Source organism: Amyelois transitella, chromosome 14 (genome assembly GCF_032362555.1).
Source record: "Amyelois transitella isolate CPQ chromosome 14, ilAmyTran1.1, whole genome shotgun sequence".
In the NCBI taxonomy this organism is placed as follows: Eukaryota; Metazoa; Arthropoda; class Insecta; order Lepidoptera; family Pyralidae; genus Amyelois; species Amyelois transitella.
The window spans coordinates 6,932,923-7,221,280 of NC_083517.1; the positions used below are offsets into that span (position 1 = coordinate 6,932,923).

At 34.6% G+C, this 288,358-nt stretch overlaps 8 protein-coding genes across 17 annotated transcripts; 4 read left to right on the forward strand and 4 right to left on the reverse strand.

The window, feature by feature from the left end:
• Positions 1-575: 575 nt before the first annotated feature.
• Positions 576-145,573, reverse strand: LOC106132440 (dachshund homolog 2). Of its 4 annotated transcripts, none has more exons than XM_060947905.1 (12): positions 144,964-145,573; positions 117,328-117,354; positions 85,716-85,849; positions 71,285-71,474; positions 70,023-70,082; positions 54,829-54,899; positions 54,282-54,545; positions 50,483-50,701; positions 35,908-35,991; positions 9,701-9,847; positions 8,338-8,544; positions 576-2,468 (listed from the first exon to the last, which is right to left on the reverse strand). In XM_060947905.1, exons 1-12 carry the CDS (start codon positions 145,527-145,529, stop codon positions 2,338-2,340), a joined length of 2,100 nt encoding a protein of 699 aa, XP_060803888.1. In that variant the 5' UTR covers positions 145,530-145,573; the 3' UTR covers positions 576-2,337. The 4 variants fall into 4 exon arrangements, with proteins under 4 accessions (XP_060803888.1, XP_060803887.1, XP_060803890.1 ...); XM_060947904.1 differs by having other exon boundaries at positions 85,716-85,855; XM_060947907.1 differs by lacking the exon at positions 117,328-117,354.
• Positions 145,574-161,867: 16,294 nt separating this feature from the next.
• On the forward strand, positions 161,868-167,260 carry LOC106132452 (kelch domain-containing protein 3). Of its 2 annotated transcripts, none has more exons than XR_009657144.1 (5): positions 161,868-162,216; positions 162,769-163,234; positions 163,686-163,881; positions 164,042-164,269; positions 166,492-166,564. XR_009657144.1 is itself a non-coding variant. In XM_013331876.2 (5 exons), exons 1-5 carry the CDS (start codon positions 161,974-161,976, stop codon positions 166,884-166,886), a joined length of 1,140 nt encoding a protein of 379 aa, XP_013187330.1. In that variant the 5' UTR covers positions 161,868-161,973; the 3' UTR covers positions 166,887-167,260. The 2 variants fall into 2 exon arrangements, 1 of the variants encoding a protein (XP_013187330.1); XM_013331876.2 differs by lacking the exon at positions 166,492-166,564 and adding an exon at positions 166,823-167,260 and having other exon boundaries at positions 164,042-164,212.
• A 259-nt stretch (positions 167,261-167,519) lies between these two features.
• On the reverse strand, positions 167,520-170,290 carry LOC106132451 (DDB1- and CUL4-associated factor 13). Its single transcript, XM_013331875.2, has 5 exons — positions 170,046-170,290; positions 169,333-169,877; positions 169,086-169,252; positions 168,390-168,690; positions 167,520-167,828 (listed from the first exon to the last, which is right to left on the reverse strand). Exons 1-5 carry the CDS (start codon positions 170,122-170,124, stop codon positions 167,577-167,579), a joined length of 1,344 nt encoding a protein of 447 aa, XP_013187329.1. The 5' UTR covers positions 170,125-170,290; the 3' UTR covers positions 167,520-167,576.
• A 1,264-nt stretch (positions 170,291-171,554) lies between these two features.
• LOC106132435 (prolyl 4-hydroxylase subunit alpha-1) lies at positions 171,555-184,671 on the forward strand. Of its 3 annotated transcripts, XM_013331848.2 has the most exons (13): positions 171,555-171,848; positions 175,323-175,462; positions 175,894-176,098; positions 176,430-176,575; positions 177,123-177,279; positions 179,692-179,876; positions 180,048-180,187; positions 180,636-180,757; positions 180,843-180,996; positions 181,613-181,837; positions 182,107-182,166; positions 183,000-183,165; positions 183,673-184,671. In XM_013331848.2, the coding sequence occupies exons 3-13, from the start codon at positions 175,896-175,898 to the stop codon at positions 183,789-183,791; spliced, it is 1,677 nt and encodes a 558-aa protein (XP_013187302.1). In that variant the 5' UTR covers positions 171,555-171,848; positions 175,323-175,462; positions 175,894-175,895; the 3' UTR covers positions 183,792-184,671. The 3 variants fall into 3 exon arrangements, with proteins under 3 accessions (XP_013187302.1, XP_013187300.1, XP_013187303.1); XM_013331846.2 differs by lacking the exon at positions 175,323-175,462 and having other exon boundaries at positions 183,673-184,670; XM_013331849.2 differs by lacking the exons at positions 171,555-171,848; positions 175,323-175,462 and adding an exon at positions 173,906-174,068.
• Positions 184,672-189,470: 4,799 nt separating this feature from the next.
• LOC106132302 (J domain-containing protein) lies at positions 189,471-191,989 on the reverse strand. The gene is made up of 3 exons (XM_013331667.2): positions 191,852-191,989; positions 191,387-191,488; positions 189,471-190,780 (listed from the first exon to the last, which is right to left on the reverse strand). Exons 1-3 carry the CDS (start codon positions 191,936-191,938, stop codon positions 190,457-190,459), a joined length of 513 nt encoding a protein of 170 aa, XP_013187121.1. The 5' UTR covers positions 191,939-191,989; the 3' UTR covers positions 189,471-190,456.
• Positions 191,990-194,198: 2,209 nt separating this feature from the next.
• On the forward strand, positions 194,199-223,276 carry LOC106132368 (phosphoinositide 3-kinase adapter protein 1). 4 transcript variants are annotated; one of them, XM_013331752.2, is made up of 15 exons: positions 194,199-194,401; positions 205,123-205,423; positions 205,725-205,969; positions 215,111-215,228; positions 215,417-215,643; positions 216,087-216,253; positions 216,701-216,845; positions 217,650-217,801; positions 218,923-219,055; positions 219,336-219,526; positions 219,639-220,467; positions 220,555-220,629; positions 220,712-220,809; positions 221,122-221,258; positions 221,493-223,276. In XM_013331752.2, the coding sequence occupies exons 1-15, from the start codon at positions 194,398-194,400 to the stop codon at positions 221,674-221,676; spliced, it is 3,006 nt and encodes a 1,001-aa protein (XP_013187206.1). In that variant the 5' UTR covers positions 194,199-194,397; the 3' UTR covers positions 221,677-223,276. The 4 variants fall into 4 exon arrangements, with proteins under 4 accessions (XP_013187206.1, XP_013187205.1, XP_060803943.1 ...); XM_013331751.2 differs by lacking the exon at positions 194,199-194,401 and adding an exon at positions 202,649-202,781; XM_060947960.1 differs by lacking the exon at positions 194,199-194,401 and adding an exon at positions 204,933-204,972.
• A 755-nt stretch (positions 223,277-224,031) lies between these two features.
• On the reverse strand, positions 224,032-236,045 carry LOC106132370 (non-lysosomal glucosylceramidase). Its single transcript, XM_013331754.2, has 16 exons — positions 235,495-236,045; positions 235,319-235,407; positions 234,518-234,698; positions 234,023-234,185; positions 233,528-233,654; positions 232,856-233,152; positions 232,470-232,593; positions 232,266-232,391; positions 231,537-231,647; positions 231,070-231,184; positions 228,554-228,683; positions 228,014-228,341; positions 226,977-227,195; positions 226,146-226,361; positions 225,586-225,815; positions 224,032-225,171 (listed from the first exon to the last, which is right to left on the reverse strand). The coding sequence occupies exons 1-16, from the start codon at positions 235,650-235,652 to the stop codon at positions 224,942-224,944; spliced, it is 2,844 nt and encodes a 947-aa protein (XP_013187208.1). The 5' UTR covers positions 235,653-236,045; the 3' UTR covers positions 224,032-224,941.
• A 2,177-nt stretch (positions 236,046-238,222) lies between these two features.
• LOC106132335 (large ribosomal subunit protein mL46) lies at positions 238,223-242,681 on the forward strand. Its single transcript, XM_013331703.2, has 6 exons — positions 238,223-238,405; positions 239,007-239,178; positions 239,370-239,503; positions 239,906-240,048; positions 241,622-241,747; positions 242,501-242,681. Exons 1-6 carry the CDS (start codon positions 238,345-238,347, stop codon positions 242,639-242,641), a joined length of 777 nt encoding a protein of 258 aa, XP_013187157.1. The 5' UTR covers positions 238,223-238,344; the 3' UTR covers positions 242,642-242,681.
• The last annotated feature ends 45,677 nt before the right edge of the window (positions 242,682-288,358 follow it).

Here is a 288,358-nt window from a genome sequence, read left to right on the forward strand (position 1 = left end):
TAGATTTTTGCCTATTGAAACTGTGAAAAGATTTGGTATATCAGGTATAAGGTTCAATACCTATTTTTAACTGCTTGTTCATCATTCAGCATTTGCCAACATCCATAGGAAAGGCGAAGTGGTCGTGTTCTACTTTTTCGGAAACCAGACGGTACCTCACAATATTAGATACATCTTCTTAAACATACTAGTGACATTGAATGCAAAATATTTATGTCCCCAATTTGATCAAGGTACGTTCTAGTTTGTCCTTCCTATATCACGGTTTCCGTTCACACACTCCTCATCGTCAACACCAAATTTGCACATTCAGGCAACTGGATGTGCTACAGAAAGGTAACCATCATCCAGTATGGGTTCCATTCCCCTGCCAAGATTACGGATTTAGACGAGTGTCGCTTCGTGTATAAATCTGACTTACCCAATTCAGAATATTGGTTATAGGAGCTTAAGAATCACTTCAGGCTCCTCCCCAGAAGGGTGTAAAGAAAAACCTAAATTAGGTGGTATATGAGGTCTTGGTAGGTTGTAAAATCATAAGACAGAATGATAATTTTCACTTTTAATCTCGATATTTTCATCTACAATACAAGGCACACACACAATTTTAATTAAAATTAATAATAATTATAATAGAAATAAATAATAATACTCGTTTTTAAGGATTGCCATCTATGAACCAATTTACAAAGTAAAGGTACATTGAGAAGCCTCAGCTTTTTATCAAAGAACTAAGTACTAAATAGTACTGCAAATAATTACAAAGGTGTCGAAAGGCATTGCCCGTCAGTCAATATACGAATTATGTAGTAAAATGAAAGTAACTGATACAAAGTACCACATTCATGCATCTTTACACATTCACACATGCTCAGCTAAACATTTATAGTAACAACTAAGTTTTATCCATTACGTTTCATTACCCATTACAGATAATATGAAATTAATTGCATCAAGCAACCATTTTAATCGGCGCCTGACTATTTTTCGGGTAAAATTGGGTTCCACCAAACTAAATAAAGGATTAAAATCAACTATTGCTATTTTACTACATACTTTTGCTAAAATGACAATCAATTAAATGCGAGTTAAAAATAACAATAACATATCAATAGCCAAGCGCCAATTCAATGCTAAATACAATTTCTAAACCTTACGATTACTATTTTAGACATTCAAAGTCATTCCGTAATCTAATCATCATATAAATAACACTATTTTATACTTTAATATGTATAGGTTAAAACTACTGCACTTAGTGTAGAACGCTACCCATGTACATCGACTCTGCATTATGGATATGAGATACTGCTTTTATCATTATTTATACAACACCTACGTCAGGAAATATAAAGAAAATCTTAGTTTACATTGTACGCAAAAATGTTCTCGGTTCAGTCAATAAAGAATTGTAAAAATGTAATGTTTAATAAAACCGCTAACTTAACTATATTACATGTTTATGATTTAGAAGATACACTAGTTTCAGTTACACCTAATCATTGCACTAAAATTGAATAAATTACATAATTGTGAAGTTCACCGTATTAGTATTGAACGCGACTGTACATTTATCATGAACATTTAAATAAATGTGTACCTACCTATTCATTCATTTTACTGGCATATCAAATGATTCTATTTACTAAAGAAAAGTTTCATAGGAACTTAAATATCTGCCATTTGTAAAACCGAGAGACTAGTTAATACAGTCTCATCATACAAAATTTTGGAAAATTATCGAAAACCAGCCTTTCATCAATTCCAACCATTGTTTCAAATCGATTCCAAAATCAATACAGCTTATGATATGTAAAATGTAGGTACGAACCATGTAATAAACGGAAAACCTGACGATTTTGATATACAAATAGTAAATAAGGATACTTAATTGATAAATATGGCATTTAATGATAAGGTTAAAAGTATTCCCATAATACATTTAAATGTTGACGTATAAATTACGTGAATCACCAAAAATCGTTCTTAATCTATTATATAAGAAATATTTACAAATTTCACTATGGAAGAAGAGTTCGCGACACTTCATAGGAAGTCCGCGAAGTCTACGTTTAAACAACGCGAATAACAATATGTACAAACTAATCTCAATAATGGGAAGTACATTTTCATCGAGATCCGTAGACGCCAAAGTGATAATATGAGAAATTTTTTACATCTGAGCATTCGGATTTAAACGCACGTGCGGTGTATCGGCACCAAAATCTTTGGGTTTCATTTCTCCCTGAACTCAGGTTTGACGCTGATCATGGGTTTTCTTGTTTCGTCGACGTCCTTGTCGTTTTCTTCGGGGTAGTCGGCCCCGGGGTTTGGTAGCTAAGTAGCGGAGCTGAAGAGGACAGAGTTTTTGTAGTAGCTGGCGCGGTCGGACAGCGGGCTCTTGACGTCGCGCTCCATGGCTTGTTGTCGGGACTTACGCTCCATTTCCAATTCTTGCGCCAAAGATTCTGTTGACAAACAAGAGAACTATGTTATTATTTGTCATAATAATCAAATCAATCTTGATACTTTTATTTCTTTACCACTAAGATATTTTTAATCAAGCCCTATAAAGACTGGGGAATTGTTATAATAATTAATCAGAGCAAATTGACAACGCTAAAGCAGAAGTGTGTCGCTCCGGAAAATATGATTAGTATTGGGACTGGTACCAAGCACTCACTTCAAACGGACTTACATCCATTCGAGTTAATATTACATATTCCCTTCCAGTAAAAACCTATTCGCAACATCGTGCGAGATTATTAAATTGGGCGGGAAAGGGTTGGTGCAATTCTATTGACGACACTGTAATTAAGGTTCTTAATTAGAATAAAGTACGCAGGTTTTAATAATTATTTAAAATTCGTTTGATTGTTAAAATATAAAATACGAGTAAGATATAAAATAATGTCACTATTAATTTATTTATAATCTTGAATATTTTCATCAATCTTATTATGTAAACAAATTACTAGAAAAATAAATTAATAGAAATGGAGATGTAAACAACGGCAATACGTCATATGAAAATTTAAACACGTTTCAAGAGATTCTCTAATAAGATTTTAGGAAAATTGACAAAGTTCGTGAAGGGGCAAGAGTAGGTGAGGTAAGGCAATTGTCTCCAAAAACGTCGACGTTTTACGAAATATGCTTATTCAATTTCATGCAACGCTTGCCGCCTCCTGCAATTTGCGAGATATAAAAGATATAAACGGAATCACGTTTTTTGCTTACTTTGATGGAACATTTTCTCAACGGGAATTCAATTTCTCTTCTCGACATTCGTTTACAATTTATGTCTCGAGTGTCCAAAAGAGATTCTGCGAATTTGCCTAAAATTACAATGTCTTCAATATTCATCCAAAATGAAACAAAAAGCTTTCACTTTTCATAAAAGGTATTTGAAATTTATTGTAACTGATTTTAATGTTTCGTATTTATATCCAGCAGTCATCTATTTATAAAAACATACATCGCTTTAAAAGAAAAACTGGGTTATAATCGGATTTGTATCTGCGGAGAGTGGCTGCAGGGCATCACACTCGCAAGTGTCGCCTATTGAGGGTTGTCCCGAAACAGAAACCTATTATCCCGGGCGAGATTATACGCCTAGGGCGTCACAATTAAATATTATACACTTAAAAGCTTCGGCCTTTGCCGTTTCACTTCGCTGCCACCCCTAAATGTCCCATTAGGTCTGTTTGAATACGTAATATTTTGCATTTGCCACTCTTAAAATAAAATTGCCGGTTCTTTTGAAAGTAATAATCTATTTGTTCTTTGAAATAACTATGATGGTTGAGTGAGTTTGAAATAAAACAATTGATTAGGTCTATTTTGCACGATTTTTGCTAAATTGTTTATAACATTAGTATTTATGCACATTTTTGGCGATAACAATAGAATGACTTTCACTTGTAACTGCCGAAAAACATTTGCAAAAACTTCGTTATGATAAAATGGTTATGCAGTGAGAAAAAAGATGCAGAATATGCTTTCCAAACAGAAATTGATTTTAGGGGTCGAAGTAACAAGTGAATTTAGATATTTGCCAAATTTTAATATCATTAAAGAATTTTTTACAAACTTATTACAAACGCATATGGGTATGGACTCTTGTAACTAATCAGTACCCAAAACCGTGGATATTTTTAGTTTATTATTACTTTAAAAAAGAGTCTATATACATATATATATATATAAACTTTCATTTAAAGTAATGAACATTAAGAGATACCCAAGTATTACCACAGGATGATATTGTGCTCACTTAAAAATTATAATTTGATATTTGATAGCTTTTTAAGTCGTAGTCTGCTTGTTATTTTTTCAGATTTTTGAGCAATCGACACCTGGTGGTTGTTAAAGCCAAATTAATTACTGGTTTTTAAAAGTAGAAAAATGGGACGATTAATTCTTGGGATGAGAATTTGAGACGCTTGTGCACAAAGGGTAGTTGGTGGGTTCCTCTGGCATCTTTCAGACGACTAGGCTCGTTTTAACCTGTAAGTACTGTTTTGTCATTTTAATTGAATTTTCTAATTGCTTAATCAGATATGAATGCAATATGAATTACATTATAATTTTATATAGGTCTCGCAAATGAAATTTCTAGAAAACATGATACAGATATAGTTCAATTAACATTCTGTTATAAAATCTTGCGAGATAAAAACATATCAATTACCGAATTCGTCGTTTCATTAATATGTATATTACTTTATACGAGAAAGAAGGTTCAAAATAGCAGATGCAAGGGGAGTATATTTAAAAAGGTAAATTTTCGAGGGAGCAGTGGAACAGGTAAAGGTCCTCGGACTTTAACAAAAGGACTCGAACAAACCCAAGGTGCTACTGTAGTGACTCTATCGAACCATATCCAATCAGGCTGATTGCTCTGATTTTCTATTAGACAAATTCTTTCGACTTTTTTATCAATTGATTCCTGCGTGACTCGGACACACTTCACTTCAAATACCAATCAGCGAGTTAATTAAAACAAATTATTTAGTAAGCACTTTCGATGGTTTCACGCTATCTAATATGAATTAAAGAATAACAATGTTAGTGAATGTTTGAATATTAGATGCTACTACATTAGGCATACCCAAATAACTATTTTTACATAATGTAAATTAATAAATTTTTATTATAAATAAATCATTACATAATCCTCTATCTGGGGAGACGACAAATAAAAAACATATCTTCGTTGACAATTCGACACAAAAAGTTATACTGAATTTGTGATATGTTGCATCAATGTAGCAGCAGTATTCTGATCACCGATGTTACTCGTGTAATATAAAGTTGAAAAATTAATAAAGAGGAAACTTCTCCCCGTCACTTTTTAGGTGAGCTTGTAAAATGAATGGAAATAAAATTGTACCGCCCAGGTGCGCTTGAAACCTTTGACGATATTAACTTTTTTGTTTATATTGAAGTAATACAGCCGCATTGTGGCGGTTGCCTATCATGGACTTATTTGGTTAAAATATATAAGTGGAGATATTTATTTATTATGTTTTGTTTAGCAATGGGTTTTATTCGCAATGTTAGTGTTTTTTCAAAAAATAAAATTTTGGAGATTATAGATAAAGATTTTTCTTTGAAGTTTTTAAAGAAAAATCTTATATATGGTATTACCAAGAAACTATGTGGCCTTAGATGAATATTACACTAAAAATCAACAATAATGTCCATTCATTTATTTAAAGCTCGTTTACGCCCAGCACCTTAAATAAACTAATTTGTATTAATTTGTAATGTTAATTAATCACAAAATACTATCTTCTTAGTTGTATACTAAGTTTATTACTAATTATAAATTAATTATACATTTGACCCTCTCAGACTATACGTTATCTTTGCAATATTTAATTAATTACTTTAAACAGGCATTGTATTTTATTGAATCAACCTCGATTTGTTGTAAAATGAGCAGCAAAAACTTTTCTAATTTAAGAATAACAAAATATGTATTTTCTTTCACCGTCGGCACTGAGGAAAGTTGATGAAAAGCTCCAAGTTTTAATTTTTGTTTTTCTCTTACCGACCTTTTTATATTTACAACCCTCTTTTAATATTTTTCTGTGAAAATTTTATTCTTATTTTGTTTTAGAACAGGAAATATAGTTTTTCGGGTTGTTATTTATTAGTAATAAGGTACACATTTATAAATAGGCAAATTTTGCCCAATTTCAGAGAACCGACTTCCGATTTATCAATACCTAATACTGATAACCTAGAAACAATATTATACATACATATATATAATTGAACCCACCGATAACACTATCAAAATCGACTCTCCGAGTCCGACTGCTTATCTAGGCCAGCAAGAAAGGAAGGAAGTATACCGGTAAGTTCTAAATGAATTTCTCATTTCTATACGTAGTTGCGTGCTCGCGTGTATTTCCATACTTGAGTCAGGGTACACTTAAATTAGTTGCAATTTCTACTTGAACCCGTCTGTCGGCGAGCACGGCGAAATGCAGGAAATGGTTAAATTCGTATCAATGTTGGCGATACCATCGCCCCTTGTTCTTATCAAGCTAAAGCGAATGAATAACCTATTCGCTGTTACGGATTTGCAATTTTTGCAATTTAGTTGTTCATTACTTTGCCGTCTTTTGATTTGACGCTTTTAATACTGCTGTAGCTCTAGATTTTTCTGCGGAAACATGTTCATAATCGAGATATAAGTTATAAGATATTTTTCCGAAAGTTTAAACAGTAAATTGAAGAACAAAAATATTTTGTTTTTGTCGGTATTTTTTTTTTCTTTATTGTGTACTAGCGGCCTGCCCCGGCTTCGCACGGGTGCAAAATTATAAATGTTATTATATATAAAAACCTTCCTCTTGAAGGTAGAGTGACCTGTTACAAAAAACCGCATCAAAATCCGTTGCGTAATTTTAAAGATTTAAGCATACAGACAAACAGACTAAAATAACGACTTTGTTTTATACTATGTAGTGATGATTGTTGGAAGGGTGAACAGATACACTAGTCAATCTATGCATGCAACTCAAACAGTCGGTAGCTATTCGTACTGCAAGCACGCCGGTGCATTTTTAATGAAATTTTTGGGCTTTCCACAAAGCGGATACAGAGAATAAAACTACGTATTCATTCACCGACCTTTATTATTTATTGCCTGAAAGTCGTGTGTACTGGGACTTTTATTCAAATTGCCATTGTTAATATCGAAGGATATCTCACGTAAATAAATATGTCAAAATTATGCGTGGTAAAACTATACATAACGTAGAAAAGTTATTATTTAGTTAAGCCTATGATAAATAAGCCTTCGAATTCTTGTACTCTGTAATAATCTTTATTTGTGATACATTTAACTGCTGTGCTGAGCTACTTTTCATCATTTTCGTTAGAAGGCATTACTTTTAAACTGAATTTAGATATTAATGTCATCAATTTGATCATACAAAAGAATAATAATTGATATATTTCCAATTCAAGAAACATAGAAAAAAATATCTCCGGATCCACACAAAAGCTCTCGCCGAGCTTTTAAATACTTTGAATTTCCAATACGCGGCCGGTATGCAATATGATGAATATAAATTCATATGTCGATTTTTTCTTTTTATTCGGATGCCTAATATTCATTTTATGCGAAAATCCATTTGGGAAATTCAATAAAGCGAATTTATGACCATTGAAATGTTGTGGTGGAATGTAGTGGGCACTGATTGTTAATTTTATTTCGTTAAATATTTTCTCAATACTTTGGCTTTGTAGGGACGTAATTCACTAAATACCTTCATGTCGTAATCCAGTTATTAAACAATATTTCAAACTAGAGTTAAGGTTGACCTAAGGATATAGAAAGCTAGATTAAAATATCGAATAAACTTCACCATCATCCAAGAAAAAATTAAATTGCTGTTTGTATGTAGTACAGACAGAGGCAATAAAAAGTATATCATTTATGTGCATCGGAAAAACTCTGAAAAACATACCACTTATTACTTTATGATTATTTTTATTATTTCGTGTATTTTAATATTATGATAACTATTATAGTTCAAAATTTGTTTTCATCAAATTAATAATAAATAATAACACAATCCTCAAAAACCTTGGTTTGTGTAGGCGATTACACAAAAGTAAGATTCATACTTGTTATTGACATTGTCCGTATAAAGTACTTCTCACACGATGAGTGAATTTGATACGGTATAGTGTCTGCTGAGTTGATGCTTAATCACTCTCTACTTTACTTCATTTCAAGTTAAGAGGATATAAAAGCCCATCTGGCACATGCCGCAGTGGCTTCCCTCATCGTGTGAGATTCGCTTAACCCACCAGAATAGTTTTGCCAGAAAGCGGCACCGCCGCTCATGATATCCACTGGCGGTGGAGGATAGTTCCATTGGGGCTTATCAGGGGTGCGCGGGGGGTCTCTCTGGAACGGGGGGGAGGAGGCGGGGGGCTCGGCACTGGGCGTTTTGCTTTCTGATCCATTCTCTCGCTCCGATCTCGGCGTGTCTTGCGATGAAGGCGTCAGGTTCTCTGTGAAAGATAATATACGTCAAAAACTGATATTTAAAAAGCCTATTAGAAAATTAAGTAATATACCTTAAAACTACTATGATATAAGAAAAAATGAGTTTGTACAAGTACAAAAAATGAGTTTGTCATGGAAAAGTGATCGAAGGCATTGAAGAAACTAAATTGATTGTTCCACTTATTTGTAGAGTCTTCAAATGTTTATGGGGCATTGATGAGCTATTATGTAAGAAATTGAACTCAAATGCGTGTTAGTACATCCATAGCTCCCGCTGAAAATGGCCTGCGAAACGATTTCCTGACACGGAGATTAGTACAAGCCTTCACCAGCGATTACCCGCCCTTCTTACGTCACGCACTTCACATAAACTTGGCAACTAAAGTTACATATCACCCTCGTCAACAATCAAAAAGGATTCTTAACGTGATTATTCAGAGTTGAACTTTGTACTCGATCGATGATGCGATATACAAATGCGTATGGGTAAAGTTGAGTTAATACGTAGATAGTTTGACAGACGGCAAGTTAACATGTCAGGGGCACATAGTCTGGAACTTGTTGAATAGTCTGATACTGACGGTATTGAAAATCTTGACATATTTCAATCGAAGCTGAAATGTGTGCCTACTTCCTAAGTAATTGCTTACCCAATTTGTGATACTTGCACAAATGAAACTGACTATTAATTAATGCACAGCCAAAACCAGTAAATACATTTCTCTACGAGTTAGCAGACAGATAATTTTCATGCGCATCTTGTCAAAGAAAGACATGCTGGTTTTCATCTCTACTAGCATTGTCTGTCAGCCATTCAGTTATTGTTCAGTATCGAAGGTGTTATATAAAACAATATACATATATTTAGTTATTGAAGAATGAACAACTAACCGACCTTAAAATTTTTCATGGCATAAAGTACAGAATACCAATTCTTAGTAGTCCAAACTATTAAAGCTCCATTTGTCCAGGCTCTCTAAATTAAATCAAAAACTCCACTAGCACTGTATTCAATATTTGCTACAAGCAACTTAAATTCGTCAAGACAACTTCAGTGTCGGACACACACAGCCTTATACTACCTAATATTAAAAAAGATTTTATAAGATATTCATAACATCTATGTGTGACTTTTAATGCATAATATCCACAATAACTCACCAGTAACAATCCTGAGGATTTCGGAAGGAGCTCCGGACTGCTTGAGCGCTTCCTCGATCTTCTGCCGTCGCTTCAGTTCCATCTCCAGTTGCTCCTGGATGTGCTGGCGTTGTTTCCTTTCTTTCTTTAGTCGTTTTTGGTACATCACTGGAACAAAAAAAATATATAATAATGTGGAGATGTCTTATAAATGGTCGTGACGTGTTTTAAACGAAACTAAAACATCGCAATATATTTTTATAATTCAACAACCATTCACGGTGTTTTATTTATTAAACATACAACTGACTGATATATTATCTGAAGACAATAAAATTATAGTAATCAATATTAATAGAATGAAGAAAATTGATAGTGGTTGTAGCGTATCGAACCAACAATAAGGTACTGCGAATGCGGCACGCACGCGAAACAAAACTCTCTAAATATACGTTTATGCGCATGACTGTACGCTATGCTTCTCTCGTCTCCTCTGAAATTGGCTAATATCTGTCTCTTTCACTCTTATAGAGACAACGTTTTCTTTATCTGAAATCTCGCAATACGCCGATTTTCGATTCGCCTGTTACTTTTTGTTATGGCCGATGTTATTACTCCGTCGATAATCGATCAATCGCATTGATGTCTCTTTCTGGTTTGTACGGTTTCGATATATCTGACTTTTTCTCTCTGCGCTTTTGATTGACGAATGATTGAGTCGATTCTCTCATGATAGGATGGCTCAGCCTTCACGGGACCTAAGGGAAGGGAGCCGGAGTTAAGCTGAGTACGACCAAAAATTACTGTTATATTTTTTGAGCGAGTGTTTTGATATAGAATTTTATTCATGTTTACTGGTGTTTGCATCAACAAACATATTTTACTAACTTTTGTGTGGGGCTTCGCTGTATGGATGTGGATCGCATTTCTCTTCTCTCTTAAGTTCAACTACGGTACATATGTAAATTACAAATCTAACTAAAGTAGAGGAATGTAAAGAAACGAACATTTTCTCATTAAGGATTTGCTAGTAATTAATGTTGTTGCTAATGAAGGGAGTTCACTAGCGATTCCTACGCATCATTTGTCATGGGTGACCTCCGACACGCCGATAATGACTTCTGGATCGAAACGCGGTTTATTCGATTTCCAATGCTTCCATTAGGGATGTACAATTTAGAGAAATTTTATTGTATCGATATATACCTAGCACAGATAAAGGTCAACTGTGTTTGGTACAATACTGACGAAATGTCAACTGGTTTCATTTATAAAAACTAATTAACATCCATTGTTTAAATAAATGTGCCGTGTGTTTCCCGGCAGTGCCGTGTGGTTCCCGGCACCATTGCAAAAAAGAATAGGACCACTCCATCTCTTTCCCACGGATGTCGTAAAAGGCGACTAAGGGATAGGCTTATAAACTTGAGATTCCTCTTTTAGGCGATGGGCTAGCAACCTGTCACTATTTGAATTTCAATTCTATAACTAAGCCACTAGGGATTTAGGCGTGATCATATGTATGTATGTATGTTTAAATAAAAATTATTCACATTAAAAAGGCATTATGCAATTACTAGCTGTGCCCGCGACTTCGTCCGCGTGGAATAGTTATTTTGGGCATCATTGAAGCCCTCAAGGATGAATAATTTTCCCCGTTTTTTTTACACATTCCATTATTTCTTTGTTCTTTAAATTTGCAGCGTGATGTTATATAGCCTAAAGCCTTCCTCGATAAATGGTCTATTCAACGCAAAAAGAATTTTTCAATTCGAACTAGTACTTCCTGAGATTAACGCGTTCAAACAAACAAACAAACTCTTCAGCTTTTTAATATTAGTATAGATTTATTTTGAGTGGTTTATATATTTCTTTAATTAATTTAACTGTAAACTAGGTAGATAACAACTACATCAAACAATTCATAGTCACATCCTTTAAGAAAATACACAGTCCTTTTGTGATATTTTAATAACTGCTAAAAGAAAAATATCACTACCTTTTAAATTCACAAGTTATTTGTTTTGTCTTTGCATGACGTGTCATCGATAGTCGATACTTTAAAGATCGCATTGCACACCCCTAGTTTCCACCTCAAAATGATTGGTTCAAGACAGGTTTTTATGAGAACTTTATTCATTATTTTACTGCTTGTTTATGACCTGGATGTCCTACTAAGAAGTTTTACATCATGACAATAATGTTTAAGATAAATCATAAAAGTTGATTAAAACTATACGTTGTTGCACCTTTTCATGGTTATGGAAATTTAAAAAGTCTAAACATTTTCGTATAACTTTAGTTATCAAATTAAGTTAACTAAATAACATTAGAGAAATGCATTATTTATCAAAGATAAAAATATCCGAACATTTTCCTACATATTTTTACACAATTATTTCGCAAGACATATAACACCATTCTAAGCGTTGAATACTTTTACCGTTCATAATTTCTAAAGGACTTTCCTTTTTAGTTAATTTCTCGTCAATACAAAGGTCTGCGTCCAAAGGTCCGTTCAGTGGAAAATTCGACGGACCATCGAGTTCGAACATCGATTCAGTCCAACACCTCTGGAAAACAGTTTTTCACTCGACTGAAGCTTATTTTTGGTCCTTTTCATCTCACCTTTCCCGTCTACTAATGCGTAAATTATTATACAATTTTAAACAAAATCTAAAACTGGAGACAAGTCCTAATTCATTGTTCTAGGGATTACTATTAATTCATATACAGCGCAACCGTAACGGAACGTCAATCAAAACGCTTCGCGTATGGTCCGCCGGCAGGGGCGCACTCGGCCCATTGTTTCTACAAGTCAATATTTGTCGATATCTCGTCGGCCTCGCTTTGTGATCCATAATCCGTCTTATTGCTTCCTCTCACAAGCTCTTAATAGATGATGAATCGTAATAATTCATGAATTGATTATTTAATTCGACTGGATGCAGATGTTACTTCTCAACAAAAAATTTAATCTATTGTTGCCTTCTATTATGTCGGCTATAGTTCTAATTAAAGCCGTATCGCAACTTATGTCAATCTTTTTATTGTTTCATCATTGACTTAAGCTTTCATTATTATATCGAGAAGATCAATAAATGTTACATTTACATTTAACTTCAACAATCTGAACATCCTTTGTAAACTCAATCTCACGCAGATCAAAACAACAGAACACAACAAAGAGAGTGATGCGAAACATTTCGATGACCGAACATATGAATAAAAACGAACCACCGAAATATTGAAGGAATCCGTTCAAAGGGGAAAAATGCAATAAAAGCCGGGCCCGATCCAGAATGAGTGCGGTTAAAAGCAACGAACGAATATGGTTCCGAACATCCGTAGCAGACAAAAGTTCGGCTACTTGACTATGCAAATTATATTTGCGGACGCCGCGGCTGAGACCCGATCTCCGGCGTTTCGTTTCACTTTTACGTCCATAACGTGTATTCTTTTCATATTTTCATCCGATTTCCTTCCCCTCGCTCATTTCGTTCCGTTTTAAAAGTCGCGGAACAATGCCGCTTTCCGCAGGCTTGTTCGCCGCGAGCCGTTTTCTTGCACGCGGCTTCTTTTCTTGTTATTATACCTATCTCTTTATATCTATCGAGTTTTCTTTTCTTTAATACTTCTGACTCATAAATGGTTGATTTGGTCCCCTAGGGTTTGTTGCTCGAATAACATGTAAATGAGCGAGTGTGTGTTAGTACAAATTTAAATTTTGTTCTTTATATTATGGTCTGTAACATGATTTGCAATTTAGATAATGTTGTGTTTTACTTGACAACGATGGGACTGGTTTTAAAACTATGTTATCATGTTAACAATAAATATGGACAATAGTGATTCATTATATTTTACTAATTTAGCTACTTATATTATATTATGTAGGCACGTAATTTTTACTCAAAGAACGAATTACTGCTTTAAGTGCACCTATTATAATTAATTATAATTTGATGCTCTGTTCGTATGGAACTGTACTTATAAATATCTTCAAATATTGAATTTAAAGAATATACTTATAATATTTTGAGAATGCCAAATGGCTATAAGTCTGCCCTTTTTAAATTTTTTAATAAAATAAATAAATCTTTTTTATACTTTGCAATTCGAATCAGTATAAAATTCATATTTATTTTGTCCCAATATAAAAAAAAAACAATTTGCTTGGACAATATTTTGATGAAGTAACTTAATTTCTGAACTAGTAGTTCTAAGTCACTTTGTTCGAATATCACTATCATTTAATAAAAGATACGTATTCCACCGAAATACGATAAGGTAAATGATATAATTTTGAGATGATCCTAAATCTATCACTTCTTAATTCTTGATAATGTTATCATATTCAATAGTCTAGACCACTTAATGATAGAATTGAGATTAAGATAGCGACAGGTTGCAAGACCATCACTAAATGAAGAATCCGAAATTTAAGAACATTTCCCTCGATTGGATTTTACAACCTGCATGGGAAGAGAAGCAGCTGGCACATATACAAACAAGTTAGGAAGGTAGTACTACAGTCAAATAGTAGCAGAAAGTTTATATAAGTCAGCGACGTTCCTTTTTATGGCAGTCAATAAGTCACGAAAATTGGTCACGTTTCCCGTGGACACATAAAATCTTATGTAATTATCTCGTACCTAGTACCTATACTGGTTCTTGCAGTGGCGCAATACAACGTAAATAAGATTCGACGTTTATGACAGAGCTCCCCTTCCATTCGCACCCAAACGATTTAGATAAGTCTTTTTATAGTTCTTTATTGAAAATAAATTGCCCAGAATAAAATCAGACACAGTTGGAATGGCTTTCCGATATTGTATGAAATAATGTTTGGAAGATAAGATGTGCTAGTTATCTGCAGTGACATATGCTCGAGTGAATAGTGCCACTGAATGGGGAATGACGCGGGATTCGGGACAAGTGTCGATGAATCAATCATTTTATTACACGTGTTCGTAGTTCTTATCTACTATTTTATCTATTCCATAAATAGAAAATATTGCTTTGCGAATTTCAAAAGAAGGTATATTGGTGATATATAGATATTGCTTTTATAAAATGGATTTTCAAATTTGAAAAGCATATTATTATATTAAAACAGCGAATTCATTTCCAACATTTCTATCCATACTGTTACACCATATCTTAATATATCACGTTAATAACTAATTCTATTGATAAGTGTTCTATATAAAACTAACAATAATACTCATTATCATAATGCTTAAATTAAAAAAAGAAAACAGAATTATATATCTTGATTTATCTACGAGTGTGGCAGTGAATCCCACAGGACATGATTTTCGCGTCCATTTGTCAAAGTGTCCGCGCCGCGGTCCCCGGAACAGGCGTTTAGCTTTTTATCTATTTCCTCTGTTTTATTTGGGCCCAGTATTTATGGGGCGGGTGGCTCTGCCGATAAACATTTTCCTCAAAAATTGTGCAGATTATTGTTTTTGTCCGACGAAGCCACCTTAAGTTATGAGCATGGAGTGACCTTCGTCGATAAATATTATGAGTACACTTACTTTATCCGCAATCTTATATTTTTGTTGTGTATTTTCTAGATATAGTTTTTGAAAACACTTAGCAACAATATTTTTTTATCATCATTTAGGTTAAAAAGAATACGGAATAATATAATCCTACAACCTGAAAAGCCTTCCCGATCGAAAAGAAATTTGCAAACTTTCTGTTGCAACTCTTTTATAATTACGGTAATATAACGATATATATATGTATATCTAGATAAATATATCTTTTATCAGCAATATCGTTATATTACCGTTACACATAATTTCTATGGTAATACAAAAAAGAATAGGACCACTCCATCTATTCTATGGATGTCGTAAAAGGCCTCTAAGGGATAGGCTTACAAACTTGGGATGCTTTTTTAGGTGATGGGTTAGCAACCTGTCACTATTTGAATCTCAATTTGATCATTAAGCCAAATAGCTAAACTTGGCCATTCAGTCTTTTTAAGACTGTTGGCTCTGTCTACCCCGCAAGGGATATAGACGTGACCATATATATGTATGTATTTAATGTACGACTTATAAATAATATCCAAAAAATAGTTTTTTTTATATACATAGATCACCTACTTAAATCATCTATATTGTGATTTTGTGCAAGCTTTTATCAAATCTATCAAAGGGCCGGACATTCCAACATCTTACGACGTTAGTAAAAAATACAATCTCTCTTTATAGTTACCATTCCACTGGTTATTATATCCGTATCGATACTAGACTGAGCTTACGGACCGTGAAATATCCGAGTCTCGATTTTGTAGGCCCTTGCAATATCGATATGAATTGTTCTCAATCTTTATTCGGTGGCGTTCCTTCCTGGCATGCAACTAGTGTTATTACTTCAGTTTTGAGAGAAATGGTTTTGTTAAGTTAATGATAGTCTGCTATCTGTGTCGGAGACCTTTCTCTGAACTTTTTAAATGAAGGCATTGAGAAATCTGCAAATATTTGAAATATGAAATAGAACAATTTAGCTTACAAAAGTATGAAACAATGCAATATAAGGTTAAAATTTCAAGCACGTCTCGTTGATTTGTTACTTTAATATTTCACATAAAAAGTATTTGCCTACGCGACACTTTTGCCTAAAAACTATTGCGAGTGAGAACGACTATAAAACATTCAATAGTCGTGTCAGATTAACGATGATTGAGTTCGTAAAGCAGCACATTTCAGGTGTAGTCGCCTCACGAGTTATTGCTTATAAAATAAAATTCTCGATTAGACCTTCGTGTTTGTTTATGTTTGTACGTAAAACGTGTCCGTCAAACGTAATATGATCCGATAAAAATCTGACAGACGAAGGAATTATCGATTGTTAGTATGAAAAAAATCGATGCATCGAATGTTGTATTATTTTCGTCCGATTGGCTCATCGGGCCATGCTTCCTGCGACACGAGTGTGGTCGAAACCTGACACGTTATATTAATATGCCTGAATTAATAATATTGTAGATTCGTTCGTGAGGGTCGTCTGATTGCGTGCGAATGTCTCGTGAGGCTTCGCTGCATCGATTAGATGAACAAATATCAATTTACCGTAGTCCCTGTAGGTCCTTATGATGACTGTTATTATTTGACGTACTGGTTTGTTTTTGATTGAAGGTTTTTTAAGATGGAAGTTAAACGGGTTTGTAAAAAAAATATAAAGAAGATTATTACATAAATATCTGTTCATAAGTTACAAACTGTCATATGAACAGATTCACACCAAAATAACATCGTAGCGACCTTAATTATTTCCAAACAAACCATCAAAGTGGCGGGCAGTTATTACACAATATTTATGCCATAAGCTTTTATTATTATAACGATATCAGAAATTGGATGCCGACGACCAAGTTCGTAATCAAAAGTGATTTAATCACTATTTATGACTATATGTGGACCGAACCTAATGGCTGTGCTGTTGTGACAAAAATGTCTATCATAAATATAGGTCTATTCTGGTTGATTTGTTGGTTTAATCTTAAGTTGAAGCCTGGCTTGATTTAATTTATCGATTCATCAAAGATGGAGAATAAAATCATAATGGACTTTAGAGAGATAATGAATAGTTTTAAATTTGGATGTGTTATATAGCGACTCTACTTCTATAAGACTACTTACATGGTTGCAGGCCTTGAAGCTGCAGCCCAATGGTTTGGTATTTTTCTAAGGAGGCTGAATCTGATCTTGCTAGCAATGGTTCGCGGAAAAATTTATGAATTTCAGTAAAAGGTTGGTATACGCGTAGGAATAATGATAATCTTACTTTATACAATACTTATATGCAGTGATAACTGGAAAAATACAATACGATAAATCAAACAAGAGCTCAGGTAAAACAACAAATATTGACAGTAGATGATTGCGGCTGGCGAGATCCCCTTAGCAAACTGCGCATTAAAACGGGGACGAGAAAAATTAATCCTAATGCGATTTTAATGAAGCTCGAATGAACGAATTCTGTATTGAAATACTAAGCTGCAGGTTGTTCGTTTTGGGCTAACAAGGAAATGGAAAAAGTTAAAAAGCTACTAAAAGCTTTGTAAAAGCAGATATATCAATGCATGCTGCTTCATCGTGGAACGTAGTCACGGCGTAAATTTTACGTATTAAGCACTAAAGCCTAGTGAAAAGCGTATTGAAGCGTAGACTAGATAAAATGTAATAATAATTAAGCCTCACTATTGCACAAAGACGCACGCCTTGGCATCGAGTACAAAGCACACAAGCTCTGAAAATGTACACCTGAAGTCTGCGCTCGCTTTTGCATTAACGAATGCGGAAGCGGCGCTGTGCATACAGGACGCGTTGCACCCCCTCGTCCCCCTCACTCCTTCCAGGTGTTACCTCTCTCTCACACAAGACGCCTCCAGCAGGTCCGCCATGTCCCGCCCGTGCGTTCATTACCTTCACGCGGAGACCCAACAATTCAAGTTTGCTTTCCGCCACACAATCTACGAGCAGACAGACTACACCCATACACCGGCCACTCGAATAATAAAGATGCAGGAATTACCCGTCCACATTGAAAAAGAGGAAACTAAGTGAAGCTATCTCGTCGTGAATGGAGGTAATGCAACGCGAGCACTCATACAACGAATGAAAGAAACTCGTCGGGTCGCAGCGGGCTTGTTGAAATAGAGGGTAAATGTCAACCGCGGAATAAAAACAGTCAACAGATAAATGCAAACGATCAACACGAGAACTGAAAAGATAGACTGAAAGCGACTGTTTGCTCAGCAAACACGGACACGAATATGTTTTCTGTTTCGAAATTTTGTGTGAGTTGAAGGAATGTGTATGAAGGAATGTGTAAAAAAATGTGTATCTCGCGCGTGAATCAATAAAACGTTGGCACTAAATTTGCTCTAGTCCATAAAATATTCAATTACGCATAAGCACACATTTGCTAAGGCCAACAACGACCACGCGGCACCCCCATTAAAGACGCCTAAGGGCCATTTAATCGGTCAGTGGATGTAAATTCGCCGGCCCCAAAACAAATATCCCGAAACTAATAAGGAAACGAAATATGTAAATCGTCTGCCATATTGTTTCACAAGTGAAATCTTCCTTTAATCTTATAACAAATCCGTGTCCAAATGGCCGGCCTGGGCCGAATTTGAATATAGGAGGGTCTGTTTAAGGGTCAGGTTGTTGCCACAATCCTGTTGCGGTGAGGAAGGCAGCAAATGTATGCAAGACACGCACGGAGAAGATAGCGGCCGTAATGTTGTCCTATGCACATATTGCATCAAATTAGTTGTCGACTTGTAAACAAGGCGGAGGAAAGTAAGGCTGCTAAGACGTCGTCGGTGGGTAGTTTGCATGGATATGAGAGCAGCAATATGGGGTCCGCAGCTGCCGGCTCTACTCATTAAGATGTTTTATGGTCGGCTCGCCGGACCATGTTGCCAATTTAAGATATTTCTATGCGGGACGGCGCCGCGCTAGTTCGGCTTCCGATTAGGGGATTAAAGTGGTCCTTTAAGGTATTAGCGTAATAATTGCGGGACCCATTATGCGGTAAGCATTGTCCCCTAAACTATCGTGTAGAACTATTAATGGCAGATTAAAATGGACCTCACAATAATTATTAGTCGGGCACTTGATCAGACAGGATTGCAACAGTAAAGAAAAAGTCAAATAAATTGGGCTTCGCAGTAAAGCACCTATGTGTCCCCGCTTTGGAAGTAAATCAAAGGGTGTTGAAACTTTACACCCACTTAAAGCCGGACACAGTAATAAAGCGTTCGAACTTCACCGACCCTGGACATCAAATGGGCCACCCCTTCTCGCATTTTGTACGGAGAAAATTAAGAGTTTCCTAATGTGGAGCACATTCGGATATTGTTTAGTGACAATAATGGATATTACACAGATAATTTTAATTACATCAATCTTATTGTGATGTGCAGTGCAGTAATCATAAAGGTCATTTTGTCGGATTTATAAGATTGGATATGCTAAGCTTGTTTAATATTAAATTGTTTAAATTATTACGTGATAAGATATAACTTTACATGTTTTATTAAATGTAAAATTTAGCATTATTTATTTGTTTACTTTGTTTATTTTATATTCTTTCTATAATAAATGTTATAATTATGTATCCACGGTGCTTTGAATCAGTAAAAATATTGAATTAGAATGCAATATAATATAATAAGATTCAATTTGTAAGCAAAGTGCTTAGCAATAACTTGATACCGACCAGTTGGTCCAGCGGTCAGTTGGGATGAATAATTAGAGATGGGACTTTACAGAGCTTTGAAATACTAAACCTTGGAGAAATCACACAAATGAACTTTAAGGGATTCTTGGGAATTAGTAGTCAAAGGGTTTCAGAACTACAAACAGATGCTTTTGGTAGTAGTCTGTGAACCTAATTTAAAATTACTTAAAAATTCAAAGACTGATTTCGCAATACATTCGTATTTAATGAAGTATTTCAAATGCGTTTTGAGTGGTCTATTATATTCATACTTAAAAATAATACATATTCGCAATGATCGCCATAACAACTCGAACGGAATCCCCAATTCGGACCGAATTAATTGTTTCTAAAGAGGTGATCCCGCAAATGTATGCCCTGATTAAGTGCAGGGCCGAGGGTTATTAAATAATTTATTGTCTGGCAAGTATTCTGAGGGGTCTACTACTAAAATGGCTCGCCAAGATTCTGTTAAGTATTGTTGCGGAATATTGCTAACGTAAACTTTGTCTGCGGAACTTAAATGGTTTCGCACCGTGATTGCATCGAGTTACAGGAATTTTAAAGATAATTATGCAGGTCTGTTCTGAGTAGAAGACGATGCTGGATGTCTTCTTCTTTGTAGCAATTGTTTTAAAGCAAATAATATGAATGTCATTTAAAAGAAAATTAGTCAAAAATTGAAGTATGAATGTTTGTCAAATTTGAATTAATTTGATGGAAACCCTATGATCTTCTATAATTTTGAGACATGATATCATTTATTTCAACAAATATTAAAACTTACTGGTGCTCTTTTAATTCTCATACAAATAATACGCGACGAATACCCGTAAAGCGGAGTGCGAAAACAAAGCTTTTCGTAGCAAACCAATAAAATAGCAACAGGGCTGTGATTGAGTTTGGTCTGGCCCTTTATAGCTTTCAAAGCGCATTTCATCCTGTCAGTAGCAAATTACGCTGGCTGCCCATTCACGCTCAAAAATCACTTTCGATTCAAGTGGGATGAAATAAAAGGTGAATTCATCATGCGGGGGTGTGAATTGGCACCCCCTAGTCGGGAAACCGAAGCGGGAACGTATGTCCGGTCCATTTGTAAACACTAACAGGTGCCGACAGCTTTTTGACAGTTTATTAAATTAAATGGCGCGTACAATTGGTCTCGACTCGGCACTGCCAGTATTGAGATCAAAGCCGGAATTATATTGTGTGTGATTAATGAAGACGCGCGGAAGGGTGAGATGCCATTTGTTTCAATTTTGTCCCAAAAAATGTTTTACCAATAACGAAAGTAAGGCAGCAGAAGGCAATTTTTGTTATTGGTGATATGGGGGAAAATATTTACAGCTGGATATTCACCTTTAGGCTGGAGACTCGGTTGCGTACATTGGAGAGAAACCCGAGGTCCAACTTTACCTCCGAAATCTTTGGACCAATCCCAACCCGTTTTAAATCAGATCTTGAAAAAATCTGATGTCAAAGTAATAATAACTCATGCATTTTTCATAATAAAGGCGTTAAAAGAGGTAAATAAAGGCAAGAGTACAATTTTTATGTAAAATTGCGTAAATTTTCTGTTACATAGCCTAAAGATTTCGTAAAATGAGAACTTATAAGTTATTTTAAAAGGTAAAATATTTTTTTTCAAATTCACGTAGTTTTTAACCACTCATATTATTAACAAACGTCATTGCATGGCTGCAATACATCGTTTTCATCATTGTTGCATAAAGGTACACGTATACAATCAATTACACAAAGAGCAATCTGGAGCAAGATTCAATTTTCACAAACAATCCATAAAACGGAGTGTGCACATCGATATCACAGGAAAGCACTTTCGAAAATACATTTTTTTTTATATTTTACATTGGAAATATTTTGAAAGAAAATTGCATTACATTTTGTATTTAATTTCAGACTTTCGATAGTACCCATGAAAGGTTTCCAATTAATGCTCGCCGCCGCTGATTTGATTATTTTTCCATGTAGAGTCAGACAGGCATTCATATAAAGTACATATACATGCAACTTGGAAAGGGGAAAAAGATTTTACATTAATTGGGAAATTGTAATTAATCAAACTTGCATTTACCAGTTACTATAGCAACAATTTACAATGTTTAATTGCTATCTTTCTTTGATCTACCAGCGTGTTTTCCCGTTGGGTCCTTCCTGAAGAGAAAAGATCCGCCTTATGTCGGAAAAAGTCAGGTAAATAGAGTCAGGTTAGTAAAATTTATCTTTGTTAGTGTAGTTTCAAAATTTGTTCTTATTGCAAATTTTGCGCGGATTTCAAAAGACATAATAAATCCATGCGATACTAATGAGTTTGTAGCACTCCAAATAAACAGTGGAGGGTTAAATCGGGCCGAGGTAATAACACACGGACGGGATAAACAAGCTTCTCGATAAAAACCTATAAACCGGATTAGGTTCCGACAAATACTCTTTACGCGATATTGTACTGTATCGCTTTGACTACAAATAGTGGTTTAAAATTGTTTTAGGTTTTTATTACTTTTGTATCATTTTAGTCTGAACTGTTACTTATAAATGATGTCTTGTATACAATATTGAGAAATAATAAATCTAAGCTGCATACATTTTATCCTCTAAATTTGATAATTTTAATGTACAGTATCTCTCATCTTTTTTCCAGATGCACTCTCTATTGCTACGCTTCGGGGATTTAGGGCTCGGGTCCGCTTTTTGACATTCCTCTTTTCACTTTATCCGGTCCGCAGAATCTTCATTCAACATTATTTTTACAAATTCGTATCTATCGTTTTACAAATATATTAATTTACAGTTTAAATTTAAAATTTTTAACCTTAATTTTATTTATTACCAGACACGAATAAATACATACATTTACACATATCTCTCTCCAGTTTTATTGACGTTTAATTTTAGCCATGTAAGTATCATTTGCAAACACTAAGATGTGCGTGCTGTTACCGACATTAAATCCGATATCCTGCAATGAAATCAGTATGGCTTCACCGACGTCTGCTATCCGTGTGTGGTCTCCATAACTGATATCTTAATGATCGTATACAGTATTCAACGTAAACAATTTATAAGTCACAATCGAATAACATCCATCCACAATCGATTGGAACACTCGATATTGAAACAGAAGTAACGCTGAACGATTCTCGGCTTACAGTCGTATCGATTTTAATTGCGACTTGTGCGAAATCGTTTTAGTTCTTTGCATTTCCTTTCGATGTTTTCTTTTGGCTGTACTAAGAATGCAAATGAAAACTTGTATTCGTACATATCGTGCGCCGTAACGTTTAGCCTACCCTTTAGTCTAGTTTACCCTCATTAGGTACTCTGCGAAAGTGGACATTCTAGGGTTTCTAAAAACTTATTTCTTAATGGTGCGCATACAACACTAGACGTTAATATTTATACGTCATATATTCTTCATTTTATAGAGGTCCAAATTTGAACTGAACACATATGAAGTCACTTGATATATATTTAATTCAATGTGGTGCGATTGGAACTCCTAACTGATTGTGGTCACAAATAATAATTTTTATTCACTGTGAGGTGAGGCTGGGATGTGATTTTTGAAAGTTGAATCTCTGAAGTCTAAATTAAATATATTACTAAGAACGCAATCTAACAAATGCAATTTTCTTATTCATTCACAAGTAAGGTAAGTAACCGTTCCGAAGAATCGAAGCAGAATTGTTTTCAAAACAAGCCTCCTAATAAAATCACTTAACATTTCCCCTTTCCGAAATACTTTCGTTACTAAATCAGTTAAGAATTAAACTCTTGACTCATTCTGTAACTCGCTAAGCCGAAGAAAATCCCTGTTTTTGTTTGTTTCTATAATTAAAACGCGACTTGAACACTCCGGTAATAATTATAATTCCGCCTGACTACGTCTCTGTTCTTATGGGCCGAATTAAGGGGGTTTGTAATCACAAGGCAAGGAGAGGCGACTTTCTTAAAAAAATTAAGAAATTTTTGAATTTTATTAAGTAGCCTTATGGATCCCGGCACCAATAGAAAAAACTACTCTATCTCTTTGCCATGGATGTCGTAAAAGACGACTAAGGGATACGCCACCCATGGCTGGGCTGGCCTGGGAATGGCTAATATACTTGGGATTCTTTTTTTAGGCGATGGGCTAGCAACTTATCATTATTTTAATCTCAATTCTAGCATTAAGCCAGTAGCTGAACGTGGCCTTTCAGTCTTTTCAAGGCTGTTGGCTCTGTTTACCCCGCAAGGGATATAGACGTAATTATATGTTATGTTATATTATTAAGTAGCTATATTTAATGTGTGATTGAATAATCCTATAGATTTTGAATAGTTACCCAAATTTAACTGCTAAATGATTGTGATAGCACAGAGAAAGGATTTTGGACTTATAGGACCAATGCCACACTGCGGGCCATATCTTGAATTGAATTTGAGTTTTAAAATAATCGAAACTCGAAGTATATCGGTCTAAATAATACAATAATTAGGACTAGCATTTCGTCACCTCTACAAGTACTGGCGGGTGGGCAGCGCACAATAACTCTACGCCGGTGGTCAGTGAGTCACGCGTAGTCGCAGTTTTGCAGTTCTGTCTGACACGCAACCGGCTCACTAACTCTTATGCTCTGCTAGACAATTCCGAAATTGTTCCTCACAAGCGCATATTTAGGATTTATCTTTGGTATGTAGCGTTAACGTGGTCTTTTAGACTTTTCGCGACTGTTAGCTTTGTCCCGTAAAAGGTCTGATGGTTTAGATAGTGAAAAGTTTAGGCTTTTGAAAATTAATCCTCTTTTCATAGAATTTTTGTCACAGATATCATTACTTATTTTTGTTACACCAAATTAATTGTTTTTTACAGTCTTTAAAGTTCAGTTTGAGAGGGTTAACATAGTTTTTACGGAATGGTCTATTAGCCGCAGAGGCAACAGTCCGGTGTCGTGTTTCGTTCGAACCCGACACGGCCGCATATGGCGCGTGCACTCGAATGCAAACAAATTGACAATGCACCGTGTTCACTACACGACTAATTTGAAACAATGGTAACCATATTTAGTGCCTTATAATGTATACTATATGTTATTGATTTTATTGGTTAATTTCTTTACCCATGTATTTAATTCAAAGTTATAATTTCCTTACACGTGGATCTCATTTGTGTTTGAATGTTCAAAGAAACCTTCGATGTTAATTTTCAATACAATACGTACATCAGTAATTAAAAAGTTCATTACTTCACCGGAATCCCCTGAAACTTGGCTCACCTTATTACAAGGAAACATTATCTGAAATACACGCTAACAATTTCACATACAATCATAAATTCTAATTTAGCTCGCGCGGATCTTGTTTCGCGTCGGTTTTCCGTTCTCATTGTATGTTACTCCCGAGACATCGGCCCCATATATACAAAATTAATTAGACGAAATCTCGAGCCTTGTAATATTTTATTATTATTTCCGCTGTTACGAGATTTTATTAGCCCTGTATTTATTACTTTTTCCTTCATAATGAATCTGAATACAGTTGATTGCCGTTCCTGTATGCTCCTTCGGGTTATAATTACTGTAGTAGTAATTACAAGGTAGCTTACATTGTGAATGCGGGCTTTCCATTTCGTTATCTGCCTAGGCTGATGGTTTGTTAAATTAAACGTCGTGTACTGAGCTATTTTCTTGATTACAACCGCCTATTTACGCCTAGTTCGCAATGTTTTAATTTAGACTTAATCATTACCATCCACCGACAACTTGATGTAGGAACAGCCATATGAAAAAAAAATTTAAAAACAATAACACATTAGTTTAAGGAGCAAACTTATTAGATGTTATTAATTAGTTCTATAGATACCTTGCTGAACTTATCTAAATGTGTAACCAAGCATAAATGAAATCAAAGGTTCCGTCTCTATTCCCTAAAAGGCACTAATCGACATAGATCGAATTTAGTTTTCTTAAAAGGCAGTCAATCGGCTCGTTTCAGTGGGCACGGGCCAAACATCGGATTCTACTTAGCGAATGTGTAGTTTCTTGGTCGCTCTGTTCTTCCTAAAGAGCGACTTAAAAGGTGGCAATAACATTGCCTTAAGCGTGTTGGACTTATTTACACTCAGCACAGTTTAATTTATTCGTACTCACATTTACTGTTTTCAGTAGGTAGATTCGGTTGCAATGTTTTTTTTTCTATTGATACCATATCAGGTCTTGTTAAAATCTCATGTAACTCGAATCACATCTTTTTTCCTTACGGGGCAAACCGAGCCCTGATTGTGGAATTATTGAAATTAATAGTCCATTTAAATTCTTGATTGGTGGAATTGTTGCTATTTTTAAAGTACATACACACAAGTGTTTGTGTGTACAACCAGTTCCATAATTGACATGAGATTTGTACTCTTGTTATTATTTACCTCAAAGATCTTTCAATCAATTTAGGTAGGTACTAAGTTGATGGTTATTTGATTTAAATGCAAACAAGCCGATCATTTGTCTGTGGGCGAGTAATGAAGCGCAATATACGATGCGCACGAGCGTAAGTAATGCAAATGATTAGATTTAGCCGACTGGTCAACTCCGCTGCCCGTAGTACTAAATGCGATCGAAAGATCGGGGTTTTGTGAGCAAAATAGACGTTTATTATCGCATTCTCACGTCTTTATCCCTTACGGAGTAGACAAATCCACCAGCCTTATTAGTCTTTAAAAGGCTGGTGGACCTGTCTATCCATTTCAGCTGAATAGCTTAATGATGGAATGGAACAGAGATTCAAATAGTGACAGGGTGCTAGCCTAAGCTAAATGATTATTTTATTGAAATTATTAAGTTAAATTGTCATTTTTATTTTAACTACTGTTTCAATAAGATTTTAAAAGGACTTAAATCGGAGAGAAGTACAGACGTGCAATACAAAAGTTGTGCTAACTAAGTTGATTAGGGTGTCGCTGTGCAAAGTTAGGTATTTTCTTATTTGCTTATATATTAAATGAATTAAATTATAAATTTCCATCAGGTGTATGCAAATTAAACGTGATCACAATTCGATTGTTGCTCGATTGCTAATGTGCGGACATTAATAGCGAACTTCCTAATGGCTTTAGTTTGATATTAATTCTATCTATGTCAGTTTACATCTGTACGGACAACGTGAGTGGCATACATATTCCCGGCATGCTTCGGAGTACCGGCAGTGTTGCCAGCCCCAAAGTAGAGTAAAACTATAAATAACCTTTCACAAAATCGGTGAAAAACAGAATCAACGTTTTCAGGACTTTGAGACTAATTTAAAGTACCTAAGTTCCTTAACGAAATTACCATTTTTTAAGGAAAATGTACAGTGAAAATAGTTAAAGATAAAAATCATTTATTCTCTTCAAAAATCATAAACATATCATAAAAGAAAGCAATTGGTGTAATAGAAAAAAAAACTGTAGATTTTGATGTCCTAATCTAAAACTGATCGAAAAAACAGTAGTACTACGATTTAAACTGAGGGATGGGCTACACTGGGTACCGGTCAATCAGCAAATACGTCACGTATCGGATGGAGCAGAATTTGATCTTTGATAAGAACTTCCATGTTTTCGGATATACGCTGAGGGATGGAAGACAAATGGTTTGCTGTTTGTTTGTAGATTCATTCGTCATTGGGCAGTATTATTATATTCTGCAGGGTTGAAACATTCAAAAATTTGGTACAAAGAAATTGATAAAATTATATATTATTGTTAAAATAATCGTTTTTATTTTCTTATTTGCTAACCAGGTTTCACAAATCCTTTTAGCGGATATTCAAAAAAGAATTTCACAATTCAGTTACAGTCATAAACTACAAAATAATATTACATTTCAATATGTCCTAATTGTCTAGTTAGTTTTTGAGTAAAGCAGCCTAAAATAGACTTAATTGAACACGGTGCAGCATGAAACAATTTCCCTGGCCATAATCGAACCTCAGGGAAAATAAAAAAGAAGCTAAACCACCAAAGCAACGTTCAAGTGTAAATATTTGCCAGGGCTGGCCCACGAAAACTTGGCGCCGATAACTTCACTTGCAAAAAATCGTAATAAAATCGAAACCGGTGTAACTTCAACTCCACCACAACGATGTGGTTCCGTACAGGTTAAAATACAATTAACATAAAGTATATTGTATTCTGGCAACATTTTATTTAGTAAAGCTGAGCTTTGAGAAGGAATGAGAAGAAATAAAGTTATAAAATTTGCATAACAGACACAATTTAAATAAATAATTGAAACTGCGTTGACCTTCTTAATATATCAAGCAAAGAGTAGCACAGTTGAAAATCAATTTGTTTATTCAAACATACATAAAATTACTACTTAATTTAAGAAATTTTATAATAAGTAAAACAGTAAACCTAGTCCTAAAGCTGGTTACCTACAATGCTAAGAAAAAATTGACACTCAATGATAATTATAGCCAAAAAATCTTTCAGAAAACCATTCGTAATTTCATTACGGTACCCCAAAAGTATCATTCGGTACCTAATTGAATTCCGTACACGTCGTGTATCTGTGTCGGCGTTCAGCGAGCTCGCACGTCCTGTGGTCAGGATTTGGCGTGTACAGGAAATATTTTTTGATCTTTCCCACTGACCTGAAGGAATCGCCGGTATTTTTATGAGAACTCCTTCATCATTGCATTCCTTCGTCAACGGAACGGTAGTGGTGTATAGGTTAGTAAAGTGTTTAATTATATAAATACTTTTTCCAATTTCTGGTTTACAATAACGGTGAGATAAAAATATAACTTCTTACTTTTAGTATCGGATCAGTTAGTATTCATTCATGAATATTTATAGGTAAGTGATCTATAGCAATCTTTTCTTAAGATATGATATTGTTATATATTATCATTTGATTTGAAAGTTCTCAGGCAACTTTCATCTTGTTATTCGTCTTGGCATTTCAACTAATTAAAACTTTTTGTTCCTAAACAAAATACATTCTCATGATGAAAATGAAATACATCCAAGCCAGTTAACTACATGGTTTTTCCTGCTATATGCACCATTTCAATTAAAAGTAATGTTTTCCAATTACAGAGTGCGTCTATGATCTATCGCTGGTAAGTAGATAGGTAAATGCGTTATAGCAAAGGGGAGTACGCTTCGAGTGGTGACGTATGATACGATTGTCCGGATGTTACTCGATTCCATTTGAATTTGACCACTCGACTGTCCGATTTGTGATAATGTTTGCGTATGGGGACCGTCACTATCTTTGAAAACATATAGAAAACATATAGACGTAGGTAATATTATGTTCAGATGATTGCATGTTATTCAAATATTTTGGATATATACGAGTATATTATTGCAAGTATTTTAGTCTTTCCATTATGTTTTAGAGAAATTTAATATATTCGTCTACTTATTATTTTTTAAAGTTTTTGAGGATAACGTAACAATTAACCTTTACTTGATCGTTGTCGTTTTGTGCTTCTTTAACATACATACATATGGTCACGTCTATATCCCTTGTGGGGTAGACAGAGCCAACAGTCTTGAAAAGAATGATAGGCCACGCTTAGCTATTTGGCTTAATGATAGAATTGAGATTCAAATAGTGGCAGGTTGCTAGCCCATCGCCTAAAAAAGAGTCCCAAGTATTTGAGTCTATCCCTTAGTCGCCTTCTACGACATCCATGAGAAAGAGATGGAGTGGTCCTATTCTTTTTTGTACTGGTGCCGGGAACCACACGGCACCAGTGCTTCTTTTAGTAATCTTTAATTACAAAGATGCATTTATTACCAAATTGGTATTTTCATTTTATTTACTAACGAATTTAGAAATGAAGAATTTTATAAGGAGGTAGATAGAAATCCTTCAATAAATTCAATTAAGAAAAGCATTAAGGTTCTTGCTTGTGTACTCTGTAGGTCCTCCGAAATTTTAATACCACCGATTTTGAAAACTGGTGTGGTATATATCTTAATTCGAGAACTTAATATGGAGTTAACTTAGTTTCTTCCAGTAGCGAACGTATGGATTTTCGAAGTCTGTGAAAGACTAGCTAGACTATAAGAGAAAATAAAGGAAAAGTAAGTACCTAGTTAACTTGTAGATTAATTAAAAATAGTAACTTGTAGATTAACTAAATCGAAAAATAATAAATACATATATTCACGTCTATATCTCTTGCGGGGTAGACATTGCCAACAATCCTGAAAATACTGAAAGGCCACACAAATATAATATCGAAAGCTTCCGATTTCTATGGTGGAATCGTCTGAACAATTGAACTTTGCAATAACCCTTTTCTCTTTTTTGTGCATGTCTTTTCTCAGCTCTTTAAATATTTTGTAGTCAAGTGTAACATTAAATAATACACTTATATTTATTGTGATAAAAATAAAATAAAAAATTACTGTGGCAGAAGTCACAACGTCTCATAAATCATTATATTATCCCAGGAATAAGAAGCTATTACAGAAATTGCCATTTCTAATAGGTTAAGCAAAAAGTCGATGACAAAACTGGTTAAGTATATTCTGCAAAGTGTCCATGTCATCAATGTAATATCGTTTGCTTATAAAAATGAGAAAATAACACAAAAGTCTAACAAATGGTCACGACCTCAGACTTCTTATGTTAGTGCTTAATTAATATTGAAGAGTAATTTTCTGTTCAATAAAAAGGCAGGCCTGTGCAATTAATTACTTGTCGACACTGTCAACGGTAATTGTAAAAGAGAAAAGTATTCATTAATAAACTTTGTCATTTAATTAGGTTTATTTTTATTATAAAGTAATGATAAAGTAAATACATACATACATACATATGGTCACGTCTATATCCCTTGCGGGGTAGACAGAGCCAACAGTCTTGAAAAGACTGAATGGCCACGTTCAGCTATTTGGCTTAATGATAGAACCAAGATCATAAAGTAAATGACTGAATAAAAAGGCAATAAGTACTTAGAATCACTACGGCAGATGATATATTATTACATTTTCTTGATGAATTCGCTAGATGCCAGTGTGTGGTTGCGCAGACTAAGTAAGAGAACTGCTGAGTTCATTAGACTTATTTTACGCTTGAAAACGTATTAATAAACAAAAATATTAAATATAGACATATCTCGCTATACATAACTACACACATCACATTCCATATACAAAGGTACATGAAAACAGGCATCGATAACCCTCCATTCCGAACATAATGTTCGCATAATTGGCGTAACATTCCCATTGCGAACCCTTTCAAGACGTCTTGATGTTGCCGGGTACATGTTATTTAATTACGCAATCTTGAACAATGAGAATTATACGGACTCCTTTGCCAACGAATGTACGCGGGACGCGAGCGCCATATCAGATATTATCAGAAGGGTTAAATTTAATTTATTTAACTTCCATTCACAAAATGTTTATTATATCGTCAAATTTTCCTTTCTTTCATCATGTGTGATTCGTTGCAATTATGGTAAGCAATGTACGTGACCATATATTTATAAATGAGCAAGTGATAGATTGCCGTCTGCGTTAAACCATTTTCTACTTTTGTTCCATCAATGATAGCCAGAAGAAATTGACTTAGTTAGACAAGGTCGAGTTTACGTTTATAACAATATCATTTCTATAACCTTTTAAAGATATCAATTATTTATTAGGTATGACACATCCATGTTACAATAGTTTTACAATCACAGATAATGTAGGAAGTGCAACTTCTGATTGGGGGCAAGGAACGGCCTCGTCTTGGTTCACCCTTGCTTCTCTCGTAACACCGAGTAATGAAGGTGGCGCCCCCAAACGACCCCTAGCGGAACTAGTGCTGGTCTTGACTCAATTATAAATGAATAAATCAAAATGATAGAGTGTTACGCAACTTTCCCGGGACAAATGTAATATTGGTAACTGCTGTTATTGTTCCTCTGTAATGTTTTGTTATTATACAATTTACAAAACTTTCACATTTTTTATTCGAAAATAGTTGGATTTGTTTAAATTTTATTACTTAAGTATATATACCTAAGTTTAAAAAAAATGTAATTGAGTTGATATACTGAATCACACCATAGACAAGCATTGAAATTAACCATTCTAAACATTTAAACACATTATGTAGAAAGTCACTATTTGAATCTCAATTTCATCATTAACAGCAGCTGTACGTGGCCTTTTATTATTTTCAAGACTGTTAGCTCTGTCTATCCCACAAAAGATATTGACGAGACTATAGGAGATTTCAGTCTTCAAATTATCCTGTAGCTTATTTATTTATTTACATACATATGGTCACGTCTATATCTTAGCTTGAATTAAGATCCAAATAGTGACAGGTTGCTAGCCCATCGCCTAAAAAAAAAGAATCCCAAGTTTGTAAGCCTATCCCTTAGTCGCCTTTTACGACATCCATGGGAAAGACATGGAGTGATCCTATTCTTTTTTGTATTGGTGCCGGGAACCACACGGCACTTATTTATTTCATATTGTTAAATACCATAACAGGTAAAACGAAACAAAGCTGATCTCAATTATAAAATGACTACAATGGTCTATTTGAGCAGTCTGTATGCTAGTGGACAACATTAATGAAACAGTTTATATAGCGGCTGTTCGCCAGATGATGCGATATCAACTATTCAATACAATATTATGAATGCCTGTACCGGGCTGTTGATTAGACTGAGCCATTCCAATTTTCATGGAGGCCCATTTCATGCAATAGCGTGATTACAGATATCTAACTCACGTTTAAATTTATTTATTCTATGTAAAGAACACATTTTTTTTATCCTGCTGCTGGATAAGCAGAGCTTAAAGAATTTTGTTCATAAATCTAATTTTTTAGTGTGCTTTGATAAGTACTCGAACGGGTATTCTACTTTTAAAATGTATGATTAACTTTACTTTTCTTGTATGCATCTGCTGCTTAATATTAAGAGTTTAACTTAGATTACGACGTGTTAATATAATTTTTATTTTCTTTCGAAGTTAAACTTTGTGGGGTGTTTATAAATGTGTTTATTTGTAAGTGAGCTTATCAATTTCAATACATAAAGAAGGCTATCTGTAATGTATTTAATTTGGGTCTGATCGCTTCTGATTGATTGCTATGGCCTAGCCGGCCAATCGATAAGTTTTCCACTTTGTGTAACTTTTATGATGTGCAGTTAAGTAGAGTTTAAATTGATCGTGCATGTTTAAAATGTAATGATTACTAGTAAATCATTTATAAAATAATGATAGAGTGAAAAAAATATACACACAAAAAATATAATTGAATTGAATATTATTTTAATATCTTTATTTATAGGTAAAGGATAAAGATACGAATATTATTTGTATGTATGGATAACCAATTAATATATACATATAATTGCTCCAGGCTTCAAATATCTTAGTTATTCATTCTGCTTCGTCTAAACTCCGATGGGTGTATTTTAATGATTTGTTTTTATTTTTAATATTCTCCCTCCGTTATTTTGTAATGCAAGGCCCATACTTCGGAGGTCGCTGCGGGCTAGCCTGAATTTTAATGGCCGCCAATGAAGTCGGGATCAGGAGGTATAATGATTGAGTGGACAGGTGTCGTACTACTTTTGATATAAACTATTATTAAACTGGTAAAATAGCCTATAAGAAATAAAAGACAAGCAAATGTAGTCGAATTACGAATATTTTGATAAAAACTTCTATTGAAAATTATGTAACATATTTTCTTATTTTTTTATAGCAGTATCCTATAGAATTTATGCTATTTATATAATACTTCGCTGAAATAATTAAGTACTTAAATCATCGCAAATGGTTTACTTTTTATCTGAAGTAACAAAAAGAATTGAAGTACATTTTTCTAAATAAAAAATGACATTGAAATATTTTAATTTGAAACCTATGTCACTAAATATTAATTCAAATAGAAGAACAGAAATAAATTAAACCGAATTAAATAAATTAGTCGAAACTGTAAAATTTGTCTCCGAATATTCAGAAACGATAGTATCCTGTAACTAAAGTAGTATTTCACGAGCTGAACGCATCCAACGTTATCTGATGATTGGTTTTTGGCAATTAACAGTATTGCTCACACGTCCCAATCTGGTTCATTCACCGTGTGAAATATGTATGGAGCCCCGGCTCTCTTTGTTTGGCTCTATCGCCATCTAGTGGACGAATGGACAACCATACCTTTATGATGAATGCAAGAGATATGATATTGACGCACGTGCTGAATTGGTTCCGTATGCAATACACGGTTTGAGGCTATCGGTTTTGATTTGATTTTAGTTTAAGAAAGTTTGAAAACAGTTTTTGACAGTTCATTTAACAAATGCTGGGCAGACTGATGACGTCAATCTTCACCATATGAAAAAAGATAAAAAAGTAAGAATTGCAATAGCCTGTTCAGTGACTCTTATATTGCGTCAGAACAGTTTATAATAAGTCCAAAACCTACATTATTTTTAAAGCCCTAAAGCGGAAGAATTTGTGCCAATGTTAAGCTGTCAGAAACCTTTTAACTGCATCGATGACCAAATAGACTAGAAAACCCATTAACTATCGTTACCTAGATACACAGACTAGTATCAAAATATAATTCATTTAAGCTGGCTAGCTCAAATATGTACTTAAATTTAATGTTCACTTTAATGTTTTCTGTTGGCAAGTATTTATAGTAACACATATTTTAGCGGCAATTATTTTCGTCATACACCGCGACAAGCTTACTGCGACCTGTCGTCCCTTTATTAACATTTAAATTAATATTACATTTACACAAGAGAAATGTCTACCTCGATAAAATATCTACGCTTTTGTGACATTTGTATTGTGACGCGCGCAATAAAATATTCGTATCTCTAAGTCTCAAGTTATAGAGTACGTTTTGGCATATCGACAAATTTTCCAATAGAATTAAACCCTTTGTCTCAAGGCGTTAGTTCACCGTTGCGATGTCGCTTGACATTTGTAAAAAGGTTACTCCATTCTGTCAGTTTTCTTTTGACTTGCTGACACAATGTTGTATTACTAAAGAAAGGGTAGCATTGTACCTACTCGGCGGAAATTAACCTTTACAATCGTAAGGGCGGCCTCCTCTGTTTGTACACAACACAACTGATTGCCATAACATTGTATTACTTCTAATTTATATTGACAGCTATAAGTGCCGCGTGTCCACTTCGAAAATGTAAATAATTCCCTATTTAGATAGGTATTAAAGCAAAATGTATGCATGCAGCAAAGAAACACTCGAAGCCTTCAACGGAGCGAAGCAAAATTGTCTTAATAAATAGCGTAATTATGGTGATTACGGAGACGTCAAAAGCAACCCATAAAACTATCAATGAACCTATAAATTGAAGAAAACGTTGGAACACGCGAGCCGCGGGCTTGGGAAAGTGCAGAAACAAACAGATTAGGAGTAAGAACCGAGGTGAGCTTATAACGTGTGAACGTACGCATAAAAATGGTATTAATTGAACACCCACAGCGTATTGTGCCAAAGACAATTATAGAGGAGGCGGCGATGAGTCGGTGGCACGAGAGTCAGCAACATCGTGGTGTAGTGGGTAACATGAGAATATAATAGTTTTAATGTAGCAAATAAATAACAGAAGACAATGCTCTGGTAACGAGATCTCCGTTAATTGTGGCGAATACGGAGCGGGCCAGTGATCGGAGATTTATGGAGCCATTCAAATTACACCCTATTTGTTCTTTTCAAAGCGCTGCGCTGTGAGTGTTGTTTGTGTTTATAGGAAATAATGTGCAATTTTAGGTGTACACGGTTTGAGAATATGATTGCTCTTGTTTGTGGATATTTATAGACTGGTACTCTGCCCTCACACACACCACACCCACACATATGTATTAATGCGAGGATTTTAAAAGAACAGACAGCTTTAGAGAATTATTAATAATTGCTAGGTAAAGTTAATTCAGGTTTTGTCTTTTCGGCCACTGAAATACAGAGGCAGGCACTCACCTCTCATTTTTTGTTCGTCCAGTAGTTGTCTTTCCAAATTGTCTTTTACCTCTCTTTCTCTCAAAACGTCCATCTTCAATTCGGCTGAAACAAATAAAAAATCAAATAAATAATTGATTACTAAACAAAATTTATATTTCAAGTCTTAATCAGTGCGATAAATATCAATAATCATTCCAATAAAAGAAAATGTTGCCATAAACAACGTTTTAAGTTAAATGAATGGTTCAGTTTGCACAAAAGGTATTGTATAAATTTAACAGTAAGTTGAAGGCAGTACAAGGCCGTTAGCAAGGGGCCGATTAGGAACATAAACACGGATTAACTCATTCGGAATCCGGGTACTATTGTGAAGGAGTCGAATTGGCAGATTTGCATAACTTTCAATTAGACGTAACCTGACGGAAACGATTGGGGAACTCGCATCCGATTTACTCGTAGTTATTTGAATGCTTTGAATAATTATACGATCATTGATTTTGTTGTTATAATAATCGTCAATTGTGATTATAACAACAACGTGTAACTTGTTTATCATTAAAACAACTATACATATGAATTTGCATAAAATCAAAGAATTTACAAGTTCGAAAAAATCTTTAATCAAAATGCTAAAACTGGATGTAAATCTTTTTGATTTATCTGATAACTAATTAGGAACACATTACCCGCACGAACAAATGAACTATAAATTACGTATTTGTCTGTTTATAGCTCACGCGATTGTAAGTTATGTAACACGTCAATAAGTGACACGAGCAACGTTTAACTATAATCACTCATTTCATTTATGCATTAAGAAAACTTTAAGTATGGGAAAAAGTCTACTTACTGAAAGTGATATACATCTATGTTTTGTTTGTTTAGGGTATGCGATTAATTTTAAAGCAGATATTTGTATTATTATTTATGCTGGTTATATGTTATTTTTATTGCCACAAAAGAAAAACAAAGCAATATCGAAATTTATGCTTTTATCATAGGAATTTCAATCAAGTCGTACCTAATCTCAAAATCAAATGTTCCAATACGATGTATGAAATTACCAAAGGCAGTCAAATTTGAATAGAAAGAGGTCATACCCGTTTAATTTGGACCCTTATTCAATTAGCTGGCTAAATCGCGTCTTTCTAATAGAGGTTGTACGGATCAGGCTGATTAACTCGCATAGTTAGCACCTACGGTTACTGCAACGATGTGCTTAGAGCGAATAGATTAACTTTGACTTGATAGAACACGGAGGTAGAAATGTTGATTAAGGTTGATGCTATACATTACGCACCCTAAACACCCCATTTCATGATTTCAAAATCTCTAACTTTATACAATGGCATTAACATAGCTACTCTTGTATTGCACATTTATACAAAGTCTCATCTGGCAGCTTATTGGAATAGCGCACATGTATATTTTGTTCTTAGCCTTACTTGTAATGTCTAGAATGTGTTTCATTCGAAGCACTCAGTTACCTTATAACTAAAATGTGTGTTTTAATTAAGGTTTCAGAAAAGCATGCCAGAATAGTAGGTTGGGCATACAGTTCATCAGAGAATGGAAGACAGAGAGTAGATAAGACATAATTTTGTCATATCAAGGTAAATAACCTTATTAAAGTAAATAATACAGTTGATTTAAAATCGACTAACTGCAGGTGTGTCGGAATGTCAGCCGTCATTGACAAATGTTACGCTTTCTACAGTCTGCAATTTAACTGTCAACTCAATGGAAGATCTGTTTTCTTTTGATATACAGTTTTAATTGGATTGTTGTTAAACATGCCTTTTAGATTGGTAATTTTGTTACAAAATATATTATTAAAGTTGTTTTATATTCTTATGTTATCAATAGAAAGATTTAGAGCTATCTTTTACCTTTAAGACACTTATGATTAATTAATTATTAAAGTTGAAAACAATATTGACTAACATTATAGTAACATCATAATTATCTTATAAGCCGTTAAACATTTACCGCTAGATCTGGATGGATCTGTATCTGATATCTAGAGATAAGATTAAATATTAATACAACTTCAACAATAAGATCAATAGCAGCAACATAGTTGGTCCCGCAACAATCTTGTTCATCCTAACAAGAATTGTTTCATTTAATAATTCCGCTGGCAATTTAATTATTTCACCAGGTTCAATATGACTTAACAGCCCATTAAATCGAAAGCTGATAGCCAGTCATCCGATACGTTTGCAGATTAAATATAGTGTAACGGACATTTGCAATGGTTGGCAATTTCACTTTATGTTCCAAATATACGATATATTAAAGGGTAAAAATGCAAAAATATGTGCGTTTAAAATTTTTAAACAATACTTTAATATTACGAAACGCTTGATCGAAAAGGATAGCCTAGGCTCTCCTAGGCTATATAGACCTCTGTCTATTAATAGGTTGATCAGAATAGCAAGCGTCGAAGAACTACAAGATTTAAAAACAAAGTAAAAAAGCTACTGCAAGTTTTTCCGTTACACCACAAATAATGCAAAAAATATAATAAATAGTATACGCACAGTCGTATTCAATAAAACACGATTGAGAACAAAGGGTGACCAGTCAACGTTTCAATTTACAAGATCACGACTTAAGATACCGCGCGATCATACCTTTAAATGCCTTTATACCTTATTATATACCAGATACCAGTGTCTCTGAAGACTTTATCTGAAGATTTTGGTGCGTCGATACGACCGCGTACTGAGCTTGCTCTCCTGTATGTAGCCGTAGATTGCTATCATCATGCATTATTTTAACGCTTTAAGAATTTCGCTAATTAGGTGGATATTCATCATAACATATCACTTGTTGTTTATTATCAGTATTTGTTGCAAGATCGAGACGACTTCTTATATCATGATCGGTGCTGTATGAAATAAAAGATTTAGCAGTCTAACTTAATGATAAAAATCTCCAAGGTCATGTTTTCAATAGACATTTCGTAAATAGAATAGAATAGAATAGAACAGAATAGAATAGATTTATTTTCAAAATTGGATACAAGGTATCACTTATTGACGTCACATAACTTAAATCTAATTATAACTACTACCGCTTCCAAAGCGCATGTGTAGAAGAAGCGGCGGAACATACTACACTGCAGCATTTTCACAGGACGTCAATTTACAAATATAGATCTCTTTTTTAAGTGTCCTATACCAATTTCAGCTTTATATTAGGGTTTCGTTGTGAACGAGGAACACTTATAGATTTTTTTCCAGTAGTTTTGTGACGATTAAAATAACTAAAACAGAAGTATTATGATACGAATAAAGTATAGGTAAATCCACTAGCCTGTGCTGTAATTGAATTTATCGCCCTAATTTAATGATAATCATTATCCAACAGCGTTTAGACCGAACAGTCACAATCATAATAACAGGTATATTTTTATTACAAAAAAGTCAATCTCAAAACGCTGGGCGAGATTAATTTCGAATCAATCCGGTATACTGTAATTTAGGGGCTTTTAGTTAAGAGTGGTTTCGCACATAAGACGTAAATTACAAACGCGAGGGACGGCCATTAAGGGCTCGCATAGGCATGCACCGTATCTGAACATCTCTCGATTTGTGAGTAAAGGCGCCTTAACAAAAGATGCTCCTGGTGGTCCCTGCGGACTAAGTAACCACCTTTGTGTATCTTGTAACAACTGATTAAGGATATCGGGTTTTATATGTATCATGGAGAACAGTAGTTTTAGTTATTTTTATAGTGAAAGATAAATGGAACCTTTCCCGTAATATTATCTCGTCCCATCGATATTATTAAATTGTGTTTGAGGTATAAATATGGTATGAATGTTGATAACGAATGAAATCAATGTTATAAAGTTGATAATTAAACCACATTTAAAATTATGTTAAGCTAGGAAAAATATAATGAAAGTTGATTAAACAATAAATTTAATATAAATTATATATACGCATATAAATCATCGAGAACCAGTCACTAAGCAGACAAAATAAAATCGACCGAATACGTTTATCGATAAAAACAAGAGAAAATCAAAACTCTCAAGCGGAACAGTCGATTATTATTAAATCGATCTTTATATCGGATCAATCAAATTCGAAACCTGATCGAGTTGCGTCCGCCGAAAAAATTATTACTTTATAAATAAAATAACAATAAAAACGATGCGTCGGTTCAAGGGAATATATAATTATGGACAATTATTATGATACGAACTCAATGGCTGATAGATGATTGAAAGGATCGAGACCCATTAACAAAAGGATCGATTTTGGTTACGCAATTTAATAACGGAAAGTAATTAGTTGATATTGTAATCGGCTTAAAAACACTTCCATGGAAAATCATATCGGTGCTTTTGTATGTCGTTTTCGTTTTGTATTATCTTTTATTTGAGATCCAAATGTGATTCTCGAGTAGCGAAGGGTAGCGAGGAAAATTATATTTCTCTTCAATTTCGCGCACTCAGTAAAAACAACAATAATATTTAAATTTCGAATGTGACACCCTTGGAGAATTGTCCAATGAGTGAACCGTGCTATTTAAATTTGGGAAGACAATTCCAAGTTATCAGCTTTGGGAATTATGTTGCTTTACTTTATATAATAGAATAATACTTTGAAAATTACGAATTGTGGTAAAAAAAAAACAATTATACTCTCTTAATTGGACAACGTGAAAAGTTGTTAGACAAGACAGATAATTTATACGGCATAAGGTTACAAAGAGCGCAACATTTTAATATCAACGAAACCTAAGTCATAGGGTGAACGAATTAAGACATATTTTCACGGCCCCCATAACAGAGCAGACTAAGTTGAGCTTGCAGTTAAAATAACAATTAAAGTCTTCCCAAAATTTACGACTCAAAACTGGCAAAATAATTTAAACGAGCGTCATGGCGGAAGCGACCGAAATGGGTCTTTCAATAGGGAAACAAAAGTAAGTATTCAGTTCTCCCTCTGAATTGCCTTTAGTCGTTTTAAAATGAACGAATTTGAGGAAGTCTTAAGGTGAAATTTTAATAGTAATAGCATAAGGAAATATTACTAAGGAATATTGTTGATTTAAGCACTTTTAGAGGTTTAACAGGGAGGAGTAATTTGATTTATTAAGGGAATTCCATGTGGATTTAAATGTATTTTTGTATGCATTGTACAGTTTGATTCTACTTAAACTCTAACAGTATATTATGGGTTAAAGATGTTTAATTATATATTCATTTGTACAAAATATAGTAGTATCCCGCAACCCGCGTTTCCAAATGTATTACATTACTCTGTCACTCTTAATTTTTTGTATGCGAGTGAGTATTAACTGCTAATGTTTTATATATTTATCATAAATAAAGTTATTTTAGAAGTGTATGAAGTATCACTTGGTTTTTACATGCAATAAATTATGAGAGACTCCTGAAGGTAAATTCGAAGTAACGATAATGGTTGTCACGGCGCGGAAAACGAATTTTCTTCCCTATGCCTCTTTTTAAATTTACAAACCGGCAGCAATTTTATTTTATTGTTATTAGATTTTTCCGGCTTATGTCACACGGCGACGTCACTGCGGAGGATTATTCCCGCAGTCTCTTCGCTAATAATCATAAGAATTGCTTCCCTTTATTATGTGTGAAATTTAGAACATAAAATATTTGAACTCAAACTGCGAATGTAAATTTCTCTCCTCCTACTAAGAAGATAAAGACCTGTTTTCAGTAGCAGGATACCGAGTTGTTTTCATAAAAACGTACGTCGTCTAGTACTACTTTATTTGGCCGGAGATTTCGTCATACATGTGTAACGCATAATTTTATGAATATATTATAAGGTATTTGCATTTGAAATGTCGGTTGGTAGGTAATTTGACAGAGATCGTAAAGCCCGCTCCGCCATGTTATTACTGGAGAACAAGGCACAATAATGAAGATGTCGTCGCAAAAATGGATTAAAAAGTGTGAGCGTATCGAACGTGAACCGTCGGAATAACTCGTGGTGTTATCGGCGCACGCGCACCCAATCTGCGATCAAAACACACCGGATAAGATTATCCAGTAGCCCGGTATTATTTTAATGAGACTACACGACTCCGCGAGATTCGCCGCGATACCAGAAAGCTTAGGTAACGAACTGAATAAAAGTATTCGGGTCAAGAGAGATATCAACCGGCCGAACGAGATGACGGCTGGCTGGGATGAGAATATTTTACGGAGGGGATTTTTAAATTAGCCACAGAACACGATAAACTCTTGTACATCTACATACCAGCTGACGGCAGATCGCCCGATACCATTATGTCTTTGGTAAGGTACCGATTAAAATATCCACATTTATAAGCGACCAGCATCTGTTGGTATTTAAATAAAATATAAACGCGAGTCCGCAAATGTTTTGTTTGCGGGCAAATTTTTCTCCCCTCGCCGGATATATTGGTATTAAAAATGTAAGGGAGATTTATGCGAATGGCTCTAAGCTTTCATTAGTGTTTCTTGCGCGGTGTTCTGCGGTCGCCGCTCCCTGACCGGTAATTTCTCATTTTTCTCCAAACTTCCCGATGTTTTGAGCGCCCACCGAAATTTAACTGCATATAAAGAATATTAATGCTCCTCTAGAGTCGAAAGCAGGTGCACGCGATGACTTATATTATTCCGATTTTCTTTCCATGGGGTGCTTTAAGAAATGGAAATTAAACATTGTTGAATCGGTGTAAGTAGAAAATATGGGCGCAATTACCTCTACCTTAGTACTTATTCAGAACTTTACAGGCAGATAAAAATGTGGTTGGTATTTACTACGCTTCATTATTTAATTTAATAATAGAACCAAGTAGTGAGCTGAATGCTTTTCATTTTAGTATTTCTGATTAGTTAGCTCTGTGGACAATTTACTGAATAATAAAAATCATATATTACATAAAATCTGGCTATCTTATACAATACACCAAGGTGCAAAAGAAGAAGGCAATCAGATGGATAATTTATGTTTTAATGATTTATTAAATAATACCTTCATTTAAATACTCATTACTGTACTTGTACTGAGCCTCAAGTAAGAATTCTCCATCAATAAAACCGTACCTGGTCAAATTCGATTCTTCCAAATTAACTCAACGAGAGATGTAACTAAATTTAATGCTATAAACAGGATATCTTTCTATAATTACAGTTAATAATTTTGCATGTAAATTGCAACTAGAACAAGGGTTACTCACCCCTAACAATAGAACACAACCACAAGGTTAAGACCTGTGGCTATTATAATTGGAGTGTGTAGCGCAGGATCTATAATATTTGGGCATGTGAGCTAGTTAGGAAATTTGCTTAACTCTTACACTTAATATTCTTTACAAACCCAAGTTAAAAGTTATGAGAAGAAAATTCTGACCCCAAGGTGACGATTCATCTTACACTTTAGTCCTGAACAAACAGAATGTAAAGCCTTAAAAATGTATAGGTATTCATAGAAATATGAAAAAAAATATAGAAACTTTATAGTAGGATATAGGAGTACCTGGCGGCTAGTACTTCTAACTTAGTTCCACTGCCTTTACACTATGTATTAATAATTAAACAAATAAATTGATTAATTCGGACCAAGATATAATAAAACAAGAAAATCAATGCAACTTGAAACGATAAAATTTTCAAAATTCATCAACTTGTGACAGAGTAAACTGCTGTACTGGTATTTAATAATTAATATTTACTATAAATAAAAAATGCAACTGGATTAGGTACATTATACATAGAAAACGGGCAAGCAGAGGAGCACATTAATAATAAAGACATGCACACGCTCGCACAATTGGGCTTGCGTCACATTAAATTATTTCAGCTAAGTAATTCCGAGCGGTTAATTATTGTGCACAACCTGCGAGAGTTGAGAATGTAATTATTATTAAACTTTACGATTGTCTCACTTTACCCCTTTACTTCACCGACCCGACACCTAAGAACTTAACCGACAAGACTCGACAAAGCAATTCGGACATTCACACGATACAACTAAGTTTAGATTCAAATGAAGATACTGACGAACCCCGGTCCTCTAATTCGCAGTCGGGTTACATTAGATCCTTGGATCCTGAGGGAGTTTCTTGGCTTGTTGCGGTCCCGGATTCATATTTGAGCCACTGTCTATAAATTGTACGTAGATATGAGCACTTAAATCTCATGTTTCCTATTATTTAATATTATGAAATCTCAAGGTACGAGTACAATATTATTTTTCAGTTTGTACTATTTGATTTAAAATTGTAAGTGGTCGCCTGTGTAGTAGCTTTGGTTAGTAGTAGTTCTTTGCTCTTAATATTTATTTTTTTAAGGTACAAGAAATAGAAATAACTTCTTCTATCTCTTGTACCTAAAATTAAACGAAATTAACGTTTTGCCCATGATTTACCTTTAAATTTATAAAATATACAATATACCCAGCACATGAAAATTTTATAAACATTAGGCTCTTAAAGGAAAAAAAAATGTCCGAAAAAACATTAGGTATAATTTATCGCAATCTAAATTTTCATAAATACTTATAAAAGAGGGAATCAACAGTTTTATGTACATATGTTTAATCTATATTTCAATATGTATGTTTTATATAATATGAAGCATGATGTTGAACGCCATGATACATTCAAGAAATCAATTCAATAGTTTATTTGCCGTGGGCCGCCGACCCTTTTGCTACTATAAAAATAGGATTAGTGTTGTTTTTTGTGTAAAAAACTTAAGCTTTAAAGCTTATTTAACTAATTTTCAGAATTAGATTAAAAAACAGAATATTGTGGTAATCACTTTTAAATTTGGACTGTTAATTTTGAGCCATACTACAAGCACCAATGTGTATTTTGTTCAGGAGAGATAGTAATTACAAATTATTTGTTCATTTTATTCACCCAAAACATACTAGCACTGAAATTATAACTTATGCGCATACTTTGCATTTCTGCCACTTGGACCACTTGTATTTGACGTTGTTTCACAAGTCTGTAAAAAATATATAAATTCACTCAACTTGGTTGTTTCACTTATCTTTTACCATAATTGATTATGTAGAAATGTAACATTACAACCCTGCCATTTTTGATCTTTCGGGCCGAATTGAGAAGAAAAAAGTCGAGTAACTAAGTAGGTACAAAGATGACGCTACCTACTGAATAAAGTCAAATTCCAATTCCATCATTAAGCCATACAGCTGAACGTGGCTTTTTAGTTTTTTTAAGACTATTGGCTCTGTCTACCCTGCAAGGGATATAGACGTGACTATATTTATGTATGTAATTCTCTATTTATAAATTAAAATGGATTAAAAAATACAACAGAGTAGTAGTAGTTCACATTAAACCACTTTTGCCTAGCTCAGGACATGTATATTTAGAACTACTACATCTATCACATTGTATAACAGTGTATTTTAGCAAGCATCTGTCATTTAAGATAAAATTTACCAGCTCTATATCTGCGCGGGTTACTAGATGGCGCGCGTGTGGTCAAGTCGCGTGCGCAATGAAACCGGAGCGACACGCGCAGGAAATCCAATATGGCCGACGACCGCCCGACATCTCCGCATATCGGTACGCAATGGCATTTTAATATCTAGCCGTTAATGTCACTTATTGTTTACTTAGTTCAATGAGTGAGCGTAACCGCAAGGTTTTCCTCTGGCGAAACAAATCTATGGCCTTTTTCAGTTACAGAATACGGTGTTGTGTAGACATCGAGATAGTAAGTACTACTAAATGGTAAACTGTTTCAAATCAACTACTAATTGCTTTTTTGTGGCCTTTTTAATCATAATTCTTAATGTGCTGTTTCAGAACAATTTTGCGGAACATACTGAAGCAAAAACACATTAATTCTCTTTATAGAGACTTAAAATACAAAGCTTTCAAAATTAGACGAATACTAAAGCCTCGTTCATCCCATAACTCAACTTGGCTGTTGGAGTAAACAAACAAAGATTGTAGCTGCGATTTTTGAGCACACCTCGCTTTACAATGGTGCGAAAGCTGGCGCGGCGCGGCAACAATGCGTCGTTCGTATATCTGCGCGGGCGCATCGCGCGGTGGCTCGTTAAGCGCTGGAGGCGGTTGTTTGTACTGTGGAAGCTAGCTCTGTTTGAGTCGCTCGTGATCGACGAGTAAGCAATGATGAATCTTATCATTCGAATGAAGTAAGTGAACATCTAACAGCGCGATTCGAAATGGATTACATTGAATGTTACAGTCTGTACAAAGGATATCGAAATTCATTTATTAATATTTACGCAAATAACCATATTCATAATATTTTTAACAAGCAAGGTAACAATGAACAAACACAGGCGTAAATGTCCAACGTTATAATTATCTATACAAATTGGTCATAGTATCATTATTTATTCACAGATTTAACACATAACACAGTAATTTAGGTCTACCGCGATAATGTCGCGTCGTCAGCATTGTAAAAGCTTTTATATCAATTGATTCCATTAGCAGAGTACACAAAGTATGTGTATTTGCTCGTCAGTTTTTATCATTGGCCAGTCTGTTTGTCCCATCGGTCATTTCAGCGATATTGATGGTATGGACATGTGGAAACAGCATTTGCAATTTTCCGGGTGACCGTTTGAGGAAATATGGAGTTTATTAATTTGACCCGAAAATTTATTTTGGCGTGACTTTAATTGCACTTGTTGTTTTGAAGTAAGTTAATAGACTGACTGGACTTATGGAGATGATTTCAAAAAGGTTATCACAATTTTTACTTTGTTTCTACCGAATTTGCTCGGAGATCTGGGTGCATTAGGTTGTTTGTGATTTTGCCGATCGATAAAAACTGAATACTTCTTTTTTCAAAAGAAACTATGAGAAATAGATCAATATAAAAATATTTTTGTGATGAAGTATAAAAAAATCTGTTAATTTAAATTTATAATAAGTACTTTGAAAGCCATGGATACAATAGGAACGAATAAATAACTAATCAGCGATTCATTATAAGCATATCACATTAGTCAAGACAACGAAATAGCTCCAGCGAAAACCCATAAAATACACTGCTGTATCAACTCTCGTGCCATTTGTCCATTGACCAGCACTTAGCTTAACAAAAACTGATAGTTGTTACAAAGGAGAAAAACGAACTCAACAAGTCCAGACCATCTGAGAAATAAACTAAGCGGTAAGAATTAACAGGGATAAAGGCTTAAAGAGTAGCCGAAGTAGATTTATGTCGCGATGATCGCAATCGCCCGATTCTTCGTGTTATAGTTTTATTTTTTCGATTGCGAAGAATGTTGCCGTATCGAACGCGAAATGTTTAAGTGGAACACCATTTGTTAGTTTTAAGTGTATTGCATAAAGGAAAAAATATTCGACTTTTATTACGTTAACTGATTCAGCATATGGTGCGTTAATGTAATTTATTTAATATTGCATAAATCTAAAGATTTTTAAGAGATGCTATTGTGTTTGTGTGCATAAAAGATAACATTAAATGTAACAAGAAAGAAGGGGAAACTAAGAAAAAAAATATTTTAAATTCTACAATATAATCAGAAAGAAACAACGAAACGTGTTTAGGCAGCAACTAGATAAATAAGAATTAATGACTTCCAGAAGTCAATGTATACGTGAGTAAAAATACGACTTAAGAGAACAAAATAATCAAGGATATGCAAAGCTTGGAAAACGACATGGAAACTAAGAACCGCAAACAACAAAAGCCACTTGACTAGGTGCAATATGGCGGCCATTTCCCATTCATTGCTACCATATTTACGAAGGAATCGACAGCATTTGCGCAGGCCATTCACTGAACCCTTCCCTGGTTATCTGATAAGGCAGTGAATACGCAACATTTGTCTGTTCGTCACCCTGCACTAGTGTAAAAATTGTCAGCGAAAGCTCCATGATAAGGATCTGCTATTTTGTCACTCCATAGGGGAACCTCTGTTTGTCAAAAGGTGTTTCTATAGAAGTCGGTTAGTTGACACTTTACAAATAGTTTTTACTTACTTATTTTACTTGTTAAAGCAAATGTTGTTACTCATCTAAATAAACCAAAAGGCAATGAAGATGGTGAAGGAAATCGCAACATTATATAAGATGTAGATAATACAGTATGATTGCAAAAAGGAACAGAATCTCTCAGCGTTTATATGTATATGTTTTGTTACATACGATCGAGCAAATCAGAAGAGAGATAAAATGCAGGGCTACACCGTAACACCTATCAATTGAGCCGAGCGAGCCAAGCAAGTGATTGCTGTAATTTCTATAAAAAATCAACGGTAAAGTTCGCCAGACATATCGATTCGAAAAAATGTTTCATCAACAATAATTTTATTATCGTAATAACAAAATTACTGGTTGCCTCTATACGCAATTCCCACTCTTAATCTCTTCGGTTTAGGGAGTTATTTCTTTGACGACTTGTGTGTTGAAGGGGGGAGAAATGGAACCTTTTGTTAGCCTATAGCATTATTATTTCTCATTTTGTTTTGTTTATTAATACAATTGGCTGGAGGCGCAATATTGATATTCAAGTTTGATGATGACTCGAGCCACGAGTTTTCTCCCCGACTCTCTGTATTTTTATGGGTTTTATATAACAATTGCGTTTCATTTCTTTTGTTTGCACTTCAGCGAACTGAATAATGTTTGCAAAATTTTATAAACAATCGTGTTTTGGATAATACTATAGCATGCAAATCTATATATCATAATTAGTTTCTCTATTTCTGTTTTATAATAATCCCTAACTAAAGTCAAAAATAAATTTAAAGAGCTTGAAAATACTTCGTTTTATAACCGGCAAAAATAATGTTTTATAACAATGTTCATCTTTTGTGTAAAAAATGAGGGAATTAATAGTAACACACGGCTCTATTAATCCATTTATTCATGTCCGCATTTCTTTGAACAACCATAGAGCACTGCGGTATTTCTCGTGGGGAAAACGGAATGACGAGGATAAATAACTCGCAGAAATATCAATTAAACAATTATGCTGTCCGAATGAAATCGTGTGTAATGATAGTGGGCCGGACTATAACTCAGGTGCATCTGTTCTATGGCTATTTGCGGAGAACCGCGTCTGTTATGCCTGTCTCCGGTTATGGGCCGAGACATTAGATTATGACCTAGGTATACCTAATACTGTATTTACTAATACCTAAACCTTTTTTAATAATGCAGTGATGTTGTTGTATGTAAAGGATGTTTTTATAATTGATTTGCAAGTTCATAGTTTCAACTACAATGATTTATTACACATACACATGTTTGTTTTGTGATGTACTTTTATTTACTTATCTCGAAAGTCTAGCCTTCTCATCTTTGTTTGTTTTTATTATTATCTCTACTGTTACGTTTTAGACTTCTGGGCTCATTTAAGAGACTTTCACATTTTACATTACATATAAAATAAAGTCTGAGAACTTCATTTTGTATAAGACTAGTTTTGCAACTGTCTTTGAAAAAGGTACGCTGCCTACAGTTTACATGCTGAATTAAGAGCAAAATTGCCATATTTGCCTATTATTTCAATAATTTCACATAATAACTCAATATAAGGTCCTATAATAGGATGCAAATGGAACGTGTGTCGTTATAAAATACTGGAATCAGGCACAAACTGCTTCTAGCTGCGCTGCTCCTAACATCCCGAGGTAATCAGTGTTGCCCATACGTCCGATTACGCAGAATCGATTCGCTCAGGCTGACTAATATCGATTATAACATTTACGATTTACATCGAGTGCGCTTCCTGCAGTGTCCCTGCATCATAATCTATGATAATTTCATATGTAAATTCACGAACATTGAGCGTGTTTCTGGGAAATATAAGACCGTTTTGTAATTTTTCTGAAACGCTAATTGCTGATTTTCCAGACATTATGCTAATTTACTTGCAATTGACCAATAACCATACTTAACAGCAGTTGTAGGAATAGATTGAGTCTGCATGATTTTCGCTATAATCTGTCTCATAAACGAAACAAGTTGTATATCTACTTAGCTAGTAAAAGCTAGTTTCTCTGCGATAGTAAACACTTCCGATTACCTGATCTCTATTTATGTAACGGTAAAATAAACAAAACTGTTTTGAAATACTGAAGGATCACTTACAAGTTTGAACTTTCATAGATTAATTATATAAAAAAAGATTAGTTATAAATGAATACGACTGAAAATAATTATTAAATAGTAATAATAAAATTAAAAGTTGTATTCCAAACGCCTACAGCGACCTAGACGTAGACTGCGTGATATGTTGTGAAAGCGATACTATTAAACTAACATCACGATCAAGGTAATGAATATGTAAATTAAAATACGCTCCCTTCTTGTAACGGATTTGTCTTTGAATGTGATGCAATTTCAATGTCCAGGGTAATATCACTAGCTGTAGTGCTCGTATTTATAAACACCGTGATATAATGTGTGTGTGGCATGTAGCAAAAGAACTATATTTCAGTCGATGCCACGTCTGTGGGCGACACGAGGGTATCCGCCGTGGGGTTCACAGGGACGGAGGGGCGTCCCGGTGGGGGCAGACAGAGCCTACTGTCCCGTAAATGCTGGAAGGCCAACAATTCTTATCGCTTACCTTTCTCGTAACTGATTTGTCTCTCCTGCTGCCTTGCGTTATCGGCTGCCACCTTCAGCAAGCCCTGGATATTTCTGAGCAGCGTCTCTGTAGACGACACCAGGGTGTCTGCCGTGGGGTCCACAGGGACGGAAGGGGGCGTCCCGGTGGGCGCCGCGTAGCTGACAGGAGCCGGTGATGATGATGCAGGCTCGCGATCACCGTCACTTAAATCACCACCTGAAATTGACGTGATCTTAAAATTTTCTCATACCTACCTACTAATAATCAATGCATTCATACGTTTGATCGATAGGGTTTAGGTTTTCAAAAATAAAAGTTTGAACTAAAAAAAAAATTGACTCTGCTTGACAGCGACAACTTCAGCGAAAGGTACTTTCAGTGGGTAGGTATATGTTATATGTAATTTCGGCCATGTATGTGCAAAATCTAGTAGACGCTGAGAATGCAAACAGAAATGTCATATGATGAAAAGAGAAGCAAGTAATGAATATTTAAATAAATACTCGTTCATTAGTTATAAATCATTAGCGTCAGTAACATCTTAAGAAGCCCTAAAAGGCATTCGAATAAAATAAAATAAAAAACAATCGATACAGGCAAACATCGATATTCGAGAATCGCGTGCATGTATCATTCGGATCGGAATTATTGTAGCGATGAACATCGATATTGCGTGGTGATCGCCGCCATAACACATGATGGGGCCGCCGAGTCGGGCTGGCTATTCACCATGTTTGAAAATATACCATTTATATCCCACTAGAAATGAAATATAAGAAGAAATCTACTAAGCTGCTAAGCATTTTCCGCTCCTAATTCATTAATAACAAGTCATTTATTATTATAAATACTTTTACTTTAAAATGCATTATAATTTCATTTTCATAGATATTCAAGTTGGTTGTAAGATATGGTGAACGCATCTTAACGTAAAAGTATTTCTTTGTGGACTGGTCATAAATTCCCTTCATTACGCAAAACGTGGTGACCCGAATATCTTAATTCGATAAAATTATTATACGCCTCCGAAACCGTGGGTAAAGCTGAGTATATATAATATAAATTACCGCGAGAACAACGTAATAGGATATCTGTAGCTGTTTTCTGTAATTTCATTTTCACTGCACAGAATAAGGACAACATTCAGCCATTCGACACCGAATGGGCTGTCTCTAACCGATTTATATGCTCCGTTGCATATTCGACGAGTAATTCCTTTTGTACAAAGGTCTAGTACACTCAATACATTCTACCTTGATTATTTTATTAATTATGCTGTTGTCATTATACAAAAGCATTTAATGGGATGAAATCTCAATGGACTCGACGAAGGCACTTATCTTCAAAAATAATAGCCACTAAATGTTTACGGTCACTTCGATGACTGATGAAAGCCAAAAACGCATTTCGATATTCACAAAATGACGAGATAATTACAATACTGTACGCGATATGTCAATAACGGACCTCACACATAAAAAAAGAAAGTGTTTCGATTGGCGTCTCTCACGGTCCAAAATAATCTATCGATACATTTAATTTAACTGACAAGATAGTGAACGCTCATCAAATAATGAAGACACCATCGTTTCGTCATTGTCGATGCGCACGATAGCACACTTGGGTTGTCACAACACCATCTCCCTAATAAGGCCAATTAACAGGATCCTATCTCAGATACACAAACAAACCTCAACCTTTTTACGGTCAGTAATGACTTATATTTCCTTGTAAAATAAATGGTCACAAAGACTCTATGAATATGAAACTAAATTATTTATAAAAAAATTATAACCAAAGAAAAAGGTAAGATCAAACGAACAAAGATCAAAGTTGAATGACATGAGTTCTCTGAAAAAAACTGACTAGGCCAATCGTGATGAATATGAGCCACGTATCGACAGAATTAATTGTACTCATATTAAATTATCAAGACGTTGTTTTATTAATGCATTTGATTGAATTTGATTCCAAGGATTTTTCGTTATGATACAACAAATAAAACGAATATTAGCATATGCGGTGAGATTTGAAGGGTCAGAAAATAACACTATTACTGCACTATTTTATACTTAATATTACTTCTTATAAACAGCTGATGGATTTTGTTTGTTTTGTTGTTCCGTTTCGTTATCAAATCCATTGTGTACATCATTTTCCCGGGGCTCATCCCGTAAAATCGTGGCTAAGTGAACATTTTCTATAATCATTGGCAGTTATCCGTTCTCACGCTCTGTGAGCATTTTGTGTGTAACCTGCAATAACTACAATACACAATCCATATTGTTTCACTTAATTTAGCTATTGTATGACACCACTATTTACATTTTCTGGGCCACTGTTGTGATTTGCGTCGTCACAGCGTTGGCTGTCATTCTCATAGCTTAGTAACCATTTCCTATAAGCTCGTAAACAATTTAATATATATAATATATCATGTCATTAAATTCTGTTCCCATAGTTAATTGTATTTTCATACTACAGTAGAATGAATTCTAGAAATTTGTTATCTTTTTCTATCTCAATTACGATCATCGGAATATTTCAACCGTTATGTTCATTCATAGTTCAACAACAACCGTTTTATGATTTTCTCACTCTATTTTCAAATAGCTGTAATTGCGTTTATAAGATAGTGACGTCGGCTTAATAACGAGTCTTCGCTTGATTGATGGTGCAGACAGAGATAGCACTAAATTGATTAAAACATTTAAGTGAGGCAATGAAATCAATGAACAAAAAGCTGTGGATCGAACGAATCTCTCTCGGGTGGAGAAATTGTCGTACTATCCATCACCGGCCTTAATAGTTTTAATAGTCGTTGATCAAGCCAATAAAACATAGAACCTCTATCATGTGTGATTTCTAAACAAAGTAGAAACTTAGTAGTATGTACTAACTCTCTCAATCCAAAATCTTTAAAGTTGAAGAGTACTATAGTATACTGTGTTTATAAGAAACAGGTTCGAAAAAAAAAACGCAACAAACTCAGTTCAAGTTACATTGAATTGGGTCCTTTTAAGAGCTATTCATACATCATTGGAGGCAATTGCGGCGATACACGTAATAAGATTTTATTATATGGGATCATTACAAGTAAACGTGCGGTGTCTAGGGATCAAGATGAGTACGCATGGGAACGCGAGCGCAGGATCATTTGCTGATCGTCTGCCAGAATGCACAACCATTGATTCTATATTAATATTATCTATGTTGCATTAATGAATGAAATGTATTTGTTTATAATCAAAATTTTAATAATCCGTCGTAAAATAATTGAAGTCGGATGTCGGTACAATGTATGGAGGGGTAGCCATTTTACACTTATTATAATAAGTGTTTCAAGTTTCTAGAATAAAAGGAACGAGGTTTTATGGCTGATAATTTCCGAACTATGAATGCTGAAGGTTCGAGAGCTATTACTGGGTAATTTCGAGGTGCATTACACGCCGGTATGTTGAACGGGTGATACCACTGCCTGTGTTAATGTTACACGGACACTTTGCTGTCATGCCGAGATTACATTGGAAAGAGAGGGAATAACTTATTAACAGCGGGTCGACATTTATGCGAAACTGAATTTAACTTCTCGGTGTAAGCCATTAATAATTGGTTTCGGTAAACGAAGGCCGTGCGCTTCTCCCTATGATGAATTTACTATGAAGCAAGGAGAACCTTTCATTATTCCATTTTATCAATACTATTTTCATTATAGTCACTATCACTACCTATACTTTGGTTATTATAAGTTAGTGAATTCTTCAGGACGCTTCAACCAAATCACTAAATGACTTACCATCATCTTCTTCCTTAACATGGTCTTCTTGGTCAGACATGGCTGCATCGCTTTCGTCCGTGTGTGACCTCGGCGACGCTGCTGCGGTGGCTCCGGAGGGCATCCGCGGGGGCTGAGGGGTGCGGCGGGAGGCGGCTGAGCTGCGACCACTGGCTGACCCTTCCCCCCTGTCCCCACGCTCTCGGTCTCCTCTATCTGGTCTGTCACGGTCTCCAGACCCCGACTTTGAAAGGTTTAACACTGGACTGTGGCCGGGGGATGAACCTATATAAAATAATTTCAATTAAAGATAGATAAAGTATTATTAAAAATGGACAGAAAATAACGATAACGAAACAAGTTAGAAAATAGTAATAAACATCCATAAAAAGAAGATAGTTCATTTGTAAAATGGATCATCAAGAAATAAAATAAATTAAAAAGTTTGTAAATCCTCTATGCAGACACAAATAACGTTGATAATCTGAACTCTTATTTACAGACTTACTGTTATTATAATATACATAGTGTACAAGAGTAATAGTAATAAATAATTAAAGTAAATTACCATTATGTGATCCCTCACGAGCCTTGTCCATAGCCATTACTCTTTCCATGTCCCCTCGTTCATCGCGCAATCTAAAACAAATCACAAATTAATTTTTTTAACTGTGACTGTGTTATTTGATATTAATTAGTTTATCGAAATAGTATTCTTCTAAAATAGAAATTGTGCCGTGTGGTTCCCGGCACCAATACAAAAAAGAATAGGACCACTCCATCTCTTTCCTATGGATGTCGTAAAAGGCGACTAAAGGATGGGCTTTTAAACTTGCGATTCTTGTTTTAGGTGATGGGCTAGCAACCTACTTTATTCAGTTCACTATTTGAATCTCTATTCTATCATTAAACCAAACAACTGAACGTATCAGTCTTTACAAGACTGTTGGTTTTGTGTACCCCGCAAGGGATATGGACGTGATGTCTTTAGAATGTATGTATGTATGTACTAAAATAGATAGAAACAGTTAAAATTTAAAAGAATCCAGGTCATATGAAGTAAAATTTAATAGATTCTGGTTAATATTAAAAGGGGAAAAAAATACTGTTACACTATTTTGAAGTCAAACGTAAGTAAAAGGATGTAGTTACAGAAATGGAATTGATAATAATTTCCACACAGTAGGTAGCTAGTTAGCGGCGTCAAAATCTTCGGTTACGCACCTCAAACGAATCCGAATGTGAACAAAGCCCCTGACAAACAGTTCTATCATTTGAAACCATAAAGTAGCTTCCCACTGAGTTGCAGCTACTACAAAGGCGGGAGTTATAATATTGTAGAACCCCGCTGTGTTTCTTTGTGTTCGTCCGAAGACGACGTGATATCGTTTTGTATGCCGATCTCTTTTTCCGCTACCCTAATTCCAATGGTCCTTTTTGATTTTTGAATTATTACTTTTGATGCTTCCGTTTGAAATCTCTTTTTATTAATATTTACTTATTAACTTTTTACATCTATTACGAAGTGATTCTCAACGGTTGGAGTCAATAGTCTTTGATTGTGGTTTAAAATTATTAAAAAGGATCGATTTTATTCTAGTAGAAATTTTATTTACAAAATCTATTGTTACAATGTTCCCATTAGTTCTATTTTATATTATAAAAAATAAATGAAATTATGTTCCTTAAATACGTTTGTGAGCCAATCTTCCTCTTTTCAAAGGGCTGTTGATTTTTGCACAGTAATGCCTCCTGAGCATTTGAATATAAATGACGTCTGAAAGTGAAATGTAACATACATAATAAGTGGCTGTTTTAAACCTTCGCGGAACCCTTTTGTGGATTACAGAGTAAAAGATATGTATAGAGGCAACGAAACCTTAAAAATCTGTAGTCGATAAAATATTACTAAAAAAATACTTCTTTTTCAAATTTGACATGTAATGTATTTTAATAGTGATATTATTGATAAATGGTTTAAATTTATTACTTTTTAGCCAATATACAATTGATTATATTCAAAAGCGCTATCAATTATTTATTTAACTTTAAAAAAATAGGAAAATAATATATTGAACCAAAATAACTATTTATATAAATTATTATTTCAGAGCTGTCGTGTTGCAATCAAACGGCGGCTCTGTACGCAGCAGTGCTCTGTGTTGTAACCCCCCAAATGGAGTCGTTTGGTCTTTACTGACGAGTCACGGCGCTCTGTTTGAATTTAATATATTTTTCATTTCCGCCACCATTAATATGTAAATTATTCTTTATACCTTTGAAATTCTTCATACCTTTATACTTTTGATGATGCGGATTGAAAGAGTTTGCAAAAAGGCAAAGATCTTCTGTGTTAAAATGGGAATGCAAGTGGGAATACGCCACGATGAGTGAGTTAAATCTTGATACTGTATTAGGTGGTTGCATAGGTACATTTTTATATGTTTTTGTTTATTTTTTAACTATAGGCGATCAATACGAGAAACTTAACAACTTTTACTTTGACTAGAAATATTTATGTAATTTACTTTAAAAAAAAATCGTATAACGTATTATATAAAACAATCGGTGGGCAATTACATTCATCAAGAATATTTATATTATTTTTTGTCACTAACATAGTTCATACAATCCTGAACGAACCAAAAAGAAATGATGGAAACAGCTTGATCGGACAAAAGATAACGGACAAATCAATAAAATAATAAATTGTGTATACTTCCTCCAATTCGTTTTATCTTTTCAAAGGTGTTGGTGTGATTGATGATGTTGGCATAGTCTTCAAAATTTAAACACGAAAAGGGGTCCATTATCCTGATTCTCGTATTAGATTAACAAAAAGTATAGTTAAGGTATCACTTTGTATCCGGTTTAATTAAAAGAATGTAAAGCACATTTAAATTCTTTGCCCGTCAGTTAAAATATCTGCTCAACCTATGATTTTATTGATTTTACAGGTAAAAGCGAAATATCTTATTAAAATATTTTTTCCTTAAATCTGAGTTGAGGTGAATGATAAATTTTTTAATGAGGAAACGCTGCTTATTGCTATATCAGCAAAAATATAATATGTAAGCAAAACATCTTGGATTGCCACGTATATTTTTTTTATTTAATATTTTTACCCTTTAGAGTAAAATTGGTAGAATTTTAAGGCAAGGGAGAGAGAGCATTTAGAAAATAAAAAAAATCGTAATCAGTTGCAAAGATCGAATATACAGAAAGATACTAGTAGTATTTGTAAATACAACTTTCCTGATGATGAGAATAAATAATAAAAAAAATTAATTATGAATCACCCTAACAAACTGCCAACAGCAGCCATCAACATTCTAACAGCAAAATATTATTATTCATTCGGTTGTCAAGAAGAAAATTGGCATCGAATCACTGCGGAGGAGAGTGAAAAATAAAACAAATTTTCGGAAGATGACACGACATTTTCATTGTGTTTAATTTTTTTTCTGAGTTTTTACTTAGATTCACAAGCTAAGTTCGTTTTAAAAGAAATATAAAGAATATTCCTAATAAATGCAGAAAATGTATGTTGAATGAGAAAATTATTCTATAATGAAGGATATAGTAGGTAGTTACCGCTAACTATTGCCATTATATGAATGGCTAGTGGCCTAAACAGATATTCCGGGGCCGCGAGCTCGGACAATGCGTTGCAATCTACCACCAAAGCCAATGTACGCTGATTAGTTAATACTGAACGCTCACATAACCTACCAGCAGGATCGTTCCGAACCGTTCTTGTATGCATAATCTGATTAACGTAAGTATTAAACAAAGCTTCGCTTATAGTGGCCATCACCGACTCGGTTAACTGCATCATCGTAATACCCAAATCAGAATAAAGTACACAAAAGTAATTCTCGGAATTTGCATTTGTGAATCGATTAAGAAAATCAAATCCTGCCGGAGCGTCACTGCGTAAAACATTTGCTTGACACCCAAATCAAAAATCGTTTTAGCTCTCCCTCGAAGAGGGTGCTAGGGAAGCGTCGACGCCTCAACATTTATTATTTCAGACATATCACTCACATGCAAAACAAACTCGGTCCGATCCATCAAAAAGTTTCCCCGCCCCCTCCCTCAGTAACACAAATCGACTGTGTAAGTATCGCGGTTTCAGGAAGTGGGGGCACCAGTGCTTCGGAGTCAGTGATATATCCAAATTTGATCATTTCGCGCTTCTGTGTGGATCTGTGATTATCTTTACTAAGTATATTTATTGTGTTTTTCATTTATATTGATTTTACCAAATCCACTTAGAATTTTATGCTCAAGAACTTAAATTTATTCTGATTTATATGGTTTTGATAGTACAAGATGGTCGTGATCCGGTACTGGAAATAGGGAGAGATAAAGATCTTATTTATGATATGATAAATCTGTTGAGTAACTTGAAAGAACTCGAATTATGATAAATCATAAACATACCAACAATTACTTAAGGCGCATGCCTCCTCATACCTGTGAGACATTTTAAACCAGAAAACAATCTAATTTACAGTTAGCGTTTAAGATAAATCGCTTACACAGATTGAATACACGTAAATATAATCCTAAAAAAATAAACAGGCTTGCTCATCCAAAAGAAATGAGCATTGTGACCCCCCAAACAGTCAACAAAGCTTGGAAGAAAATCGAGCGAAAAAGGCTAAAAACACCTTAGGGGTTTACTAATCGAATAAAAAATATCAGCGACCGATGCCAATGCGTAGGGGAGGAATGGAATAAATTATAAAGAAAATACAAGTAGCGGAGGGGCCGTTGTTATGAGTAAAAAGTTCCAAACATATGCAGATAAAGGAATCCATTGCCTTTGAAATGATCTGGCAATATTGCCATGTAATAACGCGATGCGTCCCTAAACTTCCATATTCTTCTCTGGAGCAATATTTAAAGTTGATGTTTGTTTTGATTAAAATCAACGATACTCCAAAAATATACTTAACAGATCTTTTATGATCAAGATTTTGTAAACTACAATCAGATAGTACCTAAACTATTAACTTGGAGAAATTTTGCAAAATCATCATACTTTTTTCTTGATAATAAATGTTTGATATAAATGAATCCTTTTTAGGTAAAAAAAACTGCACGTTCATAAAAAAAAACAACTGAAATCAGAGATAAAATAAAATAATCAGCTTGTAAAACAAAGAATGAGCACTTAGGGCGGTAAAAGGATAGTCTATGAACAATAATAGGAAAGAAACATGATGAGGCGCGGCACGGCACCCTTCGAATAAACGTCACGATGTCATTTGTAAAAATTGCGGCCTCCTAACTTCTCCAATTTTGGCACAAGATGGGATGGAGACGATTTGTTTATTTTTTCAGAATTAATGTATTTGAATTTGAAAGATATACGAATACAAATATATATTTCACTAATATCATTATATAATAAACATTTCATTAGTGTTACAAGTTATTTTCTAATTAAGTCAGAGTCACTCTGAAGAGGAGCCCGGGGTGCGCTTTTATCCAGGATTTGGAAGGTCAGGATGAAAAAATAACCAACTCTCGTCTGACCTCCGCAACCTTTTTCGAGGTAACCCAACCAACATTGAATCACGGTAAAAGCTGCACAAGATGAGTGTGCTATTCCCTTAAACAACTTTATGTCATCTTTAGGAAAGTGGTGGTATGTTTATATTCTAAAGTGCCAGAAATCACACGGCACGAGTTAGAATATTTGGTATTTGAATCTTAGTTAAATAAGGATTTTAATAGCAGCTTATAAAAGTAGAAATATTCCTCCATGGTTTTTGTGTTCTAAGGCGGAAATGTCTAACCAAAATAACCAAATTTGAGAGCGACAAAAAGAAATGGCTAGACAGTGGGACCTCTACTGGGGAAACCGGAGACAGTTATTTAAATTTGAATAATATAATATGAAAAAAATTACATCACTTAATACCGTAATAAAAGTGCACTAAGCGACTGGGGCATTACGCTTGCCAATGCAAGGAGGGCCATGCAAATTTCGCTTATGAAACGTGAAATGAAATATAAAATGTGTTTGGAGGAAAATAAAATATGTCTTTGGAGCTTTGGAGCTCATTATGATATTACAAGTACGTGAGAAGGTTTCAGATGTCTTCCGCAAAGCTTTGACGATGGATGGTTTGCAGGGACGCTGTTGAGTGGGCAGACAGATTATGATTTACTTTTAGGAAAATATAAAAGGAATTGATGTAAATTATTCTGCTGATTTCAAAGGAAAAGAGACTGGTAGATTGAATTCTTAAAAGCGAGTCAGTTAACACTTATATTTGAATTTAAATCTTTAATATTAAATTAATAAAACAAACAACTCATTAATAATACAATAATAGTATTGATGCTACGAAGTTAGCATAATCTCAAAATAACATGTCATTTGTCGTCAGGAGATTACATGAGTGACGTAGGTAACGAGATTCCAATCGAGTCTGCGCGATGTTATTAGGATTTGAGCGCCATTGCGACGCCTGTCTCCCGGTCCAACTCCTAACACAACGTCACATAATTATGCAAAATTGCTTCTACAATTCGTAGACCCCGACTTTTTAGGGACATTACCATTATCTCTGATGGGAATGCGTACTGATAATGCCAAATTTCATTGCACGATTATTAGGGAAAATGTGATTCGAATTGGCCATTATATTAGTCTGTTTTTTGTCGTTAGGGGCAAAGTGTATTGTCATTCTTGTTCCTTTATTTAATAGTATTGTAATCTGAGTGGTACCGCTCTCATAAATATGGCTTCACTTGGTCTGACCGCAGAAAATTTACATCCAATGGCACACTTCCAATTCAATTCCTTGGATAATGTGTCGTGACAAACCCTTCCTGATCTAGCCGCTTGATGTCTCGTCGATTCCAATAAGTTTCCTTGAGTGTTATGTAGATGATTTTCTTCAGCAGTTGAGTGGGCTCGGAGCACCAGGTAATGATTGTGATCGGAATGATCGCCCGCAATAACCGCAACATGTTACGAACGAGACGATAATGTATATACTACTCCTTTTATTTTCTGTGGTGATAGTATAGAATTTTTGATTTATAAGATTTTGTGCTTTAAAATAAGCTCCACGTTTATATACAAACTAACTGTTGCAATGTTCCCGTGGGAATTACACGTTATCCATTTTTTGTCGATATCTCTGAAATTGTTATGAAAAAAATCAATCGTTCGATCATTTGTCTTTCAAGTTTAATTTATAGTTAATTCATTCTACTCACTAGTTCAATGAACATTTGCTTTCATATATACAGCCGCATATTATAAATATACAGACAGGAAGTCTAATTAAAAATGAATATTGATGAATGCAGATATAACTAGGTACGTAACAATACATATCAAAAGATATAAACGCCTGTCTCTTTTACAGATAATATCTGTGGGACAAACGCAGTATCTGTGTCGATTTATCTCGACCAAAGTCGATTCGTGAACCGCATCGATCATAGTTTTGTCCTTTCTACTGATAACAATAACAACTCCACTCAGATATGAGACGAGGAGACATTATAATGAATTTATTAATTTTTTTCACTGTTTATAATCTCTGGTGTCCTTACGTCGTATGTCTCATTTGTAAGTTCACAAATATTACTAACATTATTAATCTAAATGTCTTTGGCGTCAAGTAAATTAGTAACAGCTCACTTACACGGTATCGAACTAAACTTGTAAGTTATTTAAATGGTATTTAAAATAAAACATTATTTGCTATAGATACCGGAAGAATAAGAAATCGGGCAGTATTGTAAAATAATTACGCTTACTTTTAATTAATGTGGATAATGCTACCGCTACATACTGATTTGAATAGATATAAATCTGAATGGATGCTGATAAGTTACTTTCGTTCGATGAAATCGAAGGTTTCTTTGTGGGAGTGTTGCATTCAATATTCACTTGGTAATTAGGTAACGTTTTAATTAGCAGGAAAAAATATGGTTTCAAAGGCTACTCTAATGACATTCTGATCTTCGAGATATGATATAACTCTAACTAGATAAATTGTCCGTAATTAATTTTGTTGTAGATTGTATACTGATAATATTGATATTGTAAGCAGATTTTATAAATAATGTAAATTTAATATTGCTAGGAATAAAGCCTATTCTTTGACAAATTAGGAAGAAAGAATTAAGAAGGCGAAAAATGTCGAATTTATTTTCCAATAAACAAAAACTATATTTAAATAAAATATAAAAACCAATTATTCATTTAAGTTGATAAATGTAGGTATTTATTTACCTTACATACATACATACATATGGTCACGTCTATATCCCTTGCGGGCCTAAGACTATCCCTTAGTCGCCTTTTACGACATCCATAGGAAAGAGATGGAGTGGTCCTATTCTTTTTTGTACTGGTGCCGGGAACTACACGGCACCACATTTATTTACCTTAATTACTTAAAGTACTTTGAGATGCTAAATAAAGTATATGAGAGAAAATCAAAGTTGAGATAATTCTTCTAAAAAAAGAACCGCCTACAATCGAATTTCTTTCTAATCTTTTCCTAAGTGTAACAAACATTTTCCTGAAAATCAGATCAAAATCGGTTTGGCGAAACGCGAGATAATTGCGGACAAACATATATACCTACATACATACAAACATGCATACGAACATACGTACAAATATACCTACAGGTTAAACTGAGAACTACCTTTTTTAAGGCGGTTAAAAACCGCCATCATTGAATTACCCACAGTCGATGGTAAATACCAATATTCCATACGTAATGAACCACATAAAATAACAGAACATGGATAAACAAATTGGATAATTAACGCAACAGAAACAAACGAGCATCTGTTATAAACGCACGTCAGATATCGAAACGGGGAGTTTGGCAGAAAGTAAACAGAAAATATAATTTAGAAGCAATTTGGCGGGAATATGTCCGCAATCAAATTGTCTCGTTAATACGCGGTGCTATCAAAACATTTGATTTGTGGCCGCGTAGGGTTGTCGCCGGTCACTTACAATCGATGGCTTCATACTATGTGGAATTGAAATAACTGAGTACATTTGATGGAAATGAAATTACTTTATCATAAATATGAAGGAAATTTACAATAGTTTACATTCTTTCTTCTTTAAATGCTTTAGACCTAAGCTTAAGCGTATCCAGAATTATAAATATATTTAGTAAAACGTCTTCCGTAACTGCAAGGTTTATTGCCTCTCTCTAGAATAGGACCGTCAAAAGTAAAACGCATTTCTATGAAATGACTTCCATTTATTATAATAAATAAAAAATCGTTCTATTTAAAAATCATTTATTTTACACTGTCACTGAAAATCACGGAAAAATAAAACAAAAAATGTTGACAAATGTTTGCGCGACAATAACGCGATTTTAGTCGATTTATGCGCACTCACACTCGACTCGCACTCGACGCCGAGTCAGCGTGTAAACAGTAAAATACTTTTTATTCGCGTTGTATAATTCCCGGGGAGCTGGGATTTGCATAACAAACCGGGAAAAGGTCAGGAAGCGAACGGAATGGCAAGTGTCCGGTTTGATGCTCACTCAGCATTGCTTCATGAAAATGCGCATTCACTCATATTAGTAGACTTGCGTATTAGTACACTAAGTACATCTCGGTTTACTAAACATATTGTAATGTTTTCGATAGGTAGGTTGTTGAGAGGCACATCGTGTCTTGAATCATGTTTATAATAGAACTGTTATTAGAAACTTTTCTCTTGCCTATAGGGGTTTTGTAGTAAGATATTGAGAGGAAAACATTGAGTATTTCTCTATCAGACTATCAGATGAAGTTTACGGTAAGAACTAAAATCAAATTCGAACCCTACGTAACCGATTCTCATTCTAAAGCATTGATTACGCAAAATTCAATTCTAGCAATTATTTTTTATTTCTTCTAGATGATACATAGCTATTCGTAGTGAAGGAATGTATAAGTTTTGCCATTGAATGTAAACGCAGCACAAAATGTGGAAAGTCAGGCGTCGGAGATGCATATTCATGGTTACCCTGCGCCACATGCAAATTGTGATTTACACACTGTAATGAATTCTTTTGATCTGTGGATTCACATATTTGATTTACCCCATCGATGTTCGGAATTAACTTGACACGTTGATTTCATATTCATAGTTCTGCGGCCGGCAATATTCATTTGTTAAACGTGCTGATTGAGAAAAATTGAGTGGACCCCTCGCTCTGACTTAATGAGAATATTTTCTAACAGAAGTCCCATTAGCTATTTTCAGATTTACATAATACAAATGAAAAACTTTAAAAGGTGTTGTGGTAATTAGAAACAGCTGTTATTCATAACGTTTTCATTCATCAAAAAACATATTAAAATTACATTATTTTGCACTAAAATAATTGAAAAAGTTGAATATCCACTTGTTAAACATTTACTATTCAGTGATAGTGTCATAATAACGACGGGCTTATAAATAGACCTCCTCAACCAATAATAAATTGAGAATCAGTAGATCAATAATTCCAGGCACGTAAGCGAACTTCGAATGGAAAAAATGGACTAAAAAGTTACATAATTACTTTAGCAATTCGACTGTTCGAAAGAAACGCAGAAATGACAAGACGATGACAAATGAGCGCTCACATCCAGCGATCCAACACAGTCGGGTGGCGGACCTCATCAAATTATTCCCCACTTAAAATATCCCCGTAAACAAAAACGGGCTAAGGGAAAAAATACACCAGTCACAGGCTAAAAAATAGGTATTGGCAACATTGATTGATGTGTACTAATAGGGCGCGAAGAAATGAGGCCGCCGCATAATTAAAGGAAAAGTGACACCCTCTGTCAACCACACTAGAAATAGAACATCTCCTTTTGGGAGGAAGTGATTAGTTGCGAACTTATTAAAAATTATTGAGTGAAGGCTAATTGATAGACGAGTTTGATGCGCTCCTTCTCCGCTGAGTTTCCATTTAAGAACCATCTTATTTCCCCTTAGGGGTATCTTTTATAAATACATCTATCTCTTATTAAATTGAAGTGTATTTAGAATAATTAATACTTAATTATATTTTAAGAATATCCGTATCATCGTTGGCAAAATTTGACTAATCTTGGAAATCACTTTTTCCGTCCTGTCTGGAAATGACACCCGAATGAAGGATGAAATAACGAACCCTCGCCCCGCCCGGCACGCGTCGCCGCATAAAATCGCATTCGCAATTAGCATAACCAGCTGTTTTTACTACATTAATATAAACTGACTCGTGTTTTGACGCAATAAAAACATTGCAATGCAGGAAAAGGTTAAGGTTAGTAATGATAGTAATAAACTTGTCGTGAAATAAAGACTTAAAAATGTGTGCGAACGGGTAATTAAACTGAAGTACTTACAAACGACTTCGTAGTCACTTAACACCTCGGCAATCGAGGGTGGTGACTATGACTTTTTCGCCATCAGCATCCCTTATCGGCGCATACATATCATTAGTAATGCAAAATAATGGGATACGAACACCTCGTGCCGTTTGCGAGCTAATGATTAATGCTGATGCCATTAATTCTTATTTTTGATGAGAAATTTGACTTGTGCTGTCAGGCGCCGGATCTAGATTAATATTGGCTGACGCTGCAACTTACATTATGACAGTGTCAGATGTTCCTCAGTCGTGCAAAGTTGGAAACTTCGCGATTGTATTGAATCAGAGTATTTTGTATACTTTCGGTGTCGTAAAAAATCGTAAATTTTACAAGATCATTATTCAGTTACTGATATAGTATGAGGGTCAGTAACTTTTGAGAAAAAAATCTAAAGAGTATGTAATAATAACACTGTAGTAAAATGTGTAATTTAAACAATTATAACCCAAATGTTAGCATCAAACATCAAAGGTGGTTCCGAATGGCATAGTTTGGTTTGCCAACAGAACTAACCGAATAGTTTTCACTATAAAAGGGCGCGGTACAAAGAGCTACATAAAATTCCTGAACAACCGCATCGGTGACAAACTCGAGAGGTATTCGGGGCTGCGAGGGAGCACCCTTCAACATCACCCTGTGCATAGCTCACTGAAAATCAAAACTGGTTATTAATGATTTGCGCCATGACAATCTAAATATCTCAGCGAAAGTTTCCTCAATAATCGCGCCAAATTACACCCAGCTACTGAAGCTTTAAATACACAGTCACCAGATGCGATCGCCGGCGTCATCTCTCAAAATAGGAAGAGAAGAAAAATCACTTAAGATTCAAAGCATTCAGCATCTTTATCTTTGGATACAAGAGTTCATTTTATGACCATTAATTTCGCCTTTTCCTCGGGTGTTTTATCAACGGCTGCGCGGCTCTGTCGTGCGTCTCATTAATCAAAAGCATTTGTTTACAACGAAGGGAATTTGATTTGATTAAAATAATTCGCAATATCCTTGATAAATATCACCCTCGGTCTTCGTTTGATCTCACTGAAATTAATGGTGGAGGATTCAATCACGCAAATTCTGTCACCGCGATTCTTGCGATTTGCTCCACAGTAAAGTATACTCTTGCTCATCATTATCAAAGATTCCATTCGTAATTGAACATTCAGAGTTAGACTATTTTCCCCTCTCTACTACGAGTACAAATTCAAGACTGCGATATTAGTTTAATTATTTAAGAAGAATCGTTGATTGATTGGGTGCTCTTGAATTTACTGTAAGAAAACCATTATTTATCAACGATTAAAGTAAAACATGTAGGGTAAACATTTACACCTATTAAACTATGTGTTAACTACACATATTAATCTAAAGCATTTCTTTCTCACATCTTTAATCGTGTTCCAATAAATAAATTCACATACCGCTGCCGTTTTTTAATTTTTCATTTACTTATTTTTTTTTATCAGCGAAAATTTTGATAACTGTACCAGACCCTGGCAAACAAAACAATGGTATCTTTGTTTGGCAAGGGGCACGATGAATAACGATCGACGTCACACCGATGTGTGCGGATGCTCGACTCGGCTTAACCCGCTCGCGCCGATTAATCGAGCTAATTCGAACCGAAACGGAGTTAAACGGACGAATGCATTGATCCCGACGATTTGTCCCGTGTTAATTGACTGTGTTTTTGATTTATTGTGGCATTTGGATGGAACCTCACTCGCATCTAGGTAATCCCACAAAATATTGTCATCACAATGAACAGCACTGTGCTGCAGCTGAATTTAAAAACTAGTGCAGAGGCGCCCATTAGGAAGAGATTCCTGTGGAATCTAGAACTGGATGTGACGCAAGAATTATGACAAAAGTGGAACCCATGCTACTATTCACTTGAATTAGCATTAGCTTTAGTTAGAATAATGCAAAGTCAGATATCAGAATTGAACTAAAATAGGTACCCATGACGGAAATATTTTTGCCTTAATATGATTTAATAACCAACAATTTAAATAACATACCAAGAAATGCTTCCGCTTTTAGACTAGGTGGATATAGTATGTTTGGATAGTAAGATTATAGTAACTGGCCCCTAGAAGACGAAACTTTCAACGTCAGCCTTCTTAATATCCACCGCATACTGTAAGTACCGCGAAAACAAACCGATTAAATCCAATTTAATTGTTAATGGATCGTGAATGAGCACCGAAGCAAGAGAAAGCAAAACAAACAATACAAATTGTATTAAATCTCAGATAATCCTGTCAATTAATTGGAGTTAGCATTGAGAACTGGTTTGCGCATGCGTAAATTAAACTCGCTAAGAATTAAACGTGGACTACGTTTAATTCTAAGGTTGAAGAACTTATTTACACCCTGGCAATAGGTTATATGTTTCCTGTCTTTGATGTTCTAAAGATAAGATAAATAATGTATTAGATCATATAACTAGATAGATAACTAAAAATTAACACCTTAAAATGTCAGACAATCCATATTCATACTTCACTTACGTGATAATTTTCAGGCTTCCTTAGAGGTGGCCCAATACTATTGTAACTATCTTCTATATTATGTGTTTTCGTCATACACTTTTAAGGGAAAACATTTGATTCTTTTCTTGATTCACTTGTACGTGTGTTGTGTGTTGTTGTATAACCAGCTGTTATTATTAAAGAATGACTACTTCAAAATTTATTTCCGATACATGTGTGAATCAACCCTCTATTTTGCCTCTTCAATAACCGACCTACAAACATTAACGGTATCATAAAGTATACCAATTAAACGCAGATGTTTCACTTAGGCATAAATATCATCGCAATTATCGGACTGTGTGGTGCAGTAGAAAGAGCTCTTATCTCTTTAGTAACTGATTCAATCCGTAATGGTTGTTGCTCCCTAAATTTTCGAATTGGGGGTCTTGATAAACCTCATAAATCGGAATAATAATTTATATTTCTAGATAAGTGAACTCAAAACTACGTAGTAATCCGAATAAATGCCGGATCGATTTACTATTTTCTACTACGTCTGTGTTTTGAGCATTTTTTTAGTTTTTAAGGCCAAGTTAAATAAAACACTTTATAAATGTGACGTCTGGTCATTTCCTAAAAATGTAGCTGTAGCAGAAGTCAATCTTACAAATTCCACTTACATATAACCTAAATAGGGAATTTAGATTCTATTATTTTTTTGGTCTACGTATCCTTATATAGCGCAGCAAGGTAATTCTTTAAAAACGGCCCTAATCCCGCGTCCGCGGCGGGCGGCGGGCGATCCGTGACAGTGACACATCGGTACATGGCCCGATGTCCGAATGTAATTCTAGCCCGCGCCCGGACCGGATCGCCGGACAACCAGACGGATTTCCTATACGGTTAAACTCGTCTACAAATTTGATTTGCATTATAATTTATTTTTGATATATGTAGCTAAAAAAATTTAATACGTAGGTAGGTTAATTAAAAAGGGAATATTTAGAAATAAAGAGTTTAAATATACGTCAGTAGTTGGTTATGTAAGGTAATATTTTTTATCAACGTAAAAAAGGCTGTTGATAATATATTTTGCTTCGAGAACAATATGATTTTTATTGAAATTGTTTGTCTTATTCATTTTGCCAGTTACGCCTCCTGGGCGTAGCTGCTATATAACAATCCCAGAGGGTGCGTAGTCAATCAAATGCGGATGAAAACATTCAATCGTAGCACTCGAAAATGTAGTCAAAACCGCGAGTATCGTTCAAAGCGAGTCCGCCGATCAATCACCATCCATTAAACAAGAAAAGAAAAGCGCTTCCCCCCAACGATTGGCCCTCGAATCGGGCCAATTTACATGAGAGCCGCTTTTTCCTCGCATCGAGATTAGCCCTGAATGAGTTTGATGAATTGTTCACACCCCGCAACGGGGCCTGCGAGCGGTCATTTGTTAAAAATACACCCGATCCGTGGATCTAATTGTCTCCTCTAATTTCACAGACCCGTGATATCTGCGCCCCGTTTAAATTAACTGTTTATTTTTACGTTCCTTGATCTAATTAAAGGTACACGTAATATCTTTCGAGATTTAGATTTGTTATATTTAAAATGATTTAAAAAAATTGAAATTAAAAATAGGATAGAGAAGATATGAAAAGAAATCAACGTAATGACAGTGAGGAAATAAGAACAGTTCAACACGATACTTAAAATTACTTTATCATTCAAGAATCCACTTTGACATGTTTGTCATAGGCGGCTCATTGCATGCTAGTACAAAGCTGTGTCAATGTTTGTTTTTATTTACTATGTATTTCCCGGAATTCTAACACCTGCGAAGGTAAGCAGTCATCTCTTCTACTCTTACCTTTCCAGATGTTTAACGATGTCCTCGTACGCTGCTCTACAGTTCTCCCAAATACCAGATCTGTAGACAAAATAAATGAAAATAAGAAAAATGAAGAGGAAACACAGATAAGAAAATGACTAAATAAATGAAAGTTAACAAAGAAATGATTGAGATTGTACTTCAATTTCTGTTACTTCAAATCATAAATAAACAAGAGAGAATCATTAAAGTGTTTACAATTGTTTTAAAGTAAAAGTTTCCAAATGAAAAAGGGTTTGAATGTAAAAGGAATAATTATGAGCACTCAATATTAAATGTTCCGTTAGGTGGAACGAGGGGTCGAACAAATTAATTATGTTTAAAAAACAATCGCTTATATTTGTGCCGTAGCAATTCATGCGTGATACTCTAAATTGTTTCTCGATTACTTTTAACTCTTTGTTTTTATTAAACTTCTTAGATTCTTATGATACAAGAATATATTGATATAAAAGGGGTATTTAATAGGTTGATAATAGTCTTTTGTCAATACATTTTTTAGTTTAAATTTTCTTTTATTTATTAATAAATGTAAAATAAACTTTTTTTACACTATCTAACATGACGTTGTAACTCCTTGTAGTTTATCGTATCTTAGTAAATTTTGTATTGCATCATTCATAATTAAGTAAAAAGTAACTAAGCCTGATAATTAAGTTTAAGTCGGTAGAGTATGGATGTATCGCATGACTTGATCGATTGACGGACAAACAGACGGCGGGGTATTACGGCCGGCAGTAAGACAGTGGGGTAAACGAGTACTTTGTGGGTCTTCTACGGAAGTGAGGGCACTCGTATTTGTACTTTTCTAAACGGATTAACTCAAGACAACGTTTAACCTGTGACCGCGCGACCTGGTAAAGGCTTCTTTTCGTCAAGTAAGATAATACTCACTTAAATTTAAAGGTACATTTTGAATACCTACTCATTTGCCTAATTTTCTTATAATACCTACTGTTGATATAACCCAAAGTTTTTTATTCCTTTCAGAATTTTTTATTACTCCTCTCACACTTTAAACCCGTCAATATGATTAGTGATCTGATTGTGTTACTTTTAAAATGAATATCAAGAAACCCTAACAATCAATCAAATCTTCGATTAAGCCAAATTTGTGTAGCGGCACTTTTTTAACTATGGTCACCGTAATACAATAAGGTTAATGTAGACACAGTTAACATTTACCTCAATTTGACAAAACCAAGGCTGTGGTACAATTCATACTAAAACTGTTGTCTTACCTTGCCAGAGCCTCCATATTGTGCATGGGCTGTCCCTTGATGATGGAGCCATCAGGTCTAGGCACGCCGTGGTGAGGCATGCCAGGGGACATGAGTGCATGTTGATGCATGAAACCCATGGGACCCAGGTGCGTGGGTGGCGCGTTGTACCCGTTTGCAAGTAGAGGAGATTTCTCCATTCGAGCCATTTCTGGAACAATTTTATTCATTTGTGAAAAAAGGCATTACAATGTTTTGTTCTAATAACGATGTTGTCTTAGAAATCCGAGCACTCATTTTAACGTTTTAAAAATGTGATGATATTTTTAATAATGTTTCTTTCTTCGCAGCGAGTTGCGGGTTTCATAGCTGTTAGTTAGGGATGCTTTACAAACTTTGAAAATATTTCGTAAGATATTTACAAACAATTACATATAACCTGGTTGTTACTAACTCACCATGGAAATTTTACTTCCATTTCGATATTGATAGTATTGATATTGCCGATACTTGAACGACATTTATGAATTTTCGTAAGACGCAACTGAAACCCGAAATACCGAAATAAATACCAAACATAATTTCTCTAATATCACAACATCAGATTACTGCTAATGAAAACGGGCATCAAGCGGCACTTAGGGCAGGCGAGCGAAATCATTTCTAATTTCCATTCGCCGATCTTTAATAAATAGCAGAGCACTCAAAGCAGTGTTCAGGTAAAATTCAATTAATGCCCAGTATTATCATTTAATTACACGTTCCAATAATCGAATCGGCCGTAAAACGGTGTACAAACAATAATAAAATGAGCAATGAATTTCGGACTATTGTTTTCTGGGTACCACAAACAACCCAAGTAAACATAGAGGGGTGTTGGGCAAATATTCTTAAAATGACTCCCCGGGTGGGTGTTTTTGGAGGTGCTCCGGTGTCCACCTCTCCCCAGGAGTGAGGTCACCAAACGGACCGGGTTAGGAAACAATTAACAAGGTGTCGAATTAAACACGAATTAGCGTTTGGGCCGTTAAAGGAATACCCTTTTCCATTGTGAGTCGTTTGGCTGGATTTTGGGACTGCTGAATATTATATTGTTGCTTTGTTCCGCGATTAAGGGACACGTGTTATTGTATTACAGGAATTTTAATTATCACCGATCCGAAAAGGAAACTCGTTGGCAAATGTTTGAAAAATATCTCATGGTGGAATTTCAACGGATTTAAATGACACAAGTTTTGTAGCAACACAACACAAAATGTAAACACAGTATACTATCGTCTTACTAGACATGATTAATTATATGAAACTGATCTGGAGAGCCTCAAGGAATATTTTCGTAATGAGGGAAATTATTTAATTTCCACGTAAATATTGATCACATAAACATTTTCTATCGCTAATAGATGGTGCTATTAAAATAAAAACAAAACTGTATTGCTTTGCAAAAGTCCTTTAAAAAAAGATAAAAACTTTTTGTTGCTAATATAATTAGTATTGCCCTAGTATCTGTTACCTAAAACGTGAAATATTCTATTCTACCCACAAGTTATATTAGTAACAGACAAACATCATGACCAATGGACCCTGAATTAATTGTTTGGGTCTATTTACTTAGTTAACCGGTTATCTTTTGAGCCATACAGCTTTAACTTTGTATTTAATTCAAAATACATTGAATTTCACTTCGCAATAAACAGAATGTTTACCTGATACCAAATAAATCGTACCGTTTTGTGGATCTTTTGTTTATTTAGGTGCAATAATTTGCATTTAAGTGCCTGAAAGTACGATTTGATGTTTGAAATTGGTCCTTTAGTATGTATTAAAACGTAGTAAAAGTTTCAGAAAAGACATGAATAAGAATTAGGTAGGTATAATGTATTTTAGACCCAACCAGGTATTAACTTTTTACTTTATATTTACCGCAACATTGCACAACTATTTTTCTTTAAATAAAATTTACATTTTGTATTTACGTACCACATTTAATTTCAAATTTTGTCAATTTTATTTGTATTAAAATGAATGACTGTAAGTATTACTGCACATCTAAAACTACCGTGCGTAGGAAGTTGTTGAAACTGAGAGCAATTATATTCCTGGGGAAATTTAGGTGAGTACTAATAGAGACTACCCAGAAATCTTCAATAAAAAAATAAAAAATATGAAAGTATCTTATAAGAATTCCAATAACATCTAAGGTAGAAATTCTAATCTAATAAGTTTTTCCCATAAAAGATCCCATTTAACTGACCAATTAGACAGATCTAACTAAAACGTTACAGGTCAAAACCACAAATGGGTCAGACTAAAAAGCATATTTACAAATCCCGAGGCGTAACGTAAAACCGGAGCGGTGGTCAACCGCAGTTAGTTAATAACCGTTGTGTGTTAAATACTTATAATCTGTGGTCCTAACCCTTTCTCCGAGTCTCTTTATACCCGTTGTATTAATAGACTGCCCCTTCTTTGGAGTGGAAAAAGAGTTTATGCTTTACAAAAATATGTGTTTTATCTATTCTTGATGAAAATAATAAATAATTATTTGGTAGTTCCTTTTCTGTTTCTTTCATCATGGTCAAAGGCGCATGCCTGCAGGCTCTTCACAAAACAAAACAAAAATATGTGAAATATCTTCTCTATTATATTAGAATATTTTTTATCATTTTAAAAATTTATATGAGTTTAATGAGGCTAGTTTAATAAAAAACTCTTTTCTCTCCCTCTTTGCCTAGCCTTACCCTATTTCAGTTAAAGTGTGTTCTACTTATTTTTTTTTCTTTGATACATTATAATGCTTCTTATTTTAAACTAGCGACCCGCCCCGGCTTCGCACGGGTGCAAAATTCGGAAAAAATTATACATAAAAACCTTCCTCTTGAATCACTCTACCTGTTACAAAAAACCGCATCAAAATCCGTTGCGAAATTTTAAAGATTTTAGCATACAGACAAACAGACTAAAATAGCGACTTTGTTTTATACTATGTAGTGATTTATTCATCTTTATTTCTATTTAAATGCGTAGATGCTGACTTCATTATGCCACTCTGAATTGGTGATAATCAATCTTGGTGATAAAAAATCTTCACGCTCCAATAGAGTTAGACGGTAAACGGAATCGATAACATAACAATGGTAATGAATTTGCTAAGAACAGATTATGCTCAGTGGTGCAATGTATAGCGAAAAAAATACATAAATAAATCAGTATAGTGTAAACTTTTTTAAACATCATATCTATTTTATAGCTGTATCGACTGCTCTTTCAAATATTTAAGGACGAGGAATAAAAAAATTAATCGCCTTAAAATATTCCTTAACTCTTAATCGATAAAAATGCTTATCGTTTACTGTTATGACTATTATTAGCCGAATCCACTGATCAGGCATTTAAAGAAATGAAACGGCAATTCAAAACCGCTATTATAACGATTTTCATCGATTTATTGATCGAATATCGATTGTCCTCGACAAATGGTCGTACCAAATTACTGGCCATTATTTCGAATTAGAATCGATAGAATCGGGACCTCAATTATATCACTTATGTGTTTAAAGGAGGTTGGGATGAAACCAATCATAACCGCAAAGGACGAACATTTTTATGAAAAAAGATACGTTGTTTTTTTTATTTTAACACCAGAAGCTGATGATATTGTACGATAGTTGTTTAATTTTTTTAACAAAATGCAAAAACTACTAAATCGTATTTTTATTTACTAGAGTAATGGTCTGCTAATAAATATGATAGAAACTTCTGAAACTTATTAATTAGATAAATTTATTTGGGTAACTGATAGTTTTTTTTAGATTAAAAAGTACTAACCTAATAACTTTTTAAACAGAACTTGCTAGTAGAACTTACGATACTAAGTAAATACTACGCACAAAAAATACAGTACAATGTTACATGTACATACAATTTATTTAATAACTTCAACACGGTATTTTAGGTTTTAACAATCCTTAAGTTAGCAAGTCCATAAATGTCATGAGCAGTACAATTTGCGAACAATCGCATGCGTGGAGTCGCCGCTTCGCAAATTGTAAAAAAAGAGATTTATTAAAGTTTTGTTGCCATCGTAAAATAGAAAATATCTATCGTAAATGCAACCTCCTAGACTTTATAACTCTTTGGTTTTAACTGGAAACCCTAACGTAACCGTAATGGCCTGTAAATCACACGAAAGGAATAAATTACTGGACATATTAAGCCGCCGAGAATAAATATGATGATAATAAATGCAATACATTGTAGCAATCAATAATAAATGTTTAATGACAAAATAAACATAGGTCAAGTAATAAATGTTTTTATTAACTTTGAGTGTGCGAAATGGCTTCCACGTGTTAAAGCGAAGCATTTACAAATACTATTAGTTCGGCGCGATTGATGATTATTTTTCAAGCATGTACATAATAATAAATACAGACGCTCTTAAAAATATTGTGGCCTATAGATATCAAATTAAATACTTAAATTGGTTATAAATAATTTTATCAATATTTTAAGTCGTAAAAAAGCTGAAAGTCGTATCGCTGCCACATTGCCGTGGTGATACGAACCTCAACAAATCTTTAAGGGCCGGCAAAACGAAGAAACTCGAAAATGATACGAAAGAGGTCGAATTAAAAGCAAATTACAGTCGGCGGGCAATCGTAGCGTTTACAATAAATACATAATTGTACGGTCAGCATACCAATGGCATATACGATTGCCAGAAATAACGGTGTGCAATTTTGTGAATAATCGACTTTGAACATGTCCTTCCCGTGAAGCTAAATCTGAATGATATATAGGATTGGACTAAGAGTATAAAAAGAAATGTGTTGTGTAAGTAACTTGATTCCTTTAAGCAGTCTTCCGAAAAAAAAGGAAATTTGTACATGCCGTAGTGCAATCTGCGTGTAACAAAAAAACAGCGGCAAGCACATTCTACGTACCTATTTTTGGTTTCAGATTATAAATTTTTAATAAATAATAATAGAAGTAAATAAGAAGATGTTTTAAATAAGGTAAGGAAAGCAAATATATTTTATATTTATTAATAACTTATAAAAACTAAGAAAGCTGAAACTATACATAGATATTTCTTGTGAACATTTAACCGTTCGTCTCTCGATCATAACAATTCTTCTGATCAGACACTACACTTTATGACTATGTCTAAATAAGTTGTACAACAAAAATGAGGTGTCAATCTAAGCGAGTACAATCACGAACACTAGTCACGCGCCAACTGGAGTACAATCAATAACAGTAATACAACAATCGCCAACAACGGCGCTCAATAACTTGAGTCAACAAATGGCTCGCTGGTGTTGCCAGACATAATCTTGTCTTAAAAATTGAGCACATGTTTTTATTAGGTTCAAAATATTACTTATATTATTTTTATTTGAACTTATAAATATGACAATACATAAATACAAAATATCTTTTGGGACTAAGTTGTTGGTAACTAAGAAAAGGGTTTTACACGATAATTTAAATATTTTCAAAAAATAAGCAAAAATAATTTCGAGTCGTGCGGTATACAAAATACCTATTCATTGTTTATTCAAGTTCGATATTAGAAACCGTAATAAAAAGAAGTGCGAGTGATTACCTATTTTTATTGTTTCGTGTTAGACAACTAACGAGGTCCTTTAAAGGAATGTCAAATTTATCACGATAATATATCTTAGTTGAAAGTTTCGTCTTTGTTAATAGCATTCGTTCTTACAGTGGCAACACCGACAGTCTTGCGTCTTAGCCATAAACTCTTTCATTTGGCTCGGACGAGCCTTATGAACAATAAAACGTTGAGGGCTGGAGATTTGGACTGTAATAAAATATTTGCCCTAGCACACGCTAATCCTCGTCCCTTACTTACGAACGCAATTTGAGGAGTTATAGTCCAGTAAGGACGGGACGGCTAACAAGCCTCCTTCGTGTAACGTCCTTTTTAAATTACTTCTGCTCGATTATTTAAGTGGATTTTAGCTGGAAAGAAAGGCATATTAAACTTATTGCCAACAATATTTTAAAATCGTTTTCTTATTGTAATAAGGGTCAAACTGTTGATTTTTTAATGTAGTCGGAATGGACGTATTTTTTAAATTTATAGAACGTTGTGAAATAGATGGCTACAGGAGAAGGACTTCTTATTAAACTATATCTAGAATATAAAAAATAAATACATATTGTTAATAAATCATATACCTTATATATAAATTGAGTAATGTATGATAAATTCGATACATTACATAAAAACGCGTCGTCCCGTATCATAATTAAACAGCGTATAACCGCCATAAAACCGAAATAGAGCACATTAATTACATAAATAGCAATAAATACAAAACGATGCAGTCATTCACATGAAACGGGCGCATTAATCAAGATCCGGGGCAAACCGGGAAATCTTTACGTCGTACGGGTGTTTAGCCAGAATCCGGGGCTCCGCGGGTCAAATAAAACTTTACCCTCAGTGGGAAGAGGGTCAGACTTAATTACTCGTGAATTGACCGGCACACAGTTTTATCCGGGATAAATACGTGTAAGGTTATGATGTGGCGCACGTTATCACCTTTTGCTTTTTCTTTTCGGTTGTACATCTGGTATTTATAAGGAAATGATTGTGTTTTTATAATTTGTGCAATCGAGTTCATTGGCTTCGTAAAAGTCTATTTTTTTAGAGGAGACCATGACCTTGTCCGAGAAAATAACAACCTTTAAATTACATAATAGTCTGAACTGCCTCGAGTCATCAGTGCGGAAACTTCTTACATAAAATAATGCTAATGAATGAAGAAGAATTAATTTGTTATGGCGGTTCCTAAGGTGTAGCGGTTCAATGGAAAAGATGATCACTAGTGACTCCATGTTCTATTGTTTTCTACTACTGCACTACACGTCTAGACTCACGGTCACTCGTAGGTACATATAGTTGGTACTATACTCGTATTACAAATGAACATACTAACATAACGCTACATTATTTTTTTCATTGCTCCCAAAATTGAATCCAATTCAAATAACAAACATTGATAGATATAAAAAAAAACTAATTTCTCTTCAGGCAATAGACGATTCGTAACATGTTGCAATTACAACCAAAATGAAGTCATCCATAAAACTTAACAAAGGAATAGTTGGCATTGTGAAGAGAATGCGATACAGAAATATGGATCCATATTTTTATTAATAACATTACAAAGGAGAGATTATCCGCCGGTGGTTTGAGCAGCTGCTGCTTTGAAAATATCTGATACTTTGCTTCATTTCAATATCAAAGATTGCCTTTCATCAAGTGATTGAGGGCTTTCGGTTGAGCACTAGGTTTTATGAGGAAAGATATCAATGGTTTTGTCGCTTCAATAGCTTCAACTAAATGGTAGAATGGTAAATGTAACTGTTGGACAAAATTCTTTCTTCAGTCACTTTGCTATTATATGATTTTGCATGGAAAATAAAGGTAAGTAAAAACCTTTTGTATTTAAAAGAAGAGAGATATTTTTAGGTACTACAGTATTTTTAGTCATGAAAGCACCCGGAAGTAAGGATTTTTAGTATTTACTACTCGGTTGAATTTGCGAACAAGAAACTAGTGGGTTGGTTAAACTTAGAAGTAATAATACAATTCCTTCCTCTTTAAAGTTTCATTTAATGTATGTAATACCTCATATGAATATAGTATTTATCTAGGAAAATTGTTAACCAATAATAGGAAATAAAAATTTATCGCACAATATAATTATCTAATTAATAAACCAGCAAAACTGATCAATTTGCCTTATTAACTGCAGAGTACTGCGAAAAAAGTGTTACAATGTTGCAAGCAGAGAAATTGTATCGAATCAACACGCTATGTATAATCTTCGTAATTTAAATTTTATGCAAACGATATAAGGCATAAATTTATATACTTAATTATCTTATGAATCTTACAGCAAATTCTTGAATTAACTAAATTTTCATACTAAGAACTATTCCATGCGTTTTAAGACGACTGTATGCTTTTATAAGTTTTCTAAATATGTTTAAAAAGTAGAACAGGACCAACATATGACTTACTTTGGTGGTCGGAAACAATCAAAGATCATCATTGTACTTATTACTGAAGGTACTGCGGGCCTCAAACTTTAAAAATATTAACAGGTGAATTTCCTTTATCTAGTAAGAGATACGAGTACCATACTTTATATTACACCTTCAGAATACTTTAAACATTATTTGTTTGTTATGTTTGATGCCATCACATTGTTCCACAATCAACATTATTTCACGTTTTGCTTTAAAAGGACACATTATTTTTATTGACCTTTTAATATAAAAAGTGTCCATGTTAATATTCTTCGGAGACTTCATTCTTTTAATTAAATTACATAGTTAAGACAATTCTACGAAGTTCTCGCCCTATTTTAAGAATAAACACCGTGCAATATTTGAAAAATGTCGTCTCTGGGTTGCTAATTAAGAGAAATTCCCAGTATGCATAAAAACTGACTTAATGAATTGGATCGTGACAACTTCAAGGTGTGACCAGCATCATAAGTAAACATATTTATTATTAAGTACTGCACAGTAGTATATCGTAGTTATATTTTGTGCTGTCAGGTGTGTTCTACATTAAATACAAGGATGAGGTTTTTTATAGTTATCCACTATGTAAAAAGTCATAGACCATTTTTTTCTAATTCGTTTTGCAACTTTCTTGATAACAAATCTATTTTAAAGTGTACATGGCCTCTGAATTTCTCCGTATGTTTCGTCCTCACATTGTTTAGTATTTTATTTTGTTGCATAATTAATAGAAGAAAATTTATTCGAAACATTACTTAATTTTTTCTGGATCACCAAGAAATATATTTATTCGGTCGCACGTGGAAAAAATTGTCACTAAACCAGTGTTAGACATTAGAAATTTTAATACTAGGGCATTCAGTAGGTAAGCTGATCTGACATACACTAGATAAGCAAGCAACTTAATAGGCTATTACCTATAATCCTTGTATACTCACTTAGGTCGCACCTCATACTACCTAAACCGCGGTGCATACAATGAAACTAATTGACTTATCAATTAGTGATAGTGCAAAACCGATTGTAATTGAAAATCAATATTGCTTTTATCGAACAGCAACAAGCAACCGTCAAACGTCTGCAGGTGGAACCTAGTTAATTGGTTTTTAGGGATCCCTTGAGTAAATATTGCTAATAACCACTTACAATATAAAACAATTAGCATGGTACCTAACCACCGTAGACAATTTATATGCTTTAGACAATAATTAATCACTTGCATCAAATTATTTTAACGTGGCCTTAAAAATTAAATTAAATAAACAAATTTTAAATTATTAAAATGCAACTATAAAAATAAAAAAAATACTTAGTTCCACTGAACGAATTTCACTGTAATTTTGACACGCACTAAAATGTCATAGGCGTTTGCGATTAAAATATATTCGGAAAATTATGTGGATCTACTATCTACTAAAACAAATATATGATACGATATAAAAAACTTTTTTTTATTTTTTCAATGATTTAATTTTAAAAAATGTAGTTAACTGTATGAATTTTAAGTATACGGAATCAAATAAATACTCATCAAAACTTTATGTTCACTTTAACTGTCCTGGAGAACTATGTTAGTCCTCAATTAAAAACAGGTGTTTTCATAACAAAGTGACCTGTCGACCACTTATTATGGTGACACAAAAACGTACTTGTATATGTATGTCGTCCACTTTTTGTTATTTCTGTGTTTTTCTTAGAAATACAATTTTCTGTTTTAATCATGTTGAAGTCTATTGTTAGACATGGACCTCTCTAATTGATATGATAAAACACGCTTGTTCAACGCCTCCCGATAAGCGCCATTAGACGTAGGTGGCCTTCTTACTTTATGCTTACTAATTCCTTCAACTTGTGTTTATAAAACTCATTTTATAAGAAAATTGTTTGAAAAATTTGATGCAACCCCTACATTTATATAAAGTACAAGCACTCGTGGACTCAACAAAAATGATTGAGAACAATTGCCTAAGTGGGAAAAGATTCTTTCGACGAAATATCGACCAAACCAAATTACTTAGACTTCAATTTAAGTCTTTGCAGTTGCAATACACTTTCATAAAATCTAAATCTGGATCGAACTTACTAAGTTTAGTGGAGAAATTAAAAAAATATTGGTCTTTTATTACTTAATGACACATAAGACAATCAATCACAAAATACATCAGTACTAATATAGATGCTTCTTCTAACCTGGTCCCGGCGTTTATTATACAATTGCAGTCATTACTCGTAGCTGCGATTACTTTTCTAGGAGCAATGAGTAATTTGTTTCACTACCAGTAACCGTGTTGATGTATTTACTATTAAAATTGTAAACGTTGACGGAGCGTAAGAAATGGTTATGATTGTATGCAGTTAGACAATACATGGATGTAAAGTTTAAAGCGTACTAGAAATGATTGTTAGGTCTAGATAGCAATAATAATAAAGACAAACAAGTTCCAATCTTCAAAAAACGTGCATATTAAGATATGAAAATTTATGACGCTGCTAAGTTTATAATAACCAAAGAACTTTTTAGGACTTATACGACATTGAATTGAGAAACAAATAATTATAGATAATCTTCTTCTCTTAATCGTTTCATCAATTATAACGCTGAATATGATCGTTTTTATTTTAATGAGAATTATAACAACAATCTTGTACCGCTTCTTGTATCTTTAATTCAATAAGTATATTAAACGATTGTATTGACCACTGCGCATGTAGGGTGAGCAAAACAATTAATTGTTACGATTCACTGTTGCAATGATTCAGTTTTTGCAATCCGATAAACGATGAAAGCGTTATTTCATGTAAATGGTAAGCTTGTTAACTAGACATCGTGGTACTGAACATTGTATGTAATTATCTAGTTTCTTGAAGTAGTAAATACCATTTACCAGACATGAATATTGAAATGATAGAGGGCTATTGACTTCTCTGTTCTAATAAAATATAACCTTGATTCGGCTGAGAGTACACCTAAGAGAAATTAAGAAAGAGTATTAATACAGAGACTAACTTGATTAAGTAAAATATGTTGTGCTCCTAAATAGAGGTTATGTAATAAAATAGGAACCAATTCTATCATCAAGCCATACAGCTGAACGTGGCCTATTAGGCTTTTCAAAACTGTTGGCTCTGTTGCCCCCACAAGGGATATAGACGTGATTATATGAATAAATGAATGAAAGGAAATGAAGAAAACAAGTGCTATTATGGCACTAAGCATTTAAAATAAAATCAGATGGAAGATAATTTATGTCTCCAGCAAGTTTTAATCTAGAGTAGTATTTGGTAGCACACTTAGTACATAACTTGTTGATTGGACTAATCAAATTTATAGACCAAACCAAACAACTAGAAAGCCACCGACGTGTTTGTGTTGCTAAATCGTAATCGAAAACAAAGCGGCATAACAAGAACAAGGGAACAAAGGCGCGAACAGACAGAGATTTGCAAATTGACTGATCCATCGCACCCCTAACATAAACAGGCAAATCCTTACTTAATTTCAGTCTCGGAATTCAATCAGAACGTAGAGGTTTATACCCCGCCGAGTAATGTTATAATGCTTTGCATTATCCCCCCGTTATAACATCCGAACGACACAGTAGAACCTTTAATTATTATCAACACATCATTTTCATACCGGTTTCCAAATTTTAGGGTTGTCACTTGTCATCATTACATCAAAGGAACGTCGACGAAAATAAACAATGTCGTATCCGTCTTTGTTTATTTAATTTTTTTTTTTATTGCGTTAATAATTATAGTTTTTGTTTTATAGTGCGGTGTGTATACCAGAAATAATCTTCAATATTCTAATCGGATTATGCTTACGGCACGAGTTCATAACATTTTTACTTCCCATATTACGCTACGTTGACGGCGTAATGTCCGAAATAAAAAGTGCACTGCTTCGAAACTATAATAAACTTATCGCAAATCTTAGGCGCAACACGAAACGAACATCGATTTTGATTTACCGCCTAAAGATAAACATCGGTAACCCTTCCGCCGCGCACGTGGGCCAAACACGTCCCTTTCGTGCATTTCATATTCCTATTTCCATTCCGTTCAACCTTCGTAGGAGGATTATATTCTGCCTCCGATGTTTTCGTATCCTATTATTTCACGGGGTGAAAATGGGCCACCCGCCTCCTCACTCACACATACACGCATCATTGCGAATGTGTGACGTGTGCATATCGTGTGAGACTGGTAAGTGTGCACCTTCCTAGAAGTATTTGTCCATGTGTGCGTTCGGTTTCATCAACTGTAAACCACTGTCAACGACTCGTCAAAATAATATTGGCTTAACTCTGGAGCTCCGTACAGTTCAGACACCAGCGTAACAACTTGATACTCGTACGTGCACGAATTTAATTATGACAGCTTTAAAATGGATAAAATGAAATTGTTTCCTGAGTGGGCATGGATTTGGGTTATAAGCAAAGTTCTTCCATAAATGAAAAATGAAATCAACCAACAAAATCAAAAGTTAATTAGGTTCCATAGAAACTTAACGATGATACTTGTTCAGATATTTTTGTCATCGTAGCTAGTCAAAACAAAACTTAACAAAATTATATAAAAAAAAACCTGGTACACAAGTATCAAAATCTTTCAAGGCACGATAAAGATTGATCGTAAGTTTGAAATCTCGAAACAATCCCCTTACAAGAACCATCCATCTTCCGACTAATTGTAAAATAATTAAAACCAACTGAACACGGACGTGTCTAATACAATAACAAGCAATGCTTAAACACGAGACAGCTAATGACAAGAGGAATATTATAATGATCGGAATATCAATTTGGAAAATCAATTATTGAACCTGCTCTATATATGGGCCAAGAGAATCCAAGCCATTTGACTGCTTATACTGACTAAACTTTTTGCCAATTATGTTGGTGGTTTCATAAAAGGATTTCGAATAGTAACAATATGTGTGGTGTAACTATACATTTATTAGCTTACCCAAAAGAAAATATATAATAAAACAGCTTTTGGAATAAAACTTGGTGGCGGCCAAGCAAATCATGCTTGATAAGAATTAAATACATAAACATTATTTTTTGGAACAATTTCATTTCGTGTATGAAAGTATGAATATTTACTTGTTTTGTTGTATCAATATCAATAGCTGTTTCGCGAGGCTCTAACGCCGTGGATATTTTTTCTTCCAATCATCATCGTATGTTAGAGAATTAATTTTTGTTATTTATTGCTTGTGGTCATATATATATATCCTGTGAAGCTCGATTCAGTTCTCTATAATGAGCTATATGAAATGACAATAACTGCATGTCAGTGAGTTTCCTTCAATTTAAATTTATTAACAAATGGTTAATTATTTCAAAAATGACAGAACAGAAGCAAAACGAATTGTACTCATTCCTGTAACAAGAGTGTTTCGAATTGCAAATTTGGGGAAAAAAGTGAATCTACTACCTCAAAGTCGAATGAGGCAGTGCGATAAGCAAGTGCCGCTTATGCAAGATCACGAATGTAATTGCTCCCTTGTCTGGCACGACACTTCATGCCAGAACGAGATGGAATATGCGAAACACATAAGAGTAAACGGGACGTATAAAATTTGTATCAACAAAGCCGTAAGCGACAAAAATGATTGATTGCTAGCCGTCTTGCGCTGAGCTCTATTTAATCACTTTATTCCCTTTTCTCCGTTTGTGTTGGGATAATTTTGTATTTGTGTAATTTGTATACGAAATGAGGAGGCATACCCGGGTTCATATCCGGCGCCTACCCAGGCTTACGGAAACCCGATTTGATGTTATCACGTGTCATGACGCTGTTTTGATTTATACTATACTGAAGACAGATTAAACTGACTGCTTTGATCATTTATCTTCACACGTTTTTCTCATCATTTGGAATCATTTCAAATATTTTTACATACAATAAATTAGATATGTAAATATTTTTTTATATAATATTACGGTTATTCTCTTGCCGTTTGTCATGGTCACGGTTGTGCTATTCAATAGACTCGGGGGAACCCGGAGTCTACCTATAAACTAGTTCCATAAGTGGGTAAGTCAGGTAAGCGACTCCAATCTGATGTCCGTGACACTGTAAACAGGGTAAGCCTGGATAACCTGGATCATAATATATATTGTTCCTTGCGATTTTTTCCCTTCCACAATACGTTACAATATCTCTCTCATCTTTGCGTGTTCCCAGTTGCACCCTCCATCACAGTTCTTCGAGGACTGGGGTCCGCTTTGCAATATTTTTCCTTCCACATTGTCCGGTTCACCGCGACTTCAGTTTTAAGACCATTGGCACACGTGTCGTCTTTCGCAACGTAACCAATCAAATTACATTTATACAATGTGTAGTAAAAAAAAAACAAAAGACAACTTACCACTCATATGTCCGTTTTCATAAGGCGAGTAGTCCCCGTTCTCGAGGCGGTGCTTCTTGAAGGGGTGTCCGGTGAACTGCGTCGCGGCGAGAGAGAGACCCACGCCGGACGCGCGCTTCGGAGGTCGGCCCGGTCTGGAGCTACGGACATAGTAGCACGTTACTGCCGTTTAGGACGGGACACTTATCACTTAACTAAGATACGGAGGTGTACACACTTAGACAACACAGTTTCTTAACTTATTTTAATGTTTTAAACTAGATAATGCGTTCTTGGAACCAACCCGCTTCACTGCTATTGTAATTGTCGAAAATGTGGGGTGGTGAAAGATAGACCACGTCAGGCGCGCGCTTCGTAGTTCGTCCCAATCGTGCTACGAGCATATAGGAGCACGTTACTGCCGCTTAGGACGGGAATAATATGGAAGGTCTAGATTATTGCTCTTCTAATGGTCAATTATGGGGGGTAGTGAGAGACAGACCTAAGCCAGATATTATATTAGGTCGCTTCGGAGGTCGGTCTGGTCTGGAGCTATAGACATAGTAGCACGTTATTGCCGTTGAGGATGGACGCTTATCTCTTAACTGAGAAATGGCGGTCAAGATATTTATTGCAATTAATTTTTATAGGAATATAGAGAGATCGTAAGAGAAAGAACGCCAAAGGCTTTCTTGCGACATAAATTCATCAGAGCACGAACCACTACAAAATATATATTTGACGAAGTTACTCGTTTTTAAACAGACTGCAGAATTATTTTTGTAATTTATCTACCCGAACTAAAATTATAACCATAAATATCTTACAAAGAAACAATAGACCAACAAAAAATTGTTCTGAATTAAAATTTTCTTATGAAGCCACTTATTGCCACGATATAAATCCAATGTTTTATAGAATTTCATAACCGTATATCATATTATTGCACCCACAAATTAATAATTAAAATCGAATTACCAGCAGCAAAAAGCCCGTACAATCTCAGGAACACTTATCAAATAAATCAAGTCCTCGCGTGGGGGTTGCCAGATTTATTTTTATTTATTTCACTCCCCCAAGATTTAATACCGAAGACGTCCGCCACACTTTCCACAATTTCACGCTTATTGTTTTCCCATCCGTGATTTATGGTTCGGTAATAGACAACAGTATATTCTGGCCGCAATAAAGTTTGTCACCTAAATCTTTGCCCTTAAGCCTATGTATGCCTCATCCAAAACGATGTTAGCAGCACAACAAAATATTGTGTTTCGTTGTCCCCAAATTTAGAAAAATTCGCGTGAGATAACTTACTACTTTATATAGAAGTATTGAATGTAGTAGAATTGAGTAGTGAAGTTTAGTTAGGTAGAAGTTTGTAAATAATTTGATACCTCCATAAAGAAAACGAAAAATTTCTGCAGATATTGTATGATTGTTCCACTATGTATTCGCAACCAATAACAAAATCAATTAAATTCAAAAGTTACGAAGGTGGAGATGAAGTTTTAATTTATTTTCACAACATGTTTTTGTACAACAATATTATTTTTTCTGTCTACAACTTCGATATAACTTGCTATGAGAACCTTAACCTTATACAGTTCCTTACACGTGATTCTATTGACTATTCGGTGGAAACTATTGAGTGGAACTTGTTAAGTGGTTTCTACAATAGGAATTCTTAACTGATATTTTGGAATCCGATTTAAGACAAGAGGACAGCTACTTGCAACAATAATTCCCAAGGAATTCGTAGGATAAGCATCCGATAGTAAAATTTTTTGCCAAATACTTTTATTGAATATTAAATATAACTTATATGCTTTAACGTATCGTTAACATTATCGCTGGATTCTAAAGTACAGTGTTGCTTTTGAAACCAGCGAGAATGCAATAAGTGAAAACCGAATATGACCTTCGAGTTTTTTCAAGACCATTAGCTCTGTCTTTCCCGTAATAGAAAAAGACGTATAAAGATGTATTAAGAATACAATAAAAATACATAATCATGAGCTAGAAATTCGTCTAAAACTCGTGAAAATTGCGAAAATCAGTCACGTATCCAACACAGCGACATACACAGATCAATTACATCAGTAGCATAATCCTAACATTATTAGGTACCAGGCCGGCTGGCAATTATCGGGGGGCGATGCTGTTATCATAGTATCGGCTTACGCAGAAACCGACTCTCGCCTATTTATTTTTATGTCAGCAACCGTCATTATGAGACACTCCATTAGTTTGGATTGCGGCGTTTTCGGTTACGGGGCGCGAATGCTGCTAGTTGTAACTATTTTCTTTTGCTTGGGAGCAAATGATAAAGGATTCAGAAAGTTTTTGTTATAGATTAACCTTTGTCACACCGCTCGAGTAAATACTCAACTATTGAATCCAAAATATAAACTTGTATCGGCCGTTTATATATAGAGTTTTACGAGAAGGTATCAAATATTAATAAATTTTGTTCTGCTTCACTCAACACGAAGTATCACTGTTTCTTTTTGTTTATTTATTATTTGGTTATAGATACTAAAAATCCCTCATTATTAATTCTTGACTAGCTGCTGCTCACGAGGGGATTCGCGAATAAAATTTTAATAAAAGACAATAAGTTGTAATGACTCCATACGGTATAGCGCAAACGGGGCCAATACAAATAAAAAACAAAAGTACAAACGGCTCGCCGAAATCGAATATTGAAAGTGTCGAGGGACACAGATAAGGCGCACGTGCCACTCCCTTGACTCCACTTAGACCATACCCGTAATCTGAATACCGCAAAGCGCATGCGATAAACCACCATTAAAAAGCGTTCGATTTATTACCGAACGATTTCCGAACGATTTATACCGCTGCTCAACGTTAAAAGACTATGTCACAGAGGGTGCAAATCGTACAAGTCAAAAATATATTACAAAAATAAATATCTGTATTTTGATTGTGGACGTCGCTCTTGTTGGTGACAGTTTTCGTGAAAACATTTTTTTTATAAACCTCTTCTTTATATTAACGTACCTACTTAACCCCGTAATCTATCATTTGACAAGTACCCAATTGTTTTTTTTTTTTTAAAGCATTAACCATTTTTATATGCCTTTTAAATTTATACCTAATACTTTTGGCCAAGGCTGTAGATTAATAAGAATTAGAATTTTATGTATATAAGAATTATATGGACAGAAGTTACAGTACTCATGTATAAGTATAAAAATATTTCTTAGCTACAAAAATATACCATTCTGCACAACGCAATCTTTCGACGTACCAAACCAACCCTAGTGAAACTTACACCAAGATAGTTTTGCTTTTTGTTATATTTGCCTGGCAATATTCATCACTCACTACCCGTGTCACTGATCAAATACCACCCACAAAAGAGTCCCCAGATAGACCTACCCTGATAGATAGTTCAGCAAACATATCGAATAAATCCTGATTGACGAATACAAAGATATGCGGAATATTTATTTCAAAGAAACATTTTTCAGGATGTTTTTTATCTATAACAAAAACATTGTTTCGGATTGCTTATTCAATGACCTATTTCATGTATAAAAGGTTTTCCTTTAGAGTTTTTTATATATAATAAATTTATCAAAACCATCCTAAAAAATGTTTTATAGGTACGGAAATCTTTCAATATCACAATTTAAATAATTCCATGATTATTTTTTAAAGTACATTTCTTCAGTTTTACAATTTACTATTATGATTTCTGACTATCTTGTACTAGACACCTAGAATGCTGTAATCACCATTTACGTATATATGTAGAACAGTAAAGCGACCGGATTTCCCGAATCAAAGCTAGTTTAATGAGTAGCTAATCATAATATGGACAACATAAACTACAGACAACGTAAGGCTATTAACAACACAAACGTCAGGACTGTTAATAGATTTGGAGTCTTTGTTATTATATTAGTATTAGTCGACTCGGCTCTTAGTCTACCCGTTCACACTCTGTACCAATTACTGCCACTAAATCATAAGTCCACGTGGCGTAAACATCCTTCCCCGTCTAACAAGGGAGTTTAAAATAAAAAAAGACCAAAAACACCTCACTGACAGCCAAAGCTCCGATGATAGTCATAATCTGATCTTTTTGTTTTTGTTTCCCGAACGTCCGATTTATTTACACGACACGGCACTACCACTCGTATGGGAATGTTTACGTGTTAAATTGAACTCTTTTAAACCGTTACTTCCAAAAATATTCACTCTGATGCAACACTTTACAATATAAAAGCGTGTTATTAATCTTTTTATTTGATTGAATGACTATGTTTTGTTTCTAATAACAATAGACAAAGTATTTATCAACTCTATTTAAATGTTTCCATTTTGTAATATTATTTTAGTGATAAAAACTGTTAATGAAATGAAAGAGATCAAACACACATAAACACATATACAAGGACAACGCAAATGAGAAAACATTGAATTTGTAAATAGATAACGTATTGTGAATGAGATAACAGGTGCTCTGCTCGTGTTACGCTGGACACCAATAACCTTTTTAAATCTCTTAAAGGCAACTAAGTACCTAAGCCTAAACGATTGCCATCTAGTGATAACAACTGGAATAAAGCCATGTCTTTCCGGTGCATGGGTGGCTCATAATAAAATACCAGTTTTCATTATAATTTACTATTAATATCATATAGTTTCATTCATACACATTATATCAGTTTAACAGAGTATTATATAGACCTACAAAATTGTTAGACTTTAGATATTTTGAGACAATGAGCCTCTGTGTTTTGTGGTTCAAGAATCGGTAGACAACGTAAAACAAACGCAGTTGCCTAATCTTATCTCCTGTAAACTCAAGCGCAGTAGCAGTTTGTCTTGGGTTCTGTACAAACATGATAAATGATTTCGGTTATAAAAGTGTTGGTCTATTTTTTCTAAGCGAGTTCCGGTCGCAGCAAGATGGATTCTTTCCTTGGTACATAATACCTATTCACCTTGAGAAGTACCTGAGGAAGAACAGAGACCCATGTTATTGATTTCGATTGCCAAATGAAACTATTTATATCACTATTTCAACCACAGAGTTAAACAATAAAAATCTAAATTAAATATTCTACGGAGTTGCCTAATTAAAAAAAAATGTTCTAATAAAATGAAAAAAGTAAAATATAATTGAAGCCAAAAATTAGAGGGCACATAGACAATAACAATAAAAAGTGAAAGCAAAGCCGCGTTTAATCGTGTCGTAAAAATAAAAATTAAATAAAAAATGTTTGGGGTGGAAAGTTTAGCGACCGTAATTTCTACCGTGCAATTATATCATGTTCAGGAAGTGAAGTAAGATGCTGTGTCCCTAGGGCATTAAACGAAGCTTTTGTATTTATTTAATGTATTTTGTTTTTAAGAAGACCATCGTCCCGTAACAGGCTATTTGATAAAAAACACATTATATTTCTTGGCTCTTCCTTATCTACATCCAAATCAATTCCTTTTATTTACCGAAATCAAACGAAAATTAATAAAATTTATCTAGAAATTTTGATACGAAACGTACAGAATCAGTAACTTTGTTACGCGACCACCACTGCTCTAATACAATAAAAAATAAAACCAAGTTTTGCTCCATGATAACAAACGCAAGTAATAATAAAGCAAGTCACCTCAGCAGCCAGGTAGCTGCGTTTCAATTTCTCGAGGCATTTTATTTACAAAACTAATTACGTTTGTCTGATGGAGTATTAAACAGCTCCCGGTGGTTCTCTTGATTCGATGACAGTTAATAAAGACATTCCAAACATAGGTATTAAAATCAAGAACTCGTCTGCGATCTGACCGTTTCAAAATAGAGTTGTCGTTAAGGCATTAATCCACTATAGAGATACGCTATTTTCGTTTATGAGGCAACGTCAACATAACGACTTGGTACTTGATACGTAGGTACCTCATCTTCAGTAACAGTCTTTTGCAGTGTAGATTAACTTTCATCTTTACCAATTTATGTATTAATCGGAGATTTTACTTCTCTCATACTTATGAGTTAGCTTCTGTCGATGGAGTTAAGTGGACAATACGCCATATATTTCTTCTTTTTTGAAAGAATAAGTCGTGGCGCATAACGTTTACTTTTTCATTAAATATTTTTTTTTCTCGTTTAGTTTATAAACGAATACAAAAAAGAAATTACCGTAAAAATCGAATAGAAATAGGAGGAAAATGACAAATTATTTTCATTTAAGGATTAATGGAAAAATTTAACATAACAATCCAAAAATATTGAAAACAACCAGTTGACGACAAACTTAATTATTATCATTTCATCTAATCATGTTATCTTTTTATAAAAACGAATTTAATTCAATATTCTGAAAAGACTACATACAACATTACTGGCATCGATAGTGTCGCCTAAAAATTTTATGCGTCAGTGGACTAGCTACCTTACTCATTTTTTGTATGTAACTGTTCTTTTGTTTTGTTAATCATCGTCAATAACAATCTCAAAATACGGAATGAGATACATAAAATGTTCATTAGATTCAACTATTGTCTGTGTAGCAGCGGTCAGATAGCTTTTTTTTAATTTTTATTGCTGTTGGCACGAACATCATTGTTGGCACGCCACGTGGTCCGGATAATTGAAATGTCCAAACATCAAATTTATGTTTCTTCCTACGACTCTATTTCATTTTTTATTGCGTTGTTTATTATAAGGATTTCCAACATTTTTTTAAATATTAGTAACAAATATTAATTAATATCGTCAAATTTTCATTTCGAAATTCGATACATTATCCGAATCAAGAACTTCACAAATGAAATTCGCAGAGAACATTAAAATCTTAAATATTAATTGTAACAGGAGCCCCGTCCCCAGCCCTTTCTGGGAATGTTGGGGCAACATAATCAGCCCCCAAGGGACAAGCTCTTATAATTAGCGGCTGTTCATTTCTTAATTTCAATATTTAATTACAAAGGAAACTCGATGACTGCTCGGAAACGTCATCCTCAGAAAGACTCTCGAATCCGTTTTGTATCTAATTCGTTTGATACTGGCTTCGGGATTGTTTCTTTGTCTACTTTATCAAAGAAAACTTCCAGTTATCTTAACCAATTTATTGTTTGCATAAATTTCTAACTGATGTTTCGTGCAAATCAGAAATTATGTATACATACATACATAAAATCACGCCTCTTTCCCGGAGGGGTAGGCAGAGACAACCTCTTTCCACTTGCCACGATCTCTGCATATTTCCTGTATGTAAATTATGTATTGAGGGCGTAAAGTGAATCAATATGGAGTATATATCTGATTTGCTGGTGGTCAAAGGGCATTTTAAAAATGTCGAAATCTCATAATGATTGTTAATGCCGAGGAACTATGTTGTTTAAATGACGTTTGTTGGCTACGAAAATGATTTGTAATTTTATATAATGTTCACTAATATACCATTAAACTATGAGAATGTAAACATTTTTTCTTTCTTTCTTTTTATTTTCGAATATCATTCATTCAGTCATTCTTGAAAAGCATTTTAATTATATGACTGAGACGTACACACAGATAAACAACAGAGCGGAACGAGATCTCCAGAAAACTCATGGGTAACGACTAATCTTATTTTCCTTTATTCATTCAGCTTCCTCGCTTCAATGTAGCTTTATCGTATTCCTTGAAACGTCTACCTTTGTCGCAACCCATTGTCTGAGGTAATAGCTCCGACATATTATCGTTTTATTTCATTCCAGACTCACTATGAAATTCCCTTTTGACTAAAATGTCTGATCTTTCGTTTAAAAGGGACGATTTTAATTTTGCATAAAGTCTCTTTGGGGTTTTATATTCATTTTTTAATTGAAGTTCAATTATGAGTACCTATTACTTATTCTCCAAGTATTATTACGAAGAATGAAAGGTTACAGATATATTAATCAATATTTTATTATCCGAGTTCATTCATCAATGGATATTGTCTCTCCAAATTTACCCCAATTTGTTCCCCGCAGGTTGTAAATATTTCCCTTTGAGAGCATTTTTCACTTTGTACCTTTCAATTGATTCGTCAGTGCCGGGCGTGCGTTTGGCACGTTTTGTTCCGAATGGCTGCCGTGGACCGTGAACTCGACATGTCCATTCACTCAATGTATCGCCAATTGTTTGAGGAAAATTATACAATTTCTGGACGGGTGACCACACGCTGACCACGACACCGCTACCCCAGACACGCCCACGAATGCAAAAGCAAAAATACATTAATAAACACAAAAGAAACTTTTATTCAAAAACTAAAAAGTATTACGATAAAAAATAACACAGGATTCTATTAATGTTGCCCATTACGTTTTTACCACTGGCGCCAAATCTACCAAAACTGGAAAACAAATTAACTCAAATCCATACCTGATAAAATGCTGTTATTTTTCGACAATAAACAGTATTCTATTTATATTGACACGGTGCATCAGGATCAATCAAAGTTTTGCTACTGGTCTCGGCATTTGTATTATTTTTTTACTTAAACGGTTTTAATGAAAATTTAAAAAAATGGCTACCTGGCCCCTAGACAATTTTTATTCGTAAATTAATTTCATCTAATTTTGCCACTAATAGTGTCGAGTCATACAAGTCGTACATATGCCAACGGCGGCTTTTATCTATACGACTGTGGGCAAAAAATGGAATGTTCGTTTTTCATCATCTGCCATTAGAGAGACACTTGAAAGATAAATGCAGTATTTAAAATGTATTTGTAAACAAAAAGTTTTACATTTACAGCACTGAACTGTTAAAACGAAGACGCTATTTTTGTCTTTTAATACATACAATTCTTTTTAACCATGTTACTTATGGTAAGGGTAATGATATAATGTATTCATTAAATATTTCAGATAAAATGGTAATTATAATTCATATTTATTTATTACCTGTAACATAACTAAAACATGTTCATGTTATATTTACTCCTAACACTTGATTGTAAAAGAAAACAAACGAATATAAAAACGTATGTTTTAGTTCTTTCAAGATGTTAATAAGCCACGTCATATACCTACTTGTTTTCACTACAGTTTTGTTCACTGAAAAATTAAAATAATGAAAACAAGCAAGAGATTTGAAACAGAATAGAGTCCCGGACGTGTGATCAGCTCAGAGCCGAACAAAAATAAACGTTATGATTTGTTAAACAGGTTATTAGAAAAACATCGACGCTCTTGACGTGTAGTTAGGAAATAAACTGTTAAAGCGGTCAAGCATGAGTCGGCTTTAAATTGTAATTGTTCCGTAAAGTTTTATGTAGCTGCTTTTAAGAATATAATTTCTTTATTTTGATACAATATTTAATAGGATATATTTATACAGATCATGTGATGATCACTAAAAAAAATATTAAAGCTGATCGGCTTTATGTAGAAAAAAATGTTTGCGTACACAAAGCCCTTTTTTTCGCTCTCACACCATGGGAACTAATAATGTAGGTGGGTATATAAATGTACTGATAAATGGCGTCATTGCCTGACGCCATTTATAAATTATTTTTGCTTCGCAAGTAAACGAAGTTTTATAGACGTTATGTATGTATGAGTAGAAACTGCGGCTACTGTACCTATACCAAATTCAGGACTCGGTAGTCGTCACAGGATGGTAATTAATATGTTATAAAACATTATAGTGTCAACAAAACGACCCCACATGGCTGTTAAACAAGACACTGGTCTAAAATAAAAATAGACTGCGGTTATCCTATAACATGCCCAGATAGGAAACAAATTGATATTTAGAGGATATATTTGAATCTGAAACATGCCTGAGAATTTCAAAGTAAACAAAAAATACCCATAAATCATACACATAATAGTTACATTCTGAAGCTATTCGAGTTCATCTGAAAAATCTTTTGTTTGATCAGACTTAACATCTGGAAACTGAACAGAAGTTCATAATAAAATATAAAGAAAAATATGTTAAGTCCTTTTGTATCGGCCGCGTCTATCAGTGTTGAGAAGAGGTAGTCTTGATACTTTTAACCTTTCTCAGAAGTGTCACTACAATTTTTTTTTATTGCAATTGTAATGATAATACCTTTTTAATGAAATACTTATAGTACTTTGAGAATACGCCCAATATACATATCTAAAGCCCCTCAAATAACTGCTATCATATTTTTTACTTAAAAACTGGCAAAAATATATATATTTTCACTAAATTACGTGCTATTTTTTATAACATATAGGAGTAACGTTACACGAGATGAGCTAGTGTAACTAAAAATAAAGAAATGGGAGGCTATCGAGGTTTAATCTATATCGTTTGATCTTTGCCAATAGCTGACCGGTGTTAAATGGGCCGTGAGAAAAAATAGGCACCCTGCAGGCTACGCGGGTAATAAGCTAATTGCATTTATTATAATCTGCTAGAAAAAATACAATTAACAAACATGAATAATGCGGTTGTAGAACATTTCAGTAAATGCCAGCTGTTGTTGTAACCAGTTAGTTTAAGCCGCTTAGTCATCAAAGTAATAGGTATCTATAAATAACGGACGCTGCTTCGATTTTTTAAAGTTTATCATTATGGGCCTTATCTATACAAAAATATACCTTCATGCTTATTCTTTGGAATTAAAAAACATGTGATTGTGAATGTGATAGTTATCTATAGAATAGATTATTATTAGAATAGGACCACTCCATCTCTTTCCCATGGATGTCGTAAAAGGCGACTAAGGGATAGGCTTATAAAATTGCGATCCTTTTTTTTAGGCGATGGGCTTGCAACCTGTCACTATTTGGATCTCAATTCCATCATTGAGCAGAGCAGCTGAATGTGGCCATTCAGTCTTTTCGGGACTGTTGGCTCTGTCTACCCCGCAAGGGATATAGACGTGACTATATGTATGTATGTATAGTTATCTAGAAGTAAATTTATATATTAAACTTGGATAACCTAAAATTAAAATAGCAAAATTTTCAACATAAACAGAATTTAAAAGAGAATTTAATGTTAATAAGAGTTGTATGCATTGTAAATATTCTTACAAGCCTCAGGTCATTCAAACCAATTAAGTAACAAGTGTAACGCTAGTCGTAATGTTTACAACACAATAACTAGAAATTTTATTCAGACTTCAGACAAGAAAACTTTATTCAGAAATAAAACTTTCATAAATTACATATATATTTTAAGTCAAAAATAATATAGCCCCTATAAGACAGTAAGTTAAAGCCCCTATAAGACAGTCCCAACTATACTAACTCAATCAATGAATTTGTCCCGTGGTATATATTTATTTTATTTGTGGACAACAACATCACCCTAATATAAAAATACCTTAGCTAAAAAGATATTCAAAAATACCAACAAATATTATTTTGATTCGTCAAATATCAAGAATGGTTAGTTACAAATAACGCAACCGAAATGTACTGCAGTGGTTCATAGTAACTCGTTGGCATTTGTTTTGATAATACATCATAAAACTATTAAATATTGTATCGCTGAGTGATACTAGCAGCGCCACCGTTTTTACGGAAATGTGTAAGTGATGATCTTAAAGCGGAATGAAATAAATGATATATAATTTGATTCAGCTCGTTATTTAGTACGTAAGTTGAATAAATTATAATAAGCTGTAATAAAGCAAAAAATAAAACTTCAATAAAAATGTTACACATTTTTAATAAATTTTATAGTTTTGGTTAAAACTCAATATTGGGAGCCAGTTAGTCAGCAAGTAAATTGGTTGTGATTATTTGTATTTAAATTATTATTTTTTTAAGTAAATGTCATAAATTCGCAAATGGTCACTTTGTAAATTATCATATTAAAAAAAAGGAATTTTCGATGCATATTAACAAACATTCAGTTTTCAAATATCTCCAAAAAATACTCGTTCGCTTTCGCTTTCGACTTGCGCCACATTACAGCACTCATATAGCGTAATCGGTTTGTTATTTCAGCGTTTAGAAGATGTTCAAACCCCGTTTTGTTTGGTCCAGGCATGTGGGAATCATTCTATTGTATTCCACATCCGGGTTATGATTGCTTCTTTGGTTTTAATTTAAGACAGATCAATATTGCAAGGAATTTCTTTTTTTCTACTGTATTTAATTATCTCCTTCAGATTATGTGCTGCATATGATTATGATTGACAGCACGCCTATGTCATTTCATTGACATCACGCATGTCTTTATTTCTTACGGGACAGACAGAGACTATAGTCGGAATACACGAAATCAACGTTTAGACGAAATTGATATTCAGGATTTGAGATTTTACACCTTTTTTCTGTATTGTTTTAACACAACAGAAATGTAATTATAAGTCATAGTAACTGCATTTTTTCAATCGTCACCGTATTATCTCTGGCACTTGACGTGTGTCACAAGTGCCGGCCAACTTCCGTTCCCAGCATCCCGGCTTATCTTGCTCAAATATTACAAATTAAACTCGACTAATGTTGACATTAAGATGGAGAGAAATATTATTATTTCACTTATTACACATACAAAAATCTCTGTTACTAAAGTGCCTGTCATGCTTGGTTATTTGCAGTAGAAAAGATCAAATGGAGAAAACGCCAAATGCAATCCAAGTGCCAAGGCCAATTAAACTTAAATTGAAGTTTTGAATCATCGACTCTTAGAAAAAGACTAATTACAATCTCTCTTAAATCGTGTCAGAGACGTAATAGTTAATGTCTGATAAAATTGACATTAGAATTACATACATACATACATAAAATCACGCCTCTTTCCCGGAGGGGTAGGCAGAGACTACCTCTTTCCACTTGCCACGATCTCTGCATATTTCCTTCGCTTCATCCACATTCATAACTCTCTTCATGCAAGCTCGGCGGTTTCGGGTACTTTTGACCTGACCCTTTACCAGGACGTCCTTAATTTGATCAAGATACGTTATGAATATATTAGAAATATATGTCAATTTAAAAGACGACCTACTCGTATATACTTATAAATCCAGCGTTCCTTAGAGATCAGTGGTCACTGTATAAATTGACGGGACTGAACTCAACGACGACGCGTGCCGCGGTCTGCGGTCTTCCATATTCGCTCGCTCTCTGAATATCATTCCAAAGGTATCATTTACATACACTACGATCAATAGGTCAGTTGTGTCATTAAACTATTTTTAAAATAATAATCTATTGTTTGAAGTAATTACTGCTGAGCTGAGCGGCTATTTCTTCAAAGGTACCAGAACTTTTTCACAAACAGAATGGTATGTATTTTTAGAAAACCTTACCATGACGACGAATCTAATGAACAGATAGAGAATGAACAGGATGTCTAAATTATAGTATCGTCCCGCCCGAATTATCGCATTACAATATGCCTACCTTAAAAGTCATCAGCTATGTATCACTTGTAAATATCGTGTTTGTTTTTATATCAAAAACTTAATAGTCAATGACAAAATATATTCAATGCAAATAAATTTTAACGATCGATAAAGTGCGCCTGTTCTTATTTGCAGACCAAACAGAGGACAGAATTGTCGAGTAAATTATACGTGCCTTCATTTCATATGTAACAGCTAGTTTTGCTATAGTTGACTTAGTGCCGCCGGTTTAATTAAAGGGGTGCGTGTTGATTTGTAGCAGGCAATATAAAAGAGTCTTTCATAATGTGATTGTAAACAGTAGTTTCGTTCAAACGCGATTAAACATAAGGTTGCATTGGGTTTTACGTGGGGTGGAAAATATAAAATAGCTTTTATTGTAAAAGTAGTTCTAATTTGTTAATTGTGCTATCAACTTTATACATTTACAGAGTATTCCCTTCTTTATCAATTACTCGATGTAAGATAACACCTAAGCACAAAGGTATACCAATAGTATAGGCGTTACATTATATTGCTTATGTGAAAGAGTCATAAACTACCTTTAGAGCATCATATAAGACAATTTTCTTCTTTTTACTTTATGAATTATATTAATTTAAATAAATACGACACTGTTTGTTACCCAAATAAAGATTGGATAAAAAATAAAATAAGTTAACGCCACTCACGAGTGACATCTTGTATGTTTTTTGATACAATTTGCTCTGAATCACAGGTTTTCATGACTGATGACAGGTCACGTTACATTGTGCGCAGTTTGTCGGATGAATGTTTTGTAAATTTTATATTGCAGCAAAATTTTTCACAGTAAGTAGAACATAGAAATATATGTAAAAAAAATTGCAAAGGCCATTAAGAAGTAGACAATATGCAGTATACGCATGTCCTAAAATATCAATAATAATTTAAGAAAACATAACATTTACTACAAAAGTCTAAAACTGACTCATAGAGAAACTAAAATAAAACAAATGACTTTACTCAGAGATTTTAAAAAGGATGATGTAATTTGAATTATTGGTGGTAAGTATCGAATGAAATTTTCGTAGTTCAGCGACGTCCATTCCATTATCGCTGAAATGGAGGCTCATTAAAATAGTACAACCGCCGGCGGCAGCACCAAATTGAATGATAACAAATGACCGGTATAATTCGTCGGGACAGCTTGTTTCGCACATGTACGATAAGAACTAGCCTAATGCACGAATTTACATATAACGCCATCTAACAAGCGACAAAATTAGCAACACCTACAAAAAGCAACGCATTAAACGCCACCTACAAAAAGCAAACAATTTAGTAACATCTACAATATAATACAGGTTTTTCACAAATCCCACGGGAACTACAGTTTTTACCGGAATCAAAGGTACACTTTATCCTCCTTCAGAGTCTTTAATACGTATACGTGATGTTTTAAGAAGATTAATTCAGTTGATAACCCGTGAAGTGGTAACAAATAAACTCACTTTCGCATTTATTAGTTGGGATAACTTAATCAGTATTAATATCTACTATACCTACATATATAGGCTTTTCAACTTTCTTTTAAGAACAGACATCAACATGTTTCTATCAGCAAATTAATCATTAAATCTGCAATGCAGTTCAAAATCAAATTTCCTCGTTAATGAAATAATGCATTCCTCATTTAATTATCATTGAGTCCCGCTTCGACAGCTAATCATATCAGTGATTCCCACTCCGCGCCAAAGCGGGTGCGGGATGCCAACGGATGCTACTGTTTGCTCAATAATAGCAGTGCGGACTCTCAATGCTACCCCAATGCAATTGTGTACATTCGTGCCGATACTGTTACGGGGAATACGATCTAAACATTTGCATTTAGAACCTCGTAGCCAGGTATGGAGGCGGCTTGTTACTGTAGACTTGTCTGTTCTTTTGCTGTTGTGTTGCCGTCTTTGTAACTTTATCGCTTTTTGTTACATGTTTTATAATTAGTGTACACCTATATTTTGTAACATAGTCTTTTTCAAGTTTCAATAGCAAATGAGGAGATCTTCCAAAATCATTGGGAAGTCTTTCTATGAATCTTGAATGAGTTGGACCCTTTAGCCACCATTTTCGAAGGCTGAGATACGGTACTTTGTTTTAATTTATTTCAACAAATATAAGTAAATTTGAACATTTATAATATAACTGTTTAACAGGAAAAAAGAAACAAGATCAACAATACTGCAATAAACTACAATTACCATGCCCAAAAACGTCCGCTTTACAATTGCCAACTACAGTGTACCTAGTATAAATGATGGAATCCTCCCCTATTTGGCGACCACTTGCCGTCGCTGGCCGACTGGCCGCCCATCCCGCAAATTGCTCTTTCCCAACAAAATTGTCAATAAAACTCATCTGATTCGCAGTTAAACAAGCGAACGACATTATTAATTTATGCGTTGTAATATGGCGCAAACGTTCGCGTTATCCGGTGTAAATTATTAATAGTGCTGGGGTAAAAATTAAGCTTAAATCGCATGGGTAGTTTGAGCCGTAACGTCCGTTTTATGTTTCTATGTGCAGATTAATTTGTACAACGATCGCTATGACAATTCGCAAAATCTCTTTTATGATGGTCGGACCGCGATGTTGATGTTTCATTTGATTAAATTGATTACGATGTGCTATAAATTTTAGTTATATATATTAATGTTAATATTGACACAAAATATAGATGTTTATCACAGTAAACCGTCATTCAGACATCAAACATATCAACATTTTTACGGGTTTTGACTGGCGGTGACCTTCAAACACTCAGTCGTCCAGATACATTATTGTTACACTTAAAAGAGAATAGCTCCCTTGGGTTGGGATTCACCTCTGATGTTGTCTTAAGAGAAAGCGATTACACAAATCTGAAGAAGCTATTAATCCGGCTCGCTGCCCCCGAATGGCATCACGGTTTGTTTAATAAAATCGAGAATTTACATATCAAAACCTACAAAGGGGCATAATTGGACCCGATGACTTAGAAAACGTAGTGGGTGAGGGGGGCGCCACCCCCGAGAACAAACAAAGGAATTATACCCGCCTCAAGAAACTTTTAGCAATGGAAAGCGCCTTAACAAACAAACGCGTGTGTATCTAATGAAATTCCTATGGTTGCATAACATACCCGTGTGAGCGCTGAGCGTTATTAGCGGAATTATTTCTCGGGGTAAAATCTTTGAAGGCGCTTGCTCTTTCGGAAAAGTTGTTAAGAAAATGGGTTGAGATCTTTTCGGGTTTTCATTAGTTTCTAACTATGCGGTATGCTACGCGAGGCATCTAATTTATTAGGTAGGCGTAGCTCAGGGAACGAATGGGCATCGAGCATTTGAAAATGGAACGGAATTGCCGAATCACGCCGCTTTGAGTCGACGCCGACGCGACACGATTCGTTAAGAGACAAATGTTTGAATTCAATTCTAACATTTTTTACGTGCCAATTAGTAACGGTATGTTATTACACATTCAGACTGCGACTGCGGTAGCCGACTTTTTTCCCCTAATAATTAGTTTTGTTGTTAATTTTCATACCGTTTAAGTCGATCGATTAATTGGAATATTTACTATTTAACTCGCCAAGACGAAGCAAAAAACTAAAACCAAATTGGCGCCAGGCCTCAATAAAAAAAGTGGCAGAACAGTCAATCTCTAAAAAAATCCTTAATTTACAGAAAAGTTTGCATGAAATTCTTACTCTCCTAATGATTGATACCAATTTTTTTTTTGGCTTCCGTTAGTTGCACACAATACGCTTACAAAACCATCTAGTAATAATTTTCACCAGTAGTTTTTCTCGATCGCGTATACAATTGGAAAATAAAAAATCAATTTCTATTTTTATCGTTCCGGCCGGCGTCATTGAACCGCTCATTGGAATGTGACCACAACGAAATGAATGAATCGGGATTTTTTTTACCAAATCGTGGCTCGGCGTTTAAGACTCGTACCCGCGTCCGATCGCTTTAGTGACACAACTCAAATTAGGTATTTAAAGATACCATTGCTATGGGAAAGCCACAAAAAGTACAGATTAAATGTAATAGATTTTGAAGCAATCTGCAACGCTGTTCGTAATTGTTTGATGTTTTCCAAAATTAAAGCAATTTTAAAAATTTAAGAAAATCGAATGTAAGAATCGTTAGTTATTGTGGATAAGCAAATATACCTACAAAGGGAATGTGAATGGGACTGGTGGAGTAGGAAGGCCTAGACGATTGTTTGATCTAATCGGAGATATTCCGGCAAAAAGTTAGGTCAAGAGTACCCAAAACCGACGAGCTTGCATGAAGAGAATTGTAAATGTAGATGAAGCGAAAGAAATATGCAAGTGGCATGAGGAAAGAGGTGTGATTTATGTATGTATAATGGGTTGATTGGGCAATGTTCAGTGTTAACCTTAGGATGCAACTCATGGAAGAAAACGGGGGAGATCTTTACCGTATCAGAAACTTAAATTTTCTTAAAATGAGATTAATAAATATCTGATCTTAAACGTCCGAATTCAACCTTCCAAATTTTTTGACATCGTATTGATGTATTGTCATATTCTTCTTTTAGGCGATGGGCTGGCAACCTGCCACGATTTGAATTTCAATTCTATCATTTAGCCAAACAGCTGAACGTGGCCTATCAGTCTTTTCAAGACTGCTGACTCTGTCTACCCCGCAAGGGATATAGACGTGATTATATGTATGTACGTATTAAATACTATATTGGTTAATCAACACTTCAAAAACAGTAACATTTTTCATAAATTTTCTCAAATGTAAACAATACATGTCGCATGTCAATAGAAACAGTGCCATCAATCGTCGCATCGATTTGGACGTCGCGATGAATTATCGAATCTATTAACGCGCGAAGATTACTGGATTCCAACATGCCGCTAAACATGAGTTGTGAATCTCTTAGACACGGCTAATTTTATTATATTAGAATTACAATGACTGTGAGGAAGTTATTAGTTTTGTGTTAATTAAAGGAGAAAAGTTTCTCTACTAGTAAATCAAATAATAAACTTAGTTATGCCTTTCTCTATTTTCTCCCTGTATAAAAAGATGAAATATTATGAGGACATTAAGCAAGAAGTTGTGCTAATGGTCTGTGGATAATTATCTATGGATAATTTAATTAATAATTAACACAGGTATACCTAGTCATTTAATATTTAAGTATCTACTTACTCAGTTAATGATTATTGGATATGTTTTGTTATGTAATGTATCATTTGATTGATATTGATTAGATGTTACCGACATAATCAGGAACTCATGAGACCTGAATTGCAACGTCACTATATATGATTAACAATCTGTCATAAAGTTTTTTGTAATATTTTGTCAAACTTGCAAGATTAATAAGATTATCTTGTTACTAAAATTATACAGATTATATTTTCGACATGACTCATAAAATCATCTTCATTTAATTTTCTTATTAGATCATTGTGCTGCATTAGCTATTTTCAATGTAATATCATTAATTATTTGCTGTTTTTTTATTTATACTATTTAAAAAAAATAAGTTAACTAGCATGCCTGGAACTGCTTAGGTCTGTGGGCGCGGCCCGAGGCGCGCGATTTGTACTAATTATAACGCGCGAGCGACGCGACGCGATCAGCTTTCCATTCCGCTTACCAGACGGGTTCTACCGCAAACACTCTTCAATCGAAATAGGAAAATACTATTTACATTAACTTGATGACTCTTACAAAAACTATTCATTTTCTGTAATTTCTATACGCATAAAACATGCTTGTCTCTATCATTACATTTCTAATCTAATAGTATAAGTAAAAGTCATTTGCATACTTGCTGATGAGCAGTATATATTTGAATGGTTACTGGTAGCTTGACATAATAAAAATCATCATCAGTTAAATAAGGTTTGGCAGGAGTTCGGGTATGTTTATCACAGATCCCAAGAGAATACTTTGTGCTTCGTAATGAAGGTTTTCTTACATTTTGGATTTGGATAAGAACACTTAATATTTTCAAACAAATCATACCCGATTATTAATACATTAAGATTGTGAGAATAATTTTGCTCTACAGCCACCAGCCAGGTAGCGATGGTAATTCTTAGTTGTCATTGTGAGACGAGTCTCTCTAATGTAGATTAAATTTCATTTCTGATCATGATAAATCTTTTAGCACCCTAATTGTAGACCATTTTTGTTCTGCACAAATACTTCATTAATTTCAACCTTTGTTTTTGTCCAAGCTAAAGATGCGTTCCAAATCAGAATCAATGGAAATAATTCCATTTACTCAACGTACACGTGCATAGCGACGTGTAACCTAACACTTGGTAGAACAATGGTTGGTGACAGACAAGTGTCAATATCCTCGATGGGGCATATAAGACGCCCCTATGCAGCCTGCACTTCATTCATAGGCATAATGGTACTAACGTGTGTGGGAATGTAAAGTGAGAATAATCACGCACTAAAATTATAACCCGCTAAAGTTCTCAAAGTTGAAACAATAGTGGGCTTTGAGTATGCAGCTACATGGCATCCTATGACGACTAAAAATAATAAGCCAAAGCTTGATATTCTTTACGTGAATGCGTTTCCTTTTAAGCTAATCTTACGGAACTGGATAATTGATAAACAACACAAATCTAATGGTAGTAGAAAATGTAAGGAAAAAATTCTAAATGCGATGATAGATGTAAATGTTAGTTCTGATACAAATAGTAGAGTCGGATAAGTACCTACTACTAGAAATAGAAGTATTATGACACAGCAATAATGCAGTTGATTTTAAAGCGTCATTATACACGATCAGTTTTATTACGGTTTCCCGAATAAGCTTCCAAAGAAAAGTCATTCAGCTAAAACCCTTGTAAGAAACCTTTCACAAGTTATTAATGTCGATATTCCGACCCCTAAAGAGTTGGAAACACGAAATGGAATTATGCATTCCCCTAAAAGTCATCATTAGAATTAGAGGTACAATTTATTCCGCACCAGGGCCCAATATTTCCGCATTCACTGTATCTATTCTGTTAATGTTTACGACTTTTCGAACTACCTGCCAATTTTCTGGATATGGACGTATTTATATGGATAGGATAATAAACCTTCCGCAATATTTCACTTTTGTCCGATCAATATCTGAAAAAATTATAAATAATTGGCTAATTTACATATTTTTTTTATTAGATCTAAAAATAAATTTTAAGAAATAAGATACTTGTGTTTTAATAGCTAATGAAAATGACATTATAAAAATTAACATTTACTTAAGTAATTAGATTTGGCACAACAAAATTAAGATTCAATCATAACTTAGCCTGTTTAAGGTCGCAGCAAGTCAAAAACGTTCGTAAACGGAGTTGTACAAACACATAAATTTAGAGGCAAAACAAACTTTTTAAGTCGCTACAGCCTACAGTCCCGACCAACTTTTGCATTAGCGAACGGAAAAGCAATTACGGTCACATCTATTAGATCGTGGTGTTTGTGCAACTTCCCTTCTATTTCCGATACATTTGCTGCGATTAACTTAAGTATACTCTACTTGGTATCGTTGTGAATTAATGTAGTAATATCAAATAGATTGGTAACTGTGGTAGAACCGGCCTAGATTAGTTTGGAAGTTGCACGAATATTCAGTTCTGATTTGATAGTTCCCAATCAATTGATTGAATCTAGTGTTTTTAAAGGCTCGTTAATTTCTGTGAAAGGGATGCTGTCATTTGACTTGGCTAGTAAAATTAGTACTTGATTAAAATAATTAAGATTATTAAAAAAAGGAGAATATTGATACAATGGTTTTTGCTTTAACTAGTTAAAAAAGATATATTACCAACAAAACTGACGAGGTAAAGCAGAATGCAATCAGTAAATCTGCCGCAATATGATTCAGTGGTTAATTTGTGCAACAATGTAATTATGGCATCCAATAAACATTTCAACAAAACAAGCATGCTGTCAAATAAATCCAGCAAATATTTTAATGGCTCCATGCATCGGCCTCTTTATTGGCAGTATAAAAGCGTCGGAGTAAAACGTGAACCCACCCTTTGCTGGACAAAGTCTCTAGCTGAACTATAAAATAAATCTAGCAAGTTATCGTCCACAATAAACAGTCGCCGCGGAAGGCTATCGCCGATTCCCACGCAAAGTTGCTGTTAATAAAAGCAACAAAATTATATATTCAAGAGTTAGGAGGTGGTGGTATGGCAGTTAGGGCCTTCTACGTGGTCCGAGTTACAATGCAAATTGCCGTGGAGGGGTGCGCCGATGCCCTCTAACTGTGCGACTCGCAAAGATGGCCGCCATAATGGCGAAATGAAATTATTAAGCATTGTCTTGTGAAATCGGCCGCAGTCGACACCTGAGTCTCGGACCCCCGTATATTTAGTATGGATACACCCGCCCTCACTAACTTCTGTTGGATACTGGTGTACTTCAGAAAATTCGCAGGCAAACCGGAATAATAAATCCCTAATTCACTAGAATGATTTTAGAAAAAGTATACTTTAAAATACATGATATATTTCTTATATAAAAAGTATTGAATTGCATCTTAGCATCAACCAAACAGATTGCCTTTACAAAAAAAAACAAAATATCTGGCAACAGTATCAGAATATAAATGCAGTTAAAACATTTTTGCATTTATTTAAATACTCTCTCTCTCTCATCTTTACGTATCCCAGGTGCGCACTCCGCAAAACCACTTCGGGGCCTGGGGTCTGCTTTTTGTTCGAATGCATTGCGTATCATTTACCCTAGTGCCTTGGCATATCCACAAGTTTCTAACCTCAAGACGTTCACAACCCTCGACTGAAAGCTTTGTATTAAAATTTAAATCTACTTTGCAAAGTGTATTTTATACACGTGCTCTTGCAATTTTGATCGTTCATAAAGCTCCAAATAGCTCCTATTATTACACTTTACCTTTGTGGTATTGGGTGTTACACATCTCCCCAACCATTCCTGTTAACATTTCAACTAAGTCTCCCATTTTAGTATGCATAATGTTAATATATTATAGATGCTTTAATTACTCGTTTGTGGTACACTTGAGGTTTCTCTGTTCATGGTTCATGTACGATTCAGTTCTCATTCCGGATTTACAGATTCAGTGGTGTAGTCATCAAAATTGTAATGTAATTCTCGTTATCAGTGGTATTATGTAGTTCCTACTACAAATCTTTTTAGTATAAAATGTTATCTATCCGAGCTTTCTTAAATTCATATCCTGGACTCACTAACACACATAGAAACAGGAAAGAGATCTATCCAAATGTATATAGCTGAAGGTGAAGTGGACATAGATAAGAAATATTTTGCAACAAATGACCGGATTAGATTTTATCGATTTGAATCAAATGCCGACGACGTTGGTCTGTCGCAATGATATATTGATCACTTCGTCACATCGATCGATCGAGGCGGAAATAATATATCCATTGTTTCTTTAATGGAAAACTGATGTCGGATTTAGCGTCCAAAAATAAATTAATTTTGAAATCCGCTCTCACAACAAACGTCCTGGTCCCCTTATTGGCCCTCCAGAATTCCTCTTTAATCCAACGCATGCCCAGTTCGCGTTTTTTAATTTCACACAAAAAACTCCGAGTCGGTGATCAATCAAAATTCTCATTGTTTCGTTTTTTCTAAACTCCATTGCAATACACTTTCGAGCGGCTCTCTGCAACCGCTGTAAATGTGTCTTTATTATTTTGTCTGCCAGAAGTAAATTGATACGTTTTGAATTCAATTAGTTTGATGGATCTCGTGGCTAATATATCATAATTACTAACGAATAAATTGGGAACACAAATTATTTAATTTATATTTATTTTTTAGTTCTTAATATTGGTGGCATTATTACATACATATATACAATCAGGTCTATATCCCTTGCCGGGTAGACAGAGCCAACTTAAAAAGACTAATAGGCCAAGTTCAGCTGTTTGGCTTAATGATAGAATTGAGAATCAAATAGTGACAGGTTGCTAGCCCATCGCCTATATGAAGAATCCCAAGTTTTTAAGCCAATCCCGTAGCCACCTTTTACGGCATCCACGGGAAAGAATAGATTTAAAATTAGTTCCGAATCTTAGTAACTCCATTCTCTTACACGGCGAAAGCAAATGGGCAATACATCTTCGGGCTCATCCCTCAATCGCCAAATAGTATCTTATAATTATTGACTGTTAATTATATTGATAAGTAAAACTGACAATGTCATTTTAAATCATCGACACGTAAATCATTAATTTATCAGATAGAAATAAAATATTTTAAGGATTTGATATAAGTACGACTTTTTGAAGCTGTATTCAACAAAAAATTCTTTCAATTAAAAGATCTGAAACAGAAATCGCTAGAAGTGATTTTGCGTGCCTTACAAAGCTAGTATTTATGCCGATCATTGCACAACTCACAGATGCAAACGTATCCATTTTTTGTTCCCCATACTTTAAAATCCTTTTAAACCGCCTAATACTATGGTTTTGTAATAGCATTTGAAAGAAATCTTCACGACAAACCGATTTTTTTGCTGAAAAGATAAGATTATGTAATGTGCCGCCGACTCCGAAAATCTGCATCAAATCCTATTTTAAAAACACGCAACGGTGGGTTTTAAAGGACACTCTTGAAAGCTCAAGATTCTCTCACACTGTAATAAAAGGTTTACGCGATGGTGCCTTACTTATTTCAAACTCTTGTGCTACATGAGTGATACTACGATAAAGTGTTTTTAATCTGCTTGTAATTGATTTTTAAATGAATAGATAATCTTTTTCTGTATAGGTATAGATTTGAGTACGTGACTAAAATATTTAAGAAAGATATTTTGAGTAAGTATATTGATTACGAGTATTTTCGAAAAGATCATATTTGCAAGACTTAAAATAATTTTCAATGTCAAAATTATAAAGTTATACCAAAACTGTACTACTCGTAATTTGACTTAGTAGTTATGGAAAGAAATTACAGGATATCAAAATTGAAACGAGCTTAGCTTTTCTCAAAGTTCGGAAGCGCCCATAACACGTACTGAACAAACAAAGAAATACATTACAAAGCCATAAACCAAGCAACAAAGGCACCGACGAATACGTGTTGAAACTGATCCATCATGTCTCCTTTTAAAATAACAAAAAACTCATACGACGCACACAACAGATGTTTTAGTAAAAAAACATCCCCCATCAACCCCGTATATAAAGCGCTGGCTATAATTTCTATTAAAATAACTGTAATTTACAAAATTATCTCTATATCGTAGACGTTTAAATGCAAATTTAGGTTTGATATATTAATGTGGTCATAGTTTTGACAAATAGAGCGGTCGACGTTTGGAAGAATTAATTTTGTGAAATGAAAGCCTATTTCCAAATTTGACAGGTTGTTACAAAATAATCGGTCGTTTTCGATAATTTAAATGATGTAGTCAAAATATTACTGATGAAATTAAATGATATTTCACATTGCTAAACCGATTATCATAATTTTATATAGGTACTATCGGTGAACCGTACAAAAGTATTGTTACCGTTATTTTTTTATTTGACAAATATTTTGAAGCATCCCCATAATGTACAGTTTTTCATCAATTAATTTTATGACAGAAATAAGATTATTCTAGTGTTTAAATAAAAAAATATCTTAATATTACACACCTAAATGAAATATAAATAACAAACGTTGCAATAGCAAGTAATTACAAATATATCATCGATCAATAAATCCTTTTATCAATAGTTGTGGATGAAATACAACAGTCAACAGCCATCAATATCGGAAAGCAAACATAATATCGAGTAAAGAGTCAGCATATCTACATGCGAAATACCAATTAGATTCGAAACATATATGAATGTGATAAACAAACCGATATTGAAGTCCCTTATCTGCGTAATTAGAAAGGTACTAAGCTGTAACCACATTTATATTTATAATGGGAAGTGAGAACCTTTCAGCGGAACACGCTCGTGTCTGATAACACCTCAAGTTGATATTTTATTACATTCTACATTTAAATATCGAATAAATGGTATCACTTGACTGCTGATTTTTTTTAATACATTTTTGTTACTTTGTTTCGAAAAAAGAAAATATATCATATCTTCAGTGTATTCTTAATTTACCATGCATTATCTCTCAAGAAATCCATGAATAAATTGTTGAAATATAAATGGGGAATGCGAAGTGGTACACCGGGATTAAGGGTAATGGTTGCGGTCGTTAACAGAGACATTCAAAAAATTATCAGCTAGCTGTGTCGTGCGCTGCAGGCCTCCCCGCGAATTCGTCATAAGGGAATGCGCCATCAAATATTCAATTTTAAAACAGGCGCTAAAAGCGAAACGTCATCGTGTACGCAACCGCAGCTGGGACATCGCGATTTAGAAATTTAGCTACAGATGGGACGAGCACTTCACCGCCCGGAATGACGCAAGAAATTGCATTATACAAAGTGAAACATATAAATGAACGAAAAATTGTCTCAGATGTCCCGAAATTACACCAATAAACATTCCCGGGGAGTGTTGATGACGCGACACAAAATATTCATGTTCTTTCCAAATTACTCTGTCAAGAACAAGAAAACAGCACGCAGAGTAAGAAAAATTTCATTAGCGCCAATCAAAATGACGAGGTCCAAAATGAAGCTCGCAAAGAGAGTCGTAATCACAGAGTTCAGTAGGCACCCCCTCGACGTGAGGTCTTATTAAAGGAATAATATTTACAAAACGAGACGCCTCAGAAATCCCCAAATTAAGATCTCGCCAAAACCCGCCCAACTTCCACAAAGTGGAATCATTAAATTAAAAATGTAAACTTTTCTCTTAGCAAGGTAATGGGCATCCCAATGTAGATAAATAGATGGAATAGCTGCAAAAAGGAGCATTTTCCTGTTCATTAAATTTTTCCTTCGCTTTTTTATTTCGACCCCTGGTGCTAATTTTGTTGGAATTCACGCCCCCAACCCACCCGCTGGGGCTCAATCACAGAAATTTTATATCCGGAATTAAATAAGTACCCGACAGTATTACGGACAAAATTTAATACGGGCTTATTTTTCTAGAGTATCTTTCTTAATTAATCAGATACACTGTTTATTGGATTTGGAGCTTTTTCCCTTTGGAAGTATTTTCTGATGTCCACAATCGTAATCCTGTTATTAAATTGTTGCTGCGCATCTCGAGAGCACTAGTTAACTTGGTGGAAGTCAATCAGGAAGCGAAATATTCTCATCATCTTATTCCGGAGGGTGATTTGTGTGGGTAACTCGATTGTCTATAAGGTCTGCGGAGCCATCGTAGGAAACGTCAGCGAGCTCGGTAGCAAATGCAATTATATCAACTAATATGCCGTCTGCGACCGTCGCGCTGCCTTCGCCTGCCACGGCCGTGGCGTCATACTATTTCTCCACCCTTTTAATATCTACAAGATCACTTTGAACTTAGTTATTGCCTTGTTACACCTGCGTTTGATAAACAATTTCAACTCGACGGCAAACGTCCATTGCCATCAGAAACTATAATGTATTTATTTATTATTAATGTTATTCTTGCTTCAATTTAAAAATTTAACGAAACGTTTACATTTAAATGTGTTTCGGTTTGGCATGATATCGAATTCCGTTATAAGATATTGATTGGTGCAAATAAGGAAATCGAATTATTCAATGTCCGCCCCTCATTTGTTTCCGCTCCCCCACAGCAGAGATGAAGAAATTCTTTCTGAGTTTTCGATTACTTGTCCAATTAATTTTATAGATTCATTTGTCTTAGACGCTTTGAAATATTTGCTTTTTGTTCCTTCTGTTAAACAAATTATATATTTAGGACTATCGAGTTGCCACGGTTTTGCATAGATGGCTTTACTTTTTTCTCGTTTCATGAAAATAAAAACATAGAATTATAAATCAAATTAGTCTTTAAAAAAATATCTTTCCTGTATTAATACTTTTTACGATTCCTTTCAAAGGAAGTTTTTAAGCGCTTATAAAACTCATTAACATCAAGTACCAAATTTTAAAATTTTGTACTATGTATTTTTATCTAACTATTGAATTCATAGCTTACATAGAGAATTACATTAGAATACGTAACCTGTAAATGATTAGTATTATTCACACCATGTAAGCAATCACATATTCATTGGCATCACCACCATATTGTACGACTGTTTCATCCGTTTATAGTCCACTCTCACTGAGCACGCGAAGTGGAATAGGACAGAGGGTACAAACCATAGAGTAATAGTATGGAACGTATTTCGTTTCATCGAGAACGCGTATTGCAAAGTAAGCACCATGTACTTTTTGTATTATAATAAATTGAACACTTTTCTAACCAAATTGCGATTTATCAATACAGAGTACTCCTGATTGAGACTGAAAGCATAAGATGTAGAGTAAGGCTCCAATAAAGTTTAAAATAAATACCTATTTTATTGGGCAGAGACTACATCTTTCCACTTTTGGAACATTCGCACCTTGCGTTTTGCTTCATCGACATTTTCATGCTAACTTACCCGGCTAGACCCAAATACAAAGAAATGTATACCTTACTTCGTAGGTAAAGGGCTTAATACGCACTCTATTCTTAATGGGAACTGGACGGATCCTGTCCAGCACTTGGGGTCTTGTGAGAGGGAAAGTCTCACGCCCGCACGCACAAGTGGGTGAGTGCGGTGACTAGCTGAAGCAACGCACCGACCATTCATGACATAATTGGCAAGGGGGCTCATTAAACACAAGAATTTTCACATGATGCACATGTTAACACCTCGGCTACTAGAGCAGATAATGCCGCTGCACTGATGCAGGTAAGGGATACGGAATGTCATATTGCAGGTGAAATAATGAGAACATTTAAATCTGAACCTTTAAAACCAAATGGTGACTCATATAACAAACGACGTTTTGTCTGTACTTTGTTTTTAAGAGTTCAAATACTTCTTAAAGTTAAAACATGAACACTTCATTTAAAATAGGACCCATAATAACTGGAATACCCTAAATATATGGAAACTGAAATATGCCATGGACATATTGGACATATATTATATAGCCATAATCGTTGCAATTATTTACTCTGAATGATAATCTCATTAAAAATATTCAATCACAATATTTAAATAAATAAATAAATATTCAAATAAAGGAATAAGTAAAAGCAACTATTTGGCTGCTACAGGTACTTACATCTATGTATTTGGTGCCAAAACGATGCTTTGGGTAGATAACTACCTACTAATGTACGCAAAGTAAAATCACGAAATAACCTTCAATTATTTCCAGAGAGCACACAATGAAACAATTGATTTCCCTGTCCAACCACATTCGATTTTAAATTTACAACCAATATCTAAAAACAGCTAGCTGTTGTAGAGTTTTGTGAAAATGTTGATGTTTGGTTTCCTACTGGCAAAACCAAATGGCAAAACGAACAAATCATTTTTATTTTCCTTTTATACTAAGAAAACTTATTTAAAAAAAAATATTTTTAATTTAAAAAACACATTTATATATTACGAGGGATATAGACGTGACTATATTATGTATGTATGTTTAGATTCAAGGAGTGACAGATTTTATTTCGTGAGGATTATTAACAGAAGATGTCATAACATACTCGTAGTAAACACTTTGATCAAGTACAATAAATATGCCTCACCGAATACAATCGAAAAAAATGCTGTTGATAATAAGTTTCAAATAAAATTCTCAAATATTTAATAACAAAATATTTTATCTTTTTAAGCGCAATTATCAAAGATCAATGTCCACTACATAAAAATGAAATTAAGAGAGAGTTAGATAAAAAAAAATGTAATAGATAGGTACCTACTACTTAATTAATTTAACGTCTAGGTCATGACCATTCTGCCTATCTGTTCTATGATAAAGAATACCTATTGTTCAAATCGGCGTGACCGTGGGGCGACGGCGGCCGCAGGCGGCGACATCAAAAGGATTGACATTGAGATTTTCAATCCCGGAGGTGTGGTCACTGAATGGTGGATTAGAATATTCATTTGATGGTCTTTTGTTTTTGTTTGGGATAAGTGAAGTTTGGTTATTGGTTCTCCCGGAGTTATGTAAGGCTATCGAACAATTAATATCATTCTTTGTCGTACCCCACTCTTTACGTGGGCTCAGTATGTTAACTTTTTTCATATTACTTCTGTCACTTACCATCTCACTAGACACTCCTTTCCTACTAATACTATTATAAGCAGTTTGATAATAAGTAAATATTTAGCATGTATTCTTATTAAAACGAAAGAAGAAAATCCAAAACTAGAAAGCATTATAAGTTCCATAAAACAAAAATATCAAACATCAATAATATTACATTCAGACAATATACATCTCATTTCCGAAGTAAAGTATTTGACCAAGTATTAAGTTATGATAATTTTATTTTGTTAAGTTAGAACTTAACTTGCATTCAAACCATGGGTGTCTGATCTGGGTGGAGCGGCACTCGGCTCCCTTAACAAACCGTTTCTATTCCATTTTCCGAGGTGAAAATTGCCCACGAACGGTCAAAGGGTTAACGATTTACTGTTTATTTGAATTCGGCCTTTGTTAGTTTAAAAGGCGTTATAATGTAAACAGATCCTTTGTTGTGATTGCCATGTGTTTTGCACAAACATTTCCCTTTAAAATTTAGTATTGATGTTATTTTATGAAACAAGTCTATTTGCATTTAAAATTTTTGTGAACAGAAATTTTTGCTGTACCTAGTAATATTAATTAAGAATACCTTGAACGATAATAAGGTAATTTCCACATTGTAAATTCATTGGACCTAGGCTCTTCAGTGTTCCACCTTGATTTGTATGATTCGAGATATCTCATGATGGACATTAAGTAAGTAGGACAGTACCTTAATCTTGATGCTTTTTACATTAAAAGATCAGAGATGGTTACATAGTGGTATTGTGAAGGATTAGAGGAATTAAAATAATTCTGATATAGAAGAGTGTAGCCACAAAGTTTTAGGAATTACGGTTTAATGGACTATTTAATTTTTTTATGTTTAACTAAATCTTCCAATTCATTTTGTACTTAGTAACTAGAAAGTATCTGTCGTAATTGTATCTCTTAAATAATGAATTATCTTACATCTATAGAAGAGAGATGGAGTGCTCAATTACGAGTATAGCTAATAGTGTCTTCCAAGCTGTAATACAAACTTATCGAAGACTAACAAGAGCATCTAAAGAATCAGCGACAGTTAATATCAGCGAACACCGCCGACCGCTACATTCGGCTTTGTATTCCTTTGTTGTACCACAGCATGACACCATACCTCAATGAGATGGCCCAGTGGGGCGTCTACGGTAGCTACACACTCTCTTTTTGTGCGACCAACGTTTTATCAAACATTTTAATGGCCGGCTTTATGACGCCAACAAAAGGAGCGTGCCAACAGAGGCGTTAAATCCTTTACGATTTGATGATGATCACGCGTTTGTCATTGGATCTGTTTCGAGGCTCGTTGTTGGTCATGCGGTCATGCGTGATTCTGATACGACAGATGTAGAATCTCAAAAATGTCTACTAAAACGTGTGATCTCTCTTCGTACGTTGTTGAAACAAACATGTAAACGTCATTAATACAATGGCGATAAGGGCTCATACCAATTCCAATAAGTTTTTAAAGCCCACATCGATTCAAATTGCACCTATGTAAAGACGTTTTAATACTTACCAAATTCGCCATCAGGTAGAGTCAGAAACAAAATAAACAAGCATGCTCGTAAAACTAAACATAAACATCTACCGCATACAATGTAACTACTACACGAAAATTACTTTGTAAATTTATCTGTGATTTGGTTGGGATCAATTATTTTAAAGGCTAGGGTGTAACCTGGAACCAAAACAACGACAACTAACATTTCACCCACATTAATACAGAAAATAATCACACCACTGAACAGATGCAATCGACGTGTATGTAACCGTCACGTTCCATACAAGCAGTAAAAGAACATGAGATGTCTCTTTAAATTTAAATGGTAGATGAAATGAAACCTACCTTTTTAAGAGACGTGTTATAAAATTTTGGCACAACAAAAAGGAAATAAAATCACACCAATAAGCAATTTTGTTTGAAAAAATACTAGGTTATTATCCTGCGTTGCGGGTGTGTCGTGTGGTCTTCCAGGCTACCCCCTTAGCCTGCGAGCACCGGCTGTGCGGCCGAGCCCGCCCGAACGTTTCCGAACGAAACCGAACCCGGCCGAACAAACCGAACGCGCGGCGCGAGCGACTTAGCGACATACCTGTCTGGCGCTTTCATTGACAGGCACCTGAAATGAAGAAAAAAATCGATCCAATTCGTTGAATATTTTAAATTTTAAAAATTTTGACTACTTTTGGCACTTACACAGATAAATTTACATGCAATTATCCGTCTAATGTAAAAAAACTTTTTTGTAAATCTTGAAGGAAGAAAACGAGTAAGTAGTAAACAAAAGCTAGCGGAAATAAGGTAAAAAACTGCCCCGCAGAAAAACGAATAACAAAAAAATAATATAAAAATTATAAGTCAACATGGCAAAAAGAACAAACATTATGTAGCAAAAACAGTTAAAAATAACATTGCAAGATGTATTAGGACAGTTGTTAAAATACGGGGAGCACGCCGCGGCCTGGCTGCCTGCGCCTGCGCTGATATTGTGTATGCGCACGCGATCTCTCTGTTTGCATTCACACACTACTGCCTACAACGATTTATTATTACAATTATTATACTTGAAGAATCAATGGGTATATCAGACTGCTTCTACATTTTTACAAATTATTTATTTTTTAACTTTCCCGTTGTACTGTACCTATTATTTCTATGGCATTTAGACCAATCTTAAAACAAATATGTTTTAAGAGTTAAGACAATTCTCAATGTTATATTTTATACAAGCAATTTCAACAAATTTATGAAATGATGAAAACTGACCAATAAGCCTATTAATATTGAGTCATTACACTATGGCCCCTCCCAATGGACGACTGTATTAGATTATTACCGGACGAGATCACGCAAACGAAATCGTAAAATTAACGGAAATCAATTCCATCAAATTGAATTCAATTCCCTTAACAACATTTCATAAATAAGGGTAAGGCTTATACACACGCAAAATTAAAATGGATGGAGAAGTAAGGATAATGTCCACGTTTAATTATGGTAAAATCATAAATTATATCTAATAAATTAACTAACCAAACAAATGACAAGAGACTGTAAATAAATAATGCTATAAGTACTAAGTAGAATAGTTCAAAAACTTAATTTCACTGCGCGTGTGAACGGGCGTTGATGACTATCATTTTCTGCTATTTTGACACAAATACTTCTCCCGTAGATATTGTAATCGACAACACTTATACACGCCAGTTGCATGCATAGAAATTAAAAGTCAGCTACTCGAATAAACCGATCTATCAATATTAGGACACAAAAAAATATGCAAGTCAGTTAATAATCCCGAATCGGCAATCGACAATGGAAATAAAGTCACAGTCACTTTTTTAATAATGGCAACTGAGTTTTTTTTTCTTTTTATTGCCACCCTAGGTTCGTTTGACATTTGAACCGGCTGATGACTCGGCCGCAATGATTGATCGTCGCGACCCAGTAAATGAGTGCAATTTAGCATTTATTTTTTTTTCCTTCCATTCAATTCAATGTTTATTATTCTCGCTATACATATATTCTTTTATTTTACTTAATTTTAATCAATTGCATTTAAATGCATTCGAATGAGAAAAACTAAAATAAAATTAACATACAAATGGACTATTGAACTGTGACTGGTAATAATTTGTCAATTCGTTGTGTCATTCGGGATCCCACTTTCAAATGATGCATTCGAGTAACTGCAAAGTAGAACTGAATTCTTATGACGGTAGAGTTCTAATCAGATTTTTTATTTTTAAAGTTGGTCAAATTCTTCTGAATGTTTTTGTCTACAATAATAATTCCTATTTTGACAGTGATAAGTCTTAAAATTGCATTGTCGTGGTTTCTCGAGATGAAGAAAATGAATGACTGCGTACAATTTATCATCGCAGCAAGTATCCGCCCAGGCCGAAACGAATCACTAGTAAATAAATTGACCAAAAACATTTGGGATCATTTCTTTTGATGTGGCGTCTGTAAGAATATCGATATTCATTTATTTACACCGCAATCTACCAGTTCTAAACTTTGTTAATATAATTTGTTTTTTTTTGACAGTCTCAACTTATTTACTTAGGGACGCAAAACATAATAAGTATTAAATGTTAGCGTCCTTTCGATATATAAAGGTTCGGCACAACTGGAGCAACGCATAAATTACATTTGACAGGTTATGAAATGGGAGCGATTGTGTCTAGGCTAAATATTCAATTGGCGATGACGCCGGGATGTGGGGGGCTAGCAAACCGTTTGAGACCACCAAGTAGAGTTATCAGATAATATCTATGTTATCAACAAGCATTACAGGAGTACTTAGTAACTTAATTTGAAAAAGTATTTAAAAAGGTGAATATATCATCTATTAACACACAACCGAATGCAGTGATATTTGAGAATCGCGAATTAATTTTGTTTCTACATACACCTACGCCACTCTTGACCTTACCTTTCACCACCACTTCCTTTATTTTATCAAAGAATATGTTTTATTTTATAATAAGTCTGTTTCTCTCTTTCATTCCTGGATTTTTCAAATAAAATACAACGCCAAGTCAATGGAAATTGCCAAAAAACCTTGTCAACAATAACGTGTATGAAAAACAAGTAACAATCTATTTGTCATCTCTCGGATTCAGGTCATATGTTTTAAAGTCAACACTGGCCAATGTATACCTAAGTAACGATTCTACCTGATAATATCGGCCATACAATCACAAGAATTTTTTTGTTTTATTGGATTTTGTAATAACATTATTTCACGACATGACAACCTTTTTTAATAATAAACACACACACACATACACGTCTTTATCTCTGACAATGTAGGCTGAGCTCTTCTTGTGACTATTGGCTCTACCACGTTTGGCCAGGCAATAAAGGCAATTTACGAAGTGCAAAGAAAATGTTATCATTAATGCAAATTAATAAATAATTAATTTAAAAAACAAAACATTTATTATTTATATTATTGAGGGTAGCAGGGTCTTACTATTTAAGTTTACAAAAACCAGTGATTTTTGTTTATTTTTATTTTTTTGCATTAGTCAAAGTTCTTATGAAACCTTAACAAAAATAACCTATACAACAAGCTTTTCTCCACTCCACAATGATCTGCTCAAGTGTTTAGAAACTTTATAGCTCTCAATTAAAACGTAGAAATAATTATTCAGACTCCCCCACTTGTTAATAAATTTAATATGAAATAAGTAGGACTGTTGTACCCTCTTTGATGTAAATTTTGCTACCCGAACTAATCATTCGAACTCAAAATAATATTTAATTTCATGCACCAGAAAGAGATATGTTTTTAAGCTTTTTATTTCGATTAATTGCTTTGGCAAGCCTTTTTTAGTTGAAGTAAGATGTCGCAAATATCGAATAATTTAAAATACAAAACAATAACGTTTGCCATATCTAGTGACCGCTTTCTGATAATTATACTTACTAAAACTAAAAATATGTCGCAATCATTTTGTTATCGATACCTTTTAATAATCGAAAGATACAAGAAACAAAGCGACTCTATAATTACTTTTTAATTCGATTAATAAAGAAAACTAAAACAAGGGTAACCCTTCCGAACACCTGCCCTAAACAAACTTTGTAACTGGCAGGACACAACTTTGCCAAAGGTTTTTCAGAAAAATAATTGCATTGTTATTCTCGTGGGGATATTAATTTCACTTCACTAGGGATACAGCTACCGAAATTAGGGCAATGATATAGGCCCACCTAATATAAAGATAGTAAACTATTCTAAGAATTTTTAATTGAATTTTATTGAATTATTTTTTTATTTTATTGAATTTAATTTGGTCTTCCTTTTTAAAGTTTCTGGCGTAATGTATTAGTTTCGTTTGCCAAGTTCACGTCAAAGTGAAGCCTTGAACCATTATTTAAACTAACATATGTAAATATAATCCTTTATAGACTTTATAATAGATCATATTCCTTAATTCCTTTTCCGTTGCCTGCCCGACACCTTTACTTTTCTTAAATTTATAAAACTCGCAAGAATTATTACCTCTGAATCGTTTAAGTCCTTGTTCAGTTCTGTAATCCCAGGAGCTGAGATTAAAACCTCCACCCGATGCTAATTAAAAGGGTTACGTTATACCAAAATGATTAATCGAAACAGTTGCGTACTTACTGCATTAATTTGAGTTTTTCTTGTTATTTATTCAGTAATTCCCTTGATATATTTCTCAAGAGAAATAAATCGGTACTCCAAGAGCTTTTGAGATAAATGTTGCTCAGTTTTGTATTTATATAGTTAGGTTTGATACAAAATAATAAGCCATGTGGTTTCCAGCAGAATAGAAAATACTACTTTTTTCATATAAAGAGTGATGAAATTAAAGCACTTATTAAACATGTCCAAGGCGAGATGATGTAGAGCAATGCAATTCAATGTAAATACTCAACAAATTGTTTTCCAAGCATGTATGTAAAGTTAGTATAATGTACAATAGCTCAAAATCTACTAGGTTGTACTTAAAACACTTCAGTTTCTGAGACTCGCTTTTACTGAGTAATAACTAAAAAAAAACATTAAAAGCACTTAAATGTTAATCTTTCCCTATCATTAACTAATAACTATTATAACATACTGACTTGCGCTCCATATAAATAATTTATTGGACACACAGAAGTACTAATGAAAACCTAATAATGGAAATGCTCATTAAATTATAAAGTCTGTTGATAATGCCGCTTATAACGTGAGACATTACAATAAAGAAACAATTTCAGAGTGTCATCGCGAATGCAGTTCGTTCTGCATTTAATGGGATCATTTAAGTTAAGCCACATTGATATTTGTAAGGACTGGTTCTCGGTGTGACCTTAGGGACACCTGCCTCTGAGGGTTGCCGACTCCTAGGCCATGAGGTGGGAATTGGCTAAGTGAAGTTTTCCTAAACTAGGTGTATTTTTACTACGGAAGGAAAATTGTACTTATCTGATACGACCTTGTGTCTAATTCAATGAGTTATAAAAAAAAATTAGTTTCGTAGGGTGACGTCACATGATTAGCAGGCCATTGCGATATGCGTAGGTATCACCAGTTCCTGTTCTTCAACTTAAAATTTATTGATTTACTAACTAAATTAAGCTAGATTTGAAGTCCCGCGATCAATTTTTTTATTTATGAATTTGAATGTATATACTTTAGGTTGATTTGTTCAGAAAAATACTACAGATTTAGAAAAATCATTTTTTAATTAAATTTATGGTAAATTCAGGCGGTCCTTATGGCTGTAAGTTACAAATAACCTTGTTATAGGTACACATAAAGTAACCTACTGCAGGCAGTACAATATTGCAGCAGTGAATAAATAAATTGAGTATCCCTTTTCACATAATAATTACACACAACATTAATAATCAGCTTTATATTTATATACAAATTATGTCAATATATAGTCCACTATATGATTATACCAGCATAAACATTATTTGATATGAATAATTAAGTTTGACACATATAAAACCCACCCAGTTTATACTAAATCGTTTAAGCAAATGGCTAATTTGTACATAATTTGAAATCCTCAAATTGGTGGTCAAACTAGTGAACTTACCGTAATTGCATTAAACTATAAATAAATTAGTTTTTTTTTTTTTCACGACAACGAAATACTATTAATCCTATTTCTATATAATAAAATATCGTTATACCTGAACACTAGTTTTTTTTTTTTAAATAGTTCTTTTAACTACATAGTGATGAAGGGTGCAATTGGGAACACGCAAGAATGATAGAAAAAACCATAATCAACTGAGCATCTCTAGACGTTATTAATCTTTAGACCTAATTAAATGGAGATTAATAAATTTGTTCTAGTAAACAAACACAAGAAAGTTTGCAATCGCTCTTGAAGTACAAAAGGCTACGGGAGCGATTAGCTCCAGGCGCCCAGTGCGTGGTCACGATTTATTATGCCTCCAACAGTCATAACTATACAGTTACAGCCTAACCATTCGCAAAAAACAATTCAATTTCAACTGACTAAAGGTCCATAATCATTTAGCAGATGTTTTGACACGAACACTCGACTTGGAAAGTCGGCGTTGTATCGTCAGAACTGTTTAAGGAAGATGCTTGTCTAGCCTAGAACCAGTTACATCCCTAGATTAATAAAAAAACTAAGTCGTAGTGCAGCGAATTTTTTAAGCCCCGGTTATTAATTTAGTTTCATTGCCTTTAATATAAAATCTTAAAAGTAACATAACTAAGGTAATTACTACCTTTAATTCAGCGAATATTCGACCTACTATTTATCATCGCGCGTTAGTCCCGGTGACATACTCCCTGAGTGAGACGCGCAGTATCCCTGTAAGATTGCTCCAGGAGTATAAAATGTTTCATGTGTTCGCTCCACGCCGGTTCTGGCGTTCTCAATGAATGTCGCATGAAATTGTTTGGGAAGGTTTTATTGTTGTAAAGCAGTGTTGACTTATTGATGACCTTATAACTTGTAGCTAGAATCTTTATAATATCTTGACAATAATTTGGGCGTCTTTACTTTATAGTTCTTGAGGTTATGTCGGAAATCATAGGATCCTGGCCTGCTGGCGTTCTCAATGAATGCCGCATGAAATTGTTTGGGAAGGTTTTATTGTTGTAAAGCAGTGTTGACTTATTGATGACCTTACAACTTGTAGCTAGAATCTATATAATATCTAGACAATAATTTGAGGTGAATATCATTAAAATTGCAATAACTTTATCGAAGTTACTTGTAAATCTTATTAGAACAATGTATCATAATGATATTAACAAGACAGGGTAATTTTCAAACCGTCACACACAAGCTGATATGGTCTAAACGGCCACCATAAAAGAGAATTACGCTGTTGTTACAACTGGCCACAATTTTATTCCAACTAAGTTAGTGCTATCACGCAAGGCAAGCCGGGGATCGCACAACAGTGCAATTATGCTGATAAAAAATACACATGATCTGTTTCCAATTTATCGTTAAATTGACATGTATTTTTGTATTTCTAGTAGATATACTTGTCTTGTGATTAGATTACAATAATAACAAAAGTATAAAGAAAAAAAAATATCAGTTAGATATAAATAATTTTCATTGTACAGTAAATTTCCTAAGAATTCACTTTTTCAAAAATTAATAACTTTATTTGTAAACATGACTTGAAATCCCACCGCTGTCACCCAGATTAAAGGGCAACAAATCATCCTTTTCAAAATCTTAAAATGGCTGTAATTAGTAAAAACACATTTATTGATATTTATGTTAGAGTCATCTTAGGCTTGAATACAGAAATCTTATTAAGTTTACTGTTTTGAGGAAACATTCTTATGTTAGAAAATGAAGAAATACATTGTCTGGCACGTGAATTATACTGTTTGCTTGCCGCCATTCATATTTCCGGAGTGCATACATCATGGCATCATTAAGACATCACACTTCGTGGGGTAAAATATAGAACACGCCTTATTTCGTACAATTTGGAAAACCACCTTTATGATTGCTTTAAAAGCATTGCAAGATATTTTTTATTCTGCATTTTGAATATACTAGGAATATTATTACAAGAATTTATTTGGATATATTTTCAGGATATTCACAATCATACAATTTTTTGTGTCATAATGTTTGTTGCTTTTTCAGTTTTCAATGGTTAAAAGTTGTAAAAGCGTTTTACGTTTATTCTTAGCATAAGAATTAACATTTACGCTTTAGTATATTAAATTATTTTTTAAGTATTGATTTTGTTGCTAAATACTTTTCCATTATGCTTCGGTTAAACCAAATTCTAGTATTTTTATATTTTAAGTACAAAAATAACTATCAAGAACTCTAACAAGTTCCATGTAACAGTGGAATTTGTGTCTGTACAGAAACAACAATGTAGAATTCTGTACACAATCGACGACTCAATTTACCGGAATTCACTAATTGGAGAATATGCGAAAAATATTAATTCCATTCCGACTGCAGCGAAGCAGCGCCGGCGCAGCCCGCAAAAAATAGACCAACGCGGTTGTTTCACACTGTCGTACTACACGTATTGCATCTTTATATGAAGAGGTTTTTGTCACGACAGACGATGGTCATTTTTGATCATTAGCTCTTTAATCATCTTTGGATATTATCTAATTTAATTTTAAATGTTTGGTGGTGGAACTTCAAAAAACTGGAGAACTATACAACTCAAAACAAGAACAAATAATCCTGGCGTTAGTCCTCTGACTCACTTCTCAGGAGATGCGCCGTTGGCCACAATCAAATCAAAAATACAAACAAATAAAGACAATACATTAATCATAATTAAGCATCCTCACGTCCGTGTGTAACCGTCATTACTTTGCAGTTGAATTGACACGAAGAGTAAGTGGCTAGTTACGAAACTGCACAATAATTAAAACTGTTAACGAATGAAAAAATACCTGAGAATTGAGATTGTCAGATAACCAACGCGATTGTCTCGGGTTGCATATAGAAAAAACATGCAATATAGATAAGGAGTTACACGGTTGAGTGACTGCGAGGCATCGAGTGAACACTGGCTAATTGCATTTCCTACTGTGGTTACATTGGTGCATAACGAGTGCACTATTGCTGCACTTTGAAGCAGTTATAGCTTTCGATTTTAAAATTCTTAACTTAAGTTCATTTGAAAATCGTAAATCTAGTAGTAATATTTAAGTTCTTTTATTGTTAAAGTCATTCCGCCTACAGTCACAGTGGCATATACATATGTATCTGTTTTACATACCTACTTATGTACATACGAGTACAATCATATGATTACGCGTCCTTCCCCAATAGGTAGGTAGAAACTACATCTTGCCGCGATTTCTTCATACTTTTTCGTTTTCATCTCTATTCATCAATCTTTTCATGCAAGATCGTCGACATACTTGACTTGACCTATAGCAACTCCAACTGTTGGCTCTGTCAACTCCGTAAGGGATAAAGGCGAAAAATATTCATTCATATATATCAATATTATCATCATTATGGATACCGTCTCCACTGCAAATGAGAAATACGAGCTTTCTCTATACTTTCTATAATTTATAGATTAGCTATAGTTCATGTCATCATGTTTATTAATTTGAAATACATTAAGGCAAATTTCTAATTATGTAAGCAAAAAAGCATACCAAATTAAATTAAATAATCAACTATTCATTTATTTATTTCATGAATTGTTACTGTATTTATTAATGCCCATCTCTTTATATCAAGTCCAAGGGCAAGATAATATAAACCATTATGTGTATCTTATAAGAATCTTGCTTCTGTCCGAGGCTTACGTGGAAATTTCCAGAAATAATTAGATATAACTTAGAACCACATATTATTACATAACAATCGATCCAGTAGTTTGTCTATGAAAGCTTATCAGACAGACTTATGCATACAAAAAAAATTGTCCAGAAACGTCAATTAACTCCTATTTGACGTAACAATGACGTAGACCTGTAACGTGCACTAAATTAATATTAAAACAAAGCTGTATTCTCGAAGTGAGTCCTTCCGACTAAAGCCCGTCAGACAACACGACTCCCAGCTATCTTGCGGAAGTTGTATTACCGTATCAAAATATTTCTTGAACAAACAACCGTAGTTAACATGTCAAGCATTCATTCGCCTATTGCTGGAACACATGCCTCTATTACGTGAAACTCAGTGCAGCGAATTAACCTGTATTTGCACGAAAAGAAGTGTGATATGGTAGTTAAAAGTCCATGTGACAGGTTAAAATGATGCGCAGCTGAACTATTGAAAAGATTTCGCTGAATCTTGACATGCCTAGCAGATGATTTGTAAGCTAAAAAAGTTAAATAAATTAAAATTCCCACACAATCGAAACTCAGGGCAACAAGTTCTTCAAAACCTTATATTTGTTTATGTCTACAATCCAAAACTTTCTCTAAAACGGAAATATCAGAAGTTCATTTTTAAAAACGATAGGCTAACAACCTGTCACTATTTAGATCACAATCCTTTTAAGCTGAACGTGGCTTTTCTGTCTATTAGAGTTGTGTCTAGCGTAAATAAGACGTATTTTATGTATGTGTATTTAAGTTTCAAAATCTTAACGTATTTTCAAAATTTTTATAGCCCAAATCTACTGTAATTTATTGAAATATAAAACGACGCGGTGCCTTTGTCTCTACTAACAACGATTACTGTAACAGAGAAGCTATTCATAAATTTTCACCCTATAAATGATAAGGCTGGATTAGCCCACCGGCATCGCAGGATGTAGTAATCTTGTTTGCCAAGAAACTGAGGACGTGTTTATACATTATTACTCCACTAGTTATACTTTTAAGGACAAGTACAGTTTTATCACTTTTCTTTATGGATGACATCGGGATCCGCATTGTAATTCCGCTTTAGGCGATGTCAAAAGATTCTTTTGAGCTTTTGTCTAGTGAATGTATAAGTGGTTTAAATATCTTTCGTTAACCTCTTGTGTTCAACCTTAACCATGCTGGTCGGATAGTGAATAAGAAGCAAAGTGTGTATGTACCATAGTAAGAAGCAAAAGTCAATCAAGGGAAAGAAATCTATGCCTAAAATTCTTCTTTTAGGCGATTGGATAGTAGCCTGCCAAACCTGCGAGGTTTTTCGAGACTATTGACTCCGTCTGTATGCATGTGCTTATCATAAGAGAAAAGTTGTCCTTTAAGTTTATAATAACTAATCTTTAATGAATCGAGTCAAGAACCAATTCCCGCAACACTGCCTTATTACAGTAGGTCTGTTTGCAGTTCTCTATCGCCAGAAGCGCATAATAGTGTAATGAGTTAGATACGATACACAAAACTAGCAGCAGTGGACAATGGAGTTATCTGATTCCTAACAATGCACATGTACAGGCATTTTAATTGGAAATATGAGAAGTAAATGTTGCGTTGTTATGATTTAAAATATCTATCCTGCCTCGATTGTTGCACAGATACGAATACTTTATGGATGGTTATTTCCATACATAACGATGTGTAATTGAAAATGAAGACGGTTTCTAATAATTATTACTCGCTGTCATTTCTAGTGGAGAATGTTGGGAAAGGTATTGTTTGATTGTGCGATTAAGATCTGCAGTAACACATTATGTGTGAACTACGACAACTATGTGCACCTGTATTGTTTTATTAGAATTCCGCATAATAATAACGAAAGTTCAAATTTAAATACCTCAAAATTCATTTATTTTAAAATTCTGTCATATAATCTGCAGAATCAAAATTTCATAAATTGATTGATCAACCTGAAATGTAAACCTGAAATTCAATAATGTCACAAAATATATTTTTTTGTCGATTTAAACGATAATTTCGAGAAAAAATGTCTTGTTAAGTTACATTAAGTTAAGTACTTAACTCTGATTAGAACTCATGTGTTTAACATTTGATTCAATCTTTTAATTTTACTGATACATTTTTATTTTTAAATATGTATACGAAAATTGTCGGAATAAACGGTTAAATGCAATTATTATTAATATCTAACAAAAGGGTATTCTCCTGTATTTGAAATAAAATTATCAGGCAGTCAATTACACCCCAAAACAAAATGAGCTATGTCTGTTTTAAAAAATAAGAACCAAGGGTTGCCAAATTTCTTTCCGGGCCCGTACATTTATTTTAATTAATCACATTCTTACAATTGGGGTTCCGTCCGATCCGAATGTCCGAATATTTCAAGTTCTTTTTTTGAATATCAGAGTATCCACCCACTGGATATTTTGAATGGCATTTAATTTAGAATGTTATATCATCCAATATTATTTCGTTCGTACAATTTGTAAAAAAATATATATGAAAATAACCGAATAATCATGTTAGTATCACTAAGAGATTTTTTTGACATTTCTTAATTTAATAACAATTTTATTTAATGCAAATAAATTTACTAATAAAACATAATTATCATAAAAATAAAATTTGTGAAGTTATCGTTATAAGAATCATAAGTGCCTCAGACATACACATTATTGGTAAATTAGAAAGCGTGTTTTGGAAGGGGTCGTATTACGAGTCACTTCGCAACAATCTCGCTTGTAATTATGTTAGTCTGACAAAAATAGGGGAAAGCATTTAGTGATTGTATAAGCGATAGACATGGCATAGAAAATATTTCAAAAATACTGTTTATTTATTTGTGTATTTTTTATATTTATTTTAGTGACTAATCTTTTGTTAGACATATTAATTATATTTTACTTATTTTTATTATATTTTTTTTTAATTATAATCCGGGACTGACTGATGGTTTTTGTTTAGTGGTTAAGTGTATAAAGGGTATTTAGGTAACGTTTTCTAGTAAGGCAGGCATAAATAAATACAATAATAAATCGAATCTAAAGTAAAAGGGGACATTGACTTACTGATTCACTTACATCAGCACACAATCCAAATTGCTGGGTCTAGAGATTTCGATGTTGTCTTGGAGTGCACACACGCTAAAAATCCCACGGGAACGGAAATTAACGGGCTCATACATTTACAAACATACATACATATAGTCACGTCTAAGTCCCTTGCGGGGTAGAGAGAGTCTTGAAGAGACTAATAGGCCACGTTCAGCTGTTTGGCATTATGATAAAATTTTAATTCAAGTAGGTTGTGACTGGTTGCTAGCCCATCGCCTAAAAGAAGAATCCCAAGTGTTTAAACCTATCCGCCATAGTCGCCTGTTACAACATTCATGGGAAAGAGATAGAGTGGTCGTATTCTTTTTACTTAAGTGCTAGGAACCACACGGCATATCCATATTTACATGTTATACAATTCGACCTTATAAATTATGAGTGGAAAGTTCTATCGCTTTACAACTCTATAACTCAGTATTAAAAACTCGCTCAAACACAAAAATAAAAAAGTGCAAAATCATATCGCTGTTACATCTCGAATGGTTCTTTTTATTTCAATTTTCGAGGGTTCGCTAAACGTTTGAAGTGAACTCTATTATTCCGGTCCCGTTTCGATGTGACGTAAGCATATTCAGCAGCCATTTGTTATTAAATGTAATAATATATATCATAACGTATTCATATCTATGATCACAATGAATGTACCATGTTTTTTATTTATTTTTCCCCATCAGTATCAGAGACACCAGCTTATGGAAAAAATGATTATAAACCTCTGGCACCTATGTTAAAATTGAATAATACAGTCGAATCGCGTGATATTTGTTTTTAACTCATTTACAAACATTTTCCGTTAAGGTAGGCAGACTCCACATTTTTACACTTGCCGCAATCCCTACATACTTACTTTATAAAATACATGATCTATTTTGCCATAAAGAAACATTTTTATATTGAGCTGTCGATATCCAATTACACTTTAATTGGAAGCCTATTACTTATTATTACCTACTTATTATATAAAACAGAACTTGTTCAGTCACGTACCACGGCATTACTTAGTAATAATCCAATAAAACTAAGAAACAAAAACGATTTATTATTCCTTTCTTAACATCGCATAACGTCAGTTTCTATTTACCTCAAAATGTTTAATTTGCATAATAGCTTTTTTTCCCGCCATCACTATTTACGTTAATATTCTGATTTGTTCGAACGGGGCGGGGGTCGCACGCACAGAAAACATAAAGACAATCTGTGTGTGCTAGCCATTTATGTAAATAAATCCACGATACTGTGCTATTATGAAAATGGTACGGGACGGGTGTGGCGCACGTATTTACATTTTTGTTTAGGCGTGGTTTTAATCCACCGAATAAAATAATTCGCCGTGTGTGCTGGGAATTATCGTCATTACTTTGTCACTGCACTTTGAATGCAATATCTCAATTAACAACACGATGTTTGCAATTTTGTAGCACGCCTTTTTGCGAGGTATTTTTAATTAAATTTGCAATTTGCGGAGGCCGAAAACAACACAAATAGAATGAGATGGAGTTAATAACAATTTGAGTTGGTTTAATCAACAAAGCATCAGAAAGCGATAAGCTCTATAAGAGTCCGATAGAATTTCTCATTTCATTCGTCTTAAGTCGTCAGAAACAAAGTGCGGCCGTCGTCGGCAGTATTATTATCGCGTCTAAATAATTACAGGGCACATCAATCAGAGGGCATATGCAGATAGAGCGTTTTGTGCGAGTCAGCGCTCACCGGCCCACTGTGCAACCCTTTCTTTGATATCTATAATGATATTTCGAATGGAATTATTAAAATGCATTCCTAAATTTTTTTGGAGCTTTATTAATTTTTCATTCCCTCACCAATTTAACTGGTTTATTAATTAAGCTGCTCTATATTTGAAATGATATGCTTGCGCTAAATAAGGGAATATCATGAAATATTTTTTCTTAAACAAACAATCAATGATATAAAACCGTATACCCAGCAAACCTTCGGTGTAACGTCGACTACGATGATTGGCACATTTCGGCTAGAACGCCACAAATTGACCGCAATTAAAAGAACAATGACTAGTTTCAATTCCCCAAACTTAATTTCCTTCGATTCAAACGTATAACTAACCGAAATATAACGCTTTTATAAATAAATTAACTTACCAATGTTTTGGGGTGTTTTACTATATAAAAAGTTTCCCCAGTGTTACGTTAGCTATGTAAGAGGATATATATAAGATGACATTAAAAGTCTCCCAAAAAGTATAACACAGATATAACAACATTATATTACTTACCTATACATCTATACCTACTTAGTTCAGATTCGGATCAGATAAAAGGCAGGTTTTTACACGAAGCGACTCTCATCTGACCTCCACAACCTTTTCAAGGGAACTTTAACCATTATAGATCATGGTTCACACATCTACTTACTAAGTGAATTTATAACTTTCAATCATGTCTGTGTTATCCTTGCAAGTATCGATAGGTTTTATGGGTATTACATCTTCAAAAGTTAAGAAATTATTGATAGAAGTGTTGCAATGGAAATTATAATTAGCCTGGCCCTGTCTACCATGTTGCAGTGTTGCCATAGTGCTCCATCCATCGGGCACGCGTCAATATATGACTGACATCTTTACCTATCATCATCGCATTATATCACAACAAACTCAGCCGTTAACATCTTAAGCAGACTCTATGAAATTTAACCTAACGGTGAACACGATAGAAATCATTTTCGTTCCGTTTATCATTAAGAAAATGCATTATTGTTGGTTATTGATGTTAGTCTGTCTTTAAAGCAGTCTAATTAAGTTTTTTGTCCAACTGAAATTTATTGTTGATTGACAGTTGGCGCCGGCGGCCATGTGAGATGAACATGGACATGTTACTTCAAATAAGAAAGATTTATTGATTATTTGGAATGAGGTATATTATTAACTTATTCAACACACATAATAGAAGAATAAAACGCATGTCGTGTTTTATTAAAAAAGTAATATTACGAGTATTATATTCATTATGATTTACTTCCAGTCCAGATATATTTTGAACCATTGGGCATAAAATGCCAGGCAGATTTTCCTCGGGAGCAAATTCGACAGAAGTAGCTAATACGATATAAAAATTAATAATTTTAATGCAAAATAGTTCCAAATTAAAAATGGGTAATCATGGAAACTTTGTCCCAAGCACGACCCGCCGTGAGAGCAATAAGCAACGAGGAATCATAATAAAGAATCCATCAACATCGGCGCAGAGCGATCACGAAATCCGCCATCAATCATAAACATCAGAAAGGATTAAAATCTACGTTGCACCTTCCGAAGCTCGAGTACCCTTGTTTTTCTCTAACCCGTAAATACTGAGGGGCGTAAGTATAGCCGGGGGGCGGTAAATATTATCGAGGGGGACAGGGTAGGCCCCCGCCTCTGAGGGGGCACTATCCCTTATCGCGAACGTTACCCTCGCTGGCGGCCGCTAGACCGCCGAAATGTGGGGCAAATCGATTCCTCTGCCCCATTTTTGTGCATCTGGACCGCTATCGATTTTTCACTCGCATTCGGGAGAATCGATACCTACAATGCAGTGCTCACGTGTTATCGCTCTCCTTTTTTTTGCTTTGCGAGATAGTCCTCAAAACTATAAAATTGCTTACAATGTTATTTAATCGCGTTGGCGATAATTATTTTAAATGTGTCCGATGTCGAAATGAAATAGTTTTATAAGGGCCGTAAATTATGTTTAATCGGAGAGATGGCGGCTGCCCGGCGAATGCCATTGATGACCTTATGATTGCGGGAGTTGTAACGCCATACTGCTACTAAGTAACTTATTATGGCCGTAAATATCTGAATCATACAAGTATTAGTATATTAAGGGGTAATTAATTTAAATTGCTTATTTCAATCATACATTTTAACGATAAATACGAGTATTTAGTAGGTATCGTAAGCTTGACATCGGTTTAATCGTTACCTGTGAGATTTGCTAAAACAATGTTATAAAATACCTACTTTACAGAAGAGGAATATTTAAGCAATCTTTAAAGACACACAGGGCAATATACATACAGGCCTGGAATATTTATTTTGAGCTTTACTTTATATTAGCTTTACTTTATATGCTCATTTTTAATTTTATAATATCCACTTATACACACCTAAAAAAAAGGTCAAGAATTTATTACTTAAATTTTCAGCCCACCATACCATTTATATTTTCATTTCAAATCAATTTAAATCTTTTTTTAGATAGGCAAAAGTTGGCCTATATTAAATGATACCCATTGTTGATAACATAATTTAATGTTAGAAAGCACATTCTCCGTAAAGCGTAACACCTACAGGTTCTTTAATTTACACCCGAACTTACAAAGTAACCAGAGTTTACAAGAGGTTGTATCCAGATAATTTAATTAAAAATAAAGCAAATAAAGTCGGGGCAGTAAAATGCAATTTACTATCTTTTAACTCTCAACCTCATACACATTTGATACGAGGCACTCGCCTAAGGATTTTATTGATTCCCTTTTAAATTGCTGCCAATGTTTTATTGCCTTTTATTATAAACCGTATATCAGGGTTTAACGAGGACTGCGGCGGGCCTTAAGTAGCCCTTATCTCATTTTGTTGCTTTGTTATAAACATTTCCATTTGTTTGCATGGCAGTGTGAACTCTGCTTAACTATGTAGTTTACAACTTTAATATTTTAATAGTCCTGTTTTATTTTTCTTTTTTAAATAAGTTTATTTTATGTTCTAGGTGGTGGTTCATATTTCTAGCCTCTGATATGTAAAGTTTCTCTCAGAGATAAAATCTCAACATCGCTAAATAATCGAATCTTATATTATAGTCAAACACACCTCTCTTCGAGAGGGGTAGGCAGGGACTACATCTTTCCACTTCCCACGATCCCTGCATACTTCTTTCGCGTCATCCATTTTTTATTATATTGCCTTACGATTTTTATAGAAAAAACAACTGGTCTTATCTCCTAGTCACAAATCAATACGGCTATGTTCTTTTATTAAGTGCCAGTCAATTTCATTAAGCAATATAAATATGATGTTTCTTCTTAAGTATTTGACCTTGAATTTTTATGAGACTATTGAATTTCTGGATATAGTCTCACTTAAAAACTTCTTACTTCATTTCCATTGAATCAACTCGTATCGTCAAGTATGACCGTTTTCTTTCATACTAGCATATTTCTTTAGTTTTTTAAGTATCTGTTGCCAGCTATATTTTATGTTGCTTAATAGAGAGGATATTGAAACAACAAAGGCTACGTTTTAATCGAAAAATCATTACGAATTTTTAAGTATCACGCGTGCAAAACCACGGTATGCAGCTAGTGACGAGATGAATGGCTTTGGCCCTCACAGGCGCCCCACAAACCATACACCATGTTAACACTTCTATTGGTATCATGGGAATCGAGGGAAAAACTGCGTGGAGCGCTATCACTAACTATTTCTATAAATAAACTGATAGCACGAGAGAACTTCACGTTGGTAGAGTTTACTGGTACCTATTGAGAGGCGAGTGAAAAAAACATAATTTTGATAACAATTGACGAACAAGTGTCATATGTATGCTCTAAGTTTTTCTTTTAAGTACATACATACATACATAAAATCACGCCTCTTTCCCGGAGGGGTAGGCAGAGACTACCTCTTTCCACTTGCCACGATCTCTGCATACTTCTTTCGCTTCGTCCACATTCATAACTCTCTTCATACAAGCTCGGCGGTTTCGGGTACTTTTGACCTGACCCTTTACCAGGACGTCCTTAATTTGATCAAGATACGTTCGTCTAGGTCTTCCCACTCCGACCTTTCCCTCCACACTCTCCTTGTATATCTGCTTAGTCAACCTGCCTTCATTCATCCTCTCCACATGACCGAACCATCTTAACATACCCTTTTCTATTCCTGTAACTACATCTTCTTTCACATCACAACATTCCCTTATCACGCTGTTCCTTATCCTGTCACTCAATTTCACACCCATCATACTCCTTAACGCTCTCATTTCCACTGCATTTATTCTGCTTTCATGCTTCTTTTGCCATACCCAACTTTCACTCCCATACATTAATGTCGGGACCAACACGCCCCTGTGCACAGCCAGTCGAGCCTTTTTGGATAGTTTCTGACTGCTCATAAAGGCATGCAAAGCTCCATTCACCATGTTCCCCGCGTTCACTCTCCTTTCAATATCACTATCATACTTGCCATCTGATGTAAACTTTGATCCTAGATATACAAACTCTTTCACTTGCTCCACTTTTTCTCCTCCAATCAAAATATTACATGCTGTCATTTCTTTCTCCATTTCAAAAACCAGTGTTTTAGTTTTACTTACGTTCACTTTCATTCCTTTCTCTTTTAAAGCTTCATGCATACAGTTTACCATCTCCTGTAACTCCTCCGCTGATGACGCCAGTATAACCTGATCGTCGGCATAGAGCAGACATTTGACGAGTAACTCATTCATCCTTAATCCACTTTTAGACTCTTTCAAATCTGTCAAACAGCTATCCATAAATAGGTTGAACAGCCACGGTGACGCAACACATCCTTGCCTAACGCCTTTCTCAATCTTAAACCACTCAGTGTGCGCTCCGTTTATCCTGACACAAGCACTCGAATCCTCATATAAGGATTTCAGTGCTCGTATTAAGAGACTGCTCACCCCATGCATAGAAAGTGCTGACCACAATTCATTCCTCTCAACTCTGTCATAGGCCTTTTCCAGATCTACGAATGTGCAATAGACTTTTTGACTCTTGGCCAAAAACTTTTCGGCTATGCACCGCAAGGAAAAGACCTGATCAGTACATCCCATTCCCTTTCGAAATCCCGCTTGAGCATCCCATATTTTGTCATCAGTTTCATTCCTGACTCTATTAATCAATACCTTAGCATACAATTTGCCGACGACGCTAAGCAGGCTTATACCACGATAATTTTTGCAGTCCAGCTGTGACCCTTTTCCTTTGTAAAGTGGCACGATAACAGCCTTACACCAATCTTTTGGTACTCGGCCGCTTCTCCAACACAAATTGAAAAGGCAGTACAACTGACTAGCTACTACGCCTTTTCCTGCTTTAAGCATCTCGACCGACACTCTATCACACCCAGCAGCCTTTCCCGCTTTCATACTCTTAAGTGCTTCCACAATTTCGAACACTTCAATTTCGCCTTCCATCTCATTCTTTTAAGAGCTGTCAATTAAGGAGTCAAGTAAAATGTAAGTACCATTTTTTTAATTAACTTTAAATATCAGATCAATCTTCATTAATTTAACCAAAATCCTAATAATAGTTAACATAAACGTTTTCTTTTTGTACTTGATATATTTATGTGATCATGACTATGGGCTATATCTACAATTTTTATAATTTTAACAAAACGGTCGAGTAAAACTATAGGTACACAGCACTCGCCACTCCACTCGACCAACCCTAGTTGTTGCACTAGTATCATGGGAAATGCGAGAAAAACTGCGTGGGGCGCTATCAGTTTATAAATTAGCTAATTGTGCGAACTTCTTGCGCGGTGCGAAGTGCATCGTCGCAGGCGCAGCTTTTAATCACTTAATTTAGTTTTTTTGCTACGCTTCATACACGGTTGATTGATTAGTGAATTTGCACCCTGCTTTAAGTCTCTTTTCTATGCTAGTTTCACACAACATACTAATTTAATGTCCAAATATTGCATTGGATTTCGATGATATTTTGTCGATAAATTGAAAAGAAATCCCAATATAAATTATTTAAAAAGAAATACTATGTATTTGGTTAGTACAGAGGATTAAATTTGGAGCTGTAACACAACACGACGTTTTTTTTTTTAATAATTTATGCTTTTTAAAGGGAACTTAAATAAATAATAATAATAATTTAATAATTTGTGCTTTTTAAAGGGAACTTAAATTTGTTTCGGGGATTTCTCTTAATTTTTAAATTAATTTTTGTTATCTTCGTTATCGGTAGGATTAAATTGAATTCAGGAGCATCAATCACAATTAAAGATACGTTATCTTGACTTATTCGTGAAATATACGAATTAACAAACGTAAATACAGATGCCATTTTAACATTGTTCATATTTGAGATGAGCTCATTTTTATAAGTAGGTCCATATCATCAACAAAATAATAATATAAATGTAAATATACTTTGTAAAACTTCTACCTACATATGATTTTCTAAAACTGTAGGTACTTATGACTCATTGATTGATTTTACAACATTTTTTTTTCCGAAACTAACTTTCTTAATTAAATTAATAATGTGTAATATGCACCAAAATTGTCACGACTAAAATCATATGTATCTAAATCCTAATTTTTTTTTCGTATTTCGTAGTAAAAACAGTAAGTATATTTCATTTTAACATAATCTGTCAAACTGCAATACAGTTTGTCGGCAGTAGCTCTCTTAGACGCACACTGTTATATACTTACATAGTAAATATAATTTTTACTAGACAGTTTATACATCATTGAATTATTTGATATATTGTTATACACAGATATACAAAATTCTTTATTCTTCATATCTCACATCATTCTACCTGATCTATTCCACCAGATAACGTAAGTATATATGGGAATGGTTAACATATAATTTAGAGTTCAATTATCACGACTCATTCTCACCGGAGCGAAGCCGGTAAAAACGTCACTAGTCTTACATTTCCGCCTACCATTGTCTCACCACTAATCTGCATTACATTGAAAAAGCTAACTATAGTACAGATAGAAAAAAATACTCTTATATGTTTTTAATGGTCCAGTGTTTTATATATTAAATTCTCTTTATTAATTATGTTATTTAAATAGGTGAGTGAGTACACAGATTTAGCATTTTGGGTTTAACATACCTACATAGATGCTACGGATTTGTGAAGAAAGTTGTTCCGTATTTATTTTTATATTGAAAACATAGATTTCAGAGTTTTTTTAATCATTTAATATGCAGTCACGGTACATTTGGGTTCCATTGCTATGCATGCTAATATCTCAGCTCAATTTAGCTGTCAACTCTACATTGTTGCTACAACGAAGCTTAATCCATCATTTTCTCGCGGTATTTGTACGTCTGTAACAGTTCATCTCATGATAAACGGCAATGACTCCCTCTTCTGGCTGTAATTAAACATGATTAGTGCTCAACACATGGAGAGCTGCAATTATAAGACGTTACAACGGCTACCGGCGCTCCGCATTACACGCCATGCTATAGTTTCTATCAACAATTCAATATCTTAACACGGAAGCTTATAAGTATTTAATAACCGCTCAGCAGTTTTATCACAGTTTTTAGACAGACTTATCTGTTGTTGTTTGTCGTACTAAAGATGTGACGCCTATTGCGTCGCGACGCGTGCAAGCGTCACTCGCTCCAATGCCCAAGTGTTGCGACTTGCGGGAAGGAAACGCACATTCCGAATCCATTCAAATCCACACTCATGAATGAATTGAATGCGAAAGAGACAGCCGTATACCAAAGCTGCGGGGTCGAGCGAGACCCGATTTCAATAGTACGCGAAACGGAAATAGAGAACCCGAGATAATTCCGTCTAGCCGGGAGGGATTCCCTCGTGTCACTTGTGTGCGTTCCTTTTTCAAATTGTACACGGGGATTCCGAGTGTTTGCGTGAGTTTCGACTGTTCGTTCGTTTTCGGGAGACCCTCTTGTTCGTTCCCATTCGTGTCGTTCATTCTTTACTTTGGGTGCCGACTGCCGAGTGCTCCCCACTTGTTGATCAATCGTAATAAATTACCTCCATGATATTCCCATTGTGGAGCAGTTTGTCGCTTTGCTGCCTCGAAGGAAATTGCTTTTCCTTGAGACACTTCACTTTATTTGCCGGGTTGTGAATGGCTTTGTATGAATGGAGTGAGAACTGTATCATTTTATTGATACGATTCATTGATAAAGCAGTGCTTCCTACAATTGTGCGTTATAAAAACAAGATAATGTGTGTATTTTAGACACATTGTGAAGCTAGTTAACTTGGTTCACAGTCATCGGTTGGGGGGTCGGCATTGTGTTCTCGACTACTCTTAGTCTGATTGTTGGTTATTATATGAGCGACATTTTACAATTATTAAAAGTTTGAACCGCAAAGGCATCAGATAAAATCAAATTATTGAGAAATAAAAAATAAGTTCAAGAACCTTTATTGATTTCATGAGCTTCTTCGTGTATAACCTTTTAAATGTCTTAAGTACATAATGAATTCCAGAATCCAAAAACTAATGTTGCAACAACTTGCACTTGAGTTTTGTGGAATAATATATTGCTGTACACCTTATTTGCAATTAAGCATTTTCCCAAGTTTATTAGTTATTTTTTGTAGGCGATGGGCTAGCAACCTGTCATTTATTATTTCACATTAAGCCATACAGATAAACATGGCCTTTCAATATTTTCAAGACTATTGGGTCTACCCCGCAAGGAATAAATGAAAAATACTGATATATAATCACGTCTATGATTATATGTCAGTATTTTTCATTTAAGAAAATTTTACGTAGGTACTGTGAAAACAAATACTTAGGAATAGGAGTTTTTTGTGGCCTCTTTCATTCCTTTTTTCCCCCCAAGAGAATATTAATTAAAAATTAAAAAATATTAATTAAGCGCATCACTTTTAAATAAGTATTCGACTTAAAATCGATTTAAACAAAACTAAAAACGTATTTAACAATAAAGATCCTATTAGGTACAAATTCACTTGAAATAATATCAAATTACGCGCATCTCTACCTAAAGTACTTACTGAAAATACTGATTTAAACAGCATTCACGATAAATTCAATGACATATAAAAAAATATTACAAAATAACACAAAACATATATGTCCATAAGTTCCCACAAATTAATTAACAACAAAATTTTTTATGATCACAAATACAGATGTATTTCCATTCCCATTATGAACAAATTTACTCAAAAAACAAATGAGTGCACTCTTTAAATACCTACTGTAAATATTGATTAAAACAGCATCTACAATTAAGTCAAATATCAAAATTATGAAAACATCGTTATGAATACAAAAGCACTTAGTTGTATTCCTATTAGGTACAAATCCATTGACAATAAATACAAAATAATTTAGCAACATGTGTCTCACAGTGCAAATGCAATGGTGCATTGGTTTAATATTTCAATGGGGACTAGGCGTTGGAACTGCGCCAGTCAACCAGATAGTTCCTATACATTGTATTGTCGTTGTTTACATAATAAATTTTATATTTTGCGCATTGGAATTAACATTTAATGTATCACTAAGAAATTATGAAAAACATAATTTCTTAGTGATATTTCATATTCTGAAAAACGTTTGCCAAAGTTTTATAGTCAGCTTACTATCTTACACCAAATGTAACTAAGCATTGAAAAATAATGCTGTAAAAAAAAGAAAACCAATATTATGTTTGTATTCATGGATTCTTTTGCATTTAAATCATTCCAAATATACATTATTAATATAAATTAGTCACGATCACAAATCACAAATCTTTACTACTCAAACAATAGCCATTACAAAAAAAAGTACAAAAATAAATAAAAAACAGTAAAAATACAAAGTTGTGAATAGCGTTAAAGTAAATGTTACAAATTCTAAACATCCCCAGGAAACGGGGACAAATAATATTCTGCCAATCGTGTCATCTCTTAAAAAATAAAACAAAACACTATTCCACGCGGCCTAAAAAATAGTAGATCCAACGCACCTACCGGCTCTACAAAGGTAATGAGGCAGTTATTTCAGTGCTTTGTTTATTTACAAAATATCACTCCGTTTGAAGGCGCACCATCAAAATGAGTCGTAAAGCTGGAAATTCCATAAAAAGTCGTGTTGATGACCTCCCTAATTGAACCTCGTTCTTTGTAGCAGAGACAATGGCTGGAAGTATGAAATCCTGTTGGAACATTGATTTTGAACTAGCCTAGTCGACGTTTGATGCAATTGCTTTAATTTTTATCTGCCCTTCAACTTTGATCAAAAACGATATTATTCCGATTTCTGTAGTACAGACACACATATTAAAAATATATAAATACCAACTAAAATGTAATGTACTGCAATAGATGCGAGTACCTCCATTAAATTTTTCAACATAACATGGCAATAAAACTACACAAGACTTTTCTAACTAAAGAATCACTGTGGGACCTTAGATAGTGAACATGAGCAATGCTCATAAATCCTACTACTATTATAAAGGCGAAAGTTTGTATGGATGTTTGTTACTCTTTCACGCAAAAACTACTGAACCGATTACCAATTTGGTATGTAGGTAGCTGAAGACCCAGAATAACACATAGGCTACTTTATATCCCAGAGTTCCCGCGGGATTGATAGGGTTTCCATGCGGACGAAGTCGCGGGCGGCCTCTAGTTTTAATCATAAATCGTGACAAAAATCTTATTCGGGCGCAATAAAAAGGAGTATAAAGTTTGCTAATAAAAGAGTTAGCTACAAGTCCCCATACCGTTCCGTTCTCAGCTCAGAAGGTAACTCGATCCGCTCGTTTATCTGCTGTCGAGCAATTATTGAAGCGTGAAAAGGAACGTCCTCCTATTATTTACACTGCGTTTTGTAATGCGGGCGTTTCGTTTTTATGAAAAATATTAAATTTCCTAGCGTATAATCCTAATCGATAGAGTTCATCATCTGTCTGATGATCCATTACAATTTCCGTTTAAATATTTATGTCATTTAAAAAAGATCATTATTAACAAAAAGAATCAAATACCTAAACACCAATTCGATATTTTTAATAAGAATTACCTATACAAAGGAAAATAGGTTACTTTTATCCCAGTTAAATTTAAATTGATACATTCATTAACAAAAAAACGTTAAAAAGAGTAAGCAGGTACTTAGGTACTACCTTCAGATAACGACTTTGATGCAGTTGCATAGTTAGTAGATACAAAAAACACAGAAATATAATTCGTTAAATAATAAAAACTTTGAACAAATACGTTCAAATTCTACATTTAGCCAAACAGCTGAACGTGGCCTATAAGTCTTTTCGAGACTGTAACTCTACTCTAACTCTGTCTACCCCGCAAGGGATAGACAGAGCCTACAGTCGAGATAGACGTGACTATATGTATGATGTATGTATGTAACAACTACGTAGATAACAACAATCCTTCTTTCACTAGCTAATTATCTTAATGAAAGCAACTCATTCAGTACTTACCTACACTAAACCTTTTTAAACGATTTATCAAACTAATACCAATGTGTTTTTGTAATATTATAGCCAAAGAAATAAATATTAAATCCACTTTAAAAATAATAGTAACAGAAGTAAAATGTCGATAACGTTAGTGGAATCGTAATAGTGGAAACATGCCAATACGAATTAAAGTGATTTAGGACCGCCGCATCGTCGACGCATCTTTTTTATGGAGCAGTAGAATATAAATGCAAAAATAAAACGATATCTACAAATATTCATAATTTGATTAACAAATAATTTGTTTGAAGTTCAAATTAAAAATATAGAAAAAAATCTAAGCTTTATCCTAATAAACAGACGCTCAATGCAACATTTTTTATTAGTCTTAATTCGGTATTGATTTAAAAATATATAGGTTAGTAGATACCTACTCATATTATATGAAGTAAATCCAATAATTTTTTGTACATTTATTAAAATAACAGTTTCCGTCAGTAATTTTGTTATTGGAACATCAGTAATTATTTAAACTACTCGTATATGTATGTAGGTATAGTTAAAAAATGTATTTTATCACTTCTCGTTATTCTCTCTCAGTTCTCGATATTTATTTCAGTGTAATATATCTCTTATAAATATATATCGTATAAATACAATCAACTATTAATAATTATTTTCCTCACGACGGAGTCAGAGTTCTTATGTTCTCCTTTTTATTGTAAATGAAATAAGAGTCGTTAGTAATTCGGAACATCTTCCAAAGAATATGCCCTACTTTTTACTGGGGGTTTATTTCATACAGAAATTTGTATAACAAGAACTAAATAAATTCTTTTTAACATTAATAAAATACATAGTTTAATAATGTGTGTGATAATATATATTATTTATTGCTTAAAACAAATTTTTTATTATATTTACAGAGAAAAGACCAAACGCAGCAGCTCTCTCACAGCAAACTTCAAATTAATTTCATCATCACTATTTGGGTTGACATAAAAAAGAAGTGAAAATAATAAATTTATTAAAGAAACAATTGATAGGATTTATACTTAGATATCTATCATATCCATATTTCATAAATAATAAAAACGCATAAAATAAAGCATGTGTATACCTTACTGATGACTTCACTTTAACTTCCCAAAAAAAATATGATATCATGAAATCAAACAGAGCTTAGTCCGGCAAGACTGCCGTTTCCGGCTCCAATAAACAAACATTTAATATTTCAAACACAAAGCGTCGATATGAGCGAAAAATTAAAGTTTACGGCTCTCGGGGGCCGCGTACTGGCAACATTACATTTTTAAAATCGCATTCGACGCTCTGCCGCCCGTAGGCCTAACCGAGCGATGCCCGCAACAAAATACAAAACAAGATTTTTTAATCTAACTTTAGCGTTTGTAAAAATTACTATTTAAAAATTTACGCTTCCACCACTAATTAACAGGGATTTAACCCTTCCGTCGCCGACGCTGCCTTTAAAATTTAACCCGGTGGAAATATTTGGCGCGTATTAAAATCTGAAAAATTAATGCGCGCTACCCTCCGTTTGAGATCCGTGTCACGGTGTTGCGCCGGTCCTTGGCTATAGAATTCTTCTTAGAAGTGTTTTGTATCTTTTAATTATTAAATTATTCTCTATAGGTAAATAATGTAGATACGGTAAACACCTACTGCTTCAAAAATCTTAAGTTTACAAAAAGTACGAAGGATATTTTACCGAATTTACTTTATAAGTCAATGATACCTACTGCATAATAAACATAGTTTTAAAATACAACTAGGTATATGTAGGTATATTTATAATATCACGTTAAGTAAAAAAGACAAATTGATATCTCAGTATTTAAGTCACTTTTATGTCTAGGTTTCTGGAAAGGTACACTTAGACCTAATAATAGGATTTTGTTTACAGTCAAATAATAATAGCATAAAATAATAATAGGTCTATTAAAAAAAAATGTAAATAAGTAAGTAGGTATAACAACCAGAACAAAAGCGTTACAGGTAACAACATCGTAACATGCTGTGGACAAGAATCGTAGAGATTGTTGAGTCACCGACAAAATCAATAGAGGTTAGGTTCACGTGGGAGGTGCGCTTTGAATTCGAAACGTACCTTGCCGTGGTGCAGTCCCGGTACAGCACGTCGAAGTCCTTGCAGCTCAGCAGCTTGCAGCGGTTCACCCCGGGCTGAATGGCGCCGAGCCCGCGCAGGATGCGAACCTGTTCCACATTGCACACCAGCGGCACTATGTCCAGTCTTTTCAGCTTCGTATACACTGTGTGCAGTCCGCCTACCAAGTGCTTCAAGAAGAGTTCGAACGCTTGCGGCAGACACAGCATCGTGTCGCCTTGAATAATGAACGCAGCGACTTTCTGACCGCGGTAGTCGACCAGCTTACACTCGTTAGCGGACGGGTCCGAGGTGGAGATCGGCGGTGGGCTGCCGTAGCGCGGCGGACCGTGATGGTGGGCCGCGGCCATCAGCTCGAGCGGCGAGTGGTGCATCATCTGCAGCGAGCCCAGCAGCCCGAGCCCCGGCGGCGGCAGCGGCATTCGCGGCGCCAGCAGCTGCGGCGGAGACATTGCACGGGCCGGCGAGGCCGCCTTCACTCGCGGCGAACCACCCGACGATCCGCTCACCTCGCTTGCTGTCGACGCTGAGTCCACGGCGGACTCCATTCTCGTGAGATCTGACTACGCGCGCATCACACACCCGTCGCGCGCGCTAGTCCGCGCAACAATAAATAAAAAGCCGGAGCCGACGAGGGCGCGGCGACGTGCGCGCGCCCGCCCCGGCCGCCGCGTCTCATTGGTGGAGAGCCGTTCATAGTTTAATTCGATTGGGCGCCGACGTCGCCGCGATGTCTCCGCCCTTTTTTCGTTGCGTCGCGAGAACGCGCGGAGAAACGCTCCTGTTTCTTTTGGGTGTCGTGCGGAGCGGCCGCGCCGGGGAGTATTGATAAGAATGTCACCGGCAATCAATATGAGGCTCGCAGCCGCGCGTACTGTGGCCACACGACGCCCGCCGCCCGGAGAGACACGCTACGCTGCCATTCATAATGTTGCTTCCGATCAACTGTATGAATACTACAACATTTATTAAAATATTATATGTCATCATCGTGTTTTTAATTACGCCGTAATTATTCAAGCTCATTGGGCTCTATCTAAGAACAAAGTATGTTTGAATTGATAAGTAGTATACTGTATAGAATAGTGCGACCTATTGTAAATTAAAATGTTGCGGCATCCAATATAACTTTAAGAAGGGGAAGCCGGGGTGAGTGGGGTAAGTTTTAGTAAACTTTCGTCAGTAAGTTGATGTAACGATGACGTAATGAAATTGAACAAAGTTATTTGAACTCTAGCTGCTTATAAATCAGCGTCAAATAGATAGATATTTTTGTAAGTATAATAAGTTAATAAATTTATATTGTGAAGAGTTGTGATACAATTTAAGTAAAGTTCGCGTTATACCTGTGGACTTAAGCGATTAAACTTAACTGTCTGTCGGACTTGAGCGCCTGTTTCATTGGTAACTTTCAAGTGGTAGTAACTTGATGTTAAAATAAATATACTTAATTAGGTATAAATTACAGCTTTATATTAATTAGCTATTGCAAATACTTAGGTATTTTACAAAAATAGGGTGTGGTAAATATGGATAAAAATCGGTAATGATCCTCACAATATTCAACATTTTATAGTTTTTACTAGCAGGAGGTATGTGGCAGAATAAATAAAATAATAAATTTTAAAATACTGACTGTTTTAAGGAATATTTGCTTACAAACAACTACAAATTAATACAAAAGCCACCTCTTACTCAATTTTACAAAAACAAAAAGATACCTGAGAATACCTGGATGCTTGCAACACATTTTTTTTAATAAGTCTTCTGTCACCAAATGTTATTCAATATCCTGTTTAACGCATTCTTGTGGCTTATTCCCAAAGCATTTTTAATTAAAAATAATACAGGTATATTTAATCATATTATTAAATAAAAAGGGTTTATTTAATTTAAAGACGAATTTGTGTTTGTATCCTATATAGTTCAATTATTAAATTTCTATTAATCCACATATTTTATTACTAAAAATAATCAAATTGTAAGTTCAAATTTTCTGTAAAAAGGATAACTTTTATATAAAGAAATTACAAGTGTTTTTAATACTTGTAATTTCTTATTATTTTATATTAGCACATTACCTGAGACAATGTTAATCCTTGTACCAACCACAAATGTCAAAATTAAATTGAAGAAATGTAATAAAATTAATGATTTTTTTAGGCGATGGGCTAGTAACCTGTTACTATTTGAATCTTGATTCCATCATTACCTATGCCATACAGCTGAACGTGGCCTTTCAGTCTTGTCGAGGTCGTTGGCTTCGTCTACTCCGTAAGGGATAAAGATGTTATAATATTATGTAAATTTTCTTTTATGTGTAAACAAAAAACAAAGAAAAGTATTTATTCTTTATTTAAAAACAAAGGATACGAAACATTAAGATACACCTGCAATTATATGCGTAATATATAGGTAAGTACAATTTTAAGTAGGTCTTATTATTTATTAGTCAATTACGTCAGCTGTTCGCGATAACGTGACGCCGCCCATCACAGTTGTCCGAATTCATTCGCGACGTAGCGTTCGCTGTATGGTACAGGCAGCAAAAGCGGTGATTCGGGGTCACCACGGGTAATCCTTACCGATTTAATTCCTTCTTCATTCGAGCCGTAAATGGCTATTAGGTATTACTAAATGCGTGCGTGCCAAAAAGAAAATAATATACCTAACTAATATATTTATCTCATACAACTGTTATTACAAATATAAATAAATCTGTAAAAAAACGTAATACATTCTGTCACTTTCTTTTAATCAGTGACGTCAGCTGGTCGCGATAACGTGAAGCCGCCCGCCCTCACGGCTGGGCGGCAAATATACAGCAACGAGGTAGTACTATCAGAATATTCATTTCGCCCAATGTTTATCTGATCAGCAGTGAATATTTGCTAGTAGCAATATAGATAATTACATGACTACTTAGATATTAATGAGTACACCTGAAATGATAGATGCCAGTAATAATAAAATACAATATTGTTCGCCTTATTTACGAGTGTCAAAATTGTAAAAAATTATCCCAACTAATAATTACTTATTAATTCAAGAGAAAGTTTGTTTTTACCACCTCACGCGTTAATCTACTGAACTGACTAAAAAAAAGTAAAACTGACTGTAAAAACTAAAGTTCCCTTGGTATTTTCGAAAAACCTATACTTTTGCAGAAGGCGCTCAATTCGTGCAGGCAAAGCTGCAGACGAAACAAAGTTTGCAAAGTTTGTCATTTTTATCAATCAGTGACGTCACCTGGTAACGGTAACGTGTTGCCGTACGTCGAAGCGTGACCTAATAAATTCGCAACGTTCGTTTCGTTGTACGGTTTGAGCAGCAGATATAGACCAGTTTAACGTTTATTTACGTTTTGCCTAGTTATTTTAAATAAATTTATTGTACCGCAATATACAGCACCACTTTATAACTACTTTGTAAAATATACACACTTTTTCAATTTTTTTAGATAAATGTGATTAATGTGATTTAATACAGAATATATTTGGAATGTGAATCAATTCCTGCAAAATCATTAAAAACGCAGTGCTGCAATTAACAAACTACAGCTTCACGATAGGTCTTCCATGCGGACAAAGTCGGGGGTAAAAGCTAGTTGCACAAAAGAAATGTTTTCTCAAAGTATCACTCAATACTGTAACAGTTCTCAAAGGGTCGACAGTGTTCAAACAATGCCATCTTTGAATCACAAAAGCTATCGAGATAAGTATTTGTATTACCTACTTATTACGAGCAGTGTCTTAAATTATAATAGGTTATTATGGCGGTGAAGAAAGCAATTGTTTCATTTATTTCTAAAGTACCTTATACCTTTATATTTGAATATGTGTACCGAAGTACCTAAGTACCATAGAAATCGATTATAAAAGACAATAGAAATATAATATTGCAATATTAGAGCTGCGGTGGTCGAATCGGTAGGTAATACGTGATACCAGCAATTACTTACCAATGACGTTTTTCGACGTTATGTTAACATTAGTTTGAATACAAACCAATGCTCTTATGGTGAGGGAAAACATCGTGAGGCAACCTGCACATTCAGGCAACTTGATGTGTAACCATGACCGATCCAATAAGGGTTAGGTTTTCCTGCAAAGATTGCGGAGGTCAGATAGAAGTAGCTTCGGATAAAAACCTGACTCTGGGTGAGTCCAGGATACATGATCCCATTATATTGTAATAACATTAAAATATATAATGGGATCAGGAATATGTCTTGTCTCTCTCTTTCTGAAGTTAACTAAACAACACTTATGTACGTTATCGACGTTCGTTAAAAAGCAGGAGTAGATCAAAACAACGTTAGTAACGGGATGCTAACCCATCGTCTAAATTAAAAATTCTGCTGGAAATGGGGGCTGGAATTATTTCGCTTTTCAATCCGTTTTCTTCGTTCTGGAAGATAATAATATTTCTAATATTTTAAAAAACAAGTGAAAAATATGTATTTTTCAGAAGCCATTATCAATCATTGGTGACAAAGATGGCGGCATTGCGACAAGTCCCGTAGAACCACGTTCAAACAACAATCTTATCTCTATTTACAGAAACACTAATTCATAATTACTGCTAACCCGTTTCGAGTCGACGTTAAAAATAGAAGTTTTGTTAAGGCGAATATTTATGAGAACTTTTATCTGCAATTTTTGACTACGATTTTTTTTTAATCTTACAGATTTTTGTGTCTTTAATACGTATTCTCGTACCTTAACCTACAATATGTTTTAGATTGGTAAGATGAATGACTCGTTTCCACTTCACTGTTCACATAAAATCAGCCTTGAAATAGTATAAACTGGCCTTAATAGTATCATCTATCTGTTTGTATACATATAAAGTGCGGAATATTTTACATGTCAGATTATCTTAGTTGTAATTATCAACAAACAAATTATCTGCTTAGCCTGTTATCTCTTATTTCAAAAGACTCACGTGTACTTAATTTATGTGTATACTTAATATATAAGTATTAACAATAAACACGTCGGATTTAATCATTAAATACGAGTAGGTATATCTTGAGGTACATAAGATGTATTGCGTATTATAGAAAGTAATATAAACTTTAAGCTTTTAAGGGTTTGTCATATTGAAAAGATGAATAAAAGTATCTTGTTCAAATGAGGGATATCCAGATGAAAGGTCAGGTCAAGAGTACCTTACACTGATGAACTAGCATTAAATGGAACAATGTAGCTAGGTAGCATGAGGAGTAGTCCCTTGCGTAATAAATATGAATGTAAATAAATATAAAGAAAACAGCAAATCACTTCAAAAGTTAGATTATGTTTCGTAGAGTTCGTCTACGTCGTAGATATCATTGTACTCGTAGCAATTTGTAGGCAAAAAGTAGCATTACTCGTACACTCTTGTGAAATTTAAACCGCGTATTTTTTCATAACTAACTATCTCCTGTGGTTCAAATTACAAAATTTTATTCTGTTCTCATTTCACTTTACATTCTAAGCGAGATTTGATATATACTTACATACAGATCTTTGTTCGCACAACAGATAGAAGCTAAAACTAGTTGAAAATAAAGATATTTCACTGAAACAGGTAAACAAAGGCTATCGGAAATAAATGGCGTTGACCGGGCAATAAATCGGCGAGCATTCGGAGGCTGCGCCAGGCTGGCTCGTTAAACTTTATTTTTATATTAAAGCCGTAACTCTGACGCCCGACGAATGTAATCCCGCTGGAAATTTCACACACAAAAAATACGGTATTAATGAAAATGTGAATCGTTTCGGTTGCGATTTTAGTTTGTTTTCCCGTGGCTATTTTTACAGGTTGCAGGATTGCAGGCTGTACCTACCTTTTTGATAGCTACAAAATGTAGGTAATTTCTTAACCGTCAAAAGAGGGAAATTATCTTCTGATAGCCCGACTATAACCAGGATCCTGAACTGGGTAGGTTGGGTTTTTTACACTAAGTTACTGCAGTTTAACCCACACAAGCTTTGTAGGAGAACCATGCCCATATTGGAATGAGGTACCTACTTGCCTGAATGTAAATGACTTGGAAATGACTCAGAAAAGAGACATTGGTACCTGCCGGAGGCAAGATTTGAACCTGTGCCACACGTTTTATTATTCAGGCATCAAAAATGTTCGACAACCACTGGCACTTTGAATACCTATTTATATATTTCATTCATCCTGATATTCGCTAACAATCTACTGAGTAAAATATCTATTTATGAACTTTCCGTTATAATAATAACTAATATCTAACTTTATTCTATCAACTTAATAGAAACAAAAATAAATTTATGTACTGCACATTGACTTTCCTCCGTCCAAAGTGCAGTTAATATTGAAAATATGCAGCTACGTGCAACCAAACGCCATCCACCGTAGTTCAGTGATGGCCAAGTTGGAAATTTAATTCGGATACAAAGCAAAGTAATATACGAGTACCATGGTATAATTTGAACGAACGGAACGGACCTACTATTGGTGTAATACTTAATATAGTTTCACTGTAAACATGTTGTGGAAAAATCAATGCTAAGCTAATTTATATTTATATTCAATTGTGTAACATTTTTCCGTTACTGAGTGACAAAAAGTGACTAACAGATACATAGCCAGCACAACGGAAACTTCTGATCTTTAAATACATACATATATATGGTCACGTCTATATCCCTTGCGGGGATAAAAAGTCGAAATTTGACATGATTCTTTTCTTAGACTTCCCAAATTTCACAGAAACGGGATTATATCTGGAGAATTTTATCTACTAAATAAAAAAAAAAACATAACATAATATCCCTTGCGGGGTAGACAGAGCCAACAGTCCTCAAAAGACTGAAAGGCAACTCATTTTATGAGAAAGCAATTTTAATGATAAAGCAGTTATAAACTACATTACCTATTTATCTATGAACAGAAACTTATATCTACATAAAAATAAAAAAGATCTACTTGTTTAGACAAGCAAGTAAGTATGTCACACTTTTTGTGTACCTATCCATATATTTTGCAACAAGTAATCTTGCACTACACAATTATTCCTTTTCCATTCCCCGACATAAAGACATCTCATGCTGCACATTACAGTACTCTGTGTCTGAACCAATTTAGCCGGAACCAGTGTTTGCTCTGTGTGATTCAAGTCTCTTTGAGCGCGCGAGGTGTCGCTTTTGATGTAAAAATCATATGAGTCACAGCATGCCGGCCTAATATTTACACTAGCTTGTACTTTGAGATCTAACTGGAAGATACTTATTCCGTTCAGAACGAAATGTAAAAAAAAAATAAAAAAAATTGACAATGTGTTTACAGTTTGTTACCTGTCCGAAGCGTTGGAACTTTAGTTTCTGCTAATTGAGTCTTTTGGTTGTCATCTTCACTATGTAGTGTTCAAATGTTGTAATGACAACCAAAAGGCTAAGTAAAGCAGCTGATGTATAGGTGTATAGTATTACATAGAAAAGAAAACCTTAGGTTTAGGTGCTATAAGTACTTTCTTTGCGGGCACTATAAAAATTGCGAATTTAGAACCTTATCGCATGAGCGATAATTTTAGTGAATGAAAAAAATTTGTCCAACTTTTTCCAAGAAGCAAAAAAACAAATTCGCCTGATTCAGAGCGGACGTTTTTTTCTCTTACTGTATTATTTAAAACTCTGTGCTTTTACTTCTGAACTTTTTCTACCAGAATATCACCTCGAGTCACCATCTAGAGAGCTTGTTGCTTTGCCATTGTCCGTCACTTTACGGCCGCCTGCGTTTGATTCAGTGGCTGTGTAATGCGCTTGCCCGGTTTATATTTTGCACTCTCTTCATGGTGTTGCCGTTTATTTTGCATCCTCTTGGTGTTGTCAGTTATTCCCCGTCTCTTTGAAGTCAAAGCTCTTTTGATTTTGCGGGGCGGCTTAGTCGGCGCTGACCGCACTGCGCTATGAATGATTCTTTTACACTCTGAATAGTCTACCAATTTTTTTAGTTCCCATTTTTAGTTCAGTGAAAATTGCAATGTATTTTTCACACGTATTTATTACATTGGCCGGCTGATTATAATCATCATGATAATTATCATACTCTACTACATCTGAGCAATGAAATGCCAAAAAAACCTTGTTCAAAAATAATATGGATGTTGCCCGCAGATGCTCCGTTCGCGGTCCCGTGGTAATTTTCTGATATCCTTTCTCTCTCTCATTTGTTTACCACGCTCTAAAAACGTTCATGCTAAATTTCAGTTCCTATTACCGGCTCCTAATTTGTCCCAAAGTAATCTGACTGAATAGGTCACAGAAATCGAAATAATATAAATAGGATTTCAGATAAGGAGATGCTAATAATTATTTAATTATTTTTTTATAATTTTCTACACTCCAGCCGAAAACACCGATACAGTGGCTACACATATTATTATTGTAATGGGAATGGATGAAAAATTATTCACAGTCGCATATTGACTTTAAACGTATCGACAGGGGCGCGAAGACACGCACAACGCGAAGCGTGCATAGGGTTGTCGCATCATTTAAACCTTTTTTATTGTTAAGCATACTTATTTCACGTCATTATATGTACTGTTTTCTAAATTAAGCATTAACAGATTCTTTATTAGACCCGTTATTATGAAAATAAAATGTGTCTAGTGAAGGTTTTCAGTAGGGTCTGAATTCAATTATTTTTGTTTGTTAAATTTAACTTCTAAGCTCTGTGGTCAGCCAGCCATGATATATGCCAGGTAGTGATAAGCAGCTACATGCTAGCCCATCGTTGTCAAACTTTTGAAAAAGAGATTATTAGGAAGGTATTCCGTAACTTTATAACGTCTCTGCGGCAACCCTACCTGCAATGTTTGGTCGAACTTCGGTCGGATGTCAACGCGACATTCTAAATGTATGATGTCGCAGCCTTTCGTAATAAATAGAATATTTTTATCGGCAGCCCGCACCCGCTGCACGCAAATATTGTCATCTCACCGCCTTCACAACTAAAGATATTATGTGTAAGTATGTTTTTATGTGTGTGGAAAGGATTGTTATGTTACATCTGACGGGTCACAGGGATAGTAATTAGAACCTATTAACGTCTGGTTCCTGGATTCAGAATAGGACCACTCCTTATATTTTCCCATGGAAGTCGTAAAAGACGACTGAGAAAATTGGTTACGGGTTAGGTCAGATGGGAATACCTTCGTGTAACCTGACTCACCCGATCACTGATCTCAGTCAATGCCGCACCCCGGGCTCCTCCCCAGTAACCGGTAAGTATTAAAGCCAGACGGAAGTGTAAGGCTTACGCACTTTTAATTTTCACCGCACTTGTACCCACAAATTTCTAAAACTATAGTGACCTTTCAGCGTTTGTCTGTCTACCCCGTAAGGGGTAAGACATAATTATATGTCACTATGTATGAATTACTTTACGGTTTAAAATTTGCGGCACAAATTGGATGAGCTTTTAAATGAAAACCCAGATTAAACTTTTGTATATAAGTACTTAGTACTTTTTAAACCTCATGTTTGGTTTTGGGCCAAAAATGGGCCAATCCATTTCCTTTTATCAATTTACTTAATCGGTGCGAAAGTGAATGCACAAGCAGATTTCTAAGAGCTTATCGAATCTGGCACACCACCTTCGATGATCAATTTTATTCAAACGCATATTTGCGTAAACCGTTTTATTACAATCCGCGATCCATCAATCCGTCAACATCAAAATAAGCTTCAACAAATAATCCCATATTTCGTCCCTTTCGCACGTTAGACTTGAATCATCGATTTTTTAAAAATTCGATGAATTATTATAAAAATATTGGTAATTTTACATTTATATTGTTTGTCGTAGATAAAAAATTATAAAGTAACATACAAGTACTTCAAATAATAAAGTACCTCACTAATTAGATATTTATATGTACTTAAATAAACGCTGACATACTAAATTATATTGACTTATTGGATGAATTTACTCATATTATGCAAATAAAAGTTTGTATTTGAATTTTAATGATAAATAGAACTACTTAATTAGAATAATGAATTAAACATTAATTTTATTCTTTTATGAGGACAAAAGCATTGTTTTTATAAATTGAAAGTTCATTCATTTCAGTTCATTAAAATCTATTGAAAATTTCCTATAAAAACGAATACCATTCTATATTTGTAATTTGTGTGCACATATTTTGGTAAATATACCGGCAGATATAAATTTCGCGGGGTCCATAATACGGCCCGTTCTGCGATAAACACGTCTCCTGACTTCGTTTAAAATTCTTGTACCGCGCTTTTATGGAAGGGTGGTTAAACCTTTGATTGATCACATGCAGTTTGCTTGCATTTACCTATATTGTATAACAAACTGGACCTGGTTTGCATCGATATAAGCCAAGTCTTCACTTTTCAAGGACTAGTCCTTGTTATATGTAGTGAAAGAAATTTTAGTTACTTGGTCAAAGTTGTTTCGATTTTCTTCCTCCCGGCCTATAACCACAATGCAGGAGAGAGGGTATAAGGCAAGTAATCCTAAGCAGATTGCAAGAGTCAATCGAGAGAAAGGCTTATAAACTTGCATGGTATTTAACATTGCATTATCTACTTATTATCTATGTATCACAATAAATTGTATTATTATCTAATCGATCCAGCAAAACGTGGCCTTCAAGTTTTGTCACAATTGACTAAAATTTAAGAGCCCCTTGAGAGATTAAAGAATATTGTCTTATCTGAATCCGTTTTCTATTGGTGCTATTATCTCTGCATAAATAGAAATAGGATACGTATTCTTTATTGAGGTCACATCGATCACCATCGCCCCGAACACAACTGTACCCAGGCATTAATATTAAGGCTATTAACAGATGCCTACTTATGTTAAGATATTATAATGTAGATAGTCATCTGATACGAGCTCTGAAGCGCACATTCTAATCTAACGATATTCAGCGACTAAGCCTTGCATTTTAGAGAATTTCAGAGCGTCGAAGCGGTATTTTGCATCGTACATGAGTAATCTCATTAGTGCTACAATGGTAGCGCCTAATCTGATACTACAGTGATGCGCTGTTCCTGTACCTATGAAGGAACACAATTTATTTTAAAAATAACAAATTTTAATGCAGGATTCCAGGTTGGTTTGGGAATAGATGCGAAAAGATGAAAGAATGAGTTATTGTAGAATTAATAATTTTAAATGAGAGTGTGAACAGTAAGTATTTTTTTTTAAATTTCACTTAGTACAATTAACTACTAATAACGACATAGAGTACTTTTCAACCCAGAAAAATACTGTTTCGGTGTGATAGACGACTAGGTATTCATGCGAGCAAGGACGTGTAAAAACAAAATTTTTTTCGTGCTAATAACAATAAACCATAGTAAAATACAAATTTAAAAAATATGAATGAAATGTCGTCTAGATACGTAATTCGGCACAGCGGTCCCCGGTCACCAGCTAAAATGTAAAATGGCTCCCTTGCATTTTTCCTAAGTGCCATAAAGTATGACATTTATTACGGTCAAATCTGCCTCAACCACTATTGATAGGCAAATGAGAGAGTTTTTTAAAAGAAAAACGATGTCTGCTTTTTATGTGTTCTTTGGATAAGGATATTTTTAAGATGTTGAAACATGTGCGTTTCTTGCTCGTTACAGTTTCGCGGATGTGTTTTTGTGACATTTTGTCAATATTAGAATAAATGCCTGCCCATTTATTGTAAGTTTGAGCTACAGACATATCTATCTAAAACTAGAAAATTTTCTACCGATATGTAATAAGTACCATCAAGTTTAATCCTTTATACTTGTAAAATTCTCTCTTTTTAGGTTTTAAGGTACTTACATACGCTGAATAGACATTTAAGTTGGCTTTTTTAACTAAAAAATAATTTTATTTAAAAATTTCAGTGCCCCAAAATTAGGGTTATGAAAAGGAGAAAAAGGGGCTTAAAGAATCTCGAAATTGAGCTATCATTGGCGATAAGGGCAATAACTCAACGAATAGGTCAAGCACAATAGTGAGTGCCACCGATAATCGTATATTAAAGCCCTTATCCCTATGAGCACCTTGGTTACAATAGAAAGGAATATAACGCCGAAAAGTGCCCACATAAAAATGACATACGATTTTCGCTGTGTTGCCGTTTGGTGGAAAATATAGAGTCCTATCCCTTTGAGTTTCAACACTACTATTAAATTCGACGTCGCTATTATAACGCTGTGAAGTACAGCCGAATAAATAATAAAATAGTAGAAAGTTTAAATTATGGTTAGATACAAATCTAAAAGACAATGGTCTCTTATCTATTATATAATGATTGTATGAAAAATATGTAAGAAGCGCAAATCAAAATATCACTTTATTTCGAAGTCGCTATTTAGCCTATTAAGTTATGCTTTTATTTACACCGGATTTTTGATTTCAAAACTGCTAAGATCTATATAAAATACATACATACATACATACATATGATCACGTCTATATCCCTTGCGGGGTAGACAGAGCCAACAGTCTTGAAAAGACTGAATGGCCACGTTCAGCTATTTGGCTTAATGATAGAACCGGGATTAAATATATGATATATAGTATCTACCTTTACATATTTACAAATATTAGAACCACAATGAAATCGAGAACAGTAGGTATGCAAAACATACCTATCTATAGGTTAATACATTATCTTTCTACTAAAAATTCCACAACGGACTTCCTCATAAAAATGATTTTCAAAAAGCATATCAAGTAATATACACAAATAAGTAAGCACTCAGTCACTGGCCATGAAATAAAACCATCAGCCCCTCTCAACAATGGTTAGAAATAGCTTTTCACATCAGGCGGCAAATGCGAAATCGTAATAAAAACTATCCGTGTCATATGTAAAGTAGCCATAATATTGAAAACTTCCAAAGTCCATCAATAAATGTGACGTTGTGGGGAACGCTGCGCGGTCGTAGGGATGTGAATGTCATCTTTAAAATGTTGATATCGATTGTTTTAGACACACGTATGTTACTTACGTTCTAATGGAGTGATAGATGAAAGTTAAATCCCGAGTTTATAATTTTTTGTCACTAGACCAGCATGCACTACATACATACCTAAAATCACGCCTTTTTCCCCGAGGTGTAGGCAACATTCATGCACTACATGAATGTGTTTATTAACCTAGTCGCACGAATAAAAGACGAATTGGAAACACACGGCTATGCTTTTAAAAGTCATTAAAATTTCGGCTAAGTTTGTTTAATAATGTGTTAGGTAAAATATAATAATTAGTAATAATTTGTCGTCAAATAATTATTTATTTAGAAAATAAACATATGAACTCTATCTACACAGAACATCCACAAAATTTATTTGGAAAAAAAATTACAAAATTTGTAAGATAAAGAGATTTGCAAAATAAAAAGCAAACTTACAAACTCTATCTACAAGGAGTGTCCATAATTTTTATGGCTTATGTCCAAAAGTTTATAAAGAAAATAAAATTGTACAAAAAGAAATAACAACTGTCCTTTAAACTAAATCTTATTCGCCACATCACTAGAGGGAGGCGTCAAAACGCACGACCGCAACTATCAAAGGGAAATCTTTTCCGTGTATCAATAACGTGGGCCGAGACGACGAGACATACCGCACTCTTTTATGTGCCTGATGTAGCAAGAATATATTTCTCATGAGTACTAGGTATCTTCACTATAACATTGTTGATAATATTAGTTGGAATCGTTGCACGATCTGCGAAGCTTTAGAATGTTGATAATTCGTAGCAGTCTTAGGTCGTAGCCACGTTCTAGTATCTACTATTACATACATATATAAAATGACGCCTCTTTCCCGGAGGGGTAGGCAGAGACTACCTCATTCCACTTGCCACGATCTCTGCATACTTCCTTCGCTTCATCCACATTCATAACTCTCTTCATGCAAGCTCGGCGGTTACTATTAGGTATATATTTTTTTCAAATCGAAGTTATAGTAATCTGCAGTCTGCAGGTTAATTATGACTAACTATTTTAAAAGAATTATTTATACGAAGTGGCTTTTTATATGTAAGTACTTACACCAATCAAACTTTCTCTCAAGATTTTTTCTTATCAATCATCATCATTCGATGCATCATCATCAGTGCTCTGCTTCCTGCCTACAGACGTCTTACAAATGTAAGATACCAAATAAACTAATTTTAATTATACAAATCATGTAATACAATTTGAGCTTATGAATTAAATTATTTTATTTTCTTATTGAACTTCATTACACTTCGAATTAATCGAGCGTAGGTAATCTGAAAATGAAGCTGCTGTTAAAACAGCTTTCCATTTCATTGTTTTTTTTATTCAAGAGATGGATTCTGTTTTTTATGACAAATTTTAAATGAACACCTTATAATAGCATACAGTTCATAAATTAACATTGAATTAGGTAATATTTAATTAGTAAATTTTTATATATTTTATTCTTCCAATATGTAAAACAAAATGATTTCAGACTTGATATATGTGAATATTTATTTAATATGATTAAAACTAAAAGTAACTCAAAGTTTTAATGCGATCCTATAAACGAGAAATGTAACAAAAAAAAATCCATTTTGTGACAAATATTTGAAAATCGATCTGTTTATTTTTAAAATCTCAACAAAGCGACTCTTCTGAACGGCGCAAAGGCGTGAAATTATTTTCCTTGGCGTATGCAGATTAGAGGAGGGTGGCTGGTGGCTCGGGATTAGTTCCGGTTTACTTTTTATAGGATTCCGATGATAAATGTTACTATCGGATAGGCAAACGGGTGGTGCGTGAAATGTATCCAAATAAGCATCAACAGCAGTGGAGTTTTATTCAAATTTGCTACTCGGGCTCATCCCAATTTGTAGCAGTATTGTTCAAGTAATAAGTATGGTGATTTTAGGATCGTTTTGTTTAGGCGCAAAATTGCTAATGTGCCAAATACTTAATTAAACTCGTTTGTTAACAATTAGGTGCTATGTTAAAGAGCACCAAAACGCCCTTGGTTCAACATTTGATGTACGTAGTAGGAGTCTCGACAACTCAATTTAACTTCATCTTCCATACTCATATTTTCTGTGGGATAGGTAGAGACTATTAATTTCTACTGGGCACGATTCTCACAGACCTTTCTTGCTACGGGCTCTGATTGCGGGCTCTCTAAATATCACCCTTTATATAGAATATTTATCCATATATGTAATAAAATAACTCTCTTTTCCAGTTAAAAACTCAAAATACGAATGTAACTTTGAAGACGACCCAAAATCTATTTATCAAGAGGCAGTCAGCTACAATAAGTACACAGCGCAACACATGTCGCACCCTTCCATCACGTCGGTTAGAAGTCAGACAAAAAACGAGGAAAGTCGTAGGGTGGACCATTGCCGATAGATATGATTTATAGATCGGACGTCATCGCCAATACGCCTTCTATACATCACGGTGTCACGACGTCGCCTTCGTAGGTTGGTATGAAACGGTCACGAAAAATAAATAATCTTTTACTTTTAATTAAAAGACGTCGCTTCTAGTAAAGACAGCATCTGATGTTTCTATTAGACAGTCGGTTCTGATACAAAGTGTGTAAAATCGGTTATCATGTAAATATGTGGCTTTTCCGTAAGAGCTACTTACATGATGAATACCTAGGCTATTCCTAGGTATATTACGTGGCGGTACGAGTTGATTAGATTGTTTTGATGCCATGGTGTGTAACGTTGTAAAAATCAGGCTGAAAATCAACTGAGGCTTTGCAGGTAGGTATAGGATTGCAAAACCAAACCATTCGACAAGATGAATGTTCTGTCTTTTAATTAATCTAAATGAAACCCCTGAGATGTAGTCCGAACCGTTTACCCTTAAATTAACGTACAGTAGGTAAGTATTAATAAAAAAATCACAAACACCCGCTCTGTCCATAAACTTTTATGAGCTACGTATTTACTCTTTTTCAATTAAATTACCCGTTATTATCTGAAATTTAGCAGCCAGCAAGTGGTCCATCAAAAACCAAAACGTTCATCAAATCTAACAGTAGTTATATAATCGCTCATATTGTCAGTAACAATACAATTTGTTTGGGAACTCGACGCGTGAGAGGAATAATAACAAATGATTCGCGCCCTAACGCCGCCTGGCGTTGAAAGATCACGCCTATTGCTTCGAGCTGATGAAAAAAGTAGGTAACTCTCGAAAACATTACTCTGGGAGATACATTAGCAACGCATTGAAATATTCGCAAAGAAATGAAAAACTGTACCTATTGAAAAACAATTTCATAGCTGTGATGTTACATATTGCCATGATGTTTTATATATATTAAATGGAAGACGAATTATAAAAAAAAACATGTACAATATGTTTGTATGTAAGTTAATTTAAATTTGCGTCGGTTGTGGCATGCGGCAGACTATGGTGAAGATAAAAGTAATGTGCGGCATGGTAAGAGAAGGATCCAGTTAATTAGGTATAAATAATTAGCCGAATGACACAACTGTAGTTTTCACAAGCCCCATTGTCACACAAAAATATTATTATTGTTAGGCTCTGTAATGCAGTGGCACTTGGTTTAAAATTACAAGGTTCAAGATTCGGTCCTTGCTCAGTCCAGGACATTATTATAAACACCGTTTTGATTAACCTATTTCTTGGATATCATACTTAAAATTTATTAAAAAGTATCTGCGAGCTGAAGATTGAAAGACGAGTGAGTGTATTGTATTGTTGTACAATAGAAAAGTATTAAGGAAGTAAGTACCTATTCTTCCTACTTCCATGCTTTTAATTATTTTAATTTTCCCTCGCCCATCTTCCTTGGCGTGTAAAAAAATAATGACATTGACAAATAATTGACATTGATTGCCAATTTGACTTGACAATACATCATTGTCAAAAACAGATATATTTATCGATTGACCTCAACTTGAATTACTTTAAACAAAAATAATTCTATCAAAAGTTATTGCATTTATTGGCATATTAAACCAGAATAAAAATGAGATGGACAGTTCATATAGAAGGTGGGCCAATGCGCGTAAATCATGCGGCTGTTTGTATTGGAGATAAAGTTTATTCATTCGGTGGTTACTGTTCCTCCGAAGAATACAAAGATTGGGAGCCAATTCCCGTCCATGTTTTGAACACCGAAACACTGCGATGGGCTGCCGTTAATTATGTAAAGAATGACGTTGTCCCTTTCCAAAGATATGGCCACACTACAGTAGCTTATGGAGATAAGGCAAGTACCATACAAATCATAAATGGATGCTTTAAACACTCGAAATTATTTATCCAGCAGGGGACTTCATATGGCTGAGATGATACTCACATTTTCAATGATTATCCCAGTTGGCAATCAAGCTCTTAATAGTTTAAAGATCCCTGTAAAGACGTTGTTCTAATCATCCAATATTTTTGGAATTTCAACCAATGTGTTACTACTATAAAGTGTATTAATATAAGTGTAAGTACAAATAAAACGGAATGGAAAGAAAGAATGCATTTGTTGTAATGATAATGTAATAGTCATAGGAGAGGATCATACTGTAATAGATTCTTAGCAAATCAACTCTGTAAGGCCATATTTTCAAGAATCAATATGTCATCTTTGATATAAAAACAACATACAGATTATTCAAACTGACTTAAAACCTCCGTTTACTTCTTCCTACTGACATTAGTCCCAATAACATACACACTTCTCACCTTTTTACACAAAATTATTCTCATCTGCAATCAATAAAACTAGTTTTCTTATGTTTTCAGTTAATGTTTTTGAATTAAATTTCAGGTTTTTATGTGGGGTGGCAGAAACAATTCAGTAGCATGTGAAACACTATCTGTTTTTGATACAAAATTATTAGAATGGTCCGTGCCTACTGTTTCTGGCATGATTCCCTTTGCTAAAGATGGCCATTCAGCATGTGTTATAAATAACAAAATGTATATATTTGGTGGGTTTGAGTATCTGACTGACCAGTATTCACAAGAAGTCCACTGTTTGGACCTGGATACGCTTCATTGGACGTATTTTGATGCCTGTGGTGATATACCTTCTCATCGTGATTTCCATACGGCGGTTCCTGTCGGTGACAGGATGTATGTGTTTGGGGGAAGAGGTGATCTTGATAGCCCACATAATTCTCTGGAAGAAGTATACTGCCCCCAAGTGTTCTATTTAGATACAAAAGAGATGAAATGGGTTGTCACAAAGCCCACTGGAACATGGCCTGAAGGCAGGCGTAGTCATTCTGCATGTAAGATTCAATTTAATATAATTATTTTTTTAATTTTACAAATTTATTTATTACTTTATGCATATAAAATATACAAAACAAGTAAGCTTAATGCCATAAAGCATTATAAATAAATATATATGGGACAAATTACACAGATTGAGTTAGCCTCGAAGTAGGTTCGAAACTTGTGTTACGAGATACTATATTTTATAATAAATACTTATATAGATAAACATCCAAGACCCATGCCAATCAGAGAAAGTTCGTTTCTCATCATCCCCTGGCCGAGATTCGAACCCGGAACCTCCGGTGTCACAGACAAGCGCACTACCGCTGCGCCGCCACAGAGGCCGTCCGTTTTTCTCTTTCTCTCTTTGTCAGTTGAACTTATGGTACCTGTGTTCTTATATTTTTTAGTTTTGGTGTAAGTGATATGTGTAGTTAATAAAATTACATTTTAATTTTACAGGGTTCCATGATGGCTACATGTACATTTTTGGTGGTTTTAACGGGAACACCAAAACCCACTTCAATGACTTATTTAGATATTCAATTCAAGGGAATTACTGGCAAGAAGTACATGTTCTTGGATCTGCTCCTTGTAAAAGAAGACGACAAGCCATTTTATTGTATAACAATAAAGTATACTTATTTGGAGGCTCCAGGTAACTATGGTCTCAAATACAGACCGAGCTGAAATGGCTGTAAATATTTTCAATTAGTACTTTAATCTGACATATCTATGGGAGATTATGAACTTAGGTCCTCCTATTAACATGCTCAAAATGAGAATTCTGACATCATATAGTAATTTTATGTTTCCAGTCCATGCCCACACACAAATAGTCGATCAGTTGACCTCAACAATGATTCAGAACGGCTGACAGACAACAGCGATCTTCATGTCTTAGACTACTCTCCTACATTAAAGACGCTTAGTATTTTATGTGTGTTGGAGCACAATTTAGACCAGTCATCCTTGCCACGTGATATAGTGTAAGTATAATCACTGAATAAATTATATTACTTATCCAATATGCCTTAGAGTAGAGCCTTTGCCTTTAGTCGCAGTATATGATATTCGCAAAACATCATAAGAGCAAGACATTATAATCTCAAAATAGCACATTCTCAAAATATGATATTCTCAAAATATCATAATAGCTAGATATCATATTCGCGAATCATAATGTTCCCAATACATCATATTTGCAAAAAAGCTAATACTCAGGAAATCATATTCAATCAAATATCATATTCGCATTTCACGATATTTTTGATCCAAAAGTAACATCAGCTACAATAAAACCAAGACTGCGTTTAATTGATTCTTGTCCTAAAACGTGGTACTGGCTGGCCATTTATTTGACAGGAAAAACGTCAACTTTGATTAAACATATTATTTATTGCCTCAGAGGGTAAAATACTTTGCTTTAATTAGTGTTTCTCTGCTTAGGCATAAATATGGAACAATTCAAATGTAATAATAATGAAATAAAGTTCATCAAAAGTCAAAAAAATAAACCGGTGTTACTCTATCAGGGATACAGGTACAATTTCTATTTAAAAAACAAATCTGGGACGACAAACTGGCGGTGTTCTAAGCAACAAGAATGCAGAACGTCAATAACTCTCAACGCCAACAATGAAATTATCAGACCCGCTAAGCATGTCTGTGATTCTCCCAATTTTACAAGCAACCTAATAGATTTGATTGTTGATGACTGTAAGAATGAGGTGTGCACCAATTTTACTTCTGCGCAAAAGATTTTTGAGAACAATATTTTAAAACACGATTTCAAGGGTCAAGAACATGAAATACCAATATTTGCGTCAAAAAAAGATACTCTGTACAGAGCTAGAAATAAATATTTAAATATGGATAACTTGAAAAAAGACTCATTTAACATAAGACTTCCAGATAACTTAGTAGGAGATTTCTATTTATACGACGTACATGAATCATTTGGCCGTATTATATTTTTTTCAATGTTGACACGTGCAGAGATACGTGAATATTTAAAAACGGTATCAAGTATTTACGGAGACGGTACGTTTAAGATTGTACCTAAGCCGTATTATCAACTATACAGCTTACATGTCGACGTGGCACGTACTGAAGAAACAATTAATTTTATTCCAATAATTTTTGCTTTACTTCCCAACAAACAGCAAAAAACGTACGAGTGCTTTTTTTCTATACTTAAACTACAATTCGGATTGAACTTAAATATGTACAAGTGCGATTACGAACTGCCTGTTGTTAAAGCTGTAAACCAGGTATTCCCAAATGCAACCGTCAAAGGCTGCTATTATCACTTTTGCAACGCTGTTTTCAAAAAAAGCAAAGAATTCGATCTCTCTGCAGAAAATCGAAAAATTGTGCAATATTGTTCATTGTTACCACTGCTACCATCAAATTTGATACCGGAGACATTCTACACGATTATGGAAATGTCATCACGAGACCGAGACATTAATAAATTTCTTGATTATTTTAATAATCAGTGGATGAAAAAGATAAGCAGTTCTATATTAAGCTGTTATGATCAAAAAAACAGAACTACAAATGGAGTCGAAGGATGGCATCGCCGAATTAATAGTAAAATTCCTAAAAAGCCAACATTGTATCAATTTATAGCATTAATGAAAAAAGAAGCAAAAATACAAAAAGTAAAACTAGAAAGAAACAATTTACATTTTGCTGACAAGAAACGAAATAAAAAAACGATAGACAAAAATAAAAAAATTAAAAGTATCGTCAATGATTGTGTACTTAAAACAATAAGTCTTCCGGTATGTCTAAAACGGTTAAGTGTTTTACAGAAATATTAGTAGTAAATATATTTTGAATATAATTAATAATAATAAGAATATTTTTTATTTTGTTTTTTGTAATAAGAATAAATAATTTGTTTTGTAATACCTAACAAATAATACTATGTTTCGAAATAATATATCTACCATTTCCAGCACTTCCAGCGGTCACCTCCTCCGCTCTTTTTTGTCTAGCTACATAAATTTTTGTCATATATCGTAATATATCAATTACATATGCCTTACTGTACTTAGAATATAATGTTTTGAGCTTATCATATTTTGCGAGTGTGGTATATTGCGAAAATCATATTTCGTGAATGTGTTTTTACGAGAATCTTATGTCTAGCTATTATGATATTTTGAGAATATCATATTTTGAGAATGTGCTATTTTGAGATTATAATGTCTTGCTCTTATGATGTTTTGCGAATATCATATACTGCGACTAAAGGAGCCTTTGTTGAGTTGTTTTTCTGAAATTCATAATATTTGAGGTGTTCCTCTTGGGAGAGGTATAAAATGAATGGGGTTCTCACTGAAAAAATACGTCACCTTACATGTGAAGAAATTTAAAGTTTGGCGTACCTGACGCAAACGCCAACCCTTGGGTATTTCAAGCACTGTTTTATGTTATCGTCCTTAGGCTTTATACATAAATTTCTGTCAGTCCTTTTTCTACTGTGCTTAAATACACACAGCTTTTAAAGACTTTCACTTTAGCATAATTGAGTACAAACCTATAAATATGCTTATTGTGATTTTCTTAATTCTTCAATTTTGTTTCAGACGAGATATTCAATTAATGGTGTTGCCAAACCGAATAAGCAGGCCCTTTAATCAGGCAGGCTAATGCTACCAATTTATTTTGCAACTTACCCATCAGAACTTTTGTTATAATTTGACTTTATAAAATAAGATTATAATAAAAAAACTTTGTTCTCTTTGATGTTTAGGTTGATAACTGTAGTCAACTCTGTGGGCAGTTGTCACAGACATACTTATGACCAAATACTCAAAGATACATTGGTTTGACTTTAACAGAATCTTCAGTTTATTTTTATTTCTAAATTATATTAACAGCAGGAGAGTAAAATTAAATATATTTATTGATTCTCCTGATTTCTTTATTGTAACAGTTATGTTTGATACATTTGAGTGTTTGGCCATAAGCCAAATTTAATTAAGTAAAAGAGTTTATTATTGCAATATATTTAACAACACTTAGTACTCGTCTCATTTACCAACCAATTCACTCATTTAAAAAGTATTACACTTCACTTTTGCTTAGTAAAATCGCTAATATCTCTATCTTTGCCTGAACGCTTCAGCCATCTTATCTTCGCCTGAACTCTTCAGGGCCCGAGGTCTGCCCAAATTAGTACAATTTCTGTCAGTAACTATTTTTTTTGGTCACTTGGCCACACATGTCAATAAAGAGCAGAGGGGAATATCTAGATTCATCAGGATGTAATAACGAAAACAGTTAATGTGAAAAAAAACGATGTTTACTTAAAATATATACCAGATATAAGAGCAGTTGTCACTCGTCTTCTTTGACAATGTGTTTCTGTCTTTCCGGAACAAACGGAACAGCTCCAGGCTTGCTGTGTGCTCGTCTGTTGGCGTCTTTTCTCTTAGTCTTTTCTTTGATGGTCTTCAATTCCTTCTGAGCATTATACACATGTTTGGGGACATGCCTGTGACGGGCTATCCGTCTTATTTGTGGGTGATTTGCGAATTTCTCCTTCAAAGCTTCTGAGTAATTAAGAGCTGTCCTCTCGCGTGGCTTCAACTGAAATATTTTTTAAGTATTAGTTAAGTAGAATATATGCATATACATATATGGCACCAATATAAAAAAGAATAGGACCACTCCATCTCTTTCCCTTGGATGTCCTAAAAGGCGACTAAGGGATAGCTTACAAACTTGGGATTCTGTTTTAGGCGATGGGTTAGCAACCTGTCACTATTTGAACCTCAATTCTTATATTAAGCCAAATAGCTGAACGTGGCCATTCAGTCTTTTCAAGACTGTTGTCCTGTCTACCCCGCAAGGGATATCCCTTACAGACATGACCATATGTATGTGTGTATGTAGAATATTGGCCTATTTTGTGTGCTGGCAAATACATATAATCAACTTATTAATAATGCCTGGGAATTCTTTTATAACAACTTTACATACACTGATACAAACACACACATCACATGTACACACATATATCACTTATGGAGTAAACTGAGTCAATATAGTCACAAAAAAGACCAAAAGTCATTAACAGTGACAAGTCCTTTCACACCTCAGTTCCACAAAGTGGTATTCTTTCTTTGATAAAGAGAAAACAATACTCACAACGCCCAATTTCTCAGAAGCTCTTGCTTTCCACATTCTTATGTTCATTTCATCAGAGCCTGATAATATGTATTTATTGTCCAAAGTCCACTTGACACAAGTCAGCCTCTGCATCCTTTTGGTGTGGTAGACATCCCTAGAATTGCCTTTCAAGCTCTCAAAGATGCGGATTGTCTTATCGTAGCTTCCAGAGACCAATTCTCGTCCAGTTGGAGCATAGTCAACATCTATGACAGCTGATGTATGTCCCATGTGGATGTTCACAGGTTGTTTCAATTTTCTCACATCAAATGTGTACAAACTGTAAGATGATGTCAGAGTATAAACATTTTTATATATCATAAAAAAGCAACACTTACAAACTAAGCAGAGACAATACTAAAGTAAAAGTCAAAAGCTCCATTATTTTAATATCCATTTACAATATGGCCATACAAGAGGGTCAGTCAATAGATGAATGGTTTAATTATCAAATATGTAAGGGGCTAACCTATGGATTTAGTTTTTTTTGAAATGTTTCAAAGTTCATGTTTCTCTTGAGGATTGTACATTAGAAATAATGGGAAAATTTTTGTACAAGGACTTATCTCAATCTAGGAACCAAAATACACAGACAGGGAAGGGAAAAGGGAAAAAAGACAACATTACTTTTAGTTTAGATAGTTAGGTTACTGTTGTATGACAAATTACACTCACTTATAATCTTCATTTGCTACACTGAATATGAAGGCCTCCATAGGGTTCCAAGCTAGAGAATTGGATCTCAATTCCATTACTACTTTCCTCAAAGGACCTGACTCACGGCAGTCATACAGAATTATACTTCTATCACTTGCACAGGAAGCCAGTAAGTTGTTCTCCACCTGAAAAAATATTTCAAATTTGTGCTATAATATAAATGTGTGTACCTAGCAATTAGAATTTGAAAGAAAAATCAAAATACCTGATTGAAGGCCACATGATGTAAACTGTCTACACCCCACTTGAAAACTTTAATTGGTTCATTCCTTGTTTTTTCCCACAATTGGCAGTGCTCTCCACATGTTGCAAATATTGGCTTTGATCTATGATGAGAAACACCACTCACTACTGACATACTCAGTAATGTATTCACTGGATCTTCATCTTCTTCAGAATGGATCTCAGATTTCCATGTTTTTATAGTTTTATCATCACCAACACTTGTAAAACTGTCTCCATTTGGTGAATAACAAAGAGCCCGTACCCAACCTTCATGTGCTATAAAATGTCTAGTGCATTTACGAGCTGCTAAATCCCACAGACGTATCTCCCCATCAAAAGCACCACTGGCTAACACTGCCAATCTACTTGGATGTTTTGCTAAACTGGAAACTCCATCAGAATGGCCATCCAAGTTCCCAATAAAGGGTTTGGCAAACACTCTTTCTAGTTTAACAGCATTTAGAGCTCTGACATATTCCCGTGGAGCCTCCAGGGGATGAAGACTAGGGTCATAATTTCTTGGCACTGGAAATAAAAAGCATTTATGAGGTTAGGTAAAGTATGAGTACATATGAAATCACTTAACTGGACTAAATAAATTCGATCGGAGACCTTGGCCATATCATCTCGTAGTAGAGAGTAGTAACTCTGACTTCTGCATTTTATATCGAAATTCCGACACGTTTTACTTACATTTATGAATGTCCCTTTTCGTAGAACGAATATAGTCGTCGGGGTTGCGACTTATAACCTTCACTTTTACTTGAGACATTTTAAAATATGCTCATAACATTTAATTAATGCGAGTTTATAGGATTTTATTAATTCTGTGATACGTAATATCTAGCGTTTTGAATAAAATTGTTCCGTGATTATGATTTGAACCTCATGCAATGCATGCGTCGCATTAAAATATACTATATTGTTTGTTTTGACATTTGATTTGACACATAACCAAATAAATTTCTGTGTCATGTCTGGATCAGGTGGTCTGACATTGACATTATCACTGATCTCTATCTTTATTATGTAGGTACTTTGGATTTCATTCTTGGCGATGTAAAAATCAAAAAGGCCCCTGTGCCCTGTACAGATAAACCTTGAGCCAAATCGTTTGCGATCGTGGCGTGAAGCTATTCCAAAGCTGTTTTTAGCACACATTTACATACGGCTCATTGTGCTTTGAGGCTTTGAATATGGATGGAGGTAGAAACTCGGCTGCAGCGCCAGTTATGCTGTGGGTGTACCAAAAAAGGTGACTAGAGAAATTGGGCATACATTCATCTAATGTAAGTTTCCATGCTAGGCTGTTCTGATATCAAAGACAAAATATCGTGACCCACCGCCGCAGTGAAAAAATCTTTAGAATAAAAAATATTATTGTGACGGTAGGTTTATTAGTTCACTTTTGCAGCATCAAGCGGAACGAGCGGAGTTTCAACTTCTACATGGTCAGTTAGAGTAAATTAAAAAAGGGATTTATGGCGGCCCCCCTCGAAATAAAAAATATAGTTTTAATCTTATTTTCGTAATCTCATAATCGCATTAGATGTTTATGCCTATATTTATTATGTGTTTATATCACTATGCTTTTTAATGATTATGGTTTAGATAATTGTGTGTAAATAATAAAAGTAAAATGTAAATAGTCAAAAGTATTCTTGACTAAAACACGGCTCACTTGTCACGTCACATCAGTGACCACAAATCCCATGATGAGACGTATTCGTTATATTAGGTATCAGAATAAATATTATTAATATATTTTTTATATATATTCTGATATATTTAAATAATAACCATGTAATATTTCATTCGTATTTGATACACTTGTACAAGTACAAAGTGTAACAAACAATTTCCTAAAATTCCGCATCAAAATCGCAACGAGAACTACATACTGACAAACATACGTACCTATAGGTTAAACTGAGAACCATCTTTTATTTTTGTAGGCGGTTTTAAAAAGAGAATCGCCTCTAATCGATATTGTCCTTTTTTGAAGTCGGTTGATTTTTTTTAACCTTCTAAAGAAAGTGTAATAAACACTTTCCTGAAAACTACATCAAAATCGGTTCAGCCAAATGCGAGATACGCGGATACAGGTCAAACTGAGAACAATTTCACTACTATATGAAAAAATGAACGTGAACTAATATATTAGCGCTTTAAAAATATTAGATAAAAAATTACATATTCATAGCCGTTGTTGTGAACACCTACCCACAATAAAAAAGCCCGCAAAGCTTTTGTTTGTGCTTTTTTGACATTGATATTTAAGATTCATTCATTGGAAGGAATTGGAAGTCGGCTGCATTACCTAAATAAAGATACTATTTATTTGGCTTTACTGGAAATTGTAAAATTGCATTTTTTTCTTTGTTTTTCTTGATAACTAGATATAGTAAAATATGAGATAAATTGAACTTTCTCAAAATCTCGACATGTATTTTATCAGAAGGGTCAAATGTGGAAACTGTATGTAATTATTTAGAGGTAAGCTTTAATAATATACCTACTACAAAACAAATGGTGACCAGTTTTTGCACACTACTTGAATTTTTCACCTACATTTTATAAGATACGTAATGTAATTGTCTTTAATTGGAGGTTTAGAGATGACTCTAGGAAGCGAAATAAGCATGTAGCATGAAGGCTATGATGAACATGTATAATCCCAATTTTATTATTATAATTGCCAAGAATGTATGTATTTGTTACTCATCTACACCGGACAGATTTTAATTAAATTTAATACACGGGTAGAATATAACATAGAATAATACTTATGTGGGGTACCATTTATACTGAAATTCTCACTCGTATTAAATCCCTGAGCACAGCTAGGACATTATGAAATAAACGATTGTTGGAGAGCCAACTATTATATCTTAATAACTAGCTGTTGCCTACAGTTTCGCTGATGGACATTGTTGTTTAACATATATCCTATCTAAAAAGTCTTTCCTGGATAAAGGGTATCAGATACTTATGTTCATCTCAAGGGCTTAGGCATGCTTTTCCCGTGGTTTTGCTCAGTCAGAACATTGTCATTCATAGACGATCCCACAGGAACATACAATCCTAAAAGGAGATATTTTACCACAGAATAGAATAGATTTATTTTCAAAATTGGATACAAGGTATTACTTATTGACATCACATCACTTAAATCTAATTATAACTACTACTGCTTCCAAAGCGCATATGTAGAAGAAGCGGCGGAACAAACTACACTGCAGCATTTTCATCGGATGTCAATATACAAATATAGATCTCTTAAATCTAAATCATGGACGAATGCACATTGTCTACATTCCAAAAAAATGAATGAATGTAGAGCTAGTTATTTCAATACAATAATTTTTATCTAAAATTAATATAGTTTTTTTTACTAATGAAAAATGAAAATAACCTTCAATAATCACCATAAGAATACCTACCTGTTAACATAAAAACTGATGTACAGAACTCAGAAAAGAGTATTTTTTTTGTTTCATAGCCCAGGTAGGATGTGTTCCTGTACTACCACTCTACATGCATTGTTCGCATATTTAACTCTGACACTATCCATTTGAACACCCATACAGATGCTCTCAACATGCCTACCTATGTACTTAAACAAATCTTTGCGTGCATTTTAATTTCACATTATTTCAGAATCTATAAATCCAATTAATGTGCTCTAAAGGGTGAAATTTCTCTCCGTAAATTATCTTGATCATGGAATAATTTTAAATCATAATATATCCTTTTGTAGTAGTAATGCTCAAAATGCACCTTTTAATTTACATTATTTTTTATGTATAAATAACCATATAGTTAATTATAAAAGTTAGATATATGGTATTGCAGACTTTTTTATAGAACCCATATTTTTGTAAACAAAACAAAAAACCTAAAACCTATATTTATTTCAAAACAAATAAATACCTATGGCACTTTTTGAATAATATAGCTTTGTAATGGTGGAGGAGAGGTATACAAAATTTCAAATTTTCATTCAGGGACTCAGGACAGGGGCTAGTAACAGATCCCCTTAAGCTAAAAGAACAGGGGCTGGCACATACTTAGTATGTTTTTTATCTTTCTTGTGAGACTATCAAAAGTGTTAAAAAAAATTTATTATGCATATACCTACATGTATATTAAATTACTCTTCTTGTTCACTGAGTTTCATATTTGTAGCTAATACACGCTTTCGCCCGCATGCAAAATTTCATGGAGATCGGTTCAGTGGTTTTGACGTGAAAGGCGGACAAACACTTCACTCTTCTCGTGTAGCAGAATTTTTGTTACTAACTTTAGTAGGTAATAAAAATTCTGCTGGATATAGCTTTCTGATTATGTCAAAAAATATGATTACGCTAAAATAATGACGTACCTACCTAGTCGTCGCTGAAAGACTCCTTTGTTGGGTCTATTTATTGTATGAATATTATTTTAGCCGTACGTGGCTCGCCTATTTAGTTCCGATAAGGCATCAAACTTGCTAGAATATCTTTCGGTCTCTGTGTCCACCCACGCCGGTGCGGTGACCAGCCAGTCTTAGTTTGTTCGTTGACCCGCCGACAAGCGCTCGCAGCACTGCCTCGTTGCGCGTGCGCATAGTTCTATGTCATTTCTTCAGCGATTGATCTCATTTAAATTTTTATTATTTTTAATAGAGTTAGTGACCTCATCAGTACTTATTTAGTTCATTGAACGCGCTTTTTGGTAAGATTCCGTATTTTATAGAGCCATCTTCCTAGTAAGTTAATGCTTGGCAATAAAAGCTTTTATTCTTTCTTATATCTTTGGCTAGAAATGCATAGTAAATAAGGATTTATGTCAAAAAAACGTTTCTTGATATCACAAATAATAGATGATTACTTTGCCATATAAAATAAAGGGAACCATATCCCCCTCATTGTTTAGTACATTTTCGACTCTGTAAGTGTTCACCAATGATCGGGATAATATTGGCTTGCCGGCTGCGTATGCGCATAGTCATAAAGACATATTAGTTATAGTAACATAGTGTTAAAAATGATTGATAATGGGGTCAGTTGAGACCGAGATATTTATGTTTGAACCGGCTTCACATCACATGTCACGTCTGCTCTTACATCTAATATTCCGGCCCGTTCTAGAAATGTATTTTAATTGAAATTATTAAATTTAACTTCATAATAACTTAATTACTGTCAAAATCATATTATGAATGGTATCTTAATGGCAGTACCTAGGAATATTTTTCATTTAAGTACATATATGTACAATGTGTTCGGAATAAAAGCATTAATTTATTAATTGAAGTCTACTCTTGAGCAAGCGTTTTTTGTTTATTTTTCTATATATCTTGTAACATGTAAAAGGTATCTATCATTATAATTTTTGACAAATCAAGAAGTAATACTAGAAATGCCGCAAAGCAAATCTAGAATTTCGAAGCACAACAGCTGATTGTGTAACTCACAATACAAAAACAAATGAACATAGATCTTCTTATATATCTCAGTCATCGTATATCTCACATCTCAGGTGGCCTACCATAATTCCTTGTTCAATCATTTCGTTCTACCATTAGCTGGCCATAAATTCGACAAAACAAACCTTCGAAGAACACCTTCAGCTGATCTTTATTTCGATAGAACATACCTTCTCCTTTCTCGTAATACTGCACTTATTTTCGGATTGTAGTTGACCGTTGAAATTCGAAAAAACAGTAAATTTTGAAAAAGCCAAGGTTCATATTGGACTGCCAAATTTTGTATAAGTACCAACGAAGAAATGCATTTACATATATCATTTGCATTGTTTTTGCCACGTAATAAATTCCTGCACAAAACCTTTATTGTGATGAGTTCATTCCCACTAAATTTAACTCTTTATGCGCAAGTTGGTTGTTAAAATACCGTAACTGGTCGCTTGACTAAATATGATGTGCATTTGTCTGAAACATTCATAGATTTATGTTTTTGGTTTTAGCACAGGTTTTAGGTAGGCACAGTAGTTAAGTTTCCGGAAATTGTAAAATAGAAAAGTTCGAAAACGTCGACAAAATGATTAACTTAGTAGACTAGCTGATGCCGACGACTACTTTGCATGGCTGGACGATTTTTGTTAAGGTATCATTTCCATATTAATTATAGTTTAGCTGGACCATCATAGGTACTCGTAGTTCTCCATCAGTTGTTCCAGTTATAGTTAAGATCATTTAATGGTTAGCGTGTACAAACAAACAGATAACCAGACGGAGATTACTTTTTTAAAATTCTAACTCTGCCACTGTTACATTATATTCAAAGTACATAAATTAATTTTTTACTATTTTGTTATATGCAGATATTGATATTGATTAATATCTTTAAATTCCGATTACGTTCATTAAAAAAAAGTGTATTAAGTATTGTTTATTTGGTGTTCCTTATTTTCACAGCAGATAAAGTTATAAAAAACAACAAACTTTTTTTGTTGAAAAGAAGTTAATTCAACAAGGAACACTGCTACTAGTAACAACGGTAACTAATAATCTAAAAATTAAATCTCTTTGTTTCAGAAATGCGACTCATGAAGATGGTTCCTATAATGTACAATTTGCATTTATTATCTTACGTTATATTGATTGTATTGCCATGGACGCGATCAGAGCTATTCACCGCCATAGCCGAGGTGGAACCTTTGTTGGAGACGCATCAGAGGATCATAGATGACTTGGATCACTATGTCAGCTTGGAAGAGAAAAGACTTCTACATTTAAAAAAGTAAGTACGTGCAACGTCATATTAAAATTTTGTGTTGCTGGCTGATGAAAAAAAATATTAATTCTTTACATTATGGAAAAATCTTACTCGTATTGTGGTTTCAAAATTAAAGCGACAGGTTTATTTGACAAGGCCATTTGTATAACGGTCGGAGCTGAGTCGTATATTAGTAACCGCATATCAGTAGCCTGTGTGTCTTCACCTTTTAAATAAATTCTTAGCTTTTAATCATTAGATTTTCTAGAATATCCCGACGCTTTTATTATATTAAGGGATTGAGGATAGTGCGTGTGTTTGTCTAGATCAATAATGAAATATGTCTTTGTTTCAGAACACTAAATCTTTATAAAAAGGAGCATGAAAAAGCTATGGAGGATATTCCTAATTATTTGGGGAATCCGATTAATGCATTTACCCTTATCAAAAGACTGACTACAGATTTGGATGCCATAGAGCAGAGTATCAAAAGTGGTACAGGTTAGTAAACTTAAAATGATATTTACAAATAAGAACGTCTTCATTTTTATATTCGCTTGAAAATGAACAGCAATACCTAATGTTGACTTTTAAATAAATATATCAGGTGATTTGGAAGCTAAATATTAAATTTTAAACCTAACAATGTTTTTCAATGTAAATTTTGAACCTAGGTCACAGTGTAGATATTCTAATATCAACTTTTTGTTTTTATTTTCACAGAATATTCTTTGTATCGTAAGTATTTTAAATACTTTTGATTGAACTAAGTATAAGTCTCATTTTATCATCATGAATATGGTTATATTTTTGCATTCCATAAACCCCTCTACCTACCCTTTTAGGAAAGGGATTTTAAATAATGGATTGTCGACATTTTTTTTCTATCATACATATAAAAAATGGACAAGCCGTTATCAGCGGAACTAAAACAATTTTTATCGGTTTGAGAATCGAAATGCCGAGAACCGTTTAAATATTGCGTCATTAGTAGATACTATGTAGGTATTTGTATTTTTTTAATTAATATAATTTTCCTTTGCCACAGAATATATAAAGAACGTGACAATCAACCACAAAGACGTGAAATATCCGGCTGCGGAGGATTTATCCGGCGCTGCGCACGCGTTGATACGATTGCAAGAAACCTACAGGCTCAATGTGAAGGATCTAGCTGAGGGTATGCTAAACGGCGTCGTGTATAGGTAAGAAAAAATATTTTCATGGTTTTCAATAATAATGCTCCATAAATTATTTTTTGTAAGCAAAAAAAAAAAGATGAAAGATAGTTAAGATAGGTTAAGATAGAATCTAAAGATGTTTGGCCATTGGTTCATAAATCCTTAAAATTTTATCAAATCTATACTAATATTATAAAGCTGAAGAGTTTGTTTGTTTGTTTGAACACGCTAATCTCAGGAACTACTGGTTCGAATTGAAAAATTCTTCTTTTTGCGTTGAATAGACCATTTATCGAGGAAGGCTTTAGGCTATATAACATCACGCTGCAACTATTAGGAGCGAAGAAATAATGGAAAATGTGAAAAAAAAAACGGGGGAATTTTATTATTCATACTTAGGGTTTCAATGATGCCCAAAATAACTTTTCCATGCGGACGGAGTCGCGGGCACAGCTAGTCTGCTATAAAATTATGGGTATTTTGTATTTTTGAGAGTAAATTAACTTTTGATTTCGTGACATAATTGCGATAGGATGGATGAATTCGTTTCACTTCAACAGTACCTAAGCGGTAAATTGATATGTAGTAAGTACTTATTGAAGTACTGAAAAAACACTTTTAACAGTGAAAAAAATCGGTATTTGTCTTAACCGTAAAAACTTATACTCGTTAAATTTTGCGAACATGTAATAAGGCTGAATAGTAAATTGATGATATGCATACGAATAGACGCAAGGCAAGCAAATTTAGAGAGAATTGTCCAAGAGCAAATTGCCATAAACGTATTTAGTAAATACTATTTACAGGAGAAAATGGATTATACTCGTATGATACTATTCTGGGATGGGCAGTTTTTAGTAAAATTAAAATTGTGTGGTCCAAGCTATTCTGAAGTGGGCCGGTCCACGTGGCCCAAGCTTTCATACGCAACTCTGAGTCATATAATTAAGACATCCCGTGAACACGTAAATATGAAAGAAAGAGGAAATTTACTTTCTTCATCTAAATTAATATGATATTACCGGAACGTCATGTACGTCATGGCGCTACATATGTATATGTATTTTTTATACTTTGTTTGCATGCTTATTAAAGTATTTTTTTAATTCAACCTGTTCTAGCTTAGATGGCTGCATGAATTTAGAACCAATTTTAAGGTACAGAAAAATAACCATTATTGCATTTCTTTTCTGTTATTTTTGTGCAAAGCAACATAATCAAACTTTTTTTGAATTAACGGTATAGTACGTTTTCTGTACAAGATAATTTTCAACTTTGTCTTCTTCTTTCAAACTTTGGCACTTTATGGCTTTTTTTTGTAGGTACTAGCTTTTACTCGTTTCGCCCGCACGAATTTAGCGCCACGTACAAAAGAATACAGATGTTTCGCAAATCCCACGGGATCTGTAGTTTTTACCGGGAGGGCAAGTACCCTATGTCCTTCTTCAGTATTCTTCAATATACGCAAAATTTCAAAAGATTGCTTCTGTAGATAACATGAGAAGAGACATCACACAAACAAATAACTAAGTTTCACATTTATAATATTAGATCTATAACATGGGTCCTAGTGACCTTGAAGCAACTGGGACCACACAAAGATTCGAGAGACTTGGAATAAATTACGTTTAAATAACAAACAAAGAAATAATAAATAATCAAAAACCAATTATCGCAATACCCTTAGTCCATGTGTAGTCCGGTTGGTATAACATGATTTTTTCGCTTTACCCATTCCTTTGTCATCTTGAAACCTAACTGTAATGTTGAGAGCATTGCACTTAAATTCTTGCTGTCTGTCATCAACACCGATATCATTTAGCGATTATGTTGCTTTGTATGCAGAGGAAAGTGTAAGAACGTGGAGTGAATATTACTCTACGAAGCATAAAAGCTATAAGGGTGCGAATAGGCCCACACAAAGTTGAGATAGATAATTATTTTATAGTGACTGTTTTATTAACAAATTCTTTATGAATTTCATTAAAATTGACTAAATTTAGTGTAGGTAATATCTTTTTTTTTTTACTTAGTCAATAATATCATAATTATTTAATTGAGCATGAATACATTGAACAAAACTGATTTCGCAATATTTGCTTTGATCCCACACTTCTTTACTCATATTTTGTAGTGTGTGTACACATATCTTGTAATAATTTCTTGACCGTGTATGTGATGTGTTCTTAGATAACTTTATGTTAATCTAGTTCAAAACTGGTTTTAAACGTAAACTAAAGGTGTAAACACATATGGTCATGTTTGAGTTTCTTTCGCAAATTTCCCACGCGCCTAGTTTTATTTAGATTTTTAAATCCGGTGTTGATAGCAGTATAAATGGACCTTTATTTATTCATATTATCTATTACTATAAAAAAAAATGTATTTACATCCTAAACTCAATTAGTATTAAGTTTATTTTTCGATAAATTACAGTACTCCGATGACAACAAGTGACTGCTTCGAATTGGCCCGTGCTCTTTATTCAGACAAGGATTATAAAAATGCCCTTCCATGGTTTCTAGAGACTCTACGCAAGTACAAAACTGATTCAGAAGGAATATATAATTTTGACGAAGTGGACATTTTGGAGTACATTGGTTTTAGCCATTACCTTTCAGGTGAGTTCGTTGTAAAACAATGCGATTTATTTTGAGAGTTGTCAAAAATGCTTACTTCGGGAGTCGGTTACTTTATCACAGTTATCATATCATCCCATAAGTTTCATAGATAGGTACTTATGGAATGAAGTGTGTGTGTTATTTTAAAGTTTGTAACGAAACTGTTTTTAGGTGACGTAAGAGGAGCGTTACATTGGACAAAAAGACTGTTAGAAATCGAACCCAACCACCCTCGCGCCCTCGGGAACGTACCGCACTATGAGAAGAGCATTAAAGAAGAGGAGGCCAAAATTAAGAAACGACAAAGAGGGGTTAGTTTTTTATTAAGTTATAATTTCACTTGTAGAGGTCGACGTTTTGGTTTCATAGACTAAGACAGGACGCCTTTATAAAACCGTAAATATACCGTAGACTAGAACCCAAGAACATTGTTTGTTAGTGTGACTCTATTAGTACGGATGACTAATTCAGCAAATTAATACATACATTCATATAATCACGTCTTGTTACCTAACGATGTAAACAGATGAAGGCCCACGTTTAGCTGTGTGGTTTAGTGATTGAATTGAGATTCAAATAGTGACAGATTGCTAGCCTATCGCCTAACAATGTAATCCCAAATGATAGCACTGTACCTATAAAATACAAAATAACAGCTTAAATAATACAAGGCGACAATAATTTATCAATCTCTTCATGAAAGAAAGTAAAGAAAACATGAGTAAAAAATTGAATACCTAAATGATGTGTTTTCTTTAGGAAACGCTTGAAGAAGAAGAAAAGACCGACAAAGATTATAATCAGTACGGAGCCGATGACAGGAAGTGGTACGAGAAACTGTGCCGGGGTGAGGTGGAATTACCCGCCGCGTATTCCAAAAGGTATAATAAATCTCTCGCAAAAATATCCACACGAAATTACACACACTAATATTATAAATGATGATGAATATTGGTGACATTTCAGATTGATTTGCCGTTATATGACTGAGCACCACCCGTTCTTAAAACTGGCGCCTATAAAAATGGAGTACTTGTATTTGAAACCCGACGTCATTTTGTTCCACGAAGTACTGAGTGACGACGAAATAAAGTTCCTACAGATGGAAGCAAAGTCGAGGGTAAGTCAGTGTGAATCTTTAAAATTGGCCAATATTAATGCAAATTTTCGCGAATGATAACAATAATGAGAGCTATTTAGCTATGTTATCAATATAATGTTTACATTATTGTTATCAAGTTAATGTTTACTACAATCCTTAAATATGTGATTGTATGTGGTCTAGGTAGACCACGAAATTAATTTTAGCACATAAGTATAAAAAATTATGGTCATAAAAATCGTCGTAGTATAAAAGTTACACAGATAAATGGTTTAAGTACTTACTTGTTTTAATTTAATTTATTCAGTGTTATTCCAAAAAAATCTAAGGTAAGCTATAGCGGTCAGACATAGTCTTCTGGGAGAATTTTCGAAAATTTGTTCCTGAATTGCTCGAAAAACTGTGTACTTAATTTATTTGCGTACTTTATAATTATTTATGAATAAAGGTAGGTAACATAATCATAATTATTTATTCCTTGAATAAATAGGTCTAAATTATCTAGGTACAGTTTTTGTGCACACATATTCTACCTCTCAAGCCGTCGGAATTATATTCATACATATGTATATTTTAAATAAGTAGCGTATAAAAGCCCTGTACAACTACATAAATTTTAATTGATCTCTTACAGCTCAAACGAGCAGTCGTGCACGACCCCAAAACGGGCCAGCTGGTAGAAGCCAGCTACCGCATCAGCAAGTCCGCGTGGCTGCGCGACGAAGAGGCGCCCGCGGTCGCGACCGTGTCGCAGCGCGTCGCCGACATGACCGGGCTCAGCATGGCGTCCGCGGAGGACTTGCAAGTTGTCAATTACGGCATCGGCGGCCATTATGAACCGCATTTCGACTTTGCACGGGTATGTTATAAAATAAAGGTTCTTTCCCAAAGGGGTTGGTGAAATTTTGATTGGTAGACATGTCGCAGAAGAAGATGAATGTTATTTTCGGCTCCCTGAAATTTATTAATTAACGCTTTTCCAATCAGCTTGTCAATTTTAAATCTGATTAATATGGAGATTTCGCGGTTGTCTTAGATTTTTTAATGGCGGCTAGCGTATATAATCTGAAATAATTGCACAGTACTAAATTGATTACTACGCTAATTGAATGATTGTTATTTTTTCAGAAGTTCGAAAAAGCGTTCGAGAGGTTCAGCGGTAATAGAATAGCTACGGTTCTGTTTTATGTAAGTACTCGCTTTGACACGGAATGTCATTGCCGTGGTCTGTCTGTCCTGAAAAATGTTCGTTAATTCATGTCTAAGACTGGTTTAAGATTCAAGCACGCGCTTTCAGTTACGCTTGATAGTAGCCCTGTTTCATAGTAATACAGTTCACATGCGTCAGTCGCTTACCAGCGCTGCAAAACGCCAGTAATTTGCATTGAAATGCGGTACTCGTTTCACGACAAGCGCGCGGTTTGAACGCGCTGCTCAGCGGTCTGTCTCGCTGGCGTTACTCTAAAACCAGCCTATTCATCATTTCAAGTCATCTTTTGGCGTTGCCATCATTATCTCGGAGCTTAGGTCCGTTGTCTTCATGTTTCTGGAAATTAAAACTTATTTAGTATCGCGATACATAAAGAAAACCATCAATAAATTGAGTTTATGATCTTAATGAAGTCATAGTAGTAGTCATTTTAATGAATATCGCATGTATTTTTATTTGACTAAAGCCAAAATTATAATTTATTTACCTACCCGTTTGTTTGTGTTCAATGGATTATTTAAGGAACGAATGATCATTACAAAATATAGGATTTCTGTTTGTGTCCGAAAATTGTAATAAATTTCGGGCAAGGACTTATCGTCAATATTTTAATCTCGAAATGAAAACAATATTTAATACTAGGTACATTAATTAAATAAAAATTTGTAAATTTCTATGCAATAAAGATATTACAAACAAAGAAACAAACAAATTAGTGAAAAAGAATGCTAGGGTACGAGTTTTATTTAACAAGTTAACTTAAATATCTTTTCTTTTATTATTATAAAACTTATATTTTATTTGCAAATAGATGTCAGAGGTGGCGCAAGGTGGCGCCACTGTGTTCACTCGCCTGGGCCTGAGCGTGTTCCCGAGGAAGGGCGCGGCGCTTTATTGGCTGAACCTGCACCCCTCAGGACAAGGGGACATTTCCACCAGGCATGCAGCCTGTCCTGTACTGAGAGGGTCCAAATGGGGTAAGTGTACTTTAAACCTTACTACTATACACACACAGATTACTTTTTTACTACACATGACACTAGATTACATTATTTTGGGCGAATTATTACAAAACATAACGGACGGACCGTAATCGCCATTCAAAAACCTTTTTGCACCATTGCCCGTCAGTTTTAATTTTTCATATATTTTGAGACTTATTACGTATGAAATACAGCGCTGTATTGCTTCAACCTGGATCTTTCAGGACATAGAATTCTTTATTATCTTAACATGTCGCCTGTCCTGTATTGAATATTTACTTCGCCAACCTGCTTTGATTCATCCTCTTCACATGACTTTGGCGATATAAACATTTACTTTTCACAATAAATTTGCGGTGTAGACGCAACCAACGGTCTTGATAAGACTAAAAGGCCACGTTTAACTGTATGGCTAAATTATTTTCAAGACTCTGTCTACCCCGCAAGGGATATAGACATGACTATATGCATTTATGTAATTATTTTTGTTTAAACTTACAGTTTGCAACAAGTGGATCCACGAAGGCGGTCAAGAATTCATTAAACCCTGCAACCTCAACTTCCAAGACGAGTCATTTCTCCACAAGTTGCCGAAACCCATTTCTAAGACTTCGAGGTAGATATTGCAACGAGTAACATTGTATTTTGTATAAGAAAAGTATTGCCGCGTTTTTATAAAGGTACAACTAAAGATAATTTAACTTGTATCTGTTAAGAGTCATCCATTGATTACATGACAATTTAGGGGGCCCACCCGATTTGCACAATCGTACCATATCAATTACACTACTAAACTAAAAACTAATTCCTAAAGATTGATTAAAATGTTGTTAGTATTCGACTAAAAAAATGTATGTTCCAGTGAAACTAAATGTGAAATCATATATTATTTAAAATGTTTGAAAATTTTAAGTTAATATATATGTGCGTTACTGTAAGTAAAATGCCATTGATAATAAATAAATCTGTTGTCTAGTGATGAAAAAAACACTCGACACCATCATTGTACAAACATTAGTGTAATTTTAATAATTCTGTGGTACAAATAAGTCACAAAGTACATTCTTAAGGTTAAACATAGAATATCTCTTAACTTTTTAAGGAATTTCTGGAAAACCTGTGTATTGTTGTTTCTACTGAAACAAATAGATCTTGCCAAATAAATAACAATGTAAGATATATATACAATAAATATTTATTTATATTGATATTTAATCGAGGAGGCTTATTATTTCATGCCAATCAACCAGTTTTATTAAGCAATATCTTGTGCAATTAAAAGAGCATTTTTTTAGTGAAAAAATAAAAAAAGTGGTATGCATGCAGTATTTAATCTTCTTACGATAGATTACTTATTTGATTAATGATAATGGCCATAATGCATTTTTACCATTAAGTTTAGTAACTTTTCTTTCTGTAATATTTTACTTAGACACATTTATATGACAGTATAATCTTGTACAAATTGTATGAGTTAATAAATTCGTGCATAAAGTTTTTGTTTTATTAATACTTAAAATATACATCTCACAGATCAGATTTAACGAAGTATTATTACGTATTCCGTTTTATAAATAAGTATATAACACTTAGATTAATACAAGTTACTAAGTAAATGCAATCTCTGAAGAAATCCATTCGATACGGCCATTAATGAAATAAATAAATAATAATAATAAGGGTACAACGTTTTCATTTTTTTACGCATGTCTCCAAACGCTGAGTTTTCATAATTTTTCTTTCTTCCGCCGCAGTGAGGAGAGCAATTTAAGACAACAAAAACGTTACATATAGAATTAAACGTATACTGTACATAACATTCCTGTTGTTTATACATTACCCTAAAGCTTGTTGTCGGTGTGTACGGGCCCTTAGCATGTTGATCGTTAGAGTATTTCAGAACAAACAAAGTAAGTACATGCATGGTTCAGCTTTAGCATTGCACACTACTGTGTTTGCTATGAAACACTCTCGCTGACTTCTTAATAGTCTTCTGAGGTTTTTTCAAAATATTCTTCTCGAAGCGATTTCCATTTGACCTAATCTTGCCTGAATGTGGAGCTATTAAAGTGGCGAAAATACAGCAAAAAAGGAATCTTTGCTTATTTAATACAAAGAATATAATCTATAGTCACTAGCAATCATGGAAATATGAAATGGATTGCCAGTCAAACAAAAAAAGAATTACAAATGTAAATGGCTTTTTATTTCCATCTTTTTCAAATTTCTAGTAGAAAAAGAAATAAATATTTCGCCGTTCCTCTCTGTCTTTATTAATTGGTGTTATTAAAAAGAGGTAACCACGGATTAGAAATGGATGGAGGGGTAGGTACGGCAAACTTTTAATCAATTGTTCCTGTCTGAACCTTGAAAGTGAGTATTTTTTTCTTAATTGATAAGTACCTCTAAGTTCCTCGTTGGCAATGTTAACTTTGGCATTCTGTTTCACAAAGAATAGCTCTTTGTTTTAAGGTCAGTCGCAATGACTCGTCTCTCGTTACTTCAGTGTATTTCACATTCACGGAAACTGTAAGCATTGAGCTTCGCCGTCCATGGTGGAATTATTTCCAGAGATAGCAGAACAATGGCGTTTTTTTTTCCAAGTATTTCAATCCATATAACCATTATGTCACAGTGTAAATAAAAATGATGAGTAACTTTGTAAGACCACAAAACAAGAAAATACGGAAATATGTCATGAGTTTTTTTAAGAAACACACATACTTTATTTTGGCTCCTTACGAGAAAGACAGAGTCATTTTACTGTATAGCTTACTGATAGAATTGAGATTTGGATTTATAGTGTCAGGTTGCCAGCTTACAATCACATCACTAAAAAAATATTTAAAATTTAAAACCCTTCCCTTGATAGCCTTTTACAATTTGGATTGATTTTTAAATTGACTAAATTATAAGGTATATTTGAGAACCAATCACTCCTATCGAGTTTTTATTATATTATTTTATTATAATTTTAATTTAATGCTTAAGATGAATACAAACAGAATAGTTTCTTAGGTTTGATCAACACAAGCAGGTATTATATTTTTAGATAATATAATTAAGAGAAAAAGAAAATTTTAATATATGTATATTTAAAGGAACTTATATCATGCCATAATTCTAATATAGGTGTACTTATCTGTTATTTTTTCTTTGAAAAAATGACAATGATGATGAAATTCTTATATGACATCACGCATTAAAATTTGTTAGTTTTTGAAGCGTGACGTCATATTTTTAGCGGTCACTGCATTATGCGTATTTCTATAAAACTTTCAATAATGATGATTAGTGACTGAAAAATAATCTAAAACACTGAATAAATTATGTGACCTTTTTTCTTCACATTAATCACGTCTATTTCCCTTGCGGGGTAGGCAGAGCTAACTGTCTTCAAGAGACTGAAAAGCCACGTTTAGCTGTATGGCTCAATGATGGAATTGAGATTCAAAAAGTAGCAGGTTGTTTTTCTTGAATAATAATTAAAAGTAACAAGTTAAAAAAAGGTTTACAATGTACAGGTCTAAAAACTATTCGACTACTTATTCAAAAATATTTTAAGTATAAAATTTTAACACTACATAGTTTTAGTACATGGGACAACAACTTTTAGGATATAGATAGGAAATTTGTTTCTTACTACATTTATTCATTACCTAAACTTACTTGGTTGTTATTGTTTACTTAGTTGGTTATTGTTTGAAAAACTTACCATATGGGGAGTCCCATGTGTGTCATCAATGAAACATCAGAAGAGAGCAATCAAAGTAATGCTAAATAAATATTAACTTGCATTTATTAGTTCCTCCTTTTTGTAAATCGCCTTGTATGAAAGTCCAAATTCCCTTTATGTATAAAAAGGTATAATTGTCATACTTAGATATATAATTTTTCATCACAAAAATAAATCATAGATGCTGTTCGAAAACTATTGTTTCTCCCCTTAATTACAATACATTACATATGAACTGTAATGACTGATCTATGTATGAATTATTTTTTAAAATATCAAAACTTTAATTCCATCCAAATATCTCATGTTATAAATTACTCCAAATCACTTAATTTAAAATAAGAACGTGTACCTTCTAATTTGCCTGCCTGTTTGTTGGTTAAATGGCGAAAATGGGAAATGATTCTCCATTTGGTAAGATTATTCCTAATTATGATTCGAAGATTTAAGGGACTGTTGGTTTTTAATTAAATTTCACTATCACATGCCACTTTCGCGTCTGCCAAGGGCAGTTAACAAACTGATCGGTCTCCATCGCCGTGCCAACGATGTAACCGGAGGTCTGACTATAAACATCCACTGGAATGGCAGGCCAGCTGACGAAGGCATCCACACGGCTAATATGACACTGTAATGACGTGACCACCGAAGTAGATATATTTTCTTAAGTATAACTAATGGATTTAGGTAGATAAGTAATAGAAGGTAAGGGAACCAGCAGAATTTTAGCAAAAGTTAAGCCACTGATGAAAAATATGTTATTCAAGGGAACAAGTAAGCCTACTGGTTCCAGGATAGCTTTCTCAAGCGTAAATGCCGCTTCTCTGGTACTTAGAAAGCTGTAGATATCAGTTTCTAGTATTGGTGGGTAGGAAATATAAGGAATTTGCCTATCGGACCTCTGGACTCCTTATTTAGATACCACCTGACAAACAGAGAAATATATACCTACTTATCTGATCATTAATGGTATGCAAGTACATCGCAACAAACTCGTCATTTTCACTTCCACTTATATACCTATCTATTATATGTTTGCTTGGACCATCTATACAATACTCTTACATTGGAAAACCGCAAATTTGGTGTGTAAATAAATAAATAAAATGGTATGCGGAGACCGGAAATATGTTAGTAGTTTAGCTATAACTCCATGAAAGAGACGTGATTGAACGCACTTAATATTTCTTTTTTAGGGTTTTAAGAAGTACTAACCCATATTTTTACAAATAAAGTTACTAAAAAAACTAAAAATGTAAAAAGAAGAAAAGCCAAAGGTTTATGTAAAAAAGATGCGCACGTGCCATTATAATTTTCTTCAGCGGAAAATCATTGCAATAAACAGGATGGCGTTTGCTTGGAAATGCTTTGTAAAGTTTTTCAACTTCTTTAAGATTGTTATGAATTTACCATTCCTCTGAAAATGTGTCTTTGTTCATATACGTACGTACCTACATATGAGACTAGAAGATATGTCTTTATGGGATAAGTCTACCGTTACAATATTTAATTTATGTCTTTATTTTAGTAACTTGTTTCTATGCAATAAAGATCTAAGTACCTACTTACTTGTAACAACATATTGTCAGTCTACTATGAATCTACGAACATGCCTGAAAATATTGATGTAAGTATTTCTCCTCTTTAGAGCAAACAGGAACGCCATTACATGCATGCTGTCTTGTGGAGCCCGAAGGTCTGAAGCTTATCTAATTAAAGTTCAGACAATTATAAATTTGATGTTGCATGTGTCAAAACTTATAATAGGTCACTGCTCATTGTTGGTGGAACAAATTAGGTACCTACTTAACTAATTGCAATACCTAGTAACAGCTTAACCAAGGACAACCAGACTTATCTTACACATCACATGTTTCCTTGACCTAAATTGCAACTGACTGAATATATTAGTTAGTTCATACATACATAAAATTACGCCTCTTTCCCGGAGGGGTAGGCAGAGACTACCTCTTTCCACTTGCCACGATCTCTACATACGTCCTTCGCTTCATCCACATTCATAACTCTCTTCATGCAAGCTCGGCGGATTATGCGGATTAGTTAGTTCATATTTTTGTGTATTTTATATATACTTTGGACATATGATCGTTCTCTCTCATCTTTGCGTGTTCCTGTTTGCACCCTCTAACTATGCTTCGTGGCCCGCGTTCCGACATTTCTACCTCTCTCTACTTTTTTTGATTATACCTATCCATTGTTATAAATGGAGATGTGTTTGTTTTTTAAGCCTCTACGTTCAATCGCAAGTAATTTCGACGAACGAACGGAAATCCAAATAAAATATCTCTCGCTTTTATCATTAACAACACGCTCTTTAAATAATTACCTATTATCGACACATTATTTCCGATCTATTTATGTAATTTGCCATCAAACGTAGATAAATAGTTAGAATAGGATAATTTATTTTGTCGACATTGCTCGTAGAAGAGTCATCATGGATCTACCTTCTTGGACCTTCTGTTATGAAACTTAGGTGTCAGAAAAGGGAAGAACGACATGAATTAAGGAAGAAAACCAGCGGCATTTTTTGTGATGATATTTTATTCTTTTTAGATCATTGACATCAAAAATAAATATAATAAATATTTGGCATTGCGATCTTGAGATTCTCATCGACATTAAAATTTATTTATATAGTTGCTACATTCAACATTTATATATTTGATTTGAAAACATCCAAAGTAAATACTGATCAAACATTTAACATATATATAACTATATTTTCTACACATCTATCGGGGAACACAACATTCATGTTTGGGACGAAGAGTCCTCACGAGTTAGTCAAACGTAAATAGGTCGCATTGTGTTAAAATAATATTAAAGCCCTGTCTCTCAACGATACCCTGTATACAACTCACAACAATTTCCAATCTCCATCTCGTTAAAAATAATACAATACTTATAGTAAGAAAATAGTTATAAAAGAGGGTAAAAAATATATTTAAAATATCATAGAGATTCTTATAAAGACACTAACATATTGTTCTACAGCAGAAATGTTTTCTCAGACTTAAAAGTTTTGTTAGGAATGTGCACACCTTATAACTAAGGATTCCTACGAGTGTTTAACACTAAGGGTTGGGGCGTCTAACGTCGATCTTAAAGCTACAACAAAATACAGAGACAACATTAAACACTGAAAAATTTTAAGATATCGAGTGACATTCGAGTAACATTCCTTGAGCTGACTTGATGAATATGTGCCGTGTTATAACTAATTTTATCCATACTTAACATTAATTTATATTTATATAATATTTTTGAAAACATTTATAAAAGTCAAATGGCAAGTACCTATAGCAACAGCCTGGCTTAATTATCACATAGTCGTGATGAAATACAATATCATAAACAATTATTAAGTACATAATTTTAAGTTATAAATAATTCATAAAATATAAAGAGGTTATGGCACAATAACCTCTTTATAAGAATATTAAAAACAAAGAAACAATAACGAAACGCCCCAAAAAAAAACATTCTAGAACAAATAATCAGGATGGGGTAATGCAACTTCGAAATTTAAATTTCGTAGTTGCGGAATTTGGAGATGACTTCAGAGGGCGGCTCTTGGTTGCCGCCGCCCCAGCGTCCCCACAGAGCTGCACCGCCCTCAGAGGCACGTCGAGCCGCAGAGTTGGTCGGGCCCAAACTGGACGGCCCCGAGGCGCGGCCGGACTCCCCCTCCAGCATGCGGTCCTTGGTATTCGGTTTAGACCAATGCATTGACTGCTGGACATGCTCCTTCATGCCTAGCCACTGCTTGTAGCCCATGGCAATGCCGCTCTGCCTCCACTTGTCGTACAGAGCTCGCTTTGAAGGATCACACAAAGTCTCCTTTGCTTCCTGGTAAAGATGAAATTAAATGTGAAAAAAATTGCTTTCTGTTCTTCTTCAACGCTCAGCGAGAGCCTGCCTAAGTTTCTATCTAGAGGATGAAAAACAAGTCCAAAACTACTAATGTACTGAAGAAAATGGTTAAGTAGGTAGAAGTTTTATTCAATATCTATTTGTAAGCTTTAGCACGGCGTTTTGCTTCAGTGAGAATTTCCAAAAAAAGTAGCCTATGTTACTGTGAAGGTCTATTCTAACTCTAAATCAGTCCAATCATTAGTTACAAACCACTACACCTTATCTCTTTATAGTATGGATTCCAAATGGCATAATTATCACTGTTCCAGAATAGGGTTGTGCATCCAGGCCTACTAACTCCTATCTCAAATCCTCTGTCTATCCCGTAAGAGATATTATATATATTAAGTACCTACATAATTTAAGTAGGTTTGCCTACTACTTATTTTTTCCCAGCACTATGAAATAAATGTTGAGGAGGCTTAATGTAGTTTTGAGGCTGAAGTTACAATAATTCCTATTTGCCTATTTATCTACAAATTTAGTGACCATCAGTAAATATCTTTAAAAAGTAAGTAGGTAGGTAAAGTAGATCTTTACCTTTAATTTTTGAAACTTTGCTTCAGCATCCTTATCCCCATCATTCTTATCAGGATGGTATTGCAGAGCAAGCACTTTGTACTCCGCAGTTATTTGCTCCACCTGGAAAATGGTTCAGTTATTTATGACGTGCACAAAAATAAGAATAGAAGTCCGTACCGTACGTAAGTACCGTTTACTTGATCGTGGGATTCCCAAAGCAAGGCCAGTGAGTAAACAAAAGCAGATAAAATTTTCCGTAAGGAAATCAATTGGCAAACAAAGTAGGTAAGTAATTAGGTACCTAACATAATTTCAATTCTACGCAGGCCGCTACTACCTTGAAATAGGTCAAAACCTAGGACCTTGTAATGGAATAAGGTCAAAAGAATCGATACAGTTTCGTGAAAAAAAAACAACATTCTAATTCATAACAAAGCCAATGCGCACTTGTTCCTAATCCAATGAAATAGTTATTCAACTTACGCTAGAGTTTTCGTCGCAACCCAACAGCGCGTAAAAATCGTCGTCAGGATTTCTACGATAATTTAATATTTCATCCACGCCAGTCATTTTCACAACCCTCCCTCACAACTCCCCAGCGCAAACTGCGAAATATTGAAAGCTCGCAAAGCATCTGGGTTACTATCTCGTGGTTATTATAGTCCCCAATTGAACAATTGTAGATTGGAAAACAACAAATAAGATGTTACTGTTTTTTAACTTTTTAATAGACCAGTCAATAGAACTGCTGAAATACAAAAGCTTTCCCTTGAAATAAGATTTTTAAGGAAAAGATTTTGTATATTGTAAGGCCAGATAGTTACACCAACAAAAATATTTTTATTTTGCTCATCTTTTGGGAAAAATATTATAGTTGGCATCACCGCTAGAAAATTTTGACAGAACGGTGGTAGGGTGGGGCATCTAGGGAAGTGCAAAGTGCAACTAGAATTTATTCGATTGAAACGTATTTGCATTAATTGCATTGTTGAAATTAGAAATATTTTATCTATTGATGAAATAAAAATCTACCAAAGTAAAGAGAATACAGAATTAAGCGTTCAGAGTGCCGACTCCCGCGCCAAGGATAAGTTTGCCAACGTTTGGCGAGTAGAAGACTATGCAGTAATAGATATAGAAGCGTATAGAAAATTATATTGCATGTTAACTACTGATATACATTTTTTAAAGTCGTGTTAATCTTAGGTAATAACTTCATCAGATAAAGAGAGATAGTGAGGAAATGAGACATGCCTATGCTTTTCTAAAGTTTGTGAATCAAGGAACTGTGGTGAAATCAGTGGAACTGAATACTTTTACAAAGTCAGTCAAACACATGATCTCTATTAAAATCGATTAACAAGTAATCGTGTTAATAGTCATTCACATCCCTAAATCGACCTCGGCGATGGTTGGTTGGTCGCTGGCTGCGGGCGGGTTGCACAACGCGGTATGGAGGGAAAATTTGTTGTTGGAATGGAATGGAAAGAGATTGGAATATTGCACACAACACATTCCAATCTCTTTCCATTCCATTCTAGTAATACGTAAAATGAAGTTTATTTACATGCTTAAGACGTCTATTATTTTTATTTTTCTAATTTTTAATAGCTCTACAAGTAAATATCTACTCATTAATATAATGTAGGTACCTACTTTACTAACACATTATGAAATTATTGTACTATGGTAAAAAGAGTAGAAGATAGCTTTAAAGAAAGCAGAAGATTTTATTTTTCATACAATCAAAAATTAGGTAGATTATAGTATCTTAGTAGTCACTTCACAGTATTTCATTTGTTAAATCAAACAAAATTCTAAACACACAGCTTAAAGTTTTAATGTATGATTCTTTAAGACTGAAAGTTCTTTTGTAATGGATATAGGTATGTCAAGTGAATTTTTACAATATTTTTATTTCTAATAACTTCTACCTACTAACTAAGTTGTAGTCATGTTGTAGATTTGAAACATTGCTAAAAAATTTGCTAGGAGCTCAATTGTTTACTTTGGATTTATTAAGAGAACGCTAACAGCTAAGTAAATAATATATTTTATGTAGTAAGGTATATAAGTCCGTAGCTAACAATGTACATTCAAAACTTACTTTAAATGTTATATTGTATTTGTATACTTACTACTGGAGAGTCGTCCGGGTTCCGCATCCGCACCTGACCACTACTCTGGACTCTGGATCGCTTAATAAGTCAGGTATTAACATAAAGTTACTCTTTTGATTTCTTTATTAGATTAAGGTTATATATAAAAATCCAGTTTCTGAAACATATAATAACACGGTCTTTTGTTAAGAGCTGCCTTTACCTATTAGGGAACTTCGCTTTCATTTCCAAACTGTAACTGTTTATTACGCAAGACTTACGAATAAGTAACCATTATTTATTCACAGTAGTATATAAAAAAAAGGAACGACGCAAGAAGAAGTACATTTTTGGGAAACAGACGGCCTCTGTGGCGCAGCGGTAGTACGCTTGTCTGTGACACCGGAGGTCCAGGGTTCGAATCCCGGTCAGGGCATGATGGGAAAAGATTTTTTTCTGATTGACTTGGTTCTTGGATGTTTATCTATATAAGTAGTTATTATAAAATATAGTATCCTTGAGTTAGTATCTCGAGGCTAACTCAATCTGTGTAATTTGTCCCGTATATATTTATTATTATTTATTTATTAAAACAAGCACGAGATAACAACGTCTTTGCAATAAACTAATACGAAGGCTGACGACATTGCATATTCCGTGCATGCTCTAGACATTGGCGGCCCTACGCGCTTTTGCATCAAAAATAGCTCCAAAGACTCGCTCCACGCACGATACGAAGTTTACGTAGCTCTCGCGACTTCTGCGGCCGTGTTTTATCTCGAAAATTGTCCCGTATGTTGTGATATAGTTAACAAATGGCGTAAATAAATAGTGTTACAATGTTTTGGCATCGAGGAGGCTAGCTGTCAACGAACTAAGCTCGAAGATCCTCCATCTTTGGCAGCGGAAGTAGCGACGGATGTACCGACGATGGGTGAGCGCAGTGCCATATGAATTAACAATGCTTCGATCTCACATTTCCTATTCGAGCCGTGCCTTCACCGAAAGTTTGTCAACCTCTAATTTTTTGTAAGATTTAAGTCCCTATGTGAGTGGTGTCTATTATGTTTTGTGTCTGTACCGGTGTGCCACAAGATTCGTAAGGTGTAAGATATAAATATTGTCAGAGCAGACAGGCTTCATAAAATTTATTGATTGTATTTACGTATGATGGTTATGGATTGAGAGTATATACTGCCTAAGGAAGTTATCTTACCAATGTTGTTTTTGTTCTCGTAATCGCAGACTTGTTATATGAGCTATTTATACCCTCGGGAAGGCACCTTTACAAATAAGCTTGAAAATAATGTTTTCGTCATGGAAAAATGAACTGATCTATTGATTAATCGACGATATTCTTTATCGCTCAATTCTCATCTAGTCAAATCATTTATTATACTTTGATCGAAATTTTCCTATAAGTATCTCATTACCAACTTACTAATAGGTAATGTTTAAATTTGTTCAAACTTTCGCTTGTTTTGTTTATTATAAGTATATACATAATATACCTACACAAATTTTGCATATTTTTTCACTGTAAATTGGTTTAAAAGGTAGAGGGGGAGACATGTAATTTCTGTATTTTGCGGGGAAGACAGAACTTTTACTAGGAAGTTTAGAAGTGTATATTTCACAAAATATTAATAAGAACATTTAATACACATACCTTCCAAATTTTCACCAAAGTATAAGTAAGTTATACTTACCTTACTATTTGGTTACAGGAGCTAACATTGCAAATTACATACCTAATAATTAACATTCTAAATACTACTAGCTAACATTCCAAATTAATTACCGATAATCTAAGGATTATCGGCAACGAAATTGCAAAATTCCGTTTCCCAAAGCCTTATCCTTGTGGTTGAAATCTGTTTAGTAACTCGTTGGCAACTCAAACTCATTGGAGGGTTTGGGTTCAGATGAAATGAACAAGCCTGAGAGGCAAGGGCCACCCATGGAGACGGATACCGCGCCTGGACTATCTAGAATAAAAACTTGGTCCCTTTAAATTAAAAATTGTTAGGCTAATGCAGGCATTTTATCGAAGCAATGATTGTGAATGAAAATAATTGTATATAGAGACCGAAAAAAGTGACTGTCAAAATTCAGTGCAAGTAGGTACAAACACTTTAATATTCGTTTTTAACTTTTTAATTAATTCATAACCGTTCAGCTTTTCGTGGCTAGCTGGCAGACGAGGGCTTTAAAAATATTGAATTGAATACAACAGTCAAATGGTAGATAATAAGATACAATTAATTACCTGAGAAACTGTATTCCATTGGCCTACTGATTGTAGATATGACATTGATACGGTGGTGCGAACAGTTAGCCGCGCCAAATAGAGGCATGGCGTACTTGGGAACAATTAAAATTTATAACGCTTTGTCTTTGTTCATGGTGCCAATCAATCAAATACATTTCTGAAACGATTTATTTTGCTTCCATGGTTTGGTTACGAACAAACAGTTTATTAAATATTTGCTGAATTTCCAAAACAGCTTGAGGTTAGGCTAGGCGACTTCTTTAGGCGATGGGTAAGCAACCTCTTTACTATTTTTGAAACCAATTCCATTATTAAGCCATTCAACTTACGCTTTCAAATATTGCAACTATAAGCACTGTCCACCTCGTAATATATGAAGACGCGATGTGTGAGTTAAAGCTAGTTAGCAAAATGATTGCTCTACTTAATCTTTGTTACGAAAATGGAGTGTTCCGAACGAATGCAACCGAATTTAATTCTAATAGTTATCACACTACTAGCCTGGAAATTTAATCGAAGTTGGAAATATATGCTTAGATATATCCCTATATCATCTATTCTTATTGCATTATTTCAACAAAATTTGCTTAAAAATAGATACCTTTTTATCTACTTACTTGTAACTTGCTTCTGCCAATAGTGCGTAAGAACAAGAATTTCACAAACTCCTTTCTTAATGGATTCATACGCTGAGTTTACTTTATATAACTATTTGATGACCAATTATCAGTGAACTCAGGTTGATGGCGTTTTTCTTTTACAATACTTACTCAAAAATTAATGAAAATATAAAGACGTTGTTTTACTTCATTTTGGTACATCAATAATTTTTATCGTACCTATCTGTCTTTTTTTTTTTTATTTATTATCATTCCAAAAAAAAAAAAAACATCAATTACAATGGTACACATAATGCATTAGGTTAAAACCACAAAGGTTTGTTGTGTACTAATGCAGTTAAATACATTTCAAAGTTTTGTTGACAGTTACATACGTAAGAAAAAAATAAAATAAAATAATAATAAACAACGTTACTAAGGTAGTTAGGTATTTAAAACATTTTCACAAAAAATATTTATCCATATTTTCTACAAAATACTCTTTAAGCTTTCTTTTAATATTTTTTGTTGTAATGTTATCGTTAAGATCACGCGGAAGATCATTCATTAATCTTAAAAAACTATATTGTGTATAAGCAAGGTATAGTTACTAGATCTTCAGGAAAAAATCAATCATAGTACCACTCAAGTGTAGAAACTAGGAGTACCTAAATGCGATGTAATATTTCAATTTGATTTGCGAATGAGAGTGCCTGGACTTACTGAATATAGTTTAATTAAACTAACTTTTGCTCCGAGGTTTCAGTTCCACGGAAATTTCTACAATACTTACGCCTGTCCAATCCTCAACTCACAACTGTTTGTCAGTTTGTCCTATGCCAAATTTTGGGGGAAAGAAGTAATTATAGTACATAAAAATAAAAAAATATTATCGCCGAAATAATCATCACAAATCTATCAATATTTAAGCAAAAGTTTAAAACTAAGTAGAGTACCTACTCCTACTAGAGCACTCCTACGAGAAACAAAAATGTGGAATCAAAGCTTGTTGATGTTGATCACCCAGGTAATTTGCCATTAGGTGATTTCAGGACACAAAAATGTATAATTTGTTAACCCAGGTGACCGAAGTCGAATAAACCGATAAACTAAGTAAGTGACAGTCAACGCAGGTACGGTCTACACTAGTAAGCGTTAGATGCTGAAATGAAATTGTCACTGGGACCTTTTATTTTATGTTCCTTAGGGATAATATAAGCTATAGGTAGGAAAGAATTTTTAACCAGGGATACTGCCAAAATCATCATCAAATCAACCTGTAGTATGTTCCTTTCATCTTACGTAAGAAGTACTTATTTTTATTTATATTTTCAGATATTTTCACATAACTTGTGAATCACGAAATCTTGTGCCCCAAATCTTGTTGCGTCTGGAATCAGTTTTCTGTCGGTAGAATGGTCGATGAACTTTGTGTTAGAATTAAGCAGGCTGTGAAATTTATCATACCAAGTCTGGATAATGTTGCCACAGATTATGTCCGAAGTTATGTAAAAGTTGTCTTACGTAAGTAGATGAATCTTGGAAATATATGTTTTAATGAGTAAAAAAATAATATTCCTTGAATTTCAATAATTCCACCATATGCCATCCGACTAAACATGAACCATCATGTACGTCTTTCTCGTGTTACGGGTATATATTGATATTACTTAAAAATCTTGCAGACTAGATATATGTATCTAAGAATATTTATTTGGTACTTACTTCATTTTCATAGACATGTGTGACTGCGTACTGTAGTTACAGTTAAAACCGTATTTGTGTTGACTATTCTTTACCAAGTTTGATTATACCACATTAATTGTGTTAATTCATTCAATCATCATATAATCACATCTATATCAATTGCGGGGTAGACAGAGCCAGCAGTCTTAAAAGACTGACAGGCCATGTTCAATTGTTAATTTTGTTAACATCGTTAAATAATTATTAGATCCATATTGTTTTGATTCAACTCTGAAGCTCTAACAAATTCAAACCAGGATGATGGTCAAAGAAAACTCCGACCTTGTCTCCAGAGAGGTATTTTTTTAATCATTTATTAAAAATAAAAACGATACAAAAGCTTCCGAACGATGAACCTCGCAGGGTTACCTATGTTCGCTGTTACATTTACAATTGAAATATATCTTTAACTTTAATTTAAACTTTTCAAAATCTTTCGTTGTACAACTCCTGAAGATCGGAAGAAAGTTTATTAAGACAGTTTGATACCGGTGAGGATGTAACCGGGATTAACGCTAGAAGAAAGATCTATGACAACAAATTTGGTTTCGGACTGTACTTACGTACTGTACTTGGTCTGGGACTGTACTGTGTGTACCTACCTACCAATAAATTGGATCAACACAAGCGGAAGTAGTCAATTGTTGTAAGCTACGGCTGAGCCGGACTCCGCACCGGCGGACGTATCTTGACCCTTGTGCAATGCATAGATGCATGTCAGAATGTTTACCCATCTCGTAAAAAGAGGTACTGGTATGTAACCTGTCACTATTTGAATCTCAATACTATCATTAAGCCAAGCAGCTGAACGTGGCCTATAAGTCTTTTCAAGACTGCGGGCTCTGTCTAGCCCGCAAGGAATTTTGACGTGATTATATGTAGGTATATATGGTATGTGAGACTTTGCCTGCATGAAATATTTAAATGGAAATATTGAGAAGAAGCTTATTACGCTTCCAATGTTCAATCTGACGGTTCAATTTGTATAATTGTAAAACTAACTAGCTGTTAACCCGCGTCTTCTTCAGCAAAGGATAGTTACATCAGGCTGCAGCAGAGCTCGGTAGACAAGTGGTAAAAACGAACCATATTCATACCAAATCTTTAAAAAATCGCTCCAACTGTTTAGACAGTCTTTTGCATTTATAGAATCAGTACAAATTCATTAAAATCGGAAGATCGTAGTCCTTTCCGTGAGAACCCAGTAGGTAGCATATAATTACCATAATTATTAAATTTGATAAATATGAATTTAATTTAACTTAAAGGAAAATGAATACCCGAGAATGCAATGGGATTAGACTATGACAAAATGAGAAAAAATTGTAAGAATACCTATTTGATAAGGCATCATTTCATCTGAGCAAAGATTTTCTTCAAAGGAATAAATTTTCCCTTGACTTCGCTCTCATTTTCATTTTCTAGAAAAAAAACCTTTGTTGACGTCCGGTAAATATGTTTCTTCAAAATTAGTTTAAAGCCTAAGGAAATATGAAAATGTTTTTTTACATTAACAAAAAGGTACAGACAGAATATACATACTCGTATTTATATGAGAAGCAGGTCACGCTCCTACCCAACTAATGTATTAAATAAAATCCCAAAATTGTGGAAAGTGTTAAGTCGAAAAGATTAAAGTGATAACGTAATGTGAGTGCATGTGCATGCCATAAATTAAGAAAAATAATTTCCGTTTATTTCCCAGAAATCTTAGCTTTAACGCGTTCCGCTTTATCATTTTTTTTAAATGGTATCTCTTCTACCAAATGATATATAAATAATAATAATAATATATATATATACTAATGGTATATCTATCTTACAAATGATATATAAATAAATAAAAACATTCTAAATACATACATACGTATCTGATACTTACGACCTAAAAATATGTTCGATATGGTGTAGTCTAATGTAAGCGCAGCGACTAATGAACTTTTTTATTTAGCAAGTAAGTGTGTATGCTTATGCGAAAATAAACGCAAAGCGCGGGCATTCCTGGAATAAAGACACGGATTTTAACACCAGATCATTTTTTACATAAAAGACTAATTTGATTTTATTATACAGAGTTTAGCTCTTTTAATATTTTTTACATATTAATAATATGCGTGCACAGTACAGTCTTTGCCCATAGGTATAAAGTCCCGCCAGAAAAAGTAACAGCCAAAAAGAAATAGTAGGTATTGATATATGTTTCTTACACCGCCCTCAATTAATTAAATGCCCTGTTTATAGTTTACAACAGAACATATACTTAGTTGGTGATAGATTGATAATTATTTTCTTTTAATTAATTAACAAAACTTTTAACAATTAGAAAGAATGTTTGAAATAAAAAATCATCCCGTACTCAAGCCATCTTGCCCTTTGTTAATCTGTGCAGTACAAAAGTTAGCTTTGTTTTACAGCAGATGCAAGTAAACACCGCCCGAACAACATCTGGTATATTTTTTTACTTCCACTAACAGGGGAGCAATCTCAGTATCGGCCCATTTAAGATTTTTCGAATACAGTAGGTACAGCAGAACATGGCAAATCAAACCCTTCTTAGTTTTTCGATCAGGTTACAATTCAAGTAAAGTATTTTCTCTTTATATATAATTTTCATGCTTCAGTACTAATATGATTCACAATTTCACATTATAATTCATAATTCACAAGTTCAAAAACAGTATGTTTCAGCATTTTCTAATTGGGTATCGCTTTAAGATACTGTTCAAGATCGAAAGGCAGGGGAACCTTATATAATTCAAATCTCTTCCAACAAATCTTTTCTTCTAGCTTCTTAATAAGTACTGTTAATAAAGGGGGATACAAATAGGTACTACATCATTCTACTTGCCACGATCCCTGCGCATACTTCTTTTGCTTTATGTATATTCATAAATTTTTCATGCAAGCTATATTTAATTTAACCTAAAAATATTCCAATCATTTTCCGGTGACTAAATATCGATTGGTTTAAAAATTGACCCCGATGTTTTCGAGCGGCGGAGAGTCGAGATTGAAACTGTAATACGTTGTCATGCACCAATGCGATCCGCGTTATTTGAGTATTTTATACCCCAGAGCACAGAATGTTTGCATTTTTGATTTGTTTTTTAAGTGATCATTAAGCTTCGTGCATACATAAACCTAATCACGTCTTTTTTCGAAAGGTACTTACCTACATCTTTCCAGTTGCCTACCTACATCTGTACGCTTTATCTACAAACATCGCTTTCTTCGTGTTAGTTCGTCGGTATGCTCTTGACCTATGATTTTAGGTTTGATTTTTTCATTTTAATTTCATAAGATTGGTCAAGTATAAAATTTGTGACAAACAAAGATAATTACACTTACCAATTCAATATAAGTGAATACTTATTATTTATTTGACATACATACATCTCTAAAAGGACTAAAGACAATTAGGTTATTCCAAAAACACGAAACGGACAGCGCTGAGATTTGACAAAGTTATAATTACCTACTATACATAAAGATAATGACTTAAGTACCTATTAGTTTTTGGAAAAATTACACAGATAATAACATCAGAATTTTTTTTTAAATAATATTACTTTTACAAAATCGGTTGGTAAGAAGTACGCAAGTAATTAATCATAAGTTTCGCCCACGCAGTATATATATACCTATCATCATAAATGCTGTTTGTTACTCATGCAAAAGGAGTCCTTTTGACACAAGTATTTCAAATTAATAAGAGTTATTTTGAACACAGCTGAAAGCAATAAATTCATCGATATAATATGGTAGGTATGCAAGAAATAAATATACTCGTACTTTATGCCTTTTGGAAATGCTCTCCAAATCGATGACATTATTGAACAGAATCTAAGTAGGTAAGTTTGTTACTAGTATTAAGATGTTTATTTAATAGTATCATGATGTTCACTTGTAATAAATATAACTTTTTCCCTTATGAAGGAGACAGAAATGAATTATAAATAAGTCGACTGTAGGCGATGCGCCTTTAGAAATTTGGTTCTTAGAATAGAGCATTTGTTCATTACATTGTCTCCATATTTTTTAGCCTAAATACAAACAAATTATGACATAGATTGTATAAGTATATTGTGTGCTTAGAAAGTCATACCTAATGTCTGTGAATTTAATTATGAGAGAGAAAATTATGGAGTTAATTAAGGCATATCATCAAACCTACTAAGAAGCTGTTTGTTTTGTTAAGGAAGGACAGGTTGGTTTATTTAAAAATATAAGACTGAAGCACGTATCTGTGCAAAACTTATTCAATCACAGTTGCCGACGCAACGAGTGCACACAACTATGCATACGCCTCACGTACTCCCTGCTCTCGGGGCCAACCCCCGATAGGGTAAAACTGTACCGGCAATGAATATTAACGAGCGCAATAACATCAACAATGTAGGATTTATTTACAAACATAGCACCTAGCGTTCTGGCGAGCGGATGCAACACTCGGATATAATATAAACGGGGGCGCAGGCAGCTTTTTGACGCTTCCTGCCGCGCGTGCTCAGAAAGCTTCCTTGTAAAAGCTCCGCACGTGTGAGCTTAACTCCACCTGCGCCGGCGACGCCAAGTTCCCAGATCGAACGCAAGCGCAGACCCCGCCTCGCGTTCGACGGGATGTGTCGTGTTTAGTGTTTATGGTGATCTCCTCGCGATCATGGGACCCCAGTTCGATTACTGTCTACGTGCGACCAGTGAGTTCTATAGTGTTGTCCTTGTTCTACTCATTACATTTTAGGAGGACGCCGCCCGCCCAAACTCGTCAAACTTTTATAATTTTGTGCGGATAACTGCCGAGTTTGCAAAGTTAGAGGAATTTCCGAATAACATTATTAAAGAATTTGGTTCTCTTTGAAATATACATTTCTTATCAAAATCTTTTATCTTAGTAATTCTTTTGTTTTGATAAACAAAAAGTGTAGTTGTTTCCTCTAAATTAATGAATACCTACAGTAATGTTTTCAATGAAATTTGTACTTGTTTCGGTGATTTCTAATTTTAGCTGAAGTAAATTTATAGTATATAAATTAATAAGTAACTAAGTATGTATTACTTCTGACATTATATTTATTTAACATGGTATTATTATATAGCGAGCGACGAATTAACTGCAATTTCAAAAAATTGTGTCACTCCGGGTGTTTTGACCTGCGGATCTATTTTTAAATTAGCGTGAGCATTTCATTGAGTTAAAGATTTTTCGAGATATTAAAAATCAATTCGTTTCCAATGTTATTGAAATCGGTACAATTTGCTACTCGTATATCGGTTAAAAATGTATTTATAATGAACCTGAAATTATATTAGTACGAAGTTGTAAAAGCTCTTGTCAGTGATGATACGTAGATTCCAAGTAGGTAAACAATAAAATTACTCATTAGTCTGAAACTGAACGCGATTATTCACAAAACTCATAGAGAATCTTTTAAACTTTCCAAGAATTCAGATTGATTCATCAGACAACGGATGCTGTGTTCTAACAGATGGACGTTTATTGAGTTGAAAGATGTTACCTACATTATATTACAGATATTTCATCTGATATGAATTTTTTTTTCGTCAGATTTATTCTCAAACTTTTTTTTTTGTATATATCTCAAGAGATTTTTGCGTAATAGGTACCACACTACTGTAAAAATAATAATTCTGAGGCGTCACCTAAAAATTACTGCACTGGTTTGGAAGATTTAATTTTCAGACAATTTGTGATTTCCAGCAATGTACTCAAAACATTATTGTACCAGTTCATTCACTTCAGTGGAACAGGCTCTTTGTTAGTAGTTCCTACAAATAAGACTTCCGTTCTTATATAAAATATATTATTATCTTGTGAGTTTTACAACTTTGTAATGAAAGCTACGAGGGTACTTTAGCGTCTTATATTACTTAGCTTCTTTTGCCACCAAAAATTGGCAAAAGAAGCTAATATCAAGCTAAGTAATATAAGACGCTAAAGTACCCTCGTAGCTTACATCTATTTTTACTTAAAAATAAATCGCTGTTGCAAAATCAAAACTATTTAGAGATATTAATAATACGAGTAATCTGTCAAATACGCCACACGCGTTGCTAGTATCATTACACGATAATTTAAATCAAATACATCACCACCCGGCTATTTCGCTAATGACACTAAATAATAGAGTACGCGAGTATCACACGCATTGGTTTGAGTGTTATTGTCTGTTCCTTGTTTTTGTCCCACCACATGTTCCCAGGGTCGCTTTTATTCCCTCGTTCCCGAAAATTGTGGAATTTAATATGCTGCCCACATGCGGGCCGACAAAAAGTAGAAAGCTTAAGCTTTATGAGATTGTGCATTAATTATGGTTTGGCCAGTTTATTGAAGTTACACATTGTGATTTTGAATGTAAATACATACCTATATGCTGAGACTTTTAATTATGTTGACTGTACCTAATTAAACGTATTACACAATTGAACTACCAGTGTAATAAAAGTGTTGTATTTGATTGCATGTAAGTTAAATTTAGAGTTACCTCGGGTTTAAAAGAACCAGAAGAAGAAGAGTATATTTTACAGTAGAAACAGATGATTTGGTCTGTTTTAATATTCAAACAACGTATACTTACTTCCTTGAAACATTACGTAAGGAGTATTCAAGTACAATAATTCTTATGAGTAAAACAATTGCCGTAGTTATTCCGTAGACCGTTCCAATCTCGTAGCGGTCTAGCTAGGGCGGCTACAGGCGCAGATTACTTTCAATTCGCATTTTCCGGCTTTCAAAGTAGGTTGGTCCACTCGGCCCGCACTGGACGTAATGGAGAGCCGTTAGTTCATTCTCGTTATTGAATAATGCCATGGCACAGTCGCCCAGCGGTGGCCAGCGGACGTCGCCGCCGCACGCCGACATGATTCTTGGTAATGATCCGCATCTCGGAAACGTCTTAGTTTAAAATTTGCATGGCTATTCTGTTATCTGTTAAGAGATTAACTGTCTTTCGTTTATTGAGGATACAAAAAACTAAATTTAACATGTACAAAATACTCACAATATACGTTTTGTTCCAGATAACCCGTCATACTTCGCGTTACCAGACAAAGATGTCACTGATAGTGCGGAGTTGCAGGGCGAGTCATACTCCAGATCGGCTCCCAGTCGTGTCTGGCCGGATCCGGTCCGGACGGCCGGTCTGGGGTCGCCTCGTCGTCGCGAACCGGAGAGTCCGAGGAGGAAGGAGTTCCGAGCACTGCTGCGGTCGTTGTCGGCTAAGGAGCCAGAGCAAGCCGAGGCGTTTCTGAAAGGGGAGCCAAGGCCAGGAGACTGTGCGCCTGGTGACATGAGGCACACGTTCACTGCTCCTCGGATAAAGTAAACAGATTTATTTTTTTAACGTATTTCCCTATCTGGGTAATCTAAACCCATACACTCTTATAAGCTCTATTATATCAACATAATGCCTACACCTAGTTACATAACATCGAGTATACCACTTCTCACTATGGGCTAAAATTACGGACTTATCAGTTCACTTTTAATTGAAAAATTTTAGATAGCATGGTAGTATGAACATAAAACAATGAAATCGACCCTAGATGGTATTTTTTCTTTTGTTTTTTTTTTTATTTATTTTATTATGTAGACGCATTAAACTTAGTTCTCTTTGATGCAGGAAAGGCAAGATATGCGCAAAAGTGGTAACACCAGAAGGTACTCGCGAGCGCGAAGAGGTGTTCTATACGATACCCTTACAAGGGCGAAGGCGACACTCCGTTGGTGGATACCTAGCAACTGGCGGCAATGGAACTGGTGAAGTTACCTCTGTTCCCAGTGAAGTACCAAGAATGCCAGCACCAAGATTCACCAAAGATGACGAAACTGTAAAGAGAAGGCGGCCAAAGAACTTTACCTTTAAAGGTGAGTGTGTGTTTATTATCCTGACGTGAAATATCCCAGACAACCTAAATGAGAACGAGGCTAATTTTAATGCAAAAGTGGTTCAGGTTGGAAAATATGTGTGTTAGATTCCAAAGCATATAATACCTAGTGTTAACAATGCGTTAACTGACTATATTTTACGATCAATTATGGATGAGTTTTATATTTTGACGCATACATAATTTATTAGAAGTACATTAAACTTATTTTGAATATCTAAAAACTTCAACTCAAATCTAACTAATGTGAAAAACATGGCTTGGAACATAAGTAGGTAGCTGTACACTATTATATTCCTTGTAAGTCATTTATCATGATTGAATGAGTACATCATAGGAAACGCACTAAAATCTATTATTGGGAAACAATGAGACTTGGAAAGCACTGATAAAGGTCGTAAATAAGTCAATCGAAGCGTAGGGCAGATACGAGAGCGTTGCTCCCTAGACCCTTCAGATAATGTCCGAGATGACTTTCGTTCCAAAATACAAGATGCACATGCAAAGCGCAGCGGTAGCTTTGATTAGGCCGTATCAAGCTTGACCCTTTTTCTGGGTATCGGCAATACAGATCTGTAAATTCAACTAATTGGTATCAATCAACTTATTCGGTAAAGAGTGATGTGATAATTTGCAACATTCTAGAGAAGCTACGGAATGATTACGTAATGAATTGTCAGGATGATGAGGTTGATCAAAGTAGGTATTATAATCCATTTTTAATGTTACTTTTATTGTATTTTAATTTCATTTCACTGCTAATGAAAATATTAGGTTGGGAAGAGAATCATGCAGGATTTCAGGATTTTAAAGACAAATTATAAACCAAATTCGCCGATGTAGTCTAAAAAGTTTGTCCCTAAATTGAATCAACTATTGTTTACGTACCTATCTGAAACTTTATTGCAAAAGTTAAACTTTGATCAAGAGTAAGTGTTACTTGTCTTGCTAAGCTTACAATGGGTCTCTGTTTATCAACATTCAGGTACAAATGATCATCGATTAGATTAAAATGGACTCGAATGGTCAATCGTGTGGTGTTTAGTGTTTACATCATAAATATCAAATGTTTGGTTTTCGATAACGCCTTGGGAATATTGACACTCGGACCCAAATGTGTTTGACGAGGAACAACCATTGATCTGTATATAGCATATAGGTACTTTTACTGGATGGAACTTTTAAGATATGTACCTAAAAATAATTTTTATTCATCAGAAGAAACTCCTTATTGAGTTTACAAGAGACTGAAATATATTTTTCTTTATCATTCTGTAAACAATTTCGCATTAGATTTTTAGCTAAACGTTTGTTTAAATAGATACAATGGTTTGTCCATTTTTACAAGGAACTCAATAAATGAAATTAATTATTTTATTCGGTAAATACCTGCATTAGGTTTTCTCAGATTTACCTAGCTTAGCTAATATTTATTTGGATAAATTGTATAAATACGATGCGATAGTATTATATTTATATTCTTATGCACGTAGGTACCAAATAACTTCTCAAATTATACATTTAATATACATATGCGACACCAAAAATATGTCCATCTTAGAAATACCATACCACCTAGTGGATCCTACCTACCTACGGTCCACTTGCCGGTAAAGGTCACTTTTAACTCGTCATAAAAGTAGACATAGGTACATATATAGTTTTCCAACTACATAGTACTAAAAATGAGAAAAACTCTCTGGTTTTAATATCGCTACATTGAACTAAATTGTATGTACGTTTTGAAGTCATGTCTAGGTGATCCCATTCCTCAGAATCCCCAATTAAAATTAATGTTTGTTATGTAGGTATGTCTCTATTTGAGTGTTTAAATGTCAGTGTCAGTGCAAAGCGAGGGATGGTTTGCGACTTGCGATTATCGTCGCGACGTAGCTTTTAGTATGCGAAGCGCGTTCGCGTACGCCGCCTGACGCCAGCGCAGGCGCAATCCTCGAAGCAGACGGCGCGCGCTTTTCGAAATTCGAACTCCTTGCCACAGCACGCAGGACACTTGTGATATTTAGTGCGCTTTCTAGTGCTGTCATAAAGTTTTGTGTTATGATATCTAAACAACTTTAGTCTATTGTTACATTGTGCAACCATGGACGCCATGGATACAAAGGGTGACACGAGTAAGTACTTACCTTTTATATGAAACTTAATAAGTATCTATATAATGACGTCATTGAAATTTTTGTGCGCTGTTATTTACATTATATTTATAATTATACAATTTTTAGTTTCACTTGCGGTTTGATTTAATTTGAGTGGAAAGATTTTTAAATTTAGGAATTTTTACTTATTAAAATAAAAGCTCAGGCTGTCTGCACAGGTGAAGAAAAAAAAGAACATTTGTTACCAAAATTTAGCAATTAGGCAGATGGAGACAAATTATATTTAAAAATTTAACTAAAATATGGAGAGCAAATGTATTGTAAGAATACACAATGTGTACTTATGTCACAAAAATAATAAGTATCTACCTATAATGCAGTAAGAAAGTAATAGGTAAGTAAACCAGAAGATTTATGTTATATTTGTGAAAATTTAATTCAATTTATTACAAATTGAATTCTCAAATGAAGCACCGGCTAATGCTTGACAAATTTTAAATTGTCAAGATGTCATCTGAAGATGTATCCCGGACCGTCCAAAATCAATGTCAAAGAAACACCGTGGTCCATTACCAAGTTAAGGTTACCGTTGTCGTCGTATCTATTACGGGATTTTAATCTTTCGTTGTACACAATACGGTCTGTTATCTAACTATGGGAGGCATGTAGTGTTGAGGGCACATTAGCTATGCAGGGTGGCTCCGCCGGTTGAATAAACATAGCATAATTTACATGCATCGAAGTGGCTCCCGTAATGTACTCGCCTGTAGCATACAGATGGACAAACGCCCAGTATACTTTGTGTTCTCAGTATGTAGCTGTGGTAGATCTCATATTGTATCTTAGAATTTACATTGTCACAATTAAATGTTTATGGCGTCCGTGCTGTTTCTTATCTAGTTGTATCTTTATAATAGGTCAAATAATCGCTTTTTTACGTATTTTGCATTTGTATGGTAATATGTTTATTTGTATTCCGTTATTATTTTTTTGTTGTACTTACATCAAAATTTTGTAACAATTTGTATGGGAAACGTGTAGTGTCTTTGAAGAGAAAGTTTAAATGTAGAACTCAATCGAAACGGGGATTAATAATCAAAGCAAAAATATTCAATTACTTTTAAAATAATGTAAACTAGTTTTTTTATATAGATATTCAAAATGAGAGTGATTTAAAATTACGAAGAAGAATTCGCTAAAAAAAATTCTTTAGAGTAACATGAACGAAGCCGGGCACATTGAAGTTTGTTTCCTTACAAACCAATCAGATTAGATTCCCTTGTTTTCCTGGTTCAGAAATCCACTCAAGTCAGACCCATTAGATTAAGCACCTACATAATCAAGATACCTTAACATAAATTAACTACCGTTATCATTAACATGTTAAATACTCATGTTAACTAGGTACTTAGGGAGATACCGACCTATATCTACAAATATACACACATTACATATACTACACATTATTGTGAAAGTTTGTTTTCAGCCAATAGCATTCATGGTTTCATACATAAAGGTGAAGGCTCTACTTCCTCATCTAATTGATTTTACACGAAAATTTTGGTTCTAAGAAGAAATTAACGATGAAAAATGTGGTCACGTTACACGAAAAAGCTTTGTTTCAAAATTACTTTTAGTATAAAGTAAACACTCTATACTTATAAAACACTTGTCGATGGCCAGGAGCTTCTTAGCTCGACGTCATGTTATCAGATCTCTTTGAATAGTAAAAGAACTAATGTCAATTTCTAAAGTAATTTCTATTTCAAGAATAGAAACACAAGAACTGCTAAGACTGACATGACGTTATCATTGAGGGCTGAGTTATAACGTTGTTTATAATTTATATGATATCGCATCGAGACAAGAGGAGACAGCGTTATCGCGTGTGACCGCATTCAAGGCTCATTTCCGTCAAGCTTCCTCAACACAGAACAAAGATCGGCCACCCAGAGGTGGGCTAACTCTGTGTTCTTCTAGGAACCATAATTTCACCATCACCAAGAAAACTTTAAATCATTTATTTTGTTTGCAAAATTTTTCATATTAAAGTTGTACAATCAGCTACTGATTGATATTCACTAACCTTATTTTAACGTATATTCAAAATTTTGATCTAGTAATCTATAAAATTCTAAGGAATATGTTCAAAGTAAACCACAAACCATGTAACTAAATAGTAATAAATACCTGCAAGGAATATAGATTTGATCATTATGTATGTATGTTACCATATAAATACACTACTACTAAATTTTAATATACACACCATTAAGTTAAACTTATTTTATCTTCTTTAGTTTTCAAGCTTTCCTTTCAAATACTAATAGGATAAGGTCTGATAAGTATCCTTTATAGAGAGAGATATAATTCACAAAGACTCCTTTGATCGGAACGTTCTTTGTTATTTTGTGCTTTAACAGGATATAATAGTCCAATGTCACCGATATCAAAGTTATAGCAGCCATTGAAATTGGAGTAACATAAATTATAACGTTTTATGTGGTGTCAGAATACTATTATATATTACTACTATAACCAAAGCGAAAGTTTGTAAAGGTGTGTGTTTATAACTCCTTTACGGAAAATTTATAAGACGGATTCAATAATTCGACAATCAACAGTCGTATAAAGGGTAGATTCCGGTGTGTGAAATAGTTTTAATTAATGCAAAAGTTACTCATAAGAAGTAAATAATTATTATATGTTTATGACAGTTAAGAAGTCTAAGTCAAAAATTAATTTCCATTCAACTTTAAAAGGTTTCTTTTTAAATGAAAAAAATAAGCCAAGCTTTTAGTAATATCATTTGAAAAAAAAGAGAACCACCTCATTAAAATACATTTTTCTTTATAAAAATAGTTCCCTAACAATATTACTGTCATACTATTTGTAAAAATATTTGTGTGCAATATGCATAGCAGTACACCTCCCAATATGAAACTGCGCTTAATTTGGAACCATGAATCAACTGGACTTAGGACTTCGTTAATTAACATGCTTACTAATACAGCTCATGACCATTTGAAAACATCAAATTTAAATGTGGTATCATAGCTTATTAGCAGAATTTCACAGTTCTTGCTGAATTAATTAGAATGTATTATTATCATAAGCTTATAAACTTTGATTAATAGCGTTCAAATAAACAAAAAGTTGAATGAACGAGACTTTTTTGAATTTTTTTTAAATGCCTGTTAACATATAGCAGCAAAAGTATTCACTTTTGTAGCGAAGTTGAAGTAAAAAAAAATAATTATCAGAGAGCAATTCCATTCGCCCATGTCTTCGCGAGCTTAAAACGTAGGTATCCTCTGTTGCCGCGGGAATTTCGGGAAATTCTCTCTCAGTACACTTCTAGACTACAAAAGTGCATGCCGAATTTCAAATGCCTAGAACCAGCTGTTTGGGTTAAGGCATTGATATGTCCATAAATTACTCAGTCTCTCCTTTTATTCCTATCTAAAAATTCAAAAATTCATGTTATATTCTTGACGTTTTAATTGCATAATTTTTCATGTAATAACTGCTTAATTCATTGCGAACATTATTTCCAATGTATGGTTACAACGCGAACGGAAACTAACTTTTAACAAAGTGATCCCAACACACCGCCCGCGAATGCCCTAAATTTGTATGATGACCAATTAATGCCCTTACTTTAATTGCCTGTTTGTGTGTTTCCTTAATTACTGAATCAACATTTTCAATGACATCAACACGTTAATGATATTTTCGTTTTTTAATCGTCATAACTAAGTAATTATATTCCGTAACACAAAACATATTTCTTTGTAAATAAAAAAACAAAAATGATATATAGGGAATATAATAAAAACGCGAAAATCTTTCTGTCAGTTTCGCTTTCTAGACGAAATCGCTGAAACCGCGCGGGCTATTCTAGAACATTCCACGGGAATGGAAAAACTAATTATTTATATAGGTATGTTTATCATTAATTGTTTTGTAATTAAAGAATTTGCTACGATGATAGCTACAAACATTTTATTGGTAGTCCCACAATATTTTCGTAGCGATCTGCGTAGCTATTGCTACGAACATTATTGTGCACAGTAAAAAATAGCTAAAACTAAACTAAATCATTATAATGAATTAGGTATACCTACGTCGTTTTAAACCATTCACGAAAAAAGGGTATTTTAATTCTCCCAGGGATGTAGTGATATGGTATGCATATCTATTTCTGTATAAAATATATACTCTAACTACAGTTAACGGAGACATATGGATAAGGTTGCTTCCACCACCCTTCGTTATACGGAACCCTAGACCTTTATATTTTTAGAACTTATTTTCATAATATGATAAACATTCGTATGATCATAGTATTAATATTACTTATTTTATGTTTACGCCTTATGTGTTGATAATTTTACCCAAATATATTTAATTGGTACTTATTTCAATATACCTAAGTACATAATACGAAAAAGCCCGCACGGTTAAATCTAAAAAAAAAAACAAAAACCAGCCAGTAGTTTCAGACAATTGGAAGAAAAAAAAAATTAAGCAGGAAACAGATCAAAAAGCCACCTGTGACACAGTAGCGGTTGCTGGAAACTGCACATTCGTTTGGCACATCAAAGCTGGCGGTCATTGAACTGAAAACTAACACGATGTGGGTACCGCGTCCCGAATGTTTCCAGCTTGGTACCTCCCTGATCCATATATCTTTGCGTAACTCTTTTTGGTATTTATAAATGATGATATGTTTGCCTTATTTGGCAATTTGTTTAATAAGCGTAGTCTGTGCTATATTCCTTATCCATACAAGAAGCTTTGCGAAACATTTTTGGTAGATACATATGTATATATTACAGATATTATTATCTTTTCCTTATTTTGAAAACTTATATTAAAAAAATCGGGTGTCGCTTCATAATTAAGTATAAACGAATGAGTTACTTAAGCAGTAAAAAATTGGCGTGGCGGGCTATTTACCTCCCACAATAATATCTTACGAACGACACTCATTTAAAATAGTAGTGTTAAATAGGCATGTTTTTTTTTAAATTATTAAAAGATAATAGTAATTGAAAACATAAACAGACGCTACATGAGATTTTGGTAAGCATGTATAAACAAGGAAATTTTATATGTCTTTAATCGTGAATGAAGTACATTCACGTATTCGTAGGAATTGCAATACTTAATATAATTGTTTTTCCTATATAATTGCTCTTTTGAACATACTACAAATAAACAAAGTCTAAGCAAAGAAATTCAATTGTGAATTGAGTAAAGTTGCGTTTTACATGTGAATTGCTAGAATGCTATCTTTGCTACTAAACTTATACTTCATTTGTTTTTTTTTAACATACCGCAAGCAATTTAGCACGAAATACGGTCGCATAAGCTCAACTGCATCTAATCGGCCATCTTTATTCCTGGCGTCGCTGATAGACGTTTGTCTATTTAGGAAACGGATATTACATTTAGTCGGGTCTTCATTTGGCGGCAGAGGTGGGCGAGTATAAATCCGTACGCATTTCCGGCGCGCGCGTTGCATAGCTTATTCTGTAAGCAAGCCATGCCCATGCGCCGCTGGATGCAATAAAAATTTTAACAGGCAACGTTTCATTCATAGCTAAAGAATATGTGTTTTTAGGACGTAGGTAACTCTTAAAAGGGTTTACGAGTACTTACTTTCATTTGAATATATTAACATGACTGTTTCAAGTGCTCGCTTTTAACTGTATCTAATTTTAACAGCACTCATTAATCAAAGAAGCTAACTTATTGACTTCGAGTGCCCAGTAGGGCATGGAATTGCAATTGCAGAGCAAAAAGAGAACAAGAGTTCGTTTGTAATCGAAAGTAGGCTTACTATCCAATTTTAGTTTGAAATGTTTGTAAGATCAAAAGGTTCTTTGTTTCTCGTTTTCACTGTTAATTTATAAACTCGTATCGACCTTAAAGTGCTTTTGTCCATTTCTTTAGGTCTTGCAATAAAGGTTAACAATTTTGATAATTACATACGTCTCTCTATTGAAATATTTATTCAAATTCTAATTCATATAGTTTATAATTTAATCGTTATTATATATGAAATAATTCCTACATGACAAGACAAAACAATGTAAAATAATGCCTTGTATGAATTGCTTCTGCTATAATTTTTTTAAATGATTTCAAGATTGTTTATTTACCTTTAATTCAGAACCTAAAGGAAAAAAATCTATTCTGAGTCTGTTTTACGTCGGAAACAAAATTTGTACCTAAGTAAGAATTAATAGACTGTAGGAATAACGGAGAGGGGAAATGGTTATTTTAAAAATATCAGAGTAAGTTTATGACATGTGTTGGGCTTTTATGATGCGTGCGTCTGTGAACTTCGATCCGTGCAGGCAATGACCTTCTCTGATATCAAGTGAACGACATCCTTCATGCCTTGATTATCCCTGACAGAATATCCTTCATTTCTTCCCTTTGCAGGAATCATGTTTCGTGGCTTAATATATTTGACACGTAATCGAAAACGATTTACATTATGCGATGTTTAACATTTTAAAACTTTGCGTGTGGTGTACATCACTTAATGATAGAGCAACTCCATCTCTTTCCCGTGTGTGTCGTAAGAGGCGTCTAAGGCAAATCTTTTTCGGCAAGCATGTGGTAAGCAGGGATGGGTTCCATCTAGGACCGAAAATATTTGCGCTTGTTGTAGTATATAAAAGCGTATAGTATATAAATAAAAAAAAATAAAAAATAAATACGGGACAAATTACACAGATTGAGTTAGCCTCGCAGTAAGTTCAAGACTTGTGTTACGAGATACTAACTCAACGATGCTATATTTTATAATAAATACTTATACATATAGATAAACATCCAAGACCCAGGACAATCAGAAAAAGTTCTTTTCCCATCATGCCCTGGCCGGGATTCGAACCCGGGACCTCCGATGTCACAGACAAACGTACTACCGCTGGAGGCCAAAGTTTTTTGTAGAAATAACATAATGAGCAAGAATACCTTTGTTACAGAAATGGAAGACATAGCGATACTATGGAGCTCGGGGTCTCCTGAGAGTGCGCTTTGGTCCGACTACCTCGTAGCCAGCTTCGACAAGATCATGTCTCAAAGGGCAAGACATCATTACAGGTACAATTTTATTATTGGCTATCCTTTTACATACATAATATATAATCACGTCTATATCCCTTGCGGGGTAGTAATCCAGTGTCGACATCTTTCTATGCTCTTAGGTACAGTTAAGACTAAACATAACTTTTATGACTGGCGTAAAAAGTACGCTTCGTGACGTTATGTCATTTTTAATGTTGTTTCAGAGTAACACCAGTAACTGCAGAAGAACTGCTATCATCTGATGCCAACGATAAATTGGACAAACTGACGAAAGCACAGCTACAAATCATCATAATGTGTCCGATCCTGGCGACCAAAATGGCCGACCTCAAACGGGACACCAACTGCGAAAACCTCTTTAAACCTGATAAAATATTAGTAATGCTTTTGGGAGTCGAGAGAAATCAAATAGTTACGAATAATTGCGAAGGTAAGAATAACCGTTAATGTTTGTATTGGTTTCAGCAAGGGAAAATATTTGTACACGTTCTCACGGGGTTTCGTCAGCGATTACATTTGTATGTAGGTATGTTTGGATTATTTAGGCATCAGATATTTATTTAATAATAAATACTATTTATACATGATAAAGTATAGAGTATATAGTTAGGTAGCTATCACCCTCCTCGTATTTTTCTTATTTTCCTCGCTCATATCTTGTGAAAATTATTATACTGTGACCAAGGATGCAACCAGGATCTATATCAACTACTATATTTCATCATAATCGCGTTGTAATAATGTAATGAGTATAGTACCTAATATATATTTTAAAAAAAATCTGTGGAACACACTTCAAATACACTTCCGTGGAGGTTATAACCGAGAACACGCAGAGATGACAGAGAGATATATATTAAAAAATCTTTGCAGATTATCCGACAATAGACCAATGGCAAATGATGATGGTGCGAGAGAAGGACACTTCATTCGTGGACACTTTCCTCACAGCTGCCGTGGGGATCCTCAGGACGAAGGACTGCAAAGACACGGCCACAGATAGGACCAGCTTCTCCATTGTACCGAAGAAGGTCAAAATTGTAAGTTGGATAAGTGAAAATGTGTTCTTGGATACTATTCGCATTTTAACGTTTCTTTTTTTTAATTATTTAGCAAGAATATCATCCATCCGTGAAGGTTTCATGAATTTGGTGCATACATATAACATATTACTTTTTGAATCGTAATATTTGTGAAACGGCAATTTTTAGAACATAAAATAGTGTTAAGTACTTTTAAAACAGATAATCATATTACATTTCCAAAATTTTTACTTAAGACTCCAATGAAATTTTTTTCACCAACAGACCGGAATTATGACGAATTTTTAAAAGTTGTTTTTAATTATTTGACTCACTTTCAGCAAAATTGCTATTTATGTTCACTTTTTGTTCAAACATTACAAAGTTCGGACACAATATGTCCTTGTTAATATAGGTCAAGTCATTAACACAAAGAATGCTTTAGGCCTAATTATCTTTGTCCAGGGTCAAAGCCGGGTGATCGCACTTCTAAACGACCCCATTAGAGAGGAAGACAGCATTAAGATAATGGTTGACAAGAAAGGAGAGGTCATCAATATACCTTCTTTCAAAAAAAGGAATCCGTATACGTTGCAGTTTGATATACCAGGTATGTTGTACTTATCTAGGTACTAGTACTACTACCTACAAGTAAAATTTAAAATTTTGTTAACAAAATTATATGTTATATTCTCAGAAGTACTTACTTAAGTAAATAAGGTTTTTATTATTGATATAAATCCTAATTACGTCTAGTAAGTGCCGAGTGGTTCCCGGCACCGTGCCGTGTGGTTTCCGGCACCAATACAAAAAAGAATAGGACCACTCCATCTCTTTCCCATGGATGTCGTAAAAGGCGACTAAGGGATAGGCTTAAAAACTTGGGATTCTTTTTTAGGCGTTGGGTTAGCAACCTGTCACTATTTGAATCTCAATTCTATCATTAAGCCAAATAGCAGAACGTGGCCATTCAGTCTTTTCAAGACTGTTGGCTCTGTCTACCCCGCAAGGGATATAGACGTGACCATATGTATGTACGTCTAGTACTATTATATTCTGCGATACAAATACTTACATACGTATAAAAAAGTGAATATATCATTATACCCGAATTTCAGATTGAAATATTTCTTTCGAACATATTTTAACTTTATTGCCGTGTGGTTCCTGCCACTTGAAAATATACTACCTACTTCAAATTTCCATGAATTTTGTAAGATGCACCTTCACCTAGTACAGTAATCTTAGCTGGGTAAAGTTCCCCTGTTCAACCTCACGGACATAAAGTGGAAGTCGCTCCGTGTAATTACTTAACTTTGTAGTTCGATGTTATTCTTCTGGAACGTGATCATGGCTTAACGAGAACTTAACAGGGAAACTATGATCTTTATTAAGAAATATGTTATTTCCGCAGAATCCTGCCTAGACGTGTCAATGTTGGTGTGGGTCCGGGTGAGCAAGAACGGTCAGTCTCTCGGCCGCAGACAGATCAAATGCGAGAGCAGACTTAGAGAGTTAGACCAGCTGCTACGCGCATCTGACCATCCTCTCGAGTTCATGTGTCAGGTGGGTAAAAAATAGCTTAGCCGTTTGAAACATTTTGTACTGTTTTACGTAAAAAAAATCTTACAAATCAATTAGGTAGCTATAGGACAAATAGTTATTATTCTACGAAACAAAAAGTAGACTCGTCTGAAATTTACAAAAAAATACATCGTATACCAATATATTATCTAGAAGAAAACTAAGTAAGTAAACTTAAATTCAAGCAAAAGCTAGCGATTGACAAAGCGGTAATATTGATTTGGATACGTAACAGGACTTTCAGAACGACCTCTAGACTTGTAAGATATTCATGAAGGTTATTCAGGCGTCTTTAACTCTATGATTTACTAATAAACATAAATTTATGTTTTATTAGAAAAAATACTTTCAAAATTCAACATACATATATACGCACGGAATATAATCACGTCTATATCCCTTGCGTACACAGAGTCGACAGTCTTGAAAAGACTGATAGGCCACATTCAGCTATTTGGCTTTATGTTATAGAATTGAGATTCAAGTAGTGACAGGTTGCTATCCTATCGCGTAAAAGAAGAATCCTAAGTTTATAAGCTTAAACCTATATGTATTACCATACTTTTTATAACGAAAAAATACCTGCGTATAAAAAAGTAACTCTTTCGTATTGGATGTATATTTTACCCCATATAATGCTAGAGTGAAACATAATAGTTTCATGCAAATGACATTAATTCATTGAACCGTGAAATTATCGTTCCATCATGTAATAAAGATATATGCACACAACCCTGTGACACGACTGTGGGCCGCATTGAGCGTAAAATGTTAGCCGTAAAATGATTTTTCTTTCGCATGAATGAAAAATGAGAATTTTATTCTATAATATCAAATGTCCTAGCAGCCTCCAGGCTTGACCTTTGTAACTGACCTTTCGTTCTTATTTGATGCAAGGGATGCAATATTTTTATTCAGCCGTGCCGTGTTCATATTTCTCTTTGACCTTCTTCTGATATCATATCTTAATTTTCTTTTGTTTTCTATAACTTTTGTTGTGTACACAAGTGGATTAATTAAAGTGGCTAGATTACTCCTTATTAAGGCCTTATGGCAAACTTTTAAAAATGAAATAAATATAAATATAATTTTTTACATCGCAGACGCTTGGTTTCAAGACTACCAGTAAAGAGCAGCTAGACAGTTGGATGTTGACAGCGTTTCAAAAGAACATACCTCCGCACTTCAACCTGCTGGCTTCTAATGAACAGTTTAATCCTAAGGCTGACGTGTCCAGTAAGTACCAAAATATTTATCTAAAGCCGCCCAAGTGTAGGTAACAAAAGTAATAAGTAAAAAAATTATATTACAATAAAGAAAAATTTTCAGGTAAAATAACAAAAACAAGCCCTCAAAGCAATTGCCACGATGGTAGTTAATTATGCTGTTAAAAGCCTGTGTATAATATTTACTTGAAAGTTTAAAATAAAAATTATAAACAGGGTTAGTTCCTCAGAATTTTGTGGTTCGTATAATTTATATAGTTACTAAAATCGATCGCAAATGTTATGGACAGGTGGTGAAGAGTACCCTACACTTCTTCACTGGGCGGCTCGGTTTGGCCTGGAGCGTGTGTGCTGGCAACTACTGGAGTGTCCCGGAGGAGGCGCTGCGGTAGCGCTTCGAAACGTGAGGCATCGGACCCCGGCAGACCTCGCCAGGGACCACAAACACTTCCGATTGGCTGATATGCTAGCCGATCATCTGGTAAGAAATCCAGGCTTCTCATTTTTAAATTGTGCTGTCAAGTGAAATCAAGTTAAACAAAAATAAATTCAAGTTGACTTCTGCATACTATAATTTTGTATCTTTGTTCCAGAAAATCAATGAATTCTCTAACATGTATTATTATTTAAAAAATATGTCGGATGATAAGGAGGAAAGTCAGGAAAGCGTTAAAGAACTTCGCATTGTAGAATCGGGAGATACAGTCGATTCTCCCGTTCAAGAAAATGTCGAGAAGCCCGAAACATCGACAGATCCTTTCAGTGAAGCTTGTACACAAAATCTAGAAGAAACCACAGAGACGCCTGTAGATGAAAAGAAACAACGACCAACATTAAAGTTACCAGTAGCCAAGGAACAGTTTTACCAAAATGAGTTTCCATTAATTGATGACACCGTAGGAAGAATCCAACAAGCTATAGAACATGATTATTTAGTTCAGCCATCGAACATTAAAGTTGAAAGTCCCAAGTTCAGACCGAACAATTTGTATGCCAATAGTTCTCGACTGATGCCCCAGCAAACGGACATATGTTTATACTCGCCCACCGAAGAATCAAAGACTTTCATAATTGATACCCCAACTAGTGATATAAGCCAAATAAATTTAAATACCAAAGAATCACGTTGCAGTGGCAGCGTCAAAAGCGGGAAAGAGAGTTGTCCATTAACGGGGCAGGAGGAGTTAGCAGAAATTATAAATGATTTTAAAAATAACGTATTCACTATATCAGAAGTGGAGAAATTGGTGATGGAGTGGAGAAATAGGAACGAAACGCAACAATCGATGAAAGAGAAACAGGAGCAATTGAACAAAATGAGGGAGGAGTACGACAAGATTCAACAAAAAATAAAAGACAACATGAAACGACCTACACCCTTTGAAAGGGTGAAGAAGATGTTTTCAAAGAGCAAAAGCAAACGTAAGTAGTTAAATTTAATTAGCCATTAAATTTAATAAAAAATCATACATTAAGAAAATATTTTGATGACCACTTATTTTCTTTTAGATCATCACGAAAACAATAATGGTACGATTGAGAAGCGAAATGGAAGTACGAGACCAAATAGCAGTTTAAGCGAAAGTAAGTTTCTATAAAGACATCAAAACCCTTAAACCTTAACGTTAAGGAAGTTATCAGACTAACAAAAATGTTGTTTGTACAGGTTCTTCATCGTCTGGCCGTCTTAGCACTGTGAGCGGTGGCAGTGTGGCGGAGACTAACAGCGTACAATCAGAGGTCGACGACAAAGCTAGGTCTATTGTAAGTGCTATTTGCTTTTCATTGTAAACTCTTCTGTTTTAAAATTAATAAATTATTGGTTACATACTGAATTGTAGTATATTAACTAGATAAGCCACAGCCGAAATCTTTGAGCGTACCAAGGATTTCTTAAAAACATTTTAACGACGCGTTAAAAATAAAACCTGATTTATCGAGAAGAGAAGTGAGACCGCACAGAGCGAAGCTACAGAAAAGAACGAAGGTGTGGTTTCGTCTCACGGAAATTAAGCCAATCAGACGATATTGTTCAAACTATGGACGGAGAGCCTAAAACTTTCGAATTTTTTCTAGATATCGTCGAGCACCCTGACGATGCACTCGTGTGACAGTGAAAATCCCCTGGACGACTATCTGATCCCGCCTCCACCGCGCCCCGTCAACGGGTGTCCCCAGTTCACCACATTTGGACACCCCAAACACGACAACAGGTATTATTAAAATGTGTTCATGTAAAATTAAGGAACATTCTAGAATAGGTGTTCTATTTGCATTGGATTGGTGACTTCTGGTGTCAGGTCAGCCAACCAGCATGAATTTAATTCTCAACTTGGTTAAGGTTGAAAGTTGAATTTTACCGAAATCTGACTACAAACAACTCATGAACCTTTTGAAAAGTTAGTAGATTTAGTGACAGCTACTGTAATTAATGGTTTTTCATACAGGAGCACCCACATGGCGACGATAGTAGAACGTGAGACGTCAGCGTCGCGCGAGCGCCTCGACTGCGAGGATGCGCACGCGCACGCGGCCACGCACCTGCGCATGAACTTCCCGAGGGAACGCCCGCGCTGTGATGATCGAGATGGGGCGCATATGTACATGAATATATCGGCTACACACACATAACATCAGCAAAAATAACGACAGAACACATATAACAACAATAAATGGACCTGCATTTGTAACATAGATATGTTTATTAACATAAACTAGAAAGCACACAGTTTGCCGTGGCCATGGTACATGGGCGCATATACAAATGAACATAGGTTTTATCAAATAATAGAAATGCATTTGTAACATTATGTCATAATGTAAAAAGATCGGATGCGTATATGTCAAAACAAATTATTTATCTGGCAAAACAACAAAAATAATCCCAGTTTACAAGATAAATTATACGGATACTCTTAACTGGGAATACGGAATATTTTCTTTCGATGAACGTTCGGATTTTTGATACCATTAGGTACTTTCCATTGCAGTTTAAATATGCATCATCCAAATAATCTTATTTTTTATCATGACATATCTTTAGAGTCTATTTTATTTGGTGATTGATGTCTACTCAATTATCTGCAAACACATTTATTGACGCATGCTTTTCGGCGAAATGAATAACAATATTAGAAACAGTTACAAACAAATAAAGTTGAGACCATATGTTGTAGTGGTAACTCAAGATTAAATAAGAAATTTTAGTAGATTAAAGCTCAATAAAAATTGAAGAATAATACTTTAAACCCCCAAAAAGAAAAACTAAACCTATAGATTCCGATTTATTTATTGCAAACCTAGTGACGAGAAAATATGGTCCTATGTTTGTGCCCTCGTGCTTCAACACGACATACCAAAATTCACATCCTATAAGTAATCTCTGAATTCTGTGGATGAGAGTATGCAAATATATTGTTACCTGGTAAACTGTGAACGACGCACCTAGCGTAATGCGCAGATGCAAGAAAATCAATATCCGTAAGGTTGAGCCTAGAAGATCAATACAATACACTAGAGCTAACTTTAATTAAGATTAAACTATAGAGAGTTAGCAGATTTTCGAGAATTAACTATATGGTATAGAAAATAACTTCGATATAAAATTAACGTTTAAGCAGATAAGTTTTATATTGTTGAATCACAATTCGCACCAAAATAAGACGATTGATAATTGAAATACCTTCCAACTGTACTGGACTACGGTTCCGGGCTCCTTCGCAAAGAGGATGCAATCGGGACTTTAGCAGTAGGTATAGTATAAACATCGTTAAAGAAATTAGGTAATGAGTAGCCCTAATGTATTGTATTCCTTTCAAATGTACGAATCAACAGGAAAGTATTATACGACGTTAAACGTCGTACAATAAACACGTTCAGCACAAAACTAGAGTGGCAAACTATATTGTAAGCAATATATGATTTCTGGAAGTGAAAGTAGTGCATGTAGCCTAGATACTCTGTTTTTCATATCTCTTATGAACAGAACAATTTTTAGAATCAATATACATCTGAAGACTGAATGATAACAACTTTTGTACATTTTGTAAATAGTTATAGATATTCTTTTTCTATTTATTAAAACTTGAAAATTTTACCAAATAAGCATGTATACTCAATAGTACAAAGTATACTCGTATAGATTTAGACATTTATTACTTAAGAAGCATGCAGGAATTGTTAAGGAAATAAAATGTTTCGTATTTTTGTATTAATGTATTCCAAAATCGCATTTACGTATAACATACTTGAAAATACATTTAAGTTCGTAAATATTGACGTTTTTCATTTGGCATCTGCACCTTTTTACATCCCGTCACAGATTAACCATCATTTAAAAAGTTAAGGCAAGCCTTTCCACAAAATCAATGCTTTTAATGATACATTGTATTATAGTTGCATAATCTTTATGTAAGTATACCTGAAGTCTGATCTAATTATATTTCCGGCTGCATTGTTAACGATAACGCTTTTGATCAGCTCGGGATCCGCTCAGTACTTAAACAAGATTTGTTAGGGCGACTATCACCAGAATTTAGAGGAAAGGCTTGCACTTGTACGTACGTAAATAATAATAATAGACACCGAAAAAATGTCCCTTACGATAGAAAATACAAGTAAAACATAAATAGTTAATACTCTCGTTGCAATTTCATTGGCATAATAAATCAATACTAATATAAAATAAAAAATGCACTAAAATTATCACAATATAAAACATAATATTTCATTTAGAATTTGTTTTATTAAACTAACAGTTTTAATAATGCCTTACAAAAATATAGGACGACAAAATCATCAATAACATTTCAAACAAACGGACAACAATAGAACCCTCCGAGACCACTTGTACCATAGATTATACAGAGGGTACCGATTTATTGTGATAAGAGTATACAATTAAGTACAAGGAGACCTAATTGTTAAATATTATTTTCACCAACTCATCTTTCAATTATTTTTTTCTTTTTTTAAGTTTAAGTTCGTTAAAATATTAGATGTGATTTTCGAATTTGATTATACATATAAACTTCTTGACAAATTTAAGATATATTGATAGGTCACTCATTATGTATCCCATACATATAAACTAGTACCATTTTCCAAACAGTAAAGAGACTTTATTCTTTTCCTCTTTTGAAAAATATCTCACAATGTTGTAACAAATGATTATTTTTTACATTAACAAATAATTTGTGTACATAAAATCTCACTCCGCAAATGGCTAGAAATTTTATTTCAAACTGAAATTTATAAAACATTTCATTTTAAACGAGTGCGATATTTATTTTAAAAACGAAAATTTACGGACAATTATGGATTTTCCGTAAATTTTCGTAGCTCGAAAGCTGTGCGTTTATCAAAATCTTACTATGAGAAATTGAAACTTTTACAATACGCACAACAAACGGGTCTATTTTTTGTCACTTCATCACCATACATTTCTAGCATTTTCATACAAAAATAATTATTACCTAGATAGGCATATTTAAAATAAATTACATTAAATAAAATAATTGTAATTTAATAAATTTTTAGTATTAGCTATATTAATGCACTCAATGCTTGAAAATGGATAATAGAGTATCAAATTAATGTAATTTTTTAAACTGTAATTTATTATGTCCTTTTTTTTGTGGTATTGATAATATGAGACGGCTATAGTTTTCGTAAGTCCACCATGAACTTCGGGTGGATGCGGGCGGTGGCTTCTTTTTGCTAAATAGTCTTGGCTTAAGCGTGATCAGAACCTGAAACCTTACGATCATAGAACCAAAGATTCCAAAGAATTATAAATGTTACATTTTTAAATTTCCCTATTTTTGAAATTCCACATATAGCATCACTAGCACCAAAACTCATGGTAGAGCCTTATCTCTTTCGGCTGTAATATATTCTATAATTGATTATCTTTGGTATGCACTTGCCCATTCGCCGTGGCCGTCTTCGGGGGAGGTCCCGCGAGCAAAGCCTGGTAGATGGACCATATAGCTAGAGGCCGCATGTACGCTATGGAACGGTGGTTCCCGTTTTCGTACAAAGCTTCGGGCGTTTCGAAGGCCAGGCCCATTTCAGACAGCGTTTTGTATAAACCGCCCGCGGTGACAAACGCTTCGTCGCGCATTCCTGAAACAAATATTTGGGTAAGATGGGTAATACAATATTTTAATTTACTGTTCATTTAATACAATATTGTTCATAAAAGACACATATCTCGTCATTATCTCTTAGCTAGACAGAGACAATGGTCATAAGACTTGGAGGCCAAGTTTAGCTTGAAAGAAATAATTTTCAGAGATAGTGATTGCAAGTTGATCTGAAAGTATCGCGTGTCGCTTTGGCGGCGCTGGCGACTGCGCCGCGACAGGCGCGTGTGTAAAACGAGTGAATCTGAACCCAGTCTAACTAAACCGAGAATGTTGCATCAAAAGATTGATGAATTTTGTGCGAGAAATAAAGTGTACCGTACCGGAAAGAAGTATTCTGTTAATCTGAAAGATGCGCAATTTTTGTTTTTTTCTGTTGTGTGCTGTTCCTCACCTTCGTATATCATAACAGCGGCCAGCCCGAAAGTGGTTCCCGTCCACACCTCCTCGCTCTGTATGGCGGTGGTGTCGACGTGCCCCGCGGCGCCGGTCACGTAGCCGTTGACAGCGCCCATCCTCCCCTCGTTGAATTTCAACACGTTGTTGTTGTATATCGTTGACAGAGCTTTCTTTACGTTCGCATCGGGGAATACTGATTCGTGGATGCCGGACGCGCGGAGGTACCTGAAACAAGTATTTTCCTTTTATTTTCTTCCGGCGTTTCTTTGTATCATCCTACCTGGGGTAAACCTGGAGTATACACCTATAACCACTATTCAATAACAATTCAAGAAATAAACGATCTTTTTATGATTACAGAAAAAAAACATAGCTCCGTATCTCATTAAATAAGGGGCACCTAACCCAGCTTGGACAATGGCCGTTGCACTAGATAAATGTATGTACGCGTACAAAATCGTTTATCACAATTCTCAAAAGAAAAGTATGTTAATGTGACTTGAAAATACTTCTTACTAATAATAAAATAATCATTATAATGGTAAAATAAGTCACCAATGCCCAGCCAGCTGATCCGCCATGACAGTCCGGCTGGTCGCCTGCCGGACGTCGAACCGGTAGTAGTTCCCGTTCCACAGCTTGTCCTCGTAGGAGCGCGCCGCCTGCTCCAACCACTTGCTGAACTCCCTCTCGTCCGCCTCGCGCCCGAGGATACGGGCCATCGTCTTTACGGCGCATACTGACGCCACCCAGAGACCGCCGCAGTATGCGCTGTAAAAAAAAATAAAAATAAAATAAATGCTGGGTATAATCTCGTTTTTGAGTTACTGAAGAATGAAAAAATGGGATGAAAAATAATGTTAAAGCCTCACTGCTTGTGCCGTGTGGTTGGTGTGTGGCATCAGTTAAAAAAGACTAGGAGCACCCCATCTCTTTTCCATGAATGTCTTAAAAGGTGACTAAGGGATAGGCTTATAAACTTTGGATTTCCCTTGTAGGCGATGGGCTAGCAATCTGTCACTATTTGAATGCCAATTCCATCATAAAGTCATACAGCTGAATGTTGCCATTCAGTCTTTTCATGACTGTTGGTTCTACCCCGCAAGGGATATAGACGTCATCATATGTATTATGTTGGTATGTAACTGCTATAAGCATTTTCGGCCCAACAAACTTTACGCCATAACCATTTCTTATGGCAGAAATGGAAATAATATGTGTCAGCGGAGTGTCATAATAGCGGGAGAAGCCATTGTCAATCTCAGTGAGCGTCTGTTTAACTGCATTCTCTTCCTTTTGGCGTTAATACCGATGTTTAACTGTACATCGCGTACTTAAAACAAAGCGACTTGTTGGAAAGAAGTTTTTTTTAATTATATTTATTACCTCGGCCCCCTCATCACCCAAGCGTCATAAGTCTGGTCAGGAAAGCCTCCATTTTCTATAAGTCCATCTCCGTCTTTGTCCCACAGCATGGCTCGCCGTAGCAGAGTGACGCATGCGTCGTACATGTCACTGAGATACCGCTCCGAGTCCCACACGGTCGCGACGGGCCCGTGGGGCTGGGAATGCTCCCCGCCACCTTCGGGCTCTCTCTCCGTATTTCTGCAAGAACGTGAATGGAACAAATTAATGTACTATTGTCTTGTTACTGTGTAAATTACTATGCAGTAAAGATATTACAAACAAACGTTTGGCCAACTTTTTTTGCAGGACAATGTAATCAGTACCTTAGAAGAATATTATCATTTTTTATTATCGATCTACTACTTTACATTATTCTCTGGAGAGGAATCTATAGCCACGGTCTTTGATTGTGAAAGTCATATATTTACACGAAGCAACTCCCGTATAACTTTCAGCTTTACAGGGTAGGCCAACCTTCATGGCCTTGAATCTTAAGACCAAATCATAAAGAACTAAAAATAGATCAAACTGTTTGCGTCCTAAATTTTTGGAGAATTATTAGCTTGTTGACACAGCATAAAACGGTGAATGGAGCAGGATTATTCTAGAATACTGACTAACGAGCGCTTCGCTAGATCCTGTCAAGACTTGGTTGGAATTTTTTGAGGAAAGCCTATGGTCTGCAGTGGACGTCATGTGACTGCGATTATGGTGGCAAGCCATTTTTGGCACACATAGCATGGCATGGAACGCGCGACACCGTTTTTGTGCCGTGCCATGCTATGGGGGTTTAGCCATTTATTGATATTTTAAAATATTCCGAAATTAAATGGCGAAAGCAGAGAAAGCAACAGAGAAAATGTATGCAGAAAGAATTTCGGCTCCATTTATATATTCCAAAATAGCAAAAGCAGCATGCAAAGCAAAAACTGGAGGTGCACTGAAGCCTGAAACCACAACACATACCTCCGTCAGGGCCGACAAGTCATTACGATCAATTAAATCAAAACACATACCTATACAGCAAATCCAATATATCGCCTACAGCGTACGATCTGCCGACGACCACCGGACTGTTATCCTGGACCACAGTTGCAGTTTCACTCGCCACAGTTTCACTGTCCGCTTGTCCAGTGGATCTGGAGTATAGGTCGTCCTCAGTGCCGTCCCTCACGTCGTCGATATAGGCGATGGAGCGGTACCTTTTGTTGCCGAACGGCGCGGTATGCCCCCGAAGCAAACGGTAGTCGCGCAACACTTGCAGTATGAACTTCAGATTCAGATCGCGCCATTCGCTCACGTCGTGGATGTTGTAAGCGTTTATGTTCGAAAATGGAATGCCCTCTGGAATATTGGAAAAAGGTCGTGAATAAAATAGGTTTGACTACACATAATAACTAATTACTTACAGTTATGTATTTGTAGGCGCCAATCCAGTTTACCCACTCCCATACCAATTTAGCGAAACCCTCCCAAACATTCAACGGCCGAGTAGATAAGACTCTTACAGTCATCGTCATTTAGTAACGGAAGTATTGACAGCATAAACTGTTTACCTGGGTCTCCCAAATCGTGTGGAATGGAGTCCTTGATCTTGAACTTGACAGTTTTTCCATTATATAAGGACGGTCTACATTTCTCGGTTTCTTGTGTGATTGTATCTCGGTACATATATTGTAGAACTACCTTTAAAAAAAATACTCGTTTGATACTTTTAAAATTTACACAGATTTGAAACATAAATATGAATAAACTAAAAATCATAGCACTAAATTACTTATGTAGATTAGTAGGTACATACACACATACAATCACTTGCGGGGTAAACAGAGCCAACAATCTCGAAAAGACTGAAAGGCCACGTTAGATTAGTTAGTAGTAGGGTAAACCGTATAGCTATTGCCCACTTAAGGACTTCAAACACTTTGGCTTCGAACAATAAAAAAGGTATTACGAGTTTTAACCATTTATAATTTTTTTCTTATGTCTAAATAAGATCTCCATCAAAGTGTTAACGGTTTTTAGTCAAAACTTACATGGCTTAGAAAATAAATAAACAAATTTAAAATTATCCAAAAATGTACAGTTATTGCCCATTGCTTACACCAATTGCCCACATCACAGCACAGTAATTGCCCAGTACCTTAAAATGATAAATTAGACTTTAAACTTTTGTCACTCCTTCTGATGTTCTTCAAAAATGCCTTCCACCAACCATCACCTGGCCTTTTTATAAAAAAAGAATTAGGGCGCGGGTTTCCTTGCTAAAACTTATGCACGGAGTCTAAAACGTCTTCTTTATTTCGAGGAAATCCTTTTCTAGCCGATATTTTTATCCAATCCTCCAAACGACTTTCTTCAGACAGTTAATATAGGTGACTAGCTGTGCCCGCAACTTCGTCCACGTGGAATAATTATTTTGGGCATTATTGAAGCCCTCAACGATGAATAATTTTTCCCGTTTTTTTACACATTTTCTATTATTTCTTTGCTTCATATAGTTACAGTGTGATATTATATTGCCTTAAGCCTTCCTCGATTAATGGTCTATTCAACGCAAAAATAATTGTTCAATTCGAACCAGTAGTTCTTGAGATAAGCGCGTTCAAACAAACAAACAAACTCTTCAGCTTTATAATATTAGTAAAGATGGTTAATTGAAGTTGAAGCGCAGTCAGAGTAAGAGAAGAGGGGAAGGGATATAAGATAAAATGAAAGATTTTATTACTTTTTAAGTGTATAGGAACAAACGGGCCAAAAAATACAATAAACTTGACTCTTGTCAAACAGACATTTTTAAATTTACTTGTCCACCGAATTTATGGCGGGACGAAGGAGTTGCGCGTATGAGTTTTTATACATACGGTTGTCCGTTTGTTACTAACATATAATTTTATTTATTTATAGTATTTACAACTATTTAAATGTGATCCCTACAGTCCTAAACTGGTTTTATGTTCCAAATTTTTAATATAGTAGCGGAGACTGGACCTCGGAACACAGTATTTTTCAGCAATTTGCCTTGTAGACAAATTGTCAGAAGTATCTTGAAGAGCCTCGATAGCTTTCTGTAAATTTTCTTTGCTATATTGCACTTTTGGTGTCTTTGGCATAATGTGAATAAAACAATAACAGCCAATAAGATGTTGTGCATAGCGATTGGCTACCCGCACCCACGAAATAATGTTAACAATATTTGCTACATTGTCAATATTATTGCGTGTGTTTGGCAAAAATATTGACACAATATTATTGCGCGTATGCAAGCCATTAAGCTAATAAATGTGACGGCAACATTACTGACTTAATCAAAAAATTGCCGATAATGATTGCCCAGGACAATAACTATACATATTAACCATGGCAATCACTAAAATTATGGTGGGCAATAACTAAAAATATGCCGAAATACGTACAGCGATTGCCCACCATTAAAAAACCGTTGAATCTAATCTTATTGCAAATATTTTCATGAAAAACATAACATAACACTTATGATTTTGTCATAACCATACACCAATAATGAAAAATCAAATAAAATGCAAAAAAACTTAACCTCTAGGCAAGTAATTCCTTAAGAAAATTGCTAAAATGCTTACCTGTTTGAGTAACACGTTAACCCGTCTTGACAAAATCTACCATTAATGGTTTTTTTCTTCAGTGTTAACACTTATCAATTTTAAAATCTACTATTAATCGACCTTAGAGTAACCTAGTTAATTATATTCGAAACAAGTGAGAACACAACCTTTGACTCAGATTATTTTTCTAAAAACGGGCAATCACTGCCTGTGGGCAATCACTCTCTGGTTTACCCTACATTATTTTTACTGAAAATAACACTGATCAGGAAAGTTTTTAAAGGCACGAAGAATGATGTAGTTTCTGCATCTACCCCTCCGGGAGAGAGACGTAATTTTAAGCATTTATATAAAATAACGAAAAGACTCATAAGAATAACGATAACTCCGCCATTTCAAGTGATTTATTTATATTCTATGTACCATTATTAGTAACAGTGTAAATTTCTGTGCAATAAAGATACCTATTACAAACAAACAATCACACTCACTTGCAGATTAGGCCACAGCTGCGCCAAGGCAAACGAGGCGTAGAAGTGGACGTCGTACGTGTTGTACATCCTGTACTCGTGCCCCTCCAGGTAACCAAACAGGCCGAAATCATGTCTGGAAATAACAAATTATTGTTTGAACATTAAAATGCTTTTCTTAGCAACTTTTATATTATTTATATAGTATATATTTATATTATTTATTATCTACATGTTATGAATAGGCTTACAAACTTGGGATTCTTCTTTAGGCGATGGGCAAGCAACCTGTTACTATTTGAATCTCAATTCTATCATTAAGCCAAATAGCTGAAAGTGGCCATTAAGTGTTTTCAAAACTGTTGGCTCTGTCTACCCCGCAAGGGATTTAGACGTGACCGTGACGTGGTATGCGTGCGTCGCCTCGTATGTCAATCTATCAGTGTCCTGATTTTTACATTTACAGATTTTAAAGATTGGATATTTACCTGGGATCACTTTCTGGATATTCATCATGGACGTCGAACCAAATGGTCCCACCATCAGCAATAAAATAAAGCTCATTCATTAAGGCACTTTTCAACCAATCTGGTATATTGCTGCAAGAAAAATAGATTTATTTTCAAAACATGGTAAAATTTAGGTATTATTTAATGACTTCAACACTACTTAAAATTAAACCCACTACCGCTTCCAAAGCGAAATGCGGCGGAACAAACTACATTGCAGCATTTTCACCAGACCTCAATTAATAAATATAGATCTTAAATCTAACTTCGACAATGAACATTTCATTGCCTTAAGTGAATAAATTTATGATATCAATACAAATATTAGTTAATGATTCTAATCAATACAATGAGCTTTAGATAACATATCAATACAAATACTGTAATTAGCAAAATATTATCCTTAATTATAAAACATATGTACTAATACGTAATACCAAACAACACTAGTACAAAATTACTAAAATAAGAAAGAAAAAAGTTGTTTTTGTTTGGGACTTTTTGAGCTATGTACATTATTTTGATTGCTAAGCGATGCTCTTACGGTGTAAAAAAGAACATAGTGAGGAAACCTGCATATTCAGTCATCTGAATGTAATATGGGTTGCAAAGGTTGCGAAGGTTAAATACCGCAAATCCAAGATCGTAGTCACAAGCCCAATGCTTTGGCATAAAATTATTTCGTAATAAAACTTATGAGACCCATACCTATTAGTGAATATGGGATCTTGCCACTCTGCGAGTTGCTTCTCCCAGTTTTCATAGTTCCTAAGCGCGTACGCAGCTATGCTGGCGCCAGCGATTCCATCACTACCGAAATATTTCGTATAATACCTGCGAAAATAATCCATTATTTTACAATAGGTACTGCTAAAGTTTCAAAGAAAATTCAATGGAAATAAAGTTAGTTACCTTTTGTGTACTTTTTTATCTTTCTTATATTTAATCACAGGCATATCCCACGCAAGGCAAAACTCAGTTACTTCTACCCCTCCCGGATCCAAAGATATCACACTCGATAGACCCATGGAGTCACCTGGTGAAAAATAAATTTATTAGAAACTAAAGTAACTCGCACTTACATAATTTGTAGCCACTTTATATCTTTTTATGAGCGTTTAAGAAAACTGCTTTGAAGAACTGACAGTAAGATATAATGCTATTATGAGTGACATCAATACCTATGAAGTATGCAGAGATTTTGGCAAGTGGAAAGAGGTAGTCTCTGCCTACCCCTCCGGGAAAGAGGCGTGATTTTATGTATGTATGAATCAATACCTATTTATATATGTACTTACATTTATATATTTTTTTGTGCTTCTCCTTCTTCTCCGTTTCCCCTTTATCTTTATCAGTCATTGTAGGCGGAGGCGGGGTCAGGCTTGGATCTGGTGCCAGTTTCCCATTCGCCTTCAAACACTCCCACACATACGATGATGTTTTGGTCGAATTCCATAGACAATATGCCTCGTGGATAGTTTCGCCCTCGTTCTTGCTTTTGGCTATGGTGAAGGTGCAAGGCGTATCGGCGATTTTTTGTTCTAGAGAAACTCCGCATGTATGATCTTCAGCATACCTTTCTAATTCTAATTTAGCTGAAATAATAAAGTTTTGTTACATTAAGCATATAATAGAATGCTATAGTAAAAAGATATGTATTGGGTATAAACCTTATTCTTCTTTCTCCTGGCGTTAGTACCAGTAACATACTCATCTCCCTTGAAAGGAGCCTGGGGTGCGCCTTTTGATCATGATTTAGGTAGGGCGTCAGGTTTTGACTCGAAGCGACTTCAATCTGCGTATGCGTATCAAGCATTTATAAATTGGACACCATACCAAATCGACCACTTTCTCTTAAATTTTGGGTATAAATGTGTGATTCAATTGTTCCAAAGATTTACTATTATATTAGGGAACTAATACTCTGTGGGGAACGGAAGTGTATTAGTTACTTTTAATGTATACTTTACCTATTGACTTTTTCTTGTTCGGCCCTGAAAGAAGTTCAGTCCATGTCAAAGTAATAGACACGTCCCTATGTTCGTTGCACACGTTTTTGGCCGAAAATACAAATACTGCACATGGTAAGCTGCTATCCTGATAAATATAATGCATCATTAATAAAAACAAATAAAAGACAATAACAATATTGCATACACCAGTTGGTTACAGGCAGACAACTAACTTCAAGCTTTTCATGAATCTTCTCACCGCAAGTGTTAAGTATGTTTGTGTATATGTAAACTCTAGATATTTTGAATTAAAAAAAATATGTACTCAATGGCTACAATGACTTATCCCAATTGAGATACATATATTCCAGTCAACCAAATTAAAATAAATAAATGTCTTCTGCTAACATTTTTTCGAGACGCAACACCTCAAATATTATCAGTTTGTTCAACATATTAACGATATTCAATTCACAATCAATGTGAATGAAAGGAAAGTTTATAATGTATTACCTTATAATTATGTGGTATCACAGGTGATATCTGTCGACAAACAAGTTTGATGCCGTATTTAGATAAGTCATAAGTTGTCCATGCTCGCGGGTACAGAGCTGTGTATTCACACTCGGCAGGGTTCAGATTCCATTCCCAGGAGGCAGGAGCCTTTTTTGGTTTGCTGAAAATTTTTTAATGCAACTTTTGTTTGTTTTGTATGTATTTCATGTCAATAATAAAGATGACTGAACAGGAAATAAATTGTACAGTAAAACTTATCAATACTATAATATATAATATATTTGAAGTAAAAGAATAATAAAAGAATAATCAATCTATTTATACAATGATAAGACTAATCTTCAGAAATACAGATTGAAAATGTACATTTCATTTTCATACATACATATAATACATACAATCACTTCTATATCCTCTGCAGGGTAGAGCCACACAGACAGAGCAGAGACAGAGACAAAAATATGGTCTAGCCAGAAATGTTACAATACTTACTCATATGTAGACAAAACAGACTGAAATATAGTCTCCTTCTCAGCATTTCTGATGTTGACTATAAACTGGCATTCTGGTACGGTGACATACTCGTAAATGCCGGGATACAGTTGGAACCGACAGAACTCTCCTCTATAACCTCTGCCTATTGTACCTCCTCCAATACCTCCTATTGGACAACCTGTAATACAGCAATCGCACTATAGAAAAAAACACATATAGGTGGAATAGGCTATGGTCATATTTTTATCCTTGATACTTGACAACCTATTTGGTACACTTGGCTGATTTATGCCTCTGAACCTTGAGTCCTATTGAAAAAGTATTTTTCTGATTGGATAGGTCTTACCCTAGCTCAAGCTGTGTAATTTTACTGCGTAAGTTTCCCCCTTTTTTATCACATTTTTCATTATTTCTTCACTCCTAAAAGTTGCAGTATGATGTTATATAGCCTAAAGCCTTCCTTGATAAATAGTCTTTCCAACACAAAAATTATTTTTCAATTTGAACCAGTAGTTCCTGAGATTAGCGTGTTCAAACAAACAAACAAACTCTTCAGCTTTATAATATTAATATAGATGTAAAAGTATGTTTGTTTTCCCTTTACGCATTATCTACTAAACCAATCTTATTGAAATTATGTGTATATATAAGTAAGAGTCTGAAGAAGGAGATAGGGTACAATTCATCCCAGTAAAAACCATTGTTCCCTTGAAATCTGCAGAAAACATATATTATTTAGTAGGGAGCACTAAATTCGCATAGGCATAGTTTCAGTTATCTGAAGTTGGAAGAACTCACCATACATTCTTTGTGCTGAAATCATGTGCATGTAGTCCATGATCGGCTTTTTCTTTTGTAGCTTCCTCCCCATATAATATTTAAGGTACCTATGGCCACATGAAAAATAAATATATAAATAAAAGGAAACCATATCCTACAAGTAACGATAAATTTTAAAAATAATATAGCTGTACCTTGTTGTAAGGGGCATCATATCCACTACTTGGTTAGCTCTAAGCTTGATGTTCTGCTTACTTTGTAAAGGATATTCATGGTTTAGAAGTAATTTGAGACCAATCTCTGGCGGCCTGTCCAAGGAAGGCCCTTGGTCGCCGACCGTTTCCTTCTCCATTCTAAATGTAAATAAATCTGATAATGGATGCCGGTGGCGGCTCGAAAAATCAACCACAGTAGGCTATTGTATCGTTCATTATCACTATCAATAGCATACTCATTTATCGGCACGATAATAAGTCGAAATTCAAGAGATAAAAACTTAGACCTTCACAGTTCCTTCAAACAACACAAATCACACCACACATGCTCGTTTGATTTAACACCTGCATCATAGTTTATCAAGATTAAATTACATTGGTTTAAATTTCTCATTTAGATTATTCGTAAAGTACATAGATTCCAAATTCAAGCTAAAATCTGCGACAAAGATTGAAAAAAAAAAAGTTTGATTGATTGATATGAAAAGAAAGTAAGTAGGTATGTACTACAATATAATGGTACCTAATTAATTAATGACCACCACAGATATTTTATGACTAACAAATGAATGAAATGAATGTTGCCCACTTTCTCTGACGAAAATTCGCCCAATCAAAGAGCGCTAAGTAAGTATATTGGCGAGAGTTTGATAAAAAAAAGGTAATAATAATTATAATCTTATTGTAAGGCGAACCTGTAATATGGTGTCAAAGTGTGTGTTGACAAAAATTTTTATACATATTTATATTTAATAACATATAATTAACAAGGTCCACCACCGTATCTGTCTGGCCACTTTAGACCGTAAAACTATTGCAAAGTCAAACAGTACACATAACATTAACTGCGAAGAAAGTAAAAGTAGCTGAGCGCAAGGTCACATACTATACAAAGTGATATACACACTAGCACACTGCGGTACGTAGAACACGGTGCTGTGTGAGCTATGGCGTATATTAATTAGTCAGTCAAGAAATTACAACAAAGGAGAGTGTAGAGTGCATGACAACCTAAATGATTTTTCTTAATCAAGATGCTAATGGACAACAACACACATTAGCCTAATGGGCCCAGTACTTACACATTGGGCCAAGGCGTTTGCTTGCGTTCGCGGTATATATGTAGCTATTCACATATTTGCGTATAGCTCATTGTACGTTGGTGCTTTGAATATGGAGGTCGAAAGTCTGGCTGCAGAGGCAATTCATTTATATTGAACGAAAATGCACTTTTACATAAAAAAAAAATAATGATTAACTTACATACGTAAAATACGTCTTTATCCTTTACGGCTTAAGATAAAAACAAAGTAATTTAAAAAATACTATAATAAACGAAAGCTGTTGAAATTCTTTGTACTTAACTTTGCATACAGATTTTTATATTCCTTTACAATTTTTACCTTCTAACTATTTAAGTAGGTATATAGGTCTCATGGGAATCTGATTCTGAAGTTGTGAAGGAGAGATGGCAAATGTATTGTGCCTAGTAGTTTTATAGATAGTTGAGTTTATCGGGTAAAGCTAATAACTGAAAATGGGCGATGCAAACAAATTTTGTTGTAGCCGTAAAAAGCTATATCTAGCACCAAAATCAGAAAGACAGAAACACTGAAAATTTGACAATCATCTTTGACAATTCGTAACATTTGTCACTGTTGTGTCCATGACAGATAAACTTTTTTTTTAATTCTACACGAACTTTCGTTAAAGTCGCCTTGCTATTACGCCTGCAATATGTAATTGATTTTGTGAAGAAACAACAAAATCCTGGCCACAGGGACGGGCGACACGAGCGACGGCACGATGGGCGAGGCGACTATTTGCACGGTGCAACAGGTCACGCTCGTCGAGGTGACTTGAATAGTTAAAGATCCGAGAGCAATGTCTCTTTCAGAGATATTGCAGTATTGCTTGCAAAATAACCACTTTTTGGAGGAAAATTGTTAAGAATAACTTTTGTTAATAGAAAACAACCTGCAATCGTTTACTTTTTAAAGTCGGTTAAATTTCTAAAACTTTCTAAGTATAATAAACACTTTCCTGAAAACCGTATCAATATCAGTTCAGCGAAACACAAGAAAATCGCGGACAAAAATACAGATCAAACTGAGAGCCACCTTTATAGAAGGCTGTTAAAAAATGACTTAGTTTCCTTACTATTCTCCGCGACTGCAGCCCGACTCCGTGGCTCACGCACTTGATATTCATGCTTTTGTTTCACTCGCACATCGCGGCGCCGATCGCCCGCTCGATTTCGGCCAAATACATTCGCATGGCCGGTCCCTAGTTTATTTATTTTAACTTTATGCATGTAAAATGTACAACAGGTGGACTTAATGCCACAAGGCAAGTTTATTTGTTGTTTCAGTCGTCAGTCGCCTCCTCATTCGCACCGCGCGGCCAGTTTCGTGACCGGCTTAAAAGAAAGGGACCTCACGCTGCATAGTGTAGTAGTTGCGATGATGTGCAGCGAGAGGAAATGGGAAGCAGTGGTCTTCTTCTGCGACACAACATCTTGCAAAAGGATTAGATAACAAAAAAGGCTATAAGACTCATGAGCCTTAAATGAGGCACGCCGAGCACGTCCAGATTACATTTGTAAAAAGTTTTGTAGTATTTTTATTATCCGTGCTCCGAATCGAATAATCGCACTTATAAAAAGATGAAATGTGACGTCGAAATCTGTCAAATAGATAGAAAAGAATTGACAATGACAAATCAATCAGTGAATGTAAATTTTAGTTGAGGTTATATTTGTTCAATTTTATTAAAAAATAATATTTTAATTATAAAATATCTACTAATACTTAGAATATATATTTAAAAATGATTCTTAAATCCTTGCTTACAGCAGAAATCAAGTTTTGCCAAAGTCTTTTAGTCAGAGGTAAAATCAAATTTGTTTTTTTATGGTGTCTTTCAGGTTTACGTAAATATTATCACGTCTTTATACCTTATGAGAGCTAGAGCCAAAAGTCTCAAAAAGACTGAAAAGCAACTTTCGGCTGTATGGCTTAATGATTTGCTTAAAAGAATCCCAGGTTCATCAGCCTTTCCTTTGATTGACCTTTCCAATCACAGGAAGAGAAGCTTTTCAGGTTTTTATTGTTTGAAACTAATAAACTTGGGATTCTCCTTTTAGTCGTTTTTCTAAAAAGAGAATCGCAAGTTTATTAGTTTTATTTTTGTCAGAGAATGTTTATTCTTCCATGTTAAGCATCAGAAGTTATTTAATCTGTAGAAACTTTGCTTTTTCAATTTAGAATTTCACTGTTATTTAGTGTCATTGTGTAGCATAGATATGTCACCACATACATAATTCAGAAAGAGTTATTAATAAATGTTGGAGTAGGCAAATTTGAATATCTTATCCCTGGACCACTAATATTTTTGTACTTAATGCACAAGGAAAAGATGGTGTTTTTCTACTCCAGTGAAAACCTCAGGATCAATAATAAATAATTTTACACAAAAACATTAATTTCCAGGATTAAGCAACAAACCGTCATGGGACATTGTAACAGGGGTGTGTGTAGAGAGAGTGCCAGTAGTAACTCCCCCCCTAAATGACATCCAGAAAAAGTACAAAAATATGATATATGCTATAGAAGTGGAAAACAGCTTGAAATCAGATCATGAAGTGAGGCATGAAAATGATAAGTATGTACTTACATTTTAAGAGACTACCAACTCTAAAAGAACTAATTCCAGTAGAAGTGCTGTGCTGTAGTAATTACTTTTTCAATTTGAAGACAGGCTTAACAAGGACTTTGACAACTATCATATGCCATCTTACATTTTTTTATAAATTTGGCTGAAATTAAAACAGAGGTCATTAATTGTTTTTTCAGAATCCAAGCAGAACTCCTTAAGAAGGAATCAGGCGATGTTGATATGGATGCCGTCAGTAAGATAACAGCCCAAGATTTCGAAGACGCGTCAACAGAAGAACTGACTAAATTCAAATTTGCTGATATACAGACAGGTAGGTAACATTTATTTTTTTATACACATATATAATTTTGTCTATGTCCCTTGCAGGATTGAAAGAGCCTACACTCTTGAAAAGACTGAAAGGGCACATTTAGTTGTATGGCTTTATGATGGAATTGACATTCAAATAGTGACAGGCTGCTAGCCCATTGCATACAAGAAGAATCCTGACACTTTTGCTTAGTTGCCTTCTACTACATCCATGGGAAAGGTATGGAGTGGTCCAAGTCTAAAATGCCAAAAACGACTCAGAGTTCTGAATAAATTTTAATTTGTTAGTCAGCACTGCTTCCTTAATCCTTTTAGTCATGTCAAGTAAGGGGAAACTATATGGAGGTGTGTGTAGGATTTTATGGAAACTCTGAAGTTAAAGAGTTGTTACCTTGTTTCACAGAAGCCGACAAGAAGAATGACAAGTCATCAACAGAACGATGTCTTCAAAGACATTTGGTTATGGTCACTGAACATAAACTCGGTCAAGACAAGTTGAAACTGCTGCCACAAGGTCTATGGAAAGAAGGGGAAACGTTACGACAGGTCTGCCTCTTTTTAATATAGCACTTCCTTGATAACATTAAGTTCTTAATCAAAGGATTAAAGTGACCTGCCTTTCCTCTGCCAGTGGTTTTGCTCATGACACTTACCATGACACATAATGCAAAAGTTAACTGATCAAGATATTAAACTACTTGATGTATGTAAATGTTCACTTTCATTAAAAACAAAATATGTGTGCGACTAATAGTTCAGTGACAATCTCAATAATCATATTAAGTTCTTGTTTTTGTGAGTTACAATTTTATTCTTTTTCTTCATTTTCATCCGTAGATGTGGGGTGCGCCAGTGTGCAAATTTACTTAGTTTACATTAATAGGCTATTTGACTGTATTAAAAATATACATTTCTTTTATGTCATCAGTCTTAATATTATTTTTTTGGAGCGATTTGTAATAACGCGAGATAAAAATATTGCATTATTTAAACAAAATCCGTCTCAGAAAATTAGGTTTTTATATGCAGCTGTCACGTGACTAAAAACGAACGCGATTGGCTATTTCTATTATGACGTCAATTATCCATAAACAGACGGTGGATCGTACCGTTCCTTATTGTTCGCTATTATTTTTCAAGATTTTATAAGTGTTTGATCGCTCAGGATTACTCAGATAACATAGGTATTTAATAATGGAAACCAATTCCGCGAAAGCTGACAGTCGAAACCTACCAAAAGTGGACGCAATAATGGTTGGAAGAAGAAATCTGGATTGTCTTCTTCAAAGACAATCCAGATTTCTATGCTGAGATACGAACTGAGGAATGTGAAAACATCAATGTAAGTATATCTTGGTAACCACTGATCTTAGATCATGATCTGAAACCACTTCTTGCGAATATTCAAATCCATCGGCATAGAAAAAAACAGTTTCGTAGGAGATTTTATTGTTGTATTAGTGCATTGAGGCACTGCACAACATTTATAGGAACTCATTTTAATAATTTTCAAACATATGACGTGGCAACAAGTTAATAAAACAAGAGAAAATCAAAACTTTTCGAAACACCAACAAGCTTTGTATGATATTTACACGAAATTTACGTCACTGCATGCCATGGCCGCCATATTGCTAAAAGTCGCGTTTTGGCGGCATATTTGAATATTTCATTTTCTTTTTCCATTTTTTAATAAAATAGCTGTAATAAAGGCAGAAAAGTATTTTTGTAGGGCTCCTTATAAACAAATAAATACCCTAAGATAGTTTTTAGAACTTTGTCAAATAGCCTATTAAAATAAACTATTATTCAGACATTTTTTAAAGTACCTTATAATAAATACAACTTGCTTTTCAGTGTTATTTTTGCAATTGCATTCACAAACTGATTTTATTAGCCTCATACTTATTCACTTGTAATAACTTTTTTATGTGTTACTCATACTATATAGCACTATTTTGAATGCAACTTAACATATACATTTTTTGTAAGTTTGGAAATTAATTCATGTAAAAACTCAGTGTTGGTTAAATCAACTATAATTTTATCCAGACAAATTAGAGCCTAAAAATTAGTGCTTGTATCCTCTTAATAGAACAATGTAATTCCATTTTTTCAGACTGCAGAAAGAGTACTATTAGAACATTGCGGGCCAGAACTAAAGGTTCAATTTCTCTCAAATGCCCCCTGTGGATTTTACAAGTACAAATATCCTTCAGATATCAACGGGAAAGTTGGTGCAAAGGTGAATATTTTATGTTTTTTTTATAAAGTAGGAATAGTCGGGTCAACAGTACCAAAACCACCAAGCTTGCATGAAGTGTTACTAGCGTTCATGTATCGCGGCAAGTGAATAGATGTAGTCTCTGCCTACCACTCTGGGAAAGCGGCGTGATTTTATGTATGTACAAGTATGTATGTACGAAAGGAAATCGTGACTGACGACCCAGTGTCGATTCACGGCACATAATTTTATCAGTCAGTCAAGACAGAAAAAAGCTAAGGAGATTTATTTATTGCTCAACCATAATGGTCAAATACAATATAAAGTTATAGTATTTATAAGCCGTGTGGTTCCCGGCACCAACGGAAAAGAATAGGAATCGTGAGAAAATCTGTAACTAGATGAATGTATGAAGGCAGACTCCGGGCTTCTCTTCAGGGAGATGAAGAAGCCACCAGCCCCCAAAGCATGGTATCTCGCTGTCCCTTTTCACGTCGTAATAATGAGCGAAACAACGATAGTTTTTCGCGCGATGATAACGGCGGCGTCGCGCATGCCATGTTGCAGGAGTAGGTCTAACGCCAGGAGAATGATAAGCCATTAGAAAATTGCAATCTTGCAAAAAAGATACCACTTAATGTCGTAGAAGACTCAAAGTCTGATTCCAAGTTTATTATTATCCTATCCCGGAGTCGCCTTTGCCGGATACCACATGTCACATTCAAATAAAAAAAACATATACGTATGAGTTAATATGAGTTAATTCTTTTCCAGGTGTTCTTCTATTACGCCAACTTTAAGAGTGGGAAACCTAAAACGAAAGCTGATTGGCTGACGCGCACTGAATTAACTGACATTTTGCCGGCGAGATACAATAAGTCAGTCAGTGAATTTCTAATCGAAGAGTCTTATTAGTGTGTTATTGTAAATAAATTTAGTAAATGTTATACCAGTTTATACTGTTTTATTAGTGACTAATTTGTTATGCTTATCTTTGATTGCAAGCTCTGCCTATCTGCAGTTTTTGCCTATCTGGGTATTTTTTGGTAAAATTTCATGGTCATGGCTTCTAATCTAAATAACCTTATCGTCAAACACGCTTCCTTCCGTGAGGATGTTTCAAACTTATTTCTAACAGAGTGTTCACGTAAGTCTTTATAGGTCTATTGCATTTTATCTACCTATATTAATATTTCTATTTCAAATCCATATTGTCAGATTAACCATACAAATTTATTGTATGGTAAATCTGACAATATGGATTTGAAATATTTTATGAAAACTTCCGACTTTCCATACGAATCAGTCATCATCCCATATGTATTGGTATAATTTCACTTGGCATAAGTTTTAAATTGCGCAGTTCTCTTACCGGGAATCCTTGTTTAGCGGTAATCGCCAGCCGCGCACTTCAAAGTAATACATCGAAATAGAAGTTTACTCAAACAATGAGCGTGATTTACCGATAAACAAATTCGACTCCCGAACGTTCCAGAATCTTGCACAATACTGAATCTTATCATCATTACGTTAAAGCCGAAATCACCGCAACCTGCCTGGATGTTACGAGCCGAAATTGCTTTTGGGAATTTAGCCTGTTGCATACTCCAATAAGGTGTAAATTACAATGTTATATTCTGGTAAAGATGGATCGTGTTAGCTGCACTTCCCAAGGTTCCCGGTCGCTTTTTCGGTTAGTTTACAAACACAATCGCGTGCTGTTTTTCGTTGTTTCGATGTAACGTTAAATAATATTCCGAGAGCAAGTAAATACAGAGATGTTATGGATTAGTCAGCACACGTGGTCTCTGATTGTTTTGGATGTATGTTTTGTAATCTTCTTGTACAAAGTCGAGGTTGCTAAACGGCGTACGAACGTGACCGGGACCAGGGTAGATACCTATTGACCTAAAAACCTAATATTGACGTAGACGAGGTATTTTACTCAACTACATAAAGCCACTACTTACACGAATGTATAGGTAGGTACATAAATATAATTACGCCTATATCCCTTGCCGGGGTAGATAGAGCGAACATTCTTGAAAAGACTGATGGGCCACGTTCAGCTGTTTGGCTGAATGATAAAGATCCAAATAGTGATAGATTGCTAGCTGCTCGTCTAAAAGAAGAATCTCAGGTTTATGAGCCTGTCCCTTAGTCGCCTTTTACGACATCCACGGAAAAGATATTCAGTGGTCCTATTATTTTTGGTGCCGAGAACCACACGGCAACGTTTTTTACGTACGTTATTAGATAACTTTGATATTTGTCTAATCGTGGCATCATATCTGTACAGTGCGGTTTCCGGCCCCGTAACTTAGGCATAGGGCTCCATCTCTTTTAAGTGGATGTTATAAAAGCACCAAATAGAACCTTCATCTAGTGCAACAAACACGATTCAAGCTGGCACGAGCATTATGGATATCGGACCTACAGCACAATATGATTTTTATTAGGTAAATGTAAGTACCCACCTACTTATACATTATTTTACTACCTTAGGTACAGATTATATAAAGTAAGTGGTGAGTCTTAGAATAAATAGTGACTCACACAACACAACTCTGAGAAAATATACAATTCTATACAAAATTTATGGTTTGTTATTAAGACTGGTGCAAAAACATGTACCTACGTATCAGCGGCAAATAGATTTTAGTTTCACAATTGCAACAAATGAATTTGTTTTTAATGCAGATAGATATTACGGTATTTTAAATAAGTAGGTACAGTAAATCTAAAATATGTCTATTTAAAAGGAAAATATGCTTCTTATTCTTCTTCCTCCGGCGTTATTCTTAGTTACATCTTCACCGCCCTGGAGAGGAGACGAGCATGATCCTGTCTGAATTGGGTGAGTCAGGTTTTTTACACGAAGCAATAGACATGATGACTAAATTTTGTTTTAGTTTCACAACAACTAAAACATTGGTGAAGTAAACGCATCAATAAATAAAAAACTATGCACGATAACATTATTTGAGCTATTCCAAAAAGCCTCTTTCTAATAATAATATAAGACTAGATATTGTAGGTAAGTACTAGATTATACCTACTCGAAACCATTGGAAGGACGTGTCGCCGTCTACCATCGCAAATAGTTGTCAAATAAATTTCAGAATTGTCTATAATGGTGTCATCCATCAGTCAACAATTCACCAGTACTTACAACATCTATAAATAACTAGTCTTACAATTCTCCGATTTCTAAGATTTGATGGAAGCCTCTTAATGAGCTTTTACCAAAGTTGTCCAGAATCCCAGCAGGGGGCGCCATTGGACTTTATTGATAAAATTCTTAACACACCAAACATTTCTTCCCAACGTTCCCAAATATTATGATACCGTGTTTTTATGAAATTTTATTTTATATCAATTAATGTTGTCCGTATGCCATGATCATATTTAATGTGTGAAGACTTTATTAATTTATGGAGCATACCTTTAATAAACTGGGATGTTAAGATTATTTATTATTTCGAATAAAGTATTTTAAATTATAGTCGGATAAAATAATTGTAAGTTCTGCTTTCGGATAAAAGCGTTCAAACTATTAATGTTGTTACTTAAAAACCAGTTATATTTATTGGTAAAATCATAACGCGCTTTTCGACACTTTCTTAGACGACCTCACGAAATATTGTACTATTTGTCACTAGTCAGTGAGAAAGTATTAATGTGAGGTGCTAATCAGTCTATTAATACATAAAAGAAGCGCTGAAATAAATCCTCCCTTTGTATAATGATGACACTAATATTAGGGAATGTTCGAAAAAACGACATCAGAATTCACATAATCTGCGTCAAGTTAGATAAAATGGGTAATAGAAACGAAGTGGGCCATTGTTCCAATTTTAATGGACCACCGACCGATACAAGGCGGCATTCACGCAAAAACCGAGGGGTATTGGAAAAAGAATAAGAAAAACCTATTTGCCATTCCGGCAGAGAGCCGAAGAATTTCGTTAAATATTTTATCTCTGACTTTCACAGCTCGAAGGCGGTCTCACAGTTAATTGTCAGGGCGAAGTTATCGCCGATAAGCGATACACTTTTGGAACACTAAAAAGTTACCCGTTAAGTTTTATAACAGCATTCAGAAATAGTACCCCTCTTAAAATCAATTAGGTTAGGTTAGCTTTTACTATTTTATTTACTCATGTCGGCATTATCCCAGTGTAAATACAGTTTAAAAAGACAATGCATGATATTCCCGGAAATAATGCAGTTTACCTAGGTAGGTAATTAGGTAGGTATAGGTAGGTAATGAGAAATGGTCACTTTTAAAGCCGTTTACTGCCGTATTTATATCAAAAATCTTTCATAATGCCAATTTTGGGATTGAAAACCAATGAAAACACCACAGGAATACAGTTTTATCCATATTTTGTAACAAACACTACTTACTAACACTGATGCATATTAAAATTTGAATTTGAACTAATGGACGTAGGAATCCGAAGTTGGCACCTTAGGAAGTGTAGGGAAGTATTAAAGGGAAACTCCTGAAATTTGCACGAAAAATAAAACCGACTGCAATAATATTCACGCAAGAAGGGTTACGTACCATCATCATTATTACCTGTTTATTAAATTGACCATACATACATATGATCACATCTATATCCCTAGCGGGGTAGACAGAGCCACCAGTCTTGAAAAGACCGATAACGCTCAGCTGTAGGTACTAGATAATAATTAATCGACCATAAATTGCTTCAAAGTATGTTTGTTGTTTGGCATGGCGAAATATAAGGTTTCCTCGTTTACTTCGGATCCCTAAAAAAGGTATAAAGATGTACGTCCATGACCTAACATAATTAACAAAAATAAATACAATCTTGTCTTGGCCTATTTCTGGCTTCGATAACAAGGTGTTGAAAAGAAACATTACAGACTACGAGTCAGTCGGTTATCCAAACTTTGTTTATATAAGATTAGGTACTCTACATGCCTATTTCGGTATTTTCACCTAAAACTAGGTAGAAACAAATATGTATAATCTTACTCCTAAGAAACTTGGTAAAAAAATATTTTGAGGTTAAACGTAGATCACAGTCAGGAGAAATCATCTTGTATGGTTCTCGGCACTTAGTATACGCCCCTCTATTTCTTTCCCGCATGGATGTCATAAAAGAGAATGAGGCACATTCATCTAGTGTGCTTTCAGTGCTCCAATATGGGTTAAGTTCCCCTGCAAAGATACAGAAATCAGACGTGATCGAAAGGCCCCTTTCGGTTCCTCTCCCGACAGGTCAGGATGTAACCGGTATTCACGCCAGAAGAAGAAGTGCTTAACCGCTTGGTTTTTTAGTTCGCATTTTTGTCTTGTGTTTCATCCATAGCGACGAACTACCTAAATTTCTTGGATCCTTGCCATATTGCGTTTGGTTTGAAAGAATAAATTGGAATAAGTCCGCCATTGTACATATTCTTTTATTAAGTCCAATAACTGTTTCGTAATTTGTTATATTTCTTTTAATGTGCAATAAAGAATTTACAAAAAAACAATAAATGTAGGTTTGCATTCAATAGGGGAAGGTGGGGCTACTTCGTACACATTTCACTTATCGGGGTTTAAAAACGGAAGTAAATCTTTTTCAAAATAAACAGAGACGTCAATGGATAGGTGGTATATTTGACTTTAAAACTAGATAATTGCTTTTGGAGTATAAAGAAGTACTTCAGATTTATAAGCTATTCACCTAAAGATGGAAATTGTGCGAATTTACCCCACACGTGGGGCACATTCGAACATATAGTGGGGCACATTCATGCGCAGTGGGGAACATTCGTACAAAGTAAAATAATACCCAAATATTATGCAAAAATAATACTTTATTGACTTTAAATCTACCTAGGTACTTAGTCAACAATCATAGCCATATTTTGAAATAATTGTATTTATTCTCTATGAGATCAATTACGAAAAACGACCTTACAGTAATCAGTCTCAAAATCAAATTCAAAACTATAAATCTAAAAACGACACATAGGAACTTTTTCCGTATTATAAAATATGAAATAATAAACTCTTTTATACCATCATTGATATAATACTTAACACGATATCCTAATCTAGCCAAAACTTTTCAAAAAATAAAAAACTTATCAATAAACAAAAAACTTATCAAATTATGAAAATAAACAATTTTATCTTAATTTACTCCAACTCTATTGGATATTATACATACATACATACATAAAATCACGCCTCTTTCCCGGAGGGGTAGGCAGAGACTACCTCTTTCCACTTGCCACGATCTCTGCATACTTCTTTCGCTTCGTCCACATTCATAACTCTCTTCATACAAGCTCGGCGGTTTCGGGTACTTTTGACCTGACCCTTTACCAGGACGTCCTTAATTTGATCAAGATACGTTCGTCTAGGTCTTCCCACTCCGACCTTTCCCTCCACACTCTCCTTGTATATCTGCTTAGTCAACCTGCTTTCATTCATCCTCTCCACATGACCGAACCATCTTAACATACCCTTTTCTATTCCTGTAACTACATCTTCTTTCACATCACAACATTCCCTTATCACGCTGTTCCTTATCCTGTCACTCAATTTCACACCCATCATACTCCTTAACGCTCTCATTTCCACTGCATTTATTCTGCTTTCATGCTTCTTTTGCCATACCCAACTTTCACTCCCATACATTAATGTCGGGACCAACACGCCCCTGTGCACAGCCAGTCGAGCCTTTTTGGATAGTTTCTGACTGCTCATAAAGGCATGCAAAGCTCCATTCACCATGTTCCCCGCGTTCACTCTCCTTTCAATATCACTATCATACTTGCCATCTGATGTAAACTTTGATCCTAGATATACAAACTCTTTCACTTGCTCCACTTTTTCTCCTCCAATCAAAATATTACATGCTGTCATTTCTTTCTCCATTTCAAAAACCAGTGTTTTAGTTTTACTTACGTTCACTTTCATTCCTTTCTCTTTTAAAGCTTCATGCATACAGTTTACCATCTCCTGTAACTCCTCCGCTGATGACGCCAGTATAACCTGATCGTCGGCATAGAGCAGACATTTGACGAGTAACTCATTCATCCTTAATCCACTTTTAGACTCTTTCAAATCTGTCAAACAGCTATCCATAAATAGGTTGAACAGCCACGGTGACGCAACACATCCTTGCCTAACGCCTTTCTCAATCTTAAACCACTCAGTGTGCGCTTCGTTTATCCTGACACAAGCACTCGAATCCTCATATAAGGATTTCAGTGCTCGTATTAAGAGACTGCTCACCCCATGCATAGAAAGTGCTGACCACAATTCATTCCTCTCAACTCTGTCATAGGCCTTTTCCAGATCTACGAATGTGCAATAGACTTTTTGACTCTTGGCCAAAAACTTTTCGGCTATGCACCGCAAGGAAAAGACCTGATCAGTACATCCCATTCCCTTTCGAAATCCCGCTTGAGCATCCCATATTTTGTCATCAGTTTCATTCCTGACTCTATTAATCAATACCTTAGCATACAATTTGCCGACGACGCTAAGCAGGCTTATACCACGATAATTTTTGCAGTCCAGCTGTGACCCTTTTCCTTTGTAAAGTGGCACGATAACAGCCTTACACCAATCTTTTGGTACTCGGCCGCTTCTCCAACACAAATTGAAAAGGCAGTACAACTGACTAGCTACTACGCCTTTTCCTGCTTTAAGCATCTCGACCGACACTCTATCACACCCAGCAGCCTTTCCCGCTTTCATACTCTTAAGTGCTTCCACAATTTCGAACATTTCAATTTCGCCTTCCATCTCATTCTCTTTTTCTTCGCTATAGCAGAAATCTTTCTTATTTCCTTCCTTTTTTTCAAATAAACTTTCAAAATAGTCCTTCCATATCTTTAGTACACATTCTTCTCCTTTCACAACGCTACCATCCTGGCATCTGATCCTAGTCAGCTCTCTGGTTATAGTATTTCCTCGGGCTGACCTTACGGATTTCCAGAATACTTTCAGATTTGACTGAAAGTCTTCTGATAGCCTTTTATCAAAATCCTCTTTATACTCTTCTTTCTTTCTAATCACAGCTTTCTTAACCAAATCTTTCATTTTCTTATATTCCTTACGTGCTTCATTCACATCTTCATCTATAACCTCTTGCATTCTTAAGTTAGCTTTTGCTGCTAACAAATCCAGCCATGCTTTCTTCTTTAATCGCACAAGTTCTTGCACATCTTTACTCATCCACGCATTTTTGTGATTTTTTCCTTTCCTTCTTCTACTTACACCACACACTTCAACAGCTACTTTCACAATTCTTTCTTTAAATTCCTTCCATCCATCTTCAATATCGCTCATTTCCTCTAAATCTTCAAATTCATCCTTCAGTCTATTAATATACTTCTTACCTACATCCATATCTTGCAAATTTTCTACTTTTACTCTTTCCAAAGCGCTGGTTTGCTCCCTTACCCTGTGCCGCCAGCGATTGAAGATACCCCTTATCCGGGATATCACCAGTAAATGGTCCGAGTCAATGCCAGCACCGCGATATGCACGGGTATCCAGCACTTTGTTCTTCAATCTTTCATCTACAATCACAAAGTCTATCATACTTTTTAAAATACCTTCCACTCTTGTGTAGGTGTGGATCTCTTTATGTTGAAACATTGAGTTCGACACAAAAAGATCCCACTCTAGACAAATTTCTAATACACTTCTTCCATTATCATTCACCTTTTCGTCACCAAACGCACCAAGCACCTTTTCATATCCATCACGCTTTACACCCACCCATCCATTAAAATCACCTAACATAATAATCTTCTCATTTGGCTTGGTAACTTTCAATACTTCTCTTACACTATTCCAGAACTCCTCGTTTTCGCTTTTTGCTGATGTTGTACCCCTCGAACCCACATCCCAAGGTGCATAAACACCTAGAACGAAGATCCGAGTGATTCCAACTTTCAGCCTAATCCATAGAAGACGAGGGCTGACACACTCATACTCATTCACGCACTCAGCCATTCGTGCAGAAAGAATTAGACCGACCCCTTGACAGCCTCGGCTGGTACTGGAAATTCCAGACCAATACGCCGTGTAAGGGCCGTGCTGCGTCGCGTCGCATCCTTTCCGCTTCGTTTCATTCACGCACAACACATCCAAACGTCTTTCATCCATCATCTGGCATACTTCCTCAATCTTATCCTTCATTCCTCCTCTTACATTCATCGTCGCAAAGCGGCTTTCAGCAGACCGCATACCGCTCCCGCCGGGAACGAGACGTGATGGGGTGCGGACACCATCGCCGCCATCTAGGTGCTCTTTCAAAAGATTTGCATCCATGCGATTCCCACGAGACGCTAGGGAAAAATTTTGTCCGCCCCAGCAGAGCCCCGCATGCCAGGGTAAGGCTAGCCATTACCTGGGGGTCGCCCAACCCCATGGCGGAAGTGGCACGCTCGAGACTAGGCTCGCCCCTAGCCATGCATCCATCGGCGCGGCAGACCTTAGATTGGCAGGGATTTACATTAAAGAGGAATCCCAAGTCTATCCCTTAGTCGGCTCTTACGACATCCGTGGGAAAGAGATGGAGTGGTCCTATTCTTTTGTAATGGTGCCGGGAACCACACGGCACATTATTATTATATTGGATATTATATCTAGAAAAATCTTTTCCAAAGTTGAAAATACTAGCTGTCCTCGCTGTAGCAGCAGAATTGGCCTTTGGCAGTATGAGGACAATATCTGAAATATGAACAGATCCTTCGTCTTTCGTATTCGGATGCACAAAATTCCAAGAACCGGCTTTTCTGGTTTTTTTCTTAAAAAAGAGACTCTATATTCTGAAGGACTATATTTTTCAATGACTTCTCCCACGTAATGTAAAACTGACTTCTTTCTCTCAAATTTAACCACTACGAAACTTCCTTTCTTAATATTGTGAGTCAAAACAGGTGCTTCTGTGTCTGATTCTTCACAGTCGTCATCGATCGGAGAAGTAGAACTTTCTCTCAAGCTCATATCCGTATCAGTCTCACTATCTAATTTGTTCAAGCGTTAAACCATAGTGCCTCTTAGAACTGATCTTAAAATAGTCATTTAGCATGTCTTCTTCTTGTTTGGTAAAAACCTGATTGGCAGTATACTTTGAGTCAAACGATCGTTTTGGTGTAGTAGGTTCTGCACTTTCGGCAGATTTGATTTTGCGGATGTTTTTAAGACGACTTTCAAGTGTTGATGGCTTTACATTATATTTATCTGCAGACTTCCTGATAGATAATTTTTCGTTTAGTACCCCTTTAATTGCTGATGCCATGTCCCCTTCATTCACTATAGCACTCCTGGTATTCTTTCTTTTGTAGTTACGAACCATCTGAAACAAAGTAATTATGAAAATCTAGTAAATCAGATTAAAATGTCATTAGGGGTACATTCGTACAGTACGAATGTGCCCCTTGTGTTAGTGAACGAATGTACCCCAACCAATATGCAAGTCACATTTTATAACCTAGAAAGAAAACCGTTAAGATGACAGTAAAACGGATGAGAAACACTTAAAACTGATACATCTCCAGTGAATATAACAAATAACAAAACCATTGGTATAGTTATTACAAAAGATGAAGGAGTTTAATTTACTGTAAAATAAATACTTACGGTGACGAAAAACACGTAGTGTCCAGTCCCAGCGGCCGCGTCGCTCGCACTGCCTCTTCACCCCGCGCGCCGCGCCTCTACACGGGTGCGTACTTCGCACACAAAGATGGAGTCTCTAGCGTTATTCTATAGTATAAATATAGCTGGTGAACGAATCTACCCCGCGTACGAAATAGCCCCACCTTCCCCGGAAGGTGGGGCTACTTCGTACACATTTCACTTATCGGGGTTTAAAAACGGAAGTAAATCTTTTTCAAAATAAACAGAGACGTCAATGGATAGGTGGTATATTTGACTTTAAAACTAGATAATTGCTTTTGGAGTATAAAGAAGTACTTCAGATTTATAAGCTATTCACCTAAAGATGGAAATTGTGCGAATTTACCCCACACGTGGGGCACATTCGAACATATAGTGGGGCACATTCATGCGCAGTGGGGAACATTCGTACAAAGTAAAATAATACCCAAATATTATGCAAAAATAATACTTTATTGACTTTAAATCTACCTAGGTACTTAGTCAACAATCATAGCCATATTTTGAAATAATTGTATTTATTCTCTATGAGATCAATTACGAAAAACGACCTTACAGTAATCAGTCTCAAAATCAAATTCAAAACTATAAATCTAAAAACGACACATAGGAACTTTTTCCGTATTATAAAATATGAAATAATAAACTCTTTTATACCATCATTGATATAATACTTAACACGATATCCTAATCTAGCCAAAACTTTTCAAAAAATAAAAAACTTATCAATAAACAAAAAACTTATCAAATTATGAAAATAAACAATTTTATCTTAATTTACTCCAACTCTATTGGATATTATATCTAGAAAAATCTTTTCCAAAGTTGAAAATACTAGCTGTCCTCGCTGTAGCAGCAGAATTGGCCTTTGGCAGTATGAGGACAATATCTGAAATATGAACAGATCCTTCGTCTTTCGTATTCGGATGCACAAAATTCCAAGAACCGGCTTTTCTGGTTTTTTTCTTAAAAAAGAGACTCTATATTCTGAAGGACTATATTTTTCAATGACTTCTCCCACGTAATGTAAAACTGACTTCTTTCTCTCAAATTTAACCACTACGAAACTTCCTTTCTTAATATTGTGAGTCAAAACAGGTGCTTCTGTGTCTGATTCTTCACAGTCGTCATCGATCGGAGAAGTAGAACTTTCTCTCAAGCTCATATCCGTATCAGTCTCACTATCTAATTTGTTCAAGCGTTAAACCATAGTGCCTCTTAGAACTGATCTTAAAATAGTCATTTAGCATGTCTTCTTCTTGTTTGGTAAAAACCTGATTGGCAGTATACTTTGAGTCAAACGATCGTTTTGGTGTAGTAGGTTCTGCACTTTCGGCAGATTTGATTTTGCGGATGTTTTTAAGACGACTTTCAAGTGTTGATGGCTTTACATTATATTTATCTGCAGACTTCCTGATAGATAATTTTTCGTTTAGTACCCCTTTAATTGCTGATGCCATGTCCCCTTCATTCACTATAGCACTCCTGGTATTCTTTCTTTTGTAGTTACGAACCATCTGAAACAAAGTAATTATGAAAATCTAGTAAATCAGATTAAAATGTCATTAGGGGTACATTCGTACAGTACGAATGTGCCCCTTGTGTTAGTGAACGAATGTACCCCAACCAATATGCAAGTCACATTTTATAACCTAGAAAGAAAACCGTTAAGATGACAGTAAAACGGATGAGAAACACTTAAAACTGATACATCTCCAGTGAATATAACAAATAACAAAACCATTGGTATAGTTATTACAAAAGATGAAGGAGTTTAATTTACTGTAAAATAAATACTTACGGTGACGAAAAACACGTAGTGTCCAGTCCCAGCGGCCGCGTCGCTCGCACTGCCTCTTCACCCCGCGCGCCGCGCCTCTACACGGGTGCGTACTTCGCACACAAAGATGGAGTCTCTAGCGTTATTCTATAGTATAAATATAGCTGGTGAACGAATCTACCCCGCGTACGAAATAGCCCCACCTTCCCCGGAAGGTGGGGCTACTTCGTACACATTTCACTTATCGGGGTTTAAAAACGGAAGTAAATCTTTTTCAAAATAAACAGAGACGTCAATGGATAGGTGGTATATTTGACTTTAAAACTAGATAATTGCTTTTGGAGTATAAAGAAGTACTTCAGATTTATAAGCTATTCACCTAAAGATGGAAATTGTGCGAATTTACCCCACACGTGGGGCACATTCGAACATATAGTGGGGCACATTCATGCGCAGTGGGGAACATTCGTACAAAGTAAAATAATACCCAAATATTATGCAAAAATAATACTTTATTGACTTTAAATCTACCTAGGTACTTAGTCAACAATCATAGCCATATTTTGAAATAATTGTATTTATTCTCTATGAGATCAATTACGAAAAACGACCTTACAGTAATCAGTCTCAAAATCAAATTCAAAACTATAAATCTAAAAACGACACATAGGAACTTTTTCCGTATTATAAAATATGAAATAATAAACTCTTTTATACCATCATTGATATAATACTTAACACGATATCCTAATCTAGCCAAAACTTTTCAAAAAATAAAAAACTTATCAATAAACAAAAAACTTATCAAATTATGAAAATAAACAATTTTATCTTAATTTACTCCAACTCTATTGGATATTATATCTAGAAAAATCTTTTCCAAAGTTGAAAATACTAGCTGTCCTCGCTGTAGCAGCAGAATTGGCCTTTGGCAGTATGAGGACAATATCTGAAATATGAACAGATCCTTCGTCTTTCGTATTCGGATGCACAAAATTCCAAGAACCGGCTTTTCTGGTTTTTTTCTTAAAAAAGAGACTCTATATTCTGAAGGACTATATTTTTCAATGACTTCTCCCACGTAATGTAAAACTGACTTCTTTCTCTCAAATTTAACCACTACGAAACTTCCTTTCTTAATATTGTGAGTCAAAACAGGTGCTTCTGTGTCTGATTCTTCACAGTCGTCATCGATCGGAGAAGTAGAACTTTCTCTCAAGCTCATATCCGTATCAGTCTCACTATCTAATTTGTTCAAGCGTTAAACCATAGTGCCTCTTAGAACTGATCTTAAAATAGTCATTTAGCATGTCTTCTTCTTGTTTGGTAAAAACCTGATTGGCAGTATACTTTGAGTCAAACGATCGTTTTGGTGTAGTAGGTTCTGCACTTTCGGCAGATTTGATTTTGCGGATGTTTTTAAGACGACTTTCAAGTGTTGATGGCTTTACATTATATTTATCTGCAGACTTCCTGATAGATAATTTTTCGTTTAGTACCCCTTTAATTGCTGATGCCATGTCCCCTTCATTCACTATAGCACTCCTGGTATTCTTTCTTTTGTAGTTACGAACCATCTGAAACAAAGTAATTATGAAAATCTAGTAAATCAGATTAAAATGTCATTAGGGGTACATTCGTACAGTACGAATGTGCCCCTTGTGTTAGTGAACGAATGTACCCCAACCAATATGCAAGTCACATTTTATAACCTAGAAAGAAAACCGTTAAGATGACAGTAAAACGGATGAGAAACACTTAAAACTGATACATCTCCAGTGAATATAACAAATAACAAAACCATTGGTATAGTTATTACAAAAGATGAAGGAGTTTAATTTACTGTAAAATAAATACTTACGGTGACGAAAAACACGTAGTGTCCAGTCCCAGCGGCCGCGTCGCTCGCACTGCCTCTTCACCCCGCGCGCCGCGCCTCTACACGGGTGCGTACTTCGCACACAAAGATGGAGTCTCTAGCGTTATTCTATAGTATAAATATAGCTGGTGAACGAATCTACCCCGCGTACGAAATAGCCCCACCTTCCCCTACTATGTATGGTTTGGAAACGTGAGCTAGGTGGTTTAGGTACTTTGATCTTTTATCTCTCAACTCGACTTATGTCTACAATTATTTTAGTTTGTCTAATAAAGAATTCAATTATTTGATTTAAGTAATTAGGCAAATCATTATAACAACGAACAATCCAATTAGTCGTAGTTACCTACGTTCTGACAAAATTTTATTTCTCCTAACATACTCTGCATAAGTAATTATCTTAAATTCGTTCACTCACCCAAACGTGAGAGTCGGAATCGTTTCCAATCACAAGAAAAAAATGAAATCACGTGTTTATGGCGTAAGCAGTCCGTGTGGAGTCGGGAGGAATGTGTGGCGCGGCACTCACACACGCGCGCCGGAGGCGGAGGACCCGCTGCCAGGTGGGCTCCCATTAGCAGGCCCAGGCTCGAGCGGCCGCTCTTCATCTTTATGATAATTATTTTCTGTTTGTTTTCGTCGAAGAATCGACCCGCCTCGCCGGCGAACGCTTCTCAGAAACCACTTCCATTGTGGTAAATTAAAGCCGCCCGGACCCCTGCCACGACGAGAGATAATTCGACAGGATGCCGCATATTATTAATTGCACTATGACTTGTGGAAATGGAGCTTCAAGTTTAGTGAGTCATTCATTCTGGAGGAACCGGCGCGACCCGGCCGCGTGGGAACCTATAACATCCGTGATTTATACCCACTTCCACTTTACGAGCTTTTAAATCTTTGGGAAAATGCATATCTAAGATTGCGCCTTTTTATATATCTCTGATACCTGTATGTCTCAGTACCTATAGCCTATAACCCAGTTTACAATCACGTACAATGCGAATCAATTAAGCTCTGCAGGGGTAAAACGATAAATTTCCAATTAACTACATCGCGAACATCGAACTGGTACTGAGTGGTCGGTTCGTTAACTAGAGTTTAACAAGGTAATAAATAGGGGGTATAGCCAGACACCGGTGACCAATAAAAAGAGAACCGTAAATAAGCCGAATGCCGCAATAAAAAAGGTGAACCTCATAATGTTTACAATCTTGTGGCTTTATTCACTTTGTGTTCCAATTTCATGCTAAATCGAGCGGATGAAATCGTCTTTTATCAGGCAGACTCCCCGTCTCGGCGGAGTCTGCCGCCGCGTCTGATCTCGCATCTCCCGCGCTCTAAGCCCTCATTAAATACAGATCTAAATTCATCCCTGAATTGAATGGAGTATAATGCGGCCCAATCACTAATCTGTGATAATTCAATTTGTGGGAGATCGAATGGAACAATAAAGTGTATGATAAATGCGTTAAAACCTTTAACGCAGTCAGAAAGCTTTTACGATTTTAGCTACACAAAGATAACTCAACGTTTTAAAAATTATTTTCCTTTGATTATTTATAAAAAATTGAAATTTCTATAATTTTGTGTTTATGACTTAAACTTAGTGGATATTTCATAACAATAAAAAAATGCAACTAACTTCCGGCGAGCCAGTTCGCTGCCGCTGGTCTTGGATCTAGACAATGTCGTTATCAATGTCTTCAGAAGAAACTTAATCACATACGAACTGAACATAACTCTGAGAACGCGATACATGCCATCACTGCAATGGTCTGTAAGGGACCTTTCACACATTACTACAAATAAAAAATAGTAATTCTTAATTTTATTTTTTCTTGAGCTACAATTCTAGGAGTTTTGAAAATTTTACGCGTTGTACTTAAAAAAACAATGCATCTTAAATGCACATAATTAATCATGAATCTTTGAATATAAACCCACAGTCATAGCAGGAGGAGGATTCAATACTTCTGCTATTTTAGTCGAAATCTATTCTTCTGAATTTATACGTTTATCCTTGCGGATATAGACGTGATAATATGTTTTTTTATACGTTTTTATTACAAAATGTAAATAAGGTTGTTTCATGCTCTTCAGCTATTGTTAGACACTCAGAGCAAGAGATGATATGATGTGCATCACAGACATACATTTAGTTGAAGCAGATCAAAAACTCGGTCCAGACATCTGTCAAAACCAGTTTCTAGCACCCTGTTTTATTTTTGCTCTACGTATTGTTTTGGACTAAACCCTGCTATAAGTACGTCTCAGTTATTGTAGACTTTAATGTTATCAAGGCTATATCCATCCAGCATACGTGAAGTGAGCATGTTCCCCAACAGTGCATTGGTTAGGAGGCTCGACGAGTTATTAATTTTATGGAGTCGATGGCCGCGCGCACCTGGCGCGGTCACTGCCATGCGCCGGCGCTGCATCAATCACAACTTGTACTGCGTTTCTGTTGTCAAATCACTGCTCTTCTATTTCTATTACCTTCGAAATAGCTGTAGGCTTGTTCGCGAACTTTGATAAGGATGATGTCTTTACAAGGCTTTTCAAATCACTGTTCTTCTGTTTCTGTTAGGTTCTATTCGATACTTACCTTTGAACTATTTCAAACTCACATCTATATGTGAGTTATTCGCGATCTTTGATAAAAATGTTGTATTTTCAGGGCTCTCCGTCGAAATCATAATGAAAAGTCATTATGCTATGACAATATATTTTATTTTTTTACTAATGAACTATGCATATGGAAATAATAGCCCCACAGGAAGCCTTCTGGGACAAATCGCAGTCATTCTATGTGATTTTGTTTACGCCAAACTATGTTTTGTTTTCAATGGGATTGAAATGGAAGGAATATTGAGATCGCAGAAGTAATAGACTATCTTAGTTGTTTTTCAAAAAGAAAAAAATACTTATGTCCTGAATTCATCAAGCGTTTGTTGAATCATTTAATATATCTATCTAATAAAAATTTAATGTTCTTTTTAAAAATATATTTATAGGAAATAAAAAGCTTTTTTTTTACTTTCCACTTAAAACGGTGCGGTTTTTAAGTGTTAGTAGTTATAATTAGATTTAAGTGATGTGACGTCAATAAGTTGTATCCGATTTTGAAACAAAATACATATCTAAATAAAACATGAGTACATGAGTAAGTATAGCAATATGGCATACACTATCATTGAAAAAAGCAACAATAGTTTAGTATAACCTGTAGCAAATACGTGGACAGCATTCCTCCTAATCGAACAGGTTGTAGGCAGTATGTGTGCATTACAATGTAAATGGCACATTCGTCTACAGGTGCCGTAGAGAACCTGAATTGAGGGCCTGTACCATAGATCATCTTACTCTTCACATTTCGAATGCACCGTGTGCAATACTGGTTTTGTTACGAAGTGTATTTCAGGTTATAACTACGACTAAGCGTTGGGGAGCAAACATTTCATTTTGATGGGGTTATGCAACCTATAGTGGGTGAGCTTTGGTGCCAGCCACAGGTGTAAGTACGAGACACGAGGGCGACAGCGCTCTGAAGATGATGATATGGTGATTGTATTCGTAAGAGGAAATGATGGTTTCGAAACAGACGTGTTTAGAACCTACTAACATTAATTTTGAGCAATGTTTTGGTACCAAGGTTTAAGTAACTGAAATGTTTAATAATGTTTGTTTGTTATAAATAAACTATTTTCGGGTGATTTACCAACACTAACTAAGGGAAGGCATTTTCGTAGTATGTATTAGTAAAATAGGTATTTGATTAAATATTTTCGTTAATCATATTTAGATTTTTTATATCATAACTAAAGTTAAAATCCCGCAGACAGCAGACTATAAAAAATAATAAATTAATCATATCATATCACGTACTATAACATAACACACTCAACTTGCAGCTTATCAAATAATACGACCACATGCTTTCTCATCTCGCACACTCAAATACCTCGCGAGCCATTCCTAATATAAAAGTCATAATGTTTTAACGTTCAGATTCTATACTTAGACAAAAAGAAAACAAAGGCAATAATCATTTAGTGAAGGCACAAATTCCAACAGAAACAACGCTGATAGGCAGCTGTGAAATGTACTTCCGCTAATGATGTGATGTTCAATCCATTTTTGAATTAAATACTTTAATACAGTATTTTGTTATCTCCAAATATCTTACTGTCGCGTAAAGAACATAAAATACTAGAAAAAAATACTAAGGAAAGTAAGATTAAATTAAAATAAGTATTATTTTCAATATGGGAGAACATTCATAACTTCTCTAATCAGTTACAGTAATGTGAAATGTAGCCAAAAAAGGTTTTTATTATCTGCAAACTACTAAAACGATTCAAAAAGTGCATTTGAAAGTTCTTCAATAAACATTACAACACGAAACATTATTATGCAGGTGTTAAATTTGCACTCAAAACTATTAATGGACACACAGCTTTTCAGTTTCCTTTTTTAAAATACTAAGTGATGTTCTATACATGTCGGTATCAAATGTGCCTACCAGAATGGTAATGCGAAGTAGTGTTTGCTCGGACGTTGGGACCGCATTGGAGGTTCTCATCGCATCCCACGCCTTAGTAGGCCTTTTGAGGGCCAATAGGTACTACAATATTTATTTGTTTCCATTAATCAAAATTTACCTACACTATACTACTTACATATTAAAACCTAAAAACTGTTTTAGTTAAGGATAAAGGTAGTTGGACATATTTTTTCGTAAAACTCAAAGTGTGTGCCAGCTGCTGCTCATTCCGTGCATATTGTGAAAGCCAATCAAGAGAAAGGCTTTTTCTTGATAGAAAATGATTTTTCTTTTAGGCGATGGCCTAATATCCTGTCACTTTATGAATCTCGTTTCAGTTCAATGTGGTCCTCGAGTCTTTCCGAAGTTTTTGGATCTGTAGGTAAGTACCTCGTAACTGTACCAAGTAAGTATAATTAAAACACAATATAACCTTTCTCCTTGCTTTGGTCTCGGTTATATCCTCACCTTTCTGGAAAGGAGGAAAATATAAAGCTATTTTATAGTATATGGTAGCGCTGGCGAACTATTGATAGTTTTACTATTGATATTTGACATCGGAAATCATCTACAATATCGATAGACCTATCGACATAATTGCTTTTACTCAACGTAGTACGTACTAACGTAGATTATCGATCGGAAACATTATACCTTGGTGACTCAATATTTTACCATAGATTTTGGTATTGTGTTGTTTTGTTTTTTGTCAGAAAAAATATCTACAAAATTACAATAAAGACAAACCGACGTCGCAATGGGTGGGCCATTGCTACGTCGGCCGGTCGGTCTGTTTATTCGCAAACTTTTCCCACCTGACGGATTACGAATAGAAACGTTAGTATCATGAAAAGATAAAGCAATAGGTACATGACTGTTGCCTATTTTAATACATACAATTTAATTTAAAATGGCATTAGTTTTATTTATCATAATAATAGTTACGCACAATATTAATTCGCATAATGGTGTACGCATAACAATTTCAAGTATAAAGTTTCCAAGCAATATCATGTTTAAGCATATCATTAAAAATCATAAATATATTTTAACATAACAATATCAAATATTACCCTATCCAAGTTTTTATTGACACAGTTTGAAGCTCCGTTCGCTCCGGTGGTCAAAATTGACCTAACAATGTTAAGGCTTATAAATCGGGAATAATTACGAGTATTATGATTAATTAGGGAAAATAACTATCACATTTGATCTTTATGCTAATCAAAATTTTGGTAAAAATACTTATGTTAGCCTTAAAGCCTAAAGTTGTGAAACTACGTGGCTTGAAAACCATGAATACCTATATGTAATATTTCTTAATGTAAACCATATGGCGTTTCAAAATGAACTCAAAATATTTTAACGCCATCTAGTTATACCTTTTACAATTAATGTTTACATAGAAACTAGTGCCTGATGACAAACAAAAGAACTCTTCTTTATACAAAAATAATACCTAATCTTAAACACTTATTAAAAAGGTATGCCAAAACCCAGTATGTCAAAATATTATTAGGTATGTCAAAGAAATATATGCCAAACTCGTTATGCTAAATTAGGATAAAAATGTTATGCGAAAAAAGGGATCCCATTAATGCTAAACATTTATTATGAGCTGCTCCTCGAGACTTCGTCCACCGTAAAACGAAATCGGTGTCTTACAAACTTTACAATCGATCACATTAAAAATGGTCCTAGCCATAAAGCGGCGAGGGGGAAAGTTGTTGACATTTTTTAATATCCGTTTTTAAGTTGGTCCAAGCCAAACACAGCTGAGAACCGCATTCAAATCGGGGCATTTGTTTTCACTTGATACTTCCTGACCTCTCTGAAGTGGAGCCCTGGAGTCCACATTAACCCTGACTATGATCCTTAAAGAAGTTTTACACATATCTACTTCCATCTGGCCTGCGCAACCTTTGCAGGAGAATCCACCCAAATTAAATAATGGTAACACATGCAGTTGCCTGAATGAGTAAGATTACTAAGGTTTCTTTATAAATGAAACACATTATTTCGTGGCTTAGATAATATCCATAGCCCCTTAAACATAATTAAATACTTAAATAAGGTCAAACCAATCAATATCCACTGTTCGTTTTAATATTTCCTTGCGGCACAGTTATGATCTGACATTTTTTGTTGTTGTTTTTCAATCCTATTGTTTGAGGTTGGTATTTTATTAAAATTCTTCGCCAATTGATTAAGACTTTATTGCGCATGAGAAGGATTTTGTTAGGTAAATATGAAAATTTCAGAACCAGTTAAAGAATCAAAACTAGTAAGTCTTAACAGTTAGTAAGGTAATTTAGGTTTATTGGGAAAAAAAGGGAAAAGCTTTACTGATTTAAAAGCTAATTATAACTATATGGTACAAGGACAATGACAATATTTCACAATGCATAGAAAACAAACACAGGAATTATCGAACAAAAAAAATACGAGCGAAAAATAAAGAGCGTTAAATAGAGTGGTAAACGTAGGTAAACTGAACAAAATGCTCAACATGGGTAGCTAGTTGGGAGGTTTATATACATAACTAGTAGAGCAACAAACCTTGTTTCAAACAATGTTGAGATTGAGAAGAGATAACAGAAACAAAAACGTATGGCTGCCTTATATTAGCCAAAGAAAAATAAAAACATGTCTCGACTGCAATCACAAGTAAATAATGACAAAAATAAAAAAGGGGCACTAAAGTGGATTTCACAAAGGTGATAGTCGAGGAACGTTTTAGCACCTCCATAAAAACTGAAGCGAAACTATGGTCAATAAATTAATAAGTCATCGTCAAATGCCTCCAATTACCGGACAATATAAAGTGGAGTCAAGCAGGTAAACAGAATAGAGCTGTTATAAATTTTACAAGAGCGGTCGGCGGCCACACGGCCACTCGACCGAAATGAACACAATGCAATTTTTTTCCGAACTTTTTGTTCGATGGTATTCGCTTTGTGGGCGAACTTCCGTCGGTGGACTTTTTGTGGTGGCGCTAAGGTGGACAAAAGCATACGGAGCGAATAGTCCGTTAGCGCCACTCACCTCACACCTGAGTGCCCAAACTCTTGCACTACACAAATTGTCGCATTTTACCTCTGTGCGTGCGTCATCAGTTTGGTATTTAGTGGGTATTTCATCTCTAGTACGGGAGATGTTATCACTTAATCACGGTTAGTTTATAGAGTATTCCATTTTGGATAATAATTATGTTTGATATTAATTACTTCAAATTATTAAGAATTTAATACAAGACTTGGAACAATATCGTTTTACTAAATAACAAAACGCAAAAGAATCTTTATGATACCTAATGATATTTTTATTTTCGTAATTAAATAAAAGTTTTAATATTTATTTAACTTCGCTGGTAAAAATAGCCACTGGTAAATAAAGTTTTGTACCTACTATATTAAACATATATTCGATCAATCAATATTTATTATATGTTCGTTAAATATTTAATGGTCTATAGAGGCAGATGATGTGGCTAAACATAGATTACCTTTTTACATTCATAACTGCTTTGAGGTAGTTATATCTCTTTTGGCTTATCAGAATATTATCTTGTTGTTTTGCTTGGTGCAGTCCATTTTTCTGAGACTGACTGCCGACGGTGTGTGTGACGCCAGGCTGCCTAGTACGCCGAGCTTTAAGCAACTCGATGTTAATTAGTTTTACAAATAAACCACTGATTGAAGTAGTAGGTATCATAATCAACAACACGATTATGTGTCAATTTTTATTGAGTAGGGAATCATGTATCCACCTGTTGGAAAGAGGTTACTAGCCTAAAGACATACCTTACACCAAAGATGTCATATCTTATCAGACAAACTGTATTCACAGCAAAATACCATTTGTCTGACATTTTACTTTTACTGTTCTTACCTAGAAGGTTCGAAGTGATCTAAATTTAATCTGAGCGGGCCGCTAGTTCCATTTAAAAATTATCTTTAACAAAACAATAGTGTCCGACCGAAGCTTCGGCTTCGGCTTCGGCTTCGGCCACCTTCGGCCAAAAAATCCACCTTCGGCGAAACATTCGGCTTCGGCCCAAAATCCGGCCGAAGCCGAAGGTTTCGCCGAAGGTCCGAGCGACCGTCGAGATTGAACGAACTGTTACGAAAGTCATGAGGCGGCGGGGAGTCACTGTCAAAATATCACATTGCTGATTGCATGCATCAAAACAAGTCCGTACGTGTATTTAAACGAGTGTTTTTGTAAGAAATCAAATCATTATTTTTACCAGTAGGTAAATCACAAACTTTTATCTATACATATAATAAAACAGTAAAAATATTTTGTCTGTAGGTACATTTAGTATTTAGTACTGAAATGGATAGAGGGACACTTAGAATGAATAATAGAAAGCAAAAATTTTTTTTTTTTAATTTCTTGTCTGTCTGTATGTATGATCACGATTATCTCCGAAAGTACTAAACCGATTTACTTCAAACTTTCACCAATTGCTTTGTTTTAACTCAGAATAACATTTAAAGTTTGTTTCATCAAAATCGGTTCATGAACATTGAACATGAACATTGGTACCACACCCAGCCAAGCAAAGCCTGACCCAGTCTAGCTGGATACACCAGGGGGCACAGATTTTATAGGGAGTGACACGCTCAGGGATGGGAGAGGAAGGCCGACCAACCGCAACCAGTCGACCACAATCGACCGACTATACAGCCTATAGCCAATATAGGAATTGAGGAAGACGGGTATTGCGACGGAGGAGAGCGTTGATGTGTTGCGTCTTTCCTTCTTTCTTATTTTCTAATTCTTCTTTTAATGGTTCGTTGTCAGTTTCATTTATTTCGTAGGAATCTCATGCTGCTATGATTAATTTTGTTATTTGTCGCGATGTCTGCCCATTCTGAAGAATATGTAGTGTAGGATTTCATGAGGCCTTCTTAATAAATTATGTAGGAATATTATCCCCGTTTTGATAGTTTTTGTGGTTCGGTTCGGTCGGCTGTTTCAGATCTGCACTCGCCAAGTCATTTCTTGCGCCATCTTCAAGCCTTTATTCTTGTCATCCAAATTTGCCTGTGGCTTTCTCTCTAGTTGGCCGCGTTGTGTCCAATATGAGTTCTTCCAGTTTGAGGTGTTGATTCAGCTTATAGTGTTGTTTCTGTCGTGTCTCTTGTATGTGCACTTCCAGTTGCAACATTGGACCCTATGCTTCGTATTTCTCCAATTAGTAGCATTGATTCCGATGTTATTTCCTCTAGTTCACCGCCCTAGTTTCAATGCCGTTCGTATATTCTCTTACCGTATTTTCCAAATCTCATTTTCGCCTCCAGTGCCCGTGTTTCCTCAGGTTCCAATATGATATCTGTCAGTTCGCAGTATTAACTCTAGTACATCATGTTTTCTCGAATTCATGCTCTTGATTCCAATTTGTTGTTTCATCAAAATCGGTTCACCAAAAAAAAGTTATCGACATTTGAATGAACTCAAGGCATCAGTATGCCTGCAAATAAGTTGCGAAATTAAAAATTCAAAGTCATTTATCATTATACGACGGCATTATACCTATAACATATAAATATAAGTGAAAGGCGACTAAGGGATGGGCTTACAAACTTGGGATTCTTTTTTAGGCGATGGGCGAGCAACCTATCACTTTTTGAATCTCAATTCTATCATTAAGTCAATTAGCTGAACGTGGCCATTCAGACTTTTCAAGTCTGTTGGCTCTGTCTACCCCGCAAGGGATAAAGACGTGACCATATGTATGTAGTCTACTTTAATTTCGACACCAACGCAACGGCTTCGATGGTCCAGTGGTTAGCCCGTGAGACTGTGAAGTTGGCGGTCCAAGTTCGAATCCCAACAATTACAAGATATTTTTTATTATTAAAAATATATTTTTTTTGTATTGTTTGAGTATTTTATGTAAAAAAACTGAAAATCAAAATACTACATACAATAAAACGGTAAAAATATTTTTTCTGTACATTTAATATTTTGACTGAAACGGATAGAGAATTTTTTTTTTACATTTTTTGTCTGTCTGTATCTGACTGTATGATTAAAATTCAACTCGAAATTTACGCGGACGAAGTCGCGGGCAACAGCTAGTTTATCTCTAAACCAACCACCTCTATGATATATCATCAACTTCTATATGAGACAGTCAATATATAAACCTTCAATATTGAGGTTTTGAAATGATTTTAATATTAATTGTAGCTTGTAGACAATATTGAACAAAATTAAGTACTGAGTGCTGAGAGAATATAAACCTTCGGCTTCGGCTTCGGCTTCGGCCGAAGGTTGTGGCGATAGCCGATTAATCGGCTTCGGCTTCGGCTTCGGCCAAAAATAGACCTTCGGTCGGACACTACAAAACAACCACTCAAATAAACAACGGCGTGATCTGACAGTGTGTCCGCTTCACAGAGGGTACCGTAAGTACGTCGCATATTTCTAAAAAATTCATTTATACATTATCCTAAAACTTTTATGCCAAACCTTTTGTATACCTGTTAACTTTCCTTTGGTTTTTTTTTTTTAGTTTTAAATAATGTCAAGATGTTGTGTTTGACAGTGTTTGTACTTTGTCTGGCGATAATCAGCATTGTCTCTTTAGCGCCAGCGGCGATCCTAAAGGGCTCCTGTACTGAGAACCATTACTTGAAAATGTTAATTCCTTTTGAATTTTATGGTCCAATTGACGTCTTTTTTGTTATCAATTTATCGGAGAAACATTACAACCTAGCGGTTAATGCATTCTGTTGTGATTCATGCTTTTCAAGTGACTCACTATTTTTTCATGTTATGGGGGTGTAGAGTGGATTTGTCAGCACTTGTTGTTCGTGGTCAAAAGGGGGTGACGTAATATGTTTACATTTTAAGGAATCTATTTTAATTTATTTTAATTAAAAAAATAATCAGGATAAAGATGGACGTATAGTAAGTAATGTGGATGACTGTCACCGCACAGCCATTATTGGGCGCATTAATTAAAAAATAATATATAATAAAAAAAAATTGTTTTACAATTTGTTGTATTATTTACATACATACATACATACATATGATCACGTCTATATCCCTTGCGGGGTAGACAGAGCCAACAGTCTTGAAAAGACTGAATGAACATAAAACAAAGATGTGACTGTTGTATTATTTTAATATTTATTTTACTTAAATATATTTTTTTTATTTTTTTTTGTTTATTACTCTTACACTTTGCACCTCTTTATATTGATACGTTTTATCATAGGTATCTTATCTCGTTACTTCTTTCTATCAATCCATAATTTCATACCATACTTAGTATTTAGGGTTTTTGTGTTTCAGTTTGTGGCGGCTTAACTCAAAAACTACTGAAACTTTTATAGTGTTCTTAACAAAGATTAGACCTTTAGGAGTTACTTTCTTTTTGTGTAAATTACACAGGAGAAAAGGTTTTTTATGAGTTCTAGCTGTCTTAAGATATCTAATAAATTTATGGCAAAACTGAAAAGGGAGTGTGCTAACTGCGCAAGTTTTTTTATTGGGCAATATTTTCACTCTCTGTGTTCTGTGATTGTTCATAAAGTCGCCAGTCCCATTATATGAATACAGCACTTAAAAAAATATCTACCTACTAAGTTATAGAAGTGACACACTTACCGTTTTGCAAACACACCATAATAATTGAGATAAATTTTAATATTTCAATTATCTAAGTAGGGTTCAATTCATGAAGACGCGTTGATATCTTTTCTATTATTTTATATTACTTTACACAAGTTGGGATTCTAACTCTGGTCGTTTTATTTCCAGAAACCAAGTTCTTCCGACTCGGAGGTATGTGTTGCTCTAAGGTGACTAACAAAACATTTTGGTTTCATCTTGACATTTAATTGATAACTTTACGACACAGTCATCACCCTTTTAGTTTTTAGTATCATCGAAGATTATGGCATTACTATTGTCTTAGGTATAACATTATTCCAGCTGAACGTGTATTTTAGAGACTGTCGGCTCCGTCCAACCCGTAGGGGATAAAGACGTAAGTAATTATACATTCAAATACTCGCGTCGAATGATAAAGAATCGGCAGGTAGCAATTAGGAGGGTAGGTCGCTCGTTAGTTCGAAAGCGGATAATTTCTTTATCGAAGGCTCGTGTGAGGTCTGCCTTTGCCTTTGTTGCACCGACTTGACTTTAAACACTTTTAAAAATGATTCAATGTCATTACTTATGTAAAAATCTGTTGTTGGTAAATAATATCTAAATTTGATTTCTAGAAGAAATAAGTACTTACCTAGAGGAGAAAGAATCACTAGCCAGTAAGTGCGGTTTCATGAATATGTTTATTACAAAAATGTGGTATAAAAAAAGTATTGTCAAACTCTAATACTTAATGACGCAATGACGATTTGATCGGATTATGATACAAAAAGCATTAGGAGAAAGTTTTTTTTTCTAATTGGCTCTTCTCTCTCCTGAACCTCAAACAATTTTAATTTTAGAAGAAAGAAGTAACAGGAGCAGAAACAATCACTTAAGACAATTATAACTACGTGCGGTTTTTAGTAAGACCAACGGATTATAATATTACTTATTTTGGTTTAGGTTTAACCATCTAAACCAAGATAAGTAATTAATTGGCAGGTAGCTGGGGTTTTGTTTGCTTAAACAATATGGTATAAAAAAAGTATTGTCAACTGCGATTTAGACGTAATGATGATTTGATCGGAATTTGACTAATAAATAGTAAAAAAAACTCTAGTCCTCTTATATATTATTATTTTTTCTTTTTCTCCTCAGATGAGGGATGATTTTTATTGTTATTCTTATATTATAATTGGCTCTTTGTTATCTGAATCTCAATTTTCTATATCCGTTTTAGATATCTGAACTATTGGCGTTGTCTGCCCCGAATACGTGCGCTATACTTACGATAGCACTAACACAACTGGACTGTTCAACTAATGGACGCTTTTATTATTGTTTGTAAAGATTGACATTAACAGAACGAAATGCAATCCGGTATATATTTTCCGTATTTTAGTTTCGCTGTCATCATTAGCTCATACAAATACAATTCTTATGCCATCAGTAAAGTGCCACAAAGGAGTCATAAAAGAGAATAGAGCAATTGTCTGTTAAGAGGTAGCCCTTCAATCATAAAGCATTACCACGATCCCAAAAAGGTATTATGTAGTAACAAACAACAAGTCATCATCTATACTTAGACGTGGTAGAGTAGTAACAAGATTTTCAAAATCGTGAGTAAATATTTGCTCGCTTCACAATTCCTCAGACCACGTCGAGGAGCAAAAAACATGTTAACAAGAAAGGTCCTGTGGGAGCGGCCGAACGTGAGAAGGAAATAGGGGACATTATCAAGTCAGAGCAGGAGGGAAGCTGCCACGCCCATAACCACCCACGAAGTCGTAAACACTCCAAATCCTTTGCACGCTTTCATGTATCCCAAATCGAAATCGCTGTGGGCATCGGATGACAGGGTCGTCACAGGATAAATGCCTTAGGCCCTCTTAGAATAAGACCCACAGTCCTGTAAAAATGATAAATAAGTTATTCCGTGTTGTTATCCTTTTGTGATGGAGATCATAATGATAAATAACTCGGAGAATAAGTCCTGTTGGAGAATAATAATTGATTTTGATGTCTTAAACATAGTAGAACATGTTTGATGCCTTGTATTTTCTTTTACAATTTTAGGAGTGTGTATCATAAGATGTGGTTTTTTTGATGAATATGTATTTACTTTTCCTTTATGTAAGTACTGGAAGAAAACATAAGTGGATAACGATTTTATCGTAGGTCCGTAAGGAACGTAAGGACGTATGAGTATTTTTTTAAATTAGTATTTTTGTGAAAAAATAAATAAAAATTTCATTTTATAAAAAGGTTTTATACATCTTCAAATCAATTACCAATTAGGAAAGTGAATTTAGCCTTTAGTGGGACAAGAAATTAAAATAAAATAAATGTTTATATCTATAATTAATTTATATAAGTAAGTAAAAGTATAAAAACTTTATTAATATGTAATAACATGTAAGAACATGTTAAGTTGTAAGAATAACTAAGCTGTTTTCGGATGGTAACGAATAATTTATTTCTGTGAACGAATATTTTGATTTAACTATAACCTGCATACCCAGTTGAAAACAGCCTAATCACGCCTAAATTCAACCATTGATTAGTTCAAAATATATCAAACCCATTCCATTTGGAGTGGCCCTTGTTCCACGGTCGGCTTCGACAGGCTATAATTTGTTCATCCACATCGCCTCATAATTAGAGAGAACGTGATCACGTGACGAAATTGCACATTCCCGTTCCCACATGGCCAAGGCAAGGACACATCGGAACACATAATTTTGACCCATTATTTCGACCGCAAACCCACGAGTAGGTAGTCGCAACGCGTTGGAAAACTTGGAATGGCTAAGTAAACGCATTCTTGGATGTTGTTTTGTCGTAATAAGTGTTGTTTATTCCTTCTTCAAGTCCCATTATGTAAAGACGAAATAAATGGAGTCTTGATTATTGAGTGGGTGTCAGATCAATATGACTTGATGTAAATGTGTCCTGCTTTATTCCCAATATACTTAATTCTTGGTTTGCTATAATAACGATTTTGTTAGGGAAAGCATGGCATGGTATGTGGCATACCAAAACTTTTATTTTTCGGCTCCTCATTCAACATCATAGCGTAATTTTTACAATTTAAGTGTGCAACTGAGGTTAAAAAAGGTATTTATTACTGGAACTATAAAAATTTAATGAAAGTTAATTTCAAATAAATCGTTAATTTCAAAAAAACAACTTTATCTTAGAACCTGTCGGTATAAAGGAACCTATTGTTGTATAGACATAAAATGATTATCATAAAAATAGAATAGATATGTTTTAAAACAAACATTATTTACAGTGACATTACAAAGTTAGGTAAGTATAAAACTTTAAGTATATTTGATAATCAGTGTTTTGTTCTTACCTACACTACAAAATTTATTACTTAGGTACATTACATTAACCATTATACAAATTGAATAATAAATTATTGTTAAGCGTGTTTTGTTTTCCAGATGTACATATGAGTATGGGCCACTTAAGAAGTACCCTGCCTATTTACTTTTCATTTAGTTATTCAAATATGCAGTTATGCACCATCCCGCCACGATGTCTGCTCGAGTCGAATACATAAGACTGGAATGTTATTTGATTTCATAAAAACAAGTTACGTAACCACATTACCGGCACTTTAATTTATAATATAAAGACATAAAGATGTTTGTAATTTACATAGGTAAATAATATCACGTTCTTATTCCTTGAAGGTAGAATGATCGGCAGTCAGTAGTCACATTTCGTAAGGCTTTTTTTTAATATTGGATGAGGCATTTGTCTTCCATTTCACCTGATGGTATGTGACGATAAAGACCAACATTTTACATGCCTATCCAAGATATACCCATTTATTATTTTGAATGTTTGCGGACAGTACTTGTCTGAGAATAAGTACAGACATGGCAGTTGATTTACGAGCCTTACGAGTAGCTGCTCGAACCAAAAAGGATCTATCGAAGCGTTTAATTCGATAACTTGGTATTTCAACAACATAAGGGGGGAATTTCCGTCTGCGACTCATAGTCCGATGGAGGAATGGTGAAGGTTTCATTGCACTGTCTCCAAAATGGATAATATATCGAATAATATACCCATAAAACATCGAAGTGCTAAGAGATTTTTTTCATCTCAACTGAAGCTAATATGGGGCTTTCTAGTTTCATAGTGAATACACTGAATCACGTTATGCAATCGATATAATCTAATAATTTTAAAATTTTATAGTTGCGTATACTCACCTAATCCAATACTTTCACCCCTAATAATGAATACGTGTTACAAAATATGACTAAAACTTCATATTTACAGAGGACACCACCTCACTTATCACGCGTTAAACAAATAGGTGAAACTAAAATATTTCTCGGCAACTCATCGTTTTATCGCCGGCATTAGACACTACCTGTTAAACAGAATTACGACAAAAACAACTTAAATAAGAGGCCGACTTGCCGTCTGCCGCGCTCCAAACAAATAAAATTTAAAAGGTGAGCGATGCATTAAGTGCATATAAACATGTTCCTGTAGTGTCAATATTTGCGGGCGCTTTCCCATGGGAACCTGCCGCGGTGCTGCGACTGCGCTAAATCACGATGCGCCGTCTTAACTTTTTTTGCTATTGAAATGTCAATTTCTTCGGGCTCTTACACGAACTCTTCGGAAACCAATTAAAAGTGAATTTTATTACCGGTTTCAAAGCCACCCTATAGATTCAATTTAGGTTTAATATTAGGTAGGTTTGTTGGTCAGGTAAACCTCAATTCCAATTTGCCAAAAAACCTAAGTGTCTTAAACTCGAACTCTTTCCTAGTCGGATAGTTTCTTATTTTACTATTTCACTATTTCCGTAGCGAAAACATTCGCATTCCGTAAGTTACTTATCATATTCAGTTTATCGTTGAGAAAAATACAAAATTTTTAAGCGCGTGTAAAATATGTTATTTCTTTATAACACCCATATTACCCAACAATTTTGTGGCACAAGATCAATTTGGAACTTAAAAGCCGTGGAAACGTGGCAAAATGCGTCCGGGGCGGGTGGACGATGATCACGAATATTTGTCGCGTGATGTCAGGAGTCCAGCAAAAACGAGATAAGGTAATTGTGAATGCTTGTAGCTGTCTCTCGAATATATTGCTTTGGGCTTACGACCGTCCGCGCCTGCTGCTACCTCGGCGCAAACCCTCAATATAAAAACTTACGGATTTGGAACACAGATACGAGTATTTTAATACTTATTATTTATCTGTGATTGAATATATTAAAATTAAATTGAAAAGGTATGAAGAAATATATTAAAATAATGCCTAATGACATTTTTTAACAATGTGTTTAAAATGTATTAAAAATATATTTTATTTAACCTTTGCGGCACACCTTACTACCACCAAACTGTCTGTCTTCATAGCACACGAATAACACTTTTCTGGTATGAAATCCGAGACTCATCATGTCGCCTAAATGAGTTCTAATTGACGTAGAATGAATTAGAAGATTGTGATCGTACCATATCTGGAATATCTCTGCTATCGGAGGTTGTATCTCGGGGGCGGCCGCGACATGTGTCTGCCGCTGCTTGTGCACGAGCAGGTACCTGCGATGGAATGCCCGATACGCTCCTATAATGATGTTAAAACAAACTGTTAGCCTGTCATTAATGCGACTCACAATCCAAATGGGGGAGGCCCATTATAAAAATTTGTCCCATCCGTTTCGGCCCAAATTTATGGTTATCGACCTGACCCGTTTTTCGTGAGCCATCGGATTTTTATTGCTGTGAGATTAGAGCGGGTGAGCTGATAACGATGTTTTAAAACGCTGGATTTGTGTCACGACTCAAACCGACGATCGGATTTGGACCAAATGTTATTTTTGTTACACCTTTTTGTTTGTTAATTGCATAAAATATTCCTTTCACGCTATACATTAGTGGAGTTGAACATAAAATTGAGTTTATATGTAGTATTAGTAAACTTAACTATAATGTTTACATAGAAAATATTCAGTTTTCCTAATAATCAGTTTTTCTAATAATCGGCACATCATTTAACGGTGTAATCGAAAATTAGGTAATCGGCCAAGTGGGTATTATCTATTGTAACAAAAAAAAATGAAATGATATAAACCGTAGATATTATAATTTCATATATCTACCTAATGGGTGATTGTCGCAAACCCAAGTTTGTTTTAATGCTGCCAACTCTTTGATTCAATCAATTAAGCACGTCAAAATATTCAAAATTAAAACCCAGGTAGTTAAAAGTTTTTACACATTGAAATAGGTATTTATTAAATAAGGCAAAATTAATTTTAATTTATAATATCTAGTGATAGACAGTGATATTACTCATGTTATTTTATATAATGTTATATGAAACTGCGAGATAAATAGATAATTTAGTTACAAAAACTGGCAGGTGTTCTGCGATTTGCCACACATTTGCATAGACATTAAAATTCAAACCGTTACGTGTCTAGCTAAAATATTCTATGGTAGGTAGTGGTCTAATATCGCACACACTTAATAATATTTTGTAAAATCTTGGAACGTAATACGGGAGCTGCTGGTTTGATCATAATGTATTGTATTTTATGATCGTGGCCTGCGGTATGCAAAACTTGCCTTCGATAATCTCACGTACACATTACAAAAATACGTTTGCTGTTATTTTTCATACATTACACGCAATCGTATACTATAAGTACTTGACAATAAGAATGGTTAAAGTAAAATAAAGTGTAAGTTTAATGCTTGTGGAACCGTAGAGACTGGTCCATGGAGCGTTCGCGTCAATAAGTTATTATTTCTGCAAATATTCCAGTGTCACAAACAAATGTATTTTAATTGTCATTGGAAATGCCATTTATATAATATTTTATATGAATTGCGTAATGTATTACTTAACATAATAATAGGAAACCATTTGAAAATGGTTGGGGTCATAATGCAATCACATTTAATGAATTTTGTAATACTTATTAGCTTCTCTATTGATTTTACGTTAGGGAATATACCGATCGAAATTATTTGAAGACTGGTAGAAAAGATCAGCTTCTTCATCTGTTTACTATAAGAATAGACAAAATAAAGATTTGTTATATTTACTGATTGCTAGACTGATAATTTCTATATCTACCAAATGAAATATATACCTAGGCGTTCTTCATTTATACATTAAATTACACATGCTCCTTTGTTTCATGTAAAATATCCTGGTTTCTTTTTTTCTTTGTCGATTACAGGTAATCTTGATTTCTCCTTTTGCAAAGAGGTCGGTAATTTTGTAAGCATTAAATTGTGATTAATAATTATGCTCATAACAACCTTTTCCAATAAAGCCATCACCAGAACGCAATTTTTTCTAAAATGGAAGTAATTAGTAAAGTGTTTTCCATATTATACATTCAATTGGAATATTTCAATGCATGGTGCTGCGCTAAAAATATGTATGTTTGGTTATATCCTCGTCACTCTTTTCTTGAATAATTATTGTGAATTATTGTGCAAATAAATTTGGTATTATAAGAATTGACGTTCAGCTTCAATCCAACCCCGCCCCGCCCTCCTATTTATTTGTGTAGGTTTACCTAAGAGAAAATTGTCGGAAATTTTCTGAAATAATAATAACAACAATATGAAAATGGGCAAAACAAATGGTAGTAGATGAATATGTCTTTTTTTGATTTTATTAAATAATGACCACTTACTTCCTCGTAGTTTCCACCTTTTGTAATTAACTCTTGTTCAAACGTCAAAACTATGTAATTTTTTAACATCAACAAGATTACATTAAAAAACATTTTAATAATAATTAACATACCGGTTAAACGACAATTAATACAAACATAATGGTAAACAAATCGTATTAATGTACAATTAAAATACAATAATGAATCGATTATATCGCTACGAGGTGCCTAACCGCAAGATACTTCCCACATCAACTAAATGACGTTTAGGTATCAAGTGTAACTTGGCAACATGCAATATGTTCAGAAAATTTGTTAACGTTGTAAATTAGGGTTTCATAAGCATCATCATTTGTGCCGTAGGACATCCTCTTCTGAACATAGGCGTCCCCAATGTCTTCCACATCGCTCTGTTCGTTCGCTTCGCTCGCTTCCACCGACCGAACGACCTGCATCCAACGTTTCCCTGCGGACTTCGCCAGACCATGGGTCCATCTCGAGGGGGGCCGTTCTACGCTGCGTTTTCCGGTACGTAGTCTCCACAATATATAGGACATACAATAATTATACTTTATCGTTGGATACCTGTTTATACCATGCATTTGATTATATCCGGCAATGGATTAAGGCAAAAATTTTATACAACGTCAACTTCTGCAAAGAGGTTTTCAAAATCATGTTCCTTGCGATAAGGCTAATTATATGGCTAATTATTTGTTCCTAATATCATTTATGTTCATATATGTTTTCCCTTTGGTGCAATAGTCTATTTACTAACTTACTTCACCATGAAGATTTGAGAGGGAAAAGGTGAGGTAGTGACTGTCGTTTGATCGCCGTGGCCCTGGGACAAGGTAACAAAATATATTCTTTACGTATTGTCCAAGTTCATATCTCTAAGCAAGACCTAAAATCTTAATTCTCTTATCCAAAAAGTCTGGAATAAAAAACGATTGTTTTTCTTAAGTAGTAGGTACATTCAAGAAGTTGTGAGCCTTTTTAATTGATTGGAGTTGTATGGCATTGATCAAAGAGTAATCATGCACACTGCACTTATACAATAAGTATATCAGTGTTTCTTATTTTCAGAATCAAGTGCATTAACCCGGCATGCTCTTCATTGTTTCCTCTGCAAAATATAACAAGGCACTGAATGATTATTACTACAAGAGTCATTGAACTCAAACATCTACTCTAGTCTATAAAAATATATTAACATTATAATATTTGCGACCCATTCAGAATAAGTATTCACTGCAACACTTATGATTATGTATCTTTTGTTTCTTTGCATGCATTTGTATGATTCATCAGGCATTAATAATAATTGATGCATTCAATTTTCATTTCATTCATGTGTTATAGGTTGTTTTCCTTCCCTATTGGTGCATGCATAATTCTAACGCAATAGTTTTTAGGGATCCGTTGCCAGTGAGGAACCTTTGTCCGACAATTGAAACCCAGCTCAGAGATCTTTTTACAGAAGTTAGCACGAATAAACATTAATACATAAAACCTGAGGAGTAGACAAGGACTAACTTTTTCCACTTGCCTGATCGCTGAATATTTTTTTGATCCATCCACATTCATCAATCTTTTCATATATACTCGTAGGTATAGGGTACTCTTGACTTGACCTTTTCAATAATTAAGTTCTTCTTAGCCTCCTCCTTTTATTACAAACGCCTTGAAGTTGAAAAATGTCACACAAACTTCATAGCAAGTCATGTTATGTTTTTAAGTCTGTGCTTCATAGTTGTGACTTACAACTTTGATTAACGTTGTTTTACTCCAATAGAGAAACACGGTCGCCTTTAATGCGCATGACCCGATACGCTCTTGACAAGTGTTGTTTATATGAAGAAATAGTAGTCGTTTCGCTTCTAGAAATTTGTTGCGCAGATCATTCTCCACTTCTAGATATCTCGAGATTTCTAGTTTTGGACTTTTCTTAAAGAAAATTATCTCTTTTCCCAGATATGCTCCAAACACACACAGCCGTGCCATCATTCTTTCCGGTCCTTCAGGTTTTTTGAGCATCGGAAGTGTTCCGAATGTGGCACTATGTGATAAGCAATATTTAATAGTTTCATATTCATACAAACTCAAAATGGAGGCATTTCCCTGGAAGCAGCTGAACATTATATGTTATTTCTTCATATATACAAACCCTTTTCTCTGAAGGGTTAGGCAGAGACCACATCTTTCCGCTTGCCACGATCCCTGCATACAAGCAAGTTTCTCGATTTAGGATAAATAATCTTTCATAAATTGGTATTGTATGTAATTACTGAATCTAACAATACATTTATCAATATAATACAAGTTATAAATACGCTAAAACGGGCGTAAGTCTATATTCTTACGGAAAACCGCAAACTTATGTAGGTACTAGGTATGAAGGAATAAATAGATTAAATAAGGAATAGAATATTTGACTGTATTAAAAATATACATTTCTTTTATGTCATCAGTCTTAATATTATTTTTTTAAAGCGATTTGTAATAACGCGAGATAAAAATATTGCATTATTTAAACAAAATCCGTCTCAGAAAATTAGGTTTTTATATGCAGCTGTCACGTGACTAAAAACGAACGTGATTGGCTCTTTCTATTATGACGTCAATTATCTATAAACAGACTGTGGATCGTACCGTTCCTTAGTGTTCGCTATTATTTTTCAAGATTTTATAAGTGTTTGATCGCTCAGGATTACTCAGATAACATAGGTATTTAATAATGGAAACCAATTCCGCGAAAGCTGACAGTCGAAACCTACAAAAAGTGGACGCAATAATGGTTGGAAGAAGAAATCTGGATTGTCTTCTTCAAAGACAATCCAGATTTCTATGCTGCCGAACTGAGGAATGTGAAAACATCAATGTAAGTATATCTTGGTAACCACTGATCTTAGATCATGATCTGAAACCACTTCTTGCGAATATTCAAATCCATCGGCATAGAAAAAAACAGTTTCGTAGGAGATTTTATTGTTGTATTAGTGCATTGAGGCACTGCACAACATTTATAGGAACTCATTTTAATAATTTTGACACATATGACGTGGCACAAGGTAAATAAAACAAGAGAAAATCAAAACTTTTCGAAACACCAACTAGATTTGTATGATATTTACACGAAATTTACGTCACTGCATGCCATGGCCACCATATTGCTAAAAGTCGCGTTTTGGCGGCATATTTGAATATTTCATTTTCTTTTTCGATTTTTTAATTAAATAGCTGTAATAAAGGCAGAAAAGTATTTTTGTAGGGCTCCTTATAAACAAATAAATACCCTAAGATAGTTTTTAGAACTTTGTCAAATAGCCTATTATGTTAATATTTTGCAACTAGTAATATACTCGTACTTACATGTAGGTCTGTACTTGTCAAAATTGAACAATTTATTATAATGGGCTAATCTAGTTTATTGACACTTGGATACACCAAGTGTCAATAAACTAAGTCAAGTTTTTCCGGTATATTTAAAGTTATTTTAATGTCTGTTAAAAAACCGACCTTTTTATATACCTACATCATTAAGTAATGATACTTATTGCTCCCATTAATGAGAATGCACTAAAAAAATAATAAACCTTATACTCGCTTTGCATTATTATATTATTTTCCCTTTGGACACTGCTTCTGATAAAATAATTATAGTCACGTTAATATCTTTAAGCCCTTATGGGGTAGACGGAACCAATAGCCACGTTTAGCTTGTTGGCTAAATGATGGAATTAAGATTCAGAGATAGAGCCAGGTTACAAAAATTATCACATACAAGAAGACCAAGTTTCAAGAGAAGAAGCTGGCACAAACAATGTTGTTGACAATATTCGCTACTAGACCAGCGCGGAAGCTTGCACTAGATGAATGATCTTATTGCTTAGTCACCTTTTACAACATCCATAGAAAAGAGCTGAAGCTGGCCTTGTTCTAAACTCCACGTTATTTTACTTAAATCATAAAATAAAATAAAAGTAATTAAATAAGCTTAAAAAAATTGTTAGCCCAGATTACATAGTGAACTTCTGCCGCTGAGATAACGATGATGAGCAGTGTATTTTTTGTAACTAATCATCATTATTGTCTTAATATTTTTATATGGACACTTATACTCTTCATAATCTTTGTTGGTTAAAATATATATAAGTGAATGTTTTTCATAATTTATTTATAACTAACTCCTTCCCGGAATTTAGCTGGCAAGGGAATTTCGAAGAACCATTCTTTACGGATGTTTATATTTTGAAAATTATACAATAATTTATATTTGAGTCTACTAAAGTAAATAATTGAGTCAGTCAATTAGTATTAGTATTTTTAGTATTTAGTATTTCAAATTATTTTTTTAATTGTTATTTACATTGGATACTTTTGATATGAAGCTTTTGTCGTTAATTCAGATAGAAATAGCTGTATATTTTAAATGGAACGTAACATTTTAAACAATAAAATAGTAATTTTATAAAAATAAAGTTTGTAAGTATGTCTCATTTGCTAAGGTACCCTCGTGTCTTAGAGGCATGAGAAGGAACGATCCCATGGACACAGCAACTCAAAAAATTGCGCATGTTAAATATAACATTTTCCCATATTTCTATATTCTGTTCTGTTTTGAAGCGGTTTTTGTGTTATGCTTTGAACCAGTGAAACTTTTTAAATTGATACCTACCTACATACATAGACTGTTTATATTATTCTCTTGACATAAAGTGAGGGTTTTTAATTCGCCCAGTGGTAGGTGCTAAGCCAAACAGCCCAAAGCATCAACCTAACCGTTATCAAGCGGTCACTTTGATTGTTTCATTTGGCTCTGTTCCATGACAGCATGACGAATGATCCGATGGGGACAGATAATAAAACGGCCGCCACTAGCCGTGGAGTCCTGTCACCAAAAAACAAATAAGTCCTAATGATCGATCGGTAGTGCTATGGTCCCTTTAAAACTTAAAACACAAGTTATCTCGAGCGAGACAGGTACTTACCTGTTGAGAGGTGACTGATTTGTCAAAATGTTGCACCACCATTTTTTTTATACTCCGAACTAGTTTTGTTTCGAACAATGTTCAAGTCAAAATTTCGTTTCACTGGCAGAATAAAAATAAAGAAAAAAAAACTCTTTTGGCAAATATTGAATTACATGATGATTGTTTAATATTTAGTAGGGCCTAAATCATCTGTACAATATTAACTATTACTCTATGGCAAGTAATAAAAATGAATTGGAAATTGGAATTTGAAATCAAATATACAAGGTATTTCAATACCCACTTATTAAAATTTTAATTATTACATTTGTTGCTCGCATTGGCTATAACTGATATTTCTTTAATAAATACGAGTGTATTATTTATGATACTGTTTAGGCAGATTAATTGATCAAATCTATTCAGTGTGCGCAGGCCGTAAGCTTGTTTATTAATCAGGGCACTGCAACAGGCATTTGTCTAATTACGATGCTTAGTTAAACGGCAATAGAATATTCAAATGCTAGCTTAACAGGCTTAAGTTTCAATTAGATCACTTGCCACAGTCTATTTCCTTTGGGCCTTGTTAGTTGAGTAACAGAGGCCATTTGGTTTCCGGCAGAATGGAATACAACCACTCTGTCTCTTGATATCGTTACAGGTGACTTTTAATCGTTGGAAAATATAAGCCAACAGCTGAAAACTCTATTATGACAGACAGGTTGAAGAACGCTTAAAACGACACTCTTTCTTCCACAAACATATTTTCTGATAAAAAAAGTCTCTCTCTCTCTCTCTCTCTCTCTCTCTCTCTCTCTCTCTCTCTCTCTCTCTCTCTCTCTCTCTCTCTCTCATTCTTTCGTTTGACCAGACCATTGGCAAGCATATCTTAAAAACTACATACACAGTTGAAGTAGATAGTGGTCATAGGTTGCTCCCGGGCAAGGACTAACACTAGCAAGTTTATGTTTCATAATACACAGCTTAAGCAGACATTTTCAGTCACTCGTAGAGAACGGAATTGGGGTTAATTAAATTGGACTTGATCGGTCGCATTGGGATTACACCTAGTGGTTATCTGTGGACGTGTAAATGCCACTGTATATCATACAAACCTCGGCATTACATCCAGTATCTGTGTTATTAATAGAACAGCTGAATACTTAACATAAATTTTAATAGTTGCGTTTGTAAGATACGAATTGGTGTCATGTGCACTCATGAATTGCGATACTTATAATCTACGCTATAAGTTTATGATTGTCAATTTATGTTATGAAGATTCTCTAAGTGATTAACATATGACATTAGTAGGTAAGTACCTAAACAATATTCTGAATTGGGTATTTAAAATTTTGTAAGTTTAATCAAATTAGCAATAACTTGTTCAATCCAAAATAAAATATGTAATAAAACAGTCTCAATCATGTAAACTTTCCTCGTAATAAGTATACTTAAATATAATCTGTGCAACAGTCCTTTCTATGCTTTATGCAGTCAAGCATAAACATCAAGAACTATTTCAACGATTACGCTTCTCTGTTCCGTTCTCAGGAGCACGCATGAAATCGAGGATTTCTTCGGTTTCTTGAGTCGCTGGCATGTTAGTAATTTCTTGGAGAGTGTATCAAATGATAAGGCAAGCTATCAAATGATGGGGGCATTCCGTCTCGGCTTGAACAGCACGCGCGCCGCGCGGCAGAAATGTGGCCGCAACCCGACACCGGCGCGGCGCCGAGCGGCCGCAAGGTCGGCTACTGCACTGCGCATGCGTGACCTAACTGCCATCACACAACTTCTTATTACCTTCCATCTTTGTGTCAACGTGATAATTGAAAAGGAGTAAACGTGCTTAGAATTCTGAAAGTATCTGGAAATCACAATCAATAAGATCCTATAAGGACGACAACAACAAGACTATCCCTAGGAACAAATATTGTCTACGCATAGGTAACTTAAAAACACTATAACAGAACGATATATCCTTACCTATTGGCCGCACTCCTGCAAATGGACCTTATGTACCTACTTACAATTTGTAAATTTAGTTGTTATTCAGATGTTTGTTTTGGTTTGCCTATGACATAACGTCAAAAACTATTGCATTACATAATAAATAATTTGTTGAACTCTTTGAGGCTGTACCATTCTCTGCTGTGCTTCGGGGCCCGGGACCCGCTAAGAGACTTCTCAAACGGTCGATATATTAAGTAATAAAATGTCATATTAAAATATTTTCATCTAGTCGTATGGTATTGGTCATTAACACTTGGGTTAGACACTAACCGTTAAATAAATTCAGATGGTATGACTTGGCCTATAACCTAGAAAGTAATAGACGTAGGATAATTCCTTATTTTCTAGCTTTGGGTTTTCTCTCATCCTTAGATCATATCTCACCTAATATTCTTGTTTCAGCCAAGTGTTTGTTATTTATGTTTCGGAACCATTTGTATACTTTGACTTTTTAATTTCTCTTTAATATATTAAGTGTTTTAAGTGAAACATTAATATGTTACCATAAAGGACGACTTACTAGATGTCGAACGATGATCCAATTATATCTTTGCAGGGTAACCTAACGGTTCGTAACGCTTCGTATAAAAACCTGACCTACCCAATTTGACGGTCAGTTACCATATATTAACCTTTTTGATTACGTTATAAATAAGTTCTTTAATTCTTCAGTTCCAAAAACCAAAGAAAGAAAAGTAGATGAATCCATCACTGAATCAGATCTGATCAGCTTGGTCAGATAAGGAATTTTCCTACCCAATCAAACGGTTATTTCGATACAACTAACAGACGCATAGATTTATTTATTATGGCATTATTTAAATCTTCGGAGTATAGAGTATATCCATTAATATCATGATTTACTGGACAGTCGTAAATACTTATGGAAATAGGGTGTGGTATAATATGTGTAGAGTATAAGTAGGTATTGCAAAATGGAAACGCACTTCGTACCGTACTAATATATCCTCCTGTTATGCAAATGCGGCGTATTGACAAATTAAATACTAGGTATATTTTGCCTGAGACTCCATTCTTGTAGAAATTTCCTGTACATCAGCAAAATTTTTTCGACTGTGTTACAATGAATGTGTTAAAAATAACTTTTGTTTAAATATAGTGACGTAATCGCTCAGAAATATAGAAAAAGGACAATTAAATATTTTAGAATTTTTATCATAGAATTATAAAAGATAGATTAGAAACAAACCGCTTTAGGTAAAAAAATTAAGTTAGTAAAATGGAATACTTACATACTCCATTGTCTTCAGGAGTATCATATTTCAAATAAAAATTAAAGTTTACATTAACATCAATGAAAGTTAAGATAATTCAAGATAACAATTACCTTTAGTATTATAATAAATCTCTGCTTTATGTCCATGTCTACATTAAATAATCGTTACGTTGATACCAAAAGTGGGTTCTTTATTATATTGTCTGCATTATAGATCGCTTTTAATTTTATATAAGAATGCTAGTCGTCGGTAGACGTAGCGTCGTCCGCGTTTATCAATCTGCGGAGACCTTTGACACGTAGGAGCGGCGCGGGCGCAAGCACCTGCGCACTCACAAGATAATGGCGCTCTCTCAACGTCCCAGATTTACGCCGACGAATTAAAATGAAATGTCATTTAATTTAATCAATACACCCCGTGGAGCGTGCGCACATCTGCGCGAAATAAACTCGGATGAATCACCTTGTTTTGCAGTATGTTCTTGGAACCTATTAATAATTATAATAATTTTATCGATAAAACAATAATTAACAGTCAGTAGTCACTTGAGACGTCGTATAAATTTCCTAATGTGAAACCTAGTGTAACGTGATACAGAGAACGAACAGGTTGGCGTACACCTGGCTGCCGCGATACAAGCAAAGCCGAATGTTTAACCAATCAAATTCACTTTTGATATTTTTCCACAAATATCGATGACTGGCATCATGTGAGGTGAGGATATTAAAATATGTATGGTATAATATTTTCCACCTACGCCGCTAATTTGCAATTTTTAATGTCCATGTCTGTAGCTCTCGGCAATTAAAAACCAAATTCACGGATTACCTGTAACGCCGGGTGAAAATGTTGTGATTTGCGCGTCATCGGTCAAAAATCTTATGATGTCATCAGAACGAAAATTTTGAGTATAAGTTATTAAAATTAACATAGGAAAATAAATTAAAACACACATAGGAATGTGCCGTGTGGTTTCCGGACTTTAGAATAGAACCACTTTATATCTTTCCCACGGATGTCGTAAAGGGCAACTAAGGCGGCTTTTAAACTGGGGATTCCTCTTGTAGGCAATGGGCTAGCAATTTGTCACTATTTCATCATTTCAATATCAATTCCACCATTAAGCCATAAGGCTGAACGTGACGTTTCAATCTTTTCAAGACTCTATCTACCCCGCAAGTGATATGGACGTGACTATTTGTATGTATGGCATTAGCACATAGGTATAAACGTTTTTATGTTTTTATGCCTCTTATGGGGTAAGCAGAACCAATAGTCATTTTATGAGAAATTTTTTGCCTATTTATGTCCCACTCCTGAGCAAAGGTCTCTCCTCTGCGCTACCAGACATCCCTATCCAATGCCTGCTAATTCCATTCCTCATTAACGACCGCAGATCACCTGACCATTTTTTCCTCGGTCTCCCCTATTCTTGCCTATCTGTGGTAGGTAATCCAACTTATAGCTATATACAGAATGCAGGCCACGTCTTTTTTACTTTTAACATCTAGTTACCTTAATGTCTAATTTCCTCACCCTTAGCGTAAGAGTATCGGTTAGCAATCAAACTAAAGTAAGTAAACAAATCGGATAAAATGTGGGGCCATATATACACATACTGTGGGGCCTGGGGTCCGCATTCTGACATTGCTCTTACCACTTCAAGGTCTTCGGCTAAACGCAAAACTAAATAGCGCGGGCTAACATTGTCAACCGTTAAAAATCCCATTCTGACTCGATAAAACAAAAATTAGTTGCACCATTCTACTGTCCTACTGCCACCTAATATGATATGAAAGTTTGTAGGGATATGTGTGTGTGTTTGTTACTATTTCACGTAAAAACTACTGAACAGATTTAATGCTTTAGCTGAGACATCGGAATAACATAACATTAATAACTTAACTTAAACCTATCCGGCAACAAACAGCTAATTAGTTACAAACGGCTTAGACACTGAAAACATTGATTGCCATATAAAACACGGCATAACATCTGCAAATTACCAAAATCTTTTAGAACTCTTAAGTTGGTTTTACCTTCCAGGTGGAAATAAATTATTTGACAGATATTGGTCGTCTTTGGTGCAGGGCTTGTCGCCTTGTTGGCTCCCACATAAGGGCAGGTCATTGATCCCACTTCTTTGTTTAAAAGAATAACATGTCACGTGCATGGAGAGAATGTGATTACAATGCTGAATAAAAAACGAGATATAATAACTTGAAAGGTAACGACTAATGTACGAAATTAGGAAGTATTAAAAATAACAATGAATATCGTCGAATGGATCATTGATGCGAAGTGAAGTTAATTACTTCCTTAGACAGAAAGTCAGCCACAACTAAGCTCATAATTCAATATTCTTTTTTATCCTGTGAGATACTGGCCAATTTAGTTATTTACTTAAAAAATTAATTGTTATTAGGTATATATATATAGGTACCATCCTTCTATTTTCAATACCTAAAAACTCTCATTAAATACTTAATTTACAATGTGAAATTATTATTATACTCATATGATACCTAATACGAGTATGATTAAAAATATTCGAAATTTGGCCGTAAAATAATAATTTTGAATATGGAATGGTTTTTTGTCGTGAGATTGTCTAGGTATCGGGTATCATGTCAGCACGGGGTCGAAGGAGCGCCTGCCAGGTGTGGCGACGGGACATTAATCGATACTCCATCGTACTGATCACAATCGGAACCTGTTTTATTATTTTAAGTTGAAGATGACGCAAGTCGGTGGTGCCTGATGCGCAGGTGGGTGCGTGTATGGCCTTATGAGCACACAAGAACTGATACACATGGGTGAAAACAATGGAAATTATTTTTGTTATCTATATTCAGTTCTGTATCTCTATTCGTAATAAGCAATGTTTGTCTTCTAACTAAGAAATGTCAGATCGGTCGAGAACCAGATGACTCGAGATTACGCATTTACATTCTTCCGATGCGCTGTTTTATGGGATTGATTTAAATTGATAATCCGTGGGGAGCAACATAAACTGTTGCTCTACTCAGCTTTACCAAAACTGACGAGCGTTCATGTGTGACATTATACAATACAAAAAAAAATTATAACTGGGTATGAGATTGCCAAATAACCGGAGGTTGTCGAGAACAGTATGTAGCGGTGTAGTGAAGCGCCTCAGTCAGGCGGCACGGCGTCGCTCGCGGCGCCCTATCGTCTACCAGACACCTATTTCTTCCATCCTAACTTACATGTCGCAATCTTCTAAAGCCATTTAACCTTACACCAAATTTAAAAAAGAGACGCTTCCAAATTTAAACTTAAAAACAAAAATAATTCTGCGCTGTTTCCTACGGTTTTCTTGTGAGGAATCCGTAAGAAATATTTCTATCATTCTTTTTTTATCTGACCTTTTAATGACCTAATAGAGCACTCAACATTCCACATTTATTTTGATATATCAATATTTTCACAAGCTTTTTTTTAGATTACTTACCGTTTGTATAGACTTACATGTCAATATTTGTATACATCGATTTTCTGTTGGGTTAACAAAATTCTTGCATGAAATTATAAGTCCTTAATGGGTAAGTACCCATTAAGGATTTATAATTTCTGAGTATATTATAACTGCTACTACTTTATTTAGTAAAATAAATATTTACAATGAATAATAAAAGTTTAATTACCAATCACTCGGTTTGTTCATGAACAGTCTTATATCTTAAAAATGATTTGATATATTATGGCTAGAAATCTGACACGATCTCTTATATTCAACTTAAAGCATTTACGAAGTCATCTTGGATAAAAAAGCTATACAAAACAATATATAATATATTTTTTATCTTAGGGTCAACCAAAATTCTGCATCGCTCGGTGGATAGCCCGTGTAAATAGGGCCTATCCTGCGGGGAGCGTAATCGAAAAAAAAGTATGGGAAAAGGGAATGGAAAATTATGATATTATTCAAGGCTAGACGACCGTAAACTAGGCAGTTTAAAAGTACTCACCAACATCCACCGTGCAGAAGAAATCCTCGCAGTGAGGCTGACCAGGGCTCTGGGAGACTTCTAGGTTTCTGCCGGCCGGCTATCGTAAAGTCCTTGAATAATACTGATTACACCAAATGTCTGAATGTCACTTCACAAATCGAAGTAGTATAATGACTAACGACTAAATAAAACTCATAAATCAACAGTTCCAGTCGAAGATCAATTAAAAGAACGGAGAAGAGAAAAAAAA

Coding starts and splice junctions, on each gene's coding strand:
- LOC106132368 (XM_013331751.2), top strand. CDS start 202,745: ATGGGACCCCAGTTCGATTACTGTCTACGTGCGACCA. Junction 202,782..205,122: donor TTACTGTCTACGTGCGACCA/GTGAGTTCTATA, acceptor GTTTTGTTCCAG/ATAACCCGTCATACTTCGCG. Junction 221,259..221,492: donor CACCCCAAACACGACAACAG/GTATTATTAAAA, acceptor TTTTTCATACAG/GAGCACCCACATGGCGACGA.
- LOC106132451 (XM_013331875.2), bottom strand. CDS start 170,124: ATGTCTCAAGTAAAAGTGAAGGTTATAAGTCGCAACCCCGACGACTAT. Junction 169,878..170,045: donor GAAAAGGGACATTCATAAAT/GTAAGTAAAACG, acceptor TTTTATTTCCAG/TGCCAAGAAATTATGACCCT. Junction 167,829..168,389: donor CTTCTGAGAAATTGGGCGTT/GTGAGTATTGTT, acceptor AAAATATTTCAG/TTGAAGCCACGCGAGAGGAC.
- LOC106132452 (XM_013331876.2), top strand. CDS start 161,974: ATGAGATGGACAGTTCATATAGAAGGTGGGCCAATGCGCGTAAATCAT. Junction 163,235..163,685: donor CAGGCGTAGTCATTCTGCAT/GTAAGATTCAAT, acceptor TTAATTTTACAG/GGTTCCATGATGGCTACATG. Junction 164,213..166,822: donor TCCTTGCCACGTGATATAGT/GTAAGTATAATC, acceptor ATTTTGTTTCAG/ACGAGATATTCAATTAATGG.
- LOC106132335 (XM_013331703.2), top strand. CDS start 238,345: ATGATTCTTAAATCCTTGCTTACAGCAGAAATCAAGTTTTGCCAAAGT. Junction 239,179..239,369: donor GTGAGGCATGAAAATGATAA/GTATGTACTTAC, acceptor TTGTTTTTTCAG/AATCCAAGCAGAACTCCTTA. Junction 241,748..242,500: donor ACGGGAAAGTTGGTGCAAAG/GTGAATATTTTA, acceptor ATTCTTTTCCAG/GTGTTCTTCTATTACGCCAA.
- LOC106132440 (XM_060947904.1), bottom strand. CDS start 145,529: ATGGAGTCCGCCGTGGACTCAGCGTCGACAGCAAGCGAGGTGAGCGGA. Junction 71,475..85,715: donor TGAAAACGGACATATGAGTG/GTAAGTTGTCTT, acceptor AAATTGTTCCAG/AAATGGCTCGAATGGAGAAA. Junction 2,469..8,337: donor TTTCTGGCAAAACTATTCTG/GTGGGTTAAGCG, acceptor GTTTGTCAACAG/AATCTTTGGCGCAAGAATTG.
- LOC106132370 (XM_013331754.2), bottom strand. CDS start 235,652: ATGGAGAAGGAAACGGTCGGCGACCAAGGGCCTTCCTTGGACAGGCCG. Junction 233,655..234,022: donor TGATACCACATAATTATAAG/GTAATACATTAT, acceptor TATATTTATCAG/GATAGCAGCTTACCATGTGC. Junction 231,185..231,536: donor TATCCAGAAAGTGATCCCAG/GTAAATATCCAA, acceptor TGTTATTTCCAG/ACATGATTTCGGCCTGTTTG.
- LOC106132302 (XM_013331667.2), bottom strand. CDS start 191,938: ATGACTGGCGTGGATGAAATATTAAATTATCGTAGAAATCCTGACGAC. Junction 191,489..191,851: donor GTTGCGACGAAAACTCTAGC/GTAAGTTGAATA, acceptor ACCATTTTCCAG/GTGGAGCAAATAACTGCGGA. Junction 190,781..191,386: donor CAAAGTTTCAAAAATTAAAG/GTAAAGATCTAC, acceptor CATCTTTACCAG/GAAGCAAAGGAGACTTTGTG.
- LOC106132435 (XM_013331848.2), top strand. CDS start 175,896: ATGCGACTCATGAAGATGGTTCCTATAATGTACAATTTGCATTTATTA. Junction 177,280..179,691: donor CTAAACGGCGTCGTGTATAG/GTAAGAAAAAAT, acceptor GATAAATTACAG/TACTCCGATGACAACAAGTG. Junction 182,167..182,999: donor TAGCTACGGTTCTGTTTTAT/GTAAGTACTCGC, acceptor ATTTGCAAATAG/ATGTCAGAGGTGGCGCAAGG.